Source organism: Myotis myotis, unplaced genomic scaffold, assembly GCF_014108235.1.
Source record: "Myotis myotis isolate mMyoMyo1 unplaced genomic scaffold, mMyoMyo1.p scaffold_m19_p_18, whole genome shotgun sequence".
In the NCBI taxonomy this organism is placed as follows: domain Eukaryota; kingdom Metazoa; phylum Chordata; class Mammalia; order Chiroptera; family Vespertilionidae; genus Myotis; species Myotis myotis.
This window is the reverse complement of record NW_023416322.1, coordinates 35,851,531-36,118,880: the sequence shown is the minus strand read 5'-3', so window position 1 is coordinate 36,118,880 and position 267,350 is coordinate 35,851,531. Positions and strand designations below refer to the sequence as shown.

Below are 267,350 nucleotides of genomic sequence, written 5' to 3'. Positions count from 1 at the left end.
TGCAGAGGGGCCACATGTTTGTGGGCACTGAATGTGCGACAGGGTATCTTATAGGTAGCAGGGTGTTTCTTTTGGGGGGGGGCTGGGGAGACTGATTTTATGCTAAGCTTTTCACCTGCATCCTCAGGACCCACCCTGTGAAGTAGATTTTATTAACAAATAAGGAACCTGAGTCCTAGCCGGTTTGGCTCAGTGGATAGAGCATTGGCCTGGGAACTGGAGGGTCCTGGGTTGGAGTCTGGCCTCGATCCCCAGTAGGGGGCGTGTAGGAGGCAGCCGATCAATGATTCTCTCTCATCATTGATGTTTCTATCTCTCCCTCTCCCTCTCTGAAATGAACAAGAAATGTGTGTGTGTGTGTGTGTGTGTGTGTGTGTGTGTGTGTGGTGTGTGTGTATATCTATAATAATAAAAGGGTAATATGCTAATTAGACCAGACGTCCTTCCGGATGAAGCCGGGGCCAGAGCGAAGCCCAGGTCCCAGGTCGGCGGGAGCAAAGCCCAGGTCCCGGGTGCCTGCCTGCAGCCAAAGTTATGAAGCCTGGGTCCTGGGTGCTGGAGGGAAGCTGGTGCCAGCAGCCAGGGGAAGGAAGGCCTACTCTTGCACGAATTTTCGTGCATAGGGCCTCTAGTGTGTGTGCATGTATCTATCTATCTATCTATCTATCTATCTATCTATCTATCTATCTAATCAAATAAGGAACCTGAAGCTCAGGTTCAGCACATTTCTAGAAGTCACGGTGCTTACGAGAGAAAGGCCAAAAGAGCCTCCTAGCAGGCTAGCTGGAAAAACAGCAATAGGGAAGGTGCTGAGAGGAACCGGGTTGAGGGAGCTGGAGAAGGTGGTAGGAGAAGCAGGTATGACTTTTAATGTTTTCCCACATGTCATCCTGGCTTTAGAGTTGACAGGAGCTCGGGAATTACAGAGCCAGCCTCCCACATTCTGCAGGCGCGGAAGCTGGAACCCAGGGGCTGGAAAGACTGACCTAAAGCCACGCCGCTAAGGCATGGTTTGAAACGGGATTTCCGCACACAAATCTTTACTGCAAACCAGAGGGGATACAGTGCCCTCTAGTGTTTTCCATTCAATCTTACACCCCCCGCCCCCCCTCATATTTCTGTTTGAAAGGTTGAGAACAACTGGACATGGTGCAAGGTGGTCTCCTCAGGTAACCGTAGAGTTATTTGCAAACTCAGGAAGATTTCAAGCAAGTGTTCACTTCAGAAATTAGGGACATGGATGAGAAACACCATGTTTGGTATCTTTTCATGTGCTTATTTGACAGTCATATACACTCTTTAAATTTTTTAAATTAATTGTTTGGGGAGAGAGAGAGAGAGAGAGAGAGAGAGAGAGAGAGAGAGAGAGAAGAAACATTGATTTGTTGCTTCACTTATTCATGCATTCTTTGGTTGAGCCTTGTATGTGCCCTGACCAGGGATGGAACCTGCAACCTTGGTGTATCAGGACAATGCTCTAACTAACCAACTAAGCCGATGGGCTGATAATCATTTATATTTGCACATTAGGCTTTTATTATACAGGAGGATTAGAGTCCTATACTAGTGGATGACATAAAAAGAAAGGACCTGTTTGGAAAGACATATGAAATAATACTTGTATTATTAAGAGGTCCCAGAGGGTTAAAATGTACACCTCGTAATACCTCATTTGTAGTTATGATTAAAACAGGCCCTGAGTAGATGGGCAGCGAAGAGACAACGCACACGAAAGGAGTAGACGACTACACAAGTGGAAGGGAAATGTTAATCTTTAAGAATTTTCTTCGCCGAGACCGGTTTGGCTCAGTGGATAGAGTGTCAGCCTGCAGACTGAAAGGTCCCAGGTTCGATTCCGGTCAAGGGCATGTACCTGGGTTGCGGGCATATCCCCAGTGGGAGATGTGCAGGAGGCAGCTGATCGATGTTTCTCTCTCATCGATGTTTCTGACTCTCTATTTCTCTCCCTTCCTCTCTGTAAAAAATCAATAAAATATATTTAAAAAAAAAAAAAAAGAATTTTCTTCCTAGTGTGATGGCATTTAATTAAAAAAATACATTTACTGTTTTTCCTTGGGCAGGGTGTCTTCTATGATGATTTAAAAATAATTTTTTACAATAAAAATGTCTCTTAATTATAAAAAATTTAGAAAAATGTTCAATGAAAATACCCAATCCTGATGAAGTAGGGGGGTGAAAAAGGCCATAGCAGCACACATTGATACAGAATCTGTTTGAAAAGCCAGAATTTCATGGAAAAACAACGGGATAGGTTTTATACTATTCTTAGAATATGCGTGTGCTACTTCCCTAAGTTCCTTGATAGTGAGGTAGTGTGTGCATGACAGCAGACTGGAAGGGTCAGCCTCGGAGGGTGTCCGTCCTGTGGCGTCGGGGAGGTATCCCTCTGCTGCAGCCCGCCCAGCAGTTTTCAGTGTCCTGTGTCAGATCCCTTTCGGCTTAGCGTCCCCGGGACACCTAGAGGGGCGTTGGTTCCTTGGACAGAATCCTCACCGCCGAATGGGGTGGACGGTGTAAGGGATTCACAGGACGAAAACAGCATCCCAGTGGGAGAGGCCGAAGCTGTCCATTACTGCGAGCTTCTCTCACGGCAGCCTAAATCCCCCCTAATGCAACTAAGCATACAGCTAAGCCTGTTGACTTATTTCCAAGCCCTTGTGGAGCAGCTACATGTGTTGAGCTCCAATTCAGACGTCAGAGATTAACGTATCTGCTAAAGAAAGCTGCATCTTAGCCCAGCCTGCTTGTGCCTGGGACGTGACTGTGGACGCCCCCCCCCCCCCCTCCGCCCCATGGGTGCTGGTTGAAAGGCTCCGAGTCCCCGGAAGAAGTTTTGGCGGAAGTTTAAGTGAGGTTGGGCAGTACCACTTGCCCACATGCGATTTTGTCCCTTGAAGCTCTGCAGCAAAAAGAGATGACTGCCTATGGTGGGGGATCAGCCTTTCATAAACCATGCTGGCTGTTCTACTCTGGTTGCCTGCCGTGAACTAGTTAGAGCTAAAAAGGCATTTCCGTGTCAGTGGCCACCAGGCTGAAACAACGGCTTCACTCCAGTTCAGTGGTGGGCGCGGGTGGCATCGTATATTTGCACAGGGTCGGTGTGGCGCACAGACGGAGAGTGTCAGGAAGAGCACCAAGTGGCCCCTCCCAGGCCCAGGGTGGGGGACTGTGTGGTCCAGGAATACGATGGGAGGAGTGGCCAGGGCCCTCATTTCGGGTGGAGGACTTGTGTGTCCTGTCCCTAGTGTGACCCCGGCCTGCCGAGGGACTCGTGCGGTCATGGGAAGGCAGATCAGGGCATTTTAGGATGTATCCCCCAGTCCTTGATTTTAAGTATTAAAAATGCTACCAGGCTCTTGAGGTCAGATCAGGGGACACGAGAGAGCGGAGGGGTCAGTATGAACACAGCTGGGAGTGTGGCTCCAATGACGGGGCGTTCAGTTCTGCACAGGAAACTCGTAGGTCAGGAGGTTTGGGAAGGCTCAGCTCAGAGGCCTGTCGGTGCAGAGCTCGTTGCGTGTCTGCACGTCTTGTCTGCGGAGCTGGAGTGCTGGTTGGCAGGTGTGAGTGGAGGAGTCTGAAGGGTGAGTGGACAGAAGTGAGGGCGCGGCGGTCTTGACGCCCGCCCTGTGCTTTTATCATTAACCCCCTCCCCCAGAGTCTCTGTGAAAAAGAGACCCTGTCCTGGGAGGGGGTGACTGCTTCCCCACCGGCCACCAGGGGGAGCAGCTGCTTCGCCGGTGACTAATCAGTGCTTCTCAACCGTCTGGCCCTTTAAATACAGTTCCCCATGTGGTGACCCCCCAACCATAAAGTTATTTTCGTTGCTACTTCATGACTGTCATGTTGCTACTGTTATGAATCGTCATGTAACTATCTGATATGCAGGATGGTCTTAGGCGACCCCTGCGAAAGGGTCGTTGGACCGCCAAAGGGGTCGCGGCCCACAGGTTGAGAACCGCTGCGTGTAGGGTCTCCTGTTCAAGCGCGCATGCGCTTGAGTCAGGCTGCGTGTCAGTGCTTCCGAATCGATCCTGAATTTTGCCTTTTGCGGCGTTCCCTCCACGGATTGAAAGGCTGTTGTCGACGCGAGTGCCTTTGCTAATGCGGGTGGTTTTGACTGTGGGCTGTTCGTTGCACACGTCAGGCGGTCAGGGAGGAAAAGACTTCCTTCCACCTTCACGGTTCTAATAAAAGACACGAGGCAGATGAACAAGAGAAAATGACCCAGTTTCATGCCATGCGTATGTGTGGGAACCCCGCTTCCATGAGAGGGTCAGAGACAGAGCGGGGGGCTTGTGTACAAAACATCCCAGCCAGGGGTGAGGCCATGCACCTTGGGGCTTCAGAAGGCCATTGCACAGAGAGAGCGGGTTCAGCATTAACAGTTCACCCTGCCGTATAGCCAGGTAAAAAGTCCTTTCTGGTCAGCTCTTCCGCTGGGCCAGTCTCCTAATTTAAATTCTTCTACGTAGTTAAGGGGGGAAGGGGCAGGGGTTTCTCTTGAGCCTGCAGGGGCTCCGTTGCCTTTAGTTCAAAATAATCCGCACACCATTGAGGCGCATCCTGGGGCTCGCTCTGAACTCCCACCAAGTCCATGTGACAGGGTCCCCCCTCTGGGCCAGGACAAGAGGAGGAGTCAGAAAACTCAATTCTTAAAAAAAAAAAGTCTCTGGTGTGTTTATCTTCCTGGGCGGAGCTGAGGGAAGGGGAAACGCAGGAGGCAGACCCTCGTGGGGGCCCTGGATGGAGACACCTCCCCTTAGGCCACCACCGCTGGGCCTCGGGTTTCCCACCTGCTGGCCGAGGCTTAGGACCAGAGAATGTCAGAGCCGGAAGGAATCAGGGCTCTGCGCCCATGCTTTTATCCCAGCAAGGGGAAACCGCGAGGCTTTGAGGTTAAGTGAGAGTCCTGGCCTGGTTAGCTCATCCATCAGGTTATCTCTGCCGGCTTTGGCTATTTCACAGCTCCGTGGAGGTGGAAGTTAACTGGTAAAGAAGCTGATCGTACAGCAATGTGTTCCTTCCTAAGAGATGCTCATTGTGACCGTTCCACAATCGGCTTGCAGCCGGTTTCTATGGCTATTGACTGATTTGGGCAGTGCTTCCAGTTTTGCAACTATTTGTACGTGTATCTCAGCATCTTTATCTGGCCGCGAAGAGCGTGGTTCTGTGTGTTTTCCTCAGAACTGGCTGTCCTCGTTGATGGATGAGGTAAAGCCTTTGACACGGGTGCGTTTTATACCAGGGTGAGAGCTGCCGTTGTATCCTCTTTGAATATGGTTGATAAGTCAGTCAGCTATTTCTCCAGCAAAATGGGTTTATTCGGGCACAACCACAAATTGCAGTCCAGAGCATGCGACCCTGGCGGGGCCACAGAAGTCCACTAAACAAAGGAGGGGGAGGCTCTTTTGTGGGCAGGAGGGTGCAGGGGGGGAGAGGAAGTTGGGAAGAGCTGTTACAAGGGTATCCCCTGCTGTGCGTTGTGATTGACACAGGGCGTCAGAGCTCTGCATTCTGGCCTCCCTATTTCATTTCAAACGAGGTTTCTGTTTATGGATTTTTACACTGTGAATCCTTTAACATCCTTCAGAGAAGAATAAGGAGGCTCAGAGAGGGGAGGGGATTTTCCCAAGATCACACAGTTCAGTGTGCCAAAGCCATGACCAGAACCCAGCTTTCTCTGGGCTCCTTGATGTTTAGCAATCGCTGATACTCTTCGCAGGATCGTCCTGGGGACCAGAGGTGGAAGAGAGAAGAGAAAGTGGTACAAAAAGCGGGGCGTGCCATGCCTAGAGGGAGTCCTGTCTGGGGTGGGGGTGGGGGTGGGGAGAGGAGGTTCATGGGTTCCAGCCTCACATACCAGCCGTGAGGATACAGCCAGGTCATTCAGCCTCCCTGGGCCTCAGTACCTGCCCTGCATAAACTCGCACCTCACCTCGCGGGGCCCTGGGGAAGCGGGGTGCGGTGACAGGGGAGACTGTGAGAGAGTCGCAGCAACTTCAAAACATGTTCCCCTGTCTTTGGTTCTCCTGTCTTCAAGAGGTGGAGTTTTAGTCCCTCCCTCGAGGGCGGGCTGATTTAGTGACTCATGTCTAACAAACAGAATAAAGGAGAAGAGATGGTGTGTTTTGTGTGTGTGTGTGTGTGTGTGTGTGTGTGTGTGAGAGAGAGAGAGAGAGAGAGAGAAGGTCATAAAACAGCGCTGTGGCTTCCATCGTGGTTACACTCAGAGTTTGGGGAACGCCGGCCGCCCTGCAGAGAGGCCCTGGTGAGGAACTGAGGTCAAATGAAAGCAATTCAGTCAAATGACAGAAATCCCTTTTTATCAGAATTACTTGAAATGCAAAGGGATTAAATTCTTCAATTAAAGACATAGATGAGCAGAATGTATAAAAACACGTGACCCGACTCTACGTTGTCTATAAGAGGCTCACTTTAAAGCCAAAGACACAAATAGATTGAAAGTGAAAGAATGGAAAATGATATCCCATCCGAACAGTAATCAGGGGTGGCTGTCCTAATATCATACAAAACAGACTCTAAACCAGACAAGGTAACAAGAGGCAAAGAAGGATATTACATATTCCTAAAAGGTTCACCCCGGCCAGTGTGGCTGTGTTGGTTGGAGCATCGTCCCGTGCACCCAAAGGTTACAGGGCACATACCTAGGTTGCGGGTCTGATTCCTGGTTGGGGCTAGTACAGGAGGCAACCGGTCAATTTTTCTCTTCCTCTCTCACTCTTTCTCCCTCTCTCGCCCTTCCTCTCTCTAAAATCAATAAAAACATATCCTCAGGTGACGATTAAAGAAAAAAAATAAAAGGTTCAATAGAGCAAGAAGATAGCACAGTTATAAACCTTCACATACCTAATAACAGGGAAATATATGAAGCAAAAACTGACAGAATCGAAGGGAGAAATAGCGGTGAAGAGGAAGACATGCTATTAGTGATGTCTCAGCTCTCGTTGGGTGGCAGGGTCAGGGCTGTTAACTACACCATGTTTTATAACTAACAGTTTGTGAAAAGCGTCTTTTATACGCACAGAATACTGTATCTTAAAATATAAGTTGGAACATATTCAGGATCGCCCTGGCTGGTGTGGCTCGGTTTTCCTGTGCCCTGGAAGGTCGCTGGCTGGATTCCTGGTCGAGGCGCATGCTCGGGTTGCGGGCTGGATCCCCAGTAGGGGGCGTGCAGGAGGCAGCTGATTGATGTTTCCCTTTCATCGATGCTGCTATCTCTCCCTCTCCCTTTCTCTCTGAAAACCAATACAAAATATTCTTAAAAAGATAGATAAGAGCCCTACCCCATTTGGCTCTGTGGGTAGAGCTTTGGCCTGCCGACAGAAGGGTCCCGGGTTGGATTCCGGCCAAGGGCACATGCTGGGTTGTGGGCTGGATCCCCAGTAGGGGGCGTGCAGGTGGCACCCGATCAATGATTCTCTCTCATCATTGATGTTTCTATCTCCCTCTCCTCCCTTCCTCTCTGAAATCAATAAAAATATATTTAAAAAAAAGAGAGATAAGAGAAGGAGGGAGTCTAGGTTGGAGGCAGGCCAGTTGGTAGTGTGAGCGTGGGCTGTGGCACAGCCATGACACCCGTGGGACAGCGGAGCCCAGGGCTCTGGGAAGAGGGCACCCCAGGAGGAGGGCAGCCTGGGATCCCGGCGGCGAGGCTGCAGGGCCGGCCTCGGCCACACGAGGGCGCTCCACACTCGCATCGTGTTGGGGAGGCCGGATTGTAAGGAAGATGGGGAGGAGGTCTTCTGGGGGGGAGAGGAAGGAGCAGAACGCCCTCTCTGCTCCCAGGCTAGTCCTCTCTCCAGGTTTCCTGTGTGGTCCAGCCTTGAAGGTCCGTGTGAAGTCCCTCTGGCAACTGGGAACACAGCCCTGAGAAGTTCATGCATATGTATGTCAGGGCAGCCTGCGCCGGGGAGGGCAGTGCTTGTTTGTTGAGGTGTCAGCGGTACGCCTGTGTCCTGTGTTGGGAGTGAATGTGTGCAGGGGTGTGTGGGAGGGTGGAAGGGGGCGTGGGGAGGAGCAGTTCCGGCTTCCCAGGCCTGGGCTGGAACTCCCAAGGAACAGCCCAATGCTTGAGCTGCCTTCCCCCAACAGAGGAGTTCCCAGTCTGAAAGAGGAGGCATACGCCCTGGCCTTCAGCCTGGCCCGGCGGGACTGTGTATTGGAGATTTCCTGTGGGTCTGTGGATCCCCGGCCTTCTGGTGGTAGTTAAGCGCCTTGCTGAGGCTGGGCTCATGGCCGGCCGCCGCCAGGCCCTGGCGCTGCCCACTCCTGCTGCTCGGGAACCTGGTGTCACGAAGATGTGCCCAGGGGCATAGCCCAGCAGAAATCTTGTGACCCAAGGAACACCACTGGTCTCATTTTAGACCAGAACGTTTTTTGTTTTTTTTCCCTCCTGAAAGCTGCCTGGGCGGTGGCAGGAAGCCCAGGTTCAGGGTAGCAGAACATGCCACTCCAAAACACGCCTCTTGGGCACCATGATTATTTTGAGCTGATTATTCTGAGAAACGACAGGCACAGGAGGAGCTCTGAAAACGGAGCGGAGATTCCTCTTTTGACAGGGAAACGTACTTTTATAAAGAAAATCTTATTTTCTACGGGGCCTCCCTTTCTATACCAGGAAGGTGGCTCTAAGTCCCCAGAGAATCTTTTTTTTTTTTTTTTTTTTTTTAAATATATTTTATTGATTTTTTACAGAGAGGAAGGGAGAGAGATAGAGAGTCAGAAACATCGATGAGAGAGAAACATCGATCAGCTGCCTCCTGCACATCTCCTACTGGGGATGTGCCCGCAACCCAGGTACATGCCCTTGACCGGAATCGAACCTGGGACCTTTCAGTCCGCAGGCCGACGCTCTATCCACTGAGCCAAACCGGTTTCGGCCCCAGAGAATCTTATCGCTGGGGAAGGCAGTGACTTGGCCTCTCTAAACAGACCTTACCTGTTTACCGCTTTTCCTGGTGACCTTCCCTAACAGGCCTCCCCTCCCCTTCCCCGTTCCTTTCTCTGGGCTTTAGCTGAAGATGGTGTTTAAAAGCTGCTGCCTTAGGCCACCTGGCAGAGTTACCTCATTTTTCCTGGGTACCTCCCATGTATGCATGAGGTCTGTATCTATACTCTCAGGTTGGTTTTTCTCGAATTATTCTGTCTTTTATTCCGGGGGTCTCAGCCAAGAACTCAGAAAGGAGAATTGCTTTTCCTCCCCCATAGGGGGGACCGCGACCAGGGGCCTGGAGTCTTGTCCCCTCCTCCTGCCTTGGTCACTGGTTAGCCGCTGCAGGTGAATGAGCTTGGTGGGTGGCCTGGCTTCTCAGCTGGGGATTTCAGAGCATTAGGGCTGGTGGGACGCACCCCCGCTGGGAGCCTGGGGCAAGGTGGGCGGGGGGGGCAGCAGTCTGAGGCCCGGGGCGGTGTCCCAGGGCAGGGGAAGACCAGGAGGAGGAACAGCAAGCCCAGGGGGTGCTGGGGTCTTGAAACATGAGATAAGACCAGGATGCTGCCGAGCCTAGGAGACCCCGCTGGGGAGAGGAGACCAAGGACGAAGCTTCACAGAGCTCCAGCTGAGCCCTCGGCCCTTGTCCGGACTTCCCCCAGCAGACCTTCCCCCCCTCAGCAGCCTGGCCTTGGCTGGTACCCCTGCCATTCCCGGGGCTGCGATGCCTAGGCCCAGCCCAGCGACCATGAGAGATGTAGGAGAACAACACCTGGGTGAGGCTACTCTAGGGAGTTTTGGGGTTCAGGGAGCAAGACTTCATGACCATGTAGTTAAAGGGAAGCAGTTTGTCACCCCCAAATATGCCTTTTGGGCTATTATTTTAAGCTGGTTATTTTTTTTTTTAATATATTTTATTGATTTTTTACAGAGAGGAAGGGAGAGAAATAGAGAGTTAGAAACATCGATGAGAGAGAAACATCGATCAGCTGCCTCCTGCACATCTCCTACTGGGGATATGCCCGCAACCCAGGTACATGCCCTTGACCGGAATCAAACCCGGGACCCCTCAGTCCGCAGGCCGACGCTCTATCCACTGAGCCAAACCGGTTTCGGCGAAGCTGGTTATTTTTATGAAACAAAAGACTCAGACAAAAACCCTCTGACCTTCGCCTCGTTGCCTAAGGAATTGAGAGAGGGCCGGCTCTGGGAAGGCAGCCATCACCCGAGAGAACTGGAGTTCAGCTCCAACTAAGTGTCTTAGAGGAGAGGCCTCCTGGGGCCCTTTGACCACAGTCTTCCTGTGTCCCATTGTTTCATTTGTTTGTCTTTTGTCCTGCGTCTCCGTTGCTAAAGATGGCCCAGCGAACACTTATTTACCAGTATTTGCTTTTCGGCCTCCATGGCATATAAGCTGCTTTAACCGCTGGCCAGTTCTCAGCCCGCAGGTCCTTCTGGAACCCCCACGCGGCCTATGTCATCAGTGCGGCTGTTTTCTCTCGTTCATCTGTCTCACGTTTGCGTGCCTGTGGGACCAGCCAGAAGAACGTAGGAGAGCGGAAGGGCAGTTACTGTGCGTGCCTCACATGGCCATCAGGCGGAAGGCACTGGTGTCAGGCCTGGGCTGGTTAGACTTCCAGCTCAGCCACCTAGTAGCCATGTGGCCTTAAATGAGCAAATTGCCTAACCTGACTGGACCTCAGTCTCATCATCTGCGACATGGGAACAGTAGTGACATTGCAGGGTTATGAAGGTTTGGACATTGGGAATGCAGAGTGCTCAGGCCGTAGGAAAGGCTGTTTCTATCATCATTGTCCCATGCCCGGACCCCCTTCGACGGCCTCCAGGCCTCTCTTCTCAGCTCAGACGAGAGCAGTCCTGTAATGTGCCTGCCCCACTGTGACAGGGAAGGAAGGGGTAGGCAGCTAATGTCACCCAGGACGGCAATGTCCCTGCTGACAAGAGCCTCTGGGAAGATGCCTTGGTTCCAAGGACTAAATCTCCTAGTTGGCAGACGGCATGTCCTGTGTAGGTGGGGGTCTCCCTTCACCTGGATCTCACAGCAGGAGGAATACAGAACTTTCAGAGCAGGAGGAGGCCAGGTGGCTGCGTGTTGCAACAGAGGAAGGGGCCAGGGGCTTGGCCTAAGGCTCTGCTCATGTCCCCTAGACCTTTCCTATCATGGGGGGAGGGAGGAGGGGATCAGTCTTCCAGGCGGGGGGAGGAGAGAGGCCCTGAATGCAGGCTGTGCACCCACAGCTTTTTCCTTCTCCTTGCCCCCCCTGCATCCCACCCCGGCTGGAGCCTGCGGTCATCCAGTTAAAGCTCCTTTAGGCGAGAAGCCTTCCTGGCTCTTGCACGCGGGCCGTGAAGTTGATGGGAGGGAAGGGGCTTTTTGTGAACTCAGTCCAGAGGCGGGGAGCATGTGGGTGGGTGCCACCCGGGATCCAGTGCCAGGAGTAGATAGGGACCCCACCCTTCTGGGCGTGCCTGCTGTTGAAACCTGGCAGCTACCCCGGGTTCCTCCCTGCACCCCTCCCACTCCTCTGGGTTGGCTCTGCCTCCCCCTCAACTCCCCGGGAGGTGCTCTGCCTTCTCTCGTCCTCCTCCAGGCATCGTAACTGAGCCCTGGCCTGCAGTCCCGCCCTCCTCCAGCCTGTCGCACCGCCCGCCTCCAAGTGGTATTTCTGAGACCAGGGTGGTGGTCCTTCTCTGCCCAGTACCCGCTCCAGCTCCCGCTGCCCACAGGGTAGAGCTCGGATTCTTCAGGGACCTGTCAGTCCCACGCGTCTCCGTGGCCCTCATTTCCTCGCCCGCTTCCTTTCTTGCCCACCACTCTGTGTACCCGCCTGGCTGAACTGGCCACTTGGGGGAAGTGCCAAGCACCCCTCAACTTTTGGGGGTCTGTGTATAAGTGTGTGCGCCCTCATGGTGGTACTTAGCATGGTCACACACGTGCGCACCCGTCCCCCTGCTTAATTCGGTTAATTTCTAGTTCTTCCTTCAAGCCTCTGGTGCCACTGCTACGGGAAAGCCACCGCTGACCTCCGCAAGACTGGCCCGGGCCCCTCTCTGTCCTCGCAGCCCTCTGAGCTCCCCTGGAGTGTATGACACACTTTGACATTGACCCCCTTCCTTTTTTTTTTTTTAAAGGATATTTGGGGGAGACATACACAGGGAGTCTATAGGAGATGTTGTTGAGTTAGTGTTTATTTTTTTAATTATTATTTTTTAAAAATATATTTTATTGATTTTTTACAGAGAGGAAGGGAAAGGGATAGAGAGTTAGAAACATCAATGAGAGAGAAACATCGATCAGCTGCCTCCTGCACACTCCCTACTGGGGATGTGCCCGCAACCAAGGTACATGCCCTTGACCGGAATCGAACCTGGGACCCTTGAGTCTGCAGGCTGACGCTCTATCCACTGAGCCAAACCGGTCAGGGCGACCCCCTTCCTTTATGATTCCGCTCTCTGCTCCCAAGTCTCATCACTTCGCCAGGGGAGGGCCCTGTCTTGCTCGCTGACGTCTGTCCTAGGGCCTCGCCCGGTGCTGGCCCGTGGCAGGCATGGAGCCATAGCCACTGAAACGCTCCCGGGAGCCCACCTTCACTGGGCACGTGCCGGGAGCCAGGGACCGGGAGGTGCTCTCCAGGCGCAAACGGGACTGACTCACCCTCGGGGGGCTGAGTGGCACCCAGCCTCCATTCCTGCTTCCTTTGGAGGCAGAAGCTAAAGCTGCGTGTGCCAGACCCACTCCTTCTAGTGCTGGTGCGTGTTGCGATCCCAGGCTGAGACCCCTGGGATTTGGAAGGTGGAAGGGAGCCATGACCCCTTCCTCCTGCTGTGGCTGCTCCCTCTGGCAAGCAGGGTCACTCAGACGGACCTGGTCTCCTGCAGCCGCGTCCAGTGTGCACCCCACCCCAGCTGCTCCCCAGATCACAGCCACGTCAGCGCATCCCGGAACACAGCAGTGCCAGAGGCAGCCTCCGGATGCCGCCTTCCTCCACTGCCCAGGGCCATGGAGCAGGTCTTCTAGAGACCCAGCCTCCCCCGCCTCCCTGTCCTGTTACCCTGACCGCCCCATGGGCGCCTAACCCTCTGTATCACTTTTTCCTGCACTGAGCTCTGGCTGATACAACGAATATTATCTGTATTTTACAGATGAGGAAACTGAGTCACAGAGCCACACAGCCAGGGCGTGGTAGAGCGGACTCTGAACCCAGCTGAGCCCAGAGCCGCCAGCCCCTCACACTTCGGGGAATGTGTATCGTGTGTGCCAGCAGTCGCCCACCTTTCCGACCTCACGGGCCACCAGTGTCCGCGGACCACCCGTTGGTGAGCGCCAGGTGTGGGAGGAGGCCCAGCGGCTTCCAGGCAGGGGCTGGGCTGGTCCCAGGGCAGGTCCTGAGCCAGTTCCCAAGGCGTCTGCCCCTTCAGAGAAGCACAAGCAGCTCAGGTTGCTGGCGCTGTCCCCGGGGCTGGGCTGACCCAGATGGGACGTGTGGGGCAGGGCGGCAGCTGAGACAGCCCAGGCGTCTGAGCACCAGGCCGGGACCTCCCGTGGTTGGGCCAGGGTTTGCCAGCCCCGATGCGCGGTGTTTGGAGAAACACTTCAGTGCTCAGAGCGGAATCAAAGCTTGGCAGATGGTCAGGTGGTGGTCACCAGGCCCGTGGGTCAGGAGGCCAACTGGGGTGGCACCACCTTGGTGAACTTGGTGTGATCTTGTCCGTTCCTGGGAGCCTGATGGACATCTTGGCCGAGTGTGTATAGCAGAGTAGGTGGAGTGTGGCCGGCTCTTCGGTTGGACGTTCCTGCCAGTCTGCTGAGCATATGCTTTCCCATCGGGAGCTGCACGCATAGGAGAGGCCAAGGGCTTGTCTAGTAGGAGCCAAAGAAACCGAAGGAATTGGTTGGTGCCTCAGCATTCAAAGGACACCAGTCTCTGTGTGATTGCATCTGAGGCCACTGAGCAGGCCAGCAGTGCGTCCGTCTTCCTCCCTCCCTCCCTCCCTCCCTCCCTCCCTCCCTCCCTCCCTCCCTCCCTCCCTCCTTTTATATATTCCACAAATGAGTGTTGTCACATAACAAGCATATTCAGATATACTCCCTGCCTCACAGAATTTAGGTTCCAAGGGAAAGCACATTTTCCCAAGTTTCCTTGGTGTTTAGTCCTCCTTTGCGAATGCTGCGGGGTCCCCTCTGCCTACCGTGAGGGCTGCCACGGCCAGAGGTTTGAGGGAATCAGACATTAATCCTCACTGCCAGCTGTCTGCCAGCAAAGGCCCAGCCAGAAGGGGGGCATCTCCCCTGTCTTCATCAAACCCGGGCCTGGCAAAGTCCTTGAAGTTTGTCTTCTGGATTTCTAGGGCCCTCATCACACTGTGTTGTAAGCATTGTTAGCCTTTTATGGCCCAGATGAGAGCTTCCAGGAAACAGAACAGAGTCCAGAAATCTTCCTTCTTTTCCTAGCCCCGCCCAGGGCCCGGCACGCTGTCTGGCACTTGCCCGCCGGTCGTGGTCCCGCATGGCTCTCTCTGAGAAACGCAGCCCGTTCGTTCTCGGCCCAGGCCAAGCGTCAGCTCCCCAGTCCCTGGAATCAAACGGGATCTCTCACTGTGCGTGGTGTTTCTGCTCCTCCCCGGGAGCTCAGAGTCCGGCAGGGGTTTACAGAAGCAAACAAATGAGGACAGTCCACTGTGGCGCTAGGCTCTAGAACAAAGCGGGAAAGACGTTAAGAGGATGGGCGGAGGATGACTGGGCGTCCTTTCAGGGGCGTGCTGTGTCCATCCAGGGCTCAGGGGACCCGGCTCTGTATGGTCTGCACAGTGGGCGGCCTTTGGCTGGGTTATTTGATAACTGCAGAGATGGATGGTAACTTGTGCGGGGCTGATGTGTGATGCGCATTGTTCCTGTTCGCGGCAGGGCGAATGCAGTAGAGAATAAATCTCTGTAAGTCCAATTCTCATTTGAAACAGTTGTAAATCTCCCTGATTCCCTCCTTAATTAATGAGTTATGTACACGTGTTAACCTTGTCCATTTGAGAGTTACGGTTTTACCATTTTGAAAGCTATCCTTTCATAGTGTAAGAGCCATCCGTGGCAGAGGTAGCGATAATAGCGAGCATTCTATAATGTGTCAGGTACTATGCTAGGGGTTATAGACTTTGCTTAATTTAATCCTCATGGCAGTGCTATAAGATGTCCTTTTTCAGCCCTAACCGGTTCGGCTCAGTGGATAGAGCGTCGGCCTGCGTACTCAAGGGTCCCAGGTTCGATTCCGGTCAAGGGCATGTACCTGGGTTGCGGGCACATTCCCAGTAGGGGGTGTGCAGGAGGCAGCTGGTCGATGTTTCTCTCTCATCGATGTTTCTAACTCTCTATCCCTCTCCCTTCCTCCCTGTAAAAAAATCAATAAAATATATATTAAAAAAAAAAAAGATGTCCTTTTTCAAAAGTTTTTTTTTTAAGTATGTTTTTATTGACTTTAGAGAGAGAGGAAGGGAGAGAAAAACATCAGTGTGAGAGAGAAACATCAGTCAGCTGCATGCCCCCTCCTGGGGCTCAAACCTGATACCTGGGCATGTGCCCCGACCAGGAATCAAACCAGAGACCTTTTGGTGCATGGGACGATGCTCAACCAACTGAGCCACACCGGCCGGGCAAGGTGCTCTATTCCTATTCCCATTTTACACGTGTAGAAACTGATGCCTAGAGGTGAAGGAACCTCCCTGACTCAGAGTTAGTAATGGATGTGGAGTTTGTGCCCAGCGACCTGGGATTGAACATTCAGCTGGGCTGGAGAGCAGGGTGTGGGCTGAGGACCCGCCCAGATAAAACCCAAGGGGTGTACTGGAGCGGATCGGGAGGGCACTGTGGGTCAAGCTAGGGAGTTTGGACTTTATCCTCAAACAGTAGGATTTTAAGGAGAGGCGTGACATGACTAGGTGAGCTTTATTGTTTTTATTGCTTTCATTACAGTGATAAAAGCAGCCGAGAGATCTGGCCTTTTTAGAGAAATCATTTTGGCAGCACTGTTGAGGTGAGATGGGAGGTGTGAGAGCCGAGGTGGGGAGACTGTTACAAACAAAGCCGTGGCAGGGAAGAGAACAGGAGGGGATGGAAAGGAGAAGCAGTCAAGCTGTTTCACCCACACATTTGGACAACTGAAGTTTACGGGGAAGGGCGGGGGCCAGTGGAAGTTCAGGAGCCCCCCAAAGTGCCTAGCTCAGGCCTATTCTTGCTCATTCTTAGCATTTGAGAAACAAGACAGTACTTGGGATTTAAAAGGAAAAAAGTTATCAAAAAGCCTCTACAGCTCCCATTCTGAAGAGCATCTATCCTATATAATAAAAGGGTAATATGCAAATAGACCGAACGGGGAAGGACTAGTTGCTATGATGCGCATTGACCACCAGGGGGCAGACGCTCCACACAGGAGCTGCCCCCTGGTGGTCAGTGCGCTCCCACAGGGGGAGCACTGCTCAACCAGAAGTCCGGCTCATGGCTGGCGAGTGCAGCAGCAGTGGTGGGAGCCTCTCCTGACTCCATGGCAGCACTACCGAGTGGTAGCAGCAGGTGCAGTGGGCCGTGATGAGCCAGTGGCGTGGCGTCTGGCCCGACTCGGGCTCCTCCCTGGCCACCTGCCACTTGGTACACTGCTGCATCCCCCAGGGGTCCTGTACTGAGAGGGCACAGGCCAGGCTGAGGGTTCCCCCTGCTCCCAGTGCATGAATGTTGTGCACTGGGCCTCTAATATATAAGTAGGGCCTGACACAGAAGCACCCAGACCCTTTTCTTTTGGCCTCAAGGGGAAAAAAAGCAACGCGGAGAAAGGAAAAAATAACCCACAATGACAACCACCATTAAACCTCCCGATCCTTGTGCCCGTACAGATTGCTAGCACCCCAGGTGATTTTTAAATCCCAGCCCAGTTCTCCTCCTGGCTTCTTAATGGCTGCTGGCCACTTCCTCTTGGGACCTGGCCAGAGTAAGCTCAGGGAATGCAAATTTTAATTCTGGAATCAGGAAAGCATATCAGGAGAGGAAATCCACAAGTGAGGCAAGCACATTGTGAATTCCAGAGACAAGGAAAGGGATTGTAAGGCTGTGCGTTTGTTGGAGAGACAAGACCATTTTACTCATTTTGGTGTGGGACCCTAGGGATTGGTCATTATTCACCCTTCAAGATTACCCAGGATTCCGTCTCTTCCATTCTTGTGTTTCCACTTTCCAACCACTACACCTTTAGCTCTCCCCACTGAGCTGACTGCAGTCTTGCTTTGCATTCTTCTGAAACCAGGGAGGTGGCCTGCTAGGATGAAGGACCAGCTAAAGGGTCAGTATTTCTTATTGTACCCACCCACCTGGGATTTTGCATGAATGCTTGAAAGGCTTTTGTAAACTGATGAGCTATCCAAATATTGCCATCTCTTCTTCTTTGTTGTTCTGGTTGATGATTTAACTGACACTTGCTTGACTGCATTGCAGAATATTCAAGCAGATTCAGATTTTATTTTTAAAACTACTGTGTACTCAGTATAATACTACTATGCAGTGTATAGCATGCTGCATGCTTTCATGCTTAGTCCTCACAATAATTTTTTTAAAAAATATATTTTATTGATTTTTTACAGAGAGGGAGAGAGAGGGACAGAGAGTGAGAAACATCGATGAGAGAGAAACATCAATCAGCTGGCTCCTGCACGCCCCCTACTGGGGATGTGCCTGCAACCCAGGTACATGCCCTTGACCGGAATCGAACCCGGAACCCTTCAGTCTGCAGGCCGACGCTCTATCCACTGAGCCAAACCGGTCAGGGCCTCACAATAATTTTATTATGTTTATTTTACCAAAGAGGCTCACAGAAATTAACTTGCTCAAGAATATCTTTTTTGTTCTTTTTAGGCCCTCCTGAAATTGGGTTAGAGCCCTAGCCAGTTTGGCTCAGTGGTTAGAGTGTCGGCCTGTGGACCGAAGGGTCGCAGGTTCGATTCCCGGTCTAGGGCACATGCCTTGGTTGCAGACTCCATCCCTGGTCTGAGTCAAGGTGCTTGTGGAAGGCAACCAATTGATGTCTCTCACATTGATGTTTCTCTTTCTCCCCCCTCCTTCCCTCCCTCTCTCTCTCTCTCTTTTAAAAATATATTTTATTGATTTTTTACAGAGAGGAAGGGAGAGGGATAGAGAGTTAGAAACATTGATGAGAGAGAAACATCGGTCAGCTGCCTCCTGCACACTCCCTACTGGGGATGTGCCTGCAACCAAGGTATATGCCCTTGACCGGAATCGAACCCGGGACCCTTGAGTCCGCAGGCTGACGCTCTATCCAGAGCCAAACCGGTTAGGGCTCTCTCTCTCTCTCTTACCAGCTAAAAAAAAATTAATGGAAAAATGTCCTCAGATGAGGATTAAAAGTATCTATTATAAAGAAGAAAAGAAATTGTGTTAGCGACTTCCTCACGTACTACCCAACACGGCACCTCCTACGTATATACTGTTCCCCACCAGACTGGAAGCCTTGGGTGCTAGGAACTGGATTTTGTTCACTGCTATGTCCTCTGTCCAGCAAATAGTCCAGCACATCAAAGATGCTTCATGAAATACTGTTTAGATGAATGAATGGAGGCTGTCTTATAGCCAGTGTTCTAGCCTGAAAACTGTTTTCCTTATAGCTGACCGTTCACTGCCTTCCCCTACCAGAGTGTGAGACGCATGGGGTTATAAAACAAAATTCAGTGAAGTAGATTTAAAGGTCTAATTGGCTTTACTGAGCTATTGATCCTACCTAACAACTGGAAGGGTGCTCAGATGAGCTGTACAAAATGGAAGGTTTTATTTGCAGAAAGAGGGTGGGACTGAGAAGTTAAAAGACTGGATTTCAGGCAAGGACACCTCTCAGGGTAGGAGTGGGGCACCTTTTTTCTGCCAAGGGCCATTTGAATATTTATGACATCATTCTTGGGCCATACAGAATTATCAGCTTCAAAATTAGCCTGCTAAATTTGGTGAAACATTTAATTAACTCACCCCTATGCCTTGGTAAAGCCAGACCAAATGACTTCCCAGGCCTTACAGAGCCTGACCCAGATGCCCCCCACCCCTGGTTAGGGAAGGCCATAGGTCTTATCAGGCAGATCACCTCAAAAGCATTGATCAGGAAATTCCAGACGGATTTGGTTAACATTCTACTCCTGGGAGAGGCTGAAACTGTAATCAGGTTAGTTATTGAGTTTTGTTTGGTGACTTAACAAAAGTGACTACAATTTGCCTTTTTGGTTTAACAATGGGGAGACACACTGTGTTTCTTTCATGGCTGGATTCTCAAAGCCCAGAGTAGTGCTCAGACATAGTGAGGGTCCAATAAATGCTGGTTGGTAAATGAAGAAGTGATAGCTGGGGAGAGAGGAAATTCGTCTCCTGCTTTGTGTGTGTGTGACACCAGTGTATATTGTTCTGATGCTGATTTCAGTAAGATATGTTTCAGACTGCAACACTGTGACTCCGGTAACTGCTGAATACTCTGGTTTCCTGAGTTAAACATTCACTTGCGACTGAAGGATGAAATCCTGACTTGAGACCACTGTGCTTTTTAGTTCATGTCACAATCACTTCCCTTTCATCAGAGGCAACTCTTGAAGCAGCAGGAAGAAGTAACCTGCTTGTGCAATCCTCTGCTTCATCTTCCAGACCAAGTGTAGTGTCTCTTCCCTCTGTAAACCAGTAGTATGTGTTACATTAGATGTTGTCTTTTAGTACAAAAATAACCATCATATTAATACAAGTTAGAATATGGAGAAAATATAGGAAAAACTATGCTCAAAAAACGATTACCATATTTGTCTTTTTCACTCCATGCATTTGTTCTACTATGTATAGACATAGATCATGGTAATTTGTGTCTCCATTTTTCTTTTAACCCTCACCTAAGGATATATATTTTTTCTATTGATTTTTTACAGAGAATGGAAGGGAGGTGGGGGGAGAGAGAGAAACATCGATGTGAGACACATCCATTGTGCCTTCTGCATGCGCCCTAACCAGGGCTGGGGATTGAGCCTGCAACCCTATCAGCGGGTCTCAATCTGTGGGTCGCGACCCTTTCACAGGGGTCGCCTAAGACCATCGGAAAACACATATATAATTACATATTGTTTTTGTGATTAATCACTATGCTTTAATTATGTTCAACTTGTAACAATGAAATTGGGGGTCAGCACAACATGAGGAACTGTATTAAAGGGTCGCGGCATTAGGAAGGTTGAGAACCACTGCCTAGTGCAGTGATGGCGAACCTTTTGAGCTCGGCATGTCAGCGTTTTGAAAAACCCTAACTTAACTCTGGTGCCGTGTCACATATAGAAATTTTTTGATATTTGCAACCATAGTAAAACAAAGACTTATATTTTTGATATTTATTTTATATATTTAAATGCCATTTAACAAAGAAAAATCAACCAAAAAAATGAGTTCGCGTGTCACCTTTGACACGCCTGTCATAGGTTCGCCATCACTGGCCTAGTGAATGGTCTGACACTCTAATCACTGAACACACTGGCCAGAGATCATTTTTCATTTAACATTGTTCCATGTTTACATCATAGGGATCCATTTATGTAATCTCTATATCTATATATATAAGCATAAGCAACCGTCCAACCATTCGCTATGACGCACAATGACCACCAGGGGGCAGACGCTTCTACCGATAGCTATGATATGCACTGACTACCAGGGGGCAGACGCTCAATGCAGGAGCTGCCGAGCTGTGTGACTTGGCAGCTGCAGCTGTGGTTCTTGGGTGATGCACCCAGAACCAGAGAAGAGGGAGCCCGATTCCAGGGTGCGTCACCTGAGAACCGCCCTCTCACAGTCCGGGACCCCTTGGGGGATGTTGGAGAGCTGATTTTGGCCTGATCCCCGCAGGCCAGGCTAAGGGACCCCACCAGTGCAGGAGTCCATGCATCAGGCCTCTAGTTTTATTATAAGGATCCATTTAAATAGTTATTGATACACATTTGAGGATTTTTCAAATAAGTTGATAATTTCAAAGACATAATTTTATTTTATTTCTTTTATCCTCACCCAAGGATTTTTTCCCAATGGTTTCTAGAGAGAGTGGAAGGGAGGGGGAGGGGGGGGAGAGAAAGAAACATCAACATGAGATAGGCATATCAACTGTTTGCCTCCTGCATGTGCCCCTACATGCTGGGGAACCTGCAATCGAGGTATGTGCCCTTGACTAGGAATTGAACCCTTCAGTCCCCAGGCTGATGCTCTAACCACTTTGCAAAACCAGCCAGGGTGACATAATTTGCTTATATAAGTTCCAAATCTGGAGTTTTTTTTGTTTTAATTTATTGATTTGAGAAAGAAAGAAACATCAGTCAAACCTGAAACATAGATATGTGCCCCGATCAGGAACTGAACCAGCAACCTTTTTGGTGTACAGGACGGTGCTTCAACCAACTGAGCTGCCAGGCTAGGCCCAAATCTGGAATTCTAAGTAAAAGATATGAATTCGTGGTACTTGACAGATTATGAAACGGCTTTGCCAATATAGTATACCAACTTATTCAACCACCAAACGATGACAATTTATCATTTAAATCATATTATCAATGTAGTAGGGAGAAGAAAAACCTCATAAGTCTTTCAATTTGCACTTAAGAACACTGCTAGGAGAAAAGAACTTGAATCAAGACCCGTTACTAGTTAAATGTCTTCTCTTTTAGAATCATCACACATATTGAGGGAGGAAGTTTACCTGCTAGTCGGGCACCTATCTCTTCCTTGTGGAGGCAGCGTACTATAAGGCCTGTGGCCCTAGTGCTGTAACGACCAAAGACCGGCGTGGGTGGGCAGGGCTGTGAGCGTGGTGAGGTGCGTGGGGCTGCGTGATTTCGTGCGCTGGGCTTCTAGTTAAGACTAGAAAGAACAAGGCCTTTGGGATGAGAATCCACCTTCCTAAAGAACTGGACATACATGCACCAACCTTGTGAGTTGTTAGTTTCATCCATTCATTTAGCCAGTGGTTCTCAACCTTCCTAATGCCGCGGCCCTTTAACACAGTTCCTCATGTTGTGGTGACCCCCAACCATAAAATTATTTTCGTTGCTACTTCATAACTGTAATATTGCTACTGTTATGAATCGTAATGTAAATATCTGATATGCAGAATGTATTTTCAGGGCTCACGATCCCCTTTTAGACTAAAGGGAGAAACTGATCAAAAGGGAGAATTTGACCATTTAGCTATTTTTTTTTTAAAGAATTGTTTATTGATTTTTAGAGAGAGAGGAAGGGAGAGGGAGAAACATCAGTGTGAGAGTGAAAGATCAATCAGCTGCCCCCTGCACACCCTCTACCAGGGATCGTGCCTCCAACCGGGCATGTGCCTGACTGGGAAACGGGAACCTTTCTGTGCTCAGGCTGACGTCTGACCAGCTGAGCCACACCAGGGCTATTCTTATCTTTAAGAGTCACTTGCACACTGTCTTCTGCAAGTAAGGATCCATTTTGGGAGTTAGAAGAGTTCATTTTTTTCTCAAGTATCAATTTTCCTTGATTTTTAAAATAGTAAGATGCTTACACTTATTATTAAGCCCTTGCTTAACGTAAGATGTCACATATCCACTAACCTTCATGACAACCCGAGGGAGGTTAATACTCATTCTTATCAACACCTAACAGAAGAAAAAACCTGATGTGTAGGGAGACTAAACTTGTTCGAACCTTGGTAGCCTATATCGTTAAGCAGCCAACAGACTATCCCAGCCTCCTGTAGTAAGTCAGCAAAAAGTAAGCAAATCACTGCTGTTGCGCTAAGGAGAAAGACACCCTGCCAGTCACTCTCATATGAATGCGTTTGTCACTGTAGCCCAGACTGAGTGGAGGAAAGGGCAGCCGAATCTAAACCTCTAAAGCTCAAACACATTTCAGGACTGTGCACTTGCAACCCCTTTAGATGCTTCTAAACTCTGAAGCAGCTTGGCTCAACTGCTCACATTTGGGCAAGTGAGGCAGGCGTGGGCTGTGCCTTCCTGCCCGGTATTGAAGGAATTTTCATAGAGACACAGCCTATCATGAACCTCTTTCTCCACATCTTCTAGGCGGGTGCATGACCTGATTATTAAAACAAGCCATGTTGTAAAGGTGGAAATTTGTTAACTTTTCCTCATCTTTCTAACTCAAAAGTGTGTGTGTGGTGGGGGGCTGTCCAGGGGAAGGGGACACACTGACTGTGAAGTTTATTATACTGGGAACCATTTGTTAGGGAAGGTAAAACCCAGACATTTATATTTTTCAGCTTTGACTTGGGAGCCTGCTTCAGTGCGACTCTTGCGGCGTTCTGGGCACTGCCGCTGTGGAAGAGCTGCACAAGTTCCCTCTGTGACTTTGGGAGGGAGTGGGCAGAGGAAAGAGATAGGCAGGTACTCTGTGTGTACATCTCTTTTCCAAAAGCAGCGCTGAAACTGTGTGAACTGAAATAAACTTAGTTCCCGCATAGGGCAGTTGGCAGCAGACTGGATCAGAAAGCCTAGCTGCTTGTGAACAATAGATGGCACAGAGTAGGCCCAGTGGGTTTTAGTGTTGGCTGTTACCAAAGCTGATCTTACTTAATGCAATCCCTTAAGCCTGTGTCTTCAGTGGGAGAAAGTCAGCGTTGGACTGGGTTGATAAAGCTTTGGGTCTGGTTTTGAGCCCGTGTTTAGCCCTTGCTTCTGAATACAGCAGCTTCAGAACCCGTCCTGCTAATAAGTGCTGGTTAATCTGCATGGTAAACCCTTCCCTTCACTAACAAGATGCAGTGAATGACCAAAGACCAATAAGCAGGGGCTTATGTGTGGTGTAGCTCAGCAACTGGGATGGGGAAAAGACTCCTATACATCTGCTTCAGCTATCTTTCCTCCCTTCCCCTCCCCTCCCCTCCCCTCCCAACATTTCCTTTACTGTCCCCTCACTGACAGTGATCCTCGTTATTACAGAAGGGAAAGAGGCACATAGAAGTTACGGACTCGGGTCCATGGAAAATGGCAGAGTCCAAACTAGAGCCAAGCCTGCCAGCAGTCACAAGCTTCTCCCATAAACGCCACCTCCATCTGTCATGACACTCAGGCGGAGGACTGGGCTTTTCATTACGTCTTTACGGTTAACTCCTCTGGATGCTTTCAGAGAGGTTGTTTCAAAATTCCTCTCTTGCTAGCCTTTAAGTAAAGATGAGGAAAGGAGAAAAATTAAAATAAAATAAGCCACATACACAAAGCTCAAAGCACATAAGCCAAATGATTTAATTTAATATTAGCAAGGGTCAAATGGTATCTTAATAATGAAAATAAAGACAATAATGTCTTCCTCAAATAAAACATTTGGAGGAAGAAACATTTCTAAAAAAAAAAAGGAAAAAAAAGTTTATTTGGAAAAGCCAGCCTCTTACACAAGGCTTTTATCTATACTTTCACTCTGTCAATTACAACAATATTTTAAAATACATTTAATACAATATATAAGTCACTGAATGTCATTGTTCTACCTCAATTTAAAAGATATTAGTTTAAAAAATATTTCATTTTCATTCTGGTCCGTCTTCCCTTCTATCCTTACACTAAATCCATTTCTTTACTTTTCAAATAAGTGAAATGAGTCACAAAATTTTTAGGTTTATGTGGTGAAAATGTGTCTTACGAATGTGTCCAATAATTCTAACGAAAACATAATTTTAAGAAACTTCTCAGAAAAAAAGGAGTTATTTATTGAACTAAAAACACTCAGCAACTTCCCTTCCAATCTTATCCTCATATGTTTGCTTGGGGCCAAATCTCTTTGGCTCTTTTAAACCAGCAAACATGAAAAAAAGAAAAAGAAAACCAACAACAAAAACAATGAAGCACACAAAGAACCAGAATCTCACACACAGCTCTAAGCTAGACGTAGATATGAGTGGAGCCACTATGAATCAAAGGGGAAAATTCCAGGAAAAACAGTAACAAAAAGATTCTAAGTCTCATGGTTTAACTGAGTTTTAGAAAAACCTAAGCTGAGTTCAGCTGCTGTTTGAAATATCTGTCTACATTTAATTAGAGATGTTGGATTTACTAAGGGGGCACAAACATATAGTTTTGCATATTTTAATACTAACTTTTACAGTGGAAAAAAAATACTAAGTGATCTCAAAAGGGACAGTGATCTATAAGCACTCAAAATATGTCTTTGAAAGGGGTGCAGAAATAGTTATTTAATAAAATCAAGAACTTCTAATAAACATCCTAAGGAGAGAAACCAGATGGGGTGTTGATGAATACAATGTGTCTAGAAAGACAAGATATTTCCAAAATTTTATGCCTTAAGTTTCCTATATATATATATATAGCAGGCAGGTACACATGCCAGGCAAATATTAATGCTAGGAAAATATTTCAGCTAGGATTCTAGAAAACCCCCAACTTTCAGCCAAGATTTCTATTCAGTCCTTCAGTGATAATGTATGACAATATGTTACAAATAACACTGAAGCAAGATTAGTTTTAAATTTTAGATTTGCTTCGATCAAGTTATTTTTCTTTGTAATGGAACACTTAAAATAGATGAATTCAGCAGCGTGGTTTGAAAAGTTAAGGATCCTTGAAGATTCTAAAGACTAAAACTTAAGGCACATATTATAATCTTCATGACACTGTTAAAAGCTAAGATTAAAAAAAAAATTACCCGACTTCTCCCTTCATTCTTTCCCAACCACTCCCTCCCCAAAGGATATGGCATGTTAAATTTGGACTAATGGTAAGGAGTGAAACAAAAATTCCATCAAGGAACACCTGGTAGGATTTCCACACGAATGTCCACTATTTGCATTGAGCACCACTGGGAGATTACGGCCAGTAGAACATTTCAGATATCTTGGGTCACAAGCTGCTCCATTTACCCTTCAGCCCCACAGGCTCAGACTGGACTCTCCTCCTCTTTGGGGCTTCCTTCGGTGCCTTTCTGCTCTGGTGATTCCGCTGTGTTGGTAATTGTTTTTGGCGTCTCAACCTGTACACCGGCCTCTTCCTCTTTACTCTCATTTTCCTGCTCCCTCAATTTTTCTCTTTCAGTCATTCGATAATTGATGCCCATGCCAATGAAGAGATAGATGCCTGCGAAAATGAGAACTATGCCACAGGCCCAGTACGTATATTTGTAGTCTCCGTAAATGTCATGGAGACGACCTAAAGGTGTCAAAAAAGAAAAAAAACACACTGAAAACACCAACCAGTAAACAGTTATGTGGATAAAAGTAATATCCTTTTCTAAATAAAACTCAAGGACCTACTCAGAAAGATGTCAACCCAATTCTCAAATAGCCCACAGGTGACAAATTAGTTTAAAAAGAAACTGCTAAAAGTGGTCTGACCTTTTGTTTATGATGTCATGCTTGATTTTGGCTGGCCTTGCATACTGTCATTTTTAACAACTTGAAAATAATTAAATCTTGGCATATTTGAATTGGGAAAGAACTAGAGATCACCTAGAATCAGTTTTCTTAATACATATTGGGGGAAAAAATTGTTGCAATGGAAGTTTAAGAGCCCTGGCCAGGTAGCTCAGTTGGTTTGAGTGTTGTACCAATACGCCAAGGTTGCAGGTTTGATCCCTGGTCAGGGCACATACAAGAGTCAACCAATGAACGCACAAATAAGTGGGACAACAAATTGATGTCTCTCACTCTCTAAAATCAATAAATAAACCTAAAAAAAAGAGAAAGTTTAGGAATCTTGCCCAAGGTCACAGAGCTAATTTCAGTCTCCCAGGCAGACTCCTGCTCTTTCTCTGACATCAGCACTTCCCAAAAAGCATTCCTATGAAGACTTGTCCTAAAAAAAATGACCAAACGTTAATAATACCTTTGCATCATTCTCAGTGCTTATTCCTCGCAGCAGGCAGATTCTACCATCATTCTCATTGTATAATGTAAAAACTGAAGCACAGAAAACTTAAGTAACTTGTCCGAGGTCACAGAGTTAGTTAACGGTTAGCTTTAAACCCAGGACATGTGACTGAAGCTGCAACGATAACCTCTGTGCTGCAGGATACCTCCTGGTGTTTCCAAAGCCAAATAGTTTTGGGAAATGGCATATCTTATTCTTTCTTATTAAAGCTGCACAATGCAAGTTAGCATGTCAAAGGCTCTGCAAGGTCCTGCAGTAAAGAAATCTAACTTGGTGTTTCCAAACTTTTTTTTTGGCCATGAAATCCTTGTTATAGTAAAATTCATTAGCATCTCATCTAATTGGCATCTCAAGGAATAAACTCTGGAAAACCCTACTCCACACCTATGAAGGACTTCATGTAACCAATTCAAATATAGGATTCCATATGGCAGGGGTGGGTAACGTCCAGCTGCAAGCGGGCCGTATAAGGCTGGTGAAATCATTAGGTCTGGCCCTGCCATTAGGGGTGAGTTAGTTAAATGTTTGACTAAATATAGCAGGCTAATTTTTAAGTTGGTAATTTTGTATGGCCCACAAATGATGCCATAAATATCCCAATGGGTCTTGGCAGAAAGAATGTTCCCCACCCCTGCTACATGGTTTCCTAACTCAGGGCATTATTCACTCAGAGTATTTACTGAGCCTTTCCATACACCAGCCACTGGGTCTCTTAGGCCCCGAGGAGAAAGGTGGGCAAAGGAAATAATATCTACAGTTTAGTGGAGGAGAGAGATGTTAAGTAATCATATAAACTGTGACCAGTGCTACTAGGAGGGTTGAAAGCAGAAAACAGGGGGTAGGACCAGTAGGTAGGGTCAGGAAGGCTTCTCCTAAAGAGTAACTAGTAAGCCCAGACTGACAGGAGGAAGGGGTTATCTGGCAGAGAGGGGGTGGGGTAGGGATCCAGGCAGAGAACAGTGAGTGCAAAAGCAGTGGTGGGAGAAAGTACAGGGGACAAGAGGGGAAGGGAGAAGGGCCAGGCTGCTGGAGGAGAGCACAGGCCAGTAGGTAGGAAATGAGGCTGAAGAGAAAGGTGGGCGGGCCCATATGAGGGGCCCTGTGGGCCACATAAGGGAATTTGATCTTCACCCTAAGAAGATGAGAAGCAACTGCAGAGTTCCAATTAGGTGAAATATCAGATTTGCATTTGTCTGTCGAGTAGAAAACAGATTGAAGGCTGGCTAGAGTGGAGATAGGTAGACCAGTTAGGAGGCTACTGGAGCAGCTCAGGTAGGAACTATGGATAAGAGATATATAGATACGGAGAAAGTGTATAGATTAGAAATTTAGGAAGTGAAAACTGACAAGATTGGTCAACTGATTGGGTATCGTGGAAGGAAGTAGGAGTTACATCTTTTCAGAAAGAGCCAAAATTTTTTTTACTATGTGTTATGTATTGATTTAAAAGATGAAACATTTAATAACTTTAGGAAATAGTTTCCCAATTACATACTCAATTACTAGCTGTGTAATACAGGCAAATTGTTTCACTTTTAAAAGCCTCTTTCTTCACTGACAAAGTGGGAACTCTAACAGTCCCTACCTCATAGACTGGAGAGATATAAGATATAGGACAGTGCACTGTGAGCTTACATGGTAGCTATTATTATTATTATTACTACTACTATTACTACTACTACTACTATTACTTTAATTATTACTACTAAAATAAACTCCATTATTAAAATGAAATCACCACCAGTGCTTTAGAGGTGGCGTTGTATTTTACATGTTTTCTTACAATAAGCATGGAAGCTTTACAAAGAGAAAACATTTTAAGAAACAGCATCATTTTAAAAATGTTTTACTCCCCTTTCAGCTTGATGGTTCATTTTAACTCAAGTCTGTATTTGAGCAATGATGCTACTTGAAGAATTGTGCCAGTACCGAGGACACAGAAATGAGAAAGACCTGCTCTCCCCCAGCAAAAGGCTCAGTGATCTCTGCTTTCTAACCCCTTCTCAATCTTCGTGCCTGTTTTATATTAACAGAACCGTGGAGATAGGGAGACATACTATACCTAGAAGTGGTGGCCCTAGGAGGACGGGACAGCATTCCACAATGGTCACCAATCCCACAGCACTGGAGAACTTCTGGGGTCCAACGAGGTCCATCAGTGTTTCAAACAATACTGAGCTGAGCCACCCAAATGCAAACCCAAATACTCCAGCATAAATACAGAGCCCAATATAGCTGTTAGTCAAAGGTGCTACCATGTGACACAGTCCATTTGCAACAACAGAAGCAGCAAAAAAAAATTGAACTCGAGGTCTTATCCACCTTGTGTTGGCTAAAAGTCCCATAGATGGTCTGGCAAACATGTCAACAAAAGCCAAAATGGAAAGAAGGAAGGCAGACTTCTCACTAGAGTAATGCTGACTCTTGCCATAATTACTAAGAAAGACCAAAGGAGCAAACAGTCCGAAAAACATGATCACATTTCCGGAGAGGTATATCAAGAAGCCTCTGTGAGTGAACAAGGAAAAGTCCAGGAATTGATTAATTGTTTGCAATACTGACTTTTTCTCCTTTTTGGGGTTTTCTCCAATGAGATCTGTATTTGCATCACCTGCCACTTTTGAACCAGACTTTCCAGCTTCCTCAATGGTTTCTGAAGGCTGATATTTCTCTGCACTGGCTGGGGGGGGCCCTATTGGTCGCATCAGGGATCCAGCCACACAGCAGTTTAGTAGTAAGCCTCCAAGAATTAGGAAACTTCCTCTCCAGCCAAAGATACCGAAGAAAGCCTGATTGAGGGGGGCCAGGGTAGAAAGGAACACAGGACTGCCTGCCATGGCCAGTCCATTTGCCAATGGCCGCTTCTTGTAGAAATACTTGCCAATCATGGTCAGAGCTGGATTCAAATTGAAGGCAAGCCCAAGACCTAAGAAAGAGGGGAAAAAGAATCACATACTGTAACAAATGTCAGAGAGATATTTGGAATTACTTAACCAGACAAATAAAATAAACATATAAGTAATGAAGGAGACAAAGATCCTCGTTATTGGAGGACATTCTGTATTGTGGTTTAAAGTATGAGCTCTAAAACCAGACTATGCGCTTTCAAACCTCAGCATCATTACTTACTGTCTGTGTAAGAGAGAGAGAGATATTGACGTGAGAAAGACACATTGACTGATTGCCTCCCACATGCACCCCTACCGGGGCTGGAGAACTTGCAACCAAGGTACCTGCCCTTGACTGGGAATCAAACCCTTCACCCTTTGGTCTGAGGGGCTGATGCCCTACCTACTTAACAAACCAGCCAGGGCTCATGCATTATTCTTAAGTCAAAAGTGGTCAATACAAGAGTGGTCAATTGCCAGGGTCCAACCCCAGCAGGTCCAGGGGTTCCCAAAGGCATAGACGGAGTCGGCGAAGAAGGAAGGACACGGAGACAGTGTTCAGTTGATCAGCAGCCTAGCCAGGATCTCCAGCCAAGTTCTGGTCTGGATCTCCAGAGAGGTTCTGGTTAGGATCTCCAGCCAGGTTCTGTGTCCATGTTCTCTTGCTAGGTTCTCCAGCCAGGTTCTGTAGCCATGTTCCCTCGCTAGGTTCTCCAGCCAGGTTCTGTCCAGGTTCTCCAGCCAGGTTCAGTCACCAGGTTCTAGTCAGGTTCTCTTGCCAATTTCTATAGTCAGGTTCAGTCCAGGATCTTTTGCCATGTTCTCTCCAGCGAAGTTCTTCTGTCTCTAGGTTCTGTGTAGGTTCTGTCTTCTTGGTTCTGTCTTCTAAGTTCTGTCTTCTTACATCTGTATTTATACCAGTTGATTCCAATCCTATCAATCTCTATTCCAAAGGTTAGGGTGTTTCTTATCTCCATTCCAGGGAGTAAAGATTATGTAGCTTAAGCATGATTGTTCATAGTTAAAGTGATTAAATACCCGCCTGGCACTTAGTTAAGAGGTTTTATTCCCTCCCTAACTTCAGGGGAAAATCCCTACCTTGGGAAACAACCTTTCTCAGAGACCTTGGTTAAAACACATAGTGCCAAGAAGGTGAGCAAACCTATTAAGAACAGTATGCCATATATGCCAGGTCCCTTGAAACAGCAAGCATGGACCGGCTCCCGGCAGTCAATAAGCATTTTCTTTAAAACAAAAACAAAACACAAAGATATAAAAATACTTTTCTAATAAAGAGATGAAAATTAAAGACACATTTACTACTACGGACTATTCTTAGGACAAGGGATGCAATAATCTCAACTCATGTATTCATTCAACAGTGAACACCTGTTATCACAGGAATTTGAAAATGAATCAACAGCAACTCACCTCCAATGACTCCAATACAAAAGTAAAGCCCCTGTACACTGTTAGAGAAGGAAGCTGCAATCAGGCCACTGCCTGACAAGCAGCCACCAACAATCATGACTGGACGACTGCCATATTTATTCACGAGGATACTGCTGACAGGACCTAAGAAAGGACCAAACATTTAGTGGCACAGAAGAAAGGGTCGCGTAAGACCATTGGAAAACACATAATTACATATTGTTTTTGTGACTAATCACTATGCTTTAATTATGTTCAATTTGTAACAATGAAAATACATCCTGCATATCAGATATTTACATTTCGATTCATCACTAGCAAAATTACAGTTATGAAGTAGCAACGAAAATAATTTTATGGTTGGGGGTCATCACAACATGAGGAACTGTATTAAAGGGTCACGGCATTAGGAAGGTTGAGAACCACTGCATTAATGACACTAAGTGACAAGTCCTCCAAAATAAACATACAACAAAAGGTAATGGTAAGAATATTGCTTTCTTTTGTATCTGGATATTCTGGATGGAATTTTACTAAAATATAAACGACTAGATCCTTAATCTTTCTCTTATAAGGCAGAACAGGCTGGAAATACCTTGGTAATGGATGCTCATAAGCTTCTTGATGTATCTAGGATACGACCAACATATATTTTGTAAGTTTACTTTGTTTTAAATTTTGGACAGACACATGGATATGATGATATGATTTCAGAGCATTATTTACATATGATAAACTAGAGGCCCGGTGCACAAAATTTGTGCACTTGGCGGGGGGGGGGGGGGAGAGGGGATGTCCCTCAGCCTGGCCTGTGCCCTCTTGCAGTGTGGGACCACTCGGGGAATGACCACCAGCTTAGGCCCGCTCCCTGGGGAATTGGACCTAAGCTGGCAGTCAGACATTCCTCTGGCAGCCCAGGAGCCCTCGGGGGAGGGCTTGCCAGTGGGGAGCAGGCCTAAGCTGCAGTTGGACATCCTTAGCGCTGCTGAGGAGGCGGGAAAGGCTCCCACTACCACCGCTGTACTGGCAGCAGTCAGCCTGGCTTGCTCCTGTGGGAGCGCATTGAGCATCTGCCCCCTGGTGGTCAGTGTGTGTCATAGTTGACCAGTCATTCCCAATCGTTCTGCTGTTAGTATCCATTTGCATATTATCCTTTTATTATATAGGAGTGCCTGGCCAGCCCGGGTGAGGAGCTGATGGCTGTTTGCAGGCTGGCCACGGCCCCCAGCCACCCAAGCTCCCAGTGGAGGCTGGCAGGAAGCAGGTATCTGGGATTTATTTAGCTTCTATAATTGAAACTTTGTTGCCTTTTGCAGAGGCCACAGCCAGCCAGAGCAGACGGGAAGCTTAGCTTCCTCCAGCTCCATGGCCGCTGGCCACCATCTTGTTTGGGTTAATTTGCATATAGTCGCTCTGATTGGCTGGTGGGCATGGCTTGGGGGCATAGCAAAGGTACAGTCAATTAGCATCTTTGTCTTTTATTAGTGTAGATGTGGTTTATATTTTTTAAAAAGAAAAAAACAGCCCTAACCAGTTTGGCTCAGTGGATTGAGCGTCGGCCTGAAGACTGAAAGGTCTCAGGTTCGATTCCAGTCAAGGGCATGTACCTTGGTTGCGGGCACATCCCCAGTGGGGGGTGTGCAAGAGGCAGCTGATTGATGTTTCTCTCTCATCAATGTTTCTAACTCTCTATCCTTCTCCCTTCCTCTCTGTAAAAAATCAATAAAATATATTAAAAAAAAAGAAAAAAGAAAAAAAACAAAGTACATAATTATTTTTTTCAAGTTTAAAGTTTTGTAATTAGGACAGCTAAATGTAAAACAGAACTGTTCCCAATGACGTCTAGATGTCTCAGGTATTGAACTGATTATGACTTTTAGAGAGTTAACCTGGTTCCTTGCCTATATTATTGTTTTGTGTTGTTAGCCAATACTGTGAGTAAAAAAGCTTGTAGGAGAAAATTAACTCAGATAATGGTCAAAATATCCTTTGGTGTAATGCCTCAAGAAGATAGGAAATGGACTGTTATCTAAGAAAACCAGATTAAATTTCTTCAGCTGAATAGATACATACCAAAAAAAAAAAAAATCAGGGTTTTTTTTTTTAATGTGAGTGAAGGAACCAAATAAAAAGTGAAGTATTAAGGATCAAGAAAAAAAAGATTTTATGCATTTTATGTATCAGTTTTTTAATACAAAAATCAAATGGCCTCTTCTTATTTGCTACACATAGGTATAATCTGTAATTCATTTCCAAATTTGTCTTAATTATAAGGAAGTCTTATCCAAAGCAAACAATGGTTTGAAAGCTATAACACAACTCACATACACTAACAGTATTTTCTGATTACACACTGAGTGACACTCATTGAATTTCATTTATTTATATTTATAAGAATACTTATGTCTCTACTTTATGGACATGAACTTGTGGAAATGACAGCTTTGTTTACATAACACCATAACCTGTCTGGCTGGTGAAGGTAGATGACTGTAAGTAGGAAAGAGTCACTGCAATGCAGCTGTAGGGAAGGGGATAATGGAACATGCAAGTCACAAAGTTGGTGTGTCCCAAGTTTCAAATCCGGCTCATTTTCTTCCCATTACAGGATTCTATATTTATGAAGCAGAAGACATACAAATCATATTTCTATTCTATCCGCACAGTAAATTATGACCTTATTCCGTTTACTGTATAGTTGTCTCCCTAGAACAGCCGTGGGCAAACAACGGCCCGTTTGAAATGAATAAAACTACTGAAAAAAAAGACCGTACCCTTTTATGTAATGATGTTTACTTTGAATTTATATTAGTTCACACAAACACTCCATCCATGCTTTTGTTCCGGCCCTCTGGTCCAGTTTAAGAACCCATTGTGGCCCTCGAGTCAAAAAGTTTGCCCACCCCTGCCCTAGAAGATAGTAAGTCTATTTTTAAAAACATACTGTATATATAATGTATATATTCAGAAAATACTATTGATCATATGTTAACATATTTTATTTCCATAAATACTATGGAAGATTCTGCAGTTACTTTATTCTAGTAGTACTATTCTTAATCGCAGCATGGTGTTATAAGATTAAAAAAACAGGCCTTTTGGCTAAGATCAAGAGTAGTATGTTCCTATAAGTTTAATATCTGATATGTCCTCCATCTGAGGACCTTATAGTAAATGTATTTTTGGAGCAGGAGATGGAATAGGAGCTTGCTCCGTTCACTCCACGCATTGACCTGGTATTGCAGTACCTCGGGAATGGTGCAAAAACAGAACAGGCTCTGGCTGCAGGGAACCCAAATTCAAATTATGCTAAGTATGTATGTACATACCTACATACATATGAATACATGTATATATACACATAGTAAACATGCATGAAGAAATAAAAGCTTTTAATATCCCAGTGTTTCAGAGGATCAAGTCTCTCTAAGGTGTTGGGTCGGTAACTGACTGCTAGGACAGACTTCAGGCTCAACCAAGAATCCTATATAATAAAGAGGTAGTATGCAAATTGACCATCACTCCAACACACAAGGTGGCCGCCCCCATGTGGACACAAGATGGCCAGCAGGGGAGGGCAGTTGTGGGTGATCAAGCCAGCAGGGGAGGACAGTTGAGGGGGTCCCAGACCTACAGGGGAGTGCAGCTGGGGGGGACCAGGCCTGCAAGGGAGGGCAGTTAGGGGTGACTGGGCCAGCAAGCGTTACCAGGCCAGCAGGGGAGGGCAATTAGTGGCAATCGGGCCGGCAGGGGACAGTTAGGCATCGAACAGGCTGGCAGGGGAGTGGTTAGGGGCAATCAGGCAGGCAGGCAGGCGAGCGGTTGGGAGCCAGCAGTCCTGGATTGTGAGAGGGATGTCCAACTGCTCGGTGGGAGGGGCCTAAACGGCAGTCAGACATCCCTCGAGGGGTCCCAGATTGGAGAGGGTGCAGGCTGGGCTGAGGGATACCCCCCGCCGTGCATGAATTTTGTGCACTGGGCCTCTAGTATGTATATAAAGAAGTTTTCATTGCCCTAGCTGGTTTGACTCAGTGGCTAAAGTGGCGGCCTGGGACTGAAGAGTCCCAGGTTTGAGTCCCATCAAGGAAATGTACCATGGGTTGCAGGCTTGATCCCTGGCTCCAGTTGGGACTGGAGGGAACCAATCGATGTGTCTCTCACAAATCGATGTTTCTCTCTCTCTGCCTCTCCCCTCCCTTCCATTCTCTCTAAAATTCAATGGAAAAATATCCTTGGATGCGGATTAACAAAACAAAACAAAAATTTTCATTGACCTAGGTCACTTCATGCAAATATTAGGCCACAGCTGGTTTGGAAATAATTTTTACTTACAGCTTGTGTAAGATGAAAGAATAAAATATTGCCACGCTGTTGACTCTGAGAAGTATAAGTTAATGCTGTAAAGTTTCCAGTATTTTATTTTTAAAAAAACATATTTTTATTGATTTCAGAGAGGAAGGGAGAGGGGGAGAGACTCAGAAATATCAATGATGAGAGTATCATTGATTGGCTGCCTCCTGCATGCTCCCACACTGGGGATTGAGCCTGCAACCTGGGCATGTGCCCTTGACCATAATTGAACCTGGGACCCTTCAGTCCGCAGGCCAACGCTCTATCCACTGAGCCAAACCGGCCAAGGCAGTTTCCAGTATTTTAGATGGGAAATGTTAAGATGACATCACGGTAAAACTGAAAACATGTAAATTTACATTTTTCATTTTAGAAAAAAAAAGGAACAATTCAAGGAAATAAATAAAACAACAGTAGGCAACTGAGATCTCCTCTCCTATAAAACATACTCTAACAAGCATCAGGATGTATCTATGAACCAAAGCATTAAAGAAAAAGAAGAAAAGCAAACTAAATCACTCACAGCTCAAAACATATTAGGGTGGGTGTGGCCCAAATGCACAAATTAAAGGATTATGGCCCTTGTAAAAGTTATGATAATTATTAGGGACATACTACTTAGGAGCCCATCTAAACAAAAAAACCCCATTTAGTAAAAATTCTGCCACAAGACTCATGATAGGCAATTTGTCTTTTGAGTTATTTCAAGAAGGATGGCCCCAATTAGCTATAATTAGAAAAAGAGAGGGGTACAGTTCATAGTCCTATTATAACAAAATTCAGGGAAATGTGCTAGTTATCTCTGGGTGAGGACAAAGAAGGAACTGTTTTCCCAAAAGAAAGTGTCATGTACAATGAGTAGAACTGACATCACTTACTTTTGATGCAAAATGCAAGTGGTTTTCAAGCTCTTTGGCAGCTCGGAATTGCAACAGCAAACCTCTGGTTTGTAGTCAGCTTAAAGATACACAAAGCAACGGGAGTACCTCTGGAGAATATTTATACGAATTTTTCAAGCCATCATAATCAAAACCTGATTAGAAATCCTGGCAGATGGAGTTCAAGGCCTCCAAAATTATTTGCCCTCAGAAAAGTAGACAATGTCCAAGGTTCCTTTTCATTTCTCTAAACTTATATTTTCAAAAAGTACTATAATTGCCTGGTCGGTATGGCTCAGTCGTTGAGCACTGACCTATGAACCAGGAGGTCACGGTTCAATTCCCAGAGTGGACACATGCCTGGGTTGCGGCTTAATCCCCAGGGGGCAGTGGATCAATGATTCTCTCTCATTATTAATGTTTCTATCTCTCTTCTTCTCCCTTCCTCTCTGAAATCAATAAAAACATATTACAAAAAAAAGTACTTTAATAGACAAAACAGGCTTATGTTCAAAATTCAAAAGATTCAAAAGATATACAGCAGAAAAAAATGTATTCCCAGACCTGTTTCCTGTCACCCAATTTATCTTTCTCTAAGGCAATCAGGTTACCTGTTGTATCTGTGCAATGAAATTAGGCACTTAATCCAATTATGACTCCAACTTATTTCTGTTTCGTGAGTTTATGTTATTGTCTCAACAGGATTATAAACAGGATCACAACACCTAACCTAGTGTGTAATAGGTAATAATCAACCTACTATATATAATGTGAAATACCAAGCATAGTGCTTAATAAAAATGGGATAAAGTTGACACCAGGTTAGAAGCGTAAGGCTCAGGTTTAACAGTTAAAATGTAGAATATTCATATTGGATATTAAAGAGCTACAGATTTAGCCGAAACTGGTTTGGCTCAGTGGATAGAGCGTCAGCCTGTGGACTGAAAGGTCCCGGGTTCGATTCCGGTCAAGGGCATGTACCTGGGTTGCGGGCACTTCCCCAGTGGGGGATGTGCAGGAGGCAGCTGGTCGATGTTTCGCTCTCATCGATGTTTCTGACTATCTCTCTCCCTTCCTCTCTGTAAAAGTCAATAAAATATATTAAAAAAAAAAAAAAAAAAAAGAGCTACAGATTCAAATGATAAAAAGAGAGAACCAAAATGGTGGCATAGGTAAACACTGGTACTCGCAGCCTCCCACAACCACATAAAAAAATACAACTGAAATACACAATGGGCATCATTCAAAATCGCCTGAAATCTGGCTGAGTAAAAGCCCTATAACTAGAGAAGTAAAGAAGGCCTGGGGTGGGGCAGGAACCGGGTAGAGGGGGAAATGAAGAGAAGGGGAACATCTGTAATCCTATCTAATAAAAGAGAAACATGGTAATTAGCGTACATCCGCTACCCTTCCCAGTGGCTAATCAGCAAGATATGCAAATTAACTGCCAGCCAAGATGGCGGCCTGCATCCAGGCAGCTTGAAGCTAACATGAGGCTTGCTTGCTTCAGTGACGGAGGACTCCAACGTTCCCCACCTGCCTTGCTGGCCTCTGAGCTTGCAGTTTGAAACATTGTTACAAATATAGAAGCTAAACAAAACCCCAGAAACCTGCTTTCAGCCCGCCGGGATCTCAGAGCTGGAGTTGATACAGTGTTTCGATTATAGAACCCAAACAAACCAGATACCTGCTTTCAGCAGCAGAGGCCTCAGAGCTGGAGCCAGAGCTAAAGCTGGCCCAGAATTAAAAAAAAAAAAGAAAAAAAGGGGCTGTTGGGAGCTTCAGTCACACGCCAGCCTGAAAACAACCCTCAGCCCCTCACCCAGACTGGCCAGGCACCCCAGTGGGGACCCCCACCCTGATCCAGGACACCCTTCAGGGCAAACCAGCCGGCCCCCACCCGTGCACTAGGCCTCTATCCTATATAGTAAAAAGGTAATATGCCTCCCAGCACCGGGAACAGCGGAGCCGCGAGGCCTCCCAGCACTGGGATCAGTGGAGCTGAGAGGCCTGCCGGCACCGGGATCAGTGTGACAGGGGGCAGCGCCCAAACCCCCTGATCACCCTGCAACTCTGTGTGTGACAGGGGGCGGGGCCAAAACCTCCCTATCTGCCCTGCTCTGTTCGTGACAGGGGAAGGTGCCCCAACCCCCTGATCAGCCCTGCTCTGTGCCTGATAGGGGGGAGCTCCCCAACCCCCTGATCACCCTGCGGCTGTGTGTGTGACAGGGTGCGGGCCCTGCTCTGTGTGTGACGGGGTAGAGCCATAACCTCCCCATTGGTCCTGCCCTGAGTGTGAGAGTGGCGGCACCCCAACCCCGATTGACCCTGCTCTGTGGGTGATAGAGGGCGGCGCCCCAACCTCCCTTCCACGGGCCCTGCTCTGTGTGTGATGGGGTAGACCCATAACCTCCCCATCGGCCCTGCCCTGAGTGTGACAGTGGCGGCGCCCCAACCCCCTGATTGGCCCTGCTCTGTGCGTGACAAGGGGCAACACCCCAACCCCCTGATTGGCCCTGCTCTGTGCATGACAGGGGGTGGCGCAGCAACCTCCCCATCGACCCTGCCTTGAGTGTGACAGGGGGCAGTGCCCCAACCCCCCAATCGGCCCTACCCTGAGCGTGAATGAGGGTGGCATCGCAACCTCCCGATCTGCCCTGCTCTGTGCATGACAGGGGGCAGCGCCCCAACTCCCCAATTGGCCCTGCTCTGAGCCCGACCAGGGGCTGCACCTAGGGATTGGGCCTGCCCTCTCCCACCCAGGAGCAGGCCTAAGCCAGCAGGTCGTTATCTCTCGAGGGGTCCCAGACTGCGAGAGGGCACAGGCCGGGCTGAGGGACCCCCCCTCCCCACCGAGTGCACAAATTTTTGTGCACAGGGCCTCTAGTCTTATATAATAAAAGGCTAATATGCAAATTGACTGAACGGCAGAACAACCAGTCACTATGACGTGCACTGACCTCCAGGGGGCAGATGGTCAATGGAGGAGCTGCCCCCTGGTGGTCAGTGTGCTCCCACAGGGGGAGTGCCTCTCAACTAGAAGCCAGGCTCATGGCTGGCGAGTGCAGCAGTGGTGGCGGGAGCCTCTCTCGCCTCTGCAGCAGCACTAAAGATATTTGCCTGCCGCTTATGCCTGTGGGCCTAAGCCAGTGATGACGAACCTTTTGAGCTCGGCATGTCAGCGTTTTGAAAAACCCTAACTTAACTCTGGTGCCGTGTCACATATACAAATTTTTTGATATTTGCAACCATAGTAAAACAAAGACTTATATTGTTTATATTTATTTTATATATTTAAATGCCATTTAACAAAGAAAAATCAACCAAAAAAATGAGTTCATGTATCAGAGGTTTGCCATCACTGGCCTAAACCCTCAGTCGGGCATCCCCCGAGGGGGTGCAGGCTGGGCTGAGGTAACCCCCACCCCAGGGCACGAATTTCATGCACCAGGCCTCTAGTACTCTCAATAATAAAGATTAAAAAAAAAAAAAAAGAGCTACATATGAAAATAATCTGAGGTACTAAACAGTCACCGAAAATAAGATTATCAAAAGTAAAAGCTTGCCTAAATTAGCAACTTGAGACACTGTCAATCCCAATAAATAAGTACATTTGGCTTTAGAATCTCTGCTTACTAAGTACCTATATATTTTCAGTACTATGGTAGGTTTTGACTTGTACATGTTAAATTGTGATTTGGTGTTCCAAAGTGAAACAAACAATATTTTAAATGATGTTATTAAGTAAGCAGTAACTTACTCTTCACATTTCCTTCACATGTCAAAGACAGAAAGGGAGGGGGTGACAAAACTTAAGCTTAAGGTGCAGCTGAACTGCTTTCAGGACTATATTATCACAAGGAACCAGAGGGAGATTTTATTCATTTCTTTAATTCTAACACCATGAAAAGTGTTTTTTCTGAGACTCTGAATTAGCTATTCAAGTTAACTCGATTTATTTTAATTCTTCTGACATCAATTAAAAAAAAATCTTTGTTTATATTTTAAGAGTCTAGAGGAGAACAATAAAAAAAATCAGTTGTGCACGTGTCATTTTTCTGAGAGCTTTTTAAAGCTCAATGATACTGCGTAGGAGCAAATCACAATTTCTCTTTTGTTTCAGACTACTATGGAACTAACAGCAAAAGTTGTCATTGCTAATAGGAATGAAAATGTGACTCTAAACATAAAGCTTCAAGCAATGACATTTCAAAACACCTCACTGAATGAGACATAAAAAAGTGACCTAATACAGAGCCTCTGTCTGCTTTATGAATATTAAAACAGCAGGCCTTTGTGGGTACTTACCTCCACCATACATGACAGCCAGCATGATGGAGGATATCCATGACACTTCACTGCTGGTGGCATGGAATATTTCTTCAATTTCTTTGAAGAACACAGTAATAGACTTGGGAAATGCATAAGAGTAGCCGATGGAAATGAAAGCTCCAAATACCACTGCCCACCCCCAGCCTCCATCTGGGGGGGTGTATCCAACTGGACCGCCAACTGCTGGTGGCATTTTAAGGGTAGATGAATTCCAAAATGCAGTTCAAATCCAAGTATCTGAAGGATATAAAATTAAAACAGTATGTCAGCTATGTCAGCAATAAAGCACTCCCACCCACCACTGCCAACAACAAACACTTCCACCCTTTACACCAACCTTTCAAATAACGGAATTGTTTTTCAATGTTACTTGTCCAATGGACATTATCTTCTCAGGACATTATCACAAAAAGTCTTAGTGCCATGGTATTACAGGCCTGTGTGAGCTTATGCTTGGCGGGGCAATGTCTGTGGGAAACCTCTGTTCTTCCAAAGATATATTATGTTTGATCTTGCTAGCAAAGATTTCCCATAGGCAAAGTCCTGCCAAATATAAACTGACAATCTAAAATTTCAAAACACATCAAGAACCAATTAACTGTAAGTGAAGCTAAGCCAATCAACATAGCTGGATTAGATACTCAAGCACTACAGATCTTGGATATGGATATTTAAATGGCTAAAAGCAGTAAGGCATTAAAAGCACTTTAAACATTAATTAGACTAATTGATTTGAAACAGAACTTCTAGAAATGAAAAGTATACTCAATGAAATTAATAATAGGTTAACTAGCATACTGAACACAGCTGGAAAGAGACAGTAAACCTGCAGGATAGATCTGAAAAAGTCAGAATTCAGCGGAGAGCTTTATTCTGAAGCTATGAGAGAAAGGTTTAGAAACATGGAGTTTAGAATGGGAGGATCAAGCATACATCTAATGGGACTTTGGAAAAAGATAAGAGTGGGAAAGAGACAACTTTCAACGGTTAATAGCTAAGGATATAGACTTGATGAATAATATGAACCTACATATGATGAAACCCAACAAGATAGAGGAAAATCTTTAAAAAAAACTATTAAGAAAATACAGATTGGTCGAGATGGCCCCGGTGAGGTCGGAACGGCCCCGGTGAGGTCGGGACGACTCCGGTGAGGTCGAGACAGCCCCGGTGAGGCCGAAACGGCCTCAGTGAAGTCAGAATGGCCCCGGTGAGGTCGAGACAGCCCCAGTGAGGCCGAAACGGCCCCGGTGAGGTCGGGACGGCCCCAGTGAGGTCGGGACGGCTCCAGTGAGGTTGGGACAGATAATGGGGACCAGTATAGACTGATGAACAGGGGTAGATACAGAGGCAGAGCAGCATTGAACAGACTGTCAAACAAAAGTGGGAAGCCTGGGGAGGGCGGGTTAAGAGATCAACCGAAGGACTTACATGCATGCATATAAGAATAACCAATGGACACAAGACACTAGGGGGTAGGGGAGGCCGGGGGAATGTCAAGAGAGCAGGGGAAGGAGACATATGTAATACTCTTTGTAATACTTCAAGAAGTTAAAATTATTTTAAAAAAAAGGATCTACATGCTAAATGATAAAAAAAAAAGAAAATACAGATTATATAATCACAGTGACAAAACAGAATTCTCCTCAATTTTGAAAAACTGTCACTGTGTCTTAAATATTGGTTTTCCCTATTCTCTCTTTCCTTTCCTTTGCGATTCTAACTGAATGTGGGCAGGGCCTTCCCATGGTATCTACTCTTCTTCTGTGTTTTCCATCCATTTGTTTCTCTGTACAAAGAATTTGAGGCCTAGGATATTATCTTTCTCCAGAGATATATTTCTAGGATCAAGATGTTTTAGATTGCAGTTCATTTGAGGACTGCTTTGCCTCCAGTTCATCCTTCGTCCTACAGCACAGCCCTTTAGCATCCCAACCCAAAAGAACAGTATTTTGTTACCAGAGCTCTCACTCTTTTTTTTTTTTTTTTTTTTTTTAAAATATATTTTATTGATTTTTTACAGAGAGGAAGGGAGAGAGATAGAGAGTTAGAAACATCGATGAGAGAGAAACATCGATCAGCTGCCTCCTGTACATCTCCCACTGGGGATATGCCCGCAACCCAGGTACATGCCCTTGACCGGAATCGAACCTGGGACCTTTCAGTCCGCAGGCCGACGCTCTATCCACTGAGCCAAACCGGTTTCGGCGGGAGCTCTCACTCTTGATGGGTTCTTGACTCCAACATTTTTTCCGTTGGGCCCATGGAGCTTTCCAAAGCACTACTTACACCACCGGAAACTGATCCTCTTTCTATAACTTGAAAGCCTTTAACTCCATAATCATATTACTATTGCCACAAGTAGAAAGCTAGTAAGATAAGTTGCCAAAATCAGATAATCATCAAAATAAGGAAGTCACCAATCAGAGGCTGCCAACATCTGCTGTTAGCTCTAAATCCACATGACAGCACCATAAAAATGGATCCTACATATCCTGCCTCTCAAAATCTCAAAGCCAGTATCTAGACCTGGAGACATCTGTTCTGATTCTGCCTCGCAAATGTCACAATGCATTTGACTAGCAGAATTCAAATCAAATCCAGAAACATAGTTGCAAGGGAACCTGGAAAATGTAGTTTTTAGCTTTAAAGCCAGGGCAATATAGCAAAGTACACTAGGAAAAAGGATGTAGTGGATGCCAAACACTATTTTCAAAATCCACAGACACATGTAGTATGATACCATTTAATAAAATTTTAATCATGCAAAACAATAATATATTGTTTACAGACATACATAGGTAATAACAGTCATGATTGCTTCGCTTAATGATGGGTATACATTCTGATAAATGCAACCTTAGGTGATATCGTTGTATAAACATCATAGAATGCACCAACACAAACATACATGGTACAGCCTACGACACTCCTAGGCTATATTGTATAGACTATTGCCTCTAGGCTATAAACCTGTATGGCATGTTACTGTACTCAATACTATAGGCAACTGTTTAACACAATGGTATTTGTCTATTAAAGCATATCTAAATAGAAAAGGTATAGTAAAAATGTTATGAAGATAGCGGTACATCTGTATGGGGCACTTATAATGAAACTTGCAGAACTAGAAGTTGCTCTTGGGTGAGTCAATGAGTGAAAGGCGAGTAAATGCGAAGGCCCAGGAATTCCACAAGGCTGTGGTTGAGATGGCAAACCACTTTAACCCTACACGACTGTAGACTATATTTATAAACACTGTATACTTAGGTTACGCTAAATTTATTAAAATTTTTTCTTTTCTCAAATTAACCTTAGCTTACTGTAACTTTTTTACATTATAAGCTTTCAAATTTTTTGATTATTTTGTAACACTTCGTTTAAAACAAACACATTGTACAGCTATACAAAAAATATTTTTGTTTATATCCTTATTTTATGAGATTTTTCCTCTTCTTTTTAAACTTTTTTTGTAAAAAAAGAAGACACACATACACACATTAGCCTAGATCTACACAGGTCAGAGTCATAATATCCTTTACTGTCTTCCACCTCCACACCATGTCCCACTGGAAGGTCTAACATGCATGGGATTGTTATCTCCTATGATAACGCTTTCTTTTGAAATATCTCCTGAAAGACCTGCCTGAGGCTCTTCTTAAGCAGGTGTCACTCTTTTCAGAAATATGTCCATGGTGGTTTGCTTGTTTCTTTTTTAAATCAAAGATTTGCTTGTAAGCAGATAATGTACCATTAATACAGAACATTCCTCTGTATTAATGAAAGCCTTTCAGTGTGGGTTTATGTCTTTAAACTTTTTAAAGAGTTTGTTGAGGTCTGCAAAAGTTTCTGCTAAACCCTTCACTGTGAATTTTCTTAAGTATTTTCTTTCTTCTTTTTCTTCTGCAGCTTTCTTTTCTCTTGCTTCTTTAGCTATACATTCATGTCCCAGTTCTAATAATCCCTCAGTCAATTCCCAGAACCACCGTTAGGTCATCCTCATTCACACCAGGGTTAAAGGTGTTTGTCATCTCAACCACAGCCTTGTGGAATTTTTGCAACCTCTTCATCCTTGGCAATTCCTTTAAGTTATGAATGAACCTCTTGTCTTCTTACATATGCCATTCATACATTCCTTGGTGACATCACCCCCAACCCCGAAGCAAGGTTCTTGATGCAGTTATAGATGTAATCCTCCCAGCATTGCTGTCTTCCTCAGTTGCAGCAATAGCCTGAGTAAATAGTCTTCAGGCAGTAGACTTTAAACAGCACTATAACTCCTTGGTCCACTGGTTGGATCAGAGGGATGGTGTTCAGAGGAGGAAACACCACTTGATATTGGGATGAAGATCACCAATAGAAGGAGGATGCCTGGGAGCATTCTCAATAATAAGCAAAACCTTGAAAAGTATTTTATTCTCCAAACAGTACTTCTCCATTTCCCTGGTATAGCAACTCAAAAGGGCATCTTAGAAGAGAAGCTGGGTCTCCCATGATTTCTTATTGCTCCTGTAGCATGCTGGCAGTGTGCACTTATTGATATGCTTGAAGGCTCTGGGGTTCTCAATGTGCCAGATGACAAAGGGTTTCAATGTGTAACCTGCAACATTGCCCCCAAGCAAGACTGCTATCTTATCCTTAAAAGCCTTCAAATCTGGCACTGACTTGGGTTCCTTATGGATGGAAGCCCTTTTAGGCATCCGTTTCCAGAAGAGGGAGGTTTCAGCAATATTCAATATTTGTTCTGGCAAGTAATTTTCCTCCACAATCAGCTTATCTCAAGTTTCCAAAAATTCCTCACATCAACAGTCACTTTCACATTATGGAAGGAATAACGATTCTTGAATTGTTTAAACCACCCAGAACTAGCAGTAAATTCAACACTGTAGTCCAGCCTTTTTTTCAACATCACAAACAAAATTTTTGCTTTGGCCAGAATTGTCATGGTATGAGAGGGACACACTTCTGTGTCTGGTCTTCATGCCAGGTTATTGGAAGTTTCTCCTTGTCTGATATAGGTTCTTCTCGAATTTTCTCTTAGTTTGATTGCCTTTGATGAAGCAGATCCTTCAACCATTTCCATCACTTTGTTGTCTTTCTTCAGCTATGCTGAAATGGGACATGCCTGACTGGTGAACAATAACCATCACTGATTTCTCACCTTCTAGTCCTTAATTACTTGGCCTCTTACTGGCAACATTAGCAGTGGATTCCACACACTTAGGGGCCATGATGAACAAAATAACATGAAATTAAAAAACATAAGATAAAATGATACAATTAAGAAATGCAGCAAACTAGATGTATCATGCTGCTGCAGGCTTAACATGTATACTGGTTTACAACAAACTATCTAATCTAATAATAGACAAACATGGTAATTAACCGTACCTTCGCTATGCTTCCCATGGACTAATCAGGGTGATATGCAAATTAACTGCCAACTAAGATGGTGGTTAACCGCCAACAAAGATGGCGGCTAATTTGCATACTGCAGGCAGGGTAGGACAGCGCAAGCCGCCATCCAGGCCCCTGTGTGTGATCCGGGGGCGGGCGGGGGCTGGGGCGAAGGCAAGTGGTGCCGATTGCCTTGCCCGAACCCTCGCCTGCCCACTGGAGACATGCGGGGCCCTCTCTGAGAGAGAGAGAGAGAGAGAGAGAGAGAGAGAGATTTAGAGAGAGGCAGAATTTGGCATCCCGCATCCCTCTCTGATCTATCACTGTGATTCCAAGCCAGCAAGGGCTGCCTTTAGGCTGCAACTCCAGGTCCCTCATCCCCACCCCAGGCCCGAGAGCACAGTGCTGGGCAGGAGCACCCAGGGGTTTGGGAATGCAGCGGGAGTGGCCGGCACGACGTGGGGGAGGGGCCGTGTTTAAACCGCCAAGTCCCCCACTTCTGCCCTGGCCCGCGCATGCCTCCTCCTTCCCCTCAGAGGCCCAGCTCCTGCCTACATGCTTGCTGGGCAGGCCCAACTGCACCGGGGAGTGAGCCATGGTGATCAGGATGGCCACTTCCTGGGATGGGATGGCCAGACCATGGCGATTCATGAGGGCGATGAGGCCCGTGGGGCAAGCGCAGCCCTTGGGCAGCAGGGGTGGCCAGCCAAGCCAAGTCTGGCTTCAGTAGGGCCAGTGGCCAGTGGGAGCCCGAGGCCACCCCAACCCCCACAGGTCCCGGGCGGATGGTGGCTCAGTGGAGAGCAGTGTCTCCATGCATGGTGCCCAGGGGCGGCTGTGAGCTGCTGCAACCCCGCCCCATGCTTCAGGGAGCAGGAGAAGGCTCGCAGCCACCAGCACCCTAGGCTGCATCACCTGTGCCTCAGCCTGCCAGATTGGCAGGGTCCAGAGCAGGTGAGCTGTTCCCTTCCCCCAGTGGTAGAATAGGGAGGAGAGCGCTGGGTGTAGGGAGGGGACCTAAGCTGGGATCCTCCTGGTGTGGAGAAGGGGCCCAGCCTGGGCCCGGTGGGGAGCTTAGGAAGTCTGGCTAAGCAGGTGCTGGTTCATACCAACTCTTACTCTGCCATCTTCCTCCAGCTCTTCAAGCTAGCCCCCCTGCCCCACCTGTCCAGGGAAACAGGCTCTGGGTGACCTCCCTGAGTTCAGACCGTGGACCCAGAGACCTCAAGGAAGAGTGCCTGCCTGGGCCCGGGCAGGGGCTGATGCAGAACTACCAGGGCAGAGTTGCTTTGGTGTCTCCGTGAAGTTTGCAACTGACCCAAGGAGGAAACCCAAGAGGGGAAAGGCTGGGAGGCATGAATTGCCAGCACTTTAGCCACTTGAAAACAGCTCCACTTGGAATGTGAGGCGGTTGTATGTTCAGCTGAGAAGTGAGGGGGCTGAACTCCACCGTCGCTGGGCTCCTGTCAGTCTGAGGCCCAAGCGTCCGCCACAACAAGAAAAGAACAGAGCGAGGGGCCCGGAGGAAGGGAGGATAATTGAAGAAAACCGTGTCTAGACTTTCCCCAGCCCTCTCCTTCTTTCTGCGGCCTACAAGAGCCCCAGGCCTGGACACAGTTCTGTCTCCACCTTTTAGTCCCCTATTCTCCAACCACAGAGGACAGAAATAAGGAAGGAGTCTGTGCTACCTTCAGAAAGTATCTATATACCTGATCGGCCAGTTGCCTTCCACAGAGGGATGCCAGACTGCGGCTTAGGCCCATTCCCCACAGGGACATCAGTAGGACATCCTGTGAGGGCTCCCAGACTGTTAGAGGAGGCAGGCTGGGCTGAGGGATGCTGCCAAGTGCACAAATTTTTGTGCACTGGGCCTCTAGTTTTTTTATAAGTAGAAAGAGAATGCTCAAAAATAACATTAAGTAGTAGTATAGTATAGTAAATACAGTTGACCATTGAACTGAGCAGGTCCACTTATAAACAGATATTTTTCGATTGACCCATGTAGTTCAAACCTAAGTTCAAGAATCAACTCCGCAGTTGAGAATCTGTATGTGCAGGGCTAACTATAGTTATACGTAGATTTTTCAACTATGTGGGAGGTTGGTGCCTCTAATGCAGGGGTGGGCAAACTTTTTGACTCAAGGGCCGCAATGGGTTCTTAAACTGGACCGGAGGGCCGGAACAAAAGCATGGATGGAGTGTCTGTGTGAACTAATATAAATTCAAAGTAAACATCATTACATAAAAGGGTACGGTCTTTTTTTTTTTTTTAGTTTTATTCATTTCAAACGGGCCGTATCCGGCCCGTGGGCCGTAGTTTGCCCACGGCTGCACTAATGCCTGTGTTGTTCAAGGGTCAACTGTACATAACCAGTAACATAGTTGTTTATTATCAAGTACTATGCATAACTAATTTTATGTGGTATACTTTTATACAACTGGCAGAGCAGATTTGTTAACACCAGCTCACGAAACATATGTGTAATGTGCTACAATCTTATGATGACTATGATGTTACTAGGTAATAGGAATTTTCAGCTCCATTATAATCTTACTAGAGGCCCGGTGCACGACATTCATACACTGGGGGCAGGAAGAGGGGTCCCTCAGCCCAGCCTGCACCCTTCCGCAGTCTGGGACCCCTCTGGGGATGTCCGACTGCTGGCTTAGGCTCAATCCCTGCAGTCGGGAGAGGCTCCTGCTACCACTGCTGCGCTCGCCAGCCGTGAACCCAACTTCTGGCTGAGTGGGCTGACCACCAGGGGGCAGCTCCTGCGTTGAGTGTCTACTCCAGCTGTGGGCAAACTACGGCCTGCTTGAAATGAATAAAACTAAAAAAAAAAAAAAGACCGTACCCTTTTATGTAATGATGTTTACTTTGAATTTATATTAGTTCACACAAACACTCCATCCATGCTTTTGTTCCGGCCCTCCGGTCCAGTTTAAGAACCCATTGTGGCCCTCGAGTCAAAAAGTTTGCCCACCCCTGGTCTACTCCCTGGTGGTCAATGCGTGTCATAGCGACTGGTCGTTCCTCTGTTTGGTCAATTTACATATTAGGGTTTTATTATATAGGATGAGACCACTGTCATATCTGCAGTCTGTCGTTGACGGAAATGTCTTTATGTGGCACATGACCATATACAAACAAGATGGCTGATGAAAAGCTGAAGTCCCTAGGGGAGAAGAGAATATGAAAGAAGTTTATTTCCTCTTAGGAGAAGTTTAATCAGTATGAGTAGACATTTCCAAGTAATTGCTAATCTCACTAGAAATGCAGATCAGTTGTCAAAAAAGTACAGTTTGCATAGTCAGAATTGCTGGCTTGTCCTGATTTCAGGTACTTGGCCCATCAGAGGATCCTTAAGCTTGTTCCCTATGTGACAACAGTGTCACAACCTAAAATAATATTCTTTTCCTTGGAACTGTAGTCTTGATGAGTAAGCTTTACTCCTAGCATGCATATCAGTATATTACACATCATTACCAAGAGTTCATAGTTTACCTTAGGCTTTCACTATTGGTATTGTACATTATAGGTTTGGATAAATTTATAATGATATGGATCCACCTGTATAGTATCATAATGAGTAGTTTAGAGAGAAAGGAAGGGAGGGGGAGAAAGAGAATCATCAATGTGAGAGTAGAACATGGATCGGCTGCCTCTTGCAGGATGGAGCATGCAACCCCAGCATGTGGCCTGACCGGAATTGAACCAATGACCTTTTGGTGCACAGGCGAACGTTCTACCAAGTTATCCATATCAGCCAGGGCTGGACAGTCCATTTTTAAACCAATCAAACAAAATTTATTTCTGTCAAAGCTATACCTCATTTTCATTGAAATAAATGTGTTGATAAACATTCCTGTGATATCTATCGCACTTTCTAAACCTAATTCTAACTTAGAAAATAGAGAAGGAAGGAGATTGTTGTTCATATGGAATAAGGTCCTGCCTAACCCCTTTTTTTGATTTCTATCATGGGACTTTTTTCCTTTGGGACTATGCACTCTGAAATTTCCCTTCTTTTTGGGGTGGGGGAGAATAGAGATTTTTATAGCCTGGGGCAGTGAACCACAGTAAGAATTAGGATAGATGAAAGCTATAACTTTATTTTGTAGTGGAGGTAAGGGCTTTTGGATAAAGCAAAGTGGAAAAGGAGAAGCATCCTAGCCAATGTGGCTCAGTGGCTGAGCGTCAACCCCTGAACCAGATCACAGTTTGATTCCTGTTCAGGGCACATGCCCAGGTTGCGGGCTTATTCCCCAGTGGGGGTCATGCAGGAAGTAGTTGAACAATAATTCTCTCTCTCTCTCTCTCTCTCTCTCTCTCTCTCTCTCTCTCTCTCAAATCAATAATAAAAATGTATATATAATAAAAAAAGAGAAAAGGATAAGCAGAAGACTTCAGGCATTTATTTTTAGGAGAGATGATTTTTAGGTATGGGTACATCTGAATCTGAAAATCTGGAGAATAATTCCCTTAAAAATATAACCCAGTTTAAAGATTAAAGATCTCTGTCCTTGGATTCAGGTGGGATAAAAATATTTATATGTTGAAACTTCCTAAAATTTCTCTTACAATAAAAAAGCTAACAGCTCAGTTCTGCTAAGGGAGACAGTCTGGATTCTAAATTTATATTAAATAGAACTATACCAGGCATTAATTTTATGAGTTTTCCCTTCGTCTAAGTATGAATAAAGAGAAAAGCACTTGAAATCTTCCAATCAAAGAGCCACTAAAAAGATTAATTCACCTCAGAATGTTTACACATAGAGGGAGACACACAGACGGTAGAGCTATTTAACACGTCAAACTGACTCAATCAGCTAACACATGCTGGACATGATTAAACCTTGAGCTTAATTGCCAGCTATGATTTGTCCCAGGCAGTTAAAGCAGTAACAGTTTTTAGTCACTAAGACTTGCCTCATCAAGTTCAAAATACCTTATTCCATAGTGTCAAAATTAGATTTAAAACTTCAAAAAGCTTTAAAGATTCAGAAGCAAACAGGAAGTATAAGAAATAAGAACATCGAATTTTGAAAAAACAAAACACACACACACACTTCAAAAAACCAGACAGGGATTCAACACAATCTGCCACCATCTGACAAATGGCTGTCCTTATTAATTTCAAAATTCTGAGGGTATGTAATAGAAAAAAAAGTGTAATATCATTATCTAAACATATTATTTTCTTTTAAGTTGACCAAATCTCAGCTATAAACAAAAGGGTTCATTCAAGAAGTAAATTATGACAGCAGGTCCTTTTGTACAGTATTCAAAGTCCATTGAGAAGAGGCAGTCCTCAAGTCCAGAGGCTAAGAGATTAAACTTTAAGATTTTAATCCTCACAATGAGCATAGCAGCCTTTCTATTAGATTAGCTATGTATTTTATGGGGAGATTAAAAAAAACAACTGATGACAAAGTGCATCAATCTGCCTCATAAAAGTACAATGGGAAACAATAACCCTAACTTTCCTTGGCAATGATGGTGGTGAACCATTTTTAGAGAACCTAATTTCTCTCTTTTTCTCATAACTCAGGAATTGTCCAAATAAACTAATCCGGAAAGTCAAAGTTGTGCTCCATACCCCCCATGCTCTGCCCATTCAGGGAGAAGGCCCTGTGAACATGAGGACAGATCTGGGCGATGCTTCTACAAGCCAAGGAATGCCAAGACTGCCAGCAAACGACCAGAAGCTAGGAAAGAAGCATGGGGCAGATCTTTATCCAGCCCTCAGAAGGAACAAACCCTGCTCAAACCTTTATCTCAGATTTCTAGCCTCCAGAACTGTGAGATAATAAATATCTGTGGTTTAGGCAGTGTAGAGGGGGAGGCAGAAAGTATCTAAAATCAATAATCTTAAAAGAATTTGTTACTAAGTACATAGCAGTTTTTGGATTGAAATTCACTTGGAAACATTTAAATCCAGAAAGACCCATTTACTGAAGCTATTTCTGCTAAAGTAGCAAGTCTACTGTGCTTTATAACTGGCAGTTTCATGGCTTACAGAACCACCTCTCCAAGGTAGATTCCTAGATTCAAGGTCCAAGGAACCTTACTTTCTTTTGTAGTCTTTTTCATTTTGAAACTGATTAGAGTGAAGAAAAAAATTTTTAAAAAACCAAACAAACAAACAAATCAGAAAACACCAGTGAATAGAACTACTGTAGCTGGCTAGCCAATCAGTAGTTATGAAATGTATAGTTTTGATCAAACTGTATATAAACAACCTAAAAATATGTAAACCTGGTTCTACAAACTTCCAACTGTTTGTATCTCCCTTATCATTCCAATCAAATCCAACACACATAACAAGAATTCAAATATACTGTATTATCCTTGAACTTAACTGTTTGCTAACCAGAATGCTTAAAGCGTGATTTTGGGTCTATCTTTCAGACTATATGAAAATTGATTCTGGATCTTATTTTTATTTAGCTGATATTTATAATCCTTAAAGACATCATTATTTTAGTTACCAATAATTTGCAGATTTTTTATTATTTACATGGGCAGACCATCCTACCAGTAAATGATATAGTGTATTTCTTTTTAAGACAACAGATCTCAAAATTTTTGGTTTACAATTACCTTAAGCAGATATAGTTGGAAAAGGAAGTATTTTAATAGTTTTTTCAGATAATTGTGGATATTCTTTGATACTGCACTAAAACTTGGTAAGTGATTGTTTCTTAATGATTAGTTACAAGGACTCCAGTCCCGAAGTCTTCAGGTCCTGGAGTGGTCCATAACCACACTTTGAAAATGGCTGCTGTGCCCAGCCAGTGTGGCTCAGTGGTTGAGCATTGACCTGTGAACCAGGAGAACACGGTTCAACTCCCCGAACATGCCTGGGTTGCAAGCTCGACCCCACTGGGGGTCGTGCAGGAGGCAGGTGATCGATAATTCTCTCTCATCACTGATGTTTGTTTCTTTCTTTCTCTCTCCCTCACTCTCTGAAATCAATAAAAATATATTTTTTTTAAAAAAGAAAATGGCTGTTGTTTTAAAGCATTAACTCTATGTGATCACAAAAGTGACTAAAAAGTGACTAGGATGTATTAATTACCGAAAAGGCTGATGCATATGAATATGGGAAAGGGTGGTAAGAGATGGTATAGAACGGACTAAGCCTTAAGTCTATTTAAACTACATACATATGTATTTTAATAGTTTGATAAAAATTGTAAAGATTTGTATAACTGCTATTATAAAACAAAATAACTAATATTTCCTTTCCTTTAAGAATTCCCTGTAGTCCTCCTCACATTTTCTTATCGTCCTAAATACCATATGTATTCTTAAAGAGTATTTTCTACCCGAGCCATGAATTTGTTCAAAGCTTTTCCCAACCGTAAAGCTCATAATACATACTTGTCAGGAGCTCTAAGCACCATGAAACAGATGAAAACTAACATTTGTAACTGTCCTCATTTCTGCTGTGATCTAGAAAAGGACACTCTGTTTCAAGTAAATATATCATGTGCCAAAGGACAGGTGATGAAATGGGGGGTGTTTGTTAGATCTCAGAGCCCTTTCACCACCTAAAACAAGACAGACAGGTTTCGGAGGTTGGAGGTGGAGGGTTCTCCAACATAAGCTACTAATACCCCCCAATTCCTAGCCTTTCTACCACCTCTGTCCACTGCAGTCTTCTGTACAGATTGTTAAAGTATGACACTTTTCTTTTTTTCTACCTTGTGAACAGCGTTCTATGCAGGACCTTTGCTAAATATTAGCTACTTTTGCTTAGATGAGGAAAGCCAATTTGCCAATAAATTGGAGATATGTGGGCATAAAGACCCAGCACTGAGAAAGATTACCAAAGGATGAAATTTAGTGCCACCGCCAAATGACATGTATCAGAAATACTCCTGGCTTGTTTAATGAAATGGTTAAGTTTTCCTATAGGGCATCACTTTTATATCAATACTAGAGGCCCGGTGCACAAAATTCATGCAAGGGGGAGGGAGGGTCCCCTCAGCCCAGCCTGCACTCTCCAATCCGGGAACCCTCGGACATCCCTCTCACAATCTGGGACCGCTGGCTCCTAACTGCTCACCTACCTGCCAGCCTGATCGCCCCTAACTGTTCCCCCCTGGTCACCCCTAACCGCCTCTGTCTGCCGGCCTGATTACCCCTGATCACCCCATGCAGCCGGCTGTTCAGTCGTTTGGTAATACGTCACTAACCCCGCTGCTGGCCTTGTTGCCCGAGGCAGCCTGCTGGTCATTACTGTTACTGTGATGGCGTCCTGGCGTCCTGGCCAATTTGCATATTCCTCTATTATTAGTATAGACTAGTGGCCCAGTGCATGGATTTGTGCACATTGAAAGGAAATTAATTAGAAGAAATATTTTAATATCAACAACATAACCCACAGCCGAAGGTGGAATTGCGTGGCCCTTCGAGTAATTGGGTTCCCTCCTCTCTGGTTCTGGGGTGCATCACCTGAGAACCGCGGCTGCCAAGTCACCATAGCTCGGCAACTCCTACATTGACTGTCTGCCCCCTGGTGATCAGTGTGCGTCGTATGTACTGGCTGGTCGGACAGTCACTTAGCTTTTTATATATATATATATATCAATATATCAGTAGTTAGAGCTGCTTCTGCTATTCATGAACAAAGCCAGGCAAGCTATTTCAATGAATGACAAACATGGGAGACTTTGGCTGTTTACAACTAAATTCCATAAAAAAATACAAAATGCCCAAGACTTACTAGGTAAGTAAGAATTACTCGTTTATATTTCTGTTTGATGCACAATTCCAATGAATTTATATTAACTTTAATACTCTACAATAGCCCTATATGTTGCTATTGTGACCCACATTTTACAAATGTCAATCCTAATCTTCTTTTCTTTTTTTTAAAAATATATTTTATTGATTTTTTACAGAGAGGAAGGGAGAGGGATAGAGAGTTAGAAACATCGACGAGAGAGAAACATCGATCAGCTGCCTCCTGCACACCACCCACTGGGGATGTGCCCGCAACCAAGGTACATGCCCTTGACTGGAATCGAACCTGGGACCCATCAGTCCGCAGGCCGACATCCCATCCACTGAGCCAAACCGGTCAGGGCAATCCTAATTTTCTTGTTTTAGAATTGAAGATTAAAGTTTTATACGTAGTATAGAGAAATGATGAAGCTGATCATATTTACAAATGGTTAAACTAATATGCAAACTTAAGGTAGTGAAAATATATATGCACATATGTGTGTGTGTGTGTGTTTGTGTGTGTATATATGTATATATATATATATGCGCATGTATATATATTTATTTAATCCTCTTTTGTCAATCTCAGCCAGTCATGTTCAGTAATAAGAATCCATAACAAACATTTAAAAATAATATATATATATGTATTGATTGATTAATTTAGGAGAGGAAGAGAGAAGAGAGAGAAACATTGAGAAAGAGAGAGACATCAATGATGACAGAGAATCATTGATCAGCTGCCTCCTGCATGCCCCACAATGGGGATCCAGCCCACGTGTGGGCATATGCCCTGACCAGGAATTGAACCATGACCTCCTGGTTCATAGGTCGATGCTCAACCACTGAGCCATGCCAGCCAGACTGTAACAAACACTCTTAATTCTTCTTGTAAAACAATGATTTTTGGCATCTATTCATTCAAATATGATTTTATACAAAGGCATAGAAGGGAGAAGTATGGTCCCAATAATATGCAGAAACTCTCAATTCAGGTTCTGGTTTTCCTGATGAGGGTTAGTTTTAATATTTCATTAATGTCTCAAATTCCAACAAAAATATTTCTCCTGCTCTGACTGGTGTGGCTCAATGGTAGAGCATTGGCCTATGCACTGAAGGGTTGTGGGTTTGATTCCTGACCAAGGAAACGTACCTGGGTTGTGTTCCCCAGCCTTGGTCAGGATGTCTGTGGGAGGCAGCCAATTAATCTCTCTCACATCGATTTTTCTCTCTCTCACTCCCCCCCCTTCCATTCTCTCTAAAAATCAATAGAAAAAGTATTCTCAGGTGAGGATTAACAAAATATATATATATATATATATATATATATATATTTTTTTTTTTCCCCCTTTAGTAATTCAACTTGAAGATCATGATTTCATGAAAAATTATGAAATACCTGTTAAAATGTTTATTATAAAGAAATTTGAAGAAACTAGCAACTATTTTTACTTCAGTTGACAATCGTCAAAACTCTGAGAACAGAGTTTAGTGATGAAACCCAAGTTAGCATCTTTTATTACTAGGGTTATAGCCCCTTATCTCAGAGTAAGTAGACTTAAGGGAAAATAGCATGAAAAACATAAATCTCCAGTTTAACTTTGCTCCTAGTGAATTAGGACTTAAGAGACAGAGAGAGAGAGAGAGGAAAGGAAGTCCAAGAGCTATTAAACACAACACCCAAGATGAAAAGTAATATTCTTATAGTAGCAGATTAATTACCTATTTTTGTCTAGAAGGTGGAAGGTATGCACGGCAATTCCAGGTTATATTCTGGAATACCTGTATCATATTTGTTTTCAACAAAAATATATTGCACAAATCAAGACCTAAGTGGGCCATTTCCAATTATGAATACATGACCTACCTTGTTCCAGAATCTGAAGAAACAGAGTGGCTGGATTAAATTGACAAATAGATGTGTTGTTAGGATTCTGCTCTTTATATTACTTCGAGTATAAATGAGTATTTGAATATAACAGGTGGTATTTCTGCTAGAATCTACTTCTCTTCCAGTATTCTGAAGCCTAATGGGGAAAATAAGAAGATTACCATTCATTAAAAGATGAAACAACAAAGAAAGCCTTTTATTTTCTTGCAAAAATCTGAGTTAAACTATTCACTCATAGAAAAAATTAACTCTATACTTAGTTTAACATAAAAAACATCTTGCTCTAACCGGTTTGGCTCAGTGGATAGAGCGTCGGCCTGCGGACTGAAGGGTCCCGGGTTCGATTCCGGTCAAGGGCATGTACCTGGGTTGCGGGCACATCCCCAGTAGGAGATGTACAGGAGGCAGCTGATCGGTGTTTCTCTCTCATCGATGTTTCTAACTCTCTATCTCTCTACCTTCCTCTCTGTAAAAAATCAATAAAATATATTAAAAAAAAAAAACCATCTTAAGTTTTGAGGACTAGAGACAACATATAATATACATTTTATAAATACAGTAGAGGCCCAGTGCACGCACGGGTGGGGTCCGGCTGGCCTGGCCCCAATCAGCGGGTTGGGGCTGGGCCTGTTGGGAGGAGGAGACAGGGTGATTGGGGGCTGGATGGCTGGGGGGAGGGGCTGCAGGTGGGTAGGCCGGCCCCACCCCTGAATGTGGGTTCAGTCAGGGGTCAATGGCTTGGGGAGGGGCTGTGGGAGGTTGGCCGGCTAGCCCCACCCCCAATAGATGTGGGGGGCCAACTGGGGGTGGAGCTGGCTGGGGGGAGGGGCTGCAGGAGGTTAGCCACCAGTCCTGCCCTCTATTGGGGTAGGGCAGTGGTCAGCAAACTCATTAGTCAACAGAGCCAAATATCAACAGTACTTCTTCAAAATATACTTGCCCAGGCTGAAAACCGACTTCTGCGCACGGGCCACAAAGTTTCAATTGCACTGTACGCACGCCCGCATGTGGTATTTTGTGGAAGAGCCACACTCAAAGGGCCAAAGAGCCGCATGTGGCTCGCTAGCCGCAGTTGGCCAACCATGGGGGTAGGGGAAGGCAATTAGGGGCGGAGCCAGCCGGGGGGAGGGGCTGCAGGCCGATGGGATGAGTTAGGGTCAATCAGGGTGGGGCCAGGTGGGGGGAAGAGCCACGGAGGGTGGAGGGTCGGAGGCGGGTTGGCCAGCTGCCCCGCCCTCCATCGGGGTGGGAGAGGCTGACCAGGGGTGGGGCTGGGGGGTGGGAGGGACCATACAGGAGGTTGGCGGGCTGGCCCCTGATCCTGTTGGCCCCAGTGGGCGTCATAGCAACTGGTTGTTCTGGTCGTTGGCTTTTTATATATATGGATAGATAATTACAAGTACTCTTTACAAACAATTATTGACTGTTATGACAGAGGAAGTACAGGTTTCTATGGGAAAAAATATTGTGTTGTGTAGGTGTGACAAGACACCCAACTTAGTATGTATAGAAGTGATCTGAGTAGACCTTTTGGAGCAGATGCTATTTAGCCTGAGACTTGAAGGATAAACCAGACCTAGGTAGGCCACAGAGTGATGGTGGAAAGAGCATTCCCAAACAAGTACTGAGCTACAGAGTACAGGGTGCACTGGAAAACCTGAAAGAATTTTACCAAACCTAAAGAGGGAGCAGAGAGAATGGGGTGAGATGGGAAGTTGGATAAGTAGACACTAACAGATAGTGGAAAGCCTTATAAGTATTTTAAGAAGCCACTCTGGTCTTAAATCCAATCGAAAGCAGTTGATGGGGTTGTAAGTGGGGCTGGAGTCAGCATGCTCACACTTTGCATTTTTGGAACGTCACTCTACAATGTGGGTTGGAGGGAGGCTATTGGAGTGTTGTAAGACCATAGTGATAGGTAAGTTGGATGGTAGTGGAAGAATGGAAGAGAGAGGAAACAGACAGGATTCAGTGGTGGACTGGAAGTGGGAGACTGGGGAAACCAGGAGTTAAATCTCCCAGCCCTGGCTGGGTAGCTTAGTTGGTTAGAGTATCGTCCAGGTATGTCAAGATCGCGTTTTCGATCCCCAGTCAGGGCACATATAAGAATCAACCAATTAATGCATAAATAAGTGAAATAGCAAATCGATGTTTCTCTTTCTCCCTTCCTTGCTCTCAAATCAATAAAAATTAGAAATCTTTCAGGTTTCTAGCTTGAATAGGAGCTTATGAGTTTATTAGGTGGTATTTGTCTCCATTTAACCAAAGGGACATTAAGAAGTTGTGTGACTAGCCCAGGGCTGCTCAGATTGTAAGGCTTGGAAATAAAACTCAAATCCATTCCTGTCCTCTGTTTTTGTTGATGTTATTGATAGTGATGCTTTTTATTTTTTCCTTCCGAACAATTTATAATGGCAAATTTCAAGCACAACTGAGTATGGATGAAACTCCTACCTACTCAACCCTCCTCCAATGCCTACTGGATTATTGTAAAGCAAATCCTATTTCATCTACAAATATTTCAGTATATCTCTAAAAGATATGACTATTTAAAAAATCATAACCATAATACCATTATCCCACCTTTAAAAATTAGCATCACCAAATAAACAGGAGATGTTCAAATTTTCCAAAATTGTTTTTAAATAATTGGTTTCTTTTTATTTGGGATACAAACAAGGTCACACATTACATTTGGTTGGTATGCCTTTTAATCTACTAGTAAAGGTTCCTCCTTTCTCTATTTTCCTCATAATTTATTTGTTGAAGGAATCAGGTTATTTTTCCTGCAGTTTCCCTCATTCTGGATTTTGTTGAACGTGTCCTTCTGGTATAGTTTTAACATGTCCTAGGTTAGCATGTCCTCCAACCCCCTGTATTTCCTGCAGATGGGTAGCTAGATTGAAGACTTTGAGCATGCTTAGATCAGTTCAGCTTTGATTTCTTGAGAGAAGGGATGGTGGGGGAGAGGGCAAAGATAATTCATAGGTGGTGGTGTGTATTTCTATCACATGGTGTGGTATATGATGTTTGGTTATCCCCTTTATTCTGTTGTATTAACAGAATGCCCTAGCTCCATTATTTTATTAGTGGCTTGCAAATGGCAATAATTTAACTGTGCCTTTAATTCTAACATTTCTTCTTAATTGATTAACTAGAATGACTTAATAAAGAGGAAGGGCAAGTTAAAGTTTGTGTGCTTTAATGCAAATGATTGAGACACTATTTTGGGGGGGAAAATCTCCAGCTGTAACCAGATTACAGATTTTAAATCCTTGAAGATAGGGATTGACTCCTCTTATAAATGATCTTTCCCAATTACCTTGGGCATTTCAAACTTACGTGTTGCTTTTGAAGGTCAATTTTCTCTGCCTGTTCTCAACTTCCCTTTATAACCCAAACCTAGTCTTTTCTTCTGTCTACCATTCTCCCAAGCACCTGGTTTAAAATCTCCAAGTCATGTTAATACTTCTCCAGTGGAGTCCCTGCCCTACCAAATGCAAGTAACCTCCAACCATCTCCCCTTTGTTATCTCTTGTGTCCATTCCTATTACTGTTACCCAGTTTAGGTGCTGCCACGATTGGTGCAGTGCCCTTTTACCTTCTATCACTGCCATACCCCTTCTCCAGTCTGTATTGTAATATGCTGCCAGCTCTGATTTTGTCATTTATCAAAAACTCAGGACTTTCTAGTGCCTACCACATTTAGTATTTGTCTGGATTGATTTAAGTCTGCTGTAATTATGGCTTCAGGTTACCTTTTTAAGTTGTATACCTTTATTTTTCCTTTAATTTGCCCTGGCAAATGAATATTTTTTTTCCATGCTCTTTCCCTGCAATTCCCCCCCCCCCCCGCCCTCTCTTTTCCTTTTTGATAGTAGGATCATTTTATAATGGATCTGTATGGCAGGAAGACTAGCATAGGCCACAAGTTTGAGCCCTGGTACTGTGGATGAAAAAAGATTTCTATGGAAAGTAACCTCGTAGGGTAATCTGATCATAAATTCCTAACTGGGCAGGTTATGGTCATGCCCCAAGTATATAACATTTTTAGTAAAAGATTTTATCTTTGCCTTAAACAAACCCTGTCCATTGTTTTGTGCTCAAACTCATAAAAATTCTTGACAGGTTTGGACATTTCTTACTTGACAGTATCATGCAGAGCAGTGATCAAAAGAACAATAATGATCTTATGGAAATGGTGTTTCTCTTTGAGGGTCAGAGTACATACCATGACAGCAGGAGTTCACATCTACTTAAGAGTGCTACTGATCATTTATGCAGAAGTAGGATACAGCTCTGTTAGTTGCCACCATTACCCTATTGCTAATCACAACAACTCATAATTTTGTTGAATCTGATTTGATTACAATGACTTAGCCTTTATAAAAAAAAGAAATTCCTCAAAATATATAGGCATTATAAGTTATATATTTGATCATTGATTGGTACTCTATTGTGGGTGGAATTCAAGGGGTCTGTGAACTTGGTTGGGGTAAAAAATTATATTAAAAGATCTTTCAATTAGCCTCTAAGTAAAGTTTAGAATTAATTTCAACTGTGAATGTAGGCAACAAACCATAGCAGCATTAGCAGTATCTGTGCCTTTGTCACCTACAGAAAACACATTTTTTATATCCTCATACGTGGCTACAGCTATCTTGAAATTGTTTAATATGATTACTAGTTCAAAATTACTGTAGACCTACTATAAGATCGTATCTAATTTGTTATTTTTAAAAGCACTTAATATCCAATTAAGATAATTAGACAATTATACCTTTGTATTTTATTTTATGCATTTAAACACATTATTCTGACAAGGAGCCCATACGTTTGAACAAACTGCAAAGGAATCTGTGGCAAAGAGCCACAGAAGGACTCCTGCTCCTAACTCTTGTACTGATGTGAGTGAAGTTAACTAGAACCTGTGATGCAACACGCACAGAATTGTGTCACGGCCTTATGTAATCATGATGTCACAGGCTATGTAAATCTTTGGCCATTGACTTTTATCTCAAACATGAGAGGGAACAAAATGCAAAGGAGCATATAATTTTCACAAGTTCAGGCAGAATGATTTTCCTTTGTATTAAGGAACTATATGTTCATATAACTTAAACAAAAACAATGGCATCTTCACTGACTTGGGGATCTTCTTGCCCTCTTTTGAGTGCATCAGCAAATGTGTTTGAAATTGCCTCAAATCGTGTTTTCAACAGTTTGCTACATTAGATGCAGGCCTTTGTTTTGCTCAAAAAGAGGAATCCTAAAGAAGTCGATGTACCTCAGGTTTGAAATACTTGCTCTGCAGATTAGAAATAAACATCCTTATTATCAGTCTACCATGATTGTGTGTAATGATTGTGTATATTTACTCTGTCACCTAGAAAACTACTTAATGGAGAAGATGGAAGAGAAGTGGTTTAATAATTACTGTAGTTTCCAAGAAAATAAAGCACTCATTTGAAAACTCATTTCTAATAAAGGAACTGATAATTATCTCAATGACAACATAGTCTTAAAATTTATATATATATTGTCAGACATAAAAAAAGACTAAGTTTAACTGTGGTGTATTTTGAGGTAATAATCCTGACTTCTTTTTGATACATCTTTAATGTCTATGAATATATTCTAAAAAAATCTTTAAAAATAAAAACAGTTGTGATGGATAATGCTTTCATACTAGGTCAGTGATTTTCAACCCTTTTCATCGCATGCCACACATAAACTGACCACCAGAATTCTGTGGCACACCAAAAAAACCTCACATTTTTGCTGACCTGACAAAAAAAATAGGTATAATTTTGATTTGTTCACACTAGATCAGCGGTTCTCAACCTGTGGGTCGCGACCCCTTGGGGGGGGGGTTGAACGACCCTTTCACAGGGGTCGCCTAAGACCATCGGAAAACACACATATAATTACATATTGTTTTTGTGATTAATCACTATGCTTTCATTATGTTCAATTTGTAACAATGAAAATACATTCTGCATATGAGATATTTACATTACAATTCATAACAGTAGCAAAATTAGTTATGAAGTAGCAACAAAAATAATTTTATGGTTGGGGGTCACCACGACATGAGGAACTGTATTAAAGGGTCGCGGCATTAGGAAGGTTGAGAACCACTGCACTAGATGGTTATTGTTGTGTTAGCTGTTGCCCTTTATTTATTTGACAATCTAAGGGAAAAGAAGTCAGTGTGCCTAACTAAATAGTCAGGTATTGCATGTTTTTAAAAATTCTTGCGGCACACCAGCGTGCCTCTTGCAACACACTGGTTGGAAACTGCTGTACTAGACAAACAATACTCAATTTTAATACACTTTTGTGGTTTGTTACTAATCAAACAACTTAATTCTTTGTGATAATGAGGATCAAAGGTAGCATAATAACTTTCAGACTCCTCAAGGGATATGAATTAATAAACAATTACTATGCATACAAGAATTTACTAGATAGGGATAGAAGAAATACATATTTCAAAATATGGTTTGAAAACTTTTAGAATGGGAATAAAGCTCTGAAAGGAAATCTTATATCCTAAGTCTCTCATAGTGCCTGGTAGCCAATAACAAATTGCTGAATACATAAAAATTCACAACTTTTTCATCTGGTTTTCTCAAACTCTTCATCTGCAACAAAACCAGAATGGCCATGTAGGCATTTACAGGGACCTAAATCTTGCATGGGAATGCAAATTATGAAGTGGATTGAAAACACAATGGAAAAGGAGGACATAAGCTGGGAAAAGTTATTACCCAAAATATCAATTTTCAGTATGAAATAATTTATATCCATATTTATAATTTTAGAGAAAGCTCAGGAATGCAAATCTGATTCAATGGGAGTCAAAATACGTAATTCCCAACAAACCATTAACAAGATTTCAGAACTAAGATTACACATCACGAACCCTCCAACCTCAGTTTCCTAATCCTATCCTTTATAATAAAAGGCTAATATGCAAATTGACCGAATGGGGAAATGACTGGTTGCTATGACACCCACTGACCACCAGGGGGCAGCCCCCTGGTGGTCAATGTGCTCCCACAGGGCGAGCGCCACTCAGCCAGAAGCCCTGAGCTGGTGAGGGCAGCTCCCGCCTGTGGCAGTGCTAAGGATGGCCAACTGCAGGCTTAGGCCCTGGAGGAGCAGGCCTAAGCTGTCAATCGCACATCCCCCCCAAGAGCTCCAGGACTGCTAGAGGCCCCCCTCCCCCAACTCCAGTGCACTTATTTCATGCCCCAGGCCTCTAGTCTGCAGTATAAGGGAACCTCAGTGTTCAGTAAGATCTTTTTCCAGAGTTTATATTATATGAGTTAATATTTACACAGCCAAAAGATATGTAAATAATTGAAACACTAATCTGTTGGTTTCATCCTATGGTGGTCTCACCCCCCTCCACCCTTTTTAATCTGTTCAGGTATGTTATAGCCTATTGTGTTAAGTTTACAGCGGAACCTTTAAAACTATTCAGGTACTAAAATCTCACAAAATGCTCTCGACCATAAACTTGCATATTTAACAAAAGTCACTGCAATCCGATGAAAGAACAGCATCTTTACTGTTAATTACTGAAGTATGATCAACTTCTAAGTAATACCCATTACTTGTTTAAAGGGCTAGATGTCTTCAATTCTTTACCTAATGCATGGCAATCTGAAGGCAAATTGTTCCCCAGGGTGTGAGAGTTGGATTTATAGGTACCGTTTAATGCTCAACTAAAAAGCTGGAGATACATAAACTCTCTCCTTCACCTCACCTGGCGGGCTGTGAGCGGACATCACAATTATCAATGCCTAATTCCTGCTCACAGACTTTCCGAACTCACACAATTCAGAGTTCACCCTATCACAACAGTCCAGTAGTTACCGATCCCACGTTTATTTTATCAGGGCATTGGCGCTGTACACACTTTAAAAAAAAAACAACACCCCAGAAAATCTGAAAGAAAAAAAAAATTTCAAAACCGGTTGTGATACATTTTACCGTTATCAGCAGACGCCTACTTATAAGCAGACGCTGGAAACTCGGCCCAAGTAGTGAAGACGTTTGTGAAGATGAATTAATTAACTGCAAACTAGTTTTAGCAACTGCTGGTCGCACCGAGTCAGTCGTGACAAAGCAGCGAAACGCTCACAGGCACGTGGAAGGAGAGGATGCACTGGAACAAAAAGCGTGCAACGGGCCCCGCGCACCGCCATCCTTCAGGCTCCTCTCCACCGGCCGCCGCGGGGACCCCGCGCGCCTGGGCGGCCGTCCTGCAGCCACAGGTTGAATGACCAAGAGCCCCGTCAGCACCGTCACTCGGCAAAGTCCACGCGATCCCGCAGTCACGCCCTGGCGGCGGGCACCGCAGAGCCCCAAAGCTCCCCCGCAGGCCACCAGATCGGACCGGGACCGGCGGGCCGCAGCGCTGGGGCGGGCACGCCGCGAGCCCAAAGGAACTCCCGCCCGCGCCCCTTTCCCGGGTGCGGCATGGGGCCGAGAGAGTCTGGAAGGCACCACGCGAACCGGCCCCACGTCGTCCCCCCCCCCTTTTTTTTTCAGATCCAAAGCATCTCTTACGGAGCCTCCTGAAGGCGAGCGGGGCAGCCACTTCCCCAAGGTCACCGGTACCACGACCCAACTTCTCGGCCAGGCCGGTGACCGGCACCTGACCGCGGAGCCGCACTCGGCGGGGAGGCGCTGTCCCCAGCGCCTCAAGGTCTCCTTCCCCAACCGCTCCGGGGCCACGCGGCTGCCCGCCGCCACGATGCCCCGCCGGGCCGCCTCCCTCCAACCGGAGACCAGATTCTCCGCTCCCCCGAGGCTGCCGCCGCTCCCCCGGGGCTGCCTCCGATCCGCAGAGGCAGCCAGGGCACCCCGGGGTCCGCGCCCAGCGCCGCCGGCGATGACCCAACTAACCGTTATGCGCGGCTCCGGCGGCGAGCGTGTGCGTGACGCGGCGGCGAGGCTGGAATTTCGCGAGGCCCAGGGCCCGGTCGCGTCCTTCGCCCGCTCCCTCGTTGGCTCCCGCGGGCACCCACGCGGCCGGCCGGTCACGTCGCCGCACGCCAGCACTTTGTGGGCTCGGCTGGCGAGGCGGCTTTATAACCTGCGGCGGGGGGGGGCGGGGGGGGGCCGGAGCATGCGCACAGGGGGCGGAGCCGGCCTTCCCGGCCGCCGCCCCCTCCCCCCCGGTACATCCACTCCAACAGCCGCGGGCGCCTCCACACGCTGCCCGGCGCCGGCGCGCGCTCCCGCCCGCTCGCTCCCCACCCCCACCCCCGCGCGCCGGCGCCCCCTCCTCGGCACGTGACCCGCAGCCCCGCGAGACCCGCGCGCCGCGGCGCCGGCACAGCCGCGCTACCCCGCGGATCCAGTCGTCCCTCCACCGTCGGAGGAGTCCGTGGCGACCCGCACGCGGGCTGGACACGGACGTCGGCCTCACCCCCGGTTTCTGAGGAAGAAAAGGGAAAAGCCGCCCAGGACGGAGGCGGCGCGCCCCGGGGGCCTGACTCAGGTTGGGGGAGGGGGGTTGGGGGAGAGGCGCGGGGAGGCGGCTGGACGTGGAGGGCCTGGCCGGGTTTGAATGGGCGCGGGCGCACCTGGCCCGGGGAGAGCCGAGGGCGGTTACCTGGCTGCGGTCTGGCCGGAGCCGAGTGACTCCGGGAAGTCATTCAAGCCCGCAGAGCCTGTTTCCTGTTCTCTGCCGCGGCGGCCGTCATGGAACCGACCTCATCGGGGCTGTGGCGGCTTTGGCGAGAGGATCCGTGGCGCTTTCTTACGGCAGAGCCTGGCCCGTGGCATCGGAGGCATGGTGGGCGTTACACGCAGAAGTCGGGAGAGCCGGGCGGCTCTGAGGGCCACCACGCCGGTCCCGGAGGGAGGGAGTGCGCGCCCGGAACACGGACGTCGGGGAGTGCGGAGGGGCCGAGTGTTCGTGGGCGCCGGACGCCTGGGACCGAGTGGCGTGCTAGCTGGCAGCTCCGCGGGGCGGGTGACAGCCTTAGCCGCTCACCTGACTCGTCCTCACCACCCTGGGCGGCAGGCAGGCATTGCTGTGCCCGGATCGGGGCCTGGCCCGGGGCAGGCCGCCCCTCCAGCCTGCCGTGGTGCCGGGAAGATGGCACCCCGTGAGTCCAGATGGTCTCGAGGGTCCCCTTACTAAAGCGGGGGACAGCGAAGCGAGGAGAGGCCCGGGATGGAGGAAGCCGCAGGGGGGGTGCTCACTGCGCAGTGGAAGAAGGGGGGGCCTTGGAGAAAGGCTCAGGGGTTTAGCCCAGTGCTCCCCTGCTGGCAAGTCTCCGGGGGACCCTTAGCGCTTACTAGCAGTGGTTCTCAACCTTCTGGCCCTTTAAATACAGTTCCTCGTGTTGTGACCCAACCATAAAATTATTTTCGTTGCTACTTCATCACTGTCATGTTGCTACTGTGATGAGTCGTCATGTAAATATCTGATATGGAGGATGGTCTTAGGCGACCCCTGTGAAAGGGTCGTTCGGCCGCCAAAGGGGTCGCGACCCACAGGTTGAGAACCGCTGGAGAGAGAGGCCCGCCTGTGGGGAAGGAGAGGGGGCAGGGAAAGGCCACCGTGCGCCCGGTCCTTTGTTTCCAGGGCTTTCTCTCTCTTGTTGGCGGGAATTCTAGGGGAGGTCTCGGGAGGGTTTCAGAATATTCACCAGTTTTCCAGGGGTGCTCTTTCAGGGTCCTGGTCCCTACGGGCTGGTCAGCACCAGGGTCATGAATCATTGCAGCTGGTCCTGGTGTCCTGTGTTTTGCTGCTCTTCTGGGCCTGGAGTTGAGCTAGGACGGAGGCCTAGATGTCCCCGCCAGTGAGGTGACCTTGTGTATCTGGCTGCACATTGCTCGGTCCGTTTGTTCAGCTGTCTGTCTCAGTTTCCCCATTCTACTTGCCAAGGGGTTTCCTAGCTTCTTACTATCCTGTCTCACTACCACTATTTTGCAAATAAGGGGCCTGAGGCTCAGAGAGGTTAAGTAACTTTCCAGAGGTCACACAGCTAGGAAGTGGCCAACTCCAGTCCAGGGTCTGCTTCTGTCATAAGAACCATTGTAGGTTCTTGAGCAAGACCAGATATCAAAGTGTATAATTGCGGAGTGTCTGTGATGTCCAGGACTTTTAAGCAATGTCAAAAATGTATGAGCCTAGGCCCCTGCCTTTCAAGAGCTTCCAAGTTGTTTGGGGAGATTGGGTCAGGCAGAAATCAACCAGCATCTGATGAGCAGTTGCTGTGTTTCCCAACCTTCCCTTCCCTATACACACATCCCTTCCATTTAATTCTTACAACAACCCTCTGGGATTGGCCTTAAGTGTTTTGCAAATGAAGAACCTGAGATTGTGGTGGAGTGGGTGGGGTTGAAGGATCCAGTTCTGAGAGCTCCCATGTGTGTTCTTCCCACTCACTGTGTTGTGTCTCTTACACACAACAGACAGTTCAACTTTGTAGTAGAAGATAGCGTAACAGTTTTTAAATATTTTTTAATTGATTTCAGAGAGAGGAAGAGGGAGAGAGAGATAGAAACATCAATGATGAGAGAGAATCATTGATTGGCTGCCTCCTGCACACCCCCTACTGAATTGAGCCCTGAAGCCCCCGGCATGTGCCCTGACCAGAAATCAAACAGTGACCTCCTGGTTCATAGAGTGATGCTCAACCACTGAGCCACACTGGCCGGGCTAATAGAAGACAGTTTAGAATATATGGTCAAGTAGTGCTTATGAGCAATAATTGCTTTTTACCCTTGATAAATGCTGAGAAGGGGAAGGCACTCAGGTCATTGTGACTGGGACTTAGAACAGCAGTGCTTTAAGATTGTTAGGGTGGCAACAGCATTCAGGCTAGATAATATGAGAGTTGAGTTAGGAGACAAACTAGGACTGGTTCAGACCTGAACCTATCGGCCTGAACTGTGGTTGTGTAATGGAAATGAGATGATTCCAGGAAACCTCAGAAGAAGACATAGGGGAGCCTAGTGTGGTAGGTTCACAGTATGGACCTGGAGCCAGATCTCCTGAGTAGTTTCAACGTGGCACTTACTAGCTCTGTGTCCTTAGGCAACTCATTTTATCGCTCTGAGCCTCATTCTCTGCTGTCAAACAAGCATAGTACCTACCTCATAGGGTTGTTATGATAATAAAATTAGTATCTACTTTAGTGTTTGGCATACAGTAAGCACTAAATAAATGTATAACCATGGAAAACCATAAAACTAAATTCTAAAGATTAACCTAAAAGGCCCCTCACTTGATACAGCCCTGAGAAAGGGTCCTAACAATCTGTTCACAGGATCTTACTAGTGTACACTGTAATTTTGTATTTTCTTGAAGGTATCTAAAATTATATATGCCCGAGGCCTCACAAAATCTGGATCTGCCCCTAGTAGGAACTGTACTGTTGTGAAAAGAGTATAGGCTTTGGAATCAGAAGGCTTGTTCCCATAGCTTACTGTCTGTACTACTCTAGACAATTAATTCAGTGAACTATTCTGGGCCTCAGTTTCCTTTTCCGGTAAATTGAAGGTAATATCTACCAGCCTGAGCTGTTGTGATAATCAAATAACACTTGCAAAAATGAGTTGTAAAACTTGGAAAGCACTCTATAAGTGTTTACAAATTAATATTATTACAATTTTCCATAAAGTGTATAAGAAGCAAAGATCAAGAGCAACACTAGGGTTTTTAGCTTAAAAAGTAGAAACAGGGCGGGTGAGCTGGCAAAAAGGATGTAATGATGCTGGTAACGTTCTTGCTTTTCTGCCAGGTTTTCTTTCTGATTAATCCATGAGACATTGAAGAAATAAACTAGTAAGCATAGGATCAGAATTTAGAGCTGAGAGGAAATTTAAAATCATTTAGCATATCCCCCACATATTACAGAAATGGAAATTAAGGCCAAGAGAGGCTGACATACTTTCTAAGGCCAGTCTTCTAATAAATGGCACGATCAGAAGAACCGGATCTCCAGGTTCTTACTGTAACAAATGAAATCTTTAAATAAAAGTATTTCATTATGGGGTCTCTCAAAATCAAGCATGGTGCTTGCTCTCTAGTGGCATTTTGGCTTTGTCACAAAATTCCCGAGATTCATTTTTTTTCTCTTAAAGGTTGATAGACTGGATGAGGTGTGGGTAATCTGCTGTTCAGAAGCTGGCTCAGGGAGCAAAAGTTCTGAAGATTTCAAGGTAAGAGTTATAGCTTCAGAAATTAGTAATGGGATAAGCAGGGAAAATGTAAAATTTGAAAATTCATAGCAGCTAGTTATGATTAAAGCTGTGAAAGATAATCACTTTATGTGGAAAGGAGAATAATAAATTACAAAGTTTTTCTCTGGAACTCCACTGCTTCACTTACATTCTCTCAATTATTCCATTATTTCTACACAATCATACTTAATCAAGAGCACTCCTCCATTTATAATTCATAATAATTTAATAAGGAAAATGAAATTTGATTTTGTACCATGTATGAAAAAAGTTGGCAGGCAGATGCCTAGGATAAAGAAGATAATGCCGATTCTAAAAGCATTGTTTCTTTAAAGTAGAGAATTCTCATTCAGAATATCTGCCTCTGGTTTCATGTTGTGTCAAGTGTAGTCCTGCTGCTTCCCAAGGGCTGGATCTAAGATGAATTTGCCATTCTTTAGAGCAGCGGTTCTCAACCTGTGGGTCGCGACCCCTCTGGGGTCAAATGACCCTTTCACAGGGGTTGCCTAAGACCATCAGAAAACACATATATAATTACATATTGTTTTTGTGATTAATCACTATGCTTTAATTATGTTCAGTTTGTAACAGTGAAATTGGGGGTCACCACAACATGAGGAAATGTATTAAAGGGTCGCGGCATTAGGAAGATTGAGAACCACTGCTTTAGAGGAAGACTGATCCAAGTTGGTGAGATGCAATGCACTCCAAGCCCCTCCCTGGCTCCTCCCTGTTTCTCCCAGGCTCTTTTTGCCCTGTTTTGACCTTTCACTTAATCTCACCAGCCTGCAGTTTGGCATCCTAATCAGTTGGCTTCCCTGGTTTTCTGTTAGCAGGAGATAATTTGGTCAACAGAATTTGGTAGAAAAACAAGTTGGTTGCAATAAAAATTTCCTCAGTATGACAAATTAGTCAAAAATGATTTTTCCCACTCACTGGCTTTTTGTGAGTTTGGTACATTTTGGTGGTCAAGGATTATTTTTACTGCTTCTTTGGGTTTTTTTTTTTTTGAGAATTTTTAATGTACAAGTGTATATTTTTCAAGGAAGCATACTGTATGTACTGTTTATCACATTTTTTAGTATTTGCCATGACTTTGATAATAAGGCATATTTATATGGTTTTTAAATAATTATCTAAAGTGAATTTAGATTAAAAAGCACAAGATTTGGGGGGGTAGACTAAAAAATTAGGATAAACCTACAGTAATGCTGAAAGACTTTAAAGTTTACAAAACAATCCATATGGGTAACAAGTAACTTGTTTTTAACTCATTGCCTCAGGCTCTCTTTACCTGTGGCCGTCCAGTGCCCATGCCCCCAGTCCATTCCTCAATGTGGTGTGACTTGGTTCCTGGTCCTTGTATGTTGGCACAGGGGAGTTTTGGCCTATGCTCTTTGTAACCTACATGACTGTGCAGGATCTTTCCTAGCGAGCATTTTTTCTAGGCATGGTCTTATGTATTTGCCAGACTCATCTACCCCCCCCCCTTGACCTTGGCTAACCCTGAGTGCCTTCCTCCTTTTTATTTCTCCCTGCTTCCCTTCTTCCCTCCCCTCCTTTCCTCCATCCTTCTTTCTTTCCCTCCCTTCCTGTCTTTAGTATTCTGGGCAGATGAGGGTAGGTGAATACTACTAATTATAATAATGATAAATAGATGATAGCTAGGATTTAGGAAGTAGTTATTATATGCCAGGCATTGATCTAAGCACTTTATACATATTAACTCATTTACTCATAAAATTCTATAAACCTCATTTTACATACAGATACAGTGGTAACAGATACAGAGTTTAAGTAACTTGCCCAAGGTCAAATCAGTATTGTCTGGAGTCATAAGAAAGTAGTCATCATTTAGTTCTCACCAAATATGCATGAAATTATCATTTATAACTTAATACTATAGGCGACTAATCCATAGACTTAGAAGGCCATCTTGATTTAGGTAGACCCTCTTTTGGGTTCCTTCTACCCCTGGTAGAGCTAAATATTCATTATGAAAACTTGGCCATGAAAGCTGCCTCTGAAACCAGAAGGTTTAAGATCGTCTATATTCCAGACGTTCTGGGTGATCTGGAGTCTATATTCCATGTTGTGAGATCTTTCAGTGCGATAATGTGGACCTCTGGCCTTCGCCCAACAGCAGCAGCAGGTAGTTGGAACTCCTGAACAGTTACACCTCAAGCCTGGTGTGGCTCAGGAACAGTGCGGATGCTGCATGCTGACTTGAAAGACACCCCTGGAATGAGTGATTTGCTGGAAGTGATTTGTTTAAGGCCAGTAGGGGTGGTTGGATAAATCTAAGAAAAGTGGCATTCATAGTGCAGGGAGCCATGGGAGACTGCCAGTTCTAACAAAGTAGCTGCTGATAATTTCGTGACAGAATTTCAAGAACATGTAGAGGCCAAGGGATTTGTTTCCCAACAAGTGTTCAATTGTGACAAGACAGGCCTCTTCTGGAAGAAAATGCCAAAGAGGACCTACATCACCCAGGAGGAGAAGTCATTGCCAGGACACAGCCAAGAAGGACAGTTTGATGTTATTGTGTGGGAATGCAAGTGGGGACTTTACATTGAAGCCTCTACTTATCTGCCATTCTGAAAACACACAAGTTTTCAAGAAAAAAATAATGTCATGAAAAATAAGTTGAATGTGATGAAGAGGGCTAATAGCAAAGCTTGGGCAACCAGCCAATTTTTTATAGAGTGGATTCAAGTGTTTGCTCCAAGTGTGAAGAAATACCTCCAGGAAAAACAGTTGCCACTCAGGTTACTTGTAATAGATAATGCTCCTGCCCACCTTCCATGCTTTTGGAGGCCGAGGTGGTAGAGGAGTACAGCCTCATCACCCCTAGGTTCTAGCCACCTGACACAACTCCTCTTATCCAGCTATGGGCCAGCAGGTCATTTCTAATTTTAAGAAACTCTACACAGCCCTGGCTGGTTTGGCTCAGTGGATAGAGCATCAGCCCAAGAACTGAAGGGTCCTGGGTTCGATTCCAGTCTGGGTTGCAGGCTCGTTCCCGACCCTGGTCGGGATGCGCCAATCAATGTGTCTACATCAATGTTTCTTTCTCTCTGTTTCTCCTCTTCCCTTCCACTCTCTAAAAATCAATGAAAAAATACCCTCGGGTGAGAATTAACAAAAAGGAAAAGAAAAAAAACTCTGCACAAAGGCACTGTTACAGAGATGTTTTGAGGTGACCTCTGAAACTAATCTAACCCTCAGGAGTTCTGGAAGGAGCATTTTAATATCCTCCCTTGCTTAAGGCTCAGAGACAAAGCATGGGGGGAAGTGTGTTTCAGGACCATGCAATCAACCTGGAAGAAATTGTGGGCTGAGTCTGTTGCTGAAAGAGACTTGTAGGTCTTTGGGGATGAGTCTGTGTGTGTTGTGGAGGATATTGTGTCTCTGGGCAGGTCCATGGCCTGGAGTTGGATGATGATGATGGGGAGGAGTTGGTGGAGGACCACAACACTGAGCTGACCACCGAGGAACCCCAGGATCTTCAGAGGAAGCAGCAACAAACAGCAGCTGAAGAACTCTCTTCAGAGGAGGGAAGGGAGGATTTTCCTACTTCACTAATTAAGGAAATGCTTGGAAAATGGTGAGAAATGCGAAGTTTTATTGAGAAATATCACCTTGACAAGTAGCAACCATTCAATAAACTTGTTCAATGACAATGCAGTGTTTCACTTCAGGCCACGTGTTAAAACACAGGCATAAACAAACATTGGATACGTTTTTAGTGAGACAGGCTCAGTGAGCCTGAAGCAGTTCTAGTGGAGCAAAGAGACAAAAGACCACCCCAAAAGAACAGCTACCTGACGTTTTTATGGAAGGGGACTCCCCTTCCAAACAATAATATCCCTCCTTTGCATATTCAGTCATCAATAGCTATCAACATTAAAGTTCTAGTGTGTATGTAAATTTTCATTTTTTTATTGTACATATCATTTCCTTTTTGTTAGATTTACATTATATGTCCTTTTTGTTTTTAAAGTGTTTATAGATTAAACAGTACATTAGACATGTTCTGTGTATAAGAAAAGTTAAGCCTTAGCCAGTTTTGGATAGAGCGTCGGCCTGCAGACTGAAGGAAGGGTCCTGGGTTAGATTCTGGTCATGGGCACAAACCCAGGTTGCAGGCTCGATCCCCAGTAGGGGGCAGCCAATAAGTGATGCTCATCATTGATATTGCTATCTCTCCCTCTCACTTCCTCTCTGAAATCAATAAAAAAGTATTTTTTAAAAAGTTAAAATGCAGTCACGTGGGGATCTGGAATAGATTATTTACATTACTTCTAATGGGAAAAAATCATTTCGGTTTTCAAACAAATTGTTTCTTCTCTTGGTATACATATTGCTTGGTAGGTCTACGTATATGGCTAATAAAAATGTGTTGATTATTTCAAAGTGGTGGGTGTCAATGTATGATAATAAATGATGGTAAATAGCAGCTAACATTTACACAGCACAGCCTCTGTGCCAGGCACTGTCATAAGCATTTTGCATAGAGTTGCTCAATATAAAACCACTTTATCTGGTTGTCTTTATTTTTCTGGCAAAACTCTTTAAGAATCTGTGCTGCAGTAAATTCCACAGTTCAGCTTTCACCTCCCCAACAAGAATAATTAGAATTCCAATATCTTCCCTTTATCACTTTGACTCCAAGAAACCATTCCTGTTTAGATCCATGTTTGTCTCCAAGGCTTGACTGGTGTGACTCAGTGACCTAGGTCACTGGTTCCCTTCCTGGTCAGGGCATATGCCTGGGTTGTGTGCTTGATCCCCAGCAGGAGCCTGCAGGAGGCAGCTGAGCAATAATGTTTCTCTCTTACTGATGTTTCTGTTTCTCCCTCTCCCTCTGTTCCTAAATAAACTACCAAACAAATCTCCGGGAACATGAAGGGTACCTTGTAAAATCTACTCCCGTAAAAAATAATGAGGCATTTGAGGTATCTCAAAAACAACAGGGGTGAACAGGTGGGAAAATGGGCACAAGAATGGAATCAGCCAGCACCGGTTTGGCTCAGTGGATGGAGCGTCAGCCTGCGGACTGAAAGGTCCCAGGTTCGATTCCGGTCAAGGGCATGTGCCTTGGTTGCGGGCACATCCCCAGTGGGACACGTGCAGGAGGCAGCTGATCGATGTTTCTCACTCTATCCCTTTCCCTCTATGTAAAAAATCAATAAAATGTATTTAAAAAAAAAAGAATGGAATCAGTATTTAACCAAAAAGGAAGTGCAAGTGACCAAAACAAAATACAGGAAAATGTGCAGTAATCAAGTATGGATATTGATAAGGGTTTCTCTAAATTATAAAGCCCAAGAACCTCAAGAGTTCTTCATGTGGCACATTGGCAAAAGTTTCTTTAAGTTATAAAACCAGTTTTATTACCCTCAATGTGCCTGGAAACCATCAGTCATATATTGCTGGTAGAAATAATTCTGCTTATGAGAACTTATCCTTAGGAAATAATCAGCTATTCTTGTACAAGCTTGTTCACTAAAGTATTATTTAAAATAAAGACTATAAAAAACTTAGATCTCTAACAATAATAGGTGAGTTTTTGTGGTGTTTCTAGGTGATCACAAATGCAGTCATGAAAAAAAACCATACTTTAGAAAAATGTCAGGAAATGATGTATGATTAAAGAATGCATGTTTCGCCCTGACCTGTGTGGCTTCGTTGTTTGGGCGTCATCCTGTGCACTGAAAGGTTGCAAAATCTGAGTTATTGATGGCTGATGTTGAAATGTCTGATGCAGTTTTAATCTACAATTAAAATATGGTTGTCAAAGAATGTAGTACACACTTGTATTGGAAAGGTAACATCAGGTACATATTTCTTCATACAATTATACGCTCAACCAGTATTTATTGAGCTTCTACTTTGAGACAGACACCCTGGACATAAAGAAGTAATCGAGAGTCTCAAACCCTGACTTTGGAGCTCACAGTCTAGTGTATAACCGTCTCTACTAAATTACATATTACAAGGCAGGAATCTTGTCTTATTTGTGAATAAAATGAATATAGTAGTTTTTCTTTGAATACTGTAGGCTAAATGAATGAATTTACCAGGGGGCTACTTTGCCCTAAACATAACTAAACATTTCCTAAGTGTAACATAAACTTGTGGGAGTTGAGAAATAATGTGGACTAAGAGGCCCTGAAATAACCTCACTACTAATTTTAGCATGCTCCTTCCAAAGCCAGCCAATCAGTCAAACCACCCAGAATTGGGTCTAATACCTGGTTATGAAAAGATTTCCGACAAAACTCATTTAAATGTGGGCACCCAATGATAAAGCAAGTAGCCTTCGTGCTCAGAGACTGCTGTCATTTCGATTATAACAGATTTTTGTCATCGTAATTTTCTTTAAAAGGAAAACCCTTTGACATTTATTTTATAATAGTTTCCATAGTAACATGAGATAACTTGGGGAAGTAATCTAAGAAGTTATATGACCCAGCATTTTTTAAGAAGCAAGTAACAGATTTTAGCGCCAATACTTAGCGGAAATCTCTAAAGTAATATATTTTTAAATGATTAGAACTACAGGAGTTTTTAATTTTTTGGAGATTGTTAATGTTATCTTTTCATTTGCTGATATCTCAATCAAATCAGGATCTGTACTCTTCGATCAAAGAAGCAAAAAGCTTATCGTGGCCTTCTTCTGTTATCTCCCCTGTAAATAAGGTTTTTCTACCTTAACTACCTGGGGAAGTAAACACAATATGAACAGGCAAAGATTTGGCCCTCCCTAGGTCTGGACCACCTAACGGATAAAGCGGTGCGTACCTGGGACCTCTGTGAGTTACCCTATACTGTTCTTCCAAAGGAAAGAGGATAGATTGTCCTCTGGGCTGATCCAGATGGGGGAAGACAGCAGCAGTATGTGACCTTGTGTTCTGACATGGTTCTGGCATCTGGACAGAAGTTGGTAGCCTGTGCTTTGTCTCTTTCTAGCAAGTAGAGACTAGGTACCTGGGCCTAAAACAACCAATTCACCAGAGTCCATGCTTCCTTGAGAGTATGAGAAAGGGGTCCCTGTTTTCTTGGCATTTGGTTATCACTCTCAGCTGAGCTTTAAAGCTCTGCTAATGAGCAGGCAGCACGCCAGGAAGAGATACATGAGCTTGGATCTCAAAGGGTGTGTACTCTGAAGCTGAAATCAAACCAGAACATCTGATGTGTGTCATACACAGTGAGGGAGGAAGGACTACTGACAGAAATGTCACACGAAGCTGCTTTTAGCACTTGGCTTTCAGCGATGAGCTTCCTCCCCTACCACTACGCCCCACCCTCCTCCTGCATGAATGGCATTTAGGGCCCTGCACGTTCCCTGCACTCTGAAAGGCTGTGTGTATCTGTTACGTCAGTCTGGCTCCTGGCTATTGGATGTGCCTGATGGGCTGTGGGAGTGATGGCCTCAGTTGCTGTTTGGGTCAGGAAAGAGTGTGTGTCCTGCCCTAAAAGGTAAGGAATATGGCCTATGGTCCTAATTAAACTACTTGTTAATGTCCTTTGAACACTTTCTTGTACCACTTATCCAGCTATATAATTATGTAATCCTGTGTGACTCCATAGTAGGGGTTGTGAGGACAAACTATTCCTTCCATTTGGAATCCTCTTCCCCTCACTTTTCCACTGACAAATCCTCCTTATCCTTTGGATTTAAGTTGAAACATCAGTTTCTTCCTTGTTACTAGTATCCTGTATAGTTCCCCATGCCTGATTACTGCTTGCCTTTGCACATCACTGCAATCTAAATTCTTATCATCTTGGAAAGTTGTTCTCAACTCCCTAAGCAACTATTTCTATGAAGATTGCAGTCTGTTTTCATTTTTAAATGAAACCAAGAATCAAAACTGAGCCTGGCCGGTGTGGCTCAGTAGTTGAGCATCAATCCATGAGCCAGCAGGTCCCCGGTTTGATTCCTGGTCAGGGCACGTGCCCAGGTTGTAGGGGGTATGCAGCAGGCAACTGATCTTATCAATGTTTCTCTCCCTTCCTCTCTCGAATCAATAAAAAAATAAAAAAAAAAATTTTAAATCAAAACTGGCTTTTGAGTTGAGTGTTTTGTGTTCCCGTATTTTAGTAAAAAAAAAATCAATAAGCCCTGGCCTGTGTAGCTCAGTTGGTTGCGTGCCATTTTGTGCACGGAGAACTCACTGGTTTGGTTTCTGGTCAAGGCACATGCCTGAGTTGTGGGCTTGAATCCCCAGTAAGGGGTATACAGGAGTCAGCCCACGAATGTTTCAACCATCATTGTTTCCTCAACCAAAACATTAAAAAAAAAAAAAAAAATTAAGCCCAGGCTGGTATGGCTCACTTGGAGCATTGTCCATACACCAGAAGGTTGTGGGTTCAATTCCCAGTCAGGGCATGTAAGAGGCAACCGATCGGTGTTCTCTCTCATTGATATCTCTGTCTCTATCTGTCTATCTCCCCCCTCTTTCCTCTCTCTAAAATCAATTTAAAAAATAAAAAATCATTAAGATCCTAAGGAAAATAGTTCATGTAATCAAATTACTTTCGAGAACAAGTTTGCCAACTCCAAATAAATTCTTACAAAATACCTTCTTGTAAACTCTAGATGTTTCTGAAATACTAACCTGACCTTGAGTAATCTGATCTAGAAACTTTTCAGGGTAGGTTCATAGTTGAAATGAGGAACATCAGCTTCACATGCCATTTATTCATTGATTTATTGATTCAATAATTTTTAGTGAACACTAAAGGCCAGACACAATTCGAGGTAATTGGGAATATCAGTAAATTCTTGCCCTCAAGGGTATAATTACAGGACTGCTTTGGTCTAGACAGTACTCATCGGACCTTCCATTGCTCCCCTGCTTTTCCCAGCCTCCCTTCAGTTAGGCTGAGGTCATGTGATTACTTCTGGCTGATGGCCTGTGAAGGAAGTGACTTGCATTACTCAGGCTGAGGAAGTTAAAAGCTGATGCAACTCCCTTCTTTCCCCCTCACAGCAACCTCGAAGGTGACATGTTCCACCGGGTACCTCTATGAGATGGCGGATGCTGTGTCGTCTTGGCTACTGAGTGAAGGTGTGTAGTAGAGCATTACAGTCTTCACCACCTGCCAACCTGTGCTAGATTTATGGCATGTTGAGACATACATTTTGTTGGTTAAACCACTAAAATTCAGGGTTTGACTGCTGGGGCAGCCAGTATTAACTACCCTGAGTAATATAACCCCGATTATTTAGTACCTTTTATGTGCTAGGGTACAGTCCTAGGCTGTTTGCGATAGTGAGTTGTTGTAAAAGCCCTGTCCATTCTCCTTGCCAAAAGGGAGGTGTTTTCAGTATTCATCCCGAACTACTATATTCATTTTCACCAGATCGCTCGCTCTCTTTCTCTTAACAGTAGCACTAGGATTGATACAAACCTTGAAATCTTAGAGAGAAAGGGAGATTTTAGGCTTATTTTGGAGGTATGAGTCCTTATCCTGATTCTTTGGCTGTTTGAGTGGACTATTTAATCTGTTATACTGTTCCCATCGATAACATTTGGGCTAATATTTTGCTCCTAATATTACAAGGTTATTATGATGACCAAAATGAGTTAACTATATGAGCTGTGAAGCATTTATACAAATACAATATTACCATTCTTACTGAATCTAAGATACCAACCATTGTAGGGCACACCCTTATTTTGTATGCCACTAAGAAATAAAATAATGCTGCAAGCTAATCTATGGCACAGTGCATTCTTATTGCTCAGCCCTTATTAAAGGGCTTAGTTGGGTCTATTTAAACATTGATTTTTTTATCATATATCACACTGGTACATCGATACAAGGGAAATAATTTAGTGAATGTAGTCCAAAATGTCTTCACAGTCAGAGTCTTTTTTGAGTAACTTCAACTCTGAGTCATAGATGCCTATTTTCAATACAATATCACCCTTTGTGCCCTCAAGCGTGCCCTGGTGATGCTCCATTCCTGAAGGAGGGTGCCACCGTTTTTTTCTGGGATTTTTTCCCCAAGCTTGTGGCATTTATTCTGCAAGTTTTGAGGCTGGTATTTTCTTGATCTTCCAGGTGTCAATTGAAGGTTTTCAGGCATCAACCAAGATCCCTATTTCTTGCATAAATGGTGCTTAAGTAATTTTAAAAAAATGTTTTATTGATTTTTTTTTTTTTAGAGAGGGAGGGAGAGGGAGGGAGAGATAAAACATTGGTGAGAGAAAAATTGGGGACCGGGCCTGCAACCTGGGGATGTACCCTGGCTGGGAATCGAACTGTGACCTCCTGGTTCACCGTGACGCTCAACCAAGTGAGCCACACCAGCTGGGCTTAAGGGATTTTTTTTGACTGAAATGTCTGTGGGTTTTAGTTGTTCAATGATGCCACCAGGAATAACAACCAAACTTGCAGATGAGCAGACAGTAGCAACTGTGTCAACAGCTGAGCAGTGTAAACAACTGAAAGCACAATTGTCTCAATTTCTGATGTTAAAATGCAAAAATATATGTATCCTGAAATATAGTATTGGTGTTTTGTGTTTGTTTTGTTTGTTTGTTTAGATTTTTGTTTTTACAAATAGGCATATATGATGCGGCCCTAAGAAGCTCAGTCACCCAGGACCTCACTCACCCTTTCTTCCTTGATCTCCATCCCATTGTTAGCACTTTAATCCAAGCCATCGCAGTCTTAAATCTAAGACAGCCCAATTAGAAGGGCTTGCGGTTTAGGGGAAAGAGAACTGGGTGTGGTTTCTGAAGACTTGAGTCTGACTCTCAGCCCTGCAACTTTTCAGATGTGCTGCTTTAAAGTGCAAGTCACCGCCCTGGGGGAAATATGCAATTCAGCAAGTTTTAGGGAGAGTTTAAAGTTCACTTTGTGGACTGTAAAATCTATATGTAAAAGGAAGAGAACTAATATGTATTGATGGCTTGGTATTTTGCATGCATTGCCCCATCTTATCTGATATAAATTCTAAGACACATAGTGTCTTGATGGTTGTCACATAGCTATATACATTGACTTCCTGTTTATACACATTGACTTCCTATGAATCCATTTTACGCTGTATTAAACCTTTCTCACAAAATATCTCTTTCATTGGATCACAGACAAGTTGGTGAGTTCCTAACTGCTGTCCCCTTAATTGCTCTTGCCTTGTAGCCAGAAACATTTGAAATAAGAGACCCTCAGGTTACCAATGTCCTGCCCTCTGACTCTGGTGGCAAACTCTCCCCTGAGGCTCATGCAGAAAGTTTTAAGTCCAAAATGAACCCAAGATTCAGGGTGTGGATCTAGACAGATACCAGACGATTTAAACAGATGGAAGTTCACAGAACGTTGGCATTCAAACAGCTGGCCATAGAAACCAGAGGCCCCAGTGACAAGATATAGTGTTGGGACCTATAACTCTATTCATGGCAGGACAAGTTACCAGCAAGAAATCTAGTTCTGGGGGAATAGAAATATAAGGCAGGAACCTCCCCAAAGCTAGATTGCTTTTGAGACTTGATGCTTTGAAATAATGACCTAATCTCATCTTTTTCTAGCAGGAAGAATTTGAATTTTTGAATAGGAGTGAAGCTTAATCTACAAGTTAGGGTTATTGATTCAGCTCAAAGGCTAGAGCAGCGGTTCTCAACCTGTGGGTCGCGACCCCTTTGGGGGTCGAATGACCCTTTCACAGGGGTCGCCTAAGACCATCAGAAAACACATATATAATTACATATTGTTTTTGTGATTAATCACTATGCTTTAATTATGTTCAATTTGTAACAATGAAAATAAATCCTGCATATCAGATATTTATGATTCATAACAGTAGCAAAATTACAGTTATGAAGTAGCAACAAAAATAATTTTATGGTTGGGGGTCACCACAACATGAGGAACTGTATTAAAGGGTCGCGTCATTAGGAAGGTTGAGAACCACTTGGCTAGAGGAATATGAGGTTAAGAGCTAAGCAGATTATTACACTAGATATATGAAATGCTATCTTGAAATACTAATAGGTGGAAGGAGGTGCTATTAAAGCAGTAAACTGTATTATATTTCAGATGTCCACAGGAGAGAGGACTTTGTGAAGCTTTAGAGGAGCAAAGACCTACAAAAATTGGGAGACTTCCAAGACCTATCTGAAGGCCACCATCTTTAGGACACCTTTCCTAGCACGATTGTTGTAGTATTTAATTTGTAAATGTGACACTCATCGTTCTCTGGTTAATTTTATGTATATATACATTGACTTCCTGTTAAGATTTTAAGCTTAAGGGTAGTAATAGTATCTTACCTTTAAAAATATTCTGTATGGCCCTAACCGGTTTGGCTCAGTGGATAGAGCGTCAGCCTACAGACTGAAGGGTCCCAGGTTCAATTCCGGTCAAGGGCATGTACCTTGGTTGCAGGCACATCCCCAGTCGGGGGTGTGCAGGAGGCAGCTGATCGATGTTTCTCTCTTGTCAATGTTTCTAACTCTGTATCCCTCTCCCTTCCTCTCTGTAAAAAGTCAATAAAATATATTTTAAACAAATATTCTGTATGTACAATACCTAGCATAATGCTAATGTAATGCTAAGAAAACTTAGTACTGTCAGTCCTTCCTGTTTAAATCTGGCAGGGATTATATCCTGCATGATTTGTAAAGGTGAGAACACAGATAACTTTTTACCACTCAAAACATGTTTTTCTGCTAACCCAGCCACTCCCGAAAATCTATCTTATTTGCAGAACTATTGCAAAATCTTACACTCTTTACTTCACTGGAATGCCCTTGTAATTGCCAAATGTTGCCTTGCCTCATGGAAATTCTTGACCAGACCTATGGATTTGCCAGCCCTTGTAGCTGTTGACTTTGAAGTCCAATGCAGCTAAAACATCAAAACAAGCAATATTTCTTAGGCACTGGACTACTTGCCAACAAAGGTACAGACATACCTTGTTTTATTGTGCTGTGCTTCATTAAGCTTCACAGACATTGTAGTTTTTACAAACTGTAGGCAACACCCTCCACCAGCAAAAAAAGAAAAAAACTCAACTTAATTGTGGTACTTGCTTTATTGTGGTGGCTGGGAACTGAACCTGCAGTATCTCTGAGGTATGCCTGTATAAGGATATGATCTTTGCCCTCCAGTAGTTTATAGTTTATATAAAAACAAGCATGAATATTTCATTAGTAGGTAAAGGCAAGTCACAGTTATAAGTAGTGGAAGGGCAATGATACGAAAAATGGTTCTAAGAATTCACTGGACGATGAAATGACCTTTTTACCTAGAAAGCCGAGAGAGCCCTGTAGGCACTTCTCGTGTCCTATTTTCCTTCGCGTCATTATTTTCATAATGCACTTACAGAAAACATATGATGTCCTGTCCCATCAGATCTTTCACGTACCTTGGTCCATCTCCTGGGTTTTAGGTTCTCACCTCTTGACCTGAGATTACTCTGTGGCACCCAATGAGATTCCTGCCTTGGGAAGGTCGTCTTCCTCTTGTTGCTGCTAATTCTATACATTAGAGCCTGTACTCTTATTGATTTATTTTTAAGTTTTCTAGTCCTGTGGTCCTTGGACTGGTACCAGACCACAAATATGTATTTCTTCATGTTGTCACAAGACTTACTCTCATCCCCCAGGACATAATGTGACTTCTGTGCATCCCCATCATTCTGGCTGGAAAGTCTTTCTTGAACAGCCTTTTCTTCTGAGATTAAGGGCTTTGTCAAAGGCAGTGCAATAGCCACTGCCTCCTATTTCACCTCATTTTCCCTGCTCCCTCCCTACCTTCTCTCCCTTGGCAACTTCATCTGTTTCCCTCTGAGAATGAATGTTACCCATTCCAACTCTTCAGTGTGTTCTAAAAGGAGAGAGAGTCTGAGTATGAGTCAACTTTATTTCTGGTACTGAACCCTGTCTGTGCTCTGGTTAGTTGGCCTAAGGAGAAGGAAGGTATGTGCAATTTCTGATTCTCTTGCTATGAAAGACGAATGACAGTTAACCCATTTTATTATTTTAAAAGAGATCCATTTAAAAGAGAGTTATAACATACTAAACTCCTCTTATTTGCACATAGGGCATTACAAAGTATTTATGGTGCTTTATATGTTACTGTTGTTTTTTATGTGTGTGTGTGTGTGTGGTTTTTTAATCTTTATTGTTGAAAGTATTACATATGCCCCGTGCATTTGTGTTTTAAAAAATATATTTTAGTGATTTTTTACAGATAGGAAAGTAGAGGGATAGAGAGTTAGAAACATCGATGAGAGAGAAGAAGCACCAATCCACCGCCCCCTACACACCTCCCACTGGGGATGTGCCCACAACCAAGATACATGACCTTGACTGGAATCGAACTCGGGACCCTTCAGTCCACAGGCCAATGCTCTATTCACTGAGCCAAACCGGTTAGGGCCCCGTGCGTGTTTTTTACTTGATTTTGGAGGGGGCAGGGGAGAGAAAAAGATCGATGTGTGAGAGAAACATCAATCAGTTGCCTTCTGCACAAGGATCGAACCCGTCACCTTTTGGTGTATGGGACAACGCTCCAACTAACTGAACCACACTGGACAGGGCGTTTATAAGTGTTTGTTTGTTTGTTTAATATATTTTCATTGATTTCAGAGAGGAAGGGAGAGGGAGGGAGTCAGGGAGGGAGTGGGGGAGAGAGAGAGAGAGAGAGAGAGAGAGAGAGAGAGAAGCATCAATGATAGAATCATTGATCGGCTGCCTCCTGCATGATCGAGCCCACAACCTGGGCATGTGCCCTTGACCAGAATCGAACCCAGGACCTTTCAGCCCGCAGGCCGATGCTCTATCCACGAAGCCAAACCAACTAGGGCAGTATTGGTTTTTTTTAACCTTGGTGTTGACTTCTTAGGCAAAAACAGAATCAAACTACCCTAGGAGATAGATCAGCAGGCGTCTGCCTGGAGGCCGGGTAGGTGAAAATGCTCTCCTTCAACTTTTCTAGGTTTAGAGAGTGTAACTGCCACCTGCCCTTCTGTCCTCACCTTTAATTCCAGTGATTTGTGTTTGCTCCTGTGTCTCCATTAGAAGGTAGTTTCCTCCAGGAGAGAACCTGTTTTCTTATTCATCTTCATTTCCCTTCACATCGTCAAGTGGTACACAGCATATGCCAGAGCTCAACCAACATTTGGAATCAGTCAAGCAGGTCTGGCCAGAGTGGTAGCTGGCTTTGTGGAAGTCTTTCAACTCTGTGTGCCAGCTCTCACAACAACAACAACAACAACAACAACAACAGGAGTTCCCTGTGGCAACCATGAAAGGCAACTCCCCTGAGAGCCAGTGACAACAAGAGAAAGGGCAAGATGTCCAACGGTGCCAGGGAACAGCTCCGAGGAACTGTATCCAGAACAGACTATTGGAGAACACCCACATTCAACAGCAGTGTCTCCGACTCTCAGCACTCAGCAGACGGCCTCCGAGAGACCTTGTCCCACCCCGTGTCTCCCAGTGAGTGAGCAAGGGGAGCCTCTGTCCCGGGCCCAAGCCTGTAAACTTGAGAGGCTCGCTGACATCAGGATTGCTGGGAGACTGAGCAGATGTACTAGGAATGCCTGTGCTCTTCCCTACTGCCTATTTTGGCCATCTCCCTGCTTTTAGACTCCTCAGTGGAGAGGTCAGAGGCTTGAACCAAGCCAAAGATACAGGAGAAAGATCTGGAATCTACTTCAATGGGTAGGGCCAATCAAAAGGGGAGTACACAGAAAGGAATGCTCAGAGCACAAGCTTTTTGCAAGAATCTGGAGTCATAAAGGGGCCAAGGCTGCCTACTTGTTAACCCCTGAACACTGGTAGGAGCATCATTTAATGTATGCATGTTGGAGAGAGGAAGGATATGGTAAAAGTGATATTTTGAGTGAGTGGACTTGACAGTCTAGTTCTCTGGTTGGCCTCCAGTGAAGAGAATCAGTAACTGAAGCTTGACTTCCCTGATCAGCTCTACCTTTCTCTCCCAGCGTCATCCAGAGATCTTCCAGGGAGAGGCTGCGGGCATAATCAGCTCCATCCAGTGATCCTGAGATTCCTTCCATCCTGCATGAGGGAACTAGGAAAGGTAAGCCTGGAAAGGGAGGGCTTAGTTCTTGTCCCTTCTCAGTGTGGCAGCTGGAAAAATTCTGCTCCCCAGGACCCTCTTCCTTCTGCTTGTCCCCTGAAGGTGTGTAAAGCCCTCCCCTGCAGGAGAGGAGAGGAATTTTTCACTCTTTTCTTTCCCTGTGGTCTGCTGTGCGTGGCTGTCAGGTAGCACCCACAGGCAGTGAGGCATCCATTCCTGGGCTTTGAGCTCTGCAGTGACCCTTGCCCCAAAGGTTCTGGGGGTAACTGCCCTCCTCTAAGTCTTGGCTGCTCTAACTGGTAGGGCTTCCAATCTTCTCTTTTACTAGTTCCAAGCATACCATGCTGTTATCAGCAGGAGACTCCCAGGCATCTGGAAGCTCTGCATGAGAGAGGAACCACTGTTGTTGCTGCGGCTGCCTGGACCCACAGCAGAGAGCCAAGAAAAACCCCCTTGCACCGTGTGCACTGATTTCCCGCAGACTGACACTGCAGGGAGTCTGCAGAGCACACAAATCCTCCAAGCAGTGTGTCTCCAGTAGCTATGGAAGCAGTGTTACCGTTCATTTTCTGAAGACGGGCGAAAACCGGTGGCAGCAGTCTGTTTCTGAAGGTGGAGAGCCAGTCAGCAACACCTTCAGGAAGGAGGAGGCAGTTCCACCAAAGGGGTCTTGTCTCCGTCTGCCACTGTCATTACTGTGGGGCCTCAGTGAGAGGGTTCCCTCCCAGAACCTGAAATTAAAGTGCCCTTTTATACCTCAACCTTAAAGCCAATACATAATGGATCAAAGTATATTGTCAGAATCTTCATGAAAAGGAAATATGCTGTCACCTGAAAAAAAGTTATCCTAAGTACAAGAAAGAACATATCTGAGTCACAGCTGGTCAGCCCTGAAAATGTGGGGAGAAAGAGCAGCTGAGAGACAAATCTGGTGTTTAACCAAGAGTTTCAGGTCAGAGGTTGCACTGGCCTGTTCAGCGCTGGAGGCAGGTAACAGGCTGCTTTGGAGGTGGTTGAGTTTGCCTCTCTCAAGCGTTCAAAGCATAAAACAGACTCCCTTGTTTCTCATGCTACGCTCTGCAAGCAACCTACTCTTACCATCTGATGAACAAGTGCTGGTCACAGGACGTGAATGTGTTGGCCCTTGGCCATTATATTGCTTTCTATTCATAAATTTTATTATGAGTCATAACTGGTAGCCTGGTTTTGAATACCAGTCTGTGGGAGCTTGAGTTCACTGTGGGAGCTGAATCCACCGTCTGTGTGTTTACAGATTGGATTTCTGAGCCTATAGGACTGAGGTCCAGAACCTCGCCTGATGAATCACCAAGGGAAGACCATACCATGGAGGACCTCCTGGGGTCTCTGGAAATTCCCTGACTGGCTGGTGGTCAGTCTCCTTCCTACTCAGACTTGTAAAGCTATCAGACTTAGTGAGGGTTCTGTCTATATTCAGGGACTGGCAGGATAGAATTGTGTTTTGCTGGAAGCCGATCCACCCTTGCTGCTTGACACAGTCGTTGCAGGGAAGAAACATCTGCACAGCTTATGTTTCAAGGGACCTGGCGTATATGACATATGTTTGCTCCCCCTCTTAAGCGCTATGTGTTTTAACCAGGACCACCTTCCCTGAGAAAGGTTGTTTCCCCAGGTTAGGGGTTAACAGGACTAAGGAAGAGAATAAATCAGTAAATCCCCGTAGTGTTACAGAAATACCATGTACTACTTATGAAGAACTTGGACTAAGACTGTTGGCAATAAATTTGGGGTTTGTTGGGCCCACGTCACCAGGGGTCTGCCCACCAGGGAAAGCACCAAAGCCTATACCCCTGGAGACCCACCGACACAGGGCAGTCCCAGGGAAGGCAAGCAGCGGGCTGGGAGGACATAACCTTGACTGGGTAGGAGAATCTCCTTCAGTCACTTCCTTGTAGCCTATCAGTAGAGCAATAGAATAGTGACCTTGGAATAGCCCCTGTAATGGAACACAGAGATTAACCTAGACAAGATTAAAATCAACAGAACTAGATAGAGACAGGGTTTTTGGCAAAGGTCAGATAAGAAACAAGGAACTGTAGAACGTTACCCAAAACATACCATGATGTGATTATAGAGGCATGCTTATAGGATCAAATGGTATAAATATAGATGTAACAGGACAATAAAGAGAACCTCGCCATGATGATCACCTGAACGCTGCCCCCATGTCCCTCCTTCTTCGCCGACTCCGTCCACACCTTTGGGAACCCCTGGACCTGCTGGGGCTGGACCTCAACAGTGTTTGAGATCCTGGGTTGGAATCAGATTTGTGTACTAGTATATCTTTCTTTAATTGTTAACTTAAGCCAATTGCCTCATCTTTCTGTGATTTTCTCATCTGTGATTTGGGGAAAATAAAAGTGTCTCCTTCATAGCATTGTTAGAAGAAATGAGGCAGCATGTTAAGTCTTCATGTAGTGGGTAACATAAAATGATGCTTAGTACACAGTAGTTGCTCTTATTTTTAGAGCTCTTATTAGATGCTAGGCACTGTGCATTGATATATTTGCACCAAGTCAAATAGCTGGCAAGTGGTAGAACCTGGAGTTGAGCCAGGCCAAAGTTAATGTATTTGACTACTAGGTTAAACTGTCTCTGATGGTTTAACAAACATGGCAAAACCTGCACTTCCCAAATGTCTCTTCCCCTTTAAAGGAATAAGTTTGGAAGACTGTATACTTATTCCTAAGTCTGTTTGGAATTCTACTTTTGGGCTTACCTGAGGAAGTGATATATTTTTTAAACATTCTTAACAAGGGCAAATCTTTGCATAAAGAGAAGATTTAATCTTTCTTAATAACCAAAACTTACTTTGTGCTAAGCTCAATAAATAAAGTGGAGAATTGTGTGGTATAGAAAGCAATTTCAGGTTTTTGTTGTTGTTTTTTAAATATATTTTTATTGATTTCAGAGAGGAAGGGAGAGGGAGAGAGAGAGAGAAACATCAAAGATAAGAATCATTCATCAGCTGCTTCCTGCACGTCCTCCACAGGGGATTGAGCCCACAACCTGGGCATGTGCCCTGTCCTGGAATGGAACTGTGACCTCCTGGTTCATAGGTCAACGCTCAACCACTGAGCCATGCCGGTTGGGTGTACAATTTCAGTTTTGACAGAATTAGCAAAAACTTTATTGTCACAAAGCATTTTCTGTTGTTTCTGATTTTCCTATCATGTTGGTCTTGTATGGGATAAAGTAAGGAAATATGTATTGTTATTTGTAAATTAGGTTAAATATAAATAGGTTAAATTATTGTAACTTAACAACTAATTAGTGGACTAAAATAAACATAAAGATTGCCAATGAAAGCCTTGTCCTTTGAACAGTTCTTTCATTGACATGAAAGTATGCTTATCAAACCTTTGAATCAAAGTGGGAAATGGGTGATTTCTAAAAAAGAGAGAGGAAGGGGCAGAGAGAGAGAGAGAGACATTCATTTGTTGTTCTACTTATGTATGCATTCATCGATTGATTCTTGTATGTGCCAAGAATCAACCAGGGATCAAACCCACAACCTTGGTATATGGTGACAATGCTCTAACCAACTAAGCTACCTGGCCAGGATTTGAAGCTTACTCTTTAAATGTATACATAGTAGATTAAATAGTAGATCTAAAACATATTACATAGTTCCCTGTGCTCTTTATCAGGCAATGAGAAGTACAGATTTGTATTTTTTAAAAAATCAGTAAAACATTAGAATTGGAATATAGGGTAATAAAGCAAAATAGCCGAGACCGGTTTGGCTCAGTGGATGGAGCGTTGGCCTGCGGACTGAGGGGTCCCGGGTTCGATTCCGGTCGGGGGCATGTGCCTGGGTTGCGGGCATATCCCCAGTGGGAGATGTGCAGGGGGCAGCTGATCGATGTTTCTCTCTCATCGGTGTTTCTAGCTCTCTGTCTCTCTCCCTTCCTCTCTGTGAAAAATCAATAAAATATATTAAAAAAAAATAAAAAATAAAGCAAAATAGTTAAGACTTACGTATTGATAGAGGTGGGTTTGAACTTGCTTCTGTCAATCAGAGCATGTAAGGTTACTTAATCTATATCTTAGTTTTCTCAACTGTAAATTGGGAATAATATTCATACCTGCTACATAGAATAGAGCCCAGTAGACCATAATAAGTTCTCAATAAGTGGTATTTAATCATTGTTGATATCCAACAAAGTTATTGTTGGCGCTAAGTAACTCCAGCCAAGTTGCATGGTTTTCTAGATCATCTGAATAGACTCTGCAGTCTGCTATCAGTATCTCTGCTCAGGACACTTAATCTCTTTATTTTAAACACAATTGAATGTCTGTGTGAGGGCACTTCAACCTCCTGAGGAGCAAAGTGCATGTGCTTTTTGATGGTTATTGATTCATGTATATCTAGTCCCTGAACTGTTTTCCAAATACTCAGGAGTTCTGGAGACATTACTGAACTGTAAGTGTGGCATTACAAAAATCAGTCTGCCAATTTTACCAACAGCTTGAAGTTAAAATAATCATTTTCAAACATAATTTTACAAAAGGCTCTTCTCTTTGTTCTACCACCCATTTTCTCTCCCTAAAAAGTCCTCATTCTTTTTTAAGGGTCCTCAAATACTAAAGAAGTACTTGAACAAACTGTGCATCTGAACTGGATTAGTTTTCTCAAGGAAGCCCAGGAAAGGAACATTCCTAAATGTAAGAATGAGCCTTTTTTTTTTTTGCAAAAAACTTTTATTGTTTCATTTGGTCCAATGCATGGGAGAGGGCTTCAGGATGGTTAAAAGAATGGCTAATAGTTTCGGGGGAGAGGCTCAGGTAAAAGCCAGACACCAGGGGAATGCAGAGGGGCCTCTCAAAGGCCCCTGGGCTCCAAAGGCTCCTAGTCCTGTTTGAGGGTGAGCCTTTGAAGAGATATTCACCCAGGCCAGCCTGGGGGCCAGCCAGCCTGTGGATGTTATTCAGGTGGTTGCCCATCTTCTGGATGAGTTTCACCTCATCAGGAAGTGGTTCTCCAGGAAGTCACAGAGATGAGGGTCTACTTGGGTAGAGCCCAGGGCATGCAGCTCCGGAAGGGCCTGGTTCAGGTTCTTCTCCAAGTATGAGACTTTTAAGCTAGTAATTATTTTTCCTTTATAACTCCACCCTTGACCCTGTATTGAAAAAGCAGTAGATAAATGTGAGCACGAATCACAAGAAGGCTCCAAGTTAATATAGGAATGTGGAGGCACACTTAACATGGTACTATTTACTTTCCCTATCCTTTTCTACCTGCAGCTCTAACCATTGCAACCCAAATCTGTAAGTCACTACTCAACCAGCTGCATTCCTCACTTCAGGTCTGGGCGAAGATTAGTCATTGTTCTCTTAAGTACAGCCCTGAGGTGTCCTCTGGGACATAGGAAATACTTCAGAAGAGCAGATAAAGCCATGCTTACTGGCATCATTCAGGTGTCTGTTTGAAAGATGCGGAGTTTTAAAAAAATCTCTTCAGTCCAAAGTTAACCTATTTGAAACCACGGGGAGTTGGCCTTCTGTCTAAAGGTTTAACTGTAAGCAAACAATCTAAAAAAAATTTAAAGACCTTGTTTTTGATCAGACTGTTCAAAGAAAGACTTTTGTGGGTAAAAGTTCACTAGGCTGAAACAATAGAAACATTTGTGAATGGAATATGGCCTTCACTCTTTTTCTTTTAGCTTTAATTTTATTTAATATGGAAAATTGAAGATCCCATACAAACCAAATTCATGTAATATTTTCTTTAGTGTTTTCAGATTTTCTAAGTAACCATAGCATTTAAAAAAAATTAAAGCATAGTTGACATACAATGGCCTTCACTCTTAAAGTAGAGGTCTCAGTTCCCCTTTGCTAGCCTCCTTCATGGGAGAACATGGACACAGTTTGGTTCACCTCTCAGAATGTTTTCCAAGTTGATCAGTGATATTAGGAGAGTCATAGAAGATATTGTGCCGTTGGGCATTTACCTAGGTCTAGGAAAAGCTGGGGACAAATTTCAGAAGGGTTGGCCTTTACTTGGCAAACAACCTCCTGAATCATTTGGCTAAAGCTCACTTAATGATTAAAAGGCAAAAGGAAAAAAGTAGCAGGAATTTTTTCACTCCCATGTCTCTGTATCAATCCCATTGTAGATTGCTATAAAAACCACCCAGAACTGAAAAAGAAAAGATAAACCAGTCTGACCCTAATTCAAACCTTACTTTTTAATATTTAAGTGATAGATCTGAATCCTTTATTAATGAGCTTAATGAATTACTATTTCAAGAATGTGAAAGTAATTGCATGTCCATGCGTTTGCCTATGTGAAGTGCAGAAATTTTTCAGTTTGTGAGATATATGATTATTTTAGCCCCTTAAGCTCTGTTAACAGTAATGTACAAAGCTGTTTTAGGCTGAGGGAAGTTGAAGAACAGTCTTCTTCCACCCCTCTTATGACATCTTACCAATGTAATAAGTTATATCCTCTGTATGATTTTAATGCACATCAAAAGAACAGGGCTTATCACAATTAGTGCCAGAATTACCCTGACCTCCTTACTTTAGTGTAAGTGGAGAAAACAGGTGAGGCATAATGGTTTATGTCCCTTCTGAGCTGTCCCCTTCCTACTTGGAAATTATATGCTTTTCCCAGGTGCCTGCTGCATCATCTGCTCTTCACTGACCATTTGCTCCATCAGGGATCATACTCTCTTTACAGCTATGTAAGCTGTCTTTCTAGAAGTCCCATCAATACTCCGCTTAATTTCATTAAATAGAAACATAGATTCATGACCAATAGAATCGCTGCTTCAAGAGCAAAGTCCATATTCCACTCTAAAATTTCTCATGTCAGTGTGATTTCAGCCTGCTGAACCCACAAAAGTCTATAGAAGGGAGGCCAGCAAAATTAAATGCCCTACACACACCCTCAACCATAAGAGGAAGACAAGGATTGGAGAACAAAATGAGATTGGTGATACCGATTGACCAAGTTATATATTTTTCTACATCCTAGTTTTAGTATTTCAATGATAATCGTGCTAAATGACCTTTCTGATAGTCCCAGGAAAGCTAACAAGACATTATACCCTTCCAAGGAAATGGCCTTGTAGATAACCCAATGTATAGTCTTTCTACCCTACTCTCAGGTCTAAGAGCTCTGCCATGGGGCTGTCCATCTCCCTTTGGGAAGTTCTAGTTGGTTTCATTTTAGGAACTGTCTCTTGGTGCTTCCAGCAGGTCATTCTCTCAGTGTGACTTATCCAGTCAAGAAAACTCAAATGGGCCCTGGCCAGGTGGCTCAGTTGGTTAGACCATTGTCCCGATATACAAGGTTGCGGTTCAATCCCTAGTCAGGTCACATATGAGAATCTACCAAGAACAAGTGGCACAGGTCACAGAAAAGGTATTCTAGTTCAGCAATTATTTCTCAATTACTCAAGATTAATTTATTTAGTTGTGAGACTCTGCCTATAACTTTTTCTCTTTTTGTCCTTCCTTACTACTCTTAATATGAAGCATTAGTATTGGGACACCCAACCTATGAAGACAATGGAAACAGAGGAGTTATCAGTTACAATCGAGCAGATCAATAGAACTGATCAAACTCTTAGCCTGGCCAGCTTGGCTCAGTGGTTGAGCGTCAACCTTTGAACCAGGAGGTCACGGTTTGATTACTGGTCAGGGCACATGCCCAGGTTGCGGACTCGATCCCCAGTGTGGGATGTGGAGGAGGCAGCTGATCAATGATTCTCTGTCATCATTGATGTTTCTATCTCTCTCTCCCTCTCCCTTCCTCTCTGAAATCAGTAAAAATATATTTAAAAACAAAATAAAACAAAAAGCCTCTAAAGTCTCCTATACTCTCTACCAAAGTAGAGCTTTGCCTCAAATCTCTCTAATTAAACTTGACCACCATAAACATGTTCAAAAATCTGTGACCAACATTAACTCTGATTCCATCAGAATTATACTATTGAATATTTATCTCTTATATCCTCTCTCAGACCTTGCTCTCACTGCTATTGTCATAGCAGCAGGCACTGGGCAATAACAGCCAGAGCATGGCAATGTGATATAGGCTTAAAGGAAGTTGTATCACAAGCAATCAAAAGTTGTCTCTCTTGTCTAGACATTATGACAATTATTGAGAAGCATATTTGTGTGTAAGAAATTATAAAGAAAATCAGTTTCACCCATACAAAAAACTTCACTGGATTGCGGCTTTGGGGAGTTTGAACTAAGTCTTTAGTTATGTTAAAATCTCATTATACAAATCAAGAATGTTTAATGACTTATAGCCATTTCCTTGCATTTGCTGATACTGTCAAATCGCAGATGAACTTTGTGATTTCCAGTTCCATCAGTGACTCGTTCACAGGACCTTGATATCTACTTATCCGCCAGTACTAAAAACCTCAGAATGGACTGATAGCGCGACTGTGGTCCTTGCAACAGATGGCTACTTTGAAGGGCTAAAATCCATTTTACCTTTCTATCAAGGATGTGTTATGAAAGTACATAATAGTGCATCACTTTCCTCGAGCTTTAAAGACGTAACAAGCAGTGCCATAAGCAAATTATCCCAGCAGTGTAAGCAGACTATAGAGACTCTCTCAACAACTATACCAACTGTGGCTGTGGAAATAAGCTCAGTAAATAAAGTACACGTCTTTCCTGAGATTGACTTGACTTAGAATCTGGTGTTACTGAGCAGTTCATCAAGATGAGAGGTGAGAAAGGAGACATTCACTCCTTTCATATTGATCTCAGCTGCGCATTGTGTTTGTTGGCAACATGAGGTAGTTGTACTCCATGCACAGGTAATATATTAGGGGGCACCTACATAAGCACGGAGAACTCATGGCTTCTGTGCAAGATCTCATCACCAAGACTTGCCGGCTACTGCTCTATTGCGACTTGGCCAATGGCGTTCAAGTAGTGTGACTTCCAAGATATTTCCTTAGATGCATCATATATTCCCTTAGATCTAAATCCAGATATCAACAATCTAGTATCCCCCAAGTCCATAACAGAGTCAAGGACACCCTGGACATTTGACTTTAACATTGTGGCATACAGAGAAAAGCTCAAGCAACCCAAACAACATCTAGCAAAACATGGCCTCAAATGTCTTGTCAAAGCTTTGGTTGATGGTCATTTGGATAATGTTCCCGCAATGTTGGTTGCATTTGCGCAGGGAAATTGGACTCTGAAATGCATATCACAGTCTGTTTCCTAAGGAGAAAGAACTCAAGAGAAAAGGGAAATACTTTAGTGTTCAATCATTACACCACTAAGTATATCGAGGTAGTGGAGATGAATATCAAAAAACACATCATTGTTTAATGACAATGACTTCTACCCAGTTAAATCATGCCCTTGAAAAACTACCTCATGTTGCCAGAAGACAGGATAAGTTTGTTATTAATCTAGATTACTCATCATGGTGTAATTACTTTAGACCAGAGGTCTAGTATGCATTGGGTGCAGAAATGGATGTTCTTGGATGTGGTGAATTCTTTAAGACAGGGAACCTTACGCTGAGGTATACCACATCCTATATAATCAAAGCCTAATATGCTAAGTGTCCGGTCGTCCGTTCAACCAATCAAAGCATAATATGCTAATGATATGCTAAGGCTGCTCAACTGCTTGCTATGATGTGCACTGACCTTCAGAGGGCAGATGCTCCAACCAGTAGGTTAGCTTGCTGCTGGGGTCCGGCCAATTGGGACTGAGTGAGGTGGGCTGGACATCCTCTGGAGCCCTTCTGCGGTCCCTCCCTGGCTAGCCAACCTCCTGCGTCCCTCCCCAGCCCCAGTCTTGCACTGGTGGGAGTCCCTTGGCCTGGCCTGAGCCCTCTCTCAATCGGGGACCCCTTGGGTGATGTTGGAGAGCCAGTTTCAGCCCGATCCCACAGGCCAGGCTGAGGGACCCCATTGGTGCACGAATTCGTGCACCTTTAGTTTATTATACAAGACAAGTTCAACCCTCCCTGTCAGTTACCTGATAGGTTGCCCATGGAGCACATGAGAACCTGTGTACATGGCTTTGCTGGAGAAGGGATGAGGCAAAAGTTATGGACTACAATGGCCTCTTGCTCAGAACTATAGCTCTTGAAGATGTTGGGGTCAAGGGTGTTATTCTTGACCAGGGTGACAACTGAACAACAGTTGTTACCTGTGCATGGAGTCCAAGCACTTGATACTTGAATTTGTTCCCATAACTATGCCTTTTCTTTTTCAACATTTTTATTTTTTAATTTAGAGAGAGAGAAACATTGGTTTGCTGCTCCACCCATGCATGCATTCATTGGTTACTTCCTGTATGTGCCCTAACCAGGGATCAAACCCGTAACCTTGGCATATTGGAATGATGCTCCAACCAGCCGAGCTACCCAACCAGGGCAGTAAGCTGTGCCTTTTCAGTATTTGTAGGATGGAGCTGTCTGTCAAATACTTTCTTCACAATATCAAGAAATAGACATGTAACAACCATGAGGATATAGCAAACCAAACAACCACTTGATAGCTGAAAAAATACAAAGTACATATTCTGGGAGCCCCCAAATGGCCAGAGAATCCCTCCATAAAACAAAGAAAATACAAAATGGAATGTAATAGATCTCCAAGTACAAGATGGTTGACCCAGGTCCCAAAATGAATTTCTAAAAGCCATCTTTACAGTGACTATAATAACCATGACTATAGGATATAGGATCCATAGATATAGGATATAGAAAATAGGATCCATGAAACCCAGAAGCGTCCAATAAGGAAAAGTTTTAATTCTTAGTTGATGGTTTTCACTAATGTCTCAATAGAGAGTGGGCTTGCTCTGTAATCTGTAATACATGTGTATCTAGACGCTGTTCCAGACTATATATCAGAATAGGTAGGGAAGTAAACCAAATATTGTATAAAGTCATACAGTGTTTGTTGAGAAAGCAAACAGTAGAACTGATATAAAAATTGGGGTGTGATAAAGCACACATTCTTATTTAAAAAAAAATACTGTACAAGGGTAGCTAGTCTAATACAATAAAAATGACCAGGAACAGAAAGCAATGTGGAGAGGAATTTAAATCAAGTTATTGCATAGTCACTGTTTCTTGAAGCTTGTCTTCCTTCTTAACCCATGTTTCCTATCCAACATGTGTATCATGCTTACATCATTAGCACCATCACCACCAGCCAATGTTATAGGTTTCTCAGGTGAGATTTTTATCAGCTTTATTTCCCTGGCTTTCTGCAGTGGTGCCATATGACAATGCAATACAGCTAAACAGTTTCTGCAAATATCCATAGTATTTTATGCTTCCTGAGTGCAAGAGATAGATTGGTCCCATCCACCACCAGTCCATGCTGAATCACAGGACCCTCTAATTCTTCTGGCAAGCTGCCTCAGCTGTTCAGCACACTCACTGTCTAATTTCTGGTTTATAAGTTCAACCATATTCATGGTTTTGTGAAAATGCCCACATGATAAACTCACACTAACAGCTGTTCCATGTTTATCTCCAGTAAGAACCCTATACTTTGAGACCGGCCGTTCTCAATGCTTCACTCGTTTCTTGAACTTTATCTTGTAGTCTGTCTTCTATTGCTGGAGCTCCAAGTAATATCACGTCTTTCTCTGTTAACTGGAAGACATTTGCCATGTTCTCTTCCCATTCCTACAAGGCAGTCCTGGCTTCAAATAGACATCTATCTATTACCTCATACTCTTTAGATGTCAACTACAGGTGGTCATGCGCAGGGTTCTTAGCCCTTTCAAAGCAAATTCATTTACATGAATTCTGTTTTTTTTTAATTTGTCCTCCTATACATTTAGGGAGAATTCATGATTCAGCTCCTTTAGCAAATAAAAACCTCGACCTAAAGGTGCCTGAACAATTACATGCATTCTCCTATGATCTGAATCAAATTCCAGTCTTCCAAGTGTTTTTGCAGTGTTCCAGTTTTCCAGTTGTTTTAACTTTTTTTTCCCTTTGGAACAAAATCCCACACAGTGTACTTAAATGATCCAGTTATCTATAAATTTCTGAGATGTGTAAAGGCCATTCTGAGGAAACCTGTTGGCTCTGTAAATAGTTCTTGTCTCACTTTGATGTGGGATCGAACCTGCAGCCTTGGTGTCTCCTGAAGACGCTCTAACCAACTGAGCTGCCTGGCCAGGGCTCATTTAATAATTTCTCATTTCCTTATGTTATGCCACCAAACATTTTGATATGTTTAACATTTTTTTTTTTCCAGAGGAGAGCATGAACACAGTCCCCCACTACCACAAATGATGCAGTCGAGTTTCCCACACTTGGGAAATTGCGAGGGCCAGCACATCTGGAGTGCAATGGATAAACCTTGCTCTGGGAAGACCGCCTTTGTGACCATGGTATCTCCCTTGCTAGGTAAGTATTCAACTGATATTTTTTGAACACCTACTATGAGGCAGGCATAGTCAAACAGGAAATGGAGCAATAAATAAAACAAAGCTCCAGCTCTCATGAGGCCTGCATTCTAGTAAAGGAAACAATTTCAGTAACCACAGTAGACAGCCTGTTGTCACTGTCTGTAGTCTGAAGATTTAATATACTCTGGCTTTAATTCAGAATTACCTGTCTTGCAATGTACACTTTCATGTAATCAGGAGATTTTATCTCAACTGCATGTTATTAAAGCACCAACTTAGGAATAAGATGTTTCAAATGTAACAAGTCTGTGACTAGTTAGCTCAAGAGGCAGGGAAGGGCATAATGACATCAAAGTCATTAACTCTTGGGCTTATTCTATGCACAAATTAGTTAACACCCTTAGGCTCATACCCACAGACTAATTTACTAACCTGGCCAGTCTTCCTTCAGATGCATGCAGTTGAAAACAAGAGAAGTGAGGCAAGGTTACCTGTCTATTAGCACTGTTGGAAAAACAGTTTAACATCCACACCCAGATGCTGGTATTCTAAGAAGCTTGTGAGACAATAGTGTCATTGTGATCAAGTGTGCCCAGGGCAGTCTTCACACTGAAAGCTCTCCAGGCTTCCTGTGTCTCCACGAGCCAGGAAAATCATGAGTTCTTTACCTTGGATGATTTCCTTGGGATGGGATTGTAGTCCTTTCATTTCTGTGCTGCTTCTGCGGTCTAGTATTCAAGAGTTCCCTGAATTCAACAGTTAATTCAGATCATTTAAGAGAATAACAAGCCCTAGTCAGTGTGGCTCAGTTGATTGAAGCATCGTCCTGTGCATGGAAAGGTTGCAGGTTCGATTCCTGATTGGGGCACATACGCAGGTTGCAGGTTCAGTCCCTTGTCTGGATGCATATGGGAGGCAACCAATTAATGTTTCTCTCTCACATCGATGTTTCTGTCTCTCTCCCTCTTCCCTCCCCTGTCTCTAAAGTTGATAAAAATGTATCCTCTGGTGAGAATTAAAAAAATAATAATAATAAGAGAATGACAAATGTGATGGGACAATTTGAGCATCATAATAAATAGTGTCAACAACAAATTATGACCCATTGAATAAAACAGGAATCTATGAGTCCATACTGGTATAAATAAATAGCCAAACAAATTCATGGAGAAGAGAAACATTTTCCTTACAGTAGATTGCCAACTAAAAAATATAGAAGGGACTATAGCAGTGGTTCTTAACCTTCTGGCCCTTTAAATACAGTTCCTCATGTTGTGACCCAACCATAAAATTATTTTCGTTGCTACTTCATAACTGTAATGTTGCTACTGTTATGAATCATAATGTAAATATCTGATATGCAGGATAGTCTTAGGCGACCCCTGTGAAAGGGTCGTTCGACCGCCAAAGGGGTCGCGACCCACAGGTTGAAAACCGCTGGACTATAGAATTATAAAATCACCATTTTCAATCATCACAGTAATAATTGACTCAGGCAAGAATCATTAATGGGTACTAAAGTTAGTGGATGAAGTTTGATGAGGAACAAAATGTTTACAGTCTCCCCACAAGCTACTTTTTAACAATAAAATGAAAAAATGATAATTTTATTTTTTTAAGAGTTTGTTTGAGCTAAATGGATTAGATATTCTGGGAAGCGAGATCTCAAATGCTCCTCCCCTCCCCCCAAATAGTAATTTTAAAGTCAGAAACCTGACAGGCACTATCTTAACCAAGTCATGAAAGGTAATTTCAACAGTAATGGGACAAATCAACTCCTGATTCTGTGTGCCCGACACCACAGCGTCACTCCTGTGGTTTTCCTGCTAAGAATGCATAACCTGAAGCTAATCATGAGGAAATAACAGACAGCCCAAGTGGAGAAATACTACAAAACACTGGCCTGTAACTCTTCAAATACACCAAGGTCATGAGAGGTGGCAAAGTGTGGAAAACCTATTCCAGGTTAATGGAGACTGAAACAAGGTTACTCGACAACTGAATGCACGACATGATCTGTAATTTTCTTTTATTATATTGGACATTATTGGGGAAATTGCAAAATTTGAATGAGGTCTGTAGTTTAGGTAATATTATTGAATCAGTATTGACGTAATTTTTATAATTATACTGTGGCTATGAAAGAGAATTGTTCTTGTTTTTAGGAAATACACATTGAAGTAGGGGGAAAGGGCATCATGTCTGCAGCTTATTCTCAAAGACAAAACATTTCAGAAAAATATATAAATAAATAGGTACATACACTGAGAGAGTCTTTAAAGAGAGAGAGTGTACAAGCACACACTAGACATTGGCCTAAGTTGCTAGAAAAAAGAATTGAAAGTAACAAGCAGCTTATTCATGACCAATGTCAGAAGTTCTGAGAACATGCCTCCAAATGCTATTATTGGATACCCAGTGAAAATGTATGGTGTGAGTTAAGATAAGCAGCCCACATGGCAGGAAGTCTTAAATACCAGTGAGTCATTCCCTGTGTTTGAGAGCACTCCTCTAACCCTAAGTCAGTTCAGCCCATACCAACTTCAATTCCACAGACTCCGCTACCAAAAATTGTTCCTTCCTCCCTCCCGCCCGCCTTCCTTCCCTCCCTCCCTTCCTTCCTTTCTTCCTTCTTTCCTTCCTTCCTTTTGAGTATATTTATTAAAGCTGGAGACAGTGAAGCAAGAAAGGGTTTAGGGTAGAAGAAGTAACAGGAGAGAGCCTAGGCGGGGCTGCTTTCGCTCTCTAGAAATGCTCTGGGGAAGAAATGAGTCTAGGTGAGGCTGCTTTGGCTCACTGAGAAGTCAGAGAAAAGAGTACGTTGGAGACAGGTTCAGGGGGTTAGCCCGGGATGAGCTGTTGCTGCCACTGCTCCCCTGGTTGTCAGTCTCATGGGGTCCCTTAGAGTTTAGGAGGCATGCGCCTGTGGGGGAAGAGGAGGGGGACGGGAACGGCTGGAGCTTGCTCCCGGGAGGGAGAGGGCACCCAAAATTGTTTGTTTCTTTAACTTCACATTGAGTCATTGAGCTCACAAATTCCACCCAACTCTCCAAAATAGAGTAATCCACTTTCTGATGAACAAGTTTAATCTAAATAAATCCACACATTTTTCTAATGTAGGGATAAGATATTACCTAATATAGAGACATAAGTCAAAGCTGATGAAAAACCAGCATGATTGAACCACCGCCACCCTCTCTTTGCTTTGTTATTTCTATATCACTGTGGGCAGGAAGCAGCCATATTGAAATACAAATTTTACTTGTTTCTTCAAAAAACAGAAAAACAAATAAATGGTTTATTTTAAGAATGTACAGGAACTTATACTCTAAACGTCCAAAAATACATATTCTAGGGACTCTTATCACCTCAGGACCCCACTACAGCTTCTCTTTAATCTTTTTAAACATCCTGTTACAGAGATTGTAGCTACATCTGTAGCAGGAAGCATAATATAATAATAATTGATCAAACATCAAAAGCACCTGGGTGGTTCTTGCATAGATCTTTAGCCTCCTCTCCCACCAACACCATGTTCTTAGGTTTCTTTCCCAACCACATGAATGTATTGTTTGTTTGTTTGTTTGTTCTTTTCCCCTGCCCCTGAGGAATTACTGTGAATTTTTGCCAGATCAGGACCTTTTCCCAGGGAGAGACCCTGAGTATTAAGAAGACAAACAGCACCTGAAGGTAAAATGCAAACCTTTTTCAGGCCCACCCCTCTCTTTGATTTCGTTCTCCACATTGAATTAGATTAATTGGTGGAATTGTACGTCCTTAGTTTTGTATGAGGAAGAGGCCCTTTACCTTGGCCTATGCCAGGAATTTCCTCTTGACTTTCACGGGATGAATTTAGAACTATCCTTCCCACCCAGTATTATAGCAAGAACCATACTGGTTGTCTTAAGAGGGCGGTGAATCTAATGTATGTGTACCTTCAGCAAGTGTTTCTTGATCATAAAGTGTTAGCTTTAGGGAGAGTTTTAAATAACTTAACCTCTCATCCAATACTGGCAGTTCTGACAAATGGTCACCAGCCAAGACTGTTATTTGTTATAAGAAGGAGCTCCCCATGGAGTCGGGCAGCCCATCTCGGTGCTGGACAGCTCTCATTGTAACACTTGCTTCTTGAGGTTCTTTGGCGCCTCAGAGAATGTCTACGCCTCTCCATGTCACAACCCTTCACACATTTGGCGGCTGGTAATGCATCCCAATAAGCTGTCACCAGGTCTTGCAATGATTTTTCAAATCACATCGAGTAATTAAATGCACGAATACTTGAAAATTAACCACAGTTAACTCTGGAAGGTAAGATTATGGTTCTGTTTTTATTTTCCTCCTTATATGTAAATTCCAATCTTACAATGAATATTTAGTAACAAGGACAACAGCAATTCTTTTTATTGAGTTTACTCTAGATGCAAGTCCTGGCCTGCGTATATAACTTTCCTACCGTAACCCCGAGAGATAGGAACTATAATTATTTCCTTTGTACACATGAAGAGACAAGAGGGATTAAGTAAGTTGCCAAGGGGACCCAGCTAAGTCAGTGGCTGAAAAGAAATTGGAACCCAGCTTTCCTGATTCTTAACCATCCCTCTTATAACAAGAAAAACAATTATTTCTTTTTGTTTGTTTTAGTGTGGTGTCCTAAAATTGATACAGTATGTCCGTTTGATCTGAACAGCGTAAAGTACACTGCAATGATTACACCCTTTGATCTGGACACAGGACAATCTAATAATGCCCCTTGGACTGTGTTTGATTTTTCATCTGTGATAGATTACTGTCTCATATAGAGCTTTCAGAAAATCCTTTGGTTCTTGTTTTCTTTTTCCCCTTGACTCACTCCCTCTTCTCCCCTCCTCCTCTGTCACCCCACCAGCTCTTACACCTCTAGCAACCATTTTAGCATCCTAGCTGTTAACACTTTTCTCCATGCTCATATAATCACATATAGGCAAATCACAAATGCACACATACTCAATATAGATATTTTTGTCATTTGAAAAGTGACTACATTTTGCCTCTTTTAATTAAAACAATTTCTTGTGTAAAATTTCTCTAAATCAGCTGGTGGAGTACCAGTTCATTCCCTAGTTTAATGGATCTTCTAAAATGTGGATGTACGATAATTTTTGCAGCTATTCCCCTATTGATGGGCATGCATAGTACTTACAGTTTGTGTGTTGTCACTTACAACGCTGCATGTGTTTCACCATGTTTATACTTCAATAGTTTTATTGAAGCTCGTGGTTTTATTTCAATAGGATAGATTCTTAGAACTGAGATTGTTGGGCCAAAGGGTATAAATGTTTTTAAAATAATAGATGTTGCCTGATTGCTTTCCATTATATATTACAATCGCAGTACATGAAAATGCCCTTTCCCCCACATCCCTACAGTGTATTTAGCACCCATTCTAGTTAAATCCCCATGTAACAAGAACTCCAGGAAAATACTTAAATATAATAAAGATTATTTACTATGAATCAACAGTAATTCTAATCCTAAATGACAAAATGGTAAAACTTTAATTCAAAATCAGAAACTACACATTGAGTTGTTAATTAAATACATCTCCCATGTCTTTTTTACTCTTAATTTTAAATTTATGTATAACACACAAGTAAAAGTGTGCCCAAATCATAAGTACACAGATCAGTGAAATGCTGAAAATAAACACATCCATATCACCACCACCCAGGTAAAAAAAATAGACATTCCCAGTACCCCAAAAGCCTTCATGTGCCCTCCCAATCATTGCCCCCTTTTTCCTTCCTCAAGAGGATAGTTTTGCAATACACAGAAATGGAATCATGGAGTATGTATTCTTTTGTATGTGTGTCTGGCTTATTTCCCTTGATGTTATTTTTGTGAAGTTTCTCCACGTTGCACATAGCAGTAGTTCCCTCATTTTTATTGCTGTACAGTAGTTCATTTTATGAATAATATAAAATGAAATTAATTATCCATTTTATTAAAAAAAATTTTTTATTGACTTTAGATAGGAAGGGAGAGGGAGAGAGAGATAGAAACATCACTGATGAGAGAGAATAATTGGCTGCCTTCTGCACTCCCCTCCCCCCCATTGGGGATCGAGCCTGCAACTGGGCATGTGCCCTGACCGGGAATTGAACTGTGACCTCCTGGTTCATAGGTTGATGCTCAACCACTGAGCCACACCGATTAGGTCATTATATTTTTGATAGACTTTCATAAGTACACAAATCAATAAGTACACAGATTTCAACATGCTATTCACTTTGTAATTACTATGGGGTTTTTTTCATGCCTATAGATTTATCTCATTGTTTTCAAATGTTGCATAACATTTTACAAGATGAACTATATGAATATTTATCTTTGGGGGGGGGTAGTGGGCATTGTGGGTGACTTTTCCTGCCTTTTATTTAGAACTGTATTAATGTTGCTATGCTGTTGTGTAATTAATCTTTATTTAATTAAAAAAAGAAAGAAAGAAAAAGAACCAACCCTTAGGGTGTGGTTTGTAGTAATAAATTCAATAGGGTTCTCTGGGAGTCAGGAATGACTGAGAAGGGGCATTTGAATGTGCCTATTCAGGAGTAGATAATGGCCCCTAATTACAATTTCAATAGAGACCAAAGGCAAGTTAAGAAGTGAAGGTAACTGCCCGGGCAGATGTTGTTGGAGGAGTTTGCCAAAGACAAGTACAAACAGGGCAGAATCTTTAAAAGAGCTATCAAGTTGGGCAAAGCCTTAGTTCGGTCTTGGAAAGGCACAGACAAAGCAGGTGTACACTCTACCCCCTCGGCTATTTCAATTGTAAATCTAAAGAGGACCAGATTAACAGTGGAGGGTTGGTAGCATCCTAAGAGAGCTTCTCCACCTTTTTCTTTCCATTTCTTTCCAAAGGGAGCGAAGGTTGAGTCTTCATAAATTATGTTCTTGAGAGGTGAGAAACAGGGTAATTGGGGAAAGGAGAAAGCCATTCGATTGTAAATTCCTCACATTTCACCCATTAGCAAAACTTGTTTGTGTCAAGCTGGCTCTTTGAGAAAATGTGGGGCCATGGGAAAAATGAGGTACACTTCAAATCCTGAAGTCAGATTTGAGCAAACATGTCAAACTCGCAGCTTGCGGTCCAGTGGCCGTGAGTTTGACATGCTTGCCTTAGAGCTTCCCCAGAAGGCTGTTTGTTTTGAGGAAGAGAGTGGAGAGAACACATCACAGGAAAAGATGGCAGTTAGGTTGCTGAACAGAAATGCCTCTAGGTAAAACTGTTGAGTTTGACAGTTACCCTTTTCCTGTGTAGTCCTGGAAGTAACGTTCCCATCTTTGCTTACTGTGAGGATTATCCCTCGCTGGGAGGAATTTCCTGTTAGGTCCAAGGGGAAGGTGGTGCCAGACCTGTGCAGATCTATTTTAGACAAAGCTTTGCATCTTTCCACACTTCTCAAATCAGACCATGTAAAGAGCACCTAGAAGCCTCACTGTTCAGGCTGAATCAAGGTCTTCTGGATCCTTCATGGGGGGTCAGGCTTGCTCGGGGTCAGAGGAGGGAGAGAAAGTGACTTTTCATATTATATCTTTTGAATTTTGTATTATGAACATTATTCAAAAAAAAATTAAGTTGTTTTAAAGACTTAATTAAAGTCACGAAGAGAAATATTGGGTTTGTTCGCTGATCAGCATAGCCTCCTGGATTTACTTCATTTCAGACCCTATTTGTTCATTTGATTTGTGATTTCATAGTGTTTTTGAAGTTTTAGTTTAGGGACCTCTTCCGGCAAACCACACCCCCAATCCAAGTTAACAAATGTCATCTAAATAAGTAAAATTTATGTGTGTCATCTCTTTTTCTTCCACTGCACTTTTGTTTTTCATCAGCAAACAAAACACCTTGTTAAACAGACAAGCTTGAGATCTGAATCACAGGCAGATGCCGGCCCTGCTGTTTAGTAGCTCTTCGACCTTGCTGATCATGTAAAACATTTTTGGGGGTGGGGGTAGAAAAGGGGTCAGAAGATTTGGCTTTGGGTGGTGGGCACATAATGCAATATATAGATGATATATCATAGAATTGTATAATTGAAACCGATATAATCTTATTAATCAATGTTACCCAATACATTTAATTTAGGAAAAATACTCTGGGGTTCAGTTTCCCCATGTGGGGCTGTGGAAGGTGTACTCACAAGGTAAGGAATCAAAGGGTGTGGGTTCAGCTGGCTCTGCCACTTTGTTGCTGTCCGATCCTGGACATGCCTGGCCTGTAAGTGTCTGTTTCTAGAAAATGGAGATAAATCTTATTATCGGGGAGACTGGAAAAGAGAGATGAGAGATATGAGATGTTTCCAGGACATATCAGCTGTCAAGTCATGCTAGCGTCTATCTTTTCTTTCCTCTCCATCTTCTTCTTTCTGTTTTTTTCTGTTTCCTTTAACTTTGTAAAACCTGCCTGTTACTGAGACCCCTTACCTTTCAGGGTGCTTTGTAAACTGGTTGGTTCAGCACCAGGCAGACATTGGGCCCCAGGCTGTGAATTTCTCTGGCCTCTCTAAATTGCGCTTGAATGCCACAGGGGAGCTCTGTTTTTCTAGAAGGAATTTAATTAAGCTTTTCTTGCAGCTCCACCCAGCAGCATGCTGGGGTGGGACTTCCCTCCAAAAGTCCTCCCCACCTGTCACAAATGTTCAGCATCAGGAGCCACCTGGGTGTTGCTTTGAGGAGCCACCTGGGTGCTGCCTTACTCCCTCAGGGCAAGAGCAGCAGCTCAGGCCTTTAAAACACACTGTTAAGACCCAATTCACACATGGAAGCCAAATTGGTGGTGATGATGATGTTAATAATAGTAATAATGCTAATCATCATCATAATAATAAACCATACCTGCTGTTCACTCTGTGTGCTGTGATTTGGGAGAATCAGAATGCATTCAGCCCAGTACTTAATTGTATTATTAAAGACTAGAGGCCTGGTGCACAAAAATTCATGCACGGGGGTGGGGGGGGTGGGGGGTAGGGGGTGGGGGAGTCCCTTAGCTAGCCCTGCCACCCAATCGCCCCTCTGCTGCTGGTTGCCACTGCCCCCCCGATCGCCATCCTCTCCCTCTGCCCGCTGGCACGCACCTTGGCTGGCCTGGTGCCGCCTGCTCGCCGACCAGTCGTTCCACCGTTCGGTCGATTTGCATATTATGCTTTTATTATATAGGATTTTATTGCATGTCTATCTCCTCTGAAGTTTTACTTCTACAGGCACATCTAGGTGTAAAATTAAAGTTCTGAAGGAAACACACTAAGAGATGGATAAAGAGAAGACAGTTAACCTAAAGACTAGGCATTTTAATTAGTTTAGAGATGAATCAGGAGGGGTTAAAAAAATGAGTCAGAGGTATAAGTGGAAGTTTAGAAGAATTCATTAGGATACTTACTTTAGCCACTCAGTCGATTTGTAACCTTTCTTAAACAATCTACTCTCCCTGGGCCTCAGTTTTCCTGTCTTAAGATGAGAATTGGTGAAATAATATCTAACACCTTTTAGCTCCAACATTCCTAAGCCAGATGCTTACAAATTGAAACTCTTCTGGGTCAGCCCTGTCCTCTTCTGTGGACAAGGGGAAGGAGATTAAGGGTCCTAGTTTTGATAGAGCAACTAGCATATGCTAGGCACCGTGTGAGAGATTTTATGTACATTAATGCGTACATTAACTCCTAGCACAGAATTGCTCTGTTAATTTGGCTAGTTGTCTTCAAACAGGTAAGCACACAAGCCAGGAGTACTATCACAAGAAAATAAAGCAATAGACAAAGAAGTGTGTGTATAAATTTATATATATACATATATATTAATATCTTTATTGATTTCAGAGAGGAAGAGAGAGGGAGAGAGAGAAACATCAATGATGAGAGAGAATCATTGATCATCTGCCTCCTGCACACCCACTACTGGGGGTTGAGCCCACAACCTGGGCATGTGCCCTTGACTGGAATCGAATCCAGGACCCTTCAGTCCGCAGGCTGATGCTCGATCCACTGAGCAAAATCAGCTAGGGCTATAAATTATACTTATAAATATGATTACTATAAATAATTTTTACATATATAAATTATATATTTATGTGTGGTGCCTAATTTAAATTTTACATTAGGGGTGTAAATTTTTTATTTTTTATTATTTTTTAAAATACATTTTTATTGATTTTTAGAAAGAGAGGAAGAGAGAGGGAGAGAAACATTGATGTGAGAGAGAAACTTTGATCTGTTGCCTCCTGCACATACCCTGACCTGCAACCTGCGTATGTGCCCTGACCAGGAATTGAACCAGCAACCTTTTGGTACATGGGACAGTGCCCAACAAACTGAGCTACACTGGCCAGGAGGTGTAAAATTTTTAAAAGAGAGTTGAGACATTATCTTAGACACTGGAAATAAAATAATCACAGTTAACCTGCCAAACATATTTTACTTGGGGGTAATTTAGAGTTCATAATATATCTAAATCAAGTTTCATGTATAAATTACAAATGAGCAAAAAGAAAAGAAAAGAAAGCCCCCAAGGGTCCCAGACTGCGAGGGGGTGCGGGCCCAGCTGAGGCACCCCCACCCCGAGTGTACAAATTTCATGCACTAGACCTCTAGTGTGTGTGTGTGTGTGTGTGTGTGTGTGTGTGTGTGTGTACATTAATGTATGTGTAAAGAAAAAGACTAGAAAGAGTGAGGAGAAAGTCGCATTCAGTGACTACAACGCATTTTAGGCAGGACACTTTTCAAAATGCAACAGGCAGAACTGGAAGTTGAACCACGTGTGGATTCCAGTGCAGGGCAGCAGGCCACCTCCACCTCAGTAAATACTGCTGACTGACTGGGTCTGGCTCTGGCCCGCCTGCCAGGGACAGCCAGACACAGGAAACCTGACAAATTATTAGCAACTTTCACTTCTTTATTTTTATTCTTTATTACTCACCAATCCCCCTGTACCCTCGTAATGGCTGGCAACAGGAGTTTCTCTTTATATACAGTAGCAAGGACATACTTTCTCGCCTCTTTCCTTTTGAAGGGACAGTGTCAAGGACATGTTCAGACCGGTCAGAGAATGTAACATCAGAGAGACTGCTGCTATATTTACCCCTACTTGCCTTTCAGGCAAAGCAATTAATATGATGAGAAACAGCAGAGACAGACTGGCCAGGGTATGGCCAGAGAATAAAAACATTGAAGTTTAAAGGTCTGTATGATTTTTACATTGCAGTAAATTTTTCTGAGGCTAAATTTCGCTTTCCTCTTTTCATTTCTAAAAATTCTTGGTGGAAAAAGAAAAAACAAATTCTTGGTGGAGAATCAAAGTTCCAGCCATGTTTGTGATTTTGTTTGCTTATTTGTTTAAGAATATAAATTGAAATCCACATTTATTTAAAAATATTCTCTCTTAGGAGAGAGTTAAAGAGACTTATTACTTCATCCCAGGCCTAGAGACCTGCATTTGCTAACCCGTTCCAGGCTGTCACCACAGCCTTGAGGAGAGAGAGACTAAAGGAGAATGACAAGCAGAGGGTCACTGAGATGCTTGGATCTGGACGTTTCTATATTGGCCTCTGCTGCACTCACACCCCTAACCCCTTCTGGACCAATTATTTTTATCTTCCAGGCCTCAGTTTCCTGCTCAGTAAAATAGGAAGAGGCAATTCCGTTTCACTTGGAGAGGTATTGGTAGGAGAAGAAATATGAGTACAGTCTTGAGGGGGGAAGGAAGGGTTATTCAGCTATGGTGCAATTCCTGGACTGGGAATTGAACCCGAGGCACTTCGCTCTGAGGGTCAATGCTCTAACCACTGGGAAAAGTTGGCCAGGGCTTGGAGTATATTTAATTTATTCTATTCTATTCTATTCTATTCTATTCTATTCTATTCTATTCTATTCTATTATTTTATTTTGTTTTATTTTATTTTTGCAATATATTTTAAGTGCTGGTAGACAACAGAGTAAGATATCTACCCTTAAGGAGTTAACAATCTGGTAACTAGTTAACAAAAAAACAAAACAAAACAAAAATTTACAAAGAACCTTAACCCCCAGGCAGCAAATGATAAGAGCCCAGGTTTCAGCTAAAAGAATGTTGAAGGAGTTAGAGGACTGGGGGAAGATCCAAAGGAAGGAGCAGCATTTGAGATAGAGAATAAAGAATAAAGAAAGATGTGGAGGAACCCAAGCTCAAGATGAGTTCAGGGGAGTAGTGAGCAATCTGGTGTAGGCAGAGAGAAATGGGTGGTAAGTTGGGTTCACATTGGAGAGGTTATGTGAGGTCTGCGCTTAGTTCCATAGGTATCACAGATGTTCAGTTAGGAGCATGCAACTTGATGAAAGTAGTGCTTCACGGCAGTGTCTGTGGCAGTTGCAGTGGTGGAGGGCACACACTGGAGAGATAAAAGGAGCAGGTGCTTGAGTGAGGGTGATGGCGTTGCCGGTGGAAGTGGGGCCCTTACAGTGTTGTGAGAAAAGCATTTTCAGGGACCCACAAGGGAGAATGCGGCCTGGTGATAAGATATACTTGTGGCACCAGATGCAAAATCAAAGGAGTGCCCCTGCGGTCCCAGTGTCCCATCTCCGTCCATCCCGCATGGAAAAAGTCCAATCTTGCCTTCGTCAGGGCCAGAAATAGGACCAGTATCCAGAGTTCTGTGCCATGTCAAGGCTAGTTCAGTTCAACCTTTCCCCCATCGGCTAGCTTAGTCTGTTCCCTGCCCAGCTGCACTTGGGCTGGCGCTGTGTCCAGGCCTGCACTTGGAGCCTGAGCAGTCTGCCCCGGCCCCAGGGGACTGCCAGAGCCACATGGCCACTTCAGAGAGAACATGCAAACAAACACGATGAGCCAGTGTTGGGGACAGGGGTGGGGAGGAGAGCTCTTTGTTAGCTGGGATTATATTATCTTGGGCTTGGGAAGGACCAGGAAGTTTTTCGAAATGATCAATCAACTTCTGAAGCTTTCGTGGCCTTCCGATGGGTCCACCTCCTAACCAGCCTGTTCTTTTCCCAGGCGAGACTGACAGGCCTCTGTGGTGGCCACTGTGGCTCCTACTGTGCATGTGCTCACCTCCCCTTTATTGTTCTATCCCTCCCCAGTGATCTGTGGGGAAGGAAGGTAGTTCTGGGGGAGTGTGTGAAGCTCGGACTTCCTAGGGAAGCAAGCCTATGTCCCCTAGTAGATTATGCTGAATAATGTCTTGTTTCCCCTGCTCCCTCCCTTTACTAATATCTAGCTGCCTAATACCTGCTAACAATGGCAGAGCATCACAAAGTCTTCCTTGATTAGTCACCCACAGTGAACCTCTGTGTCAAATTCTGTGAAAGGGAGAACTTTCCTCCTAGCACTTACATATTCAGTATTTATACTTACCCAAGTCTGATTTGGGTGAGTCTTTCCTAAGCATGATTCCTGACTCCCCATTAGAGGTTGAGCTTCCTGAAAACAGGGCCTTTATTTCACCTTCCTCCTCTGTGCCAGCAGCCCAAATGCCTTCTAAACTGTGATTCAGAGTGAAGAGATTGGCACATGCCCTCCAGACCCAGCCTACACTTTCCTTCTGCTTTTGTTTCAGGCATTTGCAACCTCATCCAAAACATTCATAATTCTGAGGGTGAAAAAAAAGAAAATAATCAGTAGGCAGATGGGGGAGGAAGAGATGTGCCTGTGTCATAGTCAGACACCAGCTTTGGGTTATGGTCCTTTAAAAAAAAAGTTAAGAGCATTGATTAAGCAGATATTAGGTCAGGCATCTTGCACTTCAAATGCATGATTTCATTGCATCCAGTTAGCAATCCTATGAGATAGCAACTATTATTTCATAGATGAGAAAGCTGATGCACAGAAAAGTTCCGTAATTTGGTCAATAACTGATGACAAGTGACAGACTCAGGATTTGAATCAGTTCTTCAATCCATTCCTTTCTCTTCCAAAATAGTAGCAGTTTACTGAAGGAGTTGATGCTTCAGATTAAGATTTTGTTACTGGTGATTAAGTTGCAAAGTCCTAACCTTTCACTGCTAAGTAGCTCTCAAGGGTGGATCTTATTTAAAAAAAATTTTTTTTTCATTTCAGAGAGGAAGGAAGGAAAGAGAGATAGAAACATCACTGATGAGAGAGAATCATTGATCGGCTGCCTCCTCCACGCCCCACACAGGGGATCAAGCCCACAACCCTAGCCTGTGCCCTGACCAGGAATTAAACCATAACCTCCTGGTTCAAAGGTCCCATGCTCATGCCAGCTGAGCTCAAGGGTGGATCTTTTTTTTTTTTTTTTTTTTTTTTTTTTTTTAGTATATTTTATTAATTTTTTACAGAGAGGAAGGGAGAGGGATAGAGAGTTAGAAACATCGATGAGAGAGAAACATCAATCAGTTGCCTCCTGCACACCTCCTACTGGGGATGTGCTTGCAACCAAAGTACATGCCCTTGACTGGAATCGAACCTGGGACTCTTCAGTCCGAAGGCCGACGCTCTATCCACTGAGCCAAGCCGGTTAGGGCTCGAGGGTGGATCTTAATGTTTCTGAAGGCTTTAGCCTACCAGACAAGTATCATTTATTAATTACTTCCATTTCCCATAAGACAACCAGGCCTACTGCACTGAGTTGATGGGACTCCAGACAAAAACAAAGGAATGGTAGTAGCCTAAAAAGACAGTTTTTATGCGGCTTCTTTGAGATGGAGAGAACAGCTCTCAGTCCTTTTTGTAGGTTAGCAGAAGTCCTGGACCACCACTGGAAATCCCTGCTCCAACCTTGTATGTTAGAATGCTTGAGTGTCTGGTATTTAGAGAGCGCCATGTGATGGCTGAGGGAGCTGCAACAGAAGAGAGGGCACCTGAGGAGACGAGAGAGAGGAAGGGATGGCAGGAGAGAGACAGCGAGGGGGAGAGAGAGCCATTCTGGGTGTTCTCTGCCTTGAGGATGATGCCTGTAGCTTTTAGCCAATTGATGGAATTAGAGCCTGTTTCAGTTTAGTCCTGAAGGCAGTGTGGGAGGGAGGATTCAGAAGAGGGTCACATTCAGATTTCAATTCCTGGCTTTCCTCACTACCTGCATAATTTCTGCATCTCATGGAATTAAATAGTTATTTCGCAGGATTGTCCCATCTGAGATAGAATATGTTAAAGAGAATTTCTGGCTTAGCAGGTGTTGAATAAAGGCCATTTATTAAAAGTCTTGAGAACTACCATTTTGTATTGGTTTAAGAACCTCAGAATTAGACAACTTGCATAATTCACACTTTCTTATGAATTTCAAGTCTGTTATCTCTGAGAAGTAATCATTGAAATAAACTAGAAAGACCTCAGATATTTTTAGTATATGATAGTGGTCAGCCAAACAAGGGGAAAGATGGACTGGCAAGAAATAAAGAGAGATCAATTTTAATAGCACAAAACAGTAAGCTAACTACAGAAAAGGGGGGAAGGAACAGAAGAACACCAGAAAGGTACAAAATAGAAATCCTTGAAAGAATCCTTCCTGCCCTGGCTGGTTTGGCTCAATGGATAGAGCATCAGCCTGTGGACTGAAGGGTCCTGGGTTCGATTCCAGTCAAGGACACATGCCCGGGTTGCAGGCTCGATCCCCAGTGGGGGGCATGCAAGAGGCAGCCGATCAATGACTCTCTCTCATTATTGATGTTTCTATCTCTCCCTCTCCCTTCCTCTCTGGAATCAATAAAAAAAAAATTATAAAAAAAAAAGAATCCTTCCCCACCTTCCCAGCCTTAAATCTCTGATCTGTCTGTTGCCTCTATTTCTCCAAGTTGGGAAGAACACTGACATTTTTGGAGCTGTTCCCTCCAGCCCCGCCCCTGCTCTTCTCCTTTGGTTATATATCACTCTGCTTCCTGCCCCTTTACAACTCCTCCCTACCCCCATCCTGGTGCACCTACATATCTCTGCAGGCACTGGGCCTAAATACTGATGGGTGTCTGGCTCATACCTCTTTCTACTCATCTTTGGTGGTCTGCACATGTGCCCCTCTCACGCTTGGAGCCAAGAAGTGTGTGTTGGAATGGGGTCTGGGGCAGGTTGAATAACAGGGTGGAATGATTATCTGCAGGAGCCCAAATCTTCCCACAGAGGCAAATCAGTATAAATTGAAACCATATATTTTAATCCCAAACATGTTTCAGCTCATGTTAAAGGAAGGTATACGAGTTTATTATTTCTTTCTTTCTTTCTTTCTTTCTTTCTTTCTTTCTTTCTTTCTTTCTTTCTCTTATATATTTTTATTGATTTCAGAGAGGAAGGGAGAGGGAGACAGAGATAGAAACATCAATGATGAGAGTGAATCATCAATCGGCTGCCTCCTGCAGTCCTGCACATCCCTACTAGGGATCAAGCCTGCAATCTGGGCATGTGTCCTGACTGGGAATTGAACCATGATGCCCTGGTTCATAGGTCAACGCTCAACCACTGAGCCACGCTGGCTGAGCAAGAGTTTATATTATTTAGAGTCAAAGGTGATCATGAACTTTTAAGTTTGAGAATCACTGGTCAATAGAGTCAGAAGTGTCTCCCATTACCCACTAATTTCAATTACCACCGGTACCCACGTATATGTGTACAGAAGTGAGTCAGCAACCACCTGAGGCTGTGTGACTCCAACGTGAGTAAGTGGTGTTCCTCGCTGGGAGCAGGGGTGGAAGTGGGAGAAGAGGAAGCTGAAGACTGGTCTGGCCCTTTCCTGGAAGAGTCTGGTTCTGAGTCACAGCCCCTGTAGATTTCCGCCTCTGCTGCTGACAGAAATGACGTTAGCCAGAACTGTTTTTCTCCTGCTTCTTTCTAAAAGAGTTTTAAAAACCATGTACTCACTTACACATTTTAAAGTTGACATCTAACATTTTTCATTGCATTTCAGCATTACCCCAAATGTCTTCAGACCCCAAGACTTCTCTTGGCCTTGCCCTTTTGTCTCCTGGTGAACTCATATTTCCCCCCTTCAAATCTCAGTGCAGCCCCCTCCTTCAGGATGCCTTCCCTGCCCTCTGATGGCCTTGCGGGCTTTTTGCTATCTCCATGCTGTGCTCTTACTGCATTTCTGTACGTTTGCTCTTACATGTTTGTTTGTCTCTCCAATTAACCAGGGCTCCTTGAGGGCTAGGACTAGGTGTATCAGCGAATATACATGCCCAGTGTCTAATTCCAGGTGTGGATGGAGTAGGTGCTCAGACGAAGATTGTTGAATTGAATGTCATGCCATTTGGAGAAACTTAGAGTGAAAAAAGATGATAAGCGAACCCCCGGTTTTGGACGATGTCATAAATGGGGTTGGGAGGTGGTAAGAAGTGTCCATGGATACTTTTCTCTGTCTCGTTATCTTCTGGTGCATGAACAGAAGTGAGTGGCTGTCCTTGAATCGCTCTGAGTGCCTCTGGGTGCGTGACCCTCTTGGGCAGCGGTTCTCAACCTGTGGGTCGCGACCCCTTTGGGGGTCGAACGACCCTTTCACAGGGGTCGCCTAAGACCATCGGAAAACACATATATAATTACATATTGTTTTGGTGATCAATCACTATGCTTTAATCATGTTCAATTTGTAACAATGAAATTGGGGGTCACCACAACATGAGGAACTGTATTTGTGACAGTAGGAAGGTTGAGAACCTCTGCTCTTGAGGCTAATCAGCTCATTCCACAAGTCTGTGACTAGAGGCTCTGAGTGTTCAGGGTGCTGAGGAGGGGACAGAGGCTCTGGGCACAAGCTGTCGAACACAGCTGGGGTCACACAGGTAGAATCTACATCTGCCCAGGGGTGTAGGGGGCACCTTCTGTGATTATCCCGACAGCTGAGATGAAAGAATCAGTCAGTGGACAGCCATCCTCCTCCAGACAATGCTGGGTTGATACATTCTCTGCTCTGTTGCCAAGGGGAGGGAGCAGCAACAGGCTGACCTATGAAACCTTCTGGCTTGGACCTAGGAGGGTCTGGACTGACTCTTCTGGGTGAGGTCATCTTATCAGGATTTTATCCAAGCAAGCCCTTAACCAGACCCTCACAGTCTATTCAGTGCATTTGATGTGTAACAGTGCTGCTGAAATGGGGTCCACCGCTGACCGCATGAGAATGCCTTGGGTGTGTTAAGAATGCAAATCAGAATTCCTGGGTGAGGCCCAGGAAGCTGTATTTTAATAAGTGTCCAGGCGATTATTTTCTCTAGGAAAGTTTGGAGAACACTGCTATACTGGATACACCTCTCTCTCTCTCTCTCTCTCTCTCTCTCTCTCTCTCTCTCTCTCACACACACACACACACACACACACACACACACACACACACCTGCCTTCAGCTCCTGCGGCTGCTAATGCCACTGGGTCCTTTCCCTGCAGTCTCCCTCAGCAGGGCCGTGAGGTTTGTTTTTCTCCACTGTGGACCTTGTTCATTTCCGGCTGCTTCCAAGAGGCTGGGAGAGGGTAGAGAGCAAGAATGAAGGCAGGAGGGAGGGGGAAGGGCTAACTAAGGCAGTAGAGATTTCAAGAATGAAAAGGAACATGCTTAGTGACAATGCTCCTTTGTGAAGAGTAAGCTTTATGTTGATGGAGCTGCAAGTCATTAGCAACCCAGCCACAGGGTGGTGAGCTGACCTGGTCTTTCTCTAGGACCAGTTCGCCCTCTGCTGCCGACAGATAAATAACACTAGGGACTTGGGAACTGTCCAGGAAAGAGGAAGAGTCCCTGGGGCTGGGGTGGAGAGAAGACGTGACCAAGGCCAAGAGGTCACAGAGTCACCACTTCAGGCAGTAGAAGACTCTTCTTAGGATCTGGTTTGCAGGGAAGGAAGAAGTAGCCAGTTCAGTGGGTGTTTCCAGAACCCAGCCAAACCCCAACAGTGGGTTCAGCCAACATCTCCACCAGCTCCCATGAGTCCAAGCTCCCATTTGATTTGGCTCTGCAACCATGGTTTCCCCCTTCTTACTCTTACCACACCTTGAAAAGAAGGAGTGTTTAAAATAGGAAGAGGGATTTTAAAAAGGGGGGGCAAATTTTTGGTGTGGAGGCATCCAGGGGCAATTGGTCAAGTCTCAGACTTTTTAAAAATCTAATTTTCGGCCCTGACCGGTTTGGCTCAGTGGATAGAGCATCAGCCTGCGGACTGAAGGGTCCCGGGTTCGATTCCGATCAAGGGCATGTACCTTGGTTGCTGCCACACCCCCATGGGAGGTGTGCAGAAGGCAGCTGATCGATGTTTCTCTCTCATCGATGTTTCTAACTCTCTATCCCTCTCCCTTCCTCTCTGTAAAAAATCAATAAAATATATTTTTAAAAAATCTAATTTTCAGCGTGTTTCTCTTGTCCCCATGAAAGCACTGGGTCTTTCCTCTTTCTTCTCTTGGCAGGGAATTCTTACCCCACAGATGTGAGTCAGCGCTTCTTTATTGCCCCGTTTTATTGCTCTCGGGAGCGCTGGTTCATGTGGGTCAGGAAGAGAGCAAAGATCTGAGAAGAAAAGCTCAGTGACCCATTTCCTTGTAGTCCTTGCTTCTGCCCCTTCCCAGCTCTGATTGGAGCTGGCCACCAGCGGGCCACACCGCTGCACTCTCACCCTTTGGATTCTTGCAGAGCATAGGATTCCTGGGGAGATACCCTCAGGGTCAGACCTGGAAAATTGCTGAACCTGCCCCAAAGGAGCTAGGCTGGAGTGGAGGAAGGAAGGAGGAGGAGAGGGTGGGAGAAGGGGAGATGAGGAGTGGGGTGAAGATGGGAGTGCAGTGAGACCCTCTGGCTCTTCCCAAACATCCTCATGTACAGAGTAAGTCAATCTATGTGATGCCAAGCCCCACAATGAAAGAGATACCTTTGGATAAAAATTGGGTTGTTTGGTTGGTTTTGAGACCCAATATCTGTATCTTCAGATAACCACATTTGGATAATTTTATCTGTAAGCCCCCAGATATATCTGGTTATCGATTTCTATTAAAATCAAAGTGCTTTAACTCAGCCAGCATGGCTCAGTATTTGAGCATTGACCTATAAACCAGGAGGTCATGGTTCGATTCCTGGTCAGGGCACATGCCCAGGTTGCAAGCTCTATCCCCAGTAAAAGAGGGTGTAGCAGGCAGCCGATCAATGATTCTCTCTCATCACTGATATTTCCATTTTTTTCTCCCTTCCTCGCTGAAATCAATAAAAATATATTTAAAAATTTCTTGAGAAATTGTGGTAAAAATATAAGGGTGTCAGATGGAAACATTAAAACATTATAAATGTCATAAATGGGAAAATGACAGATTCTAGAACCTCATACTAGGAAGTAGGATATTGATCACGGGGGGGGAAAATTCCAGTGATTTAAATAGTTGTTTTGTGGACCCTTCAAAAAGAAAGATGTTGACACTTGAAATGAATATGAGTTTTCTGGAACTATTTCATGTCAAGTTATCTATATTTTATTTTATGATAAAGTTACCAGGAGTCTGAATTAGAGCAATGCCATAGTTACATTCTGTCTTGATTTTAGCAAGACATTTATAGAGTAAGTTGACATCATTGAGGAAATGATGAAAAATGTGACAAGGTTCTAATATTGTTTGCTGGGCTGTATGGGTTGAATAGCTTGTGTCAATGTGAACTGATTCAGGGCCTTTGACCCTATTCTACTTGGTGTTTTTATCAAGGACTTAAGAAAGCATTTTAATTAAATTTGTAGATGACAAACTTGGGAGCAAAATTTAATGAATTACATAGTAGGGTTAAGATTTTAAAAAGTCTTGTTATTTTGGAATAATTACTCCAAACCAATAAGAATATTATTATATCCTGGAATTAAATCTAGAAACAAATTGAACAGGTAGGAGCTTTTGGATGATGGTTCAAAAGAAAACCCTATGACAATCTCTGAGGTGGGGCTTCATTATTTCTAGTGTAACTGCTAAAAACAAGCAAACAAACAAACAAACAAAACAAACAAACCAAAAAAGGAAAGAACTCGCCCCTGGGTGGCCCCTCTGGAGCCCTGTATATGGATTGATGTGCCATTCTTTAGGAAGATCCTTAAAAATTGTGGGATATTCAATGGTGATAACACTGTGCAAGGGGCTTTAGAATACATTTTCTCATATAATTTCTTTTTTTTTTTTTAAAGTTTTTATTTATTTTTAGAGAGAGGAAGGGAGAGGGGATAGAGATAGAAACATTATCGATCGGCTGCCTCCCATACACCCCCATACTGGGGATTGAGCCCACAAACCTGGCATGTGCCCTGACCGAGAATCGAACCAGTAACTTCTTGGTTCATGGAGTGACACTCAACCACTTAGCCACACCAGCCTGGCTCTCATATAAGTCTTACAATAATTTTGTGTGATAGCTATCCCTATCATTTCACAAGCAAAGGAACTGGGGCATAAGATTAAGCATTTGTCCTAAATTATACAATTATAATTCAGGTTTGTACACAGATCTGGCAGATGTTCCCACTCATATGCTTTGAAGAATGACCAGGTCAGTATGGCTCTATATGGTCCTGGAGCAGGTCCTCTATCTAAATTCTTTTAGGCATTTAGGGGAGAGGTCAAAGGCTTTTCTGGGTCTTTTGTTTCTTAAAAATAGCCAGTTTAAAATAATCGCTATCCCAAAGAGGCATCTTTTGGGGTGGCAAACTCTCTTCCTCCTTAGTCCTAAATTAAACTGTGCTGCCCGGCTTGGCTCAGTGGATAGAGCGTCAGCCTTCGGATTGAGGGTTCCCTGGTTCGATTCCCGCCAAGGTCACATGCCTGGGTTGCAGACTTGATCCCCAGTGCGGGGCGTGCAGGAGGCAGCCAATCAATGATTCTCTCTCTAAATTAAACTGTGCCTTAACACAAATGGTTAAGAGTCAGGATATGCATTTAAAAATATTTTTAGTGTCATGTGGAAAATATGGCTCTAGGCTAGGGGGTATAATTAGGACAAAAATGTTGATCAGTATCAGCAAAGACTTGATACATAGAACTGTCCCAGAATGGACTGAGCTGCTTAGGAAAAAAGTGTGTGTGCATGTGTCCAGGCTCTGCGTGCTGGGATGTGGCAGTGACCAAAGTCCCCGCCCTCAGGGAGTTTCTTGACAGTGTTTCAGAGTTTCTTACAAAGTGTATTTAAGGTAGCTGGTGACTCACCCTGGATTCCTCCCAGGAGTGATGGCATTTGAGTTGGGTCTGTACTAGGTGGAAACTTGGACTGGTGAATTCTGTGATTCTTCTTTGTAAATAGTTAGATAATTTGATGTTTTAAGGTTTTATGCAAATGTTAGCTCACATGTTACCACTATCACTCTAGCCACATTCCCTCTTTAGTCATTCACAGTTGTTGCTGTTTTTGTTTAACAGTTATTCAAATAAGATTGGCCTATATGTCGACATTATCTTTTTTTAAAGATTATTTATTTATGTATTTGTTATCCTTTTTATTACTGGGGTGACGCTGGTCAACAAAATTATAAAGGTTTAGGTGCATAATTCCACAACACATCATCTGTACACTGTGCAGTGTATTCACCACCCTAATCAAATCTTCTTCCATCACCTTTATCCCCCCCATGCATACCTCCCCTACCTCCCCTCCATAGTCTTGTACACAAACATTCAGGGCAGTTTTATTTGTAATAGACAAAAACTGGAAATGCTCAAATGTCCATCAATGATAAATAAACATATTGAGGTTCATCCCATACCATGGAATATTACTCAGCAATAAAAAGGAATGAAATATTGATGCACACAATAGCATGATGGACCGCAAAATAATTATATCACATGAGAGAAGCCAGGCAAAAAAAAAAAGTACCTGTTGTGCTATTTAATTTACATAAAACTCTAGACTATGTAAACTAATCTATAGTGACAGAAGGCAGATCAGAGGTTGCCTGTGGATAGAGTTGGTGGGTGTTGGGAATGGATTACAAGGAGCACAAGGACACTTTGGGGAGTAAGGAAAGGTACATTATCTTTTAAAAAATGTGTATTTTTATTGATTTTAGAGAGAGGAAGGGAGATGAAACATCGACGAGTGAAACATCAATCAGCTGCCTCCTGCACGCGTCCTACTGGGGATCGAGTCCTAACCTTCTGGTTCATGGGCCAATGCTCAACCACGGATCCACCTGGCTGGGCGGTACATTATCTTGATCATGGTTATGGTTTCACAGGTGTATATGTATGTGTCAAAACTCACCCAGTTGTAAACTGTAAATATGTAGGCAGTTAATGATATGTCAATTACATCTCAATAAAGCTGAAATTTAAAAAGGAAAATGTGGAAAGGGACAATATAGGACACTGTAAGCAGCAATGACCTCTGAAGTTAGGACTGTGGAAAGAATTACTTAATTTTCCCTTTTTGTGCTGTTTAAATTTTTATGGGAAACATAAGTAACAAATGAAAAGTTTAAAAAATAAAACTATTTACACAAGCAACAATAAATAAATAAAAATCAGGCTGTTTGGAGCCCAGAAGTTAATGGATTTGGAAAAACTTCAAAATGGTTGCATGTAGAACAGAAAAGCTGCTATAAGATCTGTTCAGAGATGACCTAGTTACCGAGACTGCAAAGGCTGAGCTGGACGCTCTTTCAAAGGTCTCCTCTCGGTCCTCTTCCCTTGCAGCAAAGTCTTGGGGACTCAGCTGCAATGAGAGAATAGCCACCTGCCTCTCTGGGATTGCCTTAGAGATTTGGGGGTTAAGAAACCTGGTCATTGTTCAAGTTCAACAATGAGTAATTAGCACTTAGAACTTAGAGAATAATTCATCGGATGCAGGAGATGAGAGAGAATCATTGATCAGCTGCCTCCTGCACACCCCACACTGGGGATAGAGCCTGAAACCTGGGTATGTGCCCTTGACTGGAATCAAACCCAGGACCCTTCAGTCTGCTCTAGCCACTGAGCCAGACCAGCTAGGGCTTAATATATTTGTATTGATTTCAGAGGGAAGGGAAGGGAAGGGAGAGAGAGGGGGAGAGAGAAAGATCAATGATGAGAGAGAGCCATTGATCGGCTGCCTCCTGCACACCCCACACTAGGGAACAAGCCTGCAACCTGGGCATGTGCCCTGACTGGGAATCGAAATGTGACCTCCTGGTTCATAGGTCGATGCTCAATCACTGAGCCACACTGGCCAGGCTCATTGGTTCTTAGTAGCCTCCCAGACTTCACTCTCATGGTAGCCTCTATTTAATCCTGTGATTCTCAGCTCCTCAGAGATTGTGATTTCAGTAGCCGAGACTTCAGTGTTCTGATTTCAGCTCACCCGATCATTCCAGTGGGCAGCTGGGCTGAGGACCGTTGCTTTACTCTCATTATTGCCACTTCTTCAGTCATAGTTACGAGAGCATGTAGCTGAACTATGTTGAATGTAAACAAATAGGAAGAATTTGGCCAACATATTGAAGGGACCAAAGTTCTGCCACCTAAGGCTGCTTTGGGGGACATTGATTTAAGCTGTTTATTAAGAAATGAGACTCAGAAAGAACCTTTGACCCTCTCCCCTTTCCTGCCCAAGAGATTTGGAAAGAGAAACTGCTTCAGGAAGGAGATCTTAGGATGTCAACTCAGCTTAATTTGAACTGAGTTTGGTAAATAGAGGGCTTCAGAAGGGGGCCCATTAGCTGGACACCCCTTGTGTCCCATAGCTCCTGAGTCACCAGCAGGCATTTTCCTGCCCTGTGTGCTCTTCCTCTACCTCCTGTGAAGCGCACATTCTCACTTCTGCAATCTAATACCCTCATTCCCTTCCTCTTTCTCCTTTGTCCAAAACTGTCTTATATCCCCAGTGTTGTCTCACTCTCTTTGGAATTTTCATTTCCATGTGAATTCCCCATGCACATGTATTAAAACTTTGATTTTCTCCTGTTAATCTGATTATCAGTCCAGCCAGAATTTAGAAGGTGGGAGGGAAAATATTAATATATTTTTTCCCCCCACAATATACTTAAAATTAACAGTAACTAACACTATGGAGACATATATATTCCAGGCACATTGCAAGGTGTTTTACATGCATTATCTCATTTCATCCATTCAGCAATCTTATGACGTAGAGAATATTATCTTTTTCACAGGTAAGAAAACTGAGTCCCAAATAACTTAATTTAATTGTCCAAGGTCATGGATCTAGTGTGTGCCTAAGATAGGACTCGAACCCAGGTGTTTCTGACTCCAAAATCCCTTGCACTTAACTCATTTTACACAGTGTTTGTCCCAGAATCATAACTGTAAGAGATTAATTTATAGTTCATTTCCCAATCCTTTCTGACCGATCTCTCACACTTTGTAAGGGATCTGTCAGGGCCTGTAAGGTGACATTCACTGAGGTTTTGTTTTTAAATGACCTCTTAGAGTCTCCTGCACCATCTACCACCTTTTATACACACTGTATTGTACTCACGGTAATCACGCCTAGTATTTATCTATAGGTAGAAAATGGGGTGTGATCCAAGTGTTCACAAATTACACTTAGCGTTTATGTCTATAGACACACCCTGTATTTAAACACATATAAAAGTTATAGATGTAGTACAAGGGACAGAATGTTGATTTAGAGTTCCGCTTTTGACTAGCACTGTGACCTTAGACAAACACCCATATTTGTTAGTCTGCTTTTATAATATCTAAAATGGGGAGACAATGCTTGCTTTTTCTAACTGTGACTATCTGAGGTTTGAATGAGATCCCAAACCTAGCAAGGAGTCTCGACCATACATTTTTTTTTTTGCTGGCTAATGAGCTGTCCATGTGAACTCTAGTAAATGTGTATGACGTGTCTTCCTCACCTTTTATAGATAACGTTGCATCTCTGTGCATCCCAGTTGATGAGCCATAAATTTCCCTCTCCTTGTTTACGGACAAACCTCTGGAGTTCTGTGTAATGTGCGTGGGTCAGGCGTTGCGAGTTTAAATAGAAAGCAGGGGAAAGAACAGAAGGAAAGAGTGGGAGAGGCATTTTTACAACTTACAGACTAGCATTTTTATTTTTAATTTTTACTACAAAACAAGTCACTGTTGGCTGGGATGGGAGAAATGGGCCCTTTTATACACTGTTGGTGGGAGTGTTCATTGGTCTACAATTTTGGAGAGCTAGTTATCAAATTAAAGACCAACATATCAATCCCATTTGTACTAGATAATAAAAAATTAAAAAGTGTAAACTCATATTTCTACCAAGATTTAGTAGAAAAAAAGGTATGAGAAGATAGACAACAGATAGTTAACGGTGGCTAACCCTGGGAGAAGTTCCACTTTTTACTTTATATTCTTCTGCACAGTTTGAACTTGCAGACAAGCATTTATTATTATTTTTTGCAAAAAGACAAAAGAAGCCCAGAGCAGAGGCCAGTGGATGTGCGCAGGTCAGCTGTGCTCCGGTGTCCTTACTCCCTGGCCCACAGTCCCAGGAGGGCGCTGACCCCTGCCTGGCAGGCCCTCGGCGTGCTGTTTTGCAGTCCATTACTAGCTGCTTAAGCAGCAGGTTCCCGGCGGCTGGTCAGCTGGAACCTGCTTCTGGAAGACAAACAGGAAGGACGCAGCTGTCAGTGGCCTCACTGACAGGAAAATAATTTAAATCTTAAAACATTGAGGAAAACTTCCTGCCTCTGCCTGGAGAGGGGAGTGAGCCAGACAGAGGTGGCCCTGAAGGAAGCCTTGCATTGGCGGGTATGACCAGCTTCCAGCCTCGGGCCCTCCGCACTTCGTGAGGCTGCGGGTCCACAGGTGAAGTCTCTCTGGGTCCTGATCCCTTAGGTTTAACTGGAGCTCTCTCCTCTTATGCAAGACCAGAGGCCCCGTGCAGCTCTCTGCTCTTATGCAAGAGGCCTGCAGGACCTCAGGGCAAAAAGAGATTAGGGGCGGCAATACAATAGGGTAAGACTCTGGACAGCGGATCCTTGCTCTGACACTTTCTAATTGGGTGGCCTTAGGCAAATTATTTCACTTCTCTGAACCTATATTTCCTTACCTATAAGATAGGGAAAACCAGCCTACTTGTATTATAGGGTTGGAGGTGCTGCTACCTCTAAAGGGCTTAGCTCTCTCCGCCTGATATAGAAGATGCTCAATTAATGCCACAGTTATGTTTGCTTGGAGCCTCATTTCCTACCACTCCCCGCAGTGGCTGTGATTAAGAATTTGGGCTCTGTTATTTATTACAAGTGTGACTTTGGACGGATCCCTTTGGGCCTCAGTTTTCTCATGGGCAATATGAGCGTAAGGATTCCCATCTCATGACCCTTGTGAAGATTAACGGAGATAGGTACATATAACAGTGAAATGCCTGGAACATAGGCTGTTACAATTTGCTGATGAAATATTAGCATGTTTCCTATAAAAAATACAAGTTTCATAAAACCATCTTCCAAATCCCTGCCTGCCCTGGCCTCAGACTCTCAGAAAACGAGCTGCTGGTTCCAGTCAGAAGGTGTCTTGAGCTCCTGTGTTTCAGGATGTTCCTGTCTCAACCGCTTCCTTCTCACTCTTCCGGCTTCTCTTTCCCTCCCTGCCAGGAGGCCTCTCATTAGTCCAATTAATAAACTGCGACTGTCATCTCAGCAGGGTCCCTTGGGGATGTGCATTATGCTGGGGAAGTGAGGTGGGGGAGCTGCAGGGACACCCTCATTTCCACTGGGGAGTGGAACAAGGAACCAGGATTGGCAGCAGATGGGCCTCCCTGGGCGGGGTCTCCTGGGACATCATCAGGATAATCAGTGAGAGCTTCATTATTCAGAATGAGAGTCTGGCAGTTTGGCAGAGCACCAGGGTCCCTTTCAGGGACTGGAAGGTTCTGCCCTGGAGATAATGACAACCGTGAGGCCTCTGGCCTTCAGCTCTCTCTTGGGCATGTGCATACACACACGTGCATGTGCCGGCATGCGCGTCAGTTCCCTGGGCTTTCACTCAGCTAAAGAGTTTGTGGGTACATTCCAGGCCTGGAAGGTGGCAAACAGGGTGAGCTTGGAGGGCCCAGAAACGCACGCACGACTGCGCCTGCTGATTGCTGAGAATAATCAAACCCTGAGGTTCCCAAGAGCTTATTAAACCGTCACAATGCCTCATCCAGAGTGACAGCACGTTCTCTCCCAGTCTTAGAAGGATAAAGGATAATGGGACTAACAAGTTAGCTCAGAAGCTCAGGCCGCCCAGGGACAGGCTGGTTTGTTGGGTGCACAATGGAGTCAGCATTTTCAACCCCAAAACGAGATTATGCTGAGACTGGGGAGGGAGCCAGGCGTGTGTGTGTGTGTGTGTGTGTGTGTGTGTGTGTGTGTGTGTGTGTGTGAGAGAGAGAGAGAGAGAGAGAGAGAGAGAGAGAGAGAGAGAGAGAGAGAGAGAGGTGTATCATGCGGTCATGGTTTGTTGGGAAATCAGTCCAGTTATTCCTGCAATCAGTTACATTGTACATACCTGTTCAGGCCTATATTTAGGCAAAAGGGGGTTCATATCAAACTCGTTCTGCTGACACCTGGCTCCTCCCTGCTGCACTGTCAGCACTCCCGTTCACCACCTAGAATTATGAGCTCCAATGCTGGCCTCATTCCCAGGTGAATGTGGGTTGTTTGCCTTTATCTCATTGATTTGTAGGCCCTTTTTTTTTCTTTTTCTTCAAATTCTGGGTAATTTGTTGGTTATGTACGTTGCAAATATCTTTTTGTGGTGTCTTTTGTGAGTGAATTTTTATTTTAATCTGTTCAAATTTATCCTTTTCTTTTATGGTTAATGATTTTTTTCTCTTTTCAGATATCCTTTGCTACTCCAAAGTGAAAAAGATAGTCTTCACTAATTCTCTTCTAAAAGCTGCATGGTTTTGCCTCTCATGTTTAGGTCTTGAATTGATTTTTGAATGTGATGTGAGAAAGGATCCAGTTTCATTTCTTTCCATATGATTATCTGATGATCTCAGCTCCATTTATTGAAAAGCCTGTCCTTTCTCCCCTGCTCTGAAGTTCCACCTGCGCCATAAATCAAATGTCCCATGAAGTCTCTGATATGCACCCAATGTCTATTAAACTTATGCTTTGGAGACACTATACTTTTTAATTACTATAGCTTTCAAAACCAATCTTGATATTTGGTGAAGCAAGTTCTTCTACACCCCTCCCCCCGCCCCCCTCCCGCCCCCATCCCCGCATCCACCCCCCGCCTCCCCACCCCCCGCCCCAACAACCCAAGAGTATCTTGGTTACTATTTTGTCCTTGCACTGCCATTTCCATTGGGAATTTTTATTGGAATTGTATAAATCTACAAAGCAACCTGGAAGAATTGATACCTTTATAATAATAATTCTTTCAGTCTAAAATCATAGTATAACTCTCCATCTACTTAGGTTTTTTAAAAATACTTTCTAAAAATATGTTTTTATTTTTTACAATAGATTTTTATTGATTTCAGAGAGAAAGGGAAGGGAGAGAGAGATAGAAAAATCAATGATGAGAGAATCATTAATTGGCTGCCTCTTGCACACCCCACACTGGGGATTGAGCCTGCAATTGAAGCATGTGGCCTGAAAGGGAATCGAACTGTGACCTCTTGGTTCATCGGTGGATGCTCAACCACTGAGCCACACCGGTTGGGCTAAAATACTTTTAAGTAACATTTTGTAGTGTTCTCCATATACTTTTTCTCTTGCTCTTCTTGTTTGATCTAGGTATCTTAGATTTTATTGCTATTGCATATGCTAGCTTTGAAAAAACATATATTATAGTTGATGATTTATTAGAATAATATTGATGTATGTTGATCTTGAAGTCATAACCTTGTTGAACCTTTTTACTGGTTCCAATCATTTACCTGAAGATTCTTTTGGCTTTTTTTCTCCAGATAAACAGAAAAAGAGTTTTAAAAGTATAATTGTGACTCCAAACCTACCATGGAAAGATTGATTTCAGTTACTTTCTAGGACAATCCTGTGACCTAGGCATTGCCAGTCTCTTTAACCTGCAGGTTTTTAATTTGAAGAGTCAGGAAACCCATAGTCATGTCAGCCAGCCTGTCTTGGGTGAATTTGTTTCCTCCTCAGTAATAATTGTCTTACCAATTTCACAGTCATTGAGGGAATAAACAAAGTAACAGATGCAAAGCCTCGTTGAAAAGTATAAAAGCTAAAGTCTTATTCATAATCTTGGATATAATACATAGCTGAGTGAGCATAAGGTGGTTGATCATCACTGTTCCTAGTAGGCTTTCCATAGCCTCTGCTTCAGGATAAATAAAAAATGTCCTCATACCCAGCCTTCACTTTGTTGACTGTTCAACACTTTCTTTATCTACATGTTCTGTTTGCTTTTCTGTGAGTGTGTATATAAGGTAGCATTCTCCAAAACAGAGGAAAGAAGAGTATTTTCCTTAGAGACGTGCCTTGCAGGTGCTGTCCCATCATTTATTGAACTCGAAGCTAGAATAGAAACTGGAGGTACACAGATGAATGAATGAACAGGGCCTCTGCCTTCAGGATGGTCCGTGGTCCATCTGCCCATAGTGACGACATGATTCCTGTTAGAGCGGAGTTGTCACGCACCTGCAGGACTGTAGCAGCTGAAGACAAGTAGGCGGGTGCAGAGGAGGCCCCAGCTGGGCTCTGGAGGCTTAGGGGCCAGATGGAGGCCCCAGAATCCTTTTTGTGTCTGTGACTTGGAAGGTAGTCCCTCTGCCATTTCCCTTTCTTAGAACCCAGAGAAGATAAAAGACTATTTTCTATAACGATATAGTATAGCAATTTTCTTTCTTTTTTAAGAAAATATTTTTATTGATTTCAGAGAGGAAGGGAGAGGGAGAAAGATAGAAACATCAATGATAAGAGAGAATAATTGATCAGCTACCTCCTGCACACCTGCTACTGGTGATAAGCCCGAAACTCAGGCATATGCCCTTGACCGGAAATGAACCCGGGACCCTTTAGTCCCCAGGCCGAGGCTCTCTCCACTGAGCAAAATCGGCTAGGGCTAGTATAGCAATTTTCAACCTTTTACAGCTCATGGCACACATCAACTAATTGCTAAAATTCTGCGGCATACCAAAAAATATATATGACAATCTGACAAAAAGTAGGTATAATTTTGATTGGTATACAACAAATAATTATAATAGTAATTACCTACCCATTTTGCTCCAAAGTGACTTACAAAGAAAATCAAGTGCCTATACTTGTCTATAAGGATTTCTGGTACCAAAGAATTAACCAATCAGACGCAAGCTTATGCGGGGTGACCAATAAGATGCGACTCTCTTACATGACCTATATATTTGAGGTTCAAGACTGGGCATTCACACTGGAGCGCTGTTGTTGTGTTGGTTGCTGTCATTTGGCAATCTAAGGGAAAAGAGGTCAGTGCCCCTGGCTAAATAGGTATTCCACGTTTTAAAAATTCTTGTGGCACACGGGTTGAAAACCGCTGCTGTAGCAGATAAACTCCAAGTCGGGACTTCCAACTCCCAGCGCTCGGGCGCTCCTTGCTCCCTCTTAAGGAGCAACTGCGCCCTCCTGCGGAAGAACGGTGCGGGAACCACGGAAGGGCGCCCCTCAGTCCCAGACACCGAAAGTCCTCCTTGAGGACCTCCTTGTTTCCGGCCCCGCCCCCTCCACGGAGTCCCGCCTCCGACGCGATCCCTTCCTCCGGCACCGATTGGTCGGCTCCCGTGCGTGAAGACGTTGCGTCGCGGGGCGGGGCGGGGGGGGGAGCGTTGTCTGTAGGGCTGCTGCCGTGTGTCCTGGGTCGCCGCCCCCGCTGCCGCGCTGTGTCCGCCCCTCGCCTGTCTAGAGGATACGGGCGACAGCAGGGCTCGGGGTGGTCGTGCAGCCGACGAACGTCTCCGCGAAGCCGTCCTTTGCAACTGGCGGCTCTTCTCGGCCGAGTCCAGGTCGGGGAGGAAAATGGCGCCGGCGCCCCGAGGCGTCCGGGAGGCGCCGCTGCTGCAGTGTCGGTGCGGACCCCTTTGCCGGCTCCTTCTCTTCGCCCAGGCCTTCCTCCTGCTGCCGGCCGCCCGGGCGGGCCTCTGCCCCGCGCCCTGCTCCTGCCGCGGCCCTCTGCTGGACTGCAGTCGCAGGAAACTGCCCGCGCCGAGCTGGAGAGCGCTGTCGAGCCCCCTGCCCCCCGACGCCGCCAGCCTGTGAGTAGAGTGGCCGAACGGGGGTGGGGGCGTCTCAGGAGAGGGGCGCTCCCCTTCCAAGGTGGGGAGCAGGCCTGGTCGGAGGGCGCTGTCGGGAGCCCAGGCTCTGAAGAGAAACGCCATTAAGATGCTGTGAACTTTGGGGACGGGGCTCAGAAACCTGCAGCTGAGGTTCTGGAGACTCATGGAGACCCGCGTTAGGGTTCCCGGGGCCCGGGAGGCTGTGGAGCTGCGGCGGGGGTGGTAGGGCTCCGTGGGCCTGGGCACCCGCATTGACTGTGGACGCGGGGGGCGGGCGGCCCTCGCCCACTTTGGGCTGCCTCATCCAGGGTGTGCTCGGCTCGAATGGTCCCGGCCGTGTGGGTTTTATAAACACGACCGCCGAAGACACCGGCTGCCTTTTGTCCCTCGTTCGCATTTTGGCTCCTTCTGTGCTGCAGTTTTGATACGTTACAAGGTTAAAACTAAATGTGGTCGGAGAGCCAGTCCTACCCCGAACAGATACCTTTATTAGTAGCATTCGTGGTCTCATTTAGAAAAGGAGTATTCTTTCCAGAAGCATGTTGTGTTTTAATTGTTTTCAGGTGCATGTCTCGTGGCAGAGCATCTAAAAAGCAGCCCTCTTTGTTTATGTCTGAGAAGCAAGTGCAGTGATTGGTTGAGTTCTTGTGGCGACCCCCTGCCGAGCGCTGCTGTTGACAGGCCTGTGTAGTGGCGCTGACTGGGGAGCTCATGGGTCCGAGGCAGCCTGGGGCAGTAGGAGCCACAGCCGCTACCAAATGCTGAAGCGATGGGCCTTCTTAGCCTCCAGTGCACAGTTATTTCTCTGCCACTAACTGAGTCATTCATTTATTAATTGGCGGACTTCCGGTACAGCAGTCTCCAAAAAAGAGTCACGAAAAAGAATAGCTTGAGGTGCAATTAAAACGTGAGGGTCTGTTTGGATTTTCAGTGGAAAGTAGTGTGCACATTGAAGGTCTCTCTCTCTGCCACGGAGGTTGTTTACACATTCGCAAATAGGTTAGGATAGATGGGAAAGACAGCTACCTCATAAATTCCTTGAGAAAACGAAGTTATTTAAAAAACCAAATGCTGTAATAGCGTAGGTGTGCAGTATAATAAAATGCTTTCTGTTGCTTTAAGATGTGCCACCGGTAGCTAGTTTGGTTCTCTTGATGCAAATAAAATGTAAAACCTTATATCAGTGTTCAGCATAGTCTTTTTAAACCTAGCACAGCATCTTTGTAATGCAGCAAGTGCCTTTTTCTAAAAAATTCTTGGAACAGCTAACTGATTATGAGAGAATAAATTTGGTGCAGGTTTCAAAACAACACAGCTTCATTTAGCTGTAACTGAAATAAATATGCCCCCCTTTTTAAGATGAGCCATTGGTAGGTAAACAATAATTAGAAATAGTTTTATGTAAGAAACATGTATTTTGTGTCTAGGTATGATTTTTGTTTAATTGAGAGAAATTTCCTAAAGCCAAATGACATTCAAAATTTTTAAATGTTCTAGAATGAAATTGACATTTTTCAGTTGAAATGAAATGCCTTGGAGAGCAGTTCTGTTGTAGAAATGTAATTGGAGGGGAGTCTTACAAAAGCAGAACAACTCTTAACATTTTAAAAGGTGGGCTTGTGCTGTTTTAAACAGAAACGTTAACAGTCTTCGTAAGTTGCCTTCAGCTATAAAATCCACCTGATGCACATGGGTTTCTTTATGTAATTTTCAAACACATGCAATGCTTAAATAGATTAGTGATTCAAACTCCAATGCTCAAATTTGTGGCCATCATCAAAAAGATCGTGGACAAAATTTATTAATCCTGGTTTTTGAAATATGTCTGCCCCTGGTTCCTGGCACAGAGCTCCTGAAACCCTTGTAATTTCCTAAGCGACGAGTACTAGAAGCTTTTTTCTTTTTAATATTTGGTCTTTGAACTTGTTTTCTGACACAAGGCTCTTAAATCCTTTGGAATTTCCTGGGTGATAGGAGTGTCTTTTGATCTAAAGAGACACCTCTTGGTTGGCTCCTGGATAGATAGCTTCAAGATGGGGTCTGGTCACCAGAAAGACCCATCTGTCATAAGCAGCTTGGGACTTTCAGCCCCTCTCCCCGTCATCCTGGAAGGGGAAAAGGGTTGGAGATTGAGTTAATAGTTGAATGTGCCTATGTGATGAAGTCGCCATAAAAATCCCCAAATCTCGCCCTAGCTTGCTTGGCTCAGTGGATGAAGCGTCAGCCTGCTGACTGAAGGGTCCCAGGTTCTATTCCAGCCAAGGGGACATGCTTGGGTTGTGGGCTCGATCACCAGTAGGGGGCATGCAGGAGGCAGCCAATCAATGATTGTCTCTCATCATTGATGTTTCTATCTCTCCTCCCTTCCTCTCTGAAATCAATAAAGAAATATATTTTTTAAAAAAATCTCCAAATCTCGGGTTGGTGAACAGATCTACGTGCCAGGAGGGCGGTGCACCCCACCTCCACAGGGACAGGAGCTCCTTTACTGGACCCCTATAGGTCTCACCCGATGTATCTCTTCACCTGCCGTTTGTGTCCTTTGTCGTATCTTTTATTATATAATAAACCAGTAAATGTAAGTGTTTCTCTGAGTTCTGTGAGCTGTGCAGGTGATTGAATCTAATGACGGGGTCATGGGAACCTCTGATTTGTAGCCAAGTTGGACAGAAATTCTGGGTAACATGGGGTCTTACTACCTGTGATTAGTGCCTGAACTGGGGATGCAGTCTTGTGGGACTGAGCCTTTACTCAGTGAGGTCTGCACTAACTGTAGTTAGTGTTGGAATTGCATTGGATTGCAGGACACCTGGCTGGTGTTGGAGAAATGATTGGTGTGGGGAAGAGAAAAAACTCACACATCTGGCATCAGAAGCGTTATGTGTGTGAGTAAAGGAAGAAACAGGTGATAAACATTTTTTGCTTGATCAAAGTTTAGCCAGGTTCCCGAACCTTCTCCTTGGCCATCTATGCACGTCCTTGTAAAATGCAATTTTAGCAAGAACCCTGCCACGTCAGTTTAGCAAGAAGCCCCTATCCTCGATATTGGATTGGGGTCCTTCCCTATGCCATGTCCCAGGTGATGTCTGATCACTCTGACCTTTTTATTTTATTTTTTAGCAAGAATCCTGTTAGGTCTGTTTAGTTAAAGCCTTCTTACCCCTGATGTTTTCTCTTAGTATTTTTTATCCACTGACCCAACTCTGCTCCTTAGCTTTAAATTCCCATATACACAGGCAGCATTCGGCATTGAGCCCAGTCTCCTACCTACATTAAAAAATTTCATTGCAGTGGTCCCTATGCCTAGCTCTCCATTCCCCAAGATCTTCTTACCATGAGTTAACAAGTATCACTGAATATTATTTTCCTTTTAACAGTTGTGTGCCACAACACCCATAGGATCAGATTCATCATTGGACCCCCAGACCTCTCACCCAGGACCCTAAAAGTGCATACCTTTGAAGCCTTTATCTTCCTCCTGACTGATGGATCGGGGATCCATTGGTGAGTCCGACTCCTGAACCATTGCTCCGGACAAACGTCCGTGGAAGCTGGTAAGGACAGATTGGATTCTTAGATTCTGTGTGTGCTCCACAACAGCGGTCGCCAACCGGTGGTCTGCGGACCACTGGTGGTCCGTGAGGTCCAAAAGGTTGGCAACCACTGCTCCAGATGATGGGATGGAGTCCTAGATAAACACAGGCTGGGTTAGAGTCCCAAGCAAGCAGCTGTTTGAAAAAAGATGGGTTAGAGTTCTAGGCTTCTTTGTTTGAAAAGTAACAACTGGGCTGGGAGACTCTTCTTCCTGGCTCTCTCTCTGGTTGAACCCCTGTTCCACCAACTCTGTCTACCTTCATCTTTGTTGGCATGCTTTTGCTGAGAATAATATGAAACTTCACTGGCCTCTTGGGGAAACTTGCCGTTTCAAGCTGGCTCCTTTAAGACCTCCCCCTTCCCATTGTAGAAGCTGTTCCTTTCTCCTCATACCACCTTCAGTCTTTCCTCTAGTTCCCTTGAGTCCTTTGATATGTCTCCCTCCAAACCCTTTCTCCTCCATCCCTCTGTCCACCAGGCCAGACCTTTTTCCCTGCCCATCTCTATTGTCACTTAAAATTTGGGCTCCTTGCCCTCCACTGGGGGCTGTCTAGGGACTTAGGGACCCTCAGAAGGCTGAAAAACCTGGAATAAACTGGATGTTTTGGTTAGTTAGATGGGCTTTGGAGACATTCAGACAGCTGCTAGATATCTCCTTGGTCACTCACCTAAAATTTGGTCCACAGCTTTCATTAGATTACATATCAGGGCACCACTTTGAATAAGGTCTTCCTTACTGGGTTTTAACAAATGATATTTTTTTCTTTTAACGTGGAATTTTTCCTGGACATTTGGTGTCACATAAGTGAGATTTGCTAGAATGACCCTGGCTCATGGAAATGTAGTTTGGGGAAAAAGAAAAAAGGATAAAGGAGTGGGTAATGTGGAACCTTTGATTCCTCATTGGCCATTTGGTTGCCCATGGTATGGAGCAGTAGCTGTGCTGCTCTTAGGTACTAAACATAAAAGTCACCAATGGAGATTAGAGATGGATCCAATTACCAGGACATTGGTTCAATCCCTTGGCTATTATCTGTAATAGCTAAAATGAAACTAAAAGAGTGTGCTGAGTCAGACCTTGATCCTAGACCAAACCCAAATTTCAGTGAGTCTGAGCTTTGGTCACTCACTAACCCCAAGGGAAAAATTAGGTAAGGACAACAGAAAGTACCTCTAGACTTCTGGTCACTAAGAAGGCACTTGGTGTGAGGTAAGGGCAAAACCAAGATACTATTTGAAACCAGGGAGTATAGTGTGAAGAAGTTGTTTCATATTGTGGATCAGTAATAGCTTTCTGAAGAACATCCTTTAGTAAGATGTTCTGTGAGAGTGATTAATTTAGGAGCAGTATCTGGTTTTAAATGCCACAATGGGGGAAAGAGCATGTTTGGGTTGATGCAGGATTTATAGCTCGTTATGGAACAATCACAGATGGCTATATGTGATCCAGACACAAAGCAGGTCATTCCCAAGGGAACAGCCAGCCTGGTGGACTGCATAAAAGCCACTGTAAGATCTGTTTACCCTGAGAAAGGGGACTAACTGCCCATTTCCCCCATAAATGTCAAGTGGAACACCCCAGATGAAGTAGATAACGTTTTCTGTATAAACCTTGTGGGATTATCTTTATGATAATCCCATAGGCACTTGCTGAATGTGCCTGTTACTGAGTTCATGGTAAATGCTATGGTTAAGGGGGACTCTTTTACATGGACACCCCATGTAAAAGAGTCCCAACTGCTGTAAAACCAAGGGATAGTTGGGGAAGCCTTGTGAATTTGCTCTCTCAGCTTTGCTTCTGGGTTTCATAGATGCTAATAAAAATATTAGGTTAATTAATAAGAGAATGAAGAAAAGCAAAGGACAGAGTCAGTAGACTGGTCTTAGCAAGGCAGAAAAATTTAAATGGTTATTAAGAAAGAAGAAAAATTTAAATGGTTATTAAGAAATTTAAATGGTTATTAAGAGCCCATCCAGTGTGGATCAGTGATGGAGCATCCACCCGTGAACCAGGAGGTCAGGGTTCTATTTGCAGTTAGGGCATATGCTTGGGTTTTAGGCTCTATCTCTAGTAGTAGCAGCTGATTGATGATTCTCTCTCATCATTGATGTTTCTCGCTTTCCCTCTCTCTCTTCCTTAAAAGCCATGGTGGGCACTAGCCGGTGTGGCTTGCTTGGTTGGGCGTCATCCTATGCACCAAAAGGTGGCCGGTTCAATTCCTAGTCAGGGCACATGCCCGGTTGCTTGTAGGTTTGATCCCCTGGAGGGGCATGTAGGAGGCAACTGATTGATGTGCACCCTCACATCGATGTTTCTCTTTCTCCCTTCCCCTCTGTCTAAAAATCAATAAAAATAGTTTTAAAAAATGCAGGAGTCTTTTTGTGCTACCCAGGGAAGGGCCCATTTGGCTTTGGTCTTGGTTCCCAGGTAACTTAAAGGGAAATTTCACAATGCTCAGACCCCTTGATATCCTGCAAATGAAAGAAGAGGCTGTCCTCAAATTGCTTGCAGCAGGAACCCACTTTGGTGGCACCAACCTTGAGTTCTAGATGGAACAGTACATCCACAAAGGAAGAGTGACGGCATCTGCATCATAAATCTGAAGGGAACCTGGGAGAAGCTTCTGCTGTCAACTGCTGGTGCCACTGTTGCCATTGAAAACTTCGCTGATGTCAGTGTCATATGGTCCAGGAATACTGGTCCGTGAACTGCGCTGAAGTTTGCTGCTGCCACTGGAGCCGCTCCTCTTGCCGGCCACTTCACTCCTGGAACCTTCACCAACCAGATCCAGGGAGCCTTCGGAAGCTGAGACTTCTGGTTGTTACTGATCCTAGGGCTGACACCAGCCTCTCACAGAGGCGTCTTATGTTAACTTGCCCACCATTGGTCTGTGTAACAGACTTTCCTCTGCACTGAAGGACATTGCAACACACGGGGGCTCCCTCAGTGGGTCTGATGTGGTGGATGCTGCCCTAGGAAGTACTGCACATGCCTGGCACCGTCTGTGAACACCCAGGGGAGGTCATGCCTGATCTTGACCTTTACAGAGATCGTGAAGAGATTGAAAGGCTGTGACCAAGGAGGAATTTCAGGGTGAATGGATGGCTCCAGCTCCTGAGTTCACTGCTGCTCAGCCTGAGGTTGCAGACGGAGGTCACAGACCGGTGAAGGTGCACAGCTTCCTGCTGAAGAAGCGTTCAGACTGCCACTGAAGACTTGTCGGCAGCCCCCATGCTCAGGCCACCAATTGGGTAGGAATAGCCACTGAGTGTCTTAAGCTGTTCTCCCGTGGTCTCGTAACAGAATGGAAATAAAATTGATAGCAAATAAACAGTTTCTAAAAAAAGGAAAATGGGGTGAATAAAGCAGACATTGAGAGGGTAAAAACAAAGGTTTTCATATAAGACTACCTAAGTTTGAGCAGGCCAAGCGGCTCTCCAACATTACAGAGCCCCGGATAAGTCTGCTCTATTTACTTCAGTTTGGAGAAATTTAAAAACCCAAAGGCAGAGGTTACCATGAGAAACCTGACCAGCAATTTCTTGAGGCATTGGTAAGGCAGATTAAATTAGATAAAAATTGACTAAAGGGCCAGGTTCCCTTGGTTCAGCTCATGAGGGTGGTGATGGTGGTGGTGGGGATCCAAAGCTTCTTGCACAAGAGTGGGTACAGTGGTCAGGAATTGGAGACGTTTTCAGGATTCCTTAATATGGGAACCTCTTATACCGTGGTACCAAACCCATTGGTGAAACCATGATGTAATTGAGAGAACATTATGAAAGTTGGAATGTTTAATTTATATGTATGTATATATATGTTTAATTTTATGTTTAATTTATATGTATGTATATATACATATAAATTAAACATTCCAACTTTCATAATATATTATTGATTTCAGGAAGGGAGAGGGAGAGAGACAGAAACATCAGTGATGAGGAAGAATCATTGATTGGCTGCCTCTCGTATGCCCCACACTGGGGATCGAGCCTGCTACCTGGGCATGTGCACTAATTGGGAATCAAACCGTGACTTCCTGGTTCATAGGTCAACTCTCAACCACTGAGCCATGCCAGCTGGGCAAAAGTTGGAATGTAAATAGACTTTATTTAAAGAAGTTATGTCTCCTTTATCTGAATGTATTGTGGGAATGGACATTAAGTCTGGCTGGGGAACATTATCCTTACCTGGTATTGTAAAACTAAAGCCTGTTAATAATGTCCCAAAGGAGGTTGCAGTGAGGAATGTAAGGTACAAGTTTGTAGGAGAAGTGGTTATGGAGATGGACACTGTCTGACTGGGGAATGTTTTCTCTACTCAATATTGTAAAATAGAAGGTATGTAAATCTACTCTTCAGACAATATTGGTTGGACATTCTAAATGGGAACCAGTAAGATTGCTCCAGCCTACACAGTGTAGAGTAGAAACTGGAGTGCTGGTATGGACAAATTCTCTGTGGGATAACTCTATGCATACGGTAGGCTGGGCTTACGGCAAAAGCCTGTGAGTGCCTACTGGCAACGACTCCTAGGACTTTGAACTAGAGCATTTCCATTTGAAGGGCAGTTATTGGCTTGCTATTGGACATTAATTGAAACCACCATCGTGACTAAAAGTCATAAAATAATCTTGAAACCTGAAATACTCATGACGTCTTGCATAATGTCCGATAACACTCCAGTAGGGAGGACAGTGCCCAGGAATTTCCATAATAAAACGGAAATGGTTTATGCAGGATCATGCCACCTGGGGAACGCAAGGAGGAGATGCTCACAAGCAGAGAGCCTCTTCCCCTCTACTGACTTTGGAACTGTGTGAGGAGCTGCTAGATGCCATCGTCCCTTGGGCAGTGTCCTACAAACAGCTCCTAAGTGACCAACAGGGAGCTGCTTGGTTTGTGGATGGCAGTTCCAAGATGACTAGACAACATCCTGTTTGAAGGGAGAGGGAGAGAGAAACATCCATATGAAAGAGAGACATCCCTTGGCTGCCTCCTGCACCCCACCTACTGGGGATCGAGTCTCATCCTGGGCATGCTTCCTGACTGGGAATTGAATCGGTGACCTTTTGGTGCATGGAACAAGGCTCAGCCAACTGAGCCACACCCACCAGGGCAGTGTTTGGGTTTTTACTGACTCATGGGCAATGGCCAATGGCCTGAGTATATGGTCAGGCAGAAAAGCAATGAAAACCTGGCTTATTAAAGGGCTGCCCATGTGGAACACAGATAGTCCTGTGGAGATCACTGTGAGACTTTGAGGGTGCATTAAAGTAGGACATGTTGGTTACCATCAGACCCTTTCCAGGTTCAGAAGATGATTGGATTCAACAAGTAAACATCCCTGTGTGCTTGCTTGAGATGGCCACCTGGGCCTGTGAAATGGGTGGATATGGAGGCACTGCAGCAGCGCAAGATAGGCCGCATCTACACGTGTTCCTCTTGCACCCTTTGAGCTCAAAATGCCAGTAAGCTCTCTTCTGTCTGCTGGGGAAAGATACACCGCAGATGGCTATGTGGCACATTCCTGGGTGTGAAGGCCCTGAACGTAGCTGGCATGTGATACTGATATAGCCCTAGGCGGCTACAAATGGGTCCTGGCAGGAATCGTTACTGACTGTGGACTGTCTTTGCTTGTCTGATGGTAGATGCAAATGCTCAGAGTGCCATAAAAGAACCAGAACAGAAGATAATTGTACCAATTTGGATGGCTGACCATCATTTATGCTGACCAGGGAATACACTTTACAGCCCATAATGCTCAATAGTGGGCAGACAGGTATCCTCCTTAGAGTATAGTAAGTCCTCAATGTCATCGATAGGTTCTTGCAACGTGGTGAAGTAACACATGATAAAACCAATTTTACTGTAGGCTAATTGATATAAATGGCACTTCATCAATGCTATAAAGAAATGATGTTTTTTGAGGACCTGCTGTACTAATTTTTAATTTAAATACATGTTTTTATTAATTTTGGAGAGGGAGAAAATGAGAGGGATAGAGAGAGAGAAACATCGATGAAAGAGAAACATCATCAATTGGCTGCCTCTGCACACCCTCTACTGGGGATCAGGCAGCAACCCAGGCATGTGCTTTGACCGGGAATCTAACAGGCGACCTCTTGGTTTATGGGTCGATGTTCAACCACTGAGCCACACTGGCCAAGCTGCAAAAGTGTATTTCCTGGTCTGCATAAATGATGGTCAGTTTGATAGAGAATTGGACTGGGCAGTTAAAACATTGGTTGTCCTAAGGGAAGAGATAGATATGGGAAGGACTGGCTTACATACCTTCCTGTTAGTGTGCTCACATTCATCATCAGGTGGTGCTAAAGAAGTGACCCCACTAGAGGCCTCTTTTTCTGGTGGATATGGGGAAGAGGGAGTGGGGAAGGGTGCTGGAATGACGATGCAGTTCTTACCCAGGGAGGAGTATCCTGGCATAATGACTACTTTTTTCTTCTCCGTACACCTCAACTTTTTTCCCCTACTTGTTGAAGTGGTTATAGCATTATGGCTGCAAATACAGGTGTCGAAAACAGTAATGATTCCTAAGCAAGAAACTATATATATATTTTTTATTTTTTTTAATATATTTTTATTGATTTCAGAGAGGAAAGGAGAGGGAGAGAGAGAAACATCAATGATGAGAGAGAATCATTGGCTGCCTCCTGCACGCCCCACACTGGGGATCGAGCCCACAACCCAGGCATGTGCCCTTGACCGGATTCGAACCTGGGACCCTTCAGTCCGTAGGCTGACGCTCTAGCCATCGAGCCAAACCAGCTAGGGCAAGAAACTATATTTTTAAACTTTGGGTCAGAATTCCTAAATGCCTAATGGGGTAGATTGTGCCTGCACCCCATCTACCAAAATTGAGGTTAATAATGAATACCAATATATTGCCTGGTAGTAAAAAGAGCTCAGTAGTTCTGAACCTCTGTAACCTTACACTAACTGAATAGAGTGAATTGAGGGGGAGACACTTGCTGTTGGTATTGCTGTTGGTAATCTAGACCAGCACCTGTGCCTGATGTCCTATCCGAAGGTGGAAGAGTTTGGGTGTAAATGCAGAGAAGGAGCAGTAGCAGCTGAGGGTAAAGGAATGGGTAAATGGTTTTGTAATGGGGGAAATTCAGTACTAACCCCTCGAGAGAGGCTCGGAGTAAGAGAGGGTATTGTCTGTTAATTCAGTTGTACCAGTTGACTGAAAGAGTGAAACCATGTGTTTGCTTAGACCACTACTGCTTTGGAACTTGACAAGATTGAGTAGAAGGAAGCCTGCAAACCTGAGTGGCCTTGCCTGTATATTGTTTCGCTGTAAGGGGGTGTATGGCCACACACCAAGAGAGGGTGCACTGTGGTCTCTGCCCCGGGCTCCTGGCACAGAGCTCCTGAAAGCCTTCTAATTTCCTAAGTGACAAGAGCACTATAGAAGCATCTTTTGTTCTAATATTTGGTCTTTGAAATTTTTCTTTAATTGCTTCAAACCACAAGGTGGTGAACTGAAAATGAGTCCTTTAAAAAAAGATACAGATTAAATTTTCCTTCCACTTAAGGTCCCTCATGTTTACCTCAATTGTTAGTACCTACCTTTATTTTCCATTTCTTCCTTTCATTTGTGTCATATTTTCACCGTACTTCTTACAGAGACGTGAGATTGGCCATGGGGCTGAGCATACTAGTACAGTGGGTTAGAATCCAATTCACTCTGCTCAGCATGGGGTAGGCTCCTTCTCTCTTGGCCTCTAGGCCTCCATAAGCAGAAATCAAGAGAAACTTCTTGCTTTGGATAACGCCACCCTGTTCCAAGTCTGTATTCCAGAGTAAAGAACCGTGCTTATTCCTGGAAAGATTCCTCACCCCCTCTTTGCTCTTAACCCTCAGATGCTCAGTACCAACCAGTATCTGCCATGAGACTGTGAGCACCGGTCTCATTATGCCCTCTGTTCTTCAATAACAGGCTCCCCAAGAATCTCAGGACTTGCCGGTTACCTGTCTCTCCCAGAGAAATCCCCGACCCTCTTTGTGGCTTTATTTTTGTCATTAGAAGGCATCATCTTTTGATATGCTACATATTTTACTTTGTCTTCTTTTCAGTAGATTATAATATAGCTTAAAAGCATGGATTTTTGTATGTTTAGTCATTGCTGTAGATCAGCTATTCTCAACCGGTGTGCCCCAAGAATTTCTAAAACATGAAATACCTGACTGTTTAGCTAGGGGCACTGACCTCTTTTCCCTTAGATTGTCAAATAAAAAAATGACAACAATCAACCCAATAGCTGTCCAGTGTGAATGAATCAAAATTATGCTTTTGTTTTGGTCAGATCGGCAAAAAATACAACATATTTTTTGGTGTGATGCAGAATTTTAGTAATTAGTTAATGTGTGCCATGAGATGAAAAAGGTTGAAAATCGCTGCTGTATATGAATGGTGACCAGCAGTAGATACTAAAAAATAATAGTTGAATGAATGCACTAAATTAACTACAGAAAGTGTGTGGCTATGTCTTTTGAGGGAAATGAGGAGAAACTCTCAAAGCAATTAAAGCAGTTCTTTCTCATTTGCTTCTCTAATATATATTTTAAACTTAAAAAAATGTTTTATTGATTTTTAGAGAGAGGAAGGAAGAGGGATAGATTCAAATATCAATGAGAGAGGAACATCATCCATCGGTTGCCTCCTGCACAACCCCTGTTGAGGATTGAGCTGACAATCCTGGCATGTGCCCTGACCCGGAACTGACAGCTTCTTGGTTCCTGGGTTGATGCTTAACCCGGATGGGCTCTCATATCTTATTAAGTGATTTCTTTTTTTTTTTTTAGGGTACCTCATTCTCTGTAGTAAACATTGTGAATGAATCTGAGCATTATCTTAGGTAATTATTTGTATTTTAAGATCATCTTTTTTTTTTTATTGATAAAGGTATTACCTATGTGTCCTTATCCTCCCCATTGCCCCCCCACCACCCCACTCATGCCCTCACCCCCCTGGTGTCTGTGTCCATTGGTTAGGCTTATATGCATGCATACAAGTCCTTTGGTTGATTTCTTCCCCCCATCTTTCTTTTTAAAATATATTTTTATTGATATCAGAGAGGAAGGGAGAGGGAGAGATAGAAACATGATGAGGATCATTGATCAGCTGCCTCCCACATGCCCCCTCCTGGGGATCGAGCCCACAACCCGGGCATGTTCCCTTGACTGGAATCAAACCTGGGACCCTTCAGTCTGGAGGCTCTATCCACTGAGCCAAACCAGCTAGGGCTATTTTAAGATCATCTTTAAAAATTTCTTGAAATATGGGCACATTAAGTTACTTACTCTAGTTCCCATCTCACACTATCTGGAATGTTTTGTCTAATTGCACCAAAATTTCACAAAAACTTTTGCATGCACAAATAATTTTTCATTATTCTGATCATCTTTGTTTTTGTTTTTTAAAATATACTTTGATTTCAGAGAGAAAGGGAGAGCGAGATAGAAACATCGATGATGAGATAGAATCATTAATCACTACCTCCTACACGCCCCCAGGGCATGTGCCCTTGACTGGAATCAAATCCGGGACCCTTCAGTCCACAGGCCAGTGCTCTATCCATTGAGCCAAACCAGCTAGGGCTGATCATCTTTGTTTTTAACAGGACTTTGCAGCATCTATTAGGTATTTACTAAGTATTATTGAATAATCAGTTGACTTCAGAGTGTCATTATGGCTTAGAGCTGTAGTTTGAGGAGTTTTTAATAGTCTACAACTTCGTTCCAGCCTGTGTACCAGACATGCATTTCTAAAGTTGGGATACTTCAAAGGCATTGTGGATGGCTTTCACATACCCATCTTTCTAAGCACTAGCAGAAACACCAGTTTTCTTTAAAATAGACCTACTGGTAAATGTCTAAAGCACATTTGGGGGGAAGGGAGATGCACTACCATGTTTGCAGGATCTAATGTCTGTTGTGCTGGGCTTGTATACTATTCTAATAAACTGTTTCACTTCCAATAATCATTTCAAAGCATGTACAATGTGCTTTTCTTTCATTGCATTAAAGATGTTAATATATTTCTTTATCCTGGTCTGTCTGGGGAAATGGTAAACAGAAGAAGTAAGCTCATGAAATTGGAATCCAGAAGCAATATTTAGCTTACTACTTTAATATATTGTAGAGGAGTAGTTCCAATCAATTAAGATTTTACCTTTGGAAGTGGATTATGGCTGCATGTACAGTAGGTAAATACTCAGAAAAGGTGATTGTACTGCGCCATAATCCTATTTCAAATCTAGTATTATACAATAACTTACTATTTACACACTGACCTGTATGCTAAGCATTTTGCTTATACCTTTTAATTTTCTAAGCTATCCAGTGAGGTTTGCTATTCTCTTTTAACAGTAGAGGAGACTGAAGTTTAGAGAGGTTAAGTGACTTGCCCAAGGTCCCAGAATTGGGCATGCAAAACTCTATTCTTAAATGTAATTGTAGAATTTATATTTCCTGTTTTGTGGTTGTATATTTTCAATCATTGAGAACTCAGGAAAGATAATGGAAGAAAATAAACCATGCCTCTTATTCTTGAAATGAATGCTCTCATCTTCCTACCACCTTCAACTTTTTGGATTCATGGAAGTGTTATACAGTGTATTACAAATAAGTAGTACAGATGAAGGGTAGAAAGTTTAATTTGGAATAGCATTATGCTTTAATAAAATCTCATTTATCCTAAATATATTTACTTAATGTTTCCAGCCATCTCTAGTTCACCCAAAAAACAAGTATGTTTCCAGGAAGCATTTATTCATAAAGGAGCCTCTCAGACTCAGATTTCATTTACTCCTATTTCAACAGGCACTGGGGTTTCCTAGCTATGACAATTGATTAGAAGTAACAAATCTAGGACAATACCAAGCAGCGCTGTTACAGATAGAAGGGCTGACTTTTGGTATAAAGCGCTTAGTGGTAAAGAAAAAGCAAACCTAAAAGACAATTTAAGAGTTGTTTTGCAATCCTTATCTTTAGTGCACTCCAAGAGTAGTACTCATGATCATCAGCTGATTAAATCACAGTACTGTAATTGATCAGAATGATAATCCTGAGTATTTCTTTTGAAAGTAAATTATGCTAGATAGACTCTAATGAGATGGGTTTTCATTTACAAAAGAAGGCAAATTATGCTGGATAAATGCATGAAGCATTATCATACTCAGTTGGGTACAATATGTCCTTATCTTTTAACTTTACAAAGGGCTCCTTTATTTTTTTATTTATTTATTTTTTTATTTTTATTTTTTAAATATATTTTATTGATTTTTTACAGAGAGGAAAGGAGAGAGATAGAGAGTTAGGAACATCGATGAGAGAGAAACATCGATCAGCTGCCTCCTGCACATCTCCTACTGGGGATGTGCCCGCAACCCAGGTACATGCCCTTGACCGGAATCGAACCTGGGACCTTTCAGTCCGCAGGCCGACGCTCTATCCACTGAGCCAAACCGGTTTTGGCACAAAGGGCTCCTTTAAAGAAGTTTTGCTATTGTTGAAGTTCACAGTTTGGCCTATCAGTGCTGCAGATGACTCAAAAGTGTATCTTGGACTGGGGAGAAGAAAACCCCTACATCTCCTTGCTGCTGGATTTTGCAATTAGCTTGCAGAATGATTCTCCTCAGACTGTGGGGATTGCTCTGTACATCCTATAAATTATTTACGCCCTGATGGTACTAAATGACTACATTAATGGCACCTCTGGCTCCACATGATATCAAGAACCTTAATAATTCATCATTTATTACAGATACATCCCTGTAGGTTAATATGAGTGGGAGCTGAGTTTACAACACTGAGATAAGGCCTTCTCTGAAACTTACTTTCCAAACATTATATCCATAAATATTTAGTCGTATTTAAAAATAAGGGAGACTGTTGACTCTTACACAGCTTTAGACTCTTTAGGTGATTTAAAAAATATATATATTAATTATTGATTTCAGAGAGGAAGGGAGGGGGGGGGGGGAGAGAGAGAGAGAGAGTGAGAGAGAGAGAGAGAAAGAAACATCAATGATGAGAATCATTGATTGGTTGCCTTCTGCACGCCCCCTACCAGAGATCGAGCCTATAGTCTGCGTATGTGCCCTTGACCACAATCGAACCTGGGACCCGTCAGTCTGCAGGCTGATGCTCTATCCACTGAGCAAAACCGGCTAGGGCTCTTTAGGTGATGTTTATCAAGCATAGATTACTTCAAGTTTTTTAGTATATTTTAGGGATATGTCAAAGGGGAAAAAATCTTTGAAAGACAGTTTTCCATTTCAGGACTCTTGCTTTAAAAACAAACAGGCAAACTAGCATTAAATTATCCAAAGTAAATGGAATTAATGATTGGCCACTGGGAAGAATAGTGAGAGACTTTGAAAAAATTACCTAAATTCTTTTCTCTCTTTATTTTTTTCAAAATTATCCAAATTCTTAATCTAAGGGTTTTATATCTGATATTTGAAGTCTTTGAATCAGTCTTCTTCAGCCTTTTGGGAGTACTTTTAAAAAAAGAAATAGGACCCAGTGCACCAAGGTTGCAGGTTTGATCTCTTTCTGGTCAGAGCATATTCAAGAAGCAACCAATGAATGCATGAATAAGCAGAACAACAGATTGATGTTTCTCTCTTTCTCTCTCTCCCCCTCTCCCCCTCCTCCCCCTCCCCCTCCTCCCCTCCCTTTTCGTCTCCCCACTCCTCTCCTTCCCTCTCTCACCCATTTCTCCCTTTCACTTCTCTCAAATCAATCAGTAAATAAAATTTATTAAAAAAAATAGAAAGAAAAAGAAATAGGAAAGGCATGCCATAGAGAGCAGGAGTGTGTTTGTACACTCATATATGCACATGTCATATAATTAAATTCCAGGGTGAAATTTAGCTATAAAAGAAAGTTAATCACGTTTCCAGTGAAGGGTAATAGTGGAGTTGATGTCGAATTTATGTTTACAGTTTTGGAGTGACAACACTTCTTAGTACTATAAATACTGCTTTCAAAAAAGTGATAAAGGTTAATAACATTGACAGTGTTTGTAATCCTAGCACTTCGCACAGTGCCTGGCACATGGGTCAGTACAAGCTTGCATACATACATGATGCTGAAATCACCCCATATAATTCTAGTTAGAAATCTGGTGTTTTGATAAGTTAAACAGCTACACCGATTTATACTAGTTGCTTTCTACGATAATACTATGGGAGTATATCCCTGTTCACTTTTAGTAATTTTTAATTGATGTAATGTGGATTCGTTGCAGAAGGGTCCAGAGAACCTCATTATATGGGGTTCTGACCTATGAAGCATGTATTTTTAAGACAACATTGCTCTGTAGAGGGGCTCCAAAGTGTTTCAGGTTTCCTTTGGGTTCCATTGAAATCCCTTAGGAGTTCATTAAAGAGACTGAGACAATTGCTCTTCCCCCAGTAGAGACTGGACGGTTTTTGCTGATACTAAATTCAAAGTGGTTTATACCATGTTGAGTTTACCAACTTTATACCAAGTTGAGTTTTAATTTGATTGCTTTCTATTTCTGTAATAATGGTTTTCTTTAAAACGGATTATTTAGTCATCCTTGACGTCCAGGTGTCAGTGATGGGTACAGTCAAGAGTTACACTGCCCGGGAGATTAGAGTTTAGAAAGACATTAGAAGCACTGTCATTAAAATGACAGCCCTTAATCTGTAAAAGAAAAAAAATTAAATTTCAGCAAGCATGTGATGTAAAATTAAGTCGTAGTGTGCTAGTCTTCTATACAGATAATATTAGTTCTGTTTACCAGACCAGCCGCCTTGTAGCAGAATATGGAATATCTAACTTAAATTAGAACAGTTGTATTTCTCCTTCAGTTGAAACATTGTAATAAATAAACATCTTTCAATTGTATGAAATTGTGTGTTTGTTGTTTAGTAGCAAATATGATTTGGATCAAGTTTCTGAATATAAGATTTTTATGTGGGACGAATTCATATATTTTTCCCTTATATTTTTAACACTCTTCTCCATTCATGAGTGTTTTTCAGCTGATACCTGGTGCCAGATATCTTGGAATAAAGGTTTTAGAACAGTTGTGGAAAAGTGATGGTTTGATCTAGTCTTAGTTATGTTATGGTGTAAGTTAAGCTCTTAAATGAAGATGACTGTTTTTATAGATGGGCAGACATGAATCTAGCGGAGAACAAATTATTCCGTGATAAAGACATTGTTCAAACCTGCATGCATCTGTCAACTGCCTGGGTGGCAGAGCGAGATAAAGTGATCTGTAATGTTTCTCTGGTGTGCCGCTATTACTAGCCATATTGTAATATGTAATGAATCTCTTGGGCAGACAGCTTGTGTGGGCTGGATTCCACCTCAGTCTTGTAAAGATGCCTGGAAGCATCAAGGCGAATTTTTTAAAGCCTATTTAAATATTTAGACTAATGGCTAATTTTAGTGAAATCTCTGATATATTTAATAAACTATTTGCTAGAAGTGAGATTTCAAGTTTATGGCTTCCTCACTTATCTGCTGTGTGACCTTGGATTGACAAATTATTAATCTCTGCCCATTCTGTACCAGGAAGGGAAGATTATAAGAGTATTTGCCTCATAAAGTTGTTGTGTGGAATTAGGCAGTTCATACGTATAAAGTGTATGGAAGAGTGAGTGTCTGGCACTTAAACATTAGCTGCCGCCACTGCCATCATCATCTACATAATTGGGAGTGAGATAAATTTACCTTCCCTGAAGCTAGATTTTTTTGTTTTGTTTTGTTTTTGTTTTTTTTAGTATATGTGCTGCCGAAGCGAGCACATTGTTGTTGTTTTTTTTTTTTAAAGGAAGACCACATCTCTATCAGGGATGTGGTCAACCCCAATTCTAATATAGAAGCTCACTGTCTTGACTTGTGAAGTCTACAAGTTTATCTTCAGCTGAAGTGTGATATAGTATAGTACAGTGTTATATATTATACTATATATTATGTAAATATTACTTTAAAAAGTACATATTATATTACTTTAAAAAGTATATATTTATTTCAAAAGTAAAGTATATTATAATAAAGTATACTATCGCTAAAATGGATGAAGAAATTTATAACATTCTGTGAAATGATCTACAAAATGTATTGTTAAGAGAAAAGAGCAAGGGCAAAGTAGGGTGCAAATTATTCTACCACTTATGTAAAAATTTTCTGATACATGCATAAATGTCCGTCAGGTTACACAGAAATGTGATATTTTCATTTGTTGATGATGGGGAGGGAAATTGGATGGCTGGAGACAAGGTAAATTTTTATTCATCCTTTATAAACATTCTTTTTGTCTTTCCTACTCAAATTTACATTTGATAGGGCTTTTAGATTCCTATTTTAGTTTTTTTCTTTAAGTCTGCTTTCCAACACTAACTTAAGAATATTTTTTTGTCCTCTATTAGGGATTTGAGTCATAATCGGTTGTCTAACTGGAACATCAGCTTGGAATCTCAGACATTACAAGAAGTGTAAGTTATTTTACTTAAATTTACATTAAATTCGAGGTGATTTAGAAATGCTGTCAAAAATTTGAAGGAAAAACATTTACATTAAAAGACATTGTTTAAAAATATAAACTGACATCTTTAGCTTTATTGTCACAAACTCTCGGCATTGTGCCATTGGGTTGGGTAGGCATCACCAACCCTAAATTGCAAACTGTAGAAACAGTCTTCCTTGGGGCCAAAAGTAAGATTTTTCCTCTTTTGAGAGTAAATATGCTGGGTTTGTTTTTTGCCATTAAAACTCTCTGTTGTATAAACTCTTTTTTATGTCTTTTTTGTCTTGTTTTGTTTTAATAGTTTATTGATTTTTAGAGAGAGAGGAAGGGAGAGAGAGAAACATCAATGTGAGAGCGGAACATTGATCGGCTGCCTCCTGCATGCCCCTACTGAGGATTGAGCCTACCATCCGGGCATGTGCCCTGACTTGGAATCGAACTAGCAACCGTTTGGTGCATGGGATCACGTGCTATCAATTGAGCCACCCCTACCAGGGCTTTTTTTTTTTTTTGTCTTGACTCATCTAAAATGGGAGCATCATGTCTAAAGTAGATTGACGTGAAATATAATACTGTTGGTATCATTTGGAATGTGATTGTTAATAATTCAACTTTCCACTTTACTGAAGTGCTTCCTTTAATACTGAGATGTATTATTATGTATTCTTTGGAGGAAATTTTCTAAAATAGGTATTATTAATATCAGTTATTGCATTGTAATGTTCCCAGCCGCACAAGTATCAAGCCTATTGTACCTTTACCTTAAACACCCCTAGAACCCTCAGATTTATTTTTCTTTTAGTTTCCTGCTGACAGGGTAAGTTGTGCACTCATTGTTCCTGCGTTCTCTCCTTGCCTGTCTCGAAGTGACTGCTTCTGTTCTGCTGCAGAGTGAATAGACAATTGATAGGCTTATTAGCTGAGAGCAGCACTGAGGAAAGATGTGAAAAGGCTTCAGTAGGAAGCGCATGAGCTTTCGTTACATGGGCTTTGTAACTTCAGTGGGTTCTTTGGAGGCCTTTTACTTCAGGTTTTTTCCTGTATTTTTATTGTTGAGGTTGTTCATTGATTGGAAACTAGGTTAATGGGATGTGATTATATTAGATTTTCTACAAAAACATTTGAGACGATCTGTTCTAAAGAGCTGCTGGGATCAGATGGTGACATGTCATGCCATCTGTAAAATTTAATCACAGTCTCTCTCTCTCTCTGGGTTGGTTAATTTCCTCTTTCTCAAGCAATTCTCCCTACTTAGAATAACTTTAAAATATATATGTATTTTTTTCATATATGTGCATGTGTTTGTATTTTTTAAATTTATAATTCCATCATAAATATATAAAATGGATATGGCTGTGTTAATTATTCTTTCTTTGTTTAAGAAGGACCCAGATCAGCTGTCATAAACATAACTATTCAAAGACTCTTGGTGGGATTAAAAATATTTAATGTGCAAAAGATTTCCTAACCTTTTAAATACTGAGATCAGTCATAGATATATACCATGAAAAAGCATTTCTTATTAAAACCTCTAATTTCTCAGTATAAGACATTTAGTCTAACTCATTCTGAGTCATACAGGCTTCCTTCAGATGTGGCACCCATCCTAAAGAATATGTATTAGGCCAGCGGTTCTCAACCTGTGGGTTGCGACCCCTTTGGGGGTTGAATGACCCTTTCACAGGGGTTGCCTAAGTCCATCGGAAAACACATATATAATTACATATTGTTTTTGTGATTAATCACTATGCTTTAATTATGTTCAATTTGTAACAATGAAATTGGGGATCACCACAACATGAGGAACTGTATTTGTGACATTAGGAAGGTTGAGAACCTCTGTATTAGGCAGTAAACCAGAACTGAAGACATAACATTTCTCTCACTAAACTTTGAAATCTTATTTTCCTTCTGACTAGGAAAATGAATTATAATGAACTAACAGAAATCCCATATTTTGGAGAACCAACCTCCAATATTACTGCATTGTCATTGTAAGTAAATAAGATTGCAGATCTTTTACTTAAATTATAAATAGTACACAGATTTTTTTGTTTGTTGGGTTTTTTTTGTGTGTGTTTTTTTTTTGTAAGTACCCTTATTGTTGATCCCAATTATTTAACATTCTTGTGGCCTTTGGTGCATCACTGGCAGTAGCTTCAATATAATCTTTGTTTTGTAGAGTCCATAATATAATCGCAGAAATAAATGCAGAGGAGTTCCAGTTTTACCCTGCTCTCGAGAGTTTAGATCTCAGTTCAAACATAATATCAGAAATCAAGACAGCTTCATTTCCTCGAATGCAGCTTAAATACCTGTAAGTGAAATAGAGTTTAAACTGGATTTACTTTTATTTTTTTTATTTTTATTGCTAAAAGTATTACAAAGGGTATTACATATGTGTCCTTTTTTTCCCCCCGCCCTTAACAATCCCCTGGCCGCCTCTACCCTCCAGTGTCTTATGTCCATTGGTTATGCTTATATGCATGCATACAAGTCCTTCAGTTGATCTCTTACCCCCATCCCTCCTGCCCCCCAACCCTCCCCGGCCTTCCCGCTGCAGTTTGACAATCTGTTTGAGGCAGCTCTGCCTCTGTATCTATTGTTCAAAAGTTTATAATGGTCTCTATTATCCATGAATGAGTGAGATCATGTGGTATTTTTCCTTCATTGACTGGCTTATTTCACTTAGCATAATGCTCTCCAGCTCCATCCATGCCATTGCAAATGGTAAGAGTTCCTTCCTTTTTAGAGCAGCATAGTATTCCATCGTGTAGATGTACCACAGTTTTCTAATACATTCATCTACTGATGGGCACTTAGGCTGTTTCCAGATCTTAGCTATGGTGAATTGTGCTGCTATGAACATATGGGTGCATATATCCTTTCTGATTGGTGTTTCTGGTTTCTTGGGATATATTCCTAGAAGTGGGATCACAGGGTCAAATGGGAGTTCCATTTTTAGTTTTTTGAGGAAATTCCACACTGTCTTCCATAGTGGCTGCACCAGTCTGCATTCCCACCAGCAGTGCACGAGTGTTCCTTTTTCTCCACATCCTCTCCAGCACTTGTCGTTTGTTGATTTTGGATTTACTTTAAAGTGCATTTCTGTTACTGTGATTATGATATGCTTATGTGAATCAAACCTACGGTCAGTTTTTTGGGGTTAGGGGGAATGTTTTTTTTTCTCTCTCTCCCCTTAAAGAAAGAGTGCATTATTTTCAGAAAATATTGGTAAGTATCCAGGATAATTTTAAATTCTGGATTGTGTTTATTAACAGTTTTGTAAAAGATAGCTAGGAGTAGTTTGTTAAACAGCAGCTTAACCTATATAATGATGATGATAATTAGCATGTGCATTAGTGTTTTACAGTTTACAAGCATACTCACACATACTGTTTAATCCAAATGAAGTCATTATTATCCTTATTTTGTAGTTGAAGAAACAAAGCAGTTAAATGACTTGTAAAGTTGTGCTCAGCTGCCTAGTGGTAGAGCTGGGGCTCAGTCATAGACTTTGGGCAGCTTTCCTCTGGTAGAATTTTTGTTCCACTAATTTTTTGTTAATCATTTTTCATTTTAGGAACTTGAGTAATAATAGGATAACCATTTTGGAGGCTGGTTGCTTTGATAATTTATCGAGTTCCTTATTAGTGGTAAAGTTAAACCGTAACAGAATTAGCATGATTCCACCCAAGATCTTCAAGCTACCTCACCTCCAATTCTTGTGAGTAACCAAATAGATTGAGATCATTTTTTTCTTTACAGTGTCTTTTCCTTTTTAATTATTATTTAGAACAAATCAGCAAACCAGTTTTGTAATTGTAAAACTGTTTTGTTAAAGGGAGCTAAAAAGAAACCGGATTAAAGTTGTGGAAGGTCTAACATTCCAAGGTCTGGATTCCTTAAAGTCTTTAAAAATGCAGCGGAATGGAATTAGCAAACTTAAGGATGGCGCTTTTTTTGGCTTGGATAACATGGAAGAATTGTAAGTACTATGAACTAGCATAGGAGATTGTTAGGAATGGGGTCTGACTGAGACTTTTTAGTGTCAAACAGCTAGGATAGCTGCGATAGTTATACTTAGGTACATTAGTTCTTTTTCTCTTCTCTGATGTGAAATAAGTATACACAAAGCTCTGTAAGTTTTATTAAATAACTGGCATTTTTGCCATCATTCTCATAAACATTTTCTCTAAGTAGTTCATGTTCCTTTACTGTTTTGGCTGATGAAATTCATTAGAATTTACCCAGAATAGGTATACTATACCTCTTGGTGTCTTGATTTTATAGATCTGATATTTTATTTTATTTTTTTTTAAAATATATTCTGCCGAAACCGGTTTGGCTCAGTGGATAGAGTGTCGGCCTGCGGACTGAAGGGTCCCAGGTTCGATTCCGGTCAAGGGCATGTACCTGGGTTGCGGGCACATCCCCAGTAGGAGATGTGCAGGAGGCAGCTGATCGATGTTTCTCTCTCATCGATGTTTCTAGCTCTCTATCTCTCTCCCTTCCTCTCTGTAAAAAATCAATAAAAATATATTAAAAACAAAATAAAAAAAAATAAAAAATATATTCTATTGATTTTTTACAGAGAGGAGGAAGGGACAGGGATAGAGAGCTAGAAACATTGATGAGAGAGAAACATCGATCAGCTGCCTCCTGCACATCTTCCACTGGGGATGTGCCCGCAACCCAGGTACATGCCCTTGAGCAGAATCGAACCTGGGACCCTTGAGTCCGCAGGCCGACGCTCTATCCACTGAGCCAAACCGGTTAGGGCTAGATCTGATACTTTAGACAGTCTTATTACCTTCTAGCACTAAATCTTAAGTAAGATCTAAATATTTATTGACTAGAACTCGTTGGCTCACTGGGGTTGAAGAAAGGTATATGTTTCTCTGAGTAAGACTTAATGAAGAGTTTTGGAATCTTCCTATTGCACTGCTTGTTATGAAACTTACTTTCTCCTTTATTTCTCTAATTCTGCAGAGAACTGGAGCATAATAACCTCACAGAAGTGAACAAGGGGTGGTTGTATGGCTTGCGAATGTTACAACAGCTCTATGTGAATCAGAATGCTGTTGAAAGGATCAGCCCTGATGCATGGGAGTTCTGCCAAAGACTGTCTGAACTGTAAGTGTTGGTTGGCATTTCAGCGGAGCCTCTGAGGCTAGAGCAGGTTGGAATAAATCATTGCCACGGCCAGTAATAAAATCTGACATCCCTCTTTGTTAGAAGCTTGCTGAAAGCTCTAAATTTATCATGTAAATAGAAGTAGCCTATGAAAGTTGAATTAAAATAGAGTGAATTCCTTACCTTTCATGTATCCTGTTTTCAGTGATTTGTCCTATAACCAGTTGACCCGCCTGGATGAATCTGCCTTTGTGGGTCTGAGCTTACTGGAGAGATTGAATTTAGGGGACAACAGAGTCACTCACATTGCTGACGGTGTATTTAGGTTTCTCTCCAATCTTCAGACACTGTAAGTACACCTGTCCTCTTTTTTTCTTTTTTGCTAATTTTTTTTAAAGTAGTAAAGCAAATAAAACAATGAATCAGTCTGCAAATTTATACATGGTAATATTTTGTGGTTCTTCTGTTCTATGCCTCAGTGGAAGACAGTCTTACTTGTCTCTATCCCCATGCCTAAATCTTACTTATCTCTAGCCAGTTCTGTCTGTACTTTAATTCTGAATTAACCAACTAAACAACAAAGCATCTCTTGTGCCCGTTACTGTGGAACAAAACACAGTTGCTAGTGTCAGGAATGCACATTTTCTTCTTCCTCTGACCTTGAGCCATGTTATTTCTTAGAAAATTAAAATGAGCTTTGTTAGCTTTCACCTCAAGTAAAGATATAGCTGAATGGGAAGAGTGATTTCCTATCTCCTTAGTGATATTATGTATGTCTTGTAAAGAGAAAAGCTTTATGCTTTAATATGAGACGACTTAAGGAAGCAAGTAATCACCTTTAACTGGTATTTCTTCCATCAGGACATGGTGTGGTGCAGTTGCATTTCCTCTGAGAGTTGAGCAGGGGATTTTAAAAGATCCATACTTTTCCTTTTAAAGAAAACAGTGATTCCCCCTAAGCACATGGGTATATCATACTTGCTTCCCAGGGGACATGTTTAATTGCCGAGGAGAGGTGAAACTATATGGACATTACTCTTTGTCAGCCATTTTAGGTTAAGGGCCCAGGGGAAGGCTTGAATCGCCCAGAAATCCCATTAGTCTGCATCAGATTTGTAGGCTATATCTCCTGTATCTTGAAATCCTCCTGCTTTTTGCAGGATCCTGACTATAACTTTTAATATGCTAACACATTTAGTGGCTATTAGCTAGTGTGAGTGATACTCTTAGCAGGTTGCTTAATTTATGAAGGCCAGCTTAATTCTTAGCTTATGAGAATCAGTTTTTATATGCTTATCAGAGATATTCTTTTTTTAAAAAAAGAGTTATCATAACTTAACTGGTAAAATAAAGATAAAAATTATCATTGCCATGCCAGAATGGTGCTCAGTGTTATAATGGTCACGTTGACTAATATAGCCTGTTTTTCCCTGACATTTTTTTAGAAACTTAAGAAACAATGAAATTTCATGGGCCATAGAAGATGCTAGTGAAGCCTTTGCTGGACTCACAAGTCTTACTAAATTGTATGTATTTAAAATATTTATGTATATCTATAAGGGTATATTGTCAGGAACCAATTGTAAATGTGATTGGATTATATCTGTTTGCTGTGGCTGGGAGGTCTGAGCCTTTTGATTTATTCACTAAAGGAAGAAGCTTTTTAAAAAATCCAATATGATTTTATTGATTTTTAGAGAGAAAAACATTGGTGTGAGAGAGAAACATCAATCAGTTGGCTCCAATACGCACCCCAACCGGGGATCAAACCTGCAACCTTTTCTATGTACGGGACGATGCTCCAACCACCTGAGCCACCTGGCAAGGGCTAAAGGAAGAAACTTGGTTGATTATTAAGTTTCTTTGTTTTGAGATTTTTTTTTTTTTTAAATTTTGTTTTTTTGTGGTGGGGCGCTTTCTAACAAAAGAGCATTCCTATGGGCACATAAAGAAAAGTTGTTTATGGAACTAGAATTTCTGTTTAAGTGGAAAAATGCACTGAGAAACAAGAGTTGAACCAGTAATCTACTTAATCATGTGAGATTGATGGTTAATTTAACAAGAGAGGATTCTCTCAAGTAAGATTTTAGCTATTCTCCCATGAGATTTTTTCAAGGCTTCACACCTGTCTGAATTTCTTTGACCTGGTGATCTTTCCCTAAGAAGGGAGAAACTGGGACTGTCATTCAGTTTCTTACATGAAAACTGCCAGTGTGTCAGTGGTCAGGAGGGTCGTTCACAGGTACCTCATTGAGTTCTCACATCTTAATAGAGACCTTCATTCTCTGCTTTGCATTGGTTAGTCATAAATGTTTGCAGCTTTCATAAAAATGCAAAGCTTATTTTCATCTTTTATAGGTAAATGTTTGATTCAATGAATTTAATTTTGTTTAGTGGAGCACTTTATTAGAAAGGTCTGTTTGTGTTTCAGAATCTTACAAGGAAATCAGATTAAGTCAATTACAAAGAAAGCATTCATTGGTCTTGAATCCCTTGAGCATCTGTAAGTATTTTGCATGTTTTCCTACTGTATAAATAATTTTTGCTATTAGCAGAGGTTTTCATGACTATTTAAAGTCTTTATAGAACTTAATTATAGAAATGGTGACTAATAATATTTTGTTTCTCTTCATTTCAGAGATTTGAACAACAATGCTATAATGTCTATCCAAGAAAATGCTTTTTCTCAGACTCGCTTGAAAGAACTGTATGTAACTGAAGTATTTTTTTTTTTATCAATTAGATCATTATCCATGCTTGTACTTAAAGTGAGATGAATGTGACCCAGATGTTTTCAAAAGCACACAATTCAGGCAGGGAAAAAAAAGTGTCAATATGCAATTATTTTAGTGGCTGGATATAATTTAAAAATAACCCAACATTGAAAAGCGCAGTGTGGCACCAGGACCTCTGTTTGCCTGTGCTTATAGTTGGCACTGATTCTTGTGCTTTATGTATACCTGACTGTTCCTTTCCTCCCTTCCCCCCTTTCTTTTTGGATTATTAGAAACATGTATCCAATCCTTACACCTTGGGGTGGGTTACACTTCGGGATTATGTCATTTTTTGGAGACGATCTAGCACTTTCAATATAATGGTCAGAAAGGATGTCTCTGATCTGTTCAAGCTACTGAAATGTTCAAAACTGCATATAGTTGTTATAGAAAAATACATATTATACGTTTTTTTCATTCATGATTTTAAAAAAAAATTGCTTTTAATGGTTTCGAGATTTCATTGGGTTGGGGTGGGGTGGAGTGGTAACTAATTCGACTGTTCGGCCAGTGGTTAGAATCAAGGGCCAATAACATTTATCTTGCCCTACCTGAAAGCTATTTAAAGGAGTGTCTGTAGACCAGAACTAGTTCATGATGGGATATGGATAGAAATGTGTTTGAAAACTTTTAAAAGAGTTTGACATTACTGTGACACTTGCTCAACTTTATAATAATGTTGATCTATAACAGATGGGAAATTTTAAGAACCAGTTCTTCACCAGGTAGTTTGAGATGCACTGGAAGTGTGCTAGTTCAAACTGCCTGCGTTCAGATTCTTGCTCCATTACTCACAACTATGTGACATCAGACAAACTGATTAGCCTAAGACTGTTTTCCTACTTAAAATGACAATAGCACCTTCCTCAGGGCTGGTGAGTTTAATATGAGATTAATTTAGTCACTCAAGGAGTTTATTGTCATCTTCTATGTAAAGCATTGTTCAAGACAAAGTCTCTGTTTCATAGTATATTACAATAAATTCTAGCAAGGAAGATAGGCAATGAATCAGTGGATATCTACACTAATAAAAGATAGATGCAAATTGACCATACTTTCATGACACCCACCAGCCAATGAGGAGTGAGTATGTAAATTAACCCAACAATGATGGCAGGTTAATTTGCATACACAGGCGCCGAGTGGCCAGGGGTGGGACGGGACAGGACGCTTGCATCATCACCATGGTGACGACACAGGTGTTCCGCGCTGCCCTGGGCCTCTGGGCAGCGTGGGAAGGCTGAAAGGAGGCTCCGGCTGGTGCAAAGGCAGTGCCGTCAGCCAGGGGAAGGAAGGCCCATTTTTGCACGAATCTTGGTGCATCCGGCCTCTAGTATTCATATAAGGTCATAAGTGGCTTTTGCCAACTATAGTGCATTATATTATCCTACAGGAGTACACATTCAGAATTTTGAATAAACAGTATCCTATCTAATAAAGAGGTAATATGCAAATTGACCATCACTTCAACACACAAGATTGCCGCTCCCATGTGGACACAAGATGGCCACCACAAGATGGCCGGCAGGGGAGGGCAGTTGTGGGCGATCAGGCTGGCAGGGGAGGACAGTTGTGGGCGATCAGGCCGGCAGGGGAGGACAGTTAGGGGTGACCAGGCCGGCAGGGGAGGGCAGTTGGGGGGGAACCAGGCCGGCAGGGGAGGGCACTTAGGGGCAGTCGGGCCAGCAGAGGAGCAGTTAGGCATCGATCAGGCTGGCAGGGGAGTGGTTAGGTGGTGATCAGGCAGGCAGGCAAGTGGTTGGGAGCCAGCAGTCCTGGATTGTGAGAGGGATGTCCGGCTGCCCGTGTAGGCCCGATCCCACTGGTATCGGGCCTACACGGGCAGCCGGACATCCCTCGAGGGGTCCCAGATGGGAGAGGGTGCAGGCTGGGCTGAGGGACACACACACACACACACACACACACACACCCACACCCCGTGCACGAATTTCATGCACTGGGCCTCTAGTCCTATATAATAAAAGCCTAATATGCAAATCAACTGAATGGGGGAAGACTAGTTGCTATGACGCACACTGACCACCAGGGGGCAGACGCTCAATACAGGAGCTGCTCCCTGGTGGTCAATGTGCTCCCACAGGGGGAGTGCCGCTCAGCCATAAGCCAGGCTCATGGCTGGCATCCACAGTGGCAGTGGCAGGAGCCTCTCCAGCTTCTGCTGCAGGCAGGCAATAAGGAGCGATGGGTCCTGGACTGTGAGAGCCCGGACTGCAAGAGGGATTTCCGACTGTCAGCTTAGGCCCAGGGGGACCAGGCCTAAGCCAGCAGGTGGACATCCCTCAAGCTGAACTATGAGAGAGGGCGCAGGCCAGGCTGAGGGACCTCCCCATCCCCAGTGCATGAATCTTGTGCACCAGGCCTCTAGTGTATTATATTATCAGGTAATAAATGTTCTGATGAAAAGCAAAGCTGGGTCAAAGGTATGTAGAGTGGCAGTGATTGCTATTTTATATGAAGTAGAGAGAAAAGGCTTTCTGAAGATTAAGAGCATTTGAGCCAGGGATGAAATGGCAAACCATTGAAATCTGGCCAGAGGGCATCCAGGCACAGGGAAGAGCAATTGAAAAGGCCCTGAGGTAGGAGCTTGCTTCTTGTGCTTGACACTGGTGTGGCTGGATGATAAGAGCAGGGGAGTAGTGGGAGGAGACGAGGTCAGGGAGTTAATAAACAAGAGCCAGGGCATGTAGGATGTAGTACCTTATAGGTCATGAGGAATTAGGACCCCTCTCCTCTTGCCCCCCGAAACATTAGTAAACTTGGGAGAGTTTTGAGATGCTCAGCACAGAGCCTGGCACATTGAAAAAATTGAATAAATAATATTAAAATAAAATGTTATGGTAATTATCATTAGTTATTTTCTGCCAGAATTTTTAAATGGCCTTTTTTTTTTTTTTTTTTTTTTTTAAATTCTTGTATATGAGCTCAGTTCAAAATGTAATTTAGGTAGTAGGTGAAAGCACATATTATAGTTCATTCTTCAGAGAGTCATTTTAGTAATATGGGAATTGATTTGAACAAATTGCTAATGCAGGAACTATAATACAGCTTTTTTTACTGAGAAGTTTTGGTTACTTTATTTAATTTTTTAAAATTGATTTTAGAGAGAGGAAGGGGTGGGAGATGGGGAAGAAGGGAAGTGGGAAGAAAGAGAGAGAAATAGATTTGTTGCCTCCTGCACATGCCCAGACCAGGGATGGAACCTGCAACCTGGGTATGTGCCCTGACCGGGAATTGAACCTGCCACCTTTTGGTGTATGGTTACTTTAAATCTAAGTCATATTTATAATACTTTTTACATCAACACTTATTTAAAACTCTACATTTTTTTTATATTGTTTATAATACTTGGTGAAAATTTGAGGGGAGAGTTGCATATAAATTGAAAATATTTTGCATTGAAATTATCATGGTAGAAAAATTAGAAAGTACCGTTAAACCAAACGGGAGAGAAAGATCCCAAATCTCTACTACTTAAAGACAAGGACTGCTAATGTTTTGGTATCTATCTATCTATCCACATACTGAGAGAATGCCGCGTACTCTCTTAGGCACTTGTGGGCAGGGTCCGTTAGCATGCAAAGGGTAGAAAGATACAGAGAAATAGAAGTGAAGGGAACTAAAGTGAATTCAGTGGTTTCTGTGGCCAGGCACTGTGCTAAATACTTTATTTAAAATTGTTTTTGAGGTAGGCACTTTCAGTCCCATTTTCCAGAGATAGAAACAGATTTTGGAGACATGCAGTATCTTGCCTAATGTAAGTAGCGGAATTAGTCCAGGCCTCATGGGTCCAGTTTATACCGAAGAAACCGTAAATCAGACATCATTCCTCTGTTCTTAACCGTCCAGTGGCTTCCCATCACACACAAGGAAAAAAACAACTCAAGTTCTCAGTTTATAAAGCACTTGCATGGACTGGCTCTCATGTCCAGCTCTCTGACCTCATTCTGTCTCTATCCCTCAGTTTCCTCTGTCTGTGACACCCTTAACCACAGGTCTTTTTGCTATTTGCTGTCACTTTCCTTGGGTCGTCGTCCAAATGTCATCTCTTCAAAGATCCTTTCCCTGACCTTTCTACCTAAACTGGTAGCTGCTGTCTCAGGGCCATTGCCCAGCTTTGTTTTTCCTGATAGCACTTACTTTCTGACATTATACTTGCATTTATTTGTTTTTTGCTTGGCTTAAATACAAAAGCTCTGTGAAGGATATATTCCCACAGCCTACAATATCTGGCATGTTGTAGACTTCAGTATTTCTCTATGATTGAATGAATGAATGAATGTAACATAAGAATTCTTAAATGCATAAGGTAACTTTTGGCCTGCTTAATTAAAATTATCCTTGATAAAACATGGCTTTTGATATATCCTTAAAGACTGAAACTTCTTTGGAATCAGATCTTTGGTACTTTACACCAAACTTTAAAAGTAAATGAGGGACCATTAAAAGAAAACACTGATTTTTTTTTTTTTATATGCAGGGTGGGGCAAAAGTAGGTTAACAGTTATAGTACAAATAATAATTAATAAATAAGAATAAATTTTGTTTCACACACTCAAAACTTTAGCTACTTTTGCCCCACACTGTATGTTTTATAGGCCTATTATAGACCACAAATGATTTTTCAGAGTTTCTTAGTTTAAGTTATAGCACACATTGCCACAGGCTGAAGTGTGTTCAGTCTTGATGAAGTAATTTGAAAAAATTATATCCTCCACAACAAAGATGTGTTTATGCTCCAACATATAAAGCTTTTTTTCCTAAACTTTTCTGGGGGAATTTTAAACCTTAAAGATTTAAAGAAAGGTAAAGGAACATTCAAATACCCTTTACCTAGGTTCACCAATTATTAACTTTTTGCTAAATTTGTTATCTATTTCTCTCTCTCACCCCCTCCTTCTCTCTCTCTCTCACATTACATCTTTGTCTGTCTATCTCTCTACACACACAGAGATAGATACATATACATACACACTGCAATTTTGCTAAACCATTTGAAAGTAAGTTGGAAACATCATGACAGTTCACTTCTAAATATCAGTCAGCATGTATTTCCTAAAAACAAGGATCTTCTCCTACATTACCACAGCACTGTTGTCACACCCAGTGAAATTAACATTGATAAAATAATATCTAATATGCAGTTCATACTCAAATTTCCCCAGTGTCAGAAAATGTTCTTGGTAGATTTATTTTTCCAGTCAAGGATCACTCGTTTTATTTTGTTGTGGTGGTTCTGTAGTCTCCTTTAGTCTAAAACAGCCCCTGTCCATTCCCCCCACCTCCCCATTAGTATCTTTCATGACACTGACAGTATTTGAGAAATTCAGGCTGACCATCTCAATTTGTTTTCTCATGGTTAGACTCAGGTTAAGCATTATTTTGGCAAGAAAAATGCATAGGTACCTAGTCAGCTTTTAATGCTTGAAGAAACTTAGAATGAAAAGTAAAAAGCACTTTTTTCCCTCTTTGTTTCTACAGGATTCTGAACACAAACAGTTTGCTCTGTGACTGCCATTTGAAGTGGCTGCTTCAATGGCTCGTTGATAATAACTTTCAACATTCCGTGAATGCAACTTGTGCACACCCCGAGTGGCTAGCAGGGCAGAGCATCCTGAATGTGGATCTGAAGGATTTTGTCTGTGGTTCGTATTTTTGTCTTTTAAATTTTCTATATTACACACTTATATCTTAACAATAGAATTTTTTATAAAGATGGTTATAGGATTAAGAACTTGTCTTGAAATTTTAATATATGTTTTTCTTTTATTCCCATTAACTGCTAATGCTTAGGAAGTACATTCTAGGCATAAGTGTCAGTAAGGGATAGTGGGAAGAGTGCTAAACCCTGAAGTTTGAAAACCTGGGTTCTGGTCCAGGCTCTGATACTGACTTACATGTCTCTGAGCAAGTCATTTGACCCTTTGGGCCTCATTCTTCCATCTTTAAACGAGGCATTGGATTCTAGCTCTATAGCCTCTTTCAATCTTAATATGCCATCTTGTAAACAGAACACACAATTTTACATTATTTGTTTTAAAATTGAATTTGTAGAAGCAAAAATAAACAACTGACTTGTCTCCTGCCCTATTATTTTCCCTTAGATGATTTTCTCAAGCCACAGATAAGAAGACATCCTGAAACCACAGTTGCTCTCAGAGGTGTGAACGTGACTCTGACGTGCTCTGCAGTGAGCAGCAGTGATTCACCCATGTCTACTGTGTGGCGCAAAGACAGTGAAATCCTGTATGATGCTGACATTGAGAATTTTGTTCGTTTTCAACAGCAAGCTGGAGAAGCTCTGGAATATACTAGTGTCTTACATCTTTTCAATGTGAATTTCACAGATGAAGGAAAATATCAGTGCATCGTTACTAATCACTTTGGTTCTAATTATTCTTATAAAGCCAAACTGACTGTGAATGGTAAGGAATTATGTACCCTAATAGTTTTCTGTAGTTGGGAGGATTTTCCACATCCATTTTGAACCATTTGACTCAAGAAAATTAGGCGAAACCTGACATTTGAGGAGGATCTTACTGTTTCTGTCTTTAGGATTGTGATCATGTATAGACTGGATTGTCAGTTTGTCCATTTCCTATCCCTAATTGGTCATTGGTTGAAGGGTAAATGTGAATTCCATGTCCCCAGGAGAGAAGCTGCTTTCACTGTTATTTATGCTTTTGAAAAAATTCCTTTGAAATTCCCCATTTTCTTTCCAGACCATAATTCTTTTTTGAGAACTATGAAATTTATTCCTGGCATTGTTCACAGGGCCTTTCAATAGTGGAGTATTTAGCACATTTCTAGGTCCAATGATCATCATCATTGTCTTAATATAGTCACACACAACCATTGTTGAAATTAATGCTGTCTTCACTGTGGCTATAAAAAACTTCTCCAAAATAGCTTGATCTATTTATTGCCCATTAGATTGAATAACTACAACATTTTAGACTGTGCACTCAAAAGATATACTTACGTTTTGCTTGTGTGTTGTTTTATGAGATTTTTGAAGGCTTAATTTTTTTTTTTATCGTACAGTTCCTTTGACAGCACTATAGAGGTTAGTGTGAGAAGCACCGTTTAGTCTCTTAAGTAAGGAAGTCAGTAAATACCAGGTTCTAAAATACGGGGTTCAGAAAGGTTTGTGGCCATCTGCTTTCCCTGTCCCCAGGGGACAGGGAGGTGTGTCATGTACTCCAGAAGGGTGAGATCACTGTGCTGCAGATACTCAGGTTGAGAGAAAAGATGGCCTTGGAAGTTGCTTTCACTGTCAGTCTAGAGAGCATGTCTTCCTTAAGAAATGCAGCATGATGACAGTTGTCATTTGGCCTAACAGGTTCTCCCTGTTGGTGTGTGTTTTCCCTCACCCACTTTTTCTTGGTGATCTTTCTTGGAACAGAGATGCCTTCATTTCTGAAAACCCCAATGGATCTAACTATTCGCACCGGTGCCATGGCCAGATTAGAATGTGCTGCAGAAGGGCACCCTGCACCTCAGATTTCCTGGCAGAAAGATGGCGGGACTGACTTTCCTGCAGCCCGAGAAAGACGAATGCATGTCATGCCCGAGGACGATGTCTTCTTCATCGCAAACGTGAAGATAGAAGACATGGGGATCTACAGCTGCATGGCACAAAACATAGCAGGAGGCCTCTCAGCAAATGCCTCACTCACAGTGTTAGGTATGTTTATTGTCATGGGTCCCAGCTTTTGTAGGAGCCTTTTTATTAGGGACCTAATTTCGGTCTTAATGACAAGAAAAGTCTGATATTTCAGCTGTGATCCTTTCATCTCATCACCTTGTTTTGTCAGTTTATGCAGGGTTATGTCAGCCTAGGGCCGTGGTCAGCAAACCGTGGCTCGCGAGCCACATGCGGCTCTTTGGCCCCTTCGGTGTGGCCACGAAGTTTAATCGCACTGTACGTGCGCCCCCGCACGTGGTATTTTGTGGAGGAGCCACACTCAAGGGGCCGCAGTTTGCCGACCACTGGCCTAGGGCATTAGTGGATCAGGTAGCTGAAATCTGGGGGAATGCTGAGGGCGGATTTAGAGAGGTTTACCACATGAAATGAAAATTCAAGGCCCTAAGTGTATCCTATTATATCTCCCTCTGTACGGTGCCTGCTTCATACACATGAGTTTCAGTTATTTTATAGGGAACTTGAGACAGTGCAACTGTTTTCCCTCCATGTCATTTAAAATTTTTTTAAATACAGACAGAATGACCTGTCCTCTAGTTAGATTTCCCGTTTTCCATCCAGTGTGCTCCTTTTAATTTTATGCTCTGTAAAATGTCTTTCCCCTAAAGATTTCTCCTGACAGGCCTGTTTCTTCTTATGACAATGCTTTTCTTCATGGACTTTACTCCCCGGGAAATTCTATTTTTAGTTCTCTATTCCCTTAGATGTTAAGGTTTTTAAAAGTTTGTTGGTTTGTGTTATTTATTTGTATAATAAAAAAATAAGTTTATTGTGTTTAAAAACATTAGCTACATAGAAAATTAGAATAAAGGAGGGAAAGTCACTCAAACAGTTGTTAAAAATTTTGTCATATTCTGGACTTTTTTTTAAACTCATTTTTATGTAGTTATATATACCTGCTTTTTTCCACTTAATATTTATCACAGGGTTAATACTATTGGTCTTCATAGAATATCATGTGGCTGTGTACTGTAATTAATCATTTTCCTGCTAGGATTTTAGATTTTTCCCTTTATTTTTAAAATTACAACTAATTTTATAATAAATATCTTTGTGTAGAAATTTTTGAATTCCTTAGCTTAGGATAGCTTGCCCAAGGTGGAATTACTGAGATAAGATGTAGATTTTTTTGAGACTTTTGCTTTTCTGAAATACTAACTTGTAATCCTTCCATGAGTATAAGAAATTGCCTATTTCATTTTCACCTCATTAATCCAATAGGATTTAAGGAATAAAATTGCTTAATATGATTTTTATATAATCTCTCTGTTAGAGACGCCCTCATTTATTAGACCCCTGGAGGACAAGACAGTAACCCGAGGTGAAACTGCAGTGTTACAGTGCATAGCTGGAGGGAGCCCTGCCCCTCGCCTCAACTGGACCAAAGATGATGGACCACTGCTGGTGACAGAACGGCACTTCTTTGCTGCAGCCAACCAGCTTCTCATCATTGTAGATGCTGGGCTAGAAGATGCCGGGAAATACACCTGCATTATGTCTAACACTCTTGGAACAGAACGTGGTCACATTTACCTAAATGTCATCTCATCCCCCAATTGTGACTCTTCCCAGAGTAGCATTGGGCATGAAGACGATGGCTGGACCACAGTTGGCATTGTCATCATCGTTGTGGTCTGCTGTGTTGTGGGCACCTCTTTGATCTGGGTCATTGTTATTTACCACATGAGAAGGAAAAATGAAGACTATAGTATTACGAACACAGGTGAGTGGCACCAGTTGACACCTTTGGCTTGTGCTTGAATCAGGAATGTAGTATAGAATTTACTGTAAAATATAAAAATTGGGGAACTTTGTTAATTTATACTTGTATGTGGTAGAAGGAAGAGTTTTTCTGTTAAAATATCCAGTTTCCTTGATATAACAGAACCTCTCTAATAAATAGTTTTAAGAATTTGTGGACACTCCCTTACAAGTTTACTCTTCGTTTTCTAATGCCTACAGCTCATTTCCATTGTAGTTTCTCTGTGGGGAAGAGGAGCCCTTATGGCTGATCAGTCTTTCATACTCCTCACTCTGAAATTCTGTGAGAGGAGTTGCAGCCATAGACTGTGAAAGTACCCACAGATAAGATTTCCGACTTTAGGTTTTGTTCCTCTTGGTAATACTATTACAATGAAGCTTTGAGAATAAGTCTAGTGAGATAATTTTAGGGGAAATTCTAGTGAGAAATGATTTTAGGGGAAATTTTAAGTTCCTAGGTATACATAAAACATTTTCCTGGCCAATAGAATCCAAGTGGAACACATTTATACAGTGGTTTTCTGAGCATTGGCTTAAATTGCCTAACTTTATTTGTGAGTTACATACAGATTTCTCTTTTGCAGAGGAGCTTAACCTGCCTGCAGACATTCCCAGCTACTTGTCTTCCCAAGGAACTCTGTCTGAGCCACAGGAAGGCTACAGCAACTCTGAGGCAGGCAGTCATCAGCAGCTCATGCCTCCTGCCAATGGATATTTACACAAAGGCACTGATGGTAATGACTCTTCATTATGCTTACATTGCAGCCCTACCTGCTTGAGTTTATTTTTTAGTGTCTAGTTTTGCCCTTTAACCTGAAGCAGTATTTTAAAAGAGATACTCAAAACATTTGGCCCCATGCAAAATAGGATAAAAATTGACTACAGTCTTAAACAGAGAAGAAAGTCACCTGACAGGTAGGAGAAACGCATCCTAATGGGATTGAGAGTACTACCTCGCACAGTCTCCCACACCAGTGTTACTATGGGAAGGAGAAGCTCTGGAAGTGTTTTTTCGGTGTCTTTTATCTGATTTCAGGCATGAACATCCTTCAGACCATGTTCAGGGGAGGTTTGTTTCTCCTGCTGACAGGTATATAGTCACTAAAGTTTAAACGGTGATGTTTTTCAGCATATATCAGAGAGATGAAATGTTCCCTAATCAAACCCACCTTCTCAACATCGCTATTCTTCCCATTCCGTCCTTCCCACAGGAAGGTGAATGAAGGGATAGAATCGGGTTTGATTCCTAGTCCCTCTTTCCAGCTCTGTGGCCATGAACAAGTTAACATCTGAGCTTTAATTTCCTCGTAGCTAAAATAAACTATTTTATAAAGCACTTTCCTCAAGTTTTAGCAGATTCTTTCAGCAAATCTGTGTAGTACTTCAAGTCCTATACAAATGAAAGGTCTATTTCATTTCTAGAGATTTTTTATGCTGGGTGTTGACAGAACTTCTCTATGTAATTGACAAGTTGGATTTTTTGGTTCTCCATGAAAAAGGGGGTATTTTTAGCTTTAAAAAAAAATATGTAAAGCCTTCACTCTGAAATTTGTGGGAAATAACACTGCTTTCTGGGTTAAACAAAATTACATTTCGATTTCTTCCAGTTCTAAAATTTTGTTGCTTGATCGTGAATTAAGTACCTCGCGCTTTATTCCTCACTCTCTTTCATCATTCAGTTTTCAAAGCACATAACAGCCCAGGGAGCTCACTGTTACTTTTACTTCTGCCAAACGCATATTTGTTGGGCAGGACTCTTGGCTTTCTCAGGGGTACTTTCCGCAGCTAGTGTTGCTTAACCTCTTGACTCATGAAAGTAATATGGGCTTTTGTGAAGTGAAGCGATCATAACTCCTTGTTCTCTGCTTCAGTTTGCTTAAGCCAAACATGTCTTGTAGCACAGTGCCAGCCTTGTTTTGGCGCCCTTGATTTGAGCATGACCTTATCCAGGTTGGACAAAGATGGCTTAGTCAAGAGCACGAGCTGGAGCCAGAGTGCCGAGTTCAGATTTCAGCTCCTCACTCTGGCCGTGTGCTTGGGCCAGTTACTTAACTTCCCTGTGTTGTAGTTACTCCATCTGGAAGATGGGGAAATAATAGTACCCACTGTACAGGGATGTTGTGAGGATTACACAGTTAATTGACAGAAGACCTTCGAACTTCACCTGGTCTATAAAAAGTAAATGTGGAATAATTGCCAGCTCTGATGATAATGACGGCAACTGTTGGAGAAAACTGATGATGGTAAAGCTGGTTCCTTAACTGAAGGCTGTTCGGCTTCTATCCCTTGTTGACCTAGGTGGCTCTGGAACCCGGGTTATCTGCTCAGATTGTTATGACAATGCCAATATCTACTCCAGGACGCGAGAATACTGTCCGTACACCTACATTGCTGAGGAGGATGTTCTAGATCAGACACTGTCCAGCCTCATGGTCCAGATGCCCAAAGAGACTTATCTGGCACATCCTTCCCAAGATGCCACAACACTGGAGAGCCTGGTCTTACCAGCAGATAGAGAGACGTCTGCCTTTCCCACCAACCACGAGAGGGTGAATGAGAAGACACTTGCCTCCACACAGATGAGCAGTGGTAAAGGGCACTGTTTTTTTGTTCATTTTGTTTTCACTTTCACCTACTTGATTTTTTTCTGTCATGTAGTTAGCACTCTTATTTGACAGGAAGCAGCAGTCCAGTTGGTGTAATAGAGTCATTAGCTGCTATTACATGGTATGAACTAGAGCAAGAGATTTTTAGAGACTAGAGTTACAGAGAAGTCTGCATCTTTTGGATGAAAACAGCTTTTGTGGAAATAGCAAGACCACACCTCTAAAAATTCAGAAGCCATATAGCAACAGCTTTTAAAAAGTTTCATGTAGGTGTTACTTTTCTCCTTTCATCTTACTTAAATGATGGAGATCTGAAGTGCTAAGGATATAATTTGATGAAGGTTTTTACTGAGGAAACTTTAAATGCTTTATTTGGTTGCTGCACTATCAGGTAATTATTGAATGGCAGCATCACTTGGCAGGTGTTTGCTTTTGTCTGTGAGGTATGATGATCAGGGCCATCAGTGGGAAAGCAGTGAACCAGTGAACCAGAGTCTAGTTTAACTGGACCCCAGCTTATTTGTATGCATATAAAGCTTGAGAAACCCTGCTGGCATTTACTCTTCACATGGGTTTTTTAAAAATTTTACTTCTGAGCATTTGTTTCCAGAATATTTGAAAAAGCTTTTTCCAAAATGCATCCCCATGAAGTTAACATAACTTTCAGTAAATGATCTTTGGGGAGAGCTTACCTTGCAATAAATAAGGAGAATGAGAAATGCACACTTTTGAACTCAGAGTATGGACAATCTGATTTAAAATCACTGCTTTTGGTTATCTTATTGTTGGAATTATTAGAATGCTAGAAACCAGAGGGAAATCGTTTATTTTTAAGATAGTTTTTGAAAACATAGGCATTTAATTGTTATTTAAAAACATACAGGGTGGGGCAAAAGTAGGCTTACAGTTGTTCCTAATGAAAGTAATACAATAATTAATAAATAATAAAACGAATAAATTCTGGGTTTCATGTACTCACAACTGTAAGCCTACTTTTGCCCCACCCGGTATGACTTCTCTGAATTTTTATTACGCATTCCATTACAGTGTGAATACTATTAGTCCCTTAGTCTGTTTCCATGTGTCTAAAGAGTTTTGTTCTCAAATTTTGTAGCAGCAGAATCATTAACAAGAGGCAAAAGTAGGAGACATACCGCATGGATTCAGCAAATAATTGGTTAAGTTTGAATAGAAGGGTTTGCATGACCATAGTTCCAGTTTTCGTCTTGTTTCTTTTTTTAGTGTTGCTAAGAAGATGGCAAGTATATATTTGATCTCAGCATCCTTATACAGGAATATTGGGCATCTTTATTTCTTTGAGGATTTGGGTAAAAGAAAATTAAGCTGTAGGAAATTAATTTTGAACTTGTATTTGCCACTGACGATTCTTGTCTTTGATTCTCAGAAACATTGCAGCGGCCTCTGTGGAACATGAGCGGAGAACTAGGCCTGCCTCCTGCTCCCTTTTCCCAGCAGCCCGTCCCTGCGTCACCACAGCCCCATCAGCACGAGGGCCTGGCGGAGAGTGGTGCCGCTTGCTCCGCTTCCCCCACGCCCTGTCACAGGTTGCACGACCTCGCTTTTGATTTTAGTAGGACTCGGAACATTCAAGAGGGAAGCGAGGGCACATGAAATATTCTAGGGTGCAATCTGGGCAAAGACCCAAATTCATTAATTTTGTATTTACTACCTCAGAGTTCAGAAGAAACCCCAAAGTCAGCATTTGCTTCACTCTTTGTCTACAATTACATTTGACCACACCAAGGTGGGCTAGGCATTTGTTTGGGCTTACACCTGACAAAGAAAAGATAATGGCTGACAGACCTGGGTACATGGACTAGACAGTGTGCCGCAGGGGCAGAGGACGACGGTACAGGACAGATGTGCTTCCTGAGGGTCCGGGGCAATATGCCCGGTGCATTGCATATTGGGAAGAGTCTCATTGCTGCTTACCATGCTGATTGTCTCAACCCGCAGAATGATTCTGAGAAAACAGAATCTATTTTGCCTTCCAAAGAACAAAAATAACTTTGGGCCTTGCTTGGACATGTTCGGGGATTTGTCAGTGGTTTTAGCAGGTTTTAGCGAGCCGGTCGTTGAGGCTTTGATATTCAAAGTCTTTGGCAAGTATCCCAGGCTTGACCAGCTGTTACCAGGTCAAGGAGTTTTGTATTCATGTGAATCATTTTTTTCCTTGGGGGGCGGGGGAGAAGGGGATCCCTATCACCCTGGAATCTCATTGTAAATATATGTGCATTTATAAATAATTTTTTGTATTCATTGACCGTAAGTGTTGGCTGCAATGTAAATATTTTTGATATGCCAAAATTATATATGACATCTAGTTATAATGTTGACAGCAGCTTCTCAGACCACAGACAGATTTTGTATATCTTGGTTTAGTGATTTTAAAGGCTGTTTAAAGTTTTAAAAATGTATTTGTTAAGAAGTCTATGTATAGAGGTAGGGTACCTAGTGATTGGGTGCACACAAACAGTCTTGGTGTAATTAACCACTTCGTACCTAAAGGTTCATACATCTACTCATTTGCCACCTGTTTACAAGTGCCAGACACTATTACCTTTCTAGGGTAGAAAGGCTCTTTGAAAACACTAGCAGTCCTGTCATCGCCATATGTACGTAAATAAAGGAAAACTCGTTTGGGGAATATCTTCTTTCAACAAAGGATTTAGTTGACGAGGAAACCAAAGATTGTTTCTTTTCTGTTTGTTTTTTTATAATGTCTCTTCTACCAATCCACATTGCATCTTAAGAAGGGAAAAGGGCTTTTGGAAGTAGAAGGACATGCAGAAATGTTTACACTATAAAGCTTTGGAGTGGTCCTTGTTTAAGTACAAGGATTATTTAAGCCAAAAAGTTTTCCTGAATTTCTGGTAGTGTTACGTAAACAAAGGACTTGACACTAATGGAATGGAATGGACTGGAGTTCTTTGTGCTTTCAGATTTCCTTACATAGGCAGGCAGGCGGTCAGACTCTGTCCTCTACATCTTGTAAGTGCTAGCTAGCTATGTACTACACAACCTGTCACTTCAGTGAAAATAAGTCATTGTGCATTTCAGGGGTTCTAAACGCTCATAATTTCTTAGCTTTTTGCTAGAATTTAATGCTTGTTTTCAATCCTAAATCTCCCATAGGCAGCATCACCTCTTGAGCTGTTTCGTACCATCATGCCTTTCTCTTTTCCCTTTTTAAACTATCAGCCTTTCTTCATTTTCACTTTGAACTTCTTAAATATCTTCCCCCCACCACCCTTCAATTTGTGCTTACTAGGTTGTAGTATAATTTGTACTGACTTAGAATCAAGAGACCTGATTGTATTCCCTGCCCTGTACTTACTAGTTGTGTAATCAGGGCCCAGTCCCTTTACATCTCAGCCTGTTTATGAAATGAGGGCGCTTTATGGATGCTCTGAAGCCCTTTCCAGCTGTAACATTCTATGAACCTGTGATCCCTCCAGGAACCAAGGAGGGTTATGCTACTCTAATAAAAAGCTGCTTTCATGAGATGTTTGTTAAGTAGAACAAGAGCGATGCTGCTTACTCTGACTTGAGCCAGACTTACTTCCTCTATAGCAGGAGAAATGGTATAAGCTACACTCCTGGGAAGAAATATTCTGCTTCTAAACAGTGTCAGTAAACAAGGACACTGGACTGCATTGACAAGCACCAGTGCGCTCTAGCACAGCAGGTCTGAGCGCCGGTGTTGGAATACTCCACAGACTCTGAATCAGTTGGAGGGTGTGCCACCGCTAATTTGTCACTAGTTTGTGACCTTTCTGCTGTGTTCAAGGTTATCCCAATAATGACAGTACTCTTTCTCATATTCTGATAGACTTTCTTGAGTGAAAAAGGTGGAGATAGAGCTAGACTGCAAGTGAACATTGGCTGTCACGTGTGAGAGGACAAAACAGGCTGGGCCAGTGCCCTAGGAAACATGGCTGCATGGTGCTGCCGTGGTGTTGGCAGTGGCCATTCTCTGCAGTATCAGTCTGTCTCCTGATGGCCAGGGATTCCGTTTTGTCAACTCTCAGCTATCCCTAGCTTGTCTACTGGTACATAACTAAAAAACTTACCTAAATACTAGTCAGGAATTTGTTTAAATGTGAATAGCCTACCCCTGGTCTTTAAAGAAGATAATGAATTTAATAAATTCTAATCTTAGGAGGAATACCTGAAACTTTTCATCATTGCATCTGTTCCTTTTTTTTTTTTTTTTTTTAAATATATTTTATTGATTTTTTACAGAGAGGAAGGGAGAGAGATAGTTAGAAACATCGATGAGAGAGAAACATCGATCAGCTGCCTCCTGCACATCTCCCACCGGGGATGTGCCCGCAACCCAGGTACATGCCCTTGACCGGAATCGAACCTGGGACCTTTCAGTCCGCAAGCCGACGCTCTATCCACTGAGCCAAACCGGTTTCGGCAACTTTTCATCATTGCATCTGTTCTTGACCAAGCAGCGTTTAACTCTACTATAACCCGGATTAGTGGCTCAGCAGTGTTTCTTTCCAGCATCGTAATGTCTGCCTGTTGCCAGTTTAATACAGGATGTGGCTGACCCAGGCAAATGAAAATGCTGGGACCCAATTACCACTTCCTCTCAGGAGCGATGCATAAATCCTCTCATGTGTTGGTACCCCTCAGACCGATTCTTCAGGCCTGCCTGGAAGAACTAGCCTTGTCCTTGAACTCCAGCCTCACTGGCACAGGCTCCACACCTAAGCCATTGGCTTTCCGTCCTTCGCAGCTTCTAAAGTGCTTTCCCCAGAAGGCACAGTACTCCGAGGACCCAGCCACGTGCACTTCCCTCCAGGTGCCATCTCAGAATGCTTAGGATGCATGTTTCTCTGTAAGGTAACTTTCATGTTTAAAAACAGTTGCCTTCACATTACCCATTTGGAGGTTGTAAAAGAAACAAATGTTAAGCAGCTTAGACTGAGCCATTTTCCTAAGAAAAGGGAGATATGATAAAAGTCTTTAATTACTTTAAATGGTTGTCTTATGAGATTCACTGTTTTGATTCCAGAGGACCTGGGTCATATCAGTGGGGCAGCAGCTACAGGAGATGCAGAATACCCTGGCCAGTAATCTATAATAATAAAAGCATAATATGCTAATTAGACCCGACAGCCGAAGGACCTTCTGGATGAAGCCCGGGCTGCGAGGGCCAAGCTCCTTGCACGAATTTTGTGCATCAGGCCTCTAGTTCTATATAAGCTCACTTGCTAACCTAACTGTTAGATTTACCTGACAATTGGAATAATCAGCCTTTGGGGGAAAAGTACACACGGAAGCTGAATAATCATTTGCTAATAACTTTGAGGAAATTTCTGCCTTGAGATGGAATATGGGCAAGATGACTTTCATTTTATCATTGGAAATCTCCAGAAAAACCGTGCCCTTCAGAATCCTTTATATAAAGTATAGAGCACTTAAGAATTTTTTTAAACTAAAGTATTTTGTGTTTTGGCCTATTCTGTGTTAATGGCTGAAAACATGAAAGTGGGCTTATTCTGAGGAAATCTGTAACTAGTAATTAACACAGACAGCACTACCATAATAAAAAGTTTAAAGCCTGTCATGTATTATATCCCTCCCTTTTACTCTTTATTTAATTTTGATCCCTATTCTTATCAGTGGGCTCCATATAGAATGGGGTTGGAATTGTAGTGTTTAATTTTATACCGAGTATTTCACTCAAGTGTGTGGTGGCCTGTTCTAATCACTTGACTATCCACAGAAATGCCAAGAGGGTAATGGAGCTACAGAGGTAAATTTGCTGTCATTTTATGCTACATCTTCCATTTCATATTTTACTTCTTGATGCAGATGACAGGCAATTGTGAAACAGTCGAGCTAAGGTTTTTTGGCAATCTGCAAGGAATGTTTCATTTTTCTATTACATGGTCTCTTTCCAATTCAGTTTGGCAGATGTTTCCCCCTCCTGCTCTTCTAACCTTTTTTGGGGGAGTACAAGCTACACCAATATCAGTCAGCTTTCATTTTCTTTCTGTTTTGGACACTGCCTTGTTTGTTGCAAAAATAACAAGTTCTGAATTGAGAGATCTATTATAAGCTGCTCTTATCAAAACAACACCTGAAAGCCCATGAGTCATCTGAAGGTTTTATGGGTACTAAAGGGTGTGTGTGTGTGTGTGTGTGTGTGTGTGTTTTAAGAGTAATATTTGGACCTGTTCCCTCAAGTTTGTATTGTTTATCAGTCCTAATAATCTTCACCAACGGGTGGGGTGAAGGTGAAAAACAGGTGTAAGGAATATAATTATCAGCTGTAACTGTCTTGAAAGAGAAATTGGTCATCATGTGGTCAACTGCTCTTAGAATTTTCCTTAGCTACTGGAAGTGGCCTCTTGATCCGTAGACTATTTCTATGTTCCCACTCTGCTCCCCCTGTGTTTCCCCCACCCCCATCAGAGGATGTCAGTCTGAGCAGCCCTGGTACTAGATGTCCCTGAGGAGAGTTGTAAGCCAAGTTGTTCAGTGTGGCCCTTTCCTCATATCTATTTATATTTTCTCACACGAGAATGTATATTTTATAAAGCATGTGTTTGTCTACTTGTTTGTCTACTGTGATATGTCTTCAATAAAGCTAAACTACATTATGATTTTCTGGTCTTTTCTTGCCTCAAGTACAGGACGAAATGGTGCATTACGCTTTATGATTCCCAAGCACAGCTTCTTGCCCCTTACTTTGTCACGTAGTCTTTGTTACGGCCTGACTTGTGTGCCCCCAGTAAGAAGGGAGAGTGTAGAGCCCAGACCTGCATTTGCACAGAGGACAGTGAGTAGACAGCCATCTGCAGGCCAGCAAGAGAGGCCTCGGAAAAACATGCCGACATTACCGTGGACTTCTACCATCCGGAAATGTGAAAAAGTAACCCTGTTGTCTACACCCCCATCTGTGGGGTTTTGTTATGGCAGCCTGAGCAAGCTAATACAACCTTCTGATAACCGAGCCAGGTTGGCAGTTTTCTTATACCCCAGGCTGTGGGATTTGCCTAAGGTCAGAGGCTCCAAAGCCCATGCTCTTTGGACTGTGTCATACAATCTTCTGGCCCCAGCCGGAGCCTTTTATACTGAAAAGCGCTGCAGAGATGAACACACTGGCTGGTGTGCTTGCAGTTCCGACACTGCACAGCCCCAGCTGCACAGAAGTTTAAACGAAAGGCGGCCGCAGCACTGAACACTGCTGCCCAGAAAGCAAGACGCTAACGTGCGTCTGCAGCATAAGTGACTGGAGGTTGAGTGCATCTGGGAACAAAGGAGCAAGGTGTTTGGAGCAAGTGCTTTTAAGCTCCTATTTTGTTCTCTTCCAAGGAGAAAACAGGTTTTTAAATCAATAAGTAGAATCCCATATGTGGAGTCACTGGCTATTCTGAGTTATTTGGATCAAGTCGTTTAATTTTGTGTCCTTTTAAAATCCTCCATCAAGGCCAATGTGAATTCCTCCGTCTCAAATACAATGGGCATGTGGTTGAGGTCGGCCATGATGGAGCCTGGCTTGAATTATTTATTCTGGTCAAGCTCCAGAGACAAGTGCTCGGGTCTGTTCCAGCCCAGAAACGGTGCAGAGCACTAGGATCGTCGTCAGCTGAATTCCTGCTGCTTCCAGGCCCTGCTCATGCATGTAACCCCCCTGCTCATGCATGTAATCTGGGATGAGTGCTTCTGAGACGGAGCTCACAGCTAAGATTCGCGTGTAGGGTGGAGAACTTGACGTGGAGAAGTACAGACTCACCATAAATCGCGCATTTGGGGGAAGGCATCCTGCTGGCACGAGTTTTGCCTCCAGGGCCCCACTCCTCCACAGGCACCAGCTTTTCCTCTTTCCTTTTCCAGTCGCCTGCCCCACCTGCGGAGTGTGTGCCAGTCCCCGAGGGTCCTTGAGAACAAAAGCCTTTGGTTCCTAGGGAGGTAAGAAGTGTGAAGACTCCCTCCTGTCTCCCCATTGAAGGTCTCTGTGGCCCATGCTCCTTCCTCTGCACAGCTTTCGGGTAGAGAAGGCCCAAGAGCTGGCTGGCTCATTACTTTTCTCCCTCCTTTTCCTCCTTTCCTTTACAAAAGGGCTTCCATTTTACAGAGATGACTGGTTCATTTTGCCCAGAAGTCCTTTTTTGCATCTGATTTAAGTCCTAGCAGATGCAAGACTTGTTAGTGAAATGGTTACCGAGGGAGGTGGAAGAATGTGAGAGTGTGTAGAGTCTTTCCAGTAGCTCTGGAAGGCAGGGTGTGCCTTTTAGAAGACCTTTGGTTTAGAAAACAAACCTGTTTTGTCCCCTCTAAACAGTCCTGTTTACTTCCTTATTGCTGTTCTCCTTTCCTACCTTTCCCCTCACTTGCCCCCACTTCCCCACGCCTAAGAGTTTTGGCAGGAGAATCAAGAAACTAAACTCCCAGGTCCCCAACCTGTCCCCCGCGGTGGACCTCCCCTTTTGGTAGCCTGGCTGCAGCTTTGTGCTGGGACAGCTGGCTGGTGTCTGAGGGTTCCCTATGCTCAGCCAGAACTGAATTTGAGTTTCCTTGGGCCCTGCACGCACCGCACGGTGATTGAAAGTCAGTGGGTCAGAGCACTGCCTTAGGAACCGCTGGGCTCCACTCCTACCTGGACCTCTTACTAGTTGTGGGGCACTTAGGCCAGCTCCGTAGGAGCTTTGTGCCTCAGTCTCCTCATCTGTAAAGTGGAAACACTCATGCCCACCGTACATGGTTGTTGAGAGGATTAGATGTGCTAATGCCTGCAGAGTAAGTACTAAGCACAGTGCCCAGTTCAGCACTAGGTGACTTTTGGCTGCTACTGGCTGTTGTTATGGGCACTTGAACTAGAGCCTTGCACTTTCCTCCCCTGCTGTCCCCTGCCTTCTTCCCCTCCCCAGCACATCTCAAGACAGGAATGTCAGCAGTTTTCCCAAAGTCACTTTAGGAGTAGCCCTGGAGATTTTGTTCCCAGCTGGGCTTTATTTAGAACCAAGATACAATCTCCTGAAACTATGATTAAGTGAAAAGTGCCTTCAGTTCAGCTCTGAGTCAGGGACAGGGATTCTGACCAGCTGCACTCACTGACCATGTGCTCTTCTTGGCTGCTGGGTCTTGGTGTCCTCTGCTAAGAGCGTTTGCACTGTCATCAGAGGCTCGAGGAGGCCCTTCCAGCTCTGAGGTGCCGTGGCTTTTCCAGGCAGGGAGCCGTCCTAACCCCCCCCCCCCACCCCCCCACCCCAACACTGGCGTGGGGTTTTACAGGACCTGAAGGAAAGGAGTGAAGCTAAGAAGCAAAATCAGGGGAAATCTTTCAGTTTAATTGTGAAGCGCCGAGCCTCCCCAAATGTGTATTGTGTGAACTGACTTCCAATGAGCATTGTTCCTGATTGAGGGTCCACCTTGGCCCACAGATTCCACCATTACAGTGTAGTCCTAGTGATTGTGTAAGAATTCTTGCAGAAGGCTGTAGCAAACTGAATTGCTTTTCAGAATACTCTTTTTGTACTTCCCATGCTGGCTTCATGCCAAGAGAGATGGTGGCATTGGAAAACTGGAACCGGAACACGAGATCAAATCCTGGCTACTCTGCGCACAGAACAATTACTCAATCTCTCCAGCGGTTCTCGACCTGTGGGTTGCGACCCCTTTGGGGGTCAAACAACCCTTTCACGGGGGTCGCCTCAGACCATCGGAAAACACATATATAATTACATATTGTTTTTGTGATTAATCACTATGCTTTAATTATGTTCAATTTGTAACAATGAAAATACATCCTGCATATCAGATATGTACGATTCATAACAGTAGCAACATTACAGTGATGAAGTAGCAACGAAAATAATTTTATGGTTGGGGGTCACCACAACATGAGGAACTGTATTACAGGGCAGCGGCATTAGGAAGTTTGAGAACCACTGCTTTAGACTCTGTCTCCTCTGCAAGACTGCAGTGAGGCTAATGCTCACGTCCAGATCTCATGGGAAGACTGCTGTGAGCATCAGTGGAGTTGTTTCTACTGGAGGAGCAAACACTTCCGTTTCAGGAAACCTAGCTTTTTTGGGAGTATGGGCAAAGGAAACGGCAACCTCACTTGTCTGGGCCCTATGGCCAGTCAGTGGACTGCACTTCATGCATAAGGAACGGCTGTAGCTTCTTTTTTTTTTTTTTTTTAAATATATTTTATTGATTTTTTACAGAGAGGAAGGGAGAGAGATAGTTAGAAACATTGATCAGCTGCCTCCTGCACATCTCCTACTGGGGATGTGCCCACAACCCAGGTACATGCCCTTGACCGGAATCGAACCTGGGACCTTTCAGTCCGCAGGCCGACGCTCTATCCACTGAGCCAAACCGGTTTCGGCGGCTGTAGCTTCTTATAGATCCAACCAGCACTCTACTTTTCCCGAGGCTCCTCAGGGTTCCCGTAAAGGGAGCCCCTTGTCTGAATTGTCACTGGTCTGAAGAGGGGCCAGCAGCCGCTTGCAGGCAAAGACTTGTCACCTCTGGTCACTCCCTGGGTACTGCACACAGCTGCCGCCCCCCAGCAGTGTGAACGAGGATGCTGGGTGGGCAGTGAGAGCTTGGATATTTTATGGACCTTGTTTTCCAGTTACACATAACAATTCATTAAGCCTCGGAGGAGGAAGCTAAATTGCCGGCCTGGCAAAGGGTTGCACAGAAAAACCTAAAGTAAGAGGATGTATAAAAACCCTCCTTGCTCAGTTTGGGAGCTTGGGAGCTTGGCGTATTCTTCTTGATGCGCTGCTACCATCTGGCTTGGATTTTCTTCAGGCAAAAATAACTCCATGCTGATTTGAACCATTGGCGTATCTTTGATGCCGTTGTAGAACCATTCCAGCTACTTCTAAATAAATGGCGCATGAAAATGTGTGTTCACGCTCAGCGTAGGGCAGCAGTTCCAGAACTGTAAGCAGAATCTGCGAACTCTCCCCCAAAGGAGGCCTTATCCACAGAAAACCCCCTTTTCCCAAGCTGGCCAGGGCGGCTGAACTTTGGGGTAAAGAGCAGATGGGTTGGGGTCTGAGCGGCAGGGCAAGCGAGGGTTTTCTTGGCATGTTTGCTCTTCAGGTCTAGATTTTCGGTTTGTGAGAAGGTGCCATTCTCTCTCTGGTCCCTGGACGTGGAGGAAATCCTGCCCCAAGAAGCTGAGACATTTCAGCTCTTACTGTCTGATCAGCGAGCATCAAGGGAGTTGGTGAAAGGACTGCTGGGGTCCTCTTAGGGCTCCTCTGCCATTTTCTTGTCGTTTAGTTCTTTGAACATCTTTTCTTCTTTGTTTCCACCTGCCAGGCAAATTGTAAAGTATCCCTACACCTTCGTTTGAGCTAGAACTGGCCTCAAGGTGGCGCCTCAGCACAGAGAATGGCAGTGGCCGGCGTCACGGGCCACCATGTCTTGGGGATCTCATTATATAAGGGAATTCACGGCTTCTCATGGGGGGGGGGGGGGGGAGACTGGCCTTTGTCACTTCAATGGGACAATGGGAAGAGGTCAGGGGTCGGTGCGGGGCTGCACAAGCACTTAGTTCCAAGCAGCTTAACACGGGTTCAGGCTCCTGCCACCACCGAGCCCAGAGCAGCGTGGCCAGGGCAGCGAGGTGTGGGCCTGGCCTGCTGGGAGGGTGAGCCCAGAGCTTCGGGCTTTGTCCTGCCCAGGGGGCCTCGCCCAGGCTCACGGCCGGACTGTGCCCTCAGCTTGGCCCTCTGGCTGCACAGGTCTCCAGACCTGGAGGACAGCTCCTGGCTGTAAATCCCTCCCCTCCTCCCTACACACCCCATTCTCACCCTCCGCTGTTTACAAAGCACTTTCCCAGTGTGATCTCATTTGCTGCTCATCAACCCCCAGGGGAAGGAAGGGCAGGGTGGGAGGAGGGACAGGGCAGGCTGCCCTCCCTGGCTTGCTCCTAGGGCACTGCATCCTAAAACCCACTCTCCCCATCTGCCTATCTTTACCGGCAAACAGCCAGTTCCTTGGGGGCAGCTCTTGAATTCAAATTAGTGTTTTCAGGGCTTCTGTACTTGGCGCTTGGCCAGGAGGGGTGCTCACAATTGTTTGTGAATGAGTAAATATTTACTGATGCAAAAACAATGAAGGGACAGAAGGGTCAGTCTAAGAGTTGGGCTTCAGGCTTCTAGGACCAGCAGCAATGCTGCAATAGGTACTAATTACATCATGTGGTTTCCCCATCAAAGGTACAGCTTGCTAGTGACGGAGGGACCCCTGCAGGTGCATCTCCACATCTGGCACTCAGGCCTTGAAAACTGTCGGTCAGGCCCTGGGGCTCTGGTCTGCTGGGTCAGGGGCACTAGAGAGGTGTGTCTGGAGGAGTGGCTGGCCTGTAAGGGGGAAGGGGGGAGGGTTGGCACTCTGAGCTTCCCATTTATAACCTTTCTATTTTATCTGATAGAAGTCTGGGGGTAAAAAAAGAAAAACAAAAAACTCCATCCAGGTATTACTCAACTCACCCCACTCCAATCCATGATCTGTATATATTGGTTTGTTGTATGTATTTCAGGTAGCTTAGGACTCTGCTGGGAGATTACATAGGTTCAAATCCCACCTCCACCACTTTTAGCTGCTGGCCTTGGGCAAGTCATTTTACTTCTCTTTTTTAAAAATTTATTTGAGAGAGAGAGAGGAGAGAGAGAGAGAGAGAGAGAGAGAGAGAGAGAGAGAGAGAGAGAGAGAGATTTGTTGTTCCACTTATTTATGCATTTACTAGTTGCATCTTGTATGTGCCCTGACCAGGGATGGAGCCCACCACCTTGGCATATCAGGATGATGCTCTAACCAACTGAGCTACCTGGCCAGGTCTCTCCTTTCTTTTTTTTTCTTTTTTTGGTGCCCTTGACTGGAATCGAACCTGGGACCCTTCAGTCTGCAGGCCGATGCTCTATCCACTGAGCCAAACCAGTCAGGGCCTGGCCAGGTCTCATTTAACCTCTTTGTGCCTGTGTGTCTCATCTTTTGAATGATGCTAATAAAAGCATTTAACTCATAGCGTTATTGTGGGGACTTAGGGAGTTAATGTATATAAAACTAAATAGTCCTTGGCGATCAGCGGAGGCTAGAAAGTGTTCTGCTGCACCCTCTTTATAGTGTCCTGGATGGAGAACTGGTTTATGTTCACCCTATGGCAGGCGTGGGCAAACTTTTTGACTCGAGGGCCACAATGGTTCTTAAACTGGACCGGAGGGCCGGAACAAAAGCATGGATGGAGTGTTTGTGTGAACTAATATAAATTCAAAGTAAACATCATTACATAAAAGGCTACGGTCTTTTTTTTTTTTTTTAGTTTTATTCATTTCAAACGGGCCGGATCCGGCCTGCGGGCCGTAGTTTACCCACGGCTGCCCTATGGGGGCTTTTCATTATTTTGCAGAATTCCCTGGAATCCCTGCATTTTAGCTGCCTGGCTCTCCATTTTCTCCAAACTCAGTTTCAGCTCTTTTAAGACCCAAGGAAGAGAGGAAGCAACTGAAAAAAAAACAGTTTTCTGCTGGTCAGAAAAACAGTTTTCTGTCTATAATCTTTGTTTAATAGACAACCTTCCCCCGTGGCTCCAGAGTTCAAGGGCGTTCTTCTCCACAGTAGGACTCACCATGCAGCACATCGTAGGTGTTTAATAAGTGCTTATGGCAGGCAGGCAGGAAGATACTGTACGGAGGATAACATTAGCACAGAGCAGTGTATGCGGACAAGGTCCCTACGGAATACGCACTTGTCCCCTAAGACCTACTGACTAAGCATGAAAATCACCAAGGAAATGTGATCAGCGTGGAGGGGACGGAGGGGGAGGAGAGGGAAGAAACTGGAGCAGCCTGTTATCTGACTGAAGGTATCAGTCTGTCCACGGCCCATGGTTCCATTGCACATGGTTCCATTGGCTCAGGCCAAGTTGAAAACCCTGCCGCTGCCGGGGACATCGTGGGCATCTCCAATTGCTGTCTGCCCGGAGATGCATCTTCCTGGGGGTAGTTTGCAATTTATTTGGTGGCCTCAGATGCTCTTCTCTATGGCCGAGTCAGCTCACCAGATACCTCTGTGGGTTTGGGTCAGAGAAAAATGGGAAGTGGGCAATGCTCTAGAACAATTCTTGGTAGAAGCTTTGCTGACCTTGGCAGTTTAATTCCAGTTCTTATGCCAAAGTAGACTTCTAATAGATCCTTCTCCCCCCTGAAAGGCCTGGGGTAGATAGGATGTAACTAGAGACTACTCTAGTTTAAGGTTCCATAAGGGAGCTGAAATTGAAACCCAACAGAGCTTTTCTAGTAAACACATTAGCTATTTAATCAACTAGGTCATTGATGGTAAGTAGGACTGTCTCACCTGGCACGCCAACTCTGATTGATGGATAATAGCTGCCTGGGGAATTGTGTTGCGAAGGATCCTGAGTCTACAGGATCACATCTGGGCGAGCGGGGTCTGTCACAGGTGCAGGGAAGGGAAGTAGCCCCGGGAGGGGTAGGCATTTTCCTGCTTGAGTTGCTAATGAGAAGAGGAGGCTGTTTATTCGGAAGTGAGGGAAGAGATGGTGGAATGGTTAACTATGCTCATTTCAGCAAACCAAGATGGACCACGAGCGAGTCTCCTCTTGGGGGAATGTACCAGCTCAGGAAGGAAGGCGAAGAGGAGAAAGGGTGGGGACAGAGTTCTGTTCTGGTTCCACGTCTCTGTAGAACCTGACAGTTGTCCAGTCAGACGGAGAGAGCCCTGGCGCCAGAACCTCAGATGGTGGTTCTGAGTTGGAGCTCAAGACCTGGCCAGATCCCCAAACAGAGAGTCAAGCCGTTGGCAAGTAGACGGAAGAGCACAGGAAGTGTTTCCCAAGCCGAGTCCCGTGAATGGAGGGGGCGTTTCATGGTACTCAAGTTTGGGAAACCCCCTGTCAAAGAAATTCAAGAAGTTAACGGTAGCCCAACGTGGCTCTTTGCCAGCAGGGTTACAGGAGAGAAACAACTGGGCTAGGCCGAGGCTGCGGGATTCATGCCGGTCCATGTCGGGTCCACGGCTGAGGGCTCACAGCTTCCTGCCGGCCGCAGGGCGCCTGTGCACAGCGGTGAGCCCTGTCCCTTGCCTGCGGGCTTGTCTAAGTGTTATGTAGGTTTCCCACAGGTTCCCCTATGATTTCTGGGAAGCCGACGTCCCCCTGATCTTCAGAGCTGGTCTTGACTGGTGTAACCCCAACTCTCTTGCCACCCATTGGCTGGGAGCTCAGGTGTGCACAGGTCAGCAGAGGGCGCGGGTCCAGCCTTGTGCTCTGGGAGGGTGTGTCCATCAGTCAGGTTCTCAGCTGCAAAATCAGGCCACCTCTGGGTGATTCAGCCCTTCAGAGGTTTATTGAAAGGACATGGGGGTTGCCGGGAGCCAGGCTGGCCCAAACCATTCCACAGGTCAGAGGTGACAGGAAAACCGCCCCCGCCACCAAGTTCTGGTGCTGTGGGCTGTCTTCCCGCTGCTCCTGTGCCGGGAGGCTGACCACCACAACCACGGAGAACTGGGCTGTGTGAGCGGGAGAGGAGGGGCCGCCTCTCTGTACTTTTGTCCTTGCATCACCAACTCTGGAGTAGAAGCCCCATTTCTGTGCCAGGAGAGCAAAGTCTCTCTTCCACCTTGGGGAGGTGGGGCTTATGATCAAACTTGTCCTAACAGAGGGAGGCCAAATCTGGCTTCCACCTTGGAAAGGTGGAACTTATAATTTCAAACTTGTCCCAACAAAGGATGAGCGTTCAAAAGAGCCAGAGTGACCACAAATATGACAGATGCCGGCCACAAGTTTGCTCCCGTTCGAGAGAGTGAGGCACATGGGGCTGTTCGTTGGGGCTGCGTGTAGCGATTCTTCCTAATTCGTAAAAGAGGCGCAGGGTGAGACCCGGCCTCTGCTCCCTGGATGTGGTGATGCCGAGTTGGGAGTGCAGTGAATCATTTTGGCAAGAGCCAAGCCAGGCTGACAGTGAAGTCACTGCACGGAGGAGAATAGCCAGGGAGGGGCAGCGAAAGCCCAGAGCCCGGGCTCACGCTGATTTCTGCAGCATCCAGCCCCTGGGCACTTGGGCTTTCTGTTGCTTGCAGCCAAATGCGTCCTAACCGAGGCCGTAGTGGTTCCACATACAAACTACCAGAGACAGCGAAAGGCAAGGAAATTGCTGAGAAGACCTGGGTTCTAGCCCCATTTCTGCCATGTGCCTCTTGGCCAGAGCACTTAGTCTCTGGAACACAGTTTTGCTTTTTTTCAGCGTTGTTGTGGCATGAAACGAGGGCGCCAGAGCCGTGCATAGACGATTATAAAAAGTGCAAACCTTCTTCTTCTTCCCCACAGGCTCTTGTCATCCAAAGAGACAGGGGCAGAAACATGGTACAGGAACAAACAAACAGCTGTTTTCTCAAAGGCTTTAACGTTCCCGGTGCCCATCAGGCCCAAGTTTTTATGTCGTCTCTGTGCTTGGCAGCCTGGTGGGAGGAGGTGGGAGGTAGGAAGGAAACGCTTTGAAGTGGAATTAGGTCAAAGCTGATCATTAAACAGCTCGTGGATTTGGGAGTTTGTTCTTCCTTTTTCTTGTCTTCTTAAAAAAGCACAGTAGGCTCTCGTTCAACAGGGGAAGGAAGGAGGAGGCCAGATGTGCCAGATGTCTTACCTGTATCCTCTTCTGTGATCCACCCAGCAGGCCTGGGAGGTTGGGATGTTTGCCTCCATTGCTCCGAGGGGGAGATGGGGAAGAAGACACAGACCGCACACCCCACAATAGAAACCAAATCCCATCCTGCACAGGACGTCTGTCTTCTCCACCACCTCCCCTTCCCAGTGCCTCTTCCCGGCCAATCATCAACTTGCTCCTCCCCCTCTTTAACTTGCACAACATCCTGAAACTCCCTGGGTTACCCTGAGCAGCTCATCTCTACCCTCGGCTGGTGTGCTCCACTCAGCAAAACAAAGGGCAAGCATAAACCATCCTTTTGGTTCCCTGAATGGGTCCCTTTGGAGGTGGCAGAGGAGATGGCTAATTATACAGGGAGGTTAATTATACCTACCTTCCAAGCCTGTAGTGAGGATGAGCAGAGTTGGAATTCAGGCCCAGGTTTCCCGACCCGGAGTTCAGTATCTCTTCCCATAGCTATCTCAAGACAACAGAATGGTGGAGCATCTCAATGAATAGAAACTGACCTAGCTGGAACCCTCAGGTTAACTTCATTATTATTTGTTGATTACATTCAACTTTTAGAAGTGACAAAAGGTTAGGAATATGAAAATAAAAATTCATTTCCCAGGTATGTGCTGGGGTCAGTACAAACTCATGCCAACATTGTGTCCTCTCTGCCTCGGTGGAGCCAGCCAGGGAGACTTGAATTCCAAGTGATGGCCCTGGAGGCAGAGTGACATCTCCATCATCGAAGAGCCATCTTACCATGTTCACTGACCTCCGCTAAGGAAGAACGGGGGCTGAGATGTTTCGAAAATCATACGCAAGGTTTGACATACGATGAGGTTTGTTTCCCAGCCTGACTCCCCACTTTTTAAGCCTTCTAGCAAGTTGGGGTTTCACTGTATGTGACCTCCCCCAAAAGGAAAGGAATCGGGGTGATGGAGCCCGTGAGGAGGGTCAGCAGAAGGGCTAGGAGTAGAGTGTGCATCCGTTTCCCAGGGCGCCCATAGCAAAGTACCACCCACGGGTGCCTCACAACAATAGACATGTGTCCTCCCGGTTCAGGAGGCTGAAATCCACATGAAAGTGTCATCAGGCCTCTCTGACAGGTCCAGGGGAGGGAGGGTCCCTTCTGGCCTCCTGGCTCGGGGGTTGCCGGCAATCCTTGGTCTTCCTTGGCTGGTAGACACATCACTCCAACCTCCATCTTCCACATCCCAGGGAGCACCCGTGTGTCTTGATGTCTCTCACCGCTTCTCACAAGAACACCAGTCCTTGGTGCAGGGCCACCCAATCAGTATGGCCTCACCTTAACTAATCACATCTGCAAGACCCTCTTTGCAAGTCAGGTCACAGTCTCAGGTCGCAGGGGTTAGGGCTTCAACCTATTTGGGGGGTACACATTTCAACACACATAGGAGTGCTCCCCCTAGCTTCAAAGTCTGCCAAGCAAGGGCATCCGCTAAAACCACTTAGTAATCGAGACACAGCTAACAGTGACGGGAGCGGGGGGAGGGGGTGGGAAGGTGAGTATGTGGGCAGCAGCTTCCACATTCCCCCCAAAATGGAGGCATGGAGCCTTGCGCACCAACTCAGTCCTAATCCCCATCCCCATCCCTGGTGGAGGCAGATTTTCAAAACATCAGAAGTGCAGGCTGCAGTGCTCGTGTGTTAACCTGGCCCACAGCTTTGAAATAAATGTGGGCAGCGTGGCCCTGGCCCATTCATCATTTATAAGACTCAGTTTCACATGGTGGGTAGCACCCCGTCCCATGGTAGATGTGCGGGTAATTCATCCCAGTTTTTAAGGGCGATCTCCCACAATTCTGCTCAGATTTACTGACAAGTAACAGTTCCGAAAGATTGCGTCTGCTGCTGACTGCGGCCCGACAGGGCGAGTTGCTCTGGCATTGATTTGTGACCTCCCAGCGGGGCCTCAGGGGTGGAAGCCCACAGGCCTGATGCCCTCTTAGATTAATATTTAATAGGGTGACCGCCCCCACTCCGCCTGCCAGCCCGGATCAGTGCCACAGGCCACGGCTCCGCCTTGCTGTGCACGAGGGCCGAACGGAAGGCTTGGCAACGTTTTAATTAACTGAAGACAAACATCCGTGGGGAGCGCGAGTCCATTAGCTGACACCACCACCCAGAGAGAAAGGCCTCGCTCATCACACGCCACAGCAGGTGAAATGGCCGGAGGCTGGCAGCGTCCATTTGCTCCCAGATGAAAAAACATATTTTCAAAATAAATACGCGTGCGGCCTCTGTTTGTCGTGTTGTTTCTCCTGAAAGGCAGGAAAGCCGGGGTGTTAATAAAAAACTGTTTTCCATATTTCAGGCCAGGAGAGCTGAAAACGCAAGGGCAGCAAAACAGGCCGGAATGGCCCCTCCCTTGACGGCGGGAGAAGCTGGGGAGCCGAGCCGAGGCGGTCGGGAGCTGAGGGCCCGCCCAGGGAACAGATGCAAGTCACACAGTCAGCCTGGGCGGTGTCACGAACGTGGACCATCCTGGGAGGCAGACATGTGCTCCTCGCGTGGCATCAAGGAGTCAGCGTGGCTCCATCTCACACTGCGTCTGCGATGCACCGGCCGAGGGTGGGACCGCAGGGCGGCGAAGCCACAGGCCTGGAGCTCCTGGTGACCACATTCCAGAAGGGAGACCTTATACAGTTTACACTTTACAGCCTGGTCAGAGAGTGGGCACTTCAGCCCCCCGTTCACTCATCACTCACCTTGCAGGTCGGGAGACGCCAGTGAGGGCATCCCCAGGCTCTGTTCTCACGCAGCTTCTGCATTCGAGTTGGGGGAGGAGAAGGAGAAACGCTCAGGGAAAGACCAGGTGGCAGCCAAGTGCAGGGACCTGAATGGTGAGGAAGAGCTGGCGCTGGGAAGACCGGTAGAGCATTCCAGGGAACGGCCAGGGCAAAGGCCCCAAGGGAGGCGGGAGCGTGGTCTGCTGGCGGGATGCAGACAAGGCCAGAGTGGTGGGAGCCCAGGGAGAAAGGTGGTGAGCAGCAGCAGAAAAGAATGGCAAGGGTAAGGAGATGGGCTTTTTATTCCAAGTGCAATTATGTTATGAAACCTGTCCTTCTCACTAGACGACAAGCTTCAAAAGGGCAGAGCCTCGATCCGTCTTGTTCTTTCAATACCTAGTTTGCATCCCAGGGCATGTACTGTCTTTTCATCATCATCATTGTTATTATTCAGCCTCTTTGTGTTATATGTACAGGTATGCAAGATTCCCCCGGCCCACCCCCCTTCCCAGTTAAGTTGTAAGCGACTTCATGCTTGAGCCTGGTCCTTTTCTTCTGAGCCTTTAGAGCAGTGGTTCTCAGCCTTCTGGCCCTTTAAATACAGTTCCTCATGTTATGACCCAACCATAAAATTATTTTCGTTGCTACTTCATAACTGTAATGTTGCTACTGTTATGAATCGTCATGTAAATATCTGATAGGCAGGATGGTCTTAGGCGACCCCTGTGAAAGGGTCGTTCGACCGCCAAAGGGGTCGCGACCCACAGGTTGAGAACCGCTGCTTTAGAGTGTGGTGGGCCAGCTGCCAAGGTGACCTCCAGCCATCTTTGCTTCCTTGGGTGGCCCCTTGCCCACTAAATCAGGGCTGGCCGTGTGACCAGGACGATAAGGGAGGAGGCACAGTGTAGGACATCCAAGGCTAAGCCCTGAAGTCGTCGCGGCGTCTGGCTTGGTCTCTTGGGTTTCTTGCTCTGGGGGAGGGCATCTGCCAGGATGGCACTGAGCAGCAACATGGAGAGGACCCCACGGACAGGAACTGAGTGCGCGGTCAGGAGCCGGCCGTGTGAGTGGCCACCTGGAAGTGGATCCCCAGCCGAGCCTTCTGACGAGTCTAGTCCCAGCTGACATGTGACTGTAACCCCAGGAGAGACACTGGGCCAGAACCGCCCAGCCCAGTCCTTCCCAAATTCCCAACCACAGGAGCCAGAGGCTCCTGAGTGATGGTTTATTTCGGCCTTTAGGTTTTGGGTGGTTTGTTAGGCAGGGCTAGGTGACCAGAAGGCACAGTGTGAGGTCACGCCCGCAGCCGTGGGTGAAGCACAGCTATGAGGAAGTCCCAAAGGGAGCCCTCGTCAGGTGGGACAGAGGTCAGGGGACACCTGAGACCAGGGCTGGGCTAGAGCTGTGCCTCTAGGGCAGGGATGGGGAAACTTTTCTCTGCCAAGGGCCATTTGGATATTTATAACATCATTTGCAGGCCATACACAATTATCAGCTTAGCCTGATAATTAGCCTGCTATGTTTATTCAAACATTTAATTAACTCACCCCTAACGCATTGGCAGGGCCAGACCCAATGATTTCTCGGGCTTTATATAGGCCATTGTTCCCTACGCCTGCTCGAGGGCATCTAAGATCAGGTGGGGATGAAGAGAACATTAATGCGACCATTTAGGATTAAATATGGAGGGCAGGATTTATTATCAACCTCCTATGAAGGAGACAAAGCCAGGGGCTCCAACCAAAACCCTGTGTCTGCGAGAATCCCCGTCATCTGTGTGACTTCCCCAAGTTTGTGGTTTTGTGATCCTGGTCCAGTTTTAGGGAGAAGAGTCCTTGAATGTTTAGGGTACCCGGTCACAAAGTGGGGAGAGATGCTGTCCCACTCCACGCTCCCTGGAGGCAGCCACCAGGATGGGGGCAAGCAGGTGGGGCCTGGGGCCTGGGACCTGCCGAGGGAAGCAAGTCTGGACTGAGAGCCCCACTGGGCCTGACTCAGGCCCGGGGCCTAAGACCACCAAGTGCTTTGTGCACTAAATGAGACCATTTTAGTAATTTCCTGGGGCTGAGGCACAGCCGACCCCCAAATCCGCCCTCTTCCCGAGACTCTCGGCTTTTGTCCGAGCCGGCCCCTCCCCGGTGAATGTGCAGCGTCTCACTGAGCTGCGGGAGGCGTGTGCCGCACATTATTTATCCTCCAGCACCCGCCCCTGACGCCCTTGGCCTGGCTACTCATTTCTGTGATTAATTGATGCCGTTCAATTGAGGTCTAAGTTCTCATTTCAAGATAAATCTGAAACTCTCAGGTATGAGGGGGAGCTGAGCCCTGCTCCCCTCAGTTCCCCTTGCCCCTCCAGCGTACCCTGGAGTCCGCCACACAGGTTTATAGCAGCGTGTCGCCATCAGTGGTTATTTGTGCCGCTGTTTCCTTCCACGACTGCAAATACGTGGATGAACCTTCCTTCGGTAGCGTCTCGTCACACGCTGCCCCTGCGTAGCACCCCCGCTTCCCAGGAGCTAAAGTCACACTGTTTTCTCGGTGTTGTCTCTGCTCCTGGACACTAACCCCTCTGCAGGCCCTCTCCTTCCTCACTGTCTCCTTGTGTCCCCCTCCAGGCCCCGCGTTTGCACTCCCTCCAGATCAGCCAGGCACTGCGGAGACCCCACTCTCTGTGAGACAACACCCCCAGTTCCAGCCTAAGGTGTTACACCATCCGGACCAGCTGCTGACCTGCAAAGTCACTGTGGGTCTCGAGTCACAGGGCCAGGAGGGTTGCCGGGGACCTGAGGGGTGGCCTAGTTCAAGCCCTTATTTCATAGACGAAGCCTGAGAACTGAGTAACTTGCCCAAGGTTAGCGCCCAAGTCACACAGAGCGTCCAGTCCCCCAGGCTGGGTTGGATACTCTGGTTGCTGCTTAAAAATAAATTTTTTTTTTTAATGAGTTTGAGCGAAACTGACAACATTGTTGGGACGCAAGATCTCAAATGCCCTCTGGTTGCTTCTGGAAGGCAGAGACTGTGTGTATATGCCTTTGAATCCCCTGGACATAGTAGGTGTTCAGTTAATCTCTGTGGTGGTGGTGATGAACTGGTGGTTGAAGACTTTTCTTCATTGTTGAGGTTAAGCGGAAGCCAGCGCGGAAAATGAAGGCTGAGAAGGGCAGCTTTGGAAGAACACTTTCGTTACCCAAAATACAAGCGCCGGGGCCTGCCCCCGCCCCAGACCCAGCCTCCAGAGGGCGCTCGAGAAGAAGGGCCAAGGAGCACTCCTCCACCCTGGGCCGTGTTTCCTGCGTGCTAACCTCCTGGTCAGTAAAATCAGGATGATCTGAGGGTTAGGAAAACATGTAAAACACCGACTACAGCGAGGCACCCAATAAATGGTTGCATTTTTTGGGGGAGGTTTCACATCACTCTTATTTCTTCCATTTTAGAGTGAAAAATTTCCAACGCACAGCAAATTAGAAAGATTTTACAACGAACACCTGTCTACTAGCCACCTAGGTCCTACCATGAAGGCCTCACTTACTAAAATCGCTTTTCCACGTACCTCTCCATCTCTCTATCCCTTTATCCATCCTCGAATCTGTTTCGTTTTAGCGACGCACTTCAGAGTAAATCGTAGACATCAGCACACTTTCTCCTAAAGACTTCAGCGCGCACATCATTAGCCGGAGTTCAATATTTGTTTAGTTTCTCCATCTGATGTAAAATTTAGATACAATAACATGCACGCGTCTTACGCGTACGTTTGCTGAGTTTTGACAAGTGCAAACACCTGTGTAATCCAAACCCCCACCAAGATACACAGACCGTCTCCCTCACTCCAGAAAGTCCCCCCCCCCCCCGTCCCTGACCACAGAGGTAACCCCCGTGGAGCATCCCCCGACTCCAGCTCACCTAGTGCAGACCGTCATGGAAAAGGAACCATACACCAGCGTACGTATTCTCTTACGTAAGGCTCCTTCCACTCAGCGGGTTGTTTTGGGAACTCATCCACGATGTTGTGTGATCAGTGGTCCATTTTTTTTTTATTTTTATTGCTGAATAGTGTTCCACTGTACGGATATACCACCGTTTGTTTATGGTTACCCAGCTACTGACCTTTTCCCCATAGAGGAGCGCTCTTCATACTGCACCATACAAAGCCTCCTTGTGTGGCACCGTGCGTGCAGCTAGGAATTTGCACGTGGCCAACCACGTGCCCAGCAGTGCTGCAAAGATACGCATAGGGTTTGACTAAGTATTTAGTAAAGCTTGTGTTTTTATTGCGGTATCGTGGACACGAAGCATCATCTTAGTTTCAGTTGTACAACGTAATGATTCAATAGCTGTATATATTGGGAAATGATCGCCACAGGATCCTATTGGGCAAGGTCACAGAAATTTTTTTTTTTCTTCTCATAATGAGGTCATTTAAGAGGTACTCTCTCAGCGGTTTTCAGATCTGCAATACAGTATGATTAACTACAGTCCCCATGCTGTACACTGTATCCTCATCACTTATTTATTTTATAACTGGAAGTTTGTAACTTTCAACTCCCTTCATCCTTTTGCCCACCCTCCACCCCCGCCCCTGGCAACCACCAATCTGCTGTGGACCTTAAAAATGAAATAACAGAGTCTTTAGCTTAGCCAAGCGGAGTTTATTCAGGTAGCGCAGAGGAACTGCAATACGGGACAAGCCCACGATGGCAAACCCTAGACAAGTCCGGAGACAAAGGGGAGGCCAGTTTTTATTAGGCGTCGGGAGAAAATTGGGGAAAGCTGTGGCGGGTTTATTGGCTGTGAGCAGGCGGCTGCTGGGCGCAGGGGCGGGAGCGGAGCCTCATTCTTGCTGCTGGGTCCGCGCGCTTCGGTGAGTGATCCTCGCTCGCTCCTCTGATTGAGGTGTCCTTTGTTCAGTTCCCACTGTCGTCTGTATCCGAGAGCTTGCTTGTGTCTTGTTGTTGCTGTTATTTTTAGATTTCGCATATACGGGAGACCATATGGTATTTGTCTTTCTCTGATTTATTTCACGTAGCGTGATGCCTTCGGGGTCTGTCTGCGTTGTGGTGAACGGCAAGATCTCATTTGCTGTTATGGCTCGATGATATTTCATTGCACATTTGTATCACAATTTCTTTTCGCCGTCATCCGTCGATGGACACGTAGGTTGTTTCCACGCCTTGGCTACTGGAAATAGTGCAGCAATGAACACGGGGGTGCATATGGGTTTTTGAGATCTTGTTCTGTTTTCTTTGGAGAAGTACCCAGACGTGGAATTGCGGGGTCCTGCGGTGGTTTCATTTTTAATGCCTCGAGAGACCTCCATCCTGCTTTCTAGAATGGCTGCGCCAATTTCCATTCCCACCAGCCGTGGGCGAGGGCTTGCTTCTCCCCACGGCCTCGCCAACACCTGCCGTCTCTTGTCTTTTGATCTGCATCCCCTGATGATTAATGATGTACACCTGTTGGCCATGTGCATGTCTCTGGGGAGAACGTTCATTCAGATCTCCTCCCCCTTTTAAACTTGGGTTGGTTGCTGTTGAGTCGTTTGGGTTCCTTCTATATTTTGGATGTTAACCCCCTATCAGATAGACAAATGATGTGCACAGATTGTCTCCCATTCAGGAGGCTGCTTTTTATTTTGTGGATACTTCCCTGTGGAGAAGCTTCTTGGTTTGATGTAGTTCCACTTGTTTCGTTTTGCGTTTTTGGTGTCAAATCCCAAACTCATTGCCAAGACAGATGTTAAGGAGCTTAGCACTTGCGCTTCCTTCCAGGAGCCATATGCTTTCAGGTCTTATGTTTAAGTCTTTAATCCACCTCGAGTTGATTCCCGTGCATGGTGGAACAGAGGGCCCGGTCTCATTGTGTTGCGTGGGGCTGTCCAGTGTTCCCAGCACCATTTATTGAAGGGACGGTCCTTTCCCCATTGTATATCCCTGGCTCTTTGGTTGTAAATTAATTGACCATATATGCGTGGGTTTCTGCAATTGTTGTTGTTGTTAATCCTCACCCGGGAATTTTTCCATTGAGTTTTAGAGAGACTGGGAGGGAAGGGGAGAGTCAGAGAGAGAGACACATCAATGTGAGAGAGACGCATCGATCGGTTGCCTCCCACATGCACCCTGCGCGAGAGGGAATTAAGGTACATGCCCTTGACCGGAATTGAACCTGGGACCCTTTAGTCCAGTGGTCGGCAAACTCATTAGTCAACAGAGCCAAATATCAACAGTACAACGATTGAAATTTCTTTTGAGAGCCAAATTTTTTAAACTTAAACTATATAGGTAGGTACCTTGTTATTAACTTAATTAGGGTACTCCTAAGGCTTAGGAAGAGCCACACTCAAGGGGCCAAAGAGCCGCAAGTGGCTCGCGAGCCGCAGTTTGCCGACCACAGCTTTAGTCCATGGACCGACGCTCTATCCACTGAGCCAAACCGGCTAGGACTGCAATTAATTTTTAATAAATGCCAGTCGTCTTCCTTATCTCCTTATGGTAGTGTTTCCTCAACAATATCAACCACCACAAAACTCCACTGCAAGGGGTTGGCACTTCTGAGCTGGGACAGGCCCTGGGCCGGTGGGAGACCGTGCTCACAGTGGCCTTTGGCCAGCGGGCATCATTTTGATAGAAGACTCGATGTTAATCCCCTCCTGGGAGATCCCTCACCCTCTTATTCTTATTCAGGGCATTTCCCCCGGCTTCCTCCACCATGAAATGAGTCGGAACCAATTAAGAGCCTTCTGCTTGCTCATCAGGGATATTTATGACGATGGGAATCTTCGCGATGCATGGCGAGGACTCGGGTCAGCGAGGAGACGCGCTTTCGCCGTCCTTGTCAATGGGCTCTGTCTCCTGCTTGTTGTTGCCAAGATTGTCAAAAGGAGGAGTGCTGGCCGTGGAGTTTAAGGCCCTCCCCCGCCGTCCCCCATCTCACCTCTGCTGTAGATTAATCGGCGATAAACGCTTTTTTATTACTGACCTCCGTGCTTGGAATGAAGGAGACTTTTTCTGGTTTTCTGGACACTTCGGTGCTGTTGCCTCCTTCTCCTGAGCCTGCCCTCAGATGCCCGTGAGGCTGGAGCTGTGGCTCTAGGCCAGTGATGGCGAACCTATGACCCGCGTCTCAGAGGTGACACGTGAACTCATTTTTTTGGCTGATTTTTCTTTGTTAAATGGCATTTAAATATATGAAATAAATATCAAAAATATAAGTCTTTGTTTTACTATGGTTGCAAATATCAAAAAATTTCTATATGTGACACGGCACCAGAGTTAAGTTAGGGTTTTTCAAAATGCTGACATGCTGAGCTCGAAAGGTTCGCCATGACTGCACTAGGGGAAGGCGCGGGAAGCAACGGAGACGGTCTGCCTTCTGCAAGAGGCTCAGGAGGGGCTGGGACCCACCGCCTGCCTCTGTGTGGACGCGAAAGGGTCAGAGCTAGTTCACATTTTGGGTGAAATTGCCAGGAGAGCAGTCTCTCCCCTCCCCCTCTCCCTCTCCCCCCTCCCTGCGTACCAGTCTAAGGCCTCCCCTGGGCCCCGTGCTCTGCCACCCAGACCGGGCTCGGCTCTGCCTTCAAACACGCCATCGCCAATGGCTCTTCTAGGGCTGCCCCAGCACGGTTTCTGCCTCTCCTGTAACACGCAGACATAGTCAGAAAAAATAACCAAGTGGACTGATGACACATGTATGTGAGTAGATAGGTTTATGGATGCTTCCTGTGCCAAGCCATCCTTTCTTGTCACCACCCCCTCTCCTCTCCCCTTCCCTTCCCTTCCCTTCCCTTCCCTTCCCTTCCCTTCCCTTCCCTTCCCTTCCCTTCCCTTCCCTTCCCTTCCCTTCCCTTCCTTTCCCTTCCGAAATTCCCTTTTTTTTGATGATGCAATTTTATTTCCATTCAAGCTCTGAGGCCTGCTGCATTATCTACATATTCTTGACTTTAACTTTTTTCTTTTTTAAAAAGAATGACAGTGTGCATGCAGCATGATTCTGCATTGGTTTCATGTGTACAGCATGGTGGTGAGACCGTCATACCTGCCAGAGTGAGACTGTTGCGAGCTGCGCTCTCGCCTTGGCTCCCTGGCTCCCTGGGCCCTGCAGCGTGGGGGTGCAGGTCCCCGCAGGCTTCCCAGCAGGCACGGAGCCTCCGCTCAGCCCTGCCTCCCGGCCCAGTGGCCGTTCCCTCCCTGTGGGTGCCATGACTCGGCATCATCGCCATCGCCTCCCACAGCCCTGACACGGCGCCTTTCCCTTCATCTTCCCTTTCCCTTCATCGGGCTTTGTTTTTCCTCCCGCGCCCCAGGGGCGTTCACTCCTCAGAGCGGTGTCTTGGGATCCAGGGCACTTCTCCCCTGTCAGCTCTGCCCGTGGGCAGCTGCCCCCTCAGCCCGGGCCTGGCTCTCACCGCCTCTCATCCTCAGCCCACATTCCGACACGGTCTCTGACCTTACACCTGCACCCACCTTATCTTCTCCCCCAAGGAAAGGGGCCCCACACACGGCTCTGCCCTCTAGGAGTCTGTAATATCAGCAGAGACACACACACAGATTTGAAATGTCCGGAAACAGCTCTGAGAGTCAATCATATTAAAGGTGGTGCTATGATGAGACATAACACATGGCAAAGTGTTCAGTGAATGTGCTGCTGAGACCTCCTGCCTGCTCGTCAGTGGGATTTTTCGCTGAGGACGTATTTGTGATGCACGGAGAGGCCGTTGTCTGTATTCCCAGGGAAGGTCTTGTTGGATGTGGCTCAGCAAGAATGAGGGGCAGAAAGGGGTGATTACCCCGGACAGAAAGAACAGGGGAGCCACTGGCGGGGCTCAGTGGTTGAGTGTCAACCTGTGAACCAGGAGGTCACGGTTCGATTCCCGGTCAGGGCACATGCCTGGGTTGTGGGTTCGATCTCCAGTGTGGGTCCTGCAGGAGGCAGCTGATCAACGATTCTCTCTCATCATTGATATTTCTCTCTCTCTCTCTCTCTCTCTCTCTCTCTCTCCCCCTTCCTCTCTGAAATCAATAAAAATATATATGCAAAAAAAAAAAAAAAAAAAGAAAAGAAATAAAAGAAAGAAGAACAGGGGAAGTAGGGCCATTCAGGGACTTTTCCCAACCTGCCTTCAACCACACAGGTCTCGGAGCTTCTTGACCTGAGGTGGCGTTGCTTCCTGGGGAGATTTTGGAGGCTTTTTCTTTTTTATTGTCACAATGACTGAGGGGTGCTATTAGCACTCAGCACCTGGAAATGGGGATGATGAATGTCTTGCAGTGAGTGGGTTCGGCTGGTGCAAAGCATTGTCCCGACAGTAGCACCAGGGATGAGAAGCACCTGGGGGGACAATGGCTTGCTGATTCCCTCTTGCCACCTTCACCTTCCCGACAGGAAACTGAGAAAAAAAAAAAAAAAAGGATTCTACTTCCCCACCCGCCCTGGGCTCGCCTTTGCTTTGCCAAGTTGACTAGTGAAGTCGGCAAGCGGTGAATGGACTGCCCTGGTGCTGTGCCTCCGCGGGCCCTGCAGACACTCAGCACGCGCCCGGGGCCCCCCAGCGGGGCGGGAGAAGGGTACGCTCAGCTGGGATGAGCTTGCTCACAATTTTGCAGGCGGAAAACCCAGACAGCGGCTTTTTTGAATTTTAGCATAAACTAATGTTTATCCTTAGATAAAACAAGTAAATGTTTACTTTGAATTTCATGTGATGTCAGCCCCTGCAAACTTGTCAAGGCTCAGGGTTGCTGCAGGCATTAGCGGGGCCTGGTGGGTGTCCCTAAAGCATACACCCCAGATGTAGGACTGAGGAGTCGCTGCCAATTAATATTCATGCTACACGAGGCTGGCATCAGGGAGGCAAGACGGGAAAGGATTGTGATCAGAAAACCTGAATCCTCACCCCTGGTGCTCTGTCTGAGGGGGAGACTAGAAACAGATGGTGGGAGGTCAGTCGGTTGGTCAACAAATAGTTACCCAGTAACTGCTACGTCCCAGGCACTGGGCTGGGCACTGGGATTCAGCAGGGACACGTGGTTGTCCCTGCCCCCGGGGTAAGGGTGGAGAAACGTAAACATGCCACACACATACTACCCACATAGGACACACGCGCGTGGACCCAGACAGACACAAGGAAGATGATTACGGGGCAGCAGGGAGCCTAGAGGATGGTGAGTCTGAGAACAGCAATTTGGCAAGTTTGCCCTGCCCTCCCAGGAGAGGCTGGCGGGGAGCTGGGTCACTCGTCACTTGACGGGCTCTCCAGGTCTCACAGGGCAGAGGAAAGCCCCAGGGGCAGAGCTGGGAAGGGACTGGACCAGGGAGAAGAGGCGCAGAAAGATCCTGATTGGTTACGAGGCTGAAGGGCCAAACCCTATGAGAAGTCAGGAAAGAGGCAGGGTCTGCGGGGTCAGAGACATGCAGCCAAGGGTGACCAATAGCCAAGGCCACAGGCAGTCCCGTTCCTGGAAAGAAACCCTCTTGTACACAAGAACTCTCTGGATCTGTCCACCTCTTCCCACCCCCACTGCCACTACCTCTGGCCACCGCCTTCTCTTACCCACATTTCTCTTAACAGCTCCCTTACTGGTCTTCCTGCTTTGCCCCCTCATCCAGTCCTCTCTTGACCTTCAACCAGGTCTTTGAACAAGATAGGATCAGAGCATGTTATTTCCTTACCTAAAACCACCCCACCATAGTATCCAACATATGGCCCAAGATCTTGCCATGGCTTATAAGGCTTTTTATGTTCTGGCCGTGGTTTTACTATCCAGCCTTATCAATGACCAATTCTGTACCCCAGCTCTTTTCTCTTCCTTCTCTCAACCTCCCCTCAGCCACACCTTTCTCCCCCAACCCAGCCCCCGAGGGTCCAGCCCTGCAGCATTGCTTTCTGGTCTCCCTCTAACCCCAGGGCCTTTGCACATGCTCTTCCTCCTCCTGAAACTCAGGGAGTCAATTCTAACCTGACCAGCTTGTTCTTATTCCTCATTCCTTCATTCCTGACTACCTCCGGCCAGGGTTCAGTGCCTCTCCTGTATGCACCCGTGGCCCAGCCCAAATCCTAATATTTACCTTTTTCATTAATTCAATAAATATTTACCGAATACCTGTAATGCACCAAGCCTTTCCCACCTCAGGGACTTCACTCATGCTCCTCTTTCTGCATAGCCCGTTCTTCCTCTTATTCTTATTCTGTGTGTCTCAGCTGAAATATTATTCCCTATAACAAGGTCCCTCTCCTATTCTTTCCCCACAGCAACTCTACGATTTGGTTTATTTGATGTCTGTGTTCCCATGGGAAGGTCTCAGATCTGCTTCATCCGCTGCTGTGTGCCCACCCCTGGCTCAGGGCCTGGTATGCAGTGGGCACTGGCCACGCATGTGGTAAAGGCAACGGAGTTCTTCCATTAGACCACAACAAGGAATAAAGGGCTGTGGGTGTGCTCCAGGGCTGAGCCCAGGTTTTGTGGGAACAGAACCATAGCCATTTTGAAGGGCCCTCTTTGAGGAAAATACGAAATGACAAAAACAAACGTAGGTATTGAAAGTGGACCTTTATTTAGATTGAGAAAAGAAATGGCAACAAACTATACAAAATTTTAAAGCGGAAAAATACCACAAATGTCACAAAATATAGAAAAATAATAGTAGAATTAATTAATGGCCTCGCACACTGCTGTAACACTTTCCTCCTCTGCATCTTTTTGGGGCTGAATATTCCTTCACTACCTTCAGATGACAACTTTGTAATATTTTTTTATATCGAGAAAGGAAAGAGAACAAAGCCTTTCCTCCACATCATAAAAAATTATATTTATTATTGATGGTTGGGATGGATGCATAAAACATGTGACTTCGCCACCAGACGCACTTGCTGTTCTGAAGTGCAGCAGTTTGTACCCTGCAAACCTACGCGTTCTGTCTGGTCAGCCCCGTGGCATGGTTGGCATAATTCCCATCAGAAAAGGAAAAAGAAGCACAGCGTAGAGTGGTGTCACTGTATGATTGGGCACCCCTCGTATACAGCCTGTCTTCGAGAATGGAATCCTGCCCTTAGGGTCCGCCACGCGTGACGACGGGAGGAATTTCCCACAGGCCAGCTCTTGGCTCTGGACAATCCAAACCTTGTTTCTCCTCCGCTCCCCACCCGCTTCCAGGGCCGGGCTCCCCGGGGCACTCTCCCATCTGATAGGATCCTTGGCCCTGCTCCTTGGCACAAGGCCAGGTGAGTCGGAACCAGGGGCGGTGGGAGGATTCCTGGAAGTCGTTTCCACACTGAGGTGGCTAGCAAGCGCTTACTGTACACAGAGGGGCTGCCAGGCACCTGAAATAGCCCGCAAGACACAAACCCAGCTGTAACCCAACTGAACTTCCCTCAGCCAGATTCCACACATGCCTGTGGTCTCTTCAGAGCCGCCTACCCTAGGGAAAGTGGGACCCGGTCTGAGTGGCAAGAGACTTGACCGAAATGTTTACACAAACATGGGGCCCGGTGAGCACAGGGCTAGGGCGCCTTTCAGAACTGGTGCGAAGGGTGGGGGTGGGGTGGGGTTGGAGGGGCTGCAGCTTAAGCTTCATTCACTTCGTGGTAAACTCGCCTCCCTCCGTGTCTCATTCATTATTACGTGCTGCTCCTGGCACCACATCTGGCACATAGTAGTTGCTTCATAAACACATGCTGAGTGCGGGGAAGTGCTGCTTGGCCTCATTATCAGGAGATCTTCTCTTCCCCAGCAGATTCCTTGCCCTGGCCTAAAGTGGAATAGAGCTATTGGAGGCAGTGGGAGGGGTGGGGGAGCACTAGGGGGGATAGACTGTCCCAGCCCCTCCATCGAGGGGCGAGTCAGCCAGCGCCAACATACCAGCTGCCCTCATTAGCGGCGAGGCTGCCCCGGCTGCCATCTCCGGTGATTCTAATTGTCTCCAATCAGAGAGAGCGGGTCTGGGCGTTATTAACAGTGACAGCAGCCTCACCGTGAGAACTGCGGGTAAAAAGGTCACATTGAAGACACCACTTCCAAGTACAGAGTAATTATGGACGGAACTCATTCTGGCTTCCACAGCCCTGCTGAGAGTCTTTATTTATCCAGCCCTGTCGCTGGGAGGGGGTGGGTCTTGGTCCCACATGGGCTGGGGCCCAGGAAGCAGAAACAGTCTAGACCAGGGGTCGTGAGGTCCGAAAGGTTGGCGACCGCTGGTCTAGGCTCCCAAAGGGGTTAGGGAGGCCTTTAGTGCTGCAGATTCGAGTCTGAAGTTCCAGAATGAGGACTGTGGGTTGATTTTCCAGGCAAGAGGTGGTCACTGGAGCCCAGCCAGTGTGGCTCAGTGGTTGAGCATTGACCTATGAACCAGAAGGTCACGGTTCGATTCCCAGTCAGGCCACATGCCTGAGTTGCAGGCTCGATCCCCAGTGTGGGGCGTGCAGGAGGCAGCCGATCAATGATTCTCTCTCATCGTTGATGTTTCTCTCTCTCTCCCCCTCTCCCTTCCTCTCTGAGATAAAAAAGGTGGTCACTGGAGGCCAGCGGTTTAAATGGCCGGGACCTGAGAACCAAGCACACTTCACACTTTCTCGCAGCCACTTGGCACGTCCAGATCAGCTGCTGCGCTTCCTGAAACCTTCCCTGAGCCCCGGGCAGTGAGTCACTCCCCTTCGGTGCTCCCACAGCATCTGGCTCCTGTCTCTACCCCAGGGCTCACTGCGCTGTATTTTATTTATTAGCTTAGCCATCTGTCTTCCAAGATGGACTGCCAACTCCCGGAGGGCACTGGCCAAGCTTTATTCACATTTATATTCTCGGTTTGTCCCCCAGCACCGAGCCTGGCACTTGAAAAGTACTTATTGAATGACTCTCCCCAAGCGGGGAAGGGAACGATTGAGATGAACCCATGTGGGCAGAGGGTTTTTACAGCAGAACTGCACGCCACGTCACGGGGGTTACGTGTGGCCTCTGGAGTCAAACTGGTTTAAATTCCAGCTCCACCACTATGTTAATTAGGATTAGGTTTGGCTGTAAATGCCAGAGAACCCAAACAATGATGGATTAAGTGAGCTAGGCGCTCATGTCTCTTCCCTGTAAAAGTGCAGAGGAGGTCACTTGGAGTGCTGAGTTGACTTGGTTCCATGGCCTCCCTGGGGACCCAGGCTCCTTCTACCTTGTGGCTCTGCTGTTCGTGGCCTTGGCCATCTCAGAGCTCAGGCTGGCCCTCCTGCAGCTCCCGCTGTCACGTAGCATTCTACCAGCAGGAAGGAGGAAAGGAGAGAAGGAAGTTGAGCATCCTATTTCTGCTTACATTTTATTACCCACAATCTAGTCCCGTTGACACACCTCGCTTCCACAAATCCTGCCGAATGTAGTCTTAATTCTAGAAAGCCCCATGTTCGGTTAATAATGAGAGTCTATTCTACAAGAAGGAGAAACTGGGCTCTAGAGGAAAACAGTCTCCATCATATTTACTTACTGTGTGACTTTGGAGAAGTGCATTAACCTCTCTGATCCTCGGTTCCCTCACTCAAGAGTTAAAGGAACGTAAGCAAATGCCTTAGCAAACTGCCCGGCACGCACTAAGGGGTCAGTTATTACTATTATTACTTTGGTGTGGCGAGGCTGCCAGGAGGAGGTGCCCCTAGCCGGACGCCCGTGTGCTCAAGTCGACCGGCCTGAATCTGAGTCTTAGCTAGTGCCACTCACCTGCTGTGACTTGGGGTTAGTTACTTGACCTTTCTGAGCCTTAATTTTCTCATCTACAGAACAGGGTTAATAATCCCTTCTTCATAGGGTTGTGGTATTATTGAGATATTTTGTGTAAAGCATTTAGCGTAGTATCTACAATAAATACTCTACCAGTGTTGGATTCTTCCATTATTACCAGTCAAGGCCAGCCCGAGTGACCCTGGCACTGACCATGAAGAGAAGGGTGGAAAAGGTTCCATTGGATTCTTCCCAGCCACTAGGCTCCAAAACCCAAGTCATCCTAAGAGGGCGGGACCGATGCAGTAACCAGCAGGCCATGAAGGAACTTGGCCTGCAGTGACTGCATTAGCATGCTTGTCTTTTGAATGGCGTCCAAATGGAGCTGACTTTCGATGCAGCGGGAACATCCTCTGCCTTCCTGCTCATTTCCATTTCCCAAAGCTGTCAGCAGTTCTCCTCCACGGGGTGCCTTTCCCAAAGGGTCAGGCGAGAAGGTCCAGGGTGAGGAGTCCCAAGAGCCACAAGGAGTTTCTGGCCTCGGCAGGGCCTGAGGGGATGGGGGGGGGGGGGGGGAGAAGGGAGGGGCGGTACCTGGGCTGTGTTTGGGTTGGGACTTCTATCCCCTTGGGCAGAATTGCAGAGAAGCAGAGACTATGCCAGGAGAGACTGGAGCTTGACGAAATGAGCACAACGCACTGTTTTTCTTCTGCTGGGGATCCTGGGATCAGCTGGTAGGTTCCCCCACTATCCTGGGTGTTTATTCTCAGGAGCCCGGTGCCAGGGGCAGGGAGGAGTTGAGGACATGGAGCCTCCTACCAGGTAGCTTGCTGCTGGTTCTGCTTCTTGCAGGAGGTGATTCTGGACCCTCTGTCACCCTCCGTGTTCATAGGCTGCTCCCCACCTCAGTGCCTCTGAGCGGCTGCCCGAGGTCCCCGAGAGGCAGCACAGACGATGAGGAAATGGATGGTCACACCCGGCTCCGCTCACTGGCTCCCTTCCGCTCACCTTTCCTCCAGGCTGACCGCTCCATCAGTCATCATGGCCGGGGGGGGGGGGGGGGCGACTCCTGGGTGCTCACCTGTAAATGGAGACGCTGCTTGAGACCAGAGAGTCCCAGCGGAGTCAGGCATCTGCTGCCGCCCTGCAGACTGCATGGGGATGTTTCACGGGAAGCGAAACGTTAGAAACAACCTAAATGACTGCGGAAAGGGTGGCGTGCAGAGGATGGTTCTCTCACTCCAAGGGATGTTACGAGGCCACTCAAAGGATTAGCACAAAGGTGATGCGGCGACTTGGAAACATGCTTATATTCTGATGCTAAATGATAATACAATATGTGCATATGGGCAAGGAAGGTACACCAAAGGGGAGAAATGGGTAATAGGATTGTTGAGCGCCAGTGGCTGAGCGTTGACCTATGAACTAGGAGGCCACAGTTCGATTCCCGGTTGGAGTACATGCCTGGGTTTTGTGTTCCGTTTCAATAGGGGGCATGCAGGAGGCAGCCAGTCAATGATTCTCATCACTGATGTTTCTGTCTCTCTCTCTTTGACTTCCGCTCTGAAATCAAGAATAATATATATATATATAAAGAAAAAACCTCGCTCACTACTGTATCATGCACATCCACCCCACTCCCAAAAAGGACAAAGAGCCCAAACCACTGGAATTTGCTGGTCTGGCTCCTTCGCTTGCTTCGATTGCAACTTTTCAATCAATATTTTCAGGAAACGATGTGACTAATTTAAGTCGAAAGCAAACTCCAGATGAAGCGGGTTCCCTGTTTCATTCTCCTCCCAGGAGGGGTGACTGATGAAAGCAGCTCCTTCAGGGACAAAGCACCCACCCCCTCCCCCCTCTGCACTGAGGCCTGTCACACACGGGGACCCTTCAGGTGCTCGGCTGCCTTAGAGGTGTGGCCGGTGGCTGCTCCGAGCAGGGAACAAAGCCGCCCCATGGAAGCTCTTGACCCGATGGATTTGGCTGAGTGAGCAGGAGATGTAAGACATCATCGCTTAACCATGACCCAGAATTCCAGGAGCCCCTGTGATACCATTCCTGCCACCAACTCATTGTGTGAGCCAGAGCCGGTCACAGCCGCTCTCCAGATGAGCGGTCCCACTGCAACCCGCCCCTAAATGGCCGATGGGCAGAAAACCAAATGGCAACAACGGCACCAAGCACTTTGCGGACAGGAAGCAAGTCCGTTGGAGTGAAGGTGGGACCGGAAGCCAGAAAGGCTGGACTCAGCCCAGGAGCAGTGTGACTTCAGCCCATAGCTTCTTAGTTTCCGCCTCAGTAAAGTGAAGTAATAGTCTCTACTCAACTGGATCGTTGTGAACGTTAAGTGAGAAAAGGCTTTGTTGGTGGTAAAGCACATGTCTTAGTTTGCGAGGGCTGCCATAACAAGATACCCTAGGCGGGTGGCCTAAACAGCAGACATTTATTTTATCTAATTCTGCAGGCTACGGGTTTGAGATGAAGGTGTCAGATCAAGCATTGGTTTCTTCTCTCTTTGGCTTATGTAGCGAGCCACCTTCTCTCTGTGTGGTCACGTGTCTTCCCTCTGTCTGTGTTGTCTGTGTCCAGTCTCTTCTCATAAGGACACCCTAGTGACCCCAGTTCATCTTAATCGCCTCTTTAGAGACCCCATCTCCAAGCACAGCCACGTTCTGAGTTACCGGGGTTAGGATTTCAACATATGAGCTGGGTTCGGACGTGCCTCGGCTGTAACAGCACAATCTATTCTTCTGGAATCCCCCAGGGCTGCCCACCCTGGGCATTTAGGACACAATAGGGAATACCTTGCTGAATGCTTGCCATCTGTAGCATCACGGTAGGAGAGGGTAGGCGACCTACAGAGCTCATTCCTTGCTACTGTGGGGCCGGAATCTCCAAGGCCTGCTGTCTCCAGTCTTGTTCAGCAAAGAAGTGAGCTGGCTTCCTTTGGCTTTGGAATTTTCCTGTGTTTTTTTTTGTTTTTTTTTTAAGAAGAGGAAGTGTCAGTACTTAACAGCTCAGGGGGAAACAGGTGTGCATGGGCTGTGGGTATTTGTTTACACGGAAGTGTCTCTGGAACACCCCATCCAGGTCCCATAAGAAGCTCTCCTCGGCTGAAGGACAGACCACCAAGAGGGAGGCACCTTTCCTTCAAATTCTTCCCAAAGTACTGACTTCTGCCTGCTGGGGAGGCCTCACCACCATCTTTCAAGGACCTCCTCGAGCTGCGCTGTCTGGAGAGTGGAAGGAACGTCTAGTCTGTTTAGTAAACAGACATTGCTTGACCCTTCAGGAAGAGAGAGGGCCCAGGGCAGCCTTGGGAGCTGGGAATTTGCTTGGGGGTGTGGGTGGGGGCGCAGGATGCCCTGTCAGGAAGTCAGGCTCTCTGGTTCTTTATGAACGTAAGGCGGAGATGGCCCAGATTACCCACTAGCTGTCCCTGAGCAGCACAGGGCCTGTTCCCTGCAGACTGCCTCACGCTAGGTCCCAGTACCTGCAGGCAGTGGGTGGGAAGAGGGTTCTGCAGTCTTCATGGAAGCCTGGGTTCCAGTTCAAGGCCAACAGCTTGGCCCTCTCTGAATACCTAGGATTTACTCCAGCAGAGAGAGGGTCTATTGTATTAATCTGCCCCCTCCGAAATGGAACTCGTCAGTTGACCGGAAGTAGAGGACTTTGGTTGTTTTTGCCTGCTCAGCTTGCCTCCTGCTTCTCCTGGAAATAAAACCACACTTTCCTTTGGGGAACCCATTCCACGTGGTTCAGGCGGGGAGGGTACCTATCCTCAGACTGGCCAGAGAGAGCAGCCCTCTTGCCCTTGACATAGTGATTGGCATAGAGTTGGGCACATGACTCAAGCCCAGCCAGTCCGGATCTGCTTCAGGCACTGATGTGGGAGCCGGGTAAAGGGCTCTGCCCTGTGTTGGCTAAGGAGGCCCTGGAGAATTTTGGAGCTGCGAGCAGCCGTCTTCTCCCGTGTAGAGGCGCCGGGCAAATCTCACTGGAGAGCAGGAAGCCAGTGTGCAAAGGGAAGCAGCGCTGGGCGGTGGGAAGCTCCAGGGAACCTGAAAGACGCTGTTTGCGCCCGCATCCATCTCTTCTCAGGAGCCCGTTCATCTCCCAGTCTGTCCACACTCCTCTGAGCTGGGTTTCCATCCGGATGGGCGCAGTCCTGACGTTTGCAGCAGGGTTGGCACCGAGACTCCTCGGACCTCCTCCTGCCAGCCTGTCGCGTGTCCTCCTGGCTGGATCCCTGGCCCTTATAAACTAATGATGGGCAGAGTCTGGGATCCGGACTCACTCAGGGATTCTCTCACCACTGACAAGGGAAGTTTGCATGGGGGTTCGACTTTGGGGTGTGGGCTTCCCATCCGCTGAGGGGCGTGGCTCCTCTTCCGAATAATTTCACGTTTGCCTCGACTTGCACGTGGAGAGCCCGCCTGACTCCAAGGCCTTCACGCAGCTCTTCTGACTCAGTTTCCAGAGGTGGTACCGGGAGTCACCCCAGAACGTTCGGGCCCAGCATCCTCCTTCCTTTTGCACGGGCTCTCCTCCTCTAGGCCTGGCCCCGTGGGAGTCTGCCCCGCGATGGGCTCGGGCAGGGGCCTGCTCTTCTTCCCTTCCTGTGTTTGTTGTGTTATCACTAAATCGCTCTCTGAGAGGTTACTTCCTTTCTTTGGCGCGGATGGGAAAAACGTGGCGGCGTGTCTTCTGCCCCATCTGCATAAAAAGCCTTTCATTGCTGAGGAAGATCTCTTCCTGGAGCCTCGCCTGCTCATGCAGGTCCGAGCCGGACAGCCTTCCCCAGGCGTGTTCAGCCTCTAGCCCCTCGGCGACGTGAGTACACGCAGCCTCCCCTGCCCGAGTCCCGCACACAGGCCTTAACCGCGTGCGGCAGGCAGACGCCGCTTTCTGCCGTAGCTTCCGAGTCCCAGCCAACCCAGGGAAGGAGTGCAGAGGAGAGGACCGGGTCCTAACCCCTGCCCTCTACCCTCGTGTTTCTGCTGGGATCGATAACGGTTGTAATTTATTGAGGAGCTGTTCATATGCCAGGTATCGTAAGTGCTCGGCATATGTGAACTCAAAACCAAAACCAAAAAGCCCCCAGAAGAAGTGTATCGGGGCGGGAGTATTAGCCTCACTGTGTAAGCGAACAGACTCAGAGATGTTGCGAAAATACCCGAAGGAAATGGTGAAGCTGCTGTAGAAGCAGAGGAGGCCCCGGGCTTCTGAGGGCTGGCAGGCGGCCAGCACGCAGGTGGGGGTGCTGGGTGGGGACCCCCAGAAGTTAGAGATCCTGGGATAGGCTCCAGGAAGGTGGCCGTGTGGGAACCTCCCTCATCCCAGCTCTCTGTGGGGGTAGGCAGCTCACCCACAAAGCCAGGTGGGGAGGCAGGGGAGGGGCTGTGTCGCCTTCCAGAAACACCTGCTGAGTTCATGGTAGACTGTCATTTTTGTGGATTACATTTGTTCATACATTCTTGTGCCCATCGGTCTTTCAAGATGTGGGCTTAGGTCAAAAGTATCGTTTGGTTTATCGTAATAGCTATCCCCAGGCATTACACATACTGAACAAAGCAAGATATTGATACCATTCTTAATCTGAGCTGCTTGTGCCAGTAAGACGGTTCCAATCCTTTCTGAGATCCATCGGTGAGTTAAATCTCGACTAGCTCTGAGTTATCATCATGTCAATAAAATGAGGTCAGCTGGGATGAGATGCACGCCGCGGTATCGACTCTTAGATCCTCAAGCAAAAGCTCTTTTGAATTGTTTGGCCGCGTGCAGGGCAGCCAGTCAGGAGGGATCAGGCCGGGGCGGGCTGGGGACCTGCCATGGATCTCTCCTTTTCAGCCTTGAGAGCCTTGTAGCTTATGGGATCGACCCAGTTCCCGGTCTCCCCTCCCACAGACCTCACACCAGAGTCAGAAACAGGAACGTGGCAAGGGAAGTCGCCAGCAAGCACCGCCGTCCCACGCCCACCTGGGAGCCATGCTGGCAGGACGGGGCCAGCGCCCAGGCCCAAGCACTGACCAGTGCCAATCTAGTCACGTGAACCGGGAGGCTGCCGTTTCAACACGCGAGGAGGAGCGGGCGCCGCCTCTACCTTCCTGGGCGTTTGCCGCACCTGATTGTCCTCTGCAGTCCCAGTGTCGCGGGGAACGAGGCCAAGGCAGCCCGAGAGCGAGGCAGTGCGGCAGGCGCCTCGGAAATCCTCCTCTCTCCCCGACAGAGCAGCCAGCTCGCCCTTTCCCGTTGTTCTTCGCTCGTGGATGTGTCTTGGAAGTCACCGATGGCTCTCTCCTTCCTGGGGACACACGCGGGCAGGGATTGGGACACATGTCCAATGGGGGGAGGGGGTGGATAGGGAGGAGGGGGGCTTTTACATCTTAATGACCCGGCTGCCCTTGCACCCTGGCCATGGAAGACTCTGTGCAAACTGGAAAGAGCAGCCCCTCCAGGCAGGTGTCGGCTGTGCCGGGCTGCAGGACCCGGTGAGCGGACGGCAGGCTGGTCTCAGCCCCATTTCCCCCTCGGCGTATGCTCTCGTGCAGTGAGCACCTGCACAACCGAGAGTGGTGGCCGGGTCGGCTTGTCATTTCCGTACATCTTTGTCAGCGGTGGCAGCGCTTTCCAGAGCAAGGCGAGGACTAGACGGATGGACGGGTGAACGGGGGAAGGAATGATGTCGCAGGAGGCGTCCCACTGCTAAGCTGAGAGGAGCTGGTGGCTCTGGTGAGAGAGCGTCCTGCACCCCTGGTGGAGGGAGAGGGAGTGTCATGGCGGGAGCCGGGGGGGGGGGGGGGGGAGGCTGCTTGAGAAACGCCTTTATGCTGAGCAGGTGCCCCCATAGTGAGGGTGAGCCGGGCCAAGGTGGCCAAGGCAGGGTGCAGCGTGGGTTCGAGAGGCCTGGATGGGACCTTTAGGGGCAGGGACAGTGATGTGGTTGATGCTGCCAAATGGCAGGTGTAACAGCAAACTGACCAGAGCCAGGACCTTAGGAAAGGCAGGAGGAAGGAGGCAGGCGGGAGGAGGGAGGAGGGTGGAGGGAGGAGGGAGGAGGGAGAGGGAAGGAAAGGAGGAGGGAGGAGGGGTGGGGAGGGATGGAAGGAAAGGAGGAGGGTGGAGGGAGCAGGCAGGAGGGAGGAGGGAGAGGGAAGGAAAGGAGGAGGGAGGAGGGGTGGGGAGGGATGGAAGGAAAGGAGGAGGATAATGACAGCACGGTTCCCGAGGTCTGGGGCATCCGCTGCATCCAGGCCGACTCCACCGCCATCCCTTCCCTCCTCCACTGGGTAAACATTTACTGAGCGTCTCCTCTGTGCCAGCAGCAGTTACTGCTGCTCTGATGGATGGCGCCGCGGCAGCGCGAGTCCTTCGGAGTTAATGAGGAAAAGCGGGTGATGCGCAGGGCGCTCTTTGCTTAGACTTGGGGCACAGGTACCACAAACAGACGAAAAGCACAAACGCAGCATGTTGGGTGATGCAGGGATGCGAGGTCAGCACGGGGTGCCTTGCCTTTGGGCAGGGACCCCCAGAGACGGCCAGTAGACGGACAGGCCAGGAGACGGCAAGCTCCAGGAGGGCAGGGCTTTCTGCCTCCTCGGCCCAACCAGCAGCCCCGGTACCCACAGGAGCACCAGCACAGGGCGGTGCTCAATGGTTATCTCTGGAATGAGTGGGGGTACCCTCTGATGGGGGCTCCCCATGGAAGGCCTCGGCTGTTGCCCACATCCACCCTGATGCTGTACGTAGCCCTGCATTGCACACTCTGCCACCCCCACCGTTGTGCCGGTCACATAGGATACTCTATTATAACTAGATAGTATATTAATGTATTATCACTAGTATCAATGAATATATTCATTCCCTCCTTCATTATTAATAATATACTCATTAATCATTAATAATACATGAATAGATGAGATAGTACAGTCATGATAAATAGGTATTATATATAGATTAACAGATAGTATGCCAAAGATCTCAAGGGGAGCCAGGGAATCATAATGACACGGCCCACCAGCGAGTGGAAACATAAATATTTTCCCCTCCGCCTCCCCGTTCTCTTTCCCCAGGAGGCCCCTCCGCCCTCCCATGAATGGAGCTATTCATCAGGCCGCACACCCAGCGAGCGTAACAAGCCGCCCAGCAGGCTCAGGCCTTGTCTGTGTGGGACCAGCTCTCAGGCAGGGGTGGGCCAGAAATACAGATTTGGGGGCCATGGGCACGGATGAGGAGGTAGTCAGAGAGCTTGGGGGGACATTCTGCGAAACACTGAAGAGTGAGGAGGGGAGCTGGGGGGATCCCTGAGGAAGGCAGCACTTCTGTGCCCGGTCCTGTCAGCTACCTGCCCAGCCTCAGCGACTGGTCCGGGCCCCTGCCCACAGCCTCGAATCAGGCAGCGTCGAATCCGGAGCCAACAGCCCCTAAATACTCTTGAGTGAAGGGAGTTCCTGCAAGCCCATCCACGCGGACCTGTGCTGCAGCAATTCCAGCACCACGTCAGCTCCCAGGACATGCCATGCTCTTTCTAAAACCAGTGTTCACGCACCAGCCATCTTTCCATTCATGCAGCCACTCCACAGGCCCAGCTCCAAAGCCAGGCTCACATTTTAGAACCCTGCTTCCAGGGACCAAACATGTGGACATGTCTGAGAGTCGCCAGGCACATGCCCTGGGCCAGGAAGCTCCCAGGGCGGGACTAGGCGTGGCCTCTGTTCCCCGAAGGCCCAGCCTGACTCCCAGGTGGTCCCGGCCGGACGCAGGCACATCCTGCACCAGCTCGGCACGCACCCCGCTGCCTGGTACCGTGTCCCTTTGCAGGTAACAGCCAGAGCGGCAGCTGCCGCAGAGGCGAAGCTCACCCTGCGGGAATTTTAAGGACACAGGGCAGAGTTCAGGGGAGCCTGGGCCAGTGGTTAGAACAAGCGCAGGATGCCCGTCTGGACGCTGCCTCTGAAGGGACTAGTTTTCCTGTTGGCACCTGCAGGGCTTCCCAGCGAAGACGGTCTCTCCGATTCCCTACCCCATCGCCTCCAAAGACTCCTCAGTTATAAGTTCATTTCTTGTGCGGAAGCCCTTTTTGTTTCCTGGGAAATAGAAGTGTCTTGGAGGAGGGGGTAACTCTAGGCCTTAGCAGAGTTGGGGAGAGTTCGTCTAGCAAGTCCTCTGCTGGGGCAGAGGGACAAGAAACTGTGTGGCCGAGAGGTCACGGGTTCAATTCCCGGTCAGGGCACATGCCCGGGTTGCGGGTTCAATTTCTGGTAGTGGGCGTGCAGGAGGCAGCTGATCAATGTTCCTCTCTCTTTCCCTCCTACCCTCCTTCCCTCCCTGTCTCTCTCTCTCTCTCTCTCTCTCAAATCAATAAAAATATATTTATTACATATTAATACTAGTAACATATTCATAAAAACAGATTGAAAAAGAAAACAGAAAAGAAGAGGAGGCGGCCACGGTGAAAATGTTGAAAGGAAAGAGTAGAAAAGGCGGCGGCTGGAGGGACAGCAGCACCAAGGAGCAAAGACGAGCCAGGAGTCGGGGGGTTTCAGGAAAGCCGCGCTCTGGCTTCGTGATTCCGGGGGAGACGGGCTGGGCGTCTGGGCATTGGCTTTGCCTGCTGCCCGGCTGACTGTCAGCAGGGGCGGATGTTTCCTTCACCCACTCAGCAAGGACTGTGGCTGGGTCAGCCAGCGCCAGGGGCCATGGGCAGGCAGACGGACCCAAACATCTGTCGCTCGGATCCAGGTCAAGCTCAGAGCTGCCCTCGCCCTGGGCTGCCCGGCAGATTGGGAAGCGCCCAGGCTTGGTCGTTCCGGGACAAAGCCGAGCGGAACCCGGCCCTGCCCCTCACTGGCTGGGCGGCCTGGACACGTTGGTTACCCTCTCTGAACCGCAGCTTCCTGCCTTGTGAGCGAGGAGCATCCTGCTTGGCCCGAGGCCTGGGAGCTACGAGAACGAGTGAGAACTGCAGGGTCGGGGATGCCGTGGACGCGGACAGCTGGCCCCTCCCCACCCCTCCGTCTCCTTCCTTTCGTCAGCCAGGTCTCTGCGGCTCTCCTCTCCATCCCCGGCGGCGAACCGCTCGCTGCTGACCATCCCCAGGGAGCGGTAAAGCGCGGGACGAGGCCTTTCGAGGGCCATGAAGTGCCATGGTTCCTGTTTGCTCGTGCAGCCACCCATCAGGTTCGGTGAGAAGCAGACAGAGAGCTGGGTAGACAGGGCCGCTGCTTGCTTCTGCTTCTGCTTCTGCTTCTCCAGATTGAATTTTATGTTTATTAAGGGCTGAGCAACGAGGCCGGTTTTCCTCCTTGGATTCTAAGGAAGACAAATTAGCCCAAAGTGATCCTGCTGACTCTGTGTTTCAGTGCTTCAGCTGCTGGGCCCCAGGTTGGAACTTCTGTGGGGCCCGAGGCGACGCGATGAGTTCAGGCTCACAGCTGGCCCCCAGCCTGGCGTGGTCTCGGCCGGGTCAGCGACCCTGGAGCCCCAGGGCCATGGGGACAGTCGCCCACACCAGCCCAGCTCAGATCCCCAGCCAGGCCGAGGGCCTGCTGTGCTGGGCAGTGTCGGACGTGGCTCCACCCCACCCCTGAGACGCTTCACCTGAACCGGGAAACACGGGCCTTTTCTCAGAACAATGTTTTCAACTGTGTGAAATGAAAAGAAGATAAAGGGAGGCAAGGAGGCTGAGCATACGGGGTCTCACGCACACGCAGGGGTGCATTGTTGCTAAGACGGCAGGGCGAGCAGCTCGCAGGGGTGGTGGGTGTGGAGACTGTGGAGGGGGCGCTAGGGCTTCCAAGGACACAGGTGGGGAACAGCATTGGGTGCAGAGGGAACAGCATGTGCAAGCGTTTGGAAACGAAGGAGTGCGTGTGTGTGAAGGAAAGAAATTAATGAAGCCCGTTGGTGGGAAACACAGCACTTGGACCGGGTCCTCTCTCTGTGCCTTAGCGTCCTGGTCAGTAACAGCTGGGGACCGAATTCGTAGTGAATCACCCGTCCGTCTCAGGCCACTGGTAATGGGAGGGAGCCCTGAGCACCCACCGCTTAGCAGCGACCACTAAGGAAGTTCAGAAGAGCCATGGGTGTGAGGGAGGCGGGAGAGACCTGGGAAGAGGGTGCCTGGCAGCACCCCTGTTCCTCCCCCGGGGGACAGCTGGTGCAGAGGCTGTAGAAGGAGCCCCATCGGCAGCTGGCACGCCCTTGGGTGGTGACGCTCACCAACTAGCCACTGTCCTTCCGCCGGAGCACGTCGGAAGACAAGATGTCACTCAACATCGAGTCCGTGAGCACATCTGCCCCGGGTGACTGTAGGTCCCAGGGCAGCCCGGGGCCTACCTGCAGGTTAGGCTTGTTCCTAGCACCCAGGCGAGCCCGGAAGGACCTCAGGCCCACAAGTTTGGTTCAGACATAACGGCCTGGTCAGCGGGAAAGGGAGACTTTGAGGTCTGACATCAAGCCGGTCTCAGAGGCCAGGCTGAGGGGCTGTCACCCAGGGGGCGGGAGCAACAGCTCATGTGTATGATGCGTGTCGGTAGCAGCAGGCACCGTGGGGGCACTTTCACGCATCTCATCGTTAAAGCCGCAGCGCGGCCGGGTAACACACCAGGCACATTTCTCCTTAAGAGGTTGTCGCTTGTACGGGGCACACAGCTAGGAACCAGCGGGGCCAGGCCAGTGCCTGGGCCTCTCTGCCAGACCCTGGGTGTCAGGCCTGAGTCCTGGCAAATACAACATAAAGCACAGAACCCGAGTGTCCCTGGAGCCAGCAGCTGCTAGTGGTGAGATTTTGCAGTGAGGGGAGCCCAGACCCCCGGGGCCTTGGCTGAGGCCAGAGATGCCCACCCTGGACTCTGGCTGTGGGCCCAGTAAGTGGACAGGGAGCCTGGACATGGGAGGCAGTGTGTGTGGTCTGCAGACCATTCGAGACACCAGCCCAGGACCCCTAGGGCCATGCGGGGCCTTATCTGTGCCAATTGTTTTATATCATCGAAGAGACGCACCCTGGAGAACGCTCATGGGCGCGGGGAAGAGGTCCTGCCTGGGTGCTCGGACCAGGTGGGCGCGATTGCCAGCCAATCACTGCGTGCCTCAGAGCCTGGCCCACCTCTGTGACAGGCGCGGAGAATGTGGGCCTCGGCTCCGGCCGGAGGGCCGATGTGATGGGCACGGAGCGGTGTGACGGGGGCTGGGCCGAGCTGTGGGCGCTCAGTGAATACCCGCTTTCCTCCCTCAGAGGCATATTGAGAGGCTGGGTAGATTTTTGCAGCTTTACATAACTTTAGGTAAAGTGACATTCAATGAAATCGTTCATCTGTGTGATCCCTTTAATTCTACCTACAGCCTCAGTAAAACTGAAATTTAAATCATGCATTTTATTTGATGGTACAACTTAGATTGCAGGGAGAAAAAAGGAGAGAGGAGAGAACTACCCCAGATTAAGAGGAAAAATACCGCCTTGGCTGGTGTGGTCCACTTGGTTGGAGTGTCGACCTGTGCACCGAAGGGTCGAGGTTCGATTCCCAGTCAGGGCACGTAGCCAGGCTGTGGGTTCGATCCCTGGTCTGGGGCGTACGGGGAGGCAACTGATCAGTGTTTCTCTCTCACGTCGATGTTTCTTTCTTTCTCTCTCCCTTCCTCTCTCTCTAAAATAAAGAGGAAAAGTAGCTATCTGAGGGGTGAAAGAGCTTTTGTTCAATGGAATCTTTTCTTTTAAAAAAAAGCCAAATTTTAATACAAAGATTTAGATTCAAATCAGGTTTCGAAAGATCAAGTGTTCTCAATGTGGAGTCTGCTGTTTCATATTAAAATTATTTTGTCTTATGATTTTTTCCCTCTATTTCTTATGTATTTTATTTTTTTCAGTTGTTCTTAGCTTGCATATTGAAGGGTAAGTGTAATAATTAATGTTAAAAAGCAGAACCAGTGGAAAATTTTGGAAAAATTAATTGGGGCTTTAGATTTAAGTACTCTTTAAAGAGATGCCCATCTACATTTTTTTAAAAAGTGCTTTTACAAAGTGATAATGGATTTAATGTTTTGAAAATAGTCTAAGAAACTCAAAAGTACAGAAAACTATTAAGAAGAAAGTAAAAATTGTCCCAAATCCTACTACTCGGATAGCAGGATTGATAACCAAATTTTATTGATTTAAACAAGCATTTTGTATATCGAAGACATTAACCTTATGTAGATCATATATATTTTTTCATAATTTGTTCTTTATCATTCATTCCTTTACATGCGCATTTCTTTTTTTAAAAAATTATATTTTATTGATTTTTTACAGAGAGGAAGGGAGAGGGATAGAGAGTTAGAAACATCGATGAGAAAGAAACATCGATCTGCTGCCTCCTGCACACTCCCTACTGGGTATGTGCCTGCAACCAAGGTACATGCCCTTGACCGGAATCGAACCTGGGACCCTTGAGTCTGCAGGCTGACGCTCTGTCCACTGAGCCAAACCGGTTAGGCTATATGTGCATTTCTTTTGGTGAGATTTAATTTGTATACTGCAAAAATCTACCAATTATTTCTCTTCTGAAGTTTTCAATGTTATAAAGTTCTCTTCTCCCTACATGATGACAATGTTCAATCATTTTCTACTATTTTTATGATTTCATTTTTTTACATGAGTTTTTGATGATAGCTCTGGATTTTATTTTGATGTAAAAAATGAGGTTTGGACTTAGGCTTGCTTTTCCCAAATGGCTAGCCAGTGTTTTTCACCACCATTTTCTGAATAGTCCATCTTTTCTCTATTGATTTGAAAATGTTATTTTCATACTGTACTTAATTCCCATGTATACTTGGATTTACATATGAGTTTTACAGTCTTGATCTGCCCATGATTGAAACCATCTAATCCCATTGCTTTAATGACTGGGATTTAAAAATATCTGATTAAGTCAGTTGTGCCTAGTAATTTTGAAGAAAAAAAAAAAGCTTACTGTCTTGTATGAAGAAAACATTTTACAAAACAGTATTTTAAAAATGCCTTATGTTGGAGGGAAGAAAGGAAGAGCCGGAGGGAGGAAGGAAGGGGGGAGGGAAGAGGCTGTCTTTCCCTGTGATGAAAGCAGGAGTGTTGAAAAGACTGCCTTTAGCTACTCTAGATCAGAATCGCTAACTGAAACTGGCTTAAAGCAAAATCAAAACAGGGGAAGCAAGACAAGCGTCTTCCAAGTTGCGGTTGAATGTTGAAGAGTTGGCACAATTCCTCCCTAAAGAAAATTGTCCCCTCTGAAAAGGAAGGAACGAAGTTCTGTGTAAAATTGGCACACACACGCACACACGCACACGTGTGCACACACACATGCGCACGCACACAAACACATGCACACACACATGCATGCACATATGCACGCACACGCGCGTGCGCGCACACACACACAATTATACCACAAAAGGGAGTCGCTGGGACGACTGCAGCTCCATTGTGTTGGGACGAAATGTCCGCCGCCGCCCACTGGCTGTGGAGATCCCCTTGCACTGCAGGGAGGCCTGCAGGTCCTCGCCTGGCGGACACCTGGAGACCCACCCTTGCCGGGTGCCTGTGTGCAGCCCAGGGCTGTGCTGGGGACCGGCCAGGAGTTAAGAGAGGCCCCCAGTTCTGGCCAAACCGACCTGCGCTCTGTGTTTGTGTCATTTGCTCAGCAAGCAGCCGTACAAGGCGCTCCCTGAACTCGGCTTTACCTTCTGAAGTAATGATGGGTGATCTTCGCTCTGGGACGTATTTACTTCTAACTCCAAAGTGTCAAAACTGGGTGCATTTCCCTCTGTGTGAAATGGAGACTTGGGGGTTGGGGCTGTGTGTGTGTGTGTGTGTGTGTGTGTGTGTGTGGCGGGGAGACACAGCCGAGCCCTGGTTTTCTGGCAGTTGTTCCCGGAAGATGTACTTGAGAGAAAGAGCTCTCGCTGAGGCACCTGAGAGCTGGGCTTGAGAGTCACTTAATGGCTGTGACCGGCAGCAAGTCACGGAGCCTTTCTGAGCCTGTATCCTTATGGGTGGAAGGCACCAGGGGGCCTGTTCTGTCTGCTTCGCGTGGCCAGAGGGAGGGCCGCTCCTTCTGCTGGCTCATACCGAGTGCCCACTGTGTGCAGGCACAGCAGTGGGCATGGGGCACCAGAGCCAAGCAAGACACAGGCTCCCGGTGCTCATGGCGATCACGGTCTGGCAGGAAAGACGTGTCGAAGGAGTACCCAGAGGTGAACCGGGGGAAGTAGAGTGCCACAAAGCATAGCGCTCACCTCAGGGGAAACTGCCAGTGTGGGGAAGGCTGGAAGAATAGGCACCCATTTCCTTTGAGGCGGGATAACACAGGTCTTTAACTTTCTAAATTAAAAAAACAAAAAACATACATGCTTTCTATTTTCTAGATTAAATCATATATGTTTATAAATTATTTAAATGTTTTACAACCAGCCCGTATTACTTTTGTATTTATAAAAGACAAAGACATTACAAATTAAATTGGAAAACGTAGAATAGCATTTCGAGAATATGCGAATATTTGATTTGGGATCTGAGCTCTCGCGCTGCCATTTATTTCTTGCTGAGGGGACTCAAGGGAGAGAAAGGGAAGTCCTTCAGCCGAAACCAGGAGTGGGCAGCCCTCAGCTTAGGATCTGCTGGTCTCCGAGCACAGGCGAGCGGCCCTTGGCCGCCGGTGCAGTCCCATGTCCTCTCAGCATCTCTCCATGATGGTCCCCGACCAGGCCTGGCAAGGCCTGAGCCAGCGGGAACAACAATGAGTTCATACAGCCCATGGAGGGGGGCAGTGGCCATGACCAGAGGGGCAGCAGGCCCCAAACCCGTGGCCCTTTTCCGTGGAGACGTGGCACCGACCCGGAGGGCCAGGCCCGGGGCCTTCGTCCCTGGTCATTACCGTCTTTTCTCCAGGGGCAGCCAAGTCCGGCAAGGTCACCACGGGCAGCGCAGCGCTCGGTCCGTGCGCACTGTCCCGTGGTCAGCCTCCTTTGTCAAGGGCATCGAGTTCGCAAGCCACAGCTCTTTGTTTCAGAAAAGAGCGAGCCAGGGCTTTCCTCCTCCTCCCTCGAGTGCTTTCCTGGCTCTGAATAGGGCTGTGCGCACACGGCAGATGGCTTTCTGGCGAGGCTCAAATTCATCCCGTCTTTGGGGAAAATACACTGCAGCACGAAGGACTGTTATTCCAATCTGATAAGGTTTTCTATTTTCGGCTAGAAAAATGAGTGTCTGTAAGTAGGAAAGGAAAAAAAATAATAGGAAAGCGGGAGGAACAAAAGCAGTCGATACTTGACTTGAGAGATGGACTCGGGGAGTTTTCAATTATGTAGATGGATCCTCGCTGCCTCCGCGCTGTTCTCGCCCAGGCTCCCAAGTGAAATGGACACTCCGGCCGCGTGTCCACTGGGCGGGGCGGGGGGCAGCACTGGGAGGGGCTGAAAGGGGGCCTTTAATGGTTTCTATTATGTTTTTTCCTTAAAAAATACATACATATATATATATATATATATATATATATATATGTATGTATATGAGAGATTAGTGGGTACCTGACTACTGTTAGTTGCTAACAAGGACTGTAGAACTAGGCTTCTTGGGTCAGAATAGCAGCTTTTCCATGAGAAGTTACCAACCGTAGCCAGTGACCTGACTGTTCCGTGCCTGCGTTTTCTCGCCTTTGTAATCGGATAGTCACAGCAGACAGACTGTGGGGCGAAGACCGAATGAGTTCATCTCTTCATTCAATAAGTACTTCCCGAGGACCTACTGTGTGCCAGGCCTGTCCTAGGGGATCCAGCGATGGTCAAAGCACGCCGGAACCCGTGTCGTCAGGGAGCGCATTCTCGGCAGAGGGAGAAACAAGAAGCGGAATGTGGGAAGTGCAGCATGTGAGACAGAGGCGATCACGAAGGAGAAAAATGAAGCAAAGGAGAGAGGCAAGGCCGAGGGCTCGCTGACAGGGGACTCGGGAGCCAAGCTCAGAGGAGGGGATCCGAGTCCTGGGAAATGGTGGCGGCTAGTTTTCTTATCTGCAGCTGAAATGTATCTTACTTTTATGTTAATAATAAAACTTTTCAAATGACCACGAACAAGGCTATATGGACACACAGAAATGACCGGAGTAAACAGTGGAATCCTCGCAGCGTTCTGGAAACATTTGTCAAGGAGGCTTGGTCGTGGCAAGAAACCCGGCCTCCAGAAGCTTCTGGCCCAGAGAGGGGGAAAATTCAGCCAGAAAATAACTGACTCAAAGTCATTTATAGTTTAAAGAGAAAAACATAAAAAGATCTCAGCGATCTCCTTTTAAAATTGGGAACAGCAAATTGAAGCTATAGAATTGGAAACGGACAGCTCGCCCATGTCCAGAGCAGAAATGTAAAAGGCGAAAGAATCCTATACGACAACGTGCTAAGAAGAGGGAGAGAGGGTGGGAACACGAATGTGTGGGAAGAATGAAATATAGAGAAGGAACAATAGAGAAGGACAGGCTGACCCATATCCAAAAATAGGCCGAGAAAGAAAATATGAAATGACGAAAAGAGGGAGAAAAAGGCATAGAGAGAATTTTATGGAGCCCAAGCCCATCTTGTGGCTTTTGTGATGTTATCATTAAAAACTAGAATTTTGTGCCCGGCTGGCGTGGCTCCGTGGTTGAGCGTCAACCTCTGAACCAGGAGGTCACGGTTCAATTCCCAGTCAGGGCACATGCCCGGGTTGTGGGCTCGATCCCCAGCAGGGGGCGTGCAAGAGGCAGCCGATCGATGATTATCTCTCCTCATTGATGTTTCTCTCCCTCTCCCCCTCACCCTTCCTCTCTGAAATCAGTAAAAAAAATAAAATTTTGTGTTTCTGTGACTTCAGGTATGAATGGGTGCAGTATTGGTGGTAATCCCTGTGCTGGAAAAATAAATGGAATTTTTGGGCAAAGGGGCCCCTACCCCTGGGGAAGACTCAGGCTTACTTGGAGTCAGGTTTTAGAATGTGCTACAATGTTCTCCGGGATTCCACACGCTGCCTGGAGCCAGGAGAGGGTGAGCCCAGCGTGGGCTGGGCCCCCCGCCCGCCGGGACCTCCCCCTCCAGCCCCGAGCCCCCCGCGAGCCCATCCGTTCGCTCCAGCAGACAGTGAACAACGCAGCGCGTGAGCGTCTCACCCTGCATGCTTCCGGCGCTGCGTCCACACACGGTTCTCGTCCCGTTTCCAAGCAAGCTGTCGGCTTCCTGGGAGTAGCGCAGTGAACTCACAGGCAGATTTCGTCTCGCTGTTGCCAACGAGACCCCGAGACACAGCCTAACAAGACGAAGACACAGATACTCCTTCTCCCGCCGGGGAGGTGACCGCGGAGGACACCACAGCGCAAGCTGCAGGGCTCACAGGGCTGAAAGGCAAAGGCCCAGCCTATACAGAGGAGCCAAAATGGAAATGCGGGCTAAATACTGAATGCTATTGGGAGGGGGCCCTGCCGGGGGACTCAGGAGCATATCTGAGCCTGGTTAGGGGATCTCAGAGCGAGGAGCCGACTCCCCGAGGCCCAGAGGCGCGGAGTGGAGGGGACAGCAGCCAAACAGACGTGAATCATGCAGAATCGAAGCCCCACTCTGCAAGGAGAGGCAACGCAGGAGGAAGTGGAGGGAGCATCGGGGAGGGGGCGGCTCCTGGGAACGGAACAGAGAGGGCCGTCCGTCACCCCCGGAGGAATAGCCCTCCAGTGCGAGGGAGGACAGCCACTCAGTAGCCATCTCGCTTAGCAGGTCCATCCTCATATTATGGCGGAGCTTGTGTTCAAGGGACCCTATTTTACACAATAACGGCCCAACGTGCCATGGTAGTGGTGCTGGCGATTGGGATGTGCCCAAGAGAAGCTGGAAAGGGCTTCCTTTAGGTGAACAGGTGTGTGTGCAAAGGGAGAAAATTAGCACAGACAGAGATGAGCACTTACCTGGAGACTTTAAGAGGCTCCGGAGCTTGAGGGAAGGAGAGGAGGGAAGGAGAGAGGAAATGGAATTCTGTCTTGTTTTCAAGGATGTTGGACGTGGTAAGGGGGCCTTGATTTAGCCATTTTATTCCATCATTAAAGAAACAACCGTAGGCACAAAAATAAAATTAATGAATAGCTCATCTCTTTTTAAAAAATTACTTTTTGTTTTGTTTGTTTGTTTTCCAAATATGTTTTTATTGATTTCAGAGAGGGAAGGGGGGGGGGGGGAGAGAGAGAGAGAGAGAGAGAGAGAGAGAGAGAGAGAGAGAGAGAGAGAGAAACATCAATGATGAGAGAGAATCATTGATCAGCTTCTTCCCACACGCTCCGTACTGGGGACTGAGCCCACAACCCCGGCATGTGCCCTTGACCGGGAATTGAACCGTGAGCTCCTGGTTCGTGAGTCCACAGGCAACCACTGAGCCACACCCACTGGGCAGCTCATCTCTTCCCTGTGATTCATGCCTTTGCCCATAAGGCTCTGACTTTATGGGATTTTGAATAAAAACTCTGAAAGTTTCAGCAGAACCATTGTTGTTATTAACAGTGTGTTTATACAAGTGGCTCAATGCCAAGGATGGGGGGGGGGGGGTGGGGGAGGAAGAGAGAGAGAGAGAGAAGAAGAAGAGAGAGAAAGCTACTAATCTAATACACTAATAGAGACTCTACACCTCTTCAATCTATGGCAGAGATCCGCTCTCTGTCTCCACTTTGAGCACTGGGATGCGGGCTGGTACCCAGCCCTTGTCCTGCCTCCACGTAGAACCGCAGCTCTACTCGCTTAAGCAGATGCGCAGGTTGTCTCCCCGCCGTCACTGCTGGCAACCTGCACAGGGGACCCTGGCCAAGGAGAACATTCCTGATTAAATGAAGGTTCCAAGGTCTTTCATGTACTTAAGGAAACATGACATAGTAAGTGGATGTGTCTCCCGCAGAGGTTACCCGGCCGGCTTCTTAAATCAAATGAGCAAATTCAAAACGCTCTGACACGTGGAGGGAGGCCCAGGGCCGCCGCCCTGGAGTCGTGACATTTTGTTAGAAGGGACTGTGGGACGGACAGAAAACAATCCTGTTCTACGGGGAGCTGGTCTTTGGAAGATCATTTTTCTTGTAATGTCCCTGGGAAGGGGTTTAATACACTCAGGAACCTTGAGAGATGAGAGGAGGTGGAAAATGGGGCCTTATCCTGAAACCCTTAATGACGTGGCTCATGAACGCAGCACAAACCCGGCGGGGCCTTCGGGGCCTGCTCGCCGTGTGTTGGTGTTCTCAGAGGTGGCAGATCTGCTCCCAGACGGCCCCTGAGATTTCCCTCTGGTTTTGCCTCCGGAATTCAGAGGCGATGAGGCTCATTTCCACCTGAGCCCTGAATGTGACAGCTCTTTTTCTTGAGGATTCACAGCGCACACACATGCTTCGGACTCCGCGCCCACCCACCTGAGCTTGTAGGGAGCGAGTGAGCATCTTCGAGGTGAAACTTCTGGGGTCTGATAGGGTGTGAGAATCACAGGAGGTTAAGTTTAGCAATGGAGTAGGTCTGCGCCTATGAAACCCTCCATTCTGAGGCCAGACCTCTGCGTGCCCCCCCCCAGCCCCCCTTCTAGCTGCAGGGTCTGCAGCTCCTTTGCGTTCCCCCTCCCGTCCAGCTGCAGGATTAGAAAAAGTGGAAAAAGACCTAGAACTGGGGTAGAGCCTGGGCGGGGCGGGAAGCAAAGGGCCTGACAGTGTTAAGGGATTTGGAGGAGGGAAATGAGAGGGTAGGAATGCAAGCGTGTTGCCAGGGTGGGGATTTGCTATGAACGGGGTGACCTCGTGGCACCTGCCCGGAGTCCGGGACTGGAGCCCTGTCCTCACCCGCAAGGGAGGGTCAAGATTAAGACGCGGAGGAGCACCTTCCTAGGCCCCCGTCGCTGCGTGGCGATGGAGTCAGTTGGAGGGGGTACAGGCCTGGGTGACTATGTCCCTGCATTCAGGTATGCGCTCATTCCGCTAAATTAGACACTTTACTTTTTTAATGTTTGGACTGTATGCTCCTCTCCCTTGTTCTGCGGTAAGGGGTAGAATGATGACATAGCACAAGGTATTGGAGCAAAGTCAGAAAATACAGGTAATCCCCGCCCCCCCCCCCCCCCCCCAAAAGATGACATGCTCTGAAATCTCAGCACCTTGTGAAAACCACAGTATGAGACCTAATCTGGAGGCCACCAGGTGTTTTCTGTGCAGACAGGCCGGAGTCAGCCTGGGGCGCGCAGGCCCACCTTGGAGCTGGATTGGAGCAGGTAGAGCGTTCCCAGAGGATGTCCCCAAGAGACACGCGGAACCGTCCTGTCTCCTAATGTATTTGGCCCCCCTGAGGGGGTTTCACAGTTCCCACAGAGTTTGGGAAGAATTGGCACAAGGTCAGTGGCAATCAAAAGCAAATGAAATAGGCACTTTTTACATCTAGAGGGAAAAGATCACCCAAGGAAAGAGAAGCCATCCTAGCATACGGTGTGGCTCAGCCACGAGCTCTATTTAGACTCTACAGTGTAGATACTAAAGATCCTTTGCTAAAGCTGTGCATCTTACAATAATTACATTGCACGAGAAGTTGCTAAGATAAGGAGGGCAGAGGTCTCACATAGCCTTCACCCCGTCTTCCCCAGGAGTTGCATCTTGCGCAGCTGTAAACCGGTATCCGTTAGGAAAGTGGCGTTGGAGCATGGGGTCTGCAGGGCGCCACGCCATCTGATCACGTGTGTAGATTCACTGACCACCGCTGCCGTCAAGATACAGTGCTCGTCCGTCACCACAAAGATGTCCCTTTATGGTCACCCCACCCCCCATCATCCCCAACGTTCCCTTGGCAACCACCCATCTGGTCTCTGTCTTTATAGCTTTACCATGTCAAGGTTGTTATATAAACGGAATCATACAGTACGTGGTCCTTGGAGCTTGGCTTTTCTCACTCCCAGCGTAATGCCCTGGGGACCCCTCCAAGTTGCGAGCAGCAAGGGTTTGTTCCTCTGGGTTGTTGAGCAATATTCCAACTAAATATGGCTTTAAACACAAATTGTGACATGCCTGGCCAGCCAGGGCCACAGCCTCGTAATAACGGTGATAGCAATAATAGTAATGGCATCTAACAGTTATTGATTTATTAAAATTTGCCCGACCTTGTGCTCAGCGCCTCATCTCCTGAGCGCATTTCAGCCTCACAACAACAAATCTCTCCTCTCACCTTACAGACAAGGACGCTGAGGCTCAGAGAGGGCAAGCAGCTGGCGAGGTTAGTCTGATGCGAAGTCCAGCTCGTAACAGAGGAGAGAGGACAGCATTCCCTCCATCGGCCTCTGCAGGGGGACCCCAGGCTGTGCCCTCAGGGGCGTTACCTCCCTCAGCCCACACAGTCCGCCCTCTTCCAGCCCAAGGCTGGAGAGCGGCCTCTGCTTAGAGACTCAGAAACTTGGCCTCTGGGGTTCAGCCTAGAATTAGATTTACCTTCACAACAGACGCCCCGATCGACTTCCCAACGGCTTCTTGTTTTTATAGCTCCTCCCAAAGACGCCAGGATCCTCCACCAAGTGCAGACCATTAAGAGGAAGCCAGTGGCCATGTAAAGAGTCAATGTGCACAGAAATGCAGAAGTCAGACCCAAGCCAATGCTGAGACGAGTGCCTTAGGCCCTGACTATGCCCAAGTGCCTTTCCCAAAGGCTTATAGCATCATCCTTAACATCATCATCCTTATACAGGAGCAGCTGACTGCTCTGGGGAAAAAAAAAAAAAAGGTGAAATGAATTTACAGACTTGCCCACACCAGAGGCAGAGTCAATAGTTCCTCACAGGAGTTTCCAAAGATAGCGTGTCTGTCTCAGGCTAGAGAGCTCGCTGAGGACCAGGGCACCCTTCCTGCCTCCTGGAGTGCTCCCCGGGGAGGGGCAGGGCTGCCCGACCCCCCCGGACCTGCTGACCCGTTGGCCCGCTGGCCTGGCTCCCGCCTGGGCGTAGGTGGGGCTGCTGGTACCGTCACCAGCACCAGGAAGCAGCGCCAGGCGAAGGGATGGCTCGCTTCCTTGCGAACCAGTCTATCGATGGCTGCAAGGGATAAAACCCAACCTGCTCAGCACCCGTGTGCTCTGGCTGTGGGTCAGGAGGTCCTCATTCAAACAATGACATAAAGACAGCAGTTCCCGGCCATGAAATGCTCGCATGTCAGACCCTGTGCACGTACGGTTTCCTTTAGCCTTGACAGCAGTTCTAGAGTTAGGCAGCGTGCGCGTGTTCACCTTGTGAGCGGAACAGAGTTCCCGGAGACGAGATGACAGGGGTCACCGAGCCAGGGGCAGGGGCGCTGGGCGGGCCAGGCAGGGGGCATACCTCCAAGTCACCAAAGAGCCGACAGGGGAGTTTCCTTTATTGAAGCATTTCAGCTGGTAAGTGGGCGAGGGAGGACACCATTGTGCAAGTCCCCGTTGAATTAATGGACGGGACCACTGAGTGATCGTCAATGGGTTCTGACGTCTTAAAAAGACTCGACCGCATATTACCTTCTCCCGACGCTACCTATGATTTGTTGCCAAAAAGGAGAAACTGAGTCTAATTAAGCCTCTAGATCTAATGACCAATTTACAGGACATAAAAGGGACAGAGTCACAGGCTAAAGAAACCACAGGATGTAACCAGCCAGCTCCAGATTGTGGGACATTCTATAGCAGCGGTTCTCAACCTGTGGGTTGCGACCCCTTTGGCGGTCGAACGACCCTTTCACAGGGGTCGCCTAAGACCAACCTGCAGATCAGATATTTACATGACGATTCATAACAGCAACATGACAGTTATGAAGTAGCAACGACAATAATTTTATGGTTGGGTCACAACATGAGGGACTGTATTTAGAGGGCCAGAAGGTTGAGAACCCCTGTTCTAAAGGATAGACAACCTAGTTTCTTCAACAGGAAAATGGTAAGAAAAGGAGAAAAAGACGCGGTGGCAGACTACAAGTTGAAAGACGCTTAAAAGCCATATCAAGCAGCAGCGGTGTGCGGCCCTCACCTGTATCTCCATTCAAACAAACCGTTAAAGAAAGGACCGCTCACTGGGCAACGGGGGCGATGTGAGTGCCTGGCCACCTGACGCTGTGGAGGCGTCGTTGTTGATGCCTGGGGAGCATGATGGGTGGAAGCGAGGTTATGATTTTCCAAGGGGGTCTTTGGAGGTGCATGTTGCAATGTGATGACGAGGGTTTATTTCAATGAAAACCTCAGAGCAGGGGAGCGGGCGGGTCCAGGGCAAAGCCTCATTGGTGGAGCTCGGACACGCGGGCGCATGAGGGACCCAGGGGCGCATGAGGGACCCAGGGGCCTTCTCCGCACTCTTCTCTGCACTTTAATAAATATCTGCAGTTTTCCAATAAAAGTAAAAAGGAAAGGACTTTGAGGAAGAGTAGCCATGAACGAAGGAAGAAGAGAGAAAACAGAGGAAGTGTAATATCCAAGCATCTAGGATAGGAAATGGAGGGAGGCTGTGGGCAGGTGGGCAGGTGTCATCGATGGGTCAGTAGCTGAGCCCCAAGGAGGATGCTCGGCGTCTCTGGGGAAAGAGCCCACCCACCTCTGTCCGCTCTCATGTCAGGGTGTCCAGGGGCAGCGTCCCCCTCAGTGTCCCCCTCCCGGGCCTCGTCCTTCTTTACCCGAGAGGACTCCACGGCCCCCTCTCTGATCGATGCCCCGTAGGTTTCACTTCTAACGGATCTGTTGACACTGGGCTCAAGGGGGGATTAGTGAAGCCACCACGGCCATGCAAATTTCCCTCCCAGAATCGAGACCAAAGGTCGCTGACGGGTTAATTAGGATCCCATCAGACCCTCTTATTTGCTTCATTTTATTTGAGGATTAGCTCAGGCAGTTTTTAGGTTTTGGTGGTGATGTTGTCAGAAGGAAGGGAATTTTGTGGGGGAGATAGTAACAGCCTGGGCCATGTCTGTCAGCTCTGGCTGTCCTCTTTTAAATGGTTTCTCTCTCTTTCGCTCCCCCTCTCTCCCCATCTCTGTACCCCCCACCCCACTTCTTCTCTCTTTCTCCTCCCCTTAATCCTCTCCTTTAACTACCTGCTGTGGGCAGAGAAAACGTGTCTGGAAGTTACGGTTTTCCGCCCATCCCCACCCTGGCTCCTTTAGGTGACAGCCTCCCAGCCTCCCAGCCTCCTAGCCTCGAAGCCTCCCTTCCTGTTTTTCAGATACAGACCTGAGGAATTGGGCCCTGGATGCCTCACCTCCCCATCCCTGTCTTGCTCATTTTTGCTTCTTGTCTCCCCCAGCCCCGTGATTTGATCCATTCTCTAGTGTTCCCAGGGGCAACCCTGGCTCCCTTTCAGCCTGGCCTCTACCTCTCTGCTCCAGCAAGACCCCCCCCCCCCCACACACACACCCACCGGAACTGGCCATCCCCTGGATGGATGGCAGCCACCTGTCTCTCCCCAGCCTCGTGCGTGGGGCCAGAGGGCTTGAGTGCCGTGTGCTGGCCGGGAAAGATGAGTGCCCACCGTTTTCTGATCTTAGGTCGACTGCCTCAGGGTGTAGGGCCAGCGTTCAGAGCACCCCCAGGCGCCTCACTGACCTCGAGGTTCTAAAGCTGCACCGAGCCACATTCTCCAGACACACCAAGAGTGAGTGAGCGGCGGGTCTTGGCCTCTTGCTTGGCTCATTTCTGTAGCTGCCTGCCTCTGGCTGCCTCCTTCCCCGTGGAGCTCCCACGGGAGTCCCTGTCTAGCCGTGCCTCTCTGCACAGCTGTTGTAGGGCCTCATGGGAACGTCTCATCCCTGCTTCCCCCCAATACGATGCTCCCCTTACACACATGCGCGCACACACGCACACCCACACACACATGCGCACACAGAGGTAACTGAGAGTCACACATGGGTTGTAATTGCTTTATTAATTAAGAAAGAACCTTAGCAGGACTCGAGGGCTTCCTTTTGATTGCTTCACTTTTCAGCCTGGCTTCTGTGTTGGAGGGGCCACAGGGTGCTGGGCCTGTATTTTGGCATCATTATTAGCGATCATCTTTCTTCACACACACTTCTGTGTGAATTCTGACTTTGTGTCCCCATTTCAAATTCGGTTACTTCTCCTGTAGAGTTAAAAGATTTGTGTTTTTCTGCATCTACAGGATTCAGAAAATATAGGAAGTTACACACACAGCTCAGTTCCCGAGACATTGATTTTTATAATTAGCTTCTTTGGGGGTGGGAGATACAGACACTCACACAAGTTGCCTCAAGAACTGGTGTTTGAAGTGAAGGCACACAGGGACAGAAGCTCCTCTGTCTGTCTGTCTCTCCATCATCTCCATCTCCATCTCCATCTCCATCTCTCTATTTTTTCTATTTCTCTGCCTTCCTCTCTCTCTCTCTCTCTCTCTCTCTCTCTCTCTCTCTCTCTCTCTCTCTTTCTCAATTTGCTACCTTTTCCTCTTTCTTTCAACTGATTCTCTTAGACATCCCACTGCTGTATCCCTTCTGATGGCTCTGGATATATCGTGGCCTCACAGGCCACAACTCTACCTCATGACCTTGGTTTCAAATACCGCCCTAAGCAACCTGCCTCCGTGTGCTTCCCGGCTCCAACGCCCCAGAGCTGTGATGCTCAGCTCAGCGCAGCGCGGCTGTCTTTTCGTCATGGATGGCAGCTTGTGGTCCGGCTGCCCTCGGCCCCGTATCGCATTCATCCAGCCTCACGCGGAGTGTGATGAAGCAGGGGCTGTGGTAGGTCAACACTTTCGCCTCAAAGAGGGTTGTGGGCCGGCAAGTAGCGGTGGGTATGTCTAGTACGTGGGTTAACTAACAAGCTCATCCACGATTGAGTCAGAGAATCAGGAATTTCCAATAGATGTTACAAATTCCATTCATGAAAATTCATGGTTCCTACTCACGAGAAATCACTTTGGCCATTCAATGAGTATTTGCTCATTGTTTTTCTTTTCTCTAACAAAATATGCCTAAATACCTTGGTTTCACATCCACCACAGATTATAAATAGCAAATCTAAGAGGGCAAAGAAGGACTAATGCAAACAGATAATAGCTCCCAGAGTCAACCAAGAGGCCGACGCATGGCAGGAAATCTATGAAAAGCAGACACAGAACTCAAATAGCACAGTAGCCTGGGACCACTTAAAATGTAGGTTAAAATAGCCCGGTGTGCTTCGCTCGTCCCCGGAGCATTGCTGTCTTGGAGCCTTGTTAACTGTAGCTAATGTTCACATTGGAGCACGTGGAGTGTAGAAGGAAACGCTAAAGGCAGCACCACGTTTAGGATAGTCAGCCTAAGAAGGCAAGAAATTACACTTCATATACTTAAGGAAAATTTCCACACACATTTAACAGCTGGTGTTTAAGTTCGGAAACCCTCAGCGACCCAGAGCAAGCCCCTTGCTAAGGGTCCCAGCATAGCCACAGGCATAAACTTGTGTGGTTTTTGACATCCGCTGTGAGGAACGGCGATGCTAAAATGCCCTTGCTCCTCCAAGTTGCCCAGGAAAGCTTATCCTGTTCACGCTCTCAAAGCCAAGTCGGATGACAGGAGGCAGGAGGCTGGGAGGCACAGGGGGTAAGACATGTGCTTTGCAGTCTAGTCCGTCTGGGTTTGAATCCTGGGACCTTGAGCCATCTCTTGAGATGCCCAAGCCTCCATTTCCACATCAGGAAAATGGGCCCAATCAGATATAGCTTAAAGAATTGTGAGACTGTAATGTGGAATGTCCATAGACATTTTTACCTGGTTTGGAATGTCTAGTCTTTAAGTAAAACGAGGAAATCAATATGCTTTTAATGTTTATGGCTCTCAATTTTTAAAAAAGATTCTTTTTTTTTTTTTTTTTTTTCATGTAGGGCAGTGGCTCTTGACAGAAAAAGTTCACAATAACACCTCAGCTTGGCTCAGTTTATCACATTCGCCAAGGAGTCACGCAGTTTTCGGGAGGGGGTGGGACAGAAATGGGACCCCCAAAAGGAACGGGGGAGGAGAAGGACAGACCAGGTGTCCAGTGGCATGAAGACAGGGGTTCGCTTGTTTGCTTGGAACGGGAATGGGGGGAGAGTGGGGTGTTCGAAAGTGAGAAGGGGACATGGCAAGCAGGCAGACAGGTGCAGGAGATAAGTTTTAATCGTCTCCAAAATATTCCTAGGGTTATTGCCTTGGTTACATTATGACTTTAAAACATGTTCTCTTTATTCCCGGCCGGTGTGGCTCAGTGGTTGAGTGTCGACCTATGAACCAGGAGGTCAGGAGTCAATTCCGGTCAAGGGCACATGCCCAGGCTGTGAGCTCAATTCCCAGCAGGGGGTGTGCAGGAGCCAGCAGCCTATCAACGATTCTCTCTCATCATTAATGTTTCTCTCTCTCTCTCCATTCCTCTCTGAAATCAATAAAAAACAAACAAACAAAAAAGCAAACATGTTCTCAAGAGGACAATTAGAGAATTTCCATCGATGTGACCTCCTTTCCGTCCCTGCTCCCACCAACTTTTACAGGGGACTTGATTCCGAGTTCAGAAAGCCAGCAGCAGAGATGGAGAGTGCCCTGGCGCCTCCAGAATCCTTGAAATCCTGGGTTAAAAAGTACCCCAGACACACGGCTTACCTGCCTGCCCAGGAACCCAATCACCTCGGTCATTTTCTTCAAATAACGGTTATGACATTTCTTTGAAAAAAATAAACAACTTTAGGCTTCCCAGAATCCCTGATAGATGAGAGAGAGCAATTCAGCTGTCAGTGGGAAGGTGAAGACATCAACTTCACGAAAAGAAAATTGAAAAAGAGAGGGCATACTCACTTCATGCTCTTCCCCGGACCTGGTATAATAATGTGTACTGAGCAAACATCAAAATAATACATGTACCGATGCCCCTTCGCCACCGGCTCAGCTCATCAAACTGAAATGAAAGCTTTCACCTCTGAATTATCCTATAGAGTTGACAATCTGCAATCACAGACCAGACAGACAGGTCCATCTTACTACATTAATCTTTTTTTTTTTTTTAAAGGGATTCTTCCACTTTTTTTTTTTAAGCAATAAAATATTTTTCTGCTGAACTAGGGATTTGGGCTTGTTGTTTTTAATAAAAGTGGCTCTTGGCATCGGTAGATTGCTATTGTTGGATTCTGACCAAACTCTGAAAAATCATGATAAAAAGATCGCCCCATATTCTTGTCCTCAGCTAATATAACAGAATTTGTGCAAACAGGTGCTGCCCAGCCATCCATCCTTGGTTAAACAAGAGTAAATCCTTCTGCCTGGGAATCAGCCAGTGGGATCCAGCCTCAGCTCTTAAAGGGACATTGATGGCAGGGAGGGGAAGTTCCCATGGTGTGCCAGCCCCAGTCACGTGATTGCCAATGTGCTTTGTGGAGAAGGGATTTAAGGCTGGATCCCTGCTCATCATGAAAATGTTCTATGATTGATTAGTGATGCCTGCCAGAGATACGGACAGGAGAGTGATAGTATGCGTGCCAATTATTTACTTTTTTGGCTAAGCTCTTTGACATTGAAAATTTAGAATTTGTCGTTTTGGCCACTAACCAGCTTTCCTGAAAGTTCATGATTTAAAACACCACTTTATTATACTTGTAGATGCTGTGGGTCGGGAAGTTGGAAAGGGCATGATGGGGATAGCTTGTCTCTGTCCCCTCAAAGTCTGGGCTTTCGTTGAGAAGACTCGAAGACTGAGGTGACTCAGTGGCTGAGGGCAGAGGTCATCTAATGGCGTGCTTGCTCAGTCACATGTCTGGTGGTTAACACTGGCTGTCAGCTGGGATCTCAACTCCTCAGCAGGGGCTGTCGGCCAGGACATGTTGATGTGTGGCTGCTTGAGCTTCCTCACAGCATGGTGGCTAGGTTCCAAGAGGACTGAGGAGCTGTATTCTCTTTATGAGCCGGCCTCAGAAGTCCTATAGTGGAACTTGTGCCATGGTCATAAACCCTCCCAGATTCAACCAGAGGGGATGTAGGCCCCACCCGTCGATAGGAAGGATGCTAATGCCATGTTATAGAAGAGTTTGTAGAATGGGAGACATTGATGCCGTCATCTTCAAAAATATAATCTTAGCTGGTGAATGAGCAAGTCACTTTATCTCAATACTTTATAGTTTCTTCTGTTCCCTCAATAATTACTTGCATAGAGTAATACAAACTTATTTGGGAAAAATAGTTCACAATGAAAAATAAAAGTTTAAGGAAACTTAAAAATTCTTAAATCATGGTATAGAAACATGTACAGTCAACCAATGCCAAGGAAAATGAAATTCAGAACAAAGTCATTGTATAGTCAATAATACTGTGGTAAGTATATATGATGCCAGGTGGGTACTAGAAATATCAAGGGGAATACTAGGTAAAGTATATGATGGTCTAACCACTAAGCTGTACGCCCGAAACCAATACAGACCAAAAGAAAAAAGTGACTGGCCTTTCTATACATTTTAATCTTTATAAATATGCAGTTTGCTAATGGTCTCTGGATGTTTTCCTAAATAATGGCATAATATTGACAGAACACATACATCCGTCTAAGTTAGGGTTTGTGAATCTTGCCACCACTGACATCTGGGCTAGATAATTCTTTGTTGTGGGGGGTCCTGTGCATAGTAGGGTATTTAACAGCATCTCTGGCCCTTTCCCTCCAGTCATAAAAACCCAAAATGTCTCCAAACATTGACAGATGTCCCCTGGGGGGCAGAATTATCCCCAGCTGAGAACCACGGTCGAATTCTAATATATGGAGCCGCAGAAGTATTTTCCAGAATCTCCCAGGCTATTCTTAGAAGGTTTGCATAGCTTATGCTGTCGGAACCGCTGTAGTTCACAATCACGGAGCATGTTCTGGTCATTCAAGACGTGTAGACTCTAGTAAACGGGTTCTTTTCCCTGTTAACAACATGCCTTCTGAAGGGCGGGAAGCCCTCCTCTACCGTGAAGACTAGGGAACGAAGTCAGGCAGAATAACGTCAGTGGAAGGAGCAGAAGGATAACTACGTCCTGGCTCGCCCTCCGTGAGGGTGAGTGGGGTACCGTGGGCGGGTGGCTGTGAGCACAGCGCCCACACTCTTCCCCAGCACCCACCCTCCACAACCGCCCCTCCCCCGCTCCAGGGAGAAGGTGTGAGTGGGAAGTGAGCGGTGATTATGCTGTTTCTCGCACTCACAGCTTACTGGGAGGAAGAAGGCGTGAAGACGAGGCGCCGTTTCTGCCCCGGGGACTCGCGGCATCTCAGCTACAAGGTGCCACCTCACCCGGTGCACCTTGTGTGGAGGGGGCGGGCAGGTGAGGCGGCAGCGGGGCCCTTTCCACACACACGGAGTGTATGGACACGTGTGAACTTCGGGGCCGTGGCGGTGCAGGTGAAGATGAGACTGAGAGTAGATTAGTTCAGATCCGTCGTGCGTGTCCCGTAGGAAAGCCATGTTATATGTGCTAGTTCTGTCCCCAGATGAGCTGACAAAAGCCTGCTGAGATCCTTCAGAGCCGTGCCCACAGGGAATAAGAAGGATGGTGTCGTCAGGTGCCAGGCAGGGTCTTTGCAAAGCTGAGGCCAGGCCATTGGGCATTCAGTACAGGAAGTTACCTTACGCAGTGGTACCCTCCAGGTTCGCTATCAGGTGAGCTATCCCAGGGGTCACGGACAAGAAGGTCTGTAGGAGACGGTCTTTGTGTCTGAATGATGGGTACCCAGGGGACCAACAGGCCTGAACCAGCCACGGGACCGGAGCTCGCAGACGCAGACGCTGTCCGCTGAGGCCCGCACCCAGAGCCCCACTCCCATCCCGGCTTTGGTCTGGGTGTATCAGGGTCAAGTCCACTGCTGGGAATCACCCGCCCATCCGGAGAGAGGAGGAGGATGTATTCTAGGGTGAACCCAGCGCTGTGGGTAGAGAAAGGGACTCCCTAGAGGGGAGAGGGGGGTATCTGTGCTGTGGGCCTGGAGGAGGGGGACCGAGGACCAGAGAATAAGACGAGAAATGTGAGCTCCTGGGCTGCCTTAGGAGCGTGGGACACCCTGTGCCTTCCTCTCGGAGCTGGGGAATCACATGATGTGACAGTTCACAGTTTCCCCCTGATGTCACATCCCCCCCCCCCCCCCCCCCGCTACCCCGGAGCACAGGGATGAGTCTGACACATCAAGGCCGTGGGTGCCGTTGTGTCGGATGGAGCATCAGGACAGGGGGAGAGGGTGGGGCAGCTGCCTCATTGGCCCCCGGGTGACCGGCACAGATGTCAGCAGTGGTGCGGGTGCGAGCCCAGGCCGCTGCCAGCTGGGCGTCCCTGGGAGGGAGGGAGGGAGGGAGGGAGGCAGGCGCAGGCCTTCGTTCTCCAAAGCAGTGAGCCCCACGGCACGGCAGCACGTTCTGAGTTGCTCTCAGGTCAGCTGCTTTCTCTCGCCACCTCCCAGCGCCTCTAAGGAAAAGGAAATAAAACCCAAGACGTGCAGACGCCAGCAGTGGCTGGTCTTAGACCACGCAGGGGGCTGCAATGGGATCCAAGTCATGTTCGCGGAGAGTCAAACTCAGGGGCCCACTAGGCATCTTGGCACAGAGAGGGCCAGGCTCACCTGGGCGGCATCCCCTCCCCCTCGCTGGCGTGGGTCCTGCCTCGGAGGCCCAGGCGGCTAGAGCTGGAGTGGACCCCGCACTCCCCCCTCACCCCGCCTCCCCACCCGCCTCCCTCACTGCTCTGCGGGTCCCTCGAGGTCAAGGAGCAGGACTTACCACCTAGCACCGTGCTTAGCCCCTAATCAGCGCCCAGAAGAAAAAAATATTTGTTGGACAAACAAGTAAGTGACTTAGCTGGGACCAGCCTGGAGGGACATGAGAAGCAGGACCTGCTGGGAGCCCCAGGCAGCGTCCAAGTCCGAGGGGGCTGAGGGACAGAGGGAAGGATGTCCCCGCCCCGGGAACAGAACAGGCGTGTGTGTTACGTCGGGGGCTGCTTCTAGGAGAAAATAAAAATTGCAGCTCGAATGTGGAGCGGCAGGCAAGCTTATGAAACAAGCGAATGTCAGCCCTCAAATATTTGCTCAGTGTCCTGCCGTGGAGCCTGGCCCCACCCCGGAACCAGCAGGACTCCATTCCCCCGCGCACACGCTGCCAGGCCCTGCTCCCCACAGCCTCCAACAGTGTTTGCACAGCATTCTTGAGAATCTGATAAAAGCGATGGTCCTCTTTCTAGAAAAACATACCCGAATGTGCACACTCCCATGGGGCCATGGCTGCAGCCACCCTCCCGGGTGGGTGCGATATCCCATGGCCTCGATAAAACCTGCCTCCCGGCCGGCCTTCCTGCCCCCTAACCCCTGCCCCCACCTGCCCCTCCGGCCCCTTCTCCATTCACTCTCAGGCAACACTGTAGTCTCTGTTCTTTCCCACGCCCCAAACACACCGTGTACTTTCCCACCTTTGAACCTGGACTCAGAGTTCCTGACGTTCCTTTCAGGTGCCCCGGGGGCAGGAGCTGGGGCCTCAGCCCCCGCACAGCCAGGCTGTAAAGGCGAGGAGAGGCCAGACCCGTTCTCCCGGCCCCACCCACCTGCCTGCTCCTCAGTGTGACTCGGGCCTCTCTGACTCACCCCTGTCCTTGCACTTGCATTTCCTGCTGCTCTCGACCCCCTGGCAGCTCAGATTCTTGGAAATTCCCCACACAGGAGTCTGCGGGAGCAAACAGGATCTGACCTCAGCGGAGCCTCAGCCTTTTCCTTTCCACCTACCTGCCCATTTAAAACAAAATAAACCGGGGTGACTGGCATCCCGGGGTGGGGAGAAGGGAGGGTCAGTAGGCAGCGGGACCGCGGCTGTGAACCAAACCCAATTCCTGCCAGGGAGCTCCGCGGTAGAGGCAACCACACACCGAAATGTGTGCCGGGGGAGCCAGTGGCAGAGAGGTGACAGGCCAGTGTCCACAGCAGGGGGTGACTTTAAGAGGAGGCCTGGAAGGCCCCATGATGTTCCAAGGAGAAGAAAATGTATAAAACATTGGGGGCCTGAAGAAAGAGGCTGCGAGGGTCTGGGCCTGCAGGTAGCTCAAGGTGTCTGGGCTAGAGAGGGCTCCCTGGGGTCCCTTTACAAGGGCACTAATCCCATTCACCAGGGCCCCACCCTCCTGACCTAATTAGCTCCCAAAGACCCCTCCTAATACCATCACATGGAGGGGCTAGGATTGCCACATATGCATTTGGGGGCACAAAACATTCAGTCCATGGTAAGTGTGTATATGCCACATGTTGTCCCGGCCCAGGAATTCCTCATTGGGGTCCATGTCTTATTCTCACAAAGCTCATGGGCTCTTGAAATGATAAAACCGCCCATGTCCAGTTGCCAAGCTCGCTAGGACTGCCATCACCAAATGCCATTGCCTTGGTGGCTTGAACAACACATGTCTATTTTCTCACAATTCCGGAGGCTGAGTCATCCAAGGTCTAGGTGTGGGCAGGCCTGGCTTCTCCTGAGGCCTCCCGCCATGGCCTGTAGGTAGTGCCTCTCTCTGTGCCCACACATCCCTGGGGTCTCCTGTGTGCCCCAACTTCCCCTTCTGATAAGGACCCCAGTCAGATTTTATTAGGACCCATCCTAATGGTCTCATTTTCACTTAATTGTCTCCTTAATCTCTTTAAAGACCTTGTCACCAAGTCATATTCTAGAGTTCTGGCGGAGAAATTAAAGTGGAGGGAGCACAGCGTAGCCCGTGGCGATATCTGTTGTTGTTTTCTGCGTCCCTCCACTGCCGCGTGCTCGGTGCTGTCCTTGTCTGTTCCAGCCACTGGTCAATCTTCAGCGCCCGGCACTGCTTTGCCCATAGTAAGCACCTGATAAATACTTGTTGAATTGAAAAAGAAGTATTTGTTGAGTCGAAGTTTGACCTTGACCGGGACCTCCAAGACAGTGCCTGCTGGAAACCATGGTAGAAGTTACGTTTCTTTTCTTTCTGACTCCAGGGGACGTGGTTCTCAAGCCTGACCGTTAAATAGGATTGCTTGTCTCAGCATTTCAATAGGCGTACCTTCTACCAGACAAAGGACGATCTCTTCTATTCCTGGGTTGCCAAGAGTTTTAGCCATGAGAAAACCTCAGTGTTTTGTGTTTTCTTTTAAAAATAAATCTTCATTGTTGAAAGTATTATGTATGCCCCGCTTGTCCCCCCATTGCCCTTCTCCCCCCCCCCCCCCAAGCCTTCACCACCCTATTGTCTGTGCCTACGGGCTATGCATATACGCATATGAGTTCATGGTTGACCTGTCATTGAGAGCTTTCCCTGCGCCCGCTGGCATGATGGTGCAGCGTGGGTCCTTTAACCCCGTCCTTGGCGTTTTACAGAACCAGAGAGCCTGGCATTCCGGGATAGCATTGCAGGGCTCTGATGGCGCCATGAACACGATCTGATTTTTGCTTTGAGAAGTTCGGCCGGGCTGCCCTGTGGAGAATGCCTCGCAGAGGAGCGAGAGTGAGGCCGGCAGGTCAGCTGCGGGGAGGCTATTACGGTAATCCGGGGCGAGAGATGATGGGAGTGTGGAAATGGCCATGAGCGGGAGGATTAGGGATACTATATTTTGCAGAGAAAACCGGCAGAACTGGCTGATGGATTAAATGTGGGGAGGAGGGAAAGGGGAGAAGTGAGGGTGACTATGAGGTTTGGTGGGAGCTGCCAGCTGGTCCCACTTCACTTAATGGAGAGCACGGCGGGGGAGCGGGGCAGGAGTCAGGGATGAGATGCCTGTTAGGCCCACGCGGACACACGGAGCAGGCAGTGATGTGTGAGTGCAGCTGAGGGCCAGGTCCGAGCAGAAGATGCGGATGGGGGAGGTGTCAGCATGGAGCTGGCAATGAAAGCCAGGCTAGGGGTGCGGTGCCCAAGGAGAGAGTGACAGGGAGGAGGAGGACCAACTTTCCAGCAGAGAGGAGGCTGGGGAGAAGGCAGGCCTGAGGTTGGAGCCTGGAGAAGGGGCCGGTGAAGGCAGGGCTGCAGGCTGTGCCGATGCTGTGAGAGGTGGAGGGAGACTAGGGCAGGCCGATGTCCGGTGGTCACCCGGAGATGGTGTTAGATAAATATTTCCAAGTTTTGCTATGCTGTGTGAGGGTAAAACCAAGGGCCATTTGCACACAGTCCCGGATAAACCAAACACGTGCTTAGTAGCCGTAAGATTCCCAGGGGGCAGGACGGCTGATTTTTCTAAATGCCTCCTGCTCGAAAGAGCATGGCTGGCTGCGCCCCGAGGTCAGGGTTCCCCACATTTTTGTGGCTGTGACACACCACGTTCAGTTGCTTCAGCTGCTACAGAGCCATAGATGGGCAGCCTCTACACACATGGGGCTCATCCTGTGCCTCATGCCCCCTGAAGGGCCACGCAGGTCACAGAGGCGCACCCCTGGCCTCTGCCCTGAAGGTTCACTTAAAAATGAAACTGAACTTAAACTGCCTTCGTTGGGACAGTTTCACGAGACGCCCTTCGAGAGAACCTTGGCTCACAGCATTGGTACTCCTGCTGTAAGCTGGCCAAGAGTGGCTGCACGGGGTGAAGGCGAGCCCACAGGTCACCGGGCCCGGGAGACAGCCTGGCCTGCGCTGGGTGGCATTGGAGCTTGCCGCTCTGCCTGTGGGATTTCTGTTTGGCCGAGAAAGTGGTGAGGAGCTCCTGTCAGCCGTGTCTGTTAGTCCTAATTTCACAAGCGCCTGCTTTCTCAAACAGCCAAGCAATTTTCTGCTTCTCTTCTCACTTACCTTTTTCAATCTCACTTACCTTTTCAAAGGCAATGACAGTCATCCCCCCTTATCAGCGGGGGATACGTTTCAAGACCCCCAGTGGATGCCGGAGACCCCAGATAGTAGGGGACCCTATCTATACCGTGCTTTCCCCGTATGTACACTTTATAGCTTCCCTTGGGCACGTCCGGCTGCCAGTGCTCTTGCTGTAAGTAATAAGGTTTCCTTGACCACAAGGGCTGTGATACCTTGATAGTTGATTGGATAACCAAGGCAGCTACAAAGTGATTGACGGGCGGGGTGTATATACAGGCATGTCGTTTCCTTGAGTTTCATAGATGTTTCATTTTTCACACATTGGAGGCCAGACCCGCCACCAGCCAAAGGATCACAGCTGGCTTCACTGGGCCGCCTGCTGTCTTGTGCTGGTCTGGAACCGACCTCGCCGTGTCTCCGAGGTCGGCCTGTACACCGCAGACGAGCTGGACAGAGGGATGATTCCCGACCCGGGTGGGATGGAGTGGGACAGCGCAAGAGTTCATCACGCTACTCAGGATGGCACCCAATTTAAAATGTATGAATCCTGTATTTCTGGAATGTTCCATTTAATATTTTAGGCCTTTGTTGACTGCGGGTAACAGAAACGGTGGAAAGCAATGTTGTGGACTACTGTAGTGTCCCTTTACAGTTCCTTCGGGCCCTACTAGCTGCCTTAGCTCAAGAGTTAGAGCTTCTCTCTACCCATTGAGGCACCTAGAGGAATATCTAATTAAAATCCAGGCCAGACAAAAATGCATATTTTGGATAACATAGTCTCTTTAGCTTTCTCAGTATTTAAATTTCTACCGGCAGGGGAAAGTAGGGGGTCCATTTTTATTTCAGGCATTCTTGAGAAGGGTGTATTTCCTATTAACTGACTGTCAGAGGGAGGAATTGGAAACTAGCAGGGCGAGAGGACTTAAATATGCATGAAGAAAAATTTCCATGACGCACCTGAAACGAGTCGGTAGGCCCATAGGTATCAGAAACACTATGGCACTTGTGTTTTTCCTGTGTAAACCACACTGCTGATTTACTTAAGCCTGTAAGGCAACCCGAACGCACCAACACGCTGACCCAATTAGACAGATCTTTTACCCTGTGGACAGCTTTACAGAAGGTCCAGGTGTTACAGGAAGAGAGCTGGCCTGGGTGTGCTCCTTGTTTCTAGGAGAGCCTTTGAAAGAGAATCATACAAATATATATATATATTTATACACACACACACACACGCACACGCACACGCACACACACACACACTAGAGGCCCAATGCACGAAGATTTGTGCAAGAATGGGCCTTCCTTCCCCTGGCTGCTGGCACCGCCTTCGCTCCGGCCAGAGCCTCCTTTCTGCCTTTGCTCCGGCCCAGAGCTGCCTTTCCACCTTCCCACGCTGCCCAGAGGCCCGGAGCGGCTGGGGTGTTACGGAATGCCCCACCCCCGGCTGCTCGGCACCTGCATATGCAAATTAACCCACCGTCTTTGTTGGGTTAATTTGAATACTCACTCCTGATTGGCTGGTGGGTGTCACAAAGGTATAGTCAATTTGCATCTTTCTCTCTTATTAGTGTAGATAACTGAATTTTTTTACTTGATTTTTTTTGAGAGAAAGAGAGAAACATATTTCCCACATATGCCCTAATGGGGGAACGAACCCAAAACCTGGGTATATGCCCTGACCGGGAATTAAACCTACCACTTTTTGGTGCACAAGATGATGCTCCAACCCACTGAGCCACACCAGCTGAGCAAGAATCATACAATGTTAGAGCTCAAATCATCTTATAAGAGAGTCCCCATAATTTTATGGGCCAATACACTCATTAATGAAAAGGCAGGATTTGAATGTTGATCATTTTATTCCCAGCCCATTGGTCTTTCTTCCAGAGCACACTGGAATTATCTGGGGCGTTAAAGCAAAAAAAACAAACAGAAAAACCCAACAACAACAAAGGCTTCCCCAGAGGTAGAGCTTTAATTGGCCGAGCAGCAATCTGGGCGCTAGGGTTTCTCTCCCTTTCCCCACTCTGGTAGTGGAAGGAAGGAAAAGGTAAGGATCATCCTATATAATAAAGAGCTAATATGCTAATTAGACCGAACAGCAGAACGGCCAATCTTCCGGAAGAAGCCGGGGCTGCGAGGGCCGGCCGAGGCTGGGAGGGGCTGGGAGAGCCAAGCCCCTTGCACAAATTTCGTGCACAGGGCCTCTAGCTCTATATAAGCATTTGCAAGGTATTTACTCCATTTGACCTCACCTGTCACTGAGACATATTACTGCATTAAAAGAGGCTCTTAGTGAAACCCAACCCTCAGTCTTCTTTTTCAATTTACAACGTGTACCTTTTCTTCTTTAAGTGGAGAGCGCCGAGAACTGATTGACACTTGGCTGCGGGACTGGGGTATTCATTTGGTAAACAGAGAATGGTTCGCAGAAATGCAGAGGTTGCGGAAGCCAAAAGGACCATCTCATCTCCTGGGGACCAATCCGGATTCCCGAATGGCAAGACTCCCTGTTAAAAAACAAAAATGGCAAGGCACTCCAAAGAGGCACCCTTAGAATTACTCTGGAACTTTCCATTGGAGAAGTTAGGGAGCGAGGTGCTGGGTCCATTTGGCAAAAAGTTGGGCAGTGGATTGAAAGGTCCCAGGTTCAATTCCGCTCAGGGGCATGTGCCTGGGTTGCGGGCACATCCCCAGTAGGAGATGTGCAGGAGGCAGCTGATCGATGTTTCTCTCTCATCGATGTTTCTAACTCTCTATCTCTTTCCCTTCCTCTCTGTAAAAAATTAATAAAATATATTTTTTAAAAAAAATTAAAAAAAAAAAAGTTGGGCAGCAGTTGAATGCTAAGCAATAAGAAGAGGAGACGGGATGACCACCAAAACCCAATACCACGATGCAAAGCTTGGCCGGCAGACACACAGGCAAACATGATGGATTGATTTGGCGATGGTTCCCCCCACTTTTTTTAAAAAAAATATATATATATATCAGAGACCAGCAAAGTGGGAAAACCATGGGCATTTTAGGTCTAAAGTGGAACTGATTGCTGGTGGGGCCAGCAGACCTCTTGCTCAGTTCAGCTGCCTTGCCTCTGCTCTGGGGGGCCTGGACCTCGCCGAAAGGATGAGAGCGCCGTGAAACCTAAGCCCCAAGGTGCTCACCTTCCCCAACAATTCCAAGTAAACCATTCGCCTGATGAAGTTGAAAGTTGCCTCTGTTCAACTGAGCGGGGAGAAATAAAAAGAAACTCCCTCAACCTGCCCAACAGGTTCTGGGATTTGAAAGGTGTCCAGTTCCTTTATATAATGTATAACCCGGGATGCCAGTCCCGGTCCAATCCACTCTTTGTTTGCAGCAACACCCAAATCCCGTGACACGCACCATCTCCCAGATAGGCCCGCCTCTCTCTAACAAATCCGAAAGATCTTCGCGTTGTACATTTCCCTCCAGGATCCACAGGAGAGCAAAGGGTTTTAAAAGAAGCATTTTGTAGCAACAAGGAACAGGGAAGAGTGCCTAAGTGAATGACAATCATAGGAACAGCCCATTAACTGGCAAATCCCTGTTGTGTGCAGGCTGCACCCGGCATGCGTGCGGGAGGAGAGAAAGCAGCTGCGGCTCAATTAAACTCAGCGGCTCAGGTGCCTGGGAGGATTCTCGCCCTGGTTTATCGAAACAGATCTGCTTTCGCAGGGGTCTCAGGGCACCGCCGTACAGACGCACCTTCTTTATTGCTGTCGGTAACTGAGCTAATATATGCCTCTAAGCAAATGGAGGGGATGGAAGGGCCACAAACCTCAGATGCTTTTCTTGGCATCTGGGTAGAAGGGAAAGGGAGACCGCTGGGCCATGACACAGACCAGACTGCAGCCACTGTCCACAGGCCCAGCCCAGTAGCGGCAGGAAAGGGAATTACGGAGTTGGCATGCACTGAGGAATTCTTTGGGAACCCAACCGATCCTTTCAATTAATGAGTTTGCAGAAGCCAGATGCCCTGTTGTGAAATGGGCTCCGACAGAGACGGCGGTATTATGCAACCCCAGGGAGCGGGGCATTCCAGCCAGGCCGCGAGATGCCTCTCTTCGCCAGTTCTTAGCACGTTTGATCTTCCCCAGGTGTCTCCGCTGGGAAAGAATTTTCCAGTGTCAATTCCTGATCGCAACGTCGTCTCCATCTTCCGTCAGTCAGCACCCGTTGAGGTTTGCTCACCACCCAGAGCAGATTCTCTCCACCTCGTCTTGGACGGTCGGGGTCAGAATGACCTGGGCTGCTTGTTTGAAAGACCCCGAATCTAGAATAAAAATCTCATTGGTGCTCAAACCTGCACCATTTTTTAATTTAAAAAAAATTAAAAACTATCAGGAACATGTTTAAACATATGCAACATAGAGAGAATAATGTATTAGACCCCAGGTACCCATTATTCAGCTTCAATAACTATCAACATTCCATTGTTCTTGTTTCTCCTATACCTTTTTTTTGGGGGGGGGGGGCGGGGAGAGGGCTAGGATATTTTAAAGTGAATCTCAGACATCTTATCCTTTCACCCATCATTTCTTTAGTATGTTTTTCTAATAGAAAAGGTCTTGAAAAAAATTTTTAAAAACATAACCACAATGCCAGCATCACACTCAACATTAACTACAATGTCTTAATATTATCAAATTCTGCGTCCATTTTCAGTTTTCCATAGCAGTCTCAAAAATGTCTTCTTGTATTTGGTTTGTTTAAATCAGGATCCAAAAAGATCCATACGTTGTGTTTTGTTGGTATGTCTTTTATTTTATTTTATTTTTTTTTTAGACACAAGCAAACTTGAGTGCATCTTGTATTCACTGAAAGCAGTGGGGCCTTATACTGAATCTCAGCGCATTGAAAACTCCAATTATGTTCCAATTGATGATAGCATGTTTATAAAAAGGCATTGTCAGCACATGGGAAATGAATGATCATCGAATACTCAGAACAATGAATAATTATAGTAAGTTGAATGCTAGCTTTTAAAATACGCTATATCTATAAAAAAGACAAATGAGAGGGAAAATTAAAAATAAATACCTTCAGTGAGATCCGTAGGCATTTTTCATGCATCTGAGCTGTCATTTCAGTTACTTTGAGTTTTTGTGGTGTGTGTGTTTTTGTAGAACAGTAAATCTGTTGAATTTTGCTCCGGAAATTGAACCAAGAGAGGCAGGCTTGGTTTCTTTTTTCTGCTGAGAAATGTTGTGCATGATCGTGTCCCGTGACTCATGCAGTTCCTTCCACAGTAACCGAAGACCGAGCCGCCACGCGTGCTGGGTTTTGCATTGCACACTGCGGATGAAACGGCTGTTGGAAGCTTCGTTCTCAGTCTCACCAACAGGCCTCACAGTAGGCCTCCCCGTGGCTGGAGTGCGTTCAGAGGACGAGACTTCCCAAACCTCACGGAACAGCCTCTCGGGGAGGCTAGCCATTTTAGAATCTAACTTCATCCCCGTGATCTCCCTCATCCACTGCCCCTGCCAGAGCAGCAGGGGCCCAGACGGCAGGCTCCTCCTCAAAATGCACAGCCAGGGCTGAGCCGTCACTGTCAAATGTCACTCTGAACACACACTTTAAAGGCTTCCTGCGGCCGGGCTGCGAGGAGATTGGCTCCCACTTCATCTCTCCGTGTCCTCCCTCTTCCTCCCGCTCACCTGTCGGGCATCACGTCCCCTGTGCTGCGTGGAATCAAGCGTGGCTCCAGGAGTTTTGACCCAAACAAAGCGAAGGATGGAGTTGTCGCTGACTTAGGTGGGGAGACTGCCCACGGAGGGAGTGAGCGCAGTCAAGCAGGAGTCCAGTTTTGATCATATTGGGTTGGAAACATCTACGATGTAGCCACGTGGAGACCTCAAGTAAACAGTTGAATAGGAGACCGCCTGAGGTCTTGGGAAGGGTCAGGGGTGGAGATTTATATGTTCTCAGCCTATTGATGGTATTTAAAGCCATGAGATCGATTCAATGACCGAGGGAATTAGGATACATGGAAAAGAGAGAAGGACAAAGAATGAATTCTGGGAACATTCAAATATAGCAGTAAGATGTAGGGGAGATGGGAAGAAATAAGCATGTTTTTAGTATAGTTCATTTGCTTCTCTGGGTTAAATATTTCCAGGTTCTCTAGATAATCCCCCCCCCCCCCCAGAGAATGATTCACTTATTGATTGATTGGTAAAAATAATAACAAATATATTTCTTGAAAAAATTAATTTATTATGCTTTCTACATTTCTCTTCTCCATCACTACAGTGATGCTTTATGAAAGATCTATGTCATATGACTTAATATTTTTAAGAAAGAAAAGTATATAAAACTATATTTTAATTTTTTGTTTTTTAAGAATTTAATTTATTTAACATAAAAAAACCAAACCAAACAAAAACACCCATTTCTCCTATTTCCACCCACCTCTGGCAACCACCAACTAATTCTTTGTATCTGTGAGCTTAAGTTTTATTTTTTTAATGTGTGTTTTTAGATTCCACATATGAGAAAGATCATGTGGTAGTTGTCTTTCTCTGTCTCACTTATTTCACTGAGCACAATGCTTGCTAGGTCCATCGTGTTGCTGCCAATGGCAAGATTTTCTTCCTTTTATGGATGAACTAGAGGCCCGATGTACAAAGTTCGTGCGAGGGGCTCGGCCCCCACCACTGCAGTGGTTGCCTCAGCCCCTACTCGCGGAGGCATCTGCCTCTGCCTCGCCCCGCCTGCCGCCACCTTGGCTTTGTCCAGAAGGTCGTCCGGAAGGACATCTGGAAGGACATCCAGTCTAATTAGCATATTACGCTTTTATTATTATAGATAGTATTCAATTGTGCATATATATATATATATATACCACAATTTCCTTATCCATTCATCCATTGGTGCATACTTAGATTGTTTCCATGTCTTGGTTATTGTAAACTATCCTGCAGTGAACATGGGCGTGTGTACATCTTTTGAATTCTTGCTTTCATCACTGATGGAATTTCTAGATCACAGGGTAGTTCTATTTTTTACGGAACTTCCATGCTGTATTCCATAGTGGCTGCCCCAGTTTACAATCGCACCAACAGTGCACAACGGTTCCTTTTCTCCACATCTTTGTGGAGACCACGTGGGACTACATCAAACTAAAAGGCTCTGCGCGATAAAGGAACATCAACAAAATGAATGGGAGAAAACAAAAGTCATATATCTGAGAAGGAACCAATATCCAAAATAGATAAAGAATCCATACAACTCAATAGCAAAAACAACAACAACCACACACACCACAATCCAAATTAAAAATGGGCAGAAGATCTGAATATTTTCCCCAATAAGACATACTAATAGCCGACAGGTGCATGAAAAGACCTTCAACATAAGTAATCATAGGAGAAATGCAAATCAAAACCACAATGAGCCATCACCTCACACCTGTTAGAAGGACTGTACCACAAGGACAAGAAATAACATGTTGGTAAGGATTGGGGTAAAGGAATCCTTGAGGACTGTGGTGAAATATGAGTTGGTGCAGCCACTATGGGAAACCAATACAGTAACCAGCACTAATAACACTGAAGGCAATCTAAGATTTCCTTGTTTGTAAGTTTGTACTCCGATATTGTGTTTTAAAGTCACTTAAAATAATTCTTTATGTTTATTGAATCAACTTGATATACAGCTAGGTTTATTTATTAATTAATTTTTTCCAAGAAAAAAAGATTTTAAATATAATAATATTACCAAAACTGTACTAACATAGTATAATATCACAAAAGTTGTAGGAAATAATTAAAAATCTGCAAATAACAAGATTACTTCTATTATATTCTAAAATATTTTTTTTCCTCTGGCTCTGTTTTTGGTTCATGAGTTTATGTTGACCATTATATCCCACATAAGAGTGAGATCATGTAATATTTGTCTTTCTCCGACTGGTTTATTTCGCTTAGCGTAATGCTCTCCAGGTCCATCCATGCTCTTGCAAATGGCAAGAGTTCCTTCTTTTTACAGCAGCGTAGTATTCCATTGTGTGGATGTAGCACAGTTTTTAATCCACTCATCTGTTAGGCTGTTTCCAAATCTTATACAGCTAGGTTTATTTCTTTTAGATTTTTTTTTAAATAAGCTTTTAACTTTAGTACAGTCTTATATTTACAAGATAATTCTATAGATAGTACAAAGAGTTCCCATCTATCCCACAACCCGTTTCCACTATAATTAAATCATATATTAATGTGGTGCATTTGTCACAATTAATGAACCCATATCGATACATTTCTAAAGTCCACACTTGATTCAAGCTTCTTTGCTTTTTACCTAACATCCTGTTTCTGTTCTGGAATCTCCTGTAGGACAGCACAGTACATTCAGTCATCATAGTTTCTCAGACTCCCCCTGGCTTTGATAACCTTGATAATTGCGAAAAGTACTGGTCAGCTATTTTGTAGAATGTCCCTCAATTGCGAGTTGTCTGACAGTCTTCTCATGCTGAGGGTGGGATTATGTGTTTTGGGAGGAAGACTACAGAAGTGCCATTCTCATCACGTCGTATCGAGGACACATACTATCATCCTGACTTGTCGCTGCTGACATTAACCGTGGTCGCCTGGCCAAGGTCAGGTGTGTCAGGTTTCTCTACAGTATAACTATTCCTTTCCCCTCCTTTCCGTACCGTACTCCTTGGAAGGAGTCACCGTGCAGCCCACCCTAAGGAGGGGAGTTATGCCCCATCTCCTTGAGGGTGGACACCTACATCAATTACTTGGAATTCTTTTACGTGGGTGATTTGTCTCTTCTCTGTTGATTGGTCAGTTGATTAAGTCAATTGTTTGGTAGCACTATGAATGCATAGATATTTATACTTTGGGTTGTAATCCAATTCTACTTTATTTTGTTACTCAAATGGGTCCAGTTTTGGCCATGGGGGTTCTTGAGTTGGCTTTTGTGTCCCTTTGATAACAACCGCACGATTTTTTTGGAGCACTTGCTTGCTTTCTGGCACCACATGATTCTCCAGGCTTAGCTTGTATGTTCTCTGCCTCAGGTCTAGAACCCAACATCTCTCCAAGGGGCCTGGCTCCTTTCGTTGGAGAATGGGTCTCAGTGTTGGGTATGCTGGTTGCTCTTGGGGTGTCATTCTTTCAGGCCCTCTCAGCTGACAGACCAAGGAAATAATGCTGACCTGTGAATGTGTACTAATTGTGTATGTATACTAATCTGTGTGTGTGAACTAACCTGTGTGTGTACTAACCTGTGTGTGTGAACTAACCTGTATGTGTGTACTAACCTGTGTGTGTGTTCTAACCTTTGTGTGTACCAACCTGTGAATGTATACTAATTGTGTATGTGTACTAACCTGTGTGTGTGTACTAACCTGTGTGTGTGTACTAACCTGTGTGTAGACTAATCTGTGTATGTGTACTAACCTGTGTTTGTGTATGAACCTGGGCATGTATACTAACTGTGCATGTATACATATCTATAAATATTTTATGTATAATCAGCTGTGTCTATGATGACCAACAGAATAGCTAATATTAAGCTAAATATGAGTTCATACTAATGTCGCCAACTTTAGTTCATTACCACACGGATCATGCTGGCTTCCTCCTCTTGTCCTTCTGTGATCTCCCATTCCAGCAGCCAGACACCCGGCTCCCAGCTATTTCCGTTATGGTTTCATTTCAGTAGCTGCGTAGAGCTGTTGTAGTTTGTTTCTAACGTTTTATTTTGGTTGAACTTCGTTTTGGAAGTATATAAAATACTGAGCATATAAAAAACCGTAAAGCCAGGCACATTCAGGGAGAGCGGGCCTTATCCCAGTTGCCTCCCACTGATTTCTTCCCATCGGAGGTAACACTTTTCATCAGCGACTAGTTTCTTCTTCCATTGTTTCCTTTAGAAAAGTAAGCGAATATATCGATAGCCACTTTCCTGTCTTTCTTACACGAGTGGTGGAATACGGCACACCTTCCTCTTCCCTCCGCTTTGTGCACTGAACTATAGACCTGGCGAGATGCCGGGGGCCTGTGGCGCTCCTTCCTCTGTCCTACACATGCTCTTCCACACGGAAGCACCCCGTTGCTCAGCCCGGCCTCAGTGATCGGCACTGGGGCTTTCTTCCAGCCTTTGCTGTTATGAATAATATTGCCAAGAATAGCTTTGAACATCCAGCATTGCAGATTTCTTTGCCAGTGTATCTTTAGGATGGAGTCCCAAAAGCGGGATTACTGGGTCAAAAGGAATGTACACGTAACATTGGGAGGCGCTGCCAAATTCCTTGCTACGAGAGGGAAAACATTTTGCATTCCCACTAGCAATGCAGGAGAGAGATCTCATTTCCCCACAGTCTTGTCACCGGACTATGTTGTCGCACTCTAAAATTTTTGTCTGACAGATGATAAAGAGTCACCCAGTGAGACTTTGCCTGTCTCTTATGATAATGAGGCCCGGCATCTTTTCATACATTTAAATGTCATTTACATTTCTTATTCTGCCGGCTGTCTGTGGCTAGCTTTCTGTACTGAGGTTGGAGGGCCACCGCTCTGGTGCCTACAAGAGCGGCACGGAGCCCAGGCAGGCCTCATCCTGGAAGGGGCTGAGGCAGGTGACTTGCCCGAAGCAACAATAGAGAAACACACGGCTCAAGTTCAAGTTTTAAAGTCCTTGCACAGGGATGACACGTCTGGGGAGTTCAGAGGGTCCGGATAACTGTGCAGGAGTCAGGGAAGGCCTCACAGAGGAGTTAGAGCCGGGATTTGAAAGATGCCTGGGGTGGCATAAGCGGAGAGGCGGGGGGGGGGGTGCGGGGGGAAGTGGGGGGGCGAACGGACAGGGAGACAGGACCAAAGTAGGTTGGGAGCGAAGGAAACACGCATGTAGACAGAAGACGCAATGTCTTAGCCATTAGGGTGGTGACTCAGGAGTCAGACTGCTGGGTTCCAATCCCGGACACACCCTTGGTGAGAGACTTCAGATTCTTCATCTGTAAAAGGTGGTAAGAATAATAATACCTTCCTCAAGAGTTGTTGTGAGGATGAAATGATATAAACTTCCCCCCAACAGTGCCTGGGTCACAAAGCACAGAGGGCCACTCGACCGAAGGCGAATGTTCTATTTGGAACCGTGGGAGGTTTCCTTGGGGAATAGGCATGAGATCAGGTCATGGCGGGCATCAGGCTCTTGCTCAGGAGCTGAGATTTAGTCTAGAAGGCATCCCCGGCCCCACGTGGTGCACGTGAGTTCCACGAGAAACATCCTCACGGTCTGTGCCCCACACTCTGCAGGGCAGGCGGCCCGGGCAACATCTACGCCTTCACCTTGGCCCTCAGAGCAGCTAGCCAGCCCACCTGTGCTCTTAGACTTTCCAGGCAGGAGTCAGACACCGGTCTGTGGGGCCCCCTAACCCTGGGGTCGCACGTCAAGCTCGCAGATGATCGCCCGAGGCCCCCTTCTCTTGACCTGAGGTGAAGGGGCAGCAGCGCTCCCCCCACCCTTGGGAGAAATGGGATTCCCAGCTAGGGCACACGTTGCCCTTCACTCAGATCTCTCCGTCCCCATTCTCAACTCCTACCTGAAAGATGTGGGCAGCGCTTCAGCGTCTGCCTGGCCGCTAACTGAAATGCTTGCATGGTGGTGTTTTGAAGAGATGGCCCTGTTGTCTTCCTGCCCTGGCAACACCGGGGCAGGAGAATCCAGTTTCAGCACCGACTGCTGTCTCTCCCCAGGACAGGCCTGGCCCTCGGGATGAATGGCTGGTGCTGGAGGAGGTGGACTTAGCCGGAGTCGGCGGGATGGGCTGGGATGAGGGAGAAGGAAGACTAGTTGGAGTCTGCAGAAGGAAAGAATTGGAGTAAGTTGGGGACATTGAGCTCAGAGGAGAGAAGACTTAGAAGGCGATAGCAGTTTTCCCTAACACGGGTAAAGACAAGGACTGTCACGTAGGAAAGACGATGCATTTTACGGAAGAAGAATTAGGATGAATGAGTAAATGTTCAGGGAAACAGATTTGGGCTCCATACATGGCTATTCTAATATCTGAGCAGTGAGTGTCCCACTGTTAGGAGTATGCAGTTAGATAGTGGGTTCTCTCCACCCACCAACCTGTCCCACCCAGACGTCCCCATCTCAGGAAATGACATCCCTGTCCACCCATTGCTTGAGCCAAAACCCAGGAGTCACCCTTGATTCCTCCCTTTCCTTCATCCCCATATCCGATTCTTCAGCAAATCCTGTCATTTCTACCTCCAGATTATTTTCAATATAGATTTGTCTACTTGCTCTCACCCCACTGCCCTCACCCCGGCCAGGCCACCTTGTCTGTCAGCTGGACTCCTGCCACTGCCTCCTGATTGCGTTTTCTTTCATGAGCCTCACAATCCATTCTCCGTTCAGGAAGTAGCCAGAGTGATCTTACAGAAAAAAGCCAAACAAACCACATCCCGCCTTGCTTAAAACCCTCCTAGGGCTTTGCCTTGAACTTAGAGTCAAGCTCCAACCCCTCAGGCTAGCCTAGGAAGCCCCATATGGCCTGGCCATGGCTGCCTCTTCAGACCCATCTTTTAAAAAATGTTTTTATTGAGTTTTTAGAGAGAGAGAGAAGAAGGGAGGAGGAAAGGAAAAGAGAGAGGGGGGAGAGAGAGAGAGAGAGAGAGAGAGAGAGAGAGAGAGAGAGAAGCATCCATTGGCTGCCTCCTAAACACCCCCTACCAGGGATCGAGCCTACAACCCGGGCATGTACCCTGACCAGGAATTGAACCAGTGATCTCTTGGTGCATGAGATGATGTTCAACCAACTGAGCCATCCCGGCTGAGTCAGACTTATCTTTTATGGTTCCCCACTTAGCTCACTGCACTCACACCACACCAGCCTTGATTGGTTTCCCAAATGAGCCAGGTTCATTGCCAAGGGCCTTCACGCCAGATGTCTTCTGCCCGGCTCCCCTGGAGCTCACATGATTCTCTCCTTCAGTTCATCTGGGAGAACAGAAATGTCACTTTCTCAGAAGGGACTTCCCTGACCACTCAATTGGAAGAAGAATTCCATCCCACCTCCTCCACCATCACTTCCTGCATTACAGTTTTGTTTTCTCTCTACCAGTTATCGCTGTCTGAAATGATTATACGTATTTACTTATTTATTGTCGACCTGCTTAACTATAACCACACTTTATGATGGCCCGAATCTTGCCTTCTTTGTCCAGCACTGTAGCCCCAATATATCTAATAGGGACTCAAATATTTGTTGAGTGACTAAGTGATTGGATCATCTTGGGCAGGGACATTAAAGAGGCTTCCAGTCTAAGGAGGAAGGGGAGGCTAGACCTCTGACGTCACTGCAAAGACTGCGCTTTAGGTGGATGAGTTGATAGGAATGAAGAAGGAAACATCTGTGATGGCTTCAAGGACAAAATGGATGAGACACATTGTATGGAGAGGATAAGGGTGGGGTCCCGTAGAAATTAGCTCCACAGTTGAGAGCATGGTGGACTCCAGCTAGAAACAAATAAATACATATAATCATGTCAGGTGGTGATGACTGATAGAAGTTTAGAGACTGAAAAGTGATTTTTAAAAATTATGGTAAAATGCATGTAACATGAATGTTTACCATCTTGGCCATCAAACAGCGCACAGGTCAGTGGATTCCGTACATTCACATTGTTGGGCAAACATCACCACATCCACTCACAGAGCTGTTTCCACCTCGCGAACTGAATCTCTGTACCCATCGACTGCTGACCCCCCACCCTCCCCTTCCCAGAGCCCCTGGCAACCGCCGTTATACTTTCTGTCTCTATGAATTTGACTATTCTAGATACCTAATGTAGATGAAATCATACAGTATTTCTCATTTTGTGGCTGGCTTATTTTATTCGGCACACTGTCCCCAAGGTTCATTCATCCATGTTATAGCATGTGTCAGAACCTCCTGCCTTTTTAGGGCCCAATACTATTCCATTCTATGGATACATCACCTTTTAGTTATCCATTCATCCATCAACGGGAAGCAACTTGGGCTGCTGTGAATAATGCTGCTATGGACACGGGTGTACAAATATTTCTTCGAGTCCCCGCTTTCAACTCTTTGGGGGGTCTATACCCGGAAGTGGGAATTGCTGGATCCTGTGGTAATTCTAGTTTTAATTTTTTGGAGAAACATGAAAAGATATTTTTATAAAAAGTTCCTGAGCTTTTCTTAGACATGATGATTTAAGGTTGGAATGGGAGAGAAAGCTTGGGCTAAAGGTGTGTTTGGAAATCGTATACCTCCACTCAGCCGGGAGGCCATGTTAGTTGGAACAGTTGATGGCAGGACAGTAGATAAGCTCCCTGACGAGGTGACTGGGCTGGGCAGTGAGCCAGAGTGAGTGTCAGTCAGTGCCCATGGTGAGGCACTGAGGGAGCGAGAAAGCTGCAAAGATAAAGACTGTGGTGGTCAGAGAGGTAGGGAGAGAGGCATGGGCGGGCAGGGTCCGGCAATTTGAGATCACTGCACTGTCATGCTTGGCCCAGCCCGAGGGCCTTAGCACTTAAGGTCTCCTCGGCTTGGGGTGCTGACACCCACATCGCCCCTCCCTTCAGGTCTCTGCTCAGATGACCCCTCCCCGAGAGGCAGCAATAGCCACATAATGTGCAGGCTGTGGGCACGTGAAAATGCAGGGCAGGGCCCTGTTCCAAAACCAGGGAGCAAAGCTTTCCTTCCTTCCACGGTCTTTCTTGAGCGCTATGGGGTGTTTGGCCACTGAATGTCATGCTCCTCTGGGCACAGGGACACTCCTGAGCCAACATTCATAGATGCCTCACCCTGACTCCCTGTGCCTGTGCCCAGCTTCCACTGGGCAGAGGGTGGCCGGAGTGGCGTGGGGCCTGGGGGTGTGGGCAGCGGAGAACCCAATGGGGGAGGCAGAGTTGGGATTACATGAGAGCTCAGTCTTCAAGGCCACAGCACATGGTCCCATCACTTATGAATCACAACTCAAAAAATAGTATTAAAATTTTAAGATGGCGCCCAGCTGGCATGGCTCAGTGGTTGAGCATCGATCTATAAACCAGGAGGTCATGGTTCGATTCCTGGTCAGGGCACATAGCAGGTTGTGGGCTCGATCCCCAGTGTGGGGTGTGCAGGAGGCAGCTGATCAATGATTCTCTCTCGTCATTGATGTTTCTCTTTCTCTCCCTCTCCCTTCCTCTCTGAAATCAATTAAAAAAAAGAAAAAAAAGAAAAGCTCACAGAATCAACTCACACACTTGGCCTTTCGATCACACATTCCATTACCTCATAAAACCATCCTGCTTAAAAAAATAATAACAGTCACCGTGGCATATTTTGCTACAGTTGAGCTAAAGGAGGAGAATTTTTAAATGTTTCAGATCTAAAGTATGCGGCGTCTTTGCCAAGTCCTCATTTTCATCTTTCAAAAGGAGATTAAAAGCTGAAGTTCTTGTCCAAGTGAGGAAATGGTAACAAGGGGGATCACATTATTTTCCATTTACTGAGCATCGACAGCACTTCAGCCGACAAGACAAGAGGAATATATCTCTGTCTGGTTTTTGTTGGATGGTGTCACCTTGGCCCATGGATCCCCTCGTTCATTTCCCCGCTCCCACACTGCAGCCAGGGGTTCGGGTCAGGCGCAGGCAGACTCACCCTGCAGTGGTCCATTCACAGACCCACCCCGCCCACTACATCTCCAGGATGGCACTCAGTCTACATGGGACCAGAACTACTCATTCATGCTTCTGGCTCCCCACTCGCTCTATTGGGACCTTTGGGAGAGAAAGACCGTTGGACCTCCCACCTCCCAATGTGTCCTCCCTCACTGAGCTGACTCCTTTGGTTCTCAGCGTAATCATCACCTCCTCCGGGAAGCCTCCCTCAGCACTCAGACCGGACCCTCCTCGTGCTTTTCTGTACCACCTGAACATCTCCATCGATTTCCACAATGTCAATGAATTACTTCACTGTCTTCCGTGCCAGGCGATAAGCTCCATAAGGAAGGTGCTATCAATGGAATGGTTGTGTCCCCTCAAAATGTATTTGTTGAAACCCTGCCCCCCGCCAATGGGATGGGAAAGGAGGCAGGACCTTTGAAAAGGTCATGAGGTCGTGAGGGTGGAGCCCTCATGAATGGGATTAGTGCCCTTATAACAGAGACTCTGGAGAGCTCCCTTCAGCCATGCCAGGATACAAGGAGAAGATGGACAGCTATGAACCAGGAAGCTGCCCCATCCCCCTTCCCCAGGCACCAAATCAGCCAGCACCTTGATCTTAGACTTTCATCTCCAGAACCATGAGAAATGCGCTTCTGCTGTTTATAAGCCACCCAATCGATGGTGTTTTTCTTATAGCAGCCCGACTGGACTAAGACAGAAAGGTTGCCTCACTCATCATTACGTTGCCAGCACCTAGCCACTGCCTCGCAAAGGGCAGGCGCTCAGTAAACATTTGACGGAGGAACTTGGACTCCCCAGTGCCTGGTGGTGGCGCTTGATCTCTCTACAGATGCTTGTTGAATTATACTGGAAAAACTGTCTTTATCTCACTCACGATGACTTCCTTCATCAAATGAAAAGCGACTTGGAGATGAAGCCATATCCCAAAGCATGGTCCTTCCTCATGGAAGACGGGCCGGTAAGCCAGCGGGGAGAATAAAGAGCAAGACTGGGAGGCACCGCAGAGGCTGGCTCCGGCCAGGCCACCCCCCTTTCTCGTCCTTGTATCCCGGGCCCTCCTTTCTCCGCCTCCAAGCACGACCGGTTGTGCTCTGTATTCAAACCGATTAGCCGAGGTTTTTATCCCTCCACATCACTACGTTCCGGCTTTTGGAACCATTTGACACAAAAAGTAATTAGAGGCAGACTTCTGAGAGCAAAGCCCAAGTCCTTTATGGCTTCTCCGATCAGAATAAAGACTCCAGAGGTAAGGATTCGAATGAGGCGGACGGTTGCAAATTGCGTTGTGAGGGAGGCGGGCCTCTCTCTCCCGGGCGGAATCCATCCGGGCGAGTGGGAAGCCAGAAACAGATGCGTCCTCTGCTCCCGCGTCCAGGCCCCGTGGGCAGTTCCAGGAGAAGCTTTCCCTTGGCTTGGCCTGGTCATTCCCGCAGGTCTTTTCTGTTTTCATCTATCGATTCTCTACTTAGTGAGATGGCGCTGATCAATAATGTATGTCAGCGAGGCGCAGGGCGGAGGGCAAGGCTTTTCTGAAGCACTGGGTAATGGCTCTAGTTTCGTTTCGTGTGTGCGCTGTTTTTTTGCTAAGTGGGTGTTGTCATGAGATCGAGGGTAGGGGCCCCTCAGGCCAAGTGCTACAGAGGTTGTTGTCACCCTTGTCCCTGGGTCTTATTTGCTGCCACCCCACCTTTCCTCACCTCGTCTTCCCCTTCGTCACCCCTTCCCTCGTGTGACGTGAATCCCAGGGTGCCTTGTCAAGTGGCTTTGTGGAGAAACCACACTCCATGAAATGTGCATTATGGCCGGCCTTAATACTGTTAATCGCAGGGCATACTTTATGCTGGTGTGTGTGTGTGTGTGTGTGTGTGTGTGTGTGTGTGTGTGTATTGTTAATGGATGAAATTACTTGTTTCCATTTTATCAGGGTGCAATGAATTACTCTCCTCATTAAATACAATTATGCCCTGTTTTTTTCCCTAAGACACATACCCAAATTTCCTGCCCTCGAAAAGGCTCATTTAACCGTTTCCCTCTGATGCAATATCCGGCGAGTGGAGCCACCCAGGAGGGGTCGAGGGCCTTGGAGGTGGTGGCTGGGGACGCGAGAGCGAACCCGAGCTCACAGCATCCCATTACGAGCACGAGAGACTTCAGTAAACGTCCTTGGCCTTGTGTTGGCTACTCCTGAGGTGGGATGACAGGTGACAGCAGGGTCAGGTGACAATAAGAATATAATATAACTTGGGTTGGAACAGATCCGAAGTGAAGAGCATTATGTAAAACACATGTGATGCCGAGTCCTGCAGAGGAATCAAGGCCGGGTCTCCTGCCCCCGTGACGGCTCGGGCTGCAGCACGTCCTGGACGACTCAGCCCAGACCCCATGTCACTGGTGAATGAACGGCGGGCATGCTCTTTCCTTGCTGACAGGCCAAGGCTTAGGAGCGGAGCTGTCTCAGTCCATCCACGGTGACGCATCCTGGAGGCAGGCAGGACATCTGGGGTGTGTGGCGTGGTACAAGCTTCCTTGCTTGTTCTCTCCTTCCTGCTCATCCCTGTAACTCAAACTGGGAGCCTGGTACCAAGGGCGCCAGCACACCTCTTCCCTCTACAACGAATTCCTTTATGAGCCACGCTGCAGCAGGTGCGCCACTGGCAAAGCTGGTGTGTGGGCAGACACCGACGGCATAGCCAACGTATAAACTGCCCAGTTCTATCTCTGCGTGGGGTTCCGTCCTTGTCCTCTGCGCTCAGAGATGCCAGTGCTGCCAGCATTCGTAGTATAAACGAGGAGCCAGGAGAGGAGCGGGGAGAGCAGCCATTCCATGCTCATCTCACTGGAGTGACTCTCAACCGTCCAGGTGTCACACTCACGGTCCCTCCCTGACACCTGTCCCATCCGTTCCGGAAGGTGTTGGTTCACGCATGTTTTTCAGACATTAGTAGCTCTACCCGTCTATCCTGGTGGGTGACATTTTCCTACAGCCGTGGTCCCACCTTGACAAACTGGCTCGTGGGTGGGTAGGGCCGAGGGATATTTATCTGCCGGTGAATGGTCCTGACGTATGGTGTATGTACATCGCTGGGGAGCCTGGAACTCTGTCTCTCCGTCAGTGATGGGGGCAGGGGGCAGCTTCACCATCTCTAAACTCCCCCAACGCTAACCATCCTGGGTCCCTGTGAATCTCAGCGAGGACTGTGGCTGGGATTCGTTGGGAACAGAATGCTGCCTCCCAAAAGCTTCCCGGGAAAGAGGCCCTCGGTCACCTTGACAACAGACACAGACTAAACCGCATGCATGTCGCAGTCCCAGGCCTCCCCCCTCGGTGAGCTATGCGTTCGGAGGGCTTTCGTGCTCAGGAATGTCACACCAGGTTGGCAGTTGCAAGACAGTGGGATGGAAAGACAGCTGCATGGAGATCTGGGACTTAAGGAATGACCGAGGTACAGATGTCTGTTGTAAACTTGAGCTTCCCCCTGAGACGACCGTGGCAGGAAGCAGAGTCTCCTTCCCTGGAATGGGGCTTCCTGGTGGAATTGAGCCTTTGGGATCCTCCCGTGAAAGCGAGGGAAGTACACAGAACAACCCGCAGCTCCGAAGCGAAGACGATTATCCAACGCGATGGCATCTGAGAAGCTTCTGAGGAGGACGGCCTGCGCTGAAGGAGGACGAGAAATAGGAGGAACATAATCATAGAAAGTCAGAGAGAAACTCTAGGCCAGGCACTTCCTACCAGAAGGAATAGTTCCCATCTGGCTGAGGAAGAGACCAAGGTCACGGGAAGTGCAGTAACTCGCTCAGCCTCCCACAGCTACACGGTGCCGAGGTGAATCCGGAACCCACAGCCTCTCTCCACTGCTCTCCGCTGTCTGTTTGATGACACCACGCACAGCCCTTTGGTCCGAGGGTCTGGGAAACCCAGCTGCAGGTCAGGGCGCGTGGAGTCTCACTGGAAGATTTGTATCCACTTCTGCTGTTCTTTAGAGTCCCTGATTCCTTATCCTGCTGGAGACAAACTAGTTCCTCTCAATATAATTCTGAGAAGCCCTAGAAGAGGGTCCCATCCTCCCGCTCCCCCCCCCCCCCCCGGCCCCGGGGTTCAGTATCTGAGTAATGAAATGTCAGGGAAGGTCACCCACCAGAACTAAAGCACCTCCGTTTGCCCCACACGATTTGGGGACAATGATTTGTTAAGCCTTGACTTCAACCCACAGTTCTTAAAAGAGGGCTTACCCGTGGATATGTAATAATCTTCCTCTTCAAAGCACTTTACAAGTATTACCTAATTAAACCCCAGCAACACCCTTGATTAACGCCTCTTTATGGAGGTGGGAAAAGAGACATGGAGATGAAGTGGAAAATGCCCTTGGCCATGATGGGATTCCCAGGGAGGATTCGAATTTGACATTTCCCGTCTCCATCTTCCATAAGAGCAGCTGACCGGCCTCCCGCCCCGATGCCTTGGTGGAGGAATGCGATTTGGCCATCTCGTTCCTCACATTCCTTTAATAGCAGAGCTTTCTCAGAAGTGCCTGTCATTTCTCCAGCGCTATTTACTCTCCATCCTGTATGGCCTCACGCCAGAACTTGATTCACTTCTGAAGTCACAGGAGTTTATTGGAGAAAATGAGCAAAATGCCCACTTAGAGTTCCACTCCGCTCTCTGGCATCCCCCCTTGGAGTCTATTCTTGGGCAAAGCATCGGTCAGGAATCCGGGATGAGCCAGTGCTCTCTGGCCATGTCCCCAAAGGCTGCTCCTTCCCAGGTGTCCAGGCAGAAAGCGAAGCAGTAATTCAGAGACGGAAGGGCCAGCAAGAACGCTCTGCACCACCGCCAGGGAGAACCTCATTGTCAATTTCCTCTTCAACACCATTTCCCATCTTCTCAATGTTGGAGAAATCGCATGAAACGGGAGATTTATGGGCAGCTGTAATGGCCGGGTGAGATTCTTGCTGACAGGCAGTGGGCTGTTGTTAGTAGCCTGTGTTCTAAATTAGCGGAGAGAACCCGTCTCTGAGTTTATACCGGAGCCTGGGAAGGTTGGCCGGGTGAGGTGGCACTGAAGGACTTACACTGAACAAACACTTGGCAGAGACTAAATAGCCTTAGCCCAACCGGCCTGGTTCAGTGGTTGAGTATTGACCTATGAACCAGGAGGCCACGGTTCAATTCCCGGTCAGGGCACATGTCCAGGTTGTGGGCTTGATCCCCAGGGAGGGATGTGCAGGAGCCAGCCAATCGATGATTCTCTCTCTTCATTAATGTTGCTATCTTTCTCCCATCTCTCCCTTCCTCTTTGAAATCAGTAAAAATATATTTTTTAAAAAAACAGCCCTGGATGGTTTGGCTCAGTGGATGGAGCATCAGCCTGCAAGTTAATGGGTCCCGGGTTCGGTTCTGGTCAAGGGCATATGCCTAGGTTTCGGGCTTGATCCCCAGTGGGGGACGTGCAGGAGGCAGCCAATCAATGATTCTCTTTCATCATTGATGTTTCTATCTCTCTTTCAGCCTCTCCCTTCCTCTCTGAAATCAATAAAGATATATTTTTAAAAAATAACCTTAAAGGACCCCATCATCTAAGAATTTATTGTTCTTCCCTGGACTTGATAGCTTTGGTATATTTCAAGTAGGATTATCACTGTGGCAATAAGAACCTTACATCAAAACCTAGTCCTGAAATGTGGTGGTGCTTGAAGGTTATGTGACTGACCCCTCCCCGCCCAATCTAAATCAGAGTTTGCAGGCTCTGTAGACTAGCATAGGATTTGGTATAGAAAGCCTGCATTTGAGTTTTGGCCCTGCTACCTACTACCTTGCTGAGCTATGGTTCCCTCACTCTCAAATGAGATAATAATAATAGTAATAATACTCACCTTACATAATCACTGGGGAAACACGCAAATTTTCCTCTGCACTCTAAAATGTTTATATAGATTTTCATTATTAACAATAATAGCTAATGTTTACCGAGCTCTTACCATGTGCCAGACACCGTGTGTGAGGAGTGCTTTTATGTACATCCCCTCATGTACCCTCCTAATAACCCGATGAGAGAAGGACTGTAATTATATTTATCTTAGCGGTGAGGAAACTGAAACCTAAAATTACCCCGGATTCAAGGCCAGGCTTGTTAGATCTACGGGCTTGACCTCCACATGATACGGTCTTTAATCTCCAATCATCTACTGGACGTTTCTCTTCGGAGAGCCTGCCGCTCTCTTCAATGTACCCAGTCTCAAATGACATTCGCTTTCCTCTCTCAAATCAGTCTCTCCATTGACTTTCCTATTTGTCAAAGTTATCATTGTTAGCCACACTATTTCTCTTCTCCCAAATCTGTAAGACTACACCCCTCCTTGGCCTCTGTTTATTAGCACACATTACTAGTTAATTTTTCACAAATAATGTGTATATCTTATCACGCCTTTTTGATGGGAGGGGGTGGATAGAAAACATGCTTGGTGTTTCTCTACCTCCCACACAGCACCGAGTGAGTAGCTACTGTGAGCTAAGGGCTGCAAGGCATACTGGGAACACAGAGAGGAGCCAGATACGTTAAGGAGCTCACAGGCTCATAGTGTAGATCGATATATAAACAAACCATCATGACTGGGTAGGAAACGACCTAGAGTAAAGCTATGCTGCAAGGATTCTGGGATTCACAGAAGAGCGCTGACAACTACCTGGAGGAATCAGGGGAGGCCTCCAAGTGACCCGTGAGCTGACTCTTGAGGGATGAGTAGAAAATGGAAGCTCCATTAGCTGAGGGGGGCTTTTGAGCAACCAAGAACAGAGAACATCACGTTCAAAGGCCCACAGGCATATACAGGATGTGTGAGGCCTGGTGAGGGGGGAGAGCAGAATAAGTGGGAAAGAACCCCAGGGGAGGAGGCTGGGGAGGAAGGACCTTGTCATGCAAAGAAGATGAGAATGGATCCTATAAGGCAGGTAGGAGCATGGGAGGTGTGTGAGCAAGCAAGTGACACGGTGAAGTCTGTGTTTTAGAAAATTAACTCTGGCAGCAGCACATGAATAAATCGCAGTTGGAGACACCCCAGGGAGAAGCGCCGAGAGGTTCTGAGGGCCCGAGCAAAAGTCAGGATAAGGGACAGGATGAGCGGTGGCCTGTTGGTTGGAGGTGTGGTAACGGACTTGGTAGACCCGCGATGGCGAACCTTTTGAGCTCGGCGTGTCAGCATTGTGAAAAACCCTAACTTAACTCTGGTGCTGTGTCACATATAGACATTTTTTGATATTTGCAACCATAGTAAAACAAAGATGCATATTTTTGATATTTATTTTATATATTTAAATGCCATTTAACAAAGAAAAATCAACCAAAAAAATGAGTTCACATGTCACCTCTGACACACGTGTCATAGGTTCGCCATCACTGCAGTAGACCATTGGATGTGGTGAGTGAGGGAGAGAATGAGCCATCACTTTGAGAGGCGAGAGCAAGTGGGGGGGATGCAGAGGTCAGAAGTAAGTCATTGGCTGTTGCTGCTCTTGTAGCCATTCCTGTCGTTTGGGTGGGGCAGGTAATGAGATTCAAGGGAAATGGTTTAAGTTAAAGGCCCTTGCAGGGCACCCTCAAGTAGTGGAGCAGCAGGTAAATACTTCTAGTGCCACCTCCGTGCCTGGTACAATGTTTGTGGAGAAAAGAAATGAGGGTCATACAGTAGGCATGAAGCCAGCGCGAATGGATTAAATGCCCATGTAAGACCATGGCCTTGTTTTCAAAGGCAAACAATGCAATATGGACGGGTGCTTCTGGCGATGTGAGATGGCAGCAGACACACGGAGGATCCCCAGGCAGGTCGGTGCGTGGCCTGGTTGGCACCGACACTGCCCTCTCTGACAGATGTCACGGCAGGGACAGCATGAATGGGAGCCTCAGACTGCCGTTCCCAGAGGTGACAGTGATGTATGACCACATGAACACTGCACATGGCCTGTGAGATTTCCTTGGAAGACACTGAAAATGACAGATTTCACGGCTAAGAAACATACACGTACCAGGAATATTTAAAACAAGGCATGGATGGTTAGTACATGTGGGGGTTTTCCTACCTAAGAAATATGAAATATATCCTGACAAATTGTAACCTGTTCTATCTGTGTAATCCTATTCCAAATCCTCATGAATAACATTCTCAATTAATCCCAGGAAACTGGGGATGAGCAGGGGGAAAGGATGGAGGGAGGGAGAAAAAAAGAAAGATACCTTGACCGGTGTGGCTCAGTGGTTGAGCATTGACCTATGAACCAGGAGGTCATGGTTGATTCCTGGTCAGGGCACATGTCCAGGTTGAGGGCTCGATCCTGGAGGTGTGTGCAGGAGGCAGCCGATCAATGATTCTCTCTCATCATTGATGCTTCTATCTCTCTTTCTTTCTCCTTTCCTCTCTGAAATCTAAAAAATAAATAAATTAATAAAGAAAGAAGAGAGAGAGAAACAAAAGCCCAATAGACAGAGACTTAAGAAACGGCCTGATCCACCTCACAGATTCAGGCCTTTCAGCTTAAGCCAGCAGCTGTGAGTGATGCCTGGGGACACACCGCGGAGTTTTGCATATCAGTGGACATGTTTCAGCAACGCAGCACAAAGCCATTCATTTCCTTGGCATTTTCGGGACTTCCCCGAGGTTAAGCATTCCCAGTATGTCCAAGTTAATAGAAAAATTGCAAGACAAGAATATTGCACGCCTGCATAACTCTAGTTAAAGACTCGGTATTTGGCGATATTGATAAAAGGTGGCGACTCCATTCCCACAGGTCTGACAAATGCTATTTAAAAGATGCTAATGGGTCTTTCTCACTTGAATTGCTTTTTCTATAACTGGGTTCTAATCGCGGTAGCAATATCATGGTCCGGGGCACATTTGGACTCGTGCTATGAATGGCACTCAGTGTGGCTGTGTGTGTGCGTTCACCGTCCCTGGGGGCTCAGAAAGGGGGAAGCAACACGCGCTTACGTGCAGTGGGCCCTCAGTGGATGATCCGAATTGATTGCAAGCGTGGGATTCAGTTTCTCGGGAAATGCTTGTTTTGCTTCCGAATATTGTAAGGCTTCTCCTCCCCCATTCTTCTCCTAAGACCAGAACTATAGGCTCCAGATGGATGGTCTCGCCTAGCAGGATTCCCCATTTTATAGATGACAAATCTATAGATAAAGGATGCGCTCTTCGTACTCACTTGATTGCAAGTGACGGGACACCTAATACAAATTGACTGAAGCGAAAAGGGGATTTACTGGCGTCTGCAAATGAATCGTCCCGGCGGTAAGCAAAGTTGCAGATGTGGCTGGATTCACATCGTGCGCCATAGCCCGCTTTTTTGTTTTTTTTAAAATATATGTTATTGATTTTTTACAGAGAGGAAGGGAGAAGGAGGGGGATAGAGAGTCAGAAACATCAATGAGAGAGAAACATTGATCAGCTGCCTCCCACACACCCCCTACTGGGGATGTGCCTGCAACCAAGGTACATGCCCTTGACCGGAATCGAACCTGGGACCCTTGAGTCCGCAGGCCGACGCTCTATCCACTGAGCCAAACCGGTTAGGGCCATGGTCCGCTTTAGACGGCCACCATTGCACATGGCAGAAATGACCTCAGCGGCCCTCGGCGTCCAACAGAGCTGAAGCGCCTGCCTCAGTCCCAGGAGCTGACGGCATATGCTTGGCCCCAGTGGGGTCATGTGCCCATCTCTGTGGCTGGAACAGCGCCGTGTGGTTGGCTTAACTAGGTCACATGCCCAACCCAGGGGGCCAGCGTGGGAGCCAGCATCTCACTCCAAGCACAGGGGCTGTGAGCAGGAGGGGAGCTGCCTCGATGCAGACCTGGGGTGCAATGCCATAAGAGGGATGGGGTGGAGGGTGGGGGAAAAACGACCTGTGAATCCCGCTGCGGGGAGTCTTTCCCCCCGCTTCCCCTGCTTCAAGGATGAGTCCCCAATGGGAAAAAAGGATAGTTTGTGACTGTTTGAGGAAAGCTAAAGGAAGCCCAAGCATTTCCCCATTTGCGTCTGTTCTCTGCCCTTCCTTCTCCTCCGTTACCACCGGCGTCAACTCCCCGCAGTGGCTCCTTCAGGACCAAGCTCTACCGAGTACCTCTTTCTGGTGCCCATGAGGACAGTGTAGGATGTTCAGCCTCGGCCCTGAATGGGAAACATTGTTACTTGTGTCTCCAGCTCCCCACGCACAATCCTGACCATTCGGGTGTTGCCTTAACCTAAGAACACAGCCCCTTTCCGACGCTGCTTGCGTGTTCGGTTTGGGAAAGTTGCCAAGTGCTGACAGTTGTTTATTTCGGCCCTGGACGTTGGGCCCGAACCGCCTGGAAGTCAGAGGCTTTGGTTTCATCTCTCTGCGCTGAACGCATCCATTTCTCTCGTGTCTCGTCATTCATTCTCCACGCACTTCCTGGCCGCGCACACGGATTACGCAGCCACGTTCCTCCACCGTGTCCTCCAGATTTTGCGTGGCCACTTGGTTACAGCCATTTGTCAGGTGAAAACCTGTGTTCTTCCCAAAGTCCTGGAGATGCCGATGTAATCGTGCAAGTTGCCTGTGGGGAGGAGTTCTGCCCGGGGCGGGCCATGACCTTGCTGACAGCCGGCCTCTCTCCTGCACGCAGGCAGCCTCCCTCGGTTCAGGTGAAGGTTCTGTGACAAACGGATGGAGGGCTACGGCACGCACGTGTCTCTCCCAGGCCCCACAGTCCCCACGCCAAGCCCGGTGGCGAGCCGTTCCCCCTTGGCACAGTTTTCTTCCGCTGGACTTCAAAGCCAGAAACGTAATCGGGGAGGGGCCCTGGGAGGGCGATGGCTCCCTCAGTCCTCACAGAATACGCGTTGTGGCTAATGGGCTTGGCTGCTTCCTAATTGAGCTCTGGGACCCCGTCCCAGTTAAATGACTCCCGCAGCGAGCGCTTTCAGATCGCTGCAACTACTGCTCGAGAGGCGGCAAACCTAGTTCTCGCTTTCCCCAGCTCTCAGGAGATGTGCCTTGTTTCTCAGCAAAATAGCTGCTGAGCCCAGCATATCTGGCCGGAAGGGGATAAATAATCTTCTCTTTATGCCAGCACCGTCC

The 267,350-nt window shown here is 45.8% G+C and overlaps 2 protein-coding genes, 2 non-coding genes and 1 pseudogene across 22 annotated transcripts; 3 read left to right on the top strand and 2 right to left on the bottom strand.

Annotated features, from left to right (window-relative positions):
- Positions 1–24,244: 24,244 nt before the first annotated feature.
- On the bottom strand, positions 24,245–66,462 carry SLC16A1 (solute carrier family 16 member 1). 11 transcript variants are annotated; one of them, XM_036342559.1, is made up of 9 exons: positions 65,729–65,891; positions 56,783–56,942; positions 45,943–46,000; positions 40,758–41,018; positions 36,450–36,528; positions 31,817–31,851; positions 31,222–31,365; positions 28,965–29,828; positions 24,245–26,182 (listed from the first exon to the last, which is right to left on the bottom strand). In XM_036342559.1, exons 4-9 carry the CDS (start codon positions 40,972–40,974, stop codon positions 25,914–25,916), a joined length of 1,608 nt encoding a protein of 535 aa, XP_036198452.1. In that variant the 5' UTR covers positions 40,975–41,018; positions 45,943–46,000; positions 56,783–56,942; positions 65,729–65,891; the 3' UTR covers positions 24,245–25,913. The 11 variants fall into 11 exon arrangements, with proteins under 11 accessions (XP_036198452.1, XP_036198450.1, XP_036198446.1 ...); XM_036342557.1 differs by lacking the exons at positions 45,943–46,000; positions 65,729–65,891 and adding an exon at positions 66,441–66,462; XM_036342553.1 differs by lacking the exon at positions 45,943–46,000 and having other exon boundaries at positions 65,729–65,890.
- On the top strand, positions 34,308–34,490 carry LOC118673849. The gene has a single exon (XR_004973515.1). It is a non-coding gene; the product is annotated as a U2 spliceosomal RNA (small nuclear RNA).
- LRIG2 (leucine rich repeats and immunoglobulin like domains 2) lies at positions 66,122–176,389 on the top strand. 9 transcript variants are annotated; one of them, XM_036342551.1, is made up of 19 exons: positions 130,241–130,589; positions 133,988–134,114; positions 149,645–149,710; positions 151,662–151,736; positions 151,925–152,059; positions 153,326–153,469; positions 153,587–153,730; positions 154,735–154,878; positions 155,084–155,227; positions 156,324–156,404; positions 157,310–157,381; positions 157,517–157,585; positions 163,152–163,315; positions 163,775–164,095; positions 165,076–165,357; positions 166,649–167,098; positions 167,721–167,870; positions 169,435–169,725; positions 171,148–176,389. In XM_036342551.1, exons 4-19 carry the CDS (start codon positions 151,666–151,668, stop codon positions 171,372–171,374), a joined length of 2,889 nt encoding a protein of 962 aa, XP_036198444.1. In that variant the 5' UTR covers positions 130,241–130,589; positions 133,988–134,114; positions 149,645–149,710; positions 151,662–151,665; the 3' UTR covers positions 171,375–176,389. The 9 variants fall into 9 exon arrangements, 5 of the variants coding, with proteins under 5 accessions (XP_036198441.1, XP_036198442.1, XP_036198443.1 ...); XM_036342548.1 differs by lacking the exon at positions 133,988–134,114 and having other exon boundaries at positions 130,145–130,589; XM_036342549.1 differs by lacking the exons at positions 133,988–134,114; positions 151,925–152,059 and having other exon boundaries at positions 130,145–130,589.
- On the bottom strand, positions 98,356–98,518 carry LOC118673885. The gene has a single exon (XR_004973537.1). It is a non-coding gene; the product is annotated as a U1 spliceosomal RNA (small nuclear RNA).
- LOC118672773 lies at positions 134,171–138,081 on the top strand (annotated as a pseudogene).
- Positions 176,390–267,350: the final 90,961 nt, after the last annotated feature.

Excerpts from the sequence above, each read along its gene's own strand:
- SLC16A1 (XM_036342557.1), bottom strand. The coding sequence starts at position 40,974 with ATGCCACCAGCAGTTGGCGGTCCAGTTGGATACACCCCCCCAGATGGA. Across the intron at positions 31,852-36,449 it reads ACTTGCATTTTGCATCAAAA|ATACATCAAGAAGCTTATGA; the intron begins GTAAGTGATGTC and ends GTCGTATCCTAG. Across the intron at positions 26,183-28,964 it reads CCTAGGGCCACCACTTCTAG|GTCGTCTCCATGACATTTAC; the intron begins GTATAGTATGTC and ends TGACACCTTTAG.
- LRIG2 (XM_036342548.1), top strand. The coding sequence starts at position 130,354 with ATGGCGCCGGCGCCCCGAGGCGTCCGGGAGGCGCCGCTGCTGCAGTGT. Across the intron at positions 157,586-163,151 it reads CAGACTCGCTTGAAAGAACT|GATTCTGAACACAAACAGTT; the intron begins GTATGTAACTGA and ends TTGTTTCTACAG. Across the intron at positions 167,871-169,434 it reads TTTACACAAAGGCACTGATG|GTGGCTCTGGAACCCGGGTT; the intron begins GTAATGACTCTT and ends TTGTTGACCTAG.